The sequence below is a fragment of the Pipistrellus hanaki genome (assembly GCF_964339955.1).
Source record: "Pipistrellus hanaki genome assembly, chromosome: 10".
Taxonomy (NCBI): Eukaryota; Metazoa; Chordata; class Mammalia; order Chiroptera; family Vespertilionidae; genus Pipistrellus; species Pipistrellus hanaki.
The window spans coordinates 16,382,892-16,635,312 of record NC_140512.1 but is presented as its reverse complement, the minus strand read 5'-3'; the positions used below and the strand labels follow the sequence as shown (position 1 = coordinate 16,635,312).

At 49.4% G+C, this 252,421-nt stretch overlaps 1 protein-coding gene and 1 pseudogene across 8 annotated transcripts; both read right to left on the bottom strand.

Moving 5' to 3' along the window:
* Positions 1–1,524: 1,524 nt before the first annotated feature.
* LOC311629331 (eukaryotic translation initiation factor 2A-like) lies at positions 1,525–3,049 on the bottom strand (annotated as a pseudogene). The gene is made up of 3 exons: positions 2,938–3,049; positions 2,139–2,715; positions 1,525–1,936 (listed from the first exon to the last, which is right to left on the bottom strand). The product of its transcript is annotated as a eukaryotic translation initiation factor 2A-like (transcript).
* A 6,860-nt stretch (positions 3,050–9,909) lies between these two features.
* ATXN7L1 (ataxin 7 like 1) lies at positions 9,910–244,243 on the bottom strand. 7 transcript variants are annotated; one of them, XM_084897806.1, is made up of 13 exons: positions 244,042–244,243; positions 243,388–243,456; positions 167,690–167,794; positions 65,419–65,641; positions 47,772–48,061; positions 43,468–43,550; positions 42,295–42,551; positions 28,579–28,771; positions 24,296–24,417; positions 22,439–22,744; positions 18,827–19,823; positions 15,453–15,527; positions 10,967–13,419 (listed from the first exon to the last, which is right to left on the bottom strand). In XM_084897806.1, exons 1-13 carry the CDS (start codon positions 244,220–244,222, stop codon positions 13,378–13,380), a joined length of 2,943 nt encoding a protein of 980 aa, XP_084753932.1. In that variant the 5' UTR covers positions 244,223–244,243; the 3' UTR covers positions 10,967–13,377. The 7 variants fall into 7 exon arrangements, with proteins under 7 accessions (XP_084753938.1, XP_084753932.1, XP_084753933.1 ...); XM_084897812.1 differs by lacking the exons at positions 10,967–13,419; positions 22,439–22,744 and adding an exon at positions 9,910–10,610 and having other exon boundaries at positions 15,449–15,527; XM_084897807.1 differs by lacking the exon at positions 22,439–22,744.
* Between the last annotated feature and the right edge of the window lie 8,178 nt (positions 244,244–252,421).

Here is a 252,421-nt window from a genome sequence, read left to right as displayed (position 1 = left end):
GGTCCATCCTTTGGGGACTTGCTTTATGTTCCCTGATGCGAAGCACAAACAGCAAACCTGTACAAAGTGTCCCCCTTTCAATCACGACCGCCTACATGCTGGACCCTCAAAGGGCAGACTAGATATGTGTGATCGCTTAGGAACACGACTGTGGCTCAGCACAGTGGAAGCCAGACCGAGGCAGGGGGACTAAAATGGAGAGGGACCCCTGCGGAGGGGTCATGGCTGCAGAAAGCAGCAGAGGATGACCTGAGCCACAGCAAACAGAGGGGGCTGGCTGGTCATGGTGTCCTGTGTCTGAGTGGCTTAGGAGAAGCAAAGTCAAACACGTAAGGAACGGTCCTCAAAGGAGAGGAGGCTGACGATCTGGAGACGACGATCTGGAGACAGCGATCTGGAGACAGCGGTTGCTGCTCAGCGTTGCAGGCTCAAGGCCTGTGGTCTTCTCCTTGAGAACTTCCAGGACTTCCTCTCCGGGAGGTATACTCGGTCCTGAATCAGCAGCCCTGACCTTTGTACCTCACACGACACAGAAATTGCAACAATCGAATTCACTCTGCCTAGAAGTCAGAGCCAGGAGAGCACATGGGACCCTGCTGACATCTCCCCACGTCGCTGGTAGTTTCCATTCCTACAAGCCTGGGTCCCTTTGTCTGCTCCGCACTCCCTTTCACCACATCCCACAGGCAGCCAGGCCCCCGAATCTCCATTTCCTCTGGACATCATGCTGAAGAGAAGTGTCCAGATGCCACCTAGTGGAGCCAGCCCTTCGCTGCTGAAGCCATCGCTGAAGCCAGTTCGGGCTTAATAAGTCCTCATAACACTTCTCCCTCCTCCAACTCTTTGCTCTCCATCCGGAAGGTCATCCAGATGGCTCTCCGGAAGGATGTCTGGACAGCAGCTCTGCTGTTCGGTCTAATTAGCATATTAGCTCTTTATTATATAAGATGTCAACTCAATAAAATAAATAAAAAAGAATGTATTATAGAAACTTTTATAGAAAGGATTTTATTCACTTCTATGTTACTGTCCCCTACTAAAAAACAATGACATTTGTCCTTCAATCTGCTAAACTTAGCTAGAAAATTCATATCTTTTTAAAAAAATTTATTGATTTTTTACAGAGGGGAGGGGAGAGAGATAGAGAGCCTGAAACGTCGATGAGAGAGAAACATCAACCAGCTGCCTCTTGCACAACCCCACCGGGGATGTGCCCACAACCAAGGTACATGCCCTTGACCGGAATCGAACCTGGGACCCTTCAGTCCGCAGACTGACGTTCTACCACTGAGCCAAACCGGTTTCAGCCATATCTTTTTTTTTTATAGCATATGTTAACATGATATAGGAAGTGGGATGCAAAAATAAATTTAATAGGTATAATTAAATAACTTCACACATACGTAGAATCTTGGGAAAATGCATGTTAAATGTGGACACATGAACATTCCGTATACACCAGTGAACTCAATAGAGGATATGTTTTTACCGATCTCTGGTAACCACCTTGTTTTCTGTGAATCTTCAAATACCCATTTCCAAATCTTCCAGCTCCTGGAGAAGGGATTTCTCTTTTTGAATTTTCTCCAACAGATTCCCTCCCCCCCCCAGCTGTTTTCTAGTTGCTGCTTGTTCTCTCAGTTGTTCCTTGCTTTCCATTTCTTCTTTAGGTTCTGGATTTTCTTTTTTTTGTCTACTTCAGTGTGTCCAGAAGTTGGCTGGGAGACAGTATTTTGTGTGGAGCTCCGTGGGGCAGGAGTAGGTGCCAGATCTAGACTCTTGTCACTTCTTGCTTCCTGCTTTGCGCCTTTCTTAGCTTCATGTTTCCTTTGATTTTTTATGGGCTGTTTTGGATAATGGCTCATTTTCCAGTTGTGGTTTCATATTCTGCGGTGGCTCCTTCTCATACAGCCAGGAATTGGTGACTGGTTTATCTCTTTTTAAAAAAATATATTTTATTGATTTTTTACAGAGAGGAAGAGAGAGGGCTAGAAAGTTAGAAACATCGATGAGAGAGAATCACCGATCAGCTGCCTCTTGCACACCCTCTACTGGGGATGTGCCTGCAACCAAGGTACATGCCTTTGACTGGAATCAAACCTGGGACCTTTCAGTCTGCAGGCTGACGCTCTATCCACTGAGCCAAAGCAATTTCGGCTGGTTTCTCTCTTAAAGCTGGGGGTCTGTAAGCTGGTGCAGCGTTAGGTTCTTCACTGGATACGTCACTTGGAACTACTTGGAAAGTGACTGTTTTTGCTGGAAATAGTCCATCTAAAAATGGCTGCCAACAAGCCTGCCATAATTCCACATTGGATGGCACACAGACTTTGCAAGACGGAGTCAGTATGATGCCAAGTCTGTACCCATGATTAACGCGTAACCCGGGAGCACACGTAGCTGTTAAAACATGCTCATCATCTGGGCACCAAGCAGAATGTGTAGACTCAGAGGCCACCGGTTTAGAAATGTTTTTGGTTTCTAACATCCCACACTTCCCTGTGTCCACTCAGATTTCCACACCTGGTGAGTACTAATATATGTCCGAGAGGGCCTCGGTAGGCTGCGTGATGAGGACCAGTTCCAAAGTCAGACACAGGATCACATTTGAAGTTGAAAATTGTCTCTTTGGCAGGCATAAAACCATCAGCAGCACAAAAACTCAGCAGACTTAGAATTCCAAACTCCATCATAAATAGGCCATTTTTGGTACTTGCGCTACAGTACTTTCTTCATTTTTTTGGTTTTTTAAAAAAAATGTATTTTATTGATTTTTTTACAGAGAGGAAGGGAGTTAGAAACATTGATGAGTCATCGATTAGCTGCCTCTCGCACGCCCCCTACTGGGGATGTGCCCGCAACCAAGGTACATGCCCTTGATCGGAATCGAACCCAGGACCCTTCAGTCCGCAGGCTGACGCTCTATCCACTGAGCCAAACCAGTTTCGGCTCTTCCTCCGTTTGTTGCAGTATAACGCAGTGTTTGTTCCCCACAGTAGGAAGTTTCTGTCTTATCAACATCTGTACTAGCTATTACCAACACAGCAGTAACATTTTTATTTATTTTCTAATATTTATTTATTTAAAAATATTTTATTGATTTTTTTTTTTTACAGAGAGGAAGGGACAGAGAGTCAGAAACATCGATGAGAGAGAAACCTTGACTCTTGCACACCCCCTACTGGGGATGTGCCCGCAACCAAGGTACATGCCCTTGACCAGAATCGAACCTGGGACCCTTGAGTCCGCATGCCGACGCACTATCCACTGAGCCAAACCGGTTAGAGCAGCAGTAATGTTTTCATCCCCTGGCATTTTCACCTTACCGGCTTTAAAGAAACTTTCATTAGCTAACGCTGGTCCATCGAAGTTGGGATAATGATATAATTCAACAAATGAAGGTGAACCCTTACTACCTGGGACATACACAGTCACCTTGTATGGTTGGGGTTCAATACAAAATGATTAATTTTTCTGCAAATGCCATTTATTTGTAATTGTATTGAAATTGTTATTTTCAAAGAAGTGAACTCCATCCTTAACATTTCAGCACAAATCGTTTCACCTTCGACCAGGGTGGACACCAGTTTTGCACATTTTTCTGGATGATAGACTTCAAACTCGTCCCAGTTTTCACATTATAACGTTGTAAGGTGGGGAGCACTGTGGTCCCCTGTTAGTGACATTGGTGATATTTATCTCTTCTCCTTTGCCCCAGGCAAACAAGGTCTTACCTTCACTAAAGGAATAGACTTTGCAATTTCCCCCACTTTACCTGGGGAACACAGGGCAGGTACAGTCCTTCTGGTCCTCGGACTGTTAGGAGCAGCGTGGATGCACCATCTTGTCCCAGCAAGCAAGGTGAACTCTTTTTTTTTTTTTCCCCCCAAATAATTTCAGAGAGGAAGGGAGAGAGAGAAACATCAATGATGGGAATCATTGATTGGCTGCCTCCTGCATGCCCCCTTCTGAGGATCGAGCCCACAACCAGGGCATGTGCTATTGACCGGAATCAAATCTGGGACCCTTCAGTCTTCAGGCCGACACTCTATCCACTGAGCCAAACCAGCTAGGGCACAAGGTCAACTCTTGTTGTAAGTATGTATCCATGTAGCCATCACGGCACCCAAATGTTTGCCTGTGTCCCTTTCTAGTTTCTCCTACTCACCCCTCCTTAACCCTGCCTCCCACCAGGCAACTACTGACCTAGCATCTTAACTATAGCTTAGTTTACATTTTCTAGGATTTTATATAAATGAAACCAGAGAGCAGGTACATTTTTTTAAATTTATTTTTTGTCTAGTGTCTCACTCAACATAATTATTTTTGACATCCACCCTAAAGATAAATTATGAAGTCCAGGGAAACATGAAATACATGGTTTGGGTTGAAAAAGCTCCTGGATGTCAATGCAATCATTTGATAATCCACACCAGGTTTTACCAGCACCAAATCTCTGCTGGGCAAGTCCTCCTATGAAGAAGGATGGCTTCTAAAGTCATTCCATTTTATCTTCTTTCAGGAAGTACATTCCACAACCATTCACTGTAATCGTTTATATTCGATCACTTTCAGTTTTTCTCTGGTTCTGTATCCAGACTTTTGTGGTGTCTTTTTGTTTTGTTAATCCTTACCCAAGGATATTTTTCCATTGATTTTTTTTTTTTTTTTTTTTATTAGAGAGAGAGTGGAAAGGACGGGAGAGAGACAGAGAAAAACATTGATGCGAGAGAGACACATCAATTGATTATCTCCTATACACGCCTGGGACCAGGCCTAGCTGGGAACTGAACCTGCACCCAGGTACATACCCTTGACTGGAAGGGAACCCAGGACCCTTTAGTCTGCAGGCCAAATGCTCTATCCACTGAGCAAACCGGCTAGGGCTGTATCCAGACTTTTTAAGCTGCCATGCCACGAGCCAAACATTGCATTGTACTGCATCCTGGTAAATACTAACATGAGCTCACCTAAGGACTTCCATATATTTTGTCATTAATTAAGAACATTGATATTATACTCTAAATTATTAAAATATCAAAACAGCATGATATTGCGACAAATTAATATTTTACAGTTTATGATGAAAAGAGACAAACTCGTGCCTCATCCCACCCCCACCTCACCCCAAGGGAACTTTCCCTGCTGGGCCTGGTAACTTTGAATTCAGAATCTCAGTGTTCCATTTATTTTCCCCCAAAAATAACCCTTCAGTCCCTTGCTGAGGGGTGGGGTGTGAATGATAGCCACTATCTGTATGTGGGAGGTGAAGGGAGCCTCTGAGGGGTCCAACAACCTCATGTGAGACTTTCAACTCCCCCCTTTCCTATTTTCTACCCAAGCTGCACCCCCTCCTCTGTGGTACCTACTACCTCTGGAGGTTTGGGGGAGAAAATGGGCTTCGCGTTAGTATCTTTTCAAACTACTTGGTAACTTTCTTCTTTCTACTGAGACGATTGCACTCCAGTCTGCCATTCACCTTTTGGACTGTGTGTGAACTTTTACATTTCAAAGCGCACAGTGAAAGGAATGACTCTTAAGTATGCAGCCCGATGAACATCTCACCAGTGATTATATTCATTTAACAAGCTCCCAGGTCAAGATGCAGGACATCTCCAGCACCAGAAACCTCCCTAGGGCTCTTCCGAAAGGTAACGAACAGCTATCCCAGAAAGCCATCTGCTTGTGTTCATGGCTCTCATTCACCGAGGTTACTTCGGATGCCAGTTCATTCATTAAAAGGCTGCACAATGCCGGGCTCAGCGTGGAGCTGGGGGGAACACCCTCCGAGCCTCTGAAGGTGGGCACAGAGCCTGGGGGCACCTCTCTGTTTGCAGGGAAATCCAGTCCTCTCCTTAATGCGGAGCATCCACTCCATATAGACGTTTTCTGTGCATTAGCCAGACAGAACCAAAAGACGTAAAAAAGAATTGCAAACCAAAACAAAAACATGCATCTTGATTCTTTCAAAAATAAAAATAAAAACAAAGCCCTCGAGTCATGTTTCCCCTTCCTATTCAATTATTGACTATAGCCAATCAATAATGTCCCTATTTTGCCCTTTCTCTCTAAAAGTCTCTCCCTGAGCTCCTGTCAGTGGAGCGCTGCAAACCCCTTCTGGGTTTGGCGCTGCTCAAGTACATTCTTAAGAATTTTAATATGCCTCAGTTTATCTCTTAGCAGTAAAAAAAAGGTGACTATCTCCACATATGTTTGGGTTTACCTCGCTCTTGCCTCCTCAAGAGCCTCACTCATTGGGGAACTTGTCCTTTCTCCTGCTTCTTGAACCTTTCCTTCCTCTACTGTCCCAGCATATGAGCTGCGATCTCCCTTGAAAAACAAAATGAACGACAAAAGCCAACCCCCCCTAAATGGTACGGCTCAGTTGGCTGGGCATCATCCCAGGTCTGGGAAGGTTGCTGGTTCAGTTTGCAGTAGGGAGTGTGCATGTTTCTCCCCATCTCCCTTCCTCTCTCTCTAAAAATCAATTAAAAAATATTTTATTGATTTTTTTACAGAGAGGAAGAGAGAGGGATACAGAGTTAGAAACACCGATGAGAGAGAATCATCGATCAGCTGCCTCTTGCACACCCCCTACTGGGGTACATGCCCACATGCCCCACAACCAAGGTACATGCCCTTGACCGGAATCGAACCCGGGACCTTTCAGTCTGCAGGCCAACGCTCTATCCATTGAGCCAAACTGGTTTCTGCTAAAAATCAATTTTAAAAAAAATCTTTAAAAAGACACAACCCAACAAGAGCAGCAACAACAACAAACAACAACAAAAGCCAATTCCAACACTCCCACGTGTCTTTTAAGCTCCTTAAGATTTGTGTACACAACTGAGTTTCCTTCAAACCACTCCAGCCTGACCCTGGCTCCTACCACTCCATCATACCTGCTTTGCTAAGGCCACTGTAGGGGGTTGAGTAATAATCCCCCAAAAGATATGTTCAAGTCCGAACCCGTAGACCTGGGAGTGTGAACCTATTTGGAGAAAAGATGTAATTAAGAATCTTGAAATAAGATGATCCAGGACTTAGGGTTGGCCTTAGGTCCAATGAGGATGTCCTCCTAAGAGCAAGGCGGTGGGAGGTTTGAGACCCAGGATAAACACGGGGGAGAAGTCCAGGAGAATCAGATTTTTTAATTCCCTTGGTTTTTAGATTCACTTGTTGATAGTTATGTATTTGTTGTTCATCATTTTTATCTTTATTTTCTTTCTCTTCCGAAAGAACCCCCTTCAGCAATTCATATAATTCTGGTTTGGTGGTGGTGAACTCTTTTAGCTTTTTTTATTTTATTTTATTTTTTATTTTATTTTTTTATTAGTGAAGCTCTTTATCTGGTCTTAGATTTTAAAAACCTGATGGACAATATTAACTGTTGATATAATAGAATCAGAGGTATGGAAGGGGAGTGGATTGATGATTCTCAGGGAAAAGAGGAGTGGGGGGTGTGGGAAGAGACTGAACATAAACTGTGCACCTATGGATGAGGACAATGGGGGGGGGGGAAGGAAGGGCAGAGGGTGGGGTAGGAACCTGGTGGAGGGGGAAAAAAATGAGGAACTTTTGTAATAATATGAACAAATAAGGTTTATTTTAAAAAAAAAGTAGTCCAGGTGAAGACGGAGGCAGGAGAAGAGTGATGCGGCTCTAAGCCGTGGACTGCTGGCGGTCACGAGAAACCGGAAGAGCCAGGAAGGGTTCTCGTCCAGAGCCCTCAGACGGAATGCAGCCCTGTGCGGTTTTGGATTTCTGGTCTCCAGAGTTCTGAGAGAATAAGTGTAGGTAGTTTTAAGCCACTAACTTGGGTTCATTTATTATGGCAGCTTTGGAAACTAATAGTCACCAATGGCCTGTATTGCAAAACCAGACATAGTATAATCTTACATCTTCCTTTTTTTCTTTTTTAAAAGCAGGAATCTTCCCCAGCAACACCACAAACACCACAATTTCTCTTTGCTTTTAAAAAAATATATATATTTTTATTGATTCAGGAGGAAGGGAGAGGGAGAGAGAGATAGAAACATCAATGATGAGAGAGAATCATTGATCGGCTGCCTCCTGCACTCCCCACATTGGGGATTGAGCCTGCAATCCAGGCATGCATCCTTGACCAGAATCGAACCCGGGATCCTTCAGTCCACAGACTGACACTCTATCCACTGAGCCAAACCAGCTAGGGCTACATCTTCCATTTTACAGCAGAATTGGACTCAGTTGATTATTCTTTCCTTGAAACCTCTGACAGTCCTGGCTTCCAGGGAACCACTTCCTGTTGGGTTCTCTCTTTTCTTTGAGAATGCTTCCTTGTAAGAGTCTCTCTTGTTTCCACCCAACCTCTAAATGTCTGCTCTTCTTCTACAATCTCTCAAGTAATCACATCTCTACCTGTGGGTCTAAGTATCATCCATGTACTAATGATTCCCAAATTGATGCCTCCAACTTAGACCTGCTGTTAGCTTCTGTCATGTGTACACCATGCCTTCTTGACACATGGTGTTTCATAGCAATCTCATCCATGAACATACATGCACAAGACAGAACTTTTGATCTTCACGAAATGGTCCTTCCACCAGCCCCCTAAAAAGCCCGTTCTTTCTCTGGTTTCCCACAGCTGAAGAAATGGCATCTGCACCCAACACAACTGCTCTACCAGGACCTGTATCTAATTCCTAAACCAGACTTGTCAATGTACGATGCATCTCAATTTACTGAGTCTACTCACTTCTCTCTCTCTCTCTCTCTCTCTCTCTCTCTCTCTCTCTCTCTGGCTCTCTCCCCCCCCACCCCCTCCCCCACCCCTCTCGGCTGCAACCATCCTGGGACCTCACTAACATCTCACCCGGTCTCTTGCAAGAGCATCCAATTCTCTACACAGCAGCTAGAGGATCTTTTTTCTATTTCTTTCTTTTTTTAATATTTTTTTCTTTTCTTTTCTTTCTTTCTTTCTTTCTTTCTTTCTTTCTTTCTTTCTTTCTTTCTTTCTTTCTTTCTTTCTTTCTTTCTTTAATATATATTTTATTGATTTTTTACCGAGAGGAAGGGAGAGAGATAGAGAGCTAGAAACGTCAATGAGAGAGAAACATCGACCAGCTGCCTCTTGCACACCCCCTACTGGGGATGTGCCCGCAACCAATGTACATGCCCTTGACCGGAATCGAACCTGGGACCTTTCAGTCCGCAGACCGACGCTCTACCACTGAGCCAAACCGGTTACGGCTATCTTTTTTTCTTTTATAGAGGATCTTTTAATCTATCAGATTATGCCATGTTCCTAAAGCCCTCCAAAGGATTCCTGCTGAATCAAGTGCAAAACCCAAACTCCGAGAGCCTTTTGTGACCTTGTCCTTGCCTCCTGTCCCTCCCTCGCCCCCCACTCCATCCACAGGGGGTCTTCCCTGGCTCTGGGAGTTTACAGAACCTTTTCTACCTCAGTCCCTCTCTGCCCGGATCCTCTCTCCACACCGTGCCAGCAGCTGGCTTCCTTAGAGAAAACCCCCTGACAGCACTCTCCTCACACACTTTGTCGGTTCCTCCTTCTTCCCTCTCGTAGAGTCATAGCACTTGCCGATATCTGTAATTACACATTCCATCGTGTGTTTATTTATGGTCTCTCCCACCGAGCTGCTTGCAGGAAGCAGCTGGGACTCTTGTCTGTTTCTCATCACTAAGCACAGAGCGCCTCGCTCAGGGGCAGCCGCAGCCAGGATGCTCCAGAAAGATTTGTTGAATGAATTCACTCTCTTATTCTTTGCCTCAAATGTATGTCCTGGCTGGCATGGAAGGCTTGCCTGGCATGAACACATGCAACCCAAAAGAAAAAGAAAATCTAAATCTTATGAAAACCCGAAGACTTAAGTTTTACAAACATATAAATTATTTTATTTACAAAACCATGTTACAAAAAAAAGAAAAAAAAAAAAAAGAAAAGAAAAAAGCCAAAAAACCCAACCGCTCCCTGGAGAATGTGACCAGGCCTGGTGCGGAACCGTGGCAGTATCAATAGATACATGTTTGTTCTTTCCTCTTTTTAAAAAACTGTAAGCCATAGAGTTTGCTATGTACACCTACTTTAGACATTTATTCTGCTTACAATATCGCAGGCATGGAATGAATTCTGATAGTGCTAACACATGAAGGTGCGGGGCGGAGGAGGAGATGCCTAGTGTTACAAAATATGGATCGTAGAAAAGAAGAGAAACCCACCCCACAAGGGCGGCCTTGGTTCCGAATGTTTGGACATGCTCTTCTTCAGAATCCTTCCGGAAAAGGTTCTCAAGTCGGGTAGTAGGAAAGGACAAATGATCAGGTGCAAATTCTTGTCTGTGCAACAATAGTTATTTAATATACCCCCATGACTGGCCAGCGACGTAAAACCCACAGTTTTTTTTTGTTAAAGTGCCATGGGCCAACAGCATAACAAAATAGAAGGTGTAAATAGAAAATTTCTTCTTTTCCTTTTTTTTTTTTTTAAACAAGAGTTCACTGAGAATCAGCAATAATAGAATATGCTGTATAAACTATTCTCTACAAAGGTTGATCAGCGTTATTTACAATTGGTACATTGATACAAAAGAAGGCATACAAGTTTATCCAAGTCGCTTTGTTTTTTTATGGCTGACAGGTCTATGCATTGCGCTATGCTTAACAACCAGAGCTTTCGTGAGCCTCTGTGGCTGGCGACAAGTCACGAGATCTTCAGGCAAGTGGAGGGGGGTGTTGGGGTGTGCAGTCCCGGGGCAGGGAGAGAGGGCCAAGGGGGGTGGGGGGCGGAACAAAAGAAGTACCCAGAGGGGGTCACCCGGATAGTGCTTTACAGGCTGGTCCAGTTGAACTCCATGAAAACAAAACCAAAGAAAACCTTTTATTTGCATTCCACTTTTTTCAAGCTGTGAGTTTTGAATACATGGTTATCAAGTAAACCTGTGGTTGACCGTGAAGGAAGAGACACCGTGGGTTTTCCCTTTTTTTTTTTTTTTGCTCAGTTTTCCAGAAATGTCCTCGCCTTGGTCAGAGCCAGTCTTTCACCAAGTCAGCAGCATTCGGTGGGGAGCCTTGCTATTCCAGCTTGCAATTCAAGATGGAGGGCGCGAAAACGTTCACACCCACGATGGAATTGCTCCTTGAGTCCCTGTCCAGATGTTATTTCTCAGAAGCAGCCACTTCATCTCTCAACCTTTGTGTTCCCTCTTTGGATATGTAAGAGTTTGTAGATCAGAGGGTTATTCTGTTGCTGAGATTTTTTCCCCCCCCTCGTTTTGTTTTTACTCCTGCAAGTTTTACAACTCAAAATAAATTATATTAAAAAACAAAACAAAAACACAACCACACACAGACGTCTAAAACTGAACAAGACAAAAAAATTGTGCAAAAATAACAAAGATATATGTACATACTTTTCCGTCTGAAGAAATGTACAATAAAAACATAATCCAAAGAACATTTTAAAAATATAAACATTGCTTAAAACTTTCCTAAGTTTCATATTGTTTCTGAAACTATTTCTGGTCAGTTAGCTCTGTCATATAGTAAAACATAAATTATTACAAAATTAACACTATAAAAATTTACTTTAAGAATATCTTCTAAACTTTTTTTCCCCCCAAAGGTTCTAATCTTGTTTATAATTTCTTAAACATTTATAAGTTTTAAATCTGCCTTAACCACCTTTTTTTTTTTTAAAAAAAGGAAAAGTAACAATTTTCCCTTCAATTTGCAGTCTTCCCCCTCCCCCCGCAAGATGTAAATAAACCAGCATATAAGTGCACTTTTAACACTGTAGAAATAAAAACGAAATCATCTGAACTAATGTCCTGGTACCTAATATCAACTCATTGATTTTTTTAAAAAAATCTTCATTTTTATATTAAAAAAATTGTAGTAATCCTATAAGAAACACTGTCAGTGCAATTTCATCGATGCAAATCACTCCGCTAGCCTCCCGCCTCAGTGGGATTCCATTCCGTGTTGAAACCTAACAGTAGTCTGATCTTTGGGGAGGGGGCTGGGGAGGGGAGGAAGACTTCGGGGTGGGGGTGAGGGTGTGTGTCCAGCTGCCACTCTGGCTTTCCTGTCTGATGTAGGGGTGAAACTCCCACTCTCTGTGCCAAGGGACAGGGTGGACAGCGCAGAACACTTACTTTACGTGGCGCGTTCCTTTCCGGACCGATTCCTGATTAAAGCTTACAGTACTGACGTTTCCTTCAGACTCCAGTGTGAATAGTTTCAGCTGCGCTTTTCCTCGCTAGGGCGTGGCCGGCCTTACCACTCTGACCCGGGGTGGCTGTGTCTGAGCTGGGCCTCTGATAACCCGGCAGACCCTGATACAGGGGGCCCCGAGTCACAGGGTCGTGTGGCCCAGGGCACAGAGGTGGGTGGGCGGGGCTGGTACTCATTCTCACCAGGGGTTTGACCCATAGCCCTCCATGGAAGCTTTCCCCCAGATCCATCCTTCCCTCCCCTTGTCTCCTCTTGCCCGGCCCTGGAGGGCAGCTGGAGAGTGTCCACAGCTGTGGGCACTGTGCCTTCTTCAGAGTGGCCTCCTGGGGCCTCCTGTCCTCCCCCCCGGGGGGGGGCATCCCTCTCTGGTTTGACCAGCTTTGGGCCCTTGCCCAGGGCACCCTGGATTCCTAACAAGCTCAGAGGACCACAACCACCCAGTTCTCACGATCTCTGAAGGATAGCTTCTCCAACCCCCATTCTCTGCTTCCGGCCACCTCCCAGGCCCGGTCCAGACCTGACCCGGTATATCCCCTCTCTCAGCTGCACGGCCGGACGGTGGTCCTGGGGTGCCCTGGAAACCTGATGGGTGCTTGGCCACCCTCCTGCCTCTGTTCTCCGCTCCCCAGCGGAGCCCCTCCCAGGCCATCCAGAGGCGAGCTTATGAGAGACAACTTCTTGAGACGGCCTTGGGGACCCAGAGAGGATGGGATGGATGGGCGGGAGAGGGCAAGGAAAAAAGCACTTTGTGTGCTCAAGTTCGAGTTTCCGATGATGATGCCAACTGGGAACGGACGTCCCGAATGGTCTGCTCGCGTGGCTGGAGCAAAACGACGGTGCAGTAGTTGAATCAGAAGCTGGAGGAGGGACCCCGAGCTTGGAAGGATGTGTACATGTGGCAAACGAAAGACAACGAAGAAAACAAAACATGGGTATTGTTTTCTGTAAATCTCAAATTCACGTTCTCTTGCCTTTTTTCTTTTTCTCCAAAAAACGAAAGAAACTGGTCATAAAAAAGAAAAAGACAAAGAAAGGCCAGAGCCACAGGCGGGCCCAGGAAATGGATCCCCCACTGCCCACTCCCTGCCCCGTGGCCCCTGGGCGGGGCCGGAGGCCAGGCGTTGGTCTGGAAGTGGCTTCATAGTCTTGCTATGGAAGAGTCCTTATCCTGCCCGCTCTGTTTGTGGTCTTCTAGAAAAGAAAAGAAGCTTGGGATTACCACGAGGATTTGAGAACAGAGTGATTTCTCATCTATAACAAAAAGGAGACCACCCCAACCCCTACAGCAGCCAAAGGCAGGAGGGGATGTCTGCAAAGGACCCCATACATGTAGGGTAACCCCAAAGATCCTAGCGGTGGGGGGAAATGCAAGGATGAATTCATGGGATTTTCTCCAGCATAGAGGATCAGAATAAGTCTGTGTTCTCTCCCTCTCTCTCTCTCTCTCTCTCTCTCTCTCTCTCTCTCTCTCTCTTTCACCCCCCCCCCAATTCATTCACCTAGGATGTTCTTACCGTGTTTCCCCGAAAATAAGACATCCTCCGAAAATAAGACCTAGCACATGGAAAAATAAGACATCCCCTGAAAATAAGACCTAGCACATCTTTGGGAGCAAAAATTAATATAAGACACTGTCTTATTTTCGGGGAAACAGGGTAGCTAACCTACAGACAGCTCAGGGAATTATCTAAGGAAGAGGCAGAGTGATGGGTGAAGCACAGACTATGGAGACAGAGGTTCTGGGTTCACGTGACTTAGCCTCATCGCCCAGTCACCTTCATCTATAAAATGAGGATGGCCGTTTTGTCTCTCACAGGGTCTGTTAAAGGTTTACATGCATCGACAGGGTGGCTAGCCCAGCCTCTGTGGAGAAAGGACTCAACAGACTATCATCATCACGGTTACATGCGTCAAGGCTGACTGCCAGCATTCCGGGTCCCCACAGGGGGGCCTGGAGCCCCGGGCAGGCGCACTTACAACCTGTGCGGGAGGTCTGCTGTACACAGAGGCAGCCCCTGCCCGAGCACAGAGGAGACCCCCACCCCCTCCGCCCACAGAGGATCGGTGGCAGGTGCTCGGGCCCCAAAAGGGCCATCGCGACTCAAAATAATGGAGGCACCCTCCTTGATCTGGGGAGACAAAGACTTTTTCCCTATAACCTTCCCCCAAATTCTACCCCAGATTTGCGAGGAAACCCCAAAGGCCAACACACAGACAAATATACATCGCAATGTGTTGTCTGCAAAGCCTACAGCGTATCGAAGACAACACAACATAGCCATCATTATATTTTTTTCCCCGATCACGCATGGCATGCGGAACCCGCCCCCCTACGCTCCCTGGCCTCCCCCGCATGCACATGCTCGCCAATGGAGGAAATTATTCACACACGGACTAACTCTCACACCTCAAGTTCATAAAACTCCCAAGTCTACCCTGAATAGTCCCGGCTTGGAACCGCTCTCCGAAGGGTGGCTCTAGCTCCCCAGAGGCCTGGAGAAAGCACTGACTGACCTGCCTCTAGCAAGGCCCGTTAGTCCACATCACCTTATTTAATTTTCACAGGAATCTTAGGAGGTAGGCATTGACTTTGCCATTTAACAGATGAAAAAAAAAATTAGACTCAAAGTAATCTGCCTAATATGACACGGCTGCTAATAATAATAGTAATAGCTAATACGTGTGTGTTCTATTGGGCATTTTCTAGGGGCTTTCTGTGAATAAGTTAATTTAATCATCACAAAAGCCCTATGAGGTAGGGACCATTATAATCCCCATCTTTTTTTTTTTTTTTTTTAATATATTTTGTTGATTTTTCACAGAGAGGAAGAGAGAGGGATAGAGAGTTAGAAACGTCAATGAGAGAGAAGCATCGACCAGCTGCCTCTTGCACACCCCCTACTGAGGATGTGCCCGCAACCAAGGTACATGCCCTTGACCGGCATCGAACCCGGGACCCTTCAGTCCCCAAGCCGATGCTCTATCCACTGAGCCAAACTGGTTTTGGCTATAATCCCCATCATATGGTGAGGAAACAAGCACAGAGGAGTTACGTAACGTGCCCAAGGGCACAAAGCTAGTAACTACTAACGTGGGAAGCCAGACGGCCGTGCTGTTAACAAGATGAGATTTGAACCAGGATCTGACCCAAATAACCACATTCTTTCCACCCCGCTGACGACCCTATGTACTCCAACCACCCCCTCCACGGCCCCCTAACTTACCTGTCGGCTGTGTCCTGGGCTGGGTATGCTTGAAGGGCTGGACTGTGACAGAGCGAGGCTGCTGTTTTTCCCAACCTGAAAGACATCGGCGAAGCCCTCCTCAGACAGCGAGCCAGCGTGGGCAGGCCCCACCCACACCAGGAGTCCACGGGGACAGGAGAGGGCTGTGCCACCACGTGCTCCTTGCCCTCCCGTCCATCTCAAATGGCAGAGAAAACGAAAACGTCTCAGCGGTGCCTGGAGGATGTCACTCCCACCCCAGAGGAAAGCATAACGGAGGGGAACTCAATCCTGCTTCCCCGGTGAGGACGTTTTCGGGATGAGGATAAAGCAATCTGGCTAGAGGCCTGTCCTGTCGCCCGCTCCCCCCCCCCTTCCCCCCCTTCCCTCCAGAGCATTGAACTGAGGCCCAGCTTTTCCATCTGTGGCCAAAGGGTTACACAGACGCCTCCACCTCTGAACTTAGTCCTACCCTCACTTATCTCTGGCTCAGGCTCCCGCGGACCAGCGCGGGACAGAAGCCTGGGCCTTGTTCTGGGTCCGTTTTCTCAGCCAGGAGACACAGCGCACCCTTACTGTTCCCGAGGAAAACGGCCCGATGGCCCTGGGTGTCCTCCTCCAGGGGAGGCGGACTGGCCCTTGGACAGTGCCCTGGGAGCACGGGCTGTCCTTGGTACACTCGGGCTGGTCCTCGGGTGAGTGCCGTTCCAGAGGCAGCTCCCGCCTTTGGCCCACGAAGAGCTGGCCTCCCAGTGGCCTGGCTCAGAGGGAATCAAACCGGGAGGTCATGGTCTGATTCCCGGTCAGGGCACATGTCCGGGTTTTGGGCTTGATCCCCAGTGTGAAGCGTGCAAGAGGCAGCCGATCAATGATTCCCTCCCATCACTGATGTTTCTATCTCCCCCTTCCCCCCCCCCCCCCCGGTGAAATAAATTAAAAAAAATATAAAGAACTAGCCTTCTACATTAATTCAGCTTTGCATAAAGACATCTGCCTTACATTTGCAGTCATTTTGTTTAATTTAATACTCCTGTGGCAAATTCTGGCCTTATTCCTACCAGATACAATCAAACAGAACCTCAGTTGGTCCCCAGAGCACAAGTTTACCTTGAATTTCTCAACCTCACACCATGCCCCTTCCAGTCTCTTCTAAGAGGATCAACATAGATTCTCCAAAGGCTGTTCTCCAACATTCAGAAATCCCTGGACAAAGCCTTTTCTTAATGGCCTGGTGACAAGGACCCAGGTACCACCCAGGTCCAAGGCAGCCGTTACATTCCTCGGCTTTTTTTTGGATTTCCTTCCTGATGGACCCTCGCTGGAGGCGGCCCGACTGCTCCTCTCACCCCGCTGGTGACTGGCTCGTAGTGTTGACTGCACATTCCCTATGTCCCGGCAGACCCAACAGTCAACAGAGCGGTCTTTACTCCACACACAGGCACGCCATGAACACGTGAGAGGCATGGAGGGCTAAGAGCCCAGGCTCCAGAGCTAACCTGCCTGGTTTAAACCCCAGCCCTGCTACGTACTTGCTGTGTGACTTTGGCAAATTCTGGCCTTACTCCTACCAGATATAATGAAACAGAACCTCAGTTGGTCCCCAGAGCATCTTCCTGTGCCTTGGTTGACTCATCTATCGAAGGACAGTAACAACGGGGAATGGCTACAGGTGTTAAATGTAGCTGAAGGACTTGGAGCGGAGCCCCCCTCCTGAGTGTTAGCTGCTAAGATTTTATCTGAAATGGGTGATAGGATAGCCTGCCGCTCAGCGTGTGGCCTGCAAACCAGTGGCCTGTTAGAATGCAGACTCTCAGGCCTTCTCCCACCCCCGCCCCTGCCCCTGGCCTGACTCAGAACCTGCATCCTAGCAACCCCCAGGGAACTCAGGTGCACATGTAATCTTCGGAGGTCTGTGCCTCCATCCGGACCTGGAGGCGGCACTGAACCTCTGGTGAGCCTCAGCATAGGCCCCTGAGGGTTACCCCCCCCCCCCCCCCCCCCGGCACTGAGCAGCCAGAGGCAGCACGTCTGCTGCAGCTGCACACACGTGCGAGGGGCCGGGCTCCTGGGAGACGCTCTGTCCTCCCCCTCTCCCTCCCTGGCCTCGGCTGCAGCTTGTCTGGCCCTTGGCATCCAAGCTTGCTGCTTCTCAAGTGTTTGCTTGTGATTTGTGAATCCCCCTCGAGATGCTCTCCCCGTGAGGTTTTAACGAGCCTCCTGTAAAGATGACACAACTGCCTCTCGTCTCTCCCGGTCCTCGTCCCCAGATGGGGCTGGGCTCAGGGTCCGGGCACTTCATGCTGTGGCTGTGACTCCGGGGCTGCGGCAGCAGGTGCCCGGCTGGCAGGGGCAAGGCCCCGGGGCAGCCTGCGGAGCGGCTCCTCTGGCCTGGCTCTCTCCGCGGAGCCTCGTGGCACCCGTCTGTGCAGGTGGGGACTCCCCGAGGTCGCGTCCCCAGCCTGGGAGGCAGACCAGACTCGGGGATGGGAACAGAACACAAGGGAAGGACACACGGATTCTCCCACGTTCCCACAGCTTTCCTCACAATCCCCCGTCCCCCCCCATTTGGTACAGTGGCATCGCACAATTCCGTGCCCGTTGCTGTTCGTTTTACTTTTGGGGAAAAAAGAGTTATGCCGAAACCTGGCTCAGTGGATAGACCGTAAGTCTGTGGACTGAAAGGTCCCAGGTTCGATTCCGGTCAAGGGCATGTACCTTGGTTGCAGGCACATCCCCAGTGGGGGGGTGGTGGTGGTGGTGGTGCAGGAGGCAGCTGGTTGATGTCTCTCTCTCATCAATGTTTCTAGCTCTCTATCCTTCTCCCTTCCTCTCTGTAAAAAATCAATAAAATATATTAAAAAAAGAAAAGAAAAAAGAGTTGTACCAGCAAGAGGGGGAGGGGCCCCGGGGCAGCCAGGTGACGTGGGAACAGTCCCAGGGGGCCGGAACCACAAGCCGGCACCCTCCAAAGGGGACGCTGGTCCTCCTTCCACCTGCCTGGCCTCAGCTCTTCCGGAGGGGACTCCCGACAGACCAGAGAAAACTCCTCCGCAACAGAACCCTTTAATGAGACCACCCTCAGAAGCTCGAGGTATAAAAGGGAAGCAGCGTGGGGAGCTCAAGGCCTCTCTGTGCCTCAGTTTCCTCCTCTGGAAGGCGGTGATGACAACGGCACCAGCTGCCCCGGGCGGCTGTGAGGACTAAGGTGCCCAGGGTGGCACAGACTGAGCACACGGGGCCCTGGCGAAGCACCCGCTCCCCCGGCAGGCAGCGGCGGGTGGTGGCCTTGGGGACAACGGGACAGTCTCCGGGGCTAAGCAGGGGCGCTGCCCCGCTCCCGCCGCCCCGGGGACTTGGGGGGCCGCGTCCCTTACCTGCCGCGAGGAGGAGGAGGTGCTGTTCACGGGGTCGGGCATCGGCGGGAGAAGGCTGGGCGGGTTCTTTTTGTGGACGCTGTTCATCCCAGGCATCTTCGTGATCTTACAGGCTTTGCCGCTCGAGCTCGCGTTCTTACGCTTTTTCCCTTCCGACTTGTCGAAGGAGAGGGGCAGCGAAGAAGACACGGCGTGGTGGGAGGCCAGGGCGAGGTCCCCCGCGAGGGCGGGCACGGCGAGGGGGCAGGGCTCGCTGCCGCCCCCGGGGCCCAGGTGCCGCCCGATGTCCGGGGGGCCGCCGGGCAGCGAGGTCCGTCCTGAGGGCTCCAGTTTGGCACTGAGGAGGGGGCTCACCCCGTTGTTGGAGGTGTGCACGGGCAGGCTGGCGTAGGGGGGAGCCACCTGGTAGGAGTTCAAGGCCGAGCTGGCGCCGAGCACGCAGTTCTTCCTGTGGGGCCCGGCCAGCGGGGACGGGAGGGGCGCCTGCAGGGGGAACGGGGCGGGGGCCGGCGCGGGCGGCGGCCGCCTCTTCTTGTTGCTCGGAGGAGGAGGAGGAGGAGGAGGAGGAGGGGGAGGAGGAGGAGGAGGAGGAGGAGGGACGGACAGGTCTCTGACTTTTGAGGATCTGCTGGTTTTGGTTTTGGATGGCTTGTGGGATGCGGGCGGCGGGATGACGGCCGGGATCGGGGACACGGCGGAGGGGGCCTTGAAGGTGGAGTCCATGAGGCTGAGGGTGGCGGCCACGTGGGGGAAGGCGGCGGGGTGCGGCAGGAGGGCGCCCGGGTCCGGCGAGGCCACGAACGCGGCGGCGGCGGCGTTGGGGAGCATGGCGGACGTCATGATGTAGGAGGAGGCGAGCCTCGAGCTGATGGGAGCCGAAGGGAGGTACACGGCACCGGGGCTGCTGAAAGGCTGCAAGACGGAGGCTGGCACGGGGGTGGCGGCGATGTGGGCTGCGGGCGAGGGCAGGGGGCAGTCTGCCGCCGGAGGGATCTTCCTACGCGTGAGAGAAGAGCGAGGGACAGACGGTGAGCGGCGGGCGGGCGGGGAGACACCCCGGGGGGACCGGACGATGGACAATGAAGCCTTGGTGGATGGCAACATCTGAAGGATGGCCCTTCCCCGCGGCCCCCCTCGCCCCGACGGCGATGCCCTGCACCCTATGTACAATCCCTTCTGGGTTTTCGGGGTCCTTTTTTCCCCGTGCGTGGCTCCTGGATGCTGGCTGATTTGGGTTCACGGATAAGAGGCAAATGTGGCCGAAACCGGTTTGGCTCAGTGGACAGAGAGTCGGCCTGCGGACTGAAAGGTCCCAGGTTCGATTCCGGTCAGGGGCATGCATGTACCTTGGTTGCGGGCACATCCCCGGTAGAGGGTGTGCAAGAGGCAGCTGGTCGATGTTTCTCTCTCATCCATGTTTCTAGCTCTCTATCCCTCTCCCTTCCTCTCTGTGGAAAATCAATAAAATATATTTAAAAAAAAATAAGCGAATGTGCTTTAGAATCTAAATGTCCCCAGCGGTATTCTCCTCTCTATGCCGGTAGCGATGAAGGTGGTTTTTACTGGGAAGTGGCCACTCCACCCTGGGGTCCTGGCGTGTGCTGAGAAGAGTGAGGCCCTGTCGCCTGCCCGCCTGGGCCGGAGCAGGCTTTGCCCCCTGCCTGTCCCCTGCCTCCCCAGCCTGCTCTTGGCTCCGGGCGGCGTGGGAAACTCCCCTCTCACAGCCCGCCTCTGCCTGCCTTTCCTCTCTGCAGCCTCTGGTTTACTCCATGGAGAGGTGCCTCCATGTGAGCGTGTGGCTCCTGGGTGTCCCCGTGCCCAGCCCCAGGGCTGATTCCTCGCCCCCGTCCACCCCGCCCCTAGTCTCAGCTCTCACTCCGAGGAGCTGTCATCGGGGTGGCTGCCCTGCCACAGGCCTTCTTGTCCCCGTGTGAGGAAGGGGTGAGCATACAGGGACCCTCACGTACCCGGAGAAAGAGGTCAGGAATGTCTGCTTCGCTCTGAGCAAACGCAGGGAGAACAGGTGGATGGGGGAGGTCTTCCTGGAGGCTGGGAGGGCCAGGGAGCAACCCCCAGGCCCCTCCTACTCTGGGCGCTAAGGCCAGCCCGGTGGTGGCCACTCCCGGGGCTTCCCTGCACACCCCCTCTTTGGGCTTGTGCCGGATGGACGCAGTTCCCGTTTCCAAACCGGGGCCTGGGGACCGGGAGGCGCAGGGGCCCTGCGGGCACCAGCTGTTCCCAATCCCACTGACCTCAGGAGCCCGGCGGGCACTGCCAATGGCTCTTTTCTGTTCCCACCTTGCCCCCTGCCTGTGCCCCTGGGGGTCAAGCCCCAGCAGCGAGGAATTCACTCTCCGACGGCGGGCAGGCCTGCACCCTGCACCCCAGGAGCTTGGAGCCAGGCTGTGAGATGGGGCTTCTCCCGGGCGGCCACCCTCCCAGCGGTGGCATGGGGAGGGGGGGACGACGACTCTGGGAAGAGGCCCCGCTGACAAGGACACGCCTCTCCTAGCGCTGCGCTCCCGGGATCCCGTTTCTGCCTGCAGCTGGGTGAAGCTGTGGCTTCGGTTGTTAGGGGGGACCCCCTTGAATATGGACAGACGAGTCCTTGAAGACGCCAGACCGAAGAGATCAGAGATAAGAGGAAAAAAAAAGCTGCCGTTTTTGTGTGTGGCCATAATGGTGTTTGGAAAATCTACTTTCTCTCAGGCCTGAAGAGTGAGGGAGATCCTGTCAGCACTAAGTAAGTGCTCCATGAAGGCTTGCTGCAATGAATGAATGAGTGAACGAATGGATGGATGGGTGGGTGGGTGGACGGGTGAGCAGGTGGTTCTCAGTAGCAATATCAGTATGCATGCTGGGCAGGGACTCCCCTATAATCAGACCGGAAAGGCTTACACACGCCCCCCTGACTGCCTGGCCCTGCCCAACGCCCTCCCCACAGGCCGGAGGCATCAGCACACGGGCCCTGCGGCAGCCTCCTGCCTCTCTGTGGATGGCAGGCCTTCCGCTCCATCTTCCCTTGCCTCACGTTCCTTACCAGCTAACGTCTGGGGAGAGGTCCAAGCAGAGGCTCAGCAGTTACTTGCGATAAAACGTTGTTTACAAGTGCCAGCCGGCTCCCTGAGGGAGGATCCCCTTCAATGACCTTCTCTGGGATCTACTCTGAAGGTCCCCGCATCTGTGATGTTCCCACCCAAAGCGTCAATTCACGCTTCAGCTTGTGGGGACACAAGCGGAGCCCACAGTCCTTCACCTTGCCTCGCGGACACTCAGGATTGGGACGGGGCACGCTTTCTCTCCCTTTCCTTCCTGTCCCACGACTCTTAAGTGGACAGCAGAGGCAGGAGGGGAGGAGGGCGGGGGGACTGCAGGGCAAGGGCCATGAGGCAGCTCCCTGTCCCCGGGACCCCCGATCCCCGTGCTAAGCGGCTTATGCGTCTGTCTAGGCTGGGGCCAAACGGCCGCGGGTCTCAGCGCTGCAGGCGGTGCCCGGCTTCGGTCTCGCACGCTGGCCTAGGGAAGTCCCGTGAAAAGCCCACAGATGCGAACCAAGTGACTGATGAGTGCCCGTCCTCCCCTGCCAGCTGGCACGGAGCTCCAGATGCTGACCTGGCTGCAAGGGAATACTGTGTTGGCGTCTCCTGATGCAGCGTTAAGTGCTTGTTAAAGAAAAAAGAGTCTTGGCCGCTCCTTTTCTTCCTAACGTCTTCCACGCCCTCATCGGCTGCCATCCCTCCGGGTTCGGGCCCGTCGGGGCCTGGGGTTTGGGCAGCGAGGCTGAGAGGGCCGCGGGGTGCTACGCTCTCCAGAGTTGACACCCAGGCAGCCCCAATGTTGCTCAGTGACAGTAGGTTGGTTAGGCAAGTCCTGAACAGGGGGGAGGGACCTGAGGCCCTGTGGCTCGGGTTCCTGTGCCTGAGGAGGAAAGGAATATGGAGCTTGAGCTGGCAGGACAGCAGGTAGCGAAATACAGATAAACACATTCCTTCCACGTGCCTGGGTTTTACCCTTCCGAGAACCCCGAGGCGGGCTGCCATCGCGGGGGGAGCCATCGCAGGAGGACACATGAACCGGGACCCCCGGACACGGCAACCCGCATGCAGCACCGACGGTGGCTGTGTCGGAGGGGCACACCAGCACCCAGAGGGGGCCTTTCAGACACACGGGGCAGTCACTTCCGTGGGAAGACACGAAAAGCTTCTCTATGGCCCTTTCCTGCTTCATGGGAAGTGTTAACTTTCAGTCCTCCATCCACCGTGAGAGGCCACTATACCTCCTGGTGTTCAGGTCTGGAAGCTCCTTGGGCCTCACAGCTGCCTGGGAGAGGGGCAGGCTTTGAGTCCGGTTCCCATCCCCGCTGCCAGGACCCTCTCCTTCCTCAGGGATGCCTTCCTCGCCTTTCCTGGCCTTCCCTGGGCAGGGCGAGGGGCTCAGAGCCGGCTCTCCTCAACCCTCTGGGCTTAGATCCGAGGGAGCCACGGTTCTAAGGGGTCGTGGTAGCTGGAGAGCTCACCTGTGCAGGAGTGGGGGTGGGGCTAGGCAGCAGGCTGGTCTTGTGTTACCAAGTGGCCAGAAGGGCAGTTTCTTATGTGCTGTGGTTTGAGAGGGTCTAGCCTGTCACTGCTTCCCAATAGCATTTTCCTAAGTCAAGAAGATTTCTTCCTTTTTTTAGGACACGCCTACGGAAATGTAAATACATCGGGAGGTGTTGGAGAATACAGGGACATCAGAGACGCGGAACGTCAGTTTGGGTTTAGGTCAGAGAGCAGTGTGAGCAGAGGGGAGGAGAGGGGTCTAGGGAGGCGGGAAGGGCCAAAGACAAGCTTAACCACCTTCCCGACATCACTCGGGAGCTGCCCTGCTGGACATTAAGCGATTAGAAATTGGTCCATAACCGTCCTGACATTGTTTTTAGTATTGACACGATAGCCTTCATATTGCAAACAGAAACACATTCTTAATACCCTTCCATGTTCTTACAGCAAAAAAGGCCATTTGTAACTGTCAAACAAGCTCCTTTCTAACACCCTTTTCGTTAGAAGATTACCCACACAAAGAAGACAAAGCGTCACACACATCGCATGTGCCTCTGGAGCAGGGGTCCTCAAACTTTTTAAAGTGGGGGCCAGATCACGGTCCCTCAGAGAGCTGGAGGGCTGGACTATATGAACTACTAATTCCTACTGTAACACCTCGGCTGCGCTCACTGCCCAAAAAACCTGGCAGGCCGGATCAGACTCCTCTGCGGGCCGCATGTGGCCCGCGGGCCGTAGTTTGAAGACCCCTGCTCTGGAGCACGGTAGGCAAGCCGTGAAGAGCCGGCAGTTAAGGATTTACCGTGGATCCTGACTTCAGAATCATTTTTGTTCTACAAAAAGCCAGCTACTGACACGCGTTTAGAAAGCTGGGGTTCAGGTAGTCGTGGGGCAGCTCTGACCTCATAGTGCACAAAGACGGCTCACTTACTTCCACATCTGCGAATTCAAGTGTTTTTCTACCATGGAGTTTAGTGCGAACCGAAAACGATCCCATCTTCTGTCAAACACATAGTACCCTCGTCCCATGAGGCGGCTCCCGAAGGAGCAAAACTGTGAGGGGAAAAACACATTTTAATTTTGATTACAGGTTACTAAGCTAATATAAACCATACTGAGAAAAATAACATTTGCATAAAAACACACAGGGGTACAATTTTACTCAAAAATAAGGAAGCAAATGGTACCGGAGCCAAAAATATTTCTGTGCTGCTTTACTTGGAGCTCTAGATTTTCTGCAGAACACCACATTGTGACTCAACAATAGTAACATTTAATTTTCTACTATAGCACAGAGGGCTGCCTTCTCTATCTCTGGGACTGAGCCAACATTTTAGGTCGAAAAACCCCAAACCAACAACATTCAGCAGCCAGGATGTGTTTTTTTTTTTTTTTTTAATTTTTTAATTTTATTTATTTATTTTTTTAGCACCACCTGCTTATTGAACACCATCTTCTTTTTTTTTTCTTTCTCCCCCCCCCCCTCCCTCCCTCCCTCCCTTTTCTTTCTTTCTAGATTTTAAAATTGATTTTTAGAGAGAGAAAGAAGAGGAAGAGAGAGAACAAAATATTGATCAGTTGCCTCCTGCATGCCCCCTACCAGGGATTGGGCCCAGAACCCGGGCACGTGCCTGGACAGGGAGTCGAATCGGTAACCTTTTGGTGTGAGGGACAACACTCAACCAACTGAACCCCACCGGCCAGGATTCACCCATCCTCTTAAGGAGCCTGGTGGTTCCTTACTTCTTATCACAGTAATGGAAACACCTCACTGTGATGCTCTTCTGCCACTGATCATGCCTTTCCTACCTGTTGTCAACAGAGTCACTTCACTTCTGACTCGGCTATCCTCCTCCTCCTTTCCCAGTCCGGACCTCGCCTCCTCTCCTATCGGCACCTGTGGGCTGCCCAGGGACACATCACTGCCTCTGAGCTTATACTCATGCTGTTCCGCCTGCCTGTCTTCTCCCCTCTTCTCTGTCAACCCCAATTCTCCCCTCCCTCAGTGCCCTAATCAAGACTCGTTTCCAGTGGTCTTTATCTGAGTAACGTTGCCTCTGTGAACTCTCACCCCACATTTATTGCCTTTCACCCTGGAATCACTACACAGTCTTACATTACATGTAATGCCTATGTGCCTGACTTGATTATAAATGGACAAAAGCCAGGGGCCCAATTACCTTCTTTTTCAATATGAGGATAGGGGGATTTGGGGTACATGATGGATGAGAGAGATAAGGCCCCTCAAACTGCTTAAATCAAACCATCACACTGAAAACAATATGGCTGAAATACAGGCAGTTAGATGTTTAGTACACAGCCTTTTATTATGATGTTAGGACAACCAGAAATGCAAGAAGCGGCCTCTGAGAAGGTGACATTTGGCTGGTCTGGAGCTCAGACGAGTCTGCAAATGACTCTATAACTCAAACGCGGTTCCTCTCCCTTTCCCCAGGCCTCCCAGCGGCTCCTGGCCTCCGTCCCAGACACAGTGCTGGATTGGCACTCACTCCGCAGACCTTTCCTGGAACCGGCCTTTGGCACAGCTCTCAGGAGCAGACGCAAGACCTTCCCTTTGTTTGGTGCCTGCTTCTGTTTGGGGGCTTTTGTATTCAAACATTGCCACCCATCAAATCTGGTGCTTCTGATGAAAAACGCTCTCCTGCACTTTCATGGCAAGTGCTTATTGACCAAGCAAACGCACCAAGGGGACTCCCCAGCGTGGAGGCTGGTCCCCCGCAGCCGGTGGGAGCTCTTCCAGGACTTCCTTCATCCCAGTTGCTAACGGACACACTGAAGCAGGGCTCATTACAAAAATGATTTAATGTAGCCGCTGACCATGAGGGAAAGGACAAAGCAAAGAAACAAACCCATGGCCTTTCCGTTAAATCAGCAAAACATTAAGGGCACACAAATCCACTGAGCGCAGAGCCCAGTGATTCGAATCCTATGTACCCTGGCAGCCTGTCATTTGGACAAACGTCTTTAAAAAAAAAAAAATTGCTCTTTTTGATGATCACCAGTCCTGTTAATGTTGTTTCTATTTTATTGAAGATTTATAGAGAAAGATGAAGGGAGAGAGAGTGAGAGCGAAACATGGACGTGAGAGGGAAACATCCATCAGCTACCTCCTACACACCCCCTCCTGGGGATCAAGCCCACAACCTGGGCATGTGCTCTGACTGGGAATTGAACCAGTGACCTTTTGGTGCACGGGACCACATGAGCCACATGAGCCACCCGGGGCTGGACAAACATCTTGATGTGCTCCAGACTCTGGTCTTCTGGTAGACCCCATTCTCTCTCTGACCTGGGGGGCACCTTTTTTCCTTTGCTTTCTATATCTCTAATTCCATAGAGACGCAAGGCCTGATGCCCTGAGAGGCTCTTATTCCAGGTTATATATTATGTCCTTGGCAGATCCTCATGGCACTGGCCACTATGTCAGACCCCACAGGTTGCCAGTCTCCTCAACTGCCACCCCCTCCCACCCCTCCCTGCCTTTTCTTTGCTAACAGAACCACACTTTTGCTCTGATATGTGACATGGAGCAGTGAGCAGGGAAGGTGAGTCCCTTCCCAGAACCTTGGGGTGAATCGTGCTGGCTCCTCCATCCTGTGCCACTGCAATCCCATCCTTCTCTGCTGTCGAGTGGCCCAGGGGTGGGATGTGACCCACTTCTGGTAGGTGGCAGAAGAAATCTGGTGGTGGTGGTGGTGGTGGTGGGGGTTGTTCAGGAAGATTTTCTCCCCAATGAAATGGTATAAAATAGCACCTTAGGAGAAGGCTCCCTTTCTGTTTGTCCCTTTCCATCTGTGCAAATGCTACCGAGTGAGGACTAGAGCAGACACACCGAGACCAGGTGTGAAAGGGGAAGAGGCTGCACAGAGTGCCCCTCTGCTTGGAACCACCCACTTCTACACTTCTTGTTATAAGAGACTAGTAGCCCTGCGCACGAATCCGTGCACCAGCTCGCCATTAGCTAGCTGCCACCCTCCTGTAGCTCTCCGCCCGCTGTACCCTCCCTCCCTCCCTCCGCCTCCCTCATTCCCCCTCATAGCTTGCTGCCCTGCCCCCTCTCCCCTCCAGTAGCTCTCCGCGCCCCCTCTTGTAGCTCGCTGCCCCACCCTCCTGCTGATCCGTGATCTGGTCGTAACGTGGTTGGTCGTTATGCTTCAGGCGTAATGACCATTTGTATATCCCATCTTTATTATAGAGGATCCTTCGATGACCACAGTGTATGCACTGTATGAGTTATCTGTGACTGGCAGTCAAAGGCATTCCTGATTATCTCTCACTATTTCTGAAATAGCTAAGAGGCAAAAGTCTCAGGCTCTTGGTCCAGGTCACCATCACCCCCAGCAACGGGAAGTGAACTTGGCGTCCCTTCATCTCACAGACAGGAGGAAGGAAGGAGTTGCTCTATCTAGATGCAGGGCTGGTTTCATCGACACAGTCCCTGAGCGCTAGGAGGAGTCAACACGATTCCTACAGGAGTCCAGCTGGCCCCAGAGGAAACCAGCCGCGGGCCCCGCGTCCCAGGCCCCCTGCACTCAGCTCAGGCACGGCAGCACCAGGCATCTCCTTCTCAGGTGCTCGCAGGGCAAACGCAGACGAGCCTCCAGCTCCTGCCTCCTCAGGTTCCCCACCTCGATTTCGATGATCTGAGTTGTTAAATGGCCTCTTTCAAGGACTGGGAAGAAACCGACCTTTCTGTTCATCAGCAATCACGCTGACATGAAACGCCTCCTCCTTTCCTCACACACACACACACACACACACACACACACACACACACTCACTCAGCACCAGTGCCATATGGTCACACTTACTAATAACAATAAAACTCAGCACCGACAGGGGAGACAACCAGCGAGGGCTGGCACCTGGCGCTGCCACGACAGACGGTTCCCCACGCAGGTGAGCCAGACGAACTCCTGAAACCAGAGGCTCCGTTCTCAGACGGGCAAAGCCAGGAGGCCCGCTTCCCGGTGCCCTTATATCAACACTGCTTCTCAAGCACGAATGCTCCGAGGCGGGCCACAGACACGCAGGTGTCTAAGGGTATCGCTAAGGCAACCGTTCCATCTCAGGGTGAGCCTCCCCGTAACACAGGGTCCTGACGACCTCCCCTGAGAAGGGGGTGCCCTCGGACACCACCCCCCGCAGGCCCACGAAGCCAGGGAAACGCGTGGAGGGGTGCGGGTGGCCTACCGCAAGCGGCCTGGGGTGGTGGATGGAGAACTGGCAGTCTAACTTCTCGTGTTCGTCAGCACCGTCCATCTCCCCTTCATCGCTCGACAGCCGGCTGGCGAGGTCACCCGCAGCGGGGGGTGCGGGGGCTTCCGGGGCGCAGCCGCTGTGGCTCGAAGACGTGGTGCTGCTGATGCTGTTTGCAGAGGACGGTCTAAGGCAAGAGAGAACACACAGGATAAGCCCTTTGGAGGAGGCAACAGAGCGCAGGAGGCGGCCTTTCCGGGGCAGGGGCAGCCTTGCATCAGGGGGATATTCAGGCTGGGAGGTCACAGCGACCAGCTCTCCGCAGGTCTGGGGGAGCCGAGGCCGTGCCCTACCTGAACCGGGGCATCAGGGGAAAGCGACAGGGCACAGCCACGTCAGTTTCTTTTCTTTTCCTTTTTTTTTTTTTTTTTTAAATATATTTTATTGATTTTTTACAGAGAGGAAGGAAGAGGGATAGAGAGTTAGAAACATCAATGAGAGAGAATCATTGATCAGCTGCCTCCTGCACACCCCCTACTGGGGATGTGCCTGCAACCAAGGTACGTGCCCTTGACCAGAATCGAACCTGGGACCCTGGAGTTCGCAGGTCGATGCTGTATCCAAACCGGTCAGGGCGCCAGGTCAGTTTCTTAATATTTATATTAATATTATTAATATTATTAAGATAGTAATAATGACTTAACATGCCACATGGAGTTTAATTGTATCTTCTGAGAATGAACGTTTACATTTAAAAAATATTTTTATTGATTAGAGAGGGGAGGGGAGAGGGAGAGAGATAAAGAAGCATCAATGGCCAGGACCGGTTTGGCTCAATGGATAGAGCGTCGGCTTGGGGACTGAAGGGTCCCGGGTTCGATTCCGGTCAAGGGCATGTACCTTGGTTGCGGGCATATCCCCGGTAGGGGGTGTGCAAGAGGCAGCTGATCGATGACTCTCTCTCATCGATGTTTCTAACTCTCTATCTCTCTCCCTTCCTCTCTGTATAAAATCAATAAAATATATATATTTTTTTTAAAAAAAGAAGCATCAATGATGAGAGAGAACAATTGATGGATTGCCTCTTGCATGCCCCACACTGGGGACTGAGTCCACAGCCCGGGCAAATGTCCTGATCTGGAATCGAACCATGACCTCCTAGTTCATAAGTTAACGCTCAACTGCGGAGCCACGTACATTGATTGGCTGGGCTGAATGTTTAATTTTTGACAAGGCATTCGATCCTCCTGCTAGCACAGTTGGCTCATAGTTGATGTTGAAGAAATATGTTTCTCAATGAAGGAATACATGAATTCCATGTGTATAAATAATCCAACAGAACTCATCTAAATTATAGAAAAGCTCACAGAAAAGCACTGTCATAGTAAGAGATAGAACTGCATGCTTACTGAGCAGTAAAAAACAAGACAAAACAAACACATCACATCAGGAGAGGAGTTAGAAGAGAGAGTCAAAGTTAGTTGTCAGTTGTTTTTACTGCTTTTCTACTTTCATCAGGTGACTGACCCACGAGAAATATAGGGAGAAAAAATTTTTTTGGAGAGAAAAATCAAGATCCTTAAGATTATTGGTTTTCTGCATTCTTCTTTGGAAGCTGCCCCTTCCAGTCACATGAAGCTGCGCTATTGCCCTGTCTCTGTCTCCTTCATTCCACTCTGGATCCTCTGTGCTACAACATCTTCCCAGGTGTGAAATACCTGAGTTCAAACCAGATCCCAAAAGCATAGCCTTTTAAAAACAAAGCCACAAAGGTGGGAACAAGCCAAGTGGCCACCAGTAGACAAATGGATAAACAAAATACGGTATATCCATACAAAATATTAGTTAAGTCTTAAAAAACAATAAAATACTGATACATGCTACCACATGGATGAACCATGAAGACATTATGCTAAGGGAAATAACCCAATCATAAAGGACAAACGTGGTATGATTCCACTTCTATGAGGTTCCTAGAACAGTCCAATCCATAGAGACAGAAAGTAGAACAGTGGTTACCAGGCACTGGGGGTGGGGGTGCAGGGGAGTTTGTGTTTAATGAGTACAGAAGGTCAGTATGGAATGATGAAATGTTCTGGAGATGGTGGTGATGGTGGTACCACAATGTGAATGTACTTAATGCTACTGGACTGTACACTTAGAAATAAAATGGTAAATTTTGTTATGTATATTTTACCACAATAAAAAACAAACAGACTTAAAAATCCCCCCAAGAAAGCCATAGTTTTTCAGTGTTATTACAAGAACTCCATTATATGACAGTTTATTATTGACTATTACCTTCCCACACTTATAAAACAAGGATGCCATTCACTTTACATGTTAAAAGTCTACAGACCAAAGACCACATCTCCCCGTCTGCATTCCCCGAGACCTACTCTCCTGTATCAGAAGGGGCAACAGTCTACACTGTTTCCTGTTTACAGCTGAAGGCCCAAACAGTACAACATTTTTGGTGAAACGTATAAAGAAAACAGCACCCACAATCCTGCCACTCAAGATCAAGTGCTATTACCATTTAGATTTATATCCTTCCAGACTGCTTTAGTGTGCATACACAGCCACATGCATTTTAAAGCAAGAATTGGACCACACTGTACATACTATTTTGAGACATGTTTTTGTTTCGTTAATCTTCACCCAAGAACATTTTTCCCATTGGTTTTTAGATAGAGTGGAAGGGAGGGAGGAGGAAGGTGGAGAGAGAGAGAGAGATAGAGAGAGAGAGAGAGAGGAAAGAGACACATTGATTGGTCTTCTCACACGTGCCCAAATAGGGGCTAGGAAGCAAACCTGCAGCCCAGGTACATACCCTTGACTTGGAACTGAACCCACAACACTTTGGTGGGCAGGTCAACACCCTAACCACTGAGTGACACTGGCCAGGGCTACACTTTTTAAAAAACACAGTGATAATGTAGAAATATTTCCATGTATAGAACTATGTCATATATGTCATATTTTTTAATATTTCCCAGTATTCCACAGCATGGATATATCTCAATTTACTTAACTAGTCTATTGATGGGCATTTAAGTTATTTCCAAACTTTCTAGTAGGTTCTTTTTTTTTTTTTTTTTTTTTTTTTTAACACCATTCTAAAAGCTGGATAGTTTATTTAACTTGTTGGCCTTTAACACATAGACAGCCGGATATTTCTCCAGCAAAAATGGGTTTATGCAGAAACAACAAAAAGTTCCAGCTCAGCACATGCAGTCTAACAGCAAACTATGGGCAAGTTCAGAGAAACAAGAGAGATATGCTCTTGTTATGGGATTTTTTTAAAAAAAATATATTTTTATTGATATTTTACAGAGAGGAAGGGAGAGAGATAGAGAGCTAGAAACGTCAACGAGAGAGAAACATCGACCAGCTGCCTCTTGCACACCCCCTACCGGGGATGTGCCCGCAACCAACGTACATGCCCTTGACCGGAATCGAACCTGGGACCCTTCAGTCCGCAGACCGACACTCTACCACTGAGCCAAACCGGTTTTGGCATTGTTATGGGATTTTTAAACTGGAACACGTGGTGTCCCCCTGGGCAGGATGTTCCCCTGGATTCTTTGTCCATCGGAGTCAAAGAATGAATCCATGGAAGGAAGATGGTATAGCAAAAGGGGGAATTTATTGAAGAATAAGCACAGACTCCCACGTGGGGAGGGGAAAGAGTCCCCTAGTAGGCCCTTTTTGAAGCCTCCCCCAACATGATGGGACCTCCCTGCCCTGCAGGAGATACAAGTCAGCTGGATTTTGTTAACTGTAATAACAGCATCATTAAATAGAAAATTATCTTTACTTAAAAAAATTATCTTTATTGTTGAAAGTATTACAGATATCCCTCTTCCTCTGCCTCCTATCCCCAATGAGCCCCTCCACCCCACTCCCATCCCTGTCCCAGGCCGTCACTGAACTATTGTCTGTGTACATTAGTTGTGCATATAAGTTGTTTAATTAATCTCTTCCCACACTATCCCCCTCCCTCTGAGATTTGTCAGCTTGTTGCATGCTTCTATGTCTCAGGATCTATTTTGTTTGTCAATTTATTTTCATTATTTCAATCTATATGTTCATTAGATTCCACATATCAGTGAGATCATGTGCTACTTGTCTTTCTCTGACTAGCTTAGCCTAATCTTCTCCAGGTCCCTCCATGCTGACTCAAAGGATAAGAGATCCTTCTTTACAACTGCATAGTATTCCATTGTGTAAATGTACCACATCTTTTTGTTGTTGTTGTTAATCCTCACTCAAGGAAATTTTAGAGAGAATGGAAGGGAGAGAGAGAGAAACATTGATTTGTCTATCACATCAATTGGTTGCCTCACGAATGAGGTCCTGGTGCACCCCCGTTGGAACCAGAGATCAAATCTGCAACCCAGGTATGTGCCCTTAACTGGGAATTGAACCCGAGACCCTTTGGTGGACAGGTCAATGCTGAGAACACTGGCCAGGGCACCACATCTTTTTTATCCACTCATATTGATGGGCATTTGGGCTATTTCCAGATCCTAGCTATTGTAATGGGCAAAGGATCTACATAGAAACTTCTCCAAAGAGGACATACAGATGGCCAAGAGAAATATGAAAAAATACTCAAGGTCACTAGTCATCAGATATGCAAATTTAAATGACAATGAGGTATCATCTCATACCTGTCAGAATGGCTACCATCAACAAATCAACAAATGATAAGTGCTGGTGAGGAAGTGGAGAAAAGGGAACCCTAATGCACTGCTGGTGGAGAGGCAGACTGGTGCAGCCACTGTGGAAAACGGTATGGAGTTCTCAAAAAATTAAAAATGGAACTTCCATTTGACCCAGTGATCCCACTTCTGGGAATATATCATAAAAATCCCGGCCCAGGCTGATGTGGCTCAGTGGTTGAGGTCATGGTTCAATTTCTGCTGAAGGCACATTCCCAAGTTTAGGGCTCGACCCCTACTGTGGGGCATGCAGGAGGCAGCAGGTCAGTGATTTTTCTCTCATCATTGATGTTTCCATCTCTCTTTCTCTCTGAAATCAATAAAAATATGTTTAAAAAAAAAAAAGAATCCCGAAACACCAAGCAGAATGAATATATGCTCCCCTATGTTAATCTTAACTTTTTAAAGATCCATTTGGAAATCTTTAGAAGTAAAATGCCATGGTATCGCCCTAACCGGTTTGGTTCAGTGGAGAGAGAGTCGACCTTCAGACTGAAGAATCCCAGGTTCGATTCTGGTCAAGAGCATGAACCTTGGTTGCGGGCACATCCCCAGTAGGAAGTGTGCAGGAGGCAGCTGGTCGATGTTTCTCTCTCATTGATGTTTCTAACTCTCTATCCCTCTCCCTTCCTCTCTGTAAAAAATCAATAAAATACTGTATATTTAAAAAAATGCCATGGTATCTGCAATCTACTTCAAAATATATAATAAAAATATACCTGGTAGATAAAATAAATATAATTGCAAATCTGAATATTATAATTCTCCAAACTAGGGATAAGAGTGTTCATTATATTATACTCTTACCTCTGTGCATGGGAAAAATTTAATAACAAGAAAGAAAGAAAAAGAAAGTGAGCTAGTAGTACAGATACTTTCTGAGAGAGAAAGTGGCAGAAGAACTTCCCATTAACTGGGCAGATAGATTGAGCACTTAGTTTGCCTTCCTCCCAAAATCCTACTAAAACCACAGTTAAGGGATAAAAAAGGCATTAGCTCCAAAGAGTAAAAAGTTCAGCAGAAATATGGTAATATGATGATGAATTCCCAGCCTTCATTTAACTCCCAAACCAATAATGAAATCAGTTTCACCTTGCTAATGATGATTGGTTTAGAAAAGGGCATGAGAAAGAAAAGAAAAAAATATGTTTTGGGGAAGAAGGGCTTTTGTAAAGATTTTTCCCACCTTTAAAAAGACACAAGGGCCCTGGCTGGTGTGGCTCAGTGGATAGAGCGTCAGCCTGGGACTGGAGGGTCCAGGGTTTGATTCCAGTTAAGGGCACATGCCTGGGTTGTGGGCTCAATCCCCAGTATGGGGCATGCAGGAGGCAGCCAATCAATGATTCTCTCTCATCACTGATATTTCTATCTCTCTCTCTCTCTCTTTTTTCCTCTCTGAAAAAAAAAAAAAAAAAAAAAAAAAGACACAGGGAAAAAGTGGTTTCTTCCTTCACTGGATCTTGTTCCACCTGGATGTGCCTGAAACTGCTGCAGCCATCTGCTCTGGACTTGGGGGAGCGAAGAGTGTGGGTTGAAAAAAGCAGAGAAGCCGAGCCAATTCCTGACCTCTGGGGACTGGTGCCCTTCCACCTCTGGACTTCTTATCTCATGAGATTAGAAATGTCCTAATACGTTAAGCATTTATTAAGATTAGGTTTTCTGCAAAGAAATAAATGGGACGATGTCAAGCTACAAAGTTTTTGCAAAGCAAAGGAAATCATTAACAAAATGAAAAGACAACCCACTGAATGGGAGAGCATATTCACCAGTGGTACATTAAATAAGGGGTCAATATCCAAAATTTATAAAGAATTCATACAACTCAACATAAAAAAATAAACAATCCGATTGAAAATTGGGAAGAGGACATGAATAGACACTTCTCCACAGAGGACATGCAGAGGAGTAATAGATATATAAAAAGATGCTCAATGTCACTAACATCAGAAAAGTTCAGATTAAAGCCACAATGAGATATCACCTTACACCTGTCAGAATGGCTATAACCCCCAACCCCAAACAAATGTAACCACTGCTGATGAGAATGGTTACAATTGTTATGACTTTTAGTATGACATTGCTGATTTTTTAATCTTTTTTTTTAAATAGATAAAAGGAAAACTTGTTTACCTATGACTTACAATTTGGTAAATTATACTTCTGTAAGCAGAATTGTAGTATTTGTTGTTTCTCACTGCTTGATCCCTCCAGAATACAGTAAGGAGTATTTTTATTTTCATGGCAATGTGATTATTAGCATAAGTTCAATAAGAATCTATCAGATCGGTTTTATTACCAAGGCTCTGACTGGAACACCATGGATGAGAGAGGCATGCACAGACTCAGACCAGAAAGCGTTGAGGCTTTGTTAAGAGTGACTTTGGAAGCCAACAAAAGCCCCTTTGGGAATACAGCCTGGTACTCAGTTCACACAGTTCACAGCAGGTTTTCCAGGTGAGGAACAGAGATTGCCTCCTGGGAGATGCAAGGAAAGGACCTCAGGATATGGTGGGGACTTTGAGAAGAGAAGATTCACCAAACCCTGTAGGTATTGTGGACGAAATCTGATGGCCAGTATGCAGTTTGGCTTCTAGCCTTCGGAGGCTAAGGTTCAACCCGAAGATTCCTTAAGAAAATTCCAGCTAAGCAGATGTAGAGGCCCACATGGTTAATTACTATTCTTGCTTCACGTATACAAATAACCAGGCCACATTTATTGAAACAAGACCTCTTTGGCAGATAGATTAGTCTCAGTTTGGCTATCTTTGGTAAAAAAAAAAAGGGGGGGGGGAGGGGAGTATTGAAAGAAAAATGTTTCGATAATATACCTTTGTCTTTCGAGTGTTGTTTTGTCTTACACAATGTACCCTTCAGAGAAATCACAACTCACTCTTAGACAATCTTAGTGACTGATGTGGTGTAAGCCACACAGACAGCTTACCTGAGCACCCGATACAAACTAATTCTCAGGGAATTTAACTCACATAGTCATATAATTCTCAGTTGTTTGGCCTCATTCTCAGTTCTATGGTTTAAGCTTGATGACTCGAACAGACCACTGCATGTGGGTCCTTAAACAACAGGATTGCTTTCGGTTACTTGTTCGCTGAACAGGGAGTGTTTGTGCAGTGGCCAGCTCCTCATAGTTTGGGTCCTGGGGGACACAGTAATAGCAGTTAACCCTGTTCTTTGCTTAAACTGAACACTCAGAACGCCCCCTCTGAGGCTTAGGGGTCATTATGGAAGGGGTGAGCATGTGAGACTGTAAGAACCAGATAAATAGGGCACAGTGGCAGACAGATCTGACTCCATCGTAAAAAAGCTAATCTTGCCTCTTAATTGAACCCTGACCAGGTCCTCCTATTTCCCTCAGTATTGAAGAATAAACCACACAAAGGAAGTAGTAGCTGTAGAGAGTGCAATGCTCAGCCTCCCGGACTCCACCTGTCCAAGCCTGCGTTGTCCGCATGGCCTGCTGGGTAATAGCTTGTGCTAAGTCTGGCATATAGACCTGCTAATCACTGAGGGAACTGTGTTCGCGGCTCGAGGAGATAAGGTAGGCGTGTGTTGTTTGTCAATGATTTGCAGGGACACCGAGACTGAGGCTGGACTCACAGCCACACAGCACAACCTTCCTCAGACCCTCCTGGCAGCGCCCAGATGTCTGTGGTGCTCAATCACCTCCTGCCACTCCCATTTCCCTTCCCTTGACAATAAAAGCCCGAACTCTGGGCTTTCTTAAGGTGAGTCTGAGGTACCACTACGACTCCCATCTTTTTGGTTGGCACCTTGTTGATCAATAAACTTTCCCTTACTCCAAAAAAAAAAAAAAAAAAAAAAAAAGGCTGAAACTCTCAATAGTAAGTTCCAGTTGTCAGGTAAAGGACAGGAGATAAGGGGAGAATACTGAAGAGTAAAGGTAAGCATGGAAACGCTGTGTTAGAGCAAAACCAGCTCCGAGGACAAAGACAGAAACATATGTATGAGTAATGGTGTGCACATGTGCACACAGGCACACATGGATACAGGCACACGGAGGAGAGAGCTGCATCTCTTCCCTTTCAGGCTTGCTTCATTCAGGGACGCACGCCCCCGCCTGGCGATGATGGAATGGTAGGTGCTTTCTGATCACTGCACTCCAGAGCGGAACCTGGAGGGAAGGAGTTCACTGGAACCAGCCTGGGTCTCAGAAAAAGCCACGGTTGGGTGAGAAGTGATGAGGAATGGGGCCACTAGTCCTGAGAAGGTGTTGAAAAACTCCCTCAAGCCCAGCTGGTGTGGCTCAGTGGAATGAGCATCATCCCATGCACCAAGAGGTTGCTGGTTCAATTCCCAGTCAGGGCTCATGCCTAGGTTTTGGGCTCGGTCCCCAGGAGGAGGGGGCGTGTAGGAGGCAGCGAATGGATATTTCCATCTCTATCCCTCTCCCTTCCTCTCTCTCCGAAACACACACACACACACACACACACACACACACACACAAACAAAACAAAACAAAACAAAACAAAACAAAAAAAACAACAACAAAAAAACCCCCAAAATACATTAAAAAAAAAGTCACTCAAGTTTGCAAAGTTGCCATCCACCTTTTCTCCTTCCACATGACCTCATCTTCCCCTCTCCACTTATCGATTTGGTTTAAAGACCATGTCTGTGACGAGGGTCCCTGTTCAGCTCCACTCAGGGACACTGAACCGACACTTCCTCGTCTCCGACCCATCCCTGTGCGGAAGCACGAGCGCCAGCCTGTCTGAGTGCTTCGGGGAAGAGAGCACCAGGGAACTGACTTTAATCAGGTCCCTGTTATGGGCGAGGCATGTCTCACCCAGGCTACCCACTGCCTTTGCACATTTAACTATTATCTACGTTTCTCAGACGAGCAAATTGCTTGCAGAGCTAATAAGAGGTGGAAATGAGACTTCAAAGCCTCCCATGTTGAGAGATGAGTGCAGAAAAAGCGCAGGGACAAACATAAGCCAAGGAGAGAGATGGCTTGTAATTGGCAATAACACTCTCCTGATTAGTCACGACTGACGTTGCTCTCACTCTAGACTCATCTCTGTCCTTCTTTAGGTGTCTGGGACCTTCTGCTTCTTTGCCCACTGCCCCTTGTCAGTCTAAAAATCAATGGATTTTGCCGGGACCGGTATGGCTCAGTGGATAGAGCGTCGGCCTGCGGACTGAAAGGTCCCGGGTTCGATTCTGGTCAAGGGCATGTACCTTGGCTGCGGGCACATCCCCAGTGAGGGGTGTGCAAGAGGCGGCTGGTCGATGTTTCTCTCTCATCGACGTTTCTAACTCTCTGTCCCTCTCAATTCCTCTCTGTGTAAAATCAACAAAATATATTAAAATATATGTATATAAAAATCAATGGATTTTGCCATTTTATACTTTAAGATGAAAGGTGTGAGCTTCTCAAGACAGAGGGGAATTTGCCAAGATGTTGTCAGCACTGGCTTCCATAGCTGACCTTTCTCCCTCCCTCTCAGGGGTCAGAGCCCAGCTTGACGCTCTGCCCTCCTCCCCTTTTGCCACAGAGATCTGATGGCAGGACTGGGCTGCTCATCCATAGCTCTTGGGCTCTCTGGGGCAAGTAATCTGTTTCCTTAGAGTTGGGGGCAAAGAAACAGAGCATATGAGTGTGCTATGTAAGGGCGCCCCGGGGGGGGGGGGAGGGGCAGAGGGCAGGAGGTCGGGCAAATGGAAATCAGGTAACACTGTGTTTACTCACACTGCTTTCCCACTGACTGACACCGCCCCTCACTCCCAGCGGCCATCAAGGCAGCACTTATTACAGAGTGTGGTCCTTCACCCACTGTACAGATGAGCAAGCCGAGGCTAGAGAGACTAAGAAACGTGGCCAAGCTCCCCGAGTGAGTAAACACGGAGCTGAGATACGCGCTTCCAATCCTGTCCCGACCCGTGTTCTCTAACTTTTAACTTCTCCTGTTCTAGGCCCATGTTCCTTTTTAGAAACCCCTGACAAGAATGGGCTGCAACTCAAGAATATGAAAGCTGATCTATTTTCAAGGCTGTCAAAACGATATGTTAAGAAATAAACTCACACACCTTAATATTTCCAAGAAAAGGAATTCATGATTAGGAAGGGATTACAATAATTCCATGTGTGAGTGATAATATATATATATATATATTTTTTGCCCATTGCAGATAATTAGTGTAATTGAAAGATGAGTAAAATAAATATTTTAAGTTTTATGTGATGACAACATTGAATTCTGGTCATGCTGTTCACATCTCTGACTGCATGGGGTGTGTGTGTGTCTCATCCTAGTGTAAAACGAGTGGAAGAGGGTGACCTTCCCCATGATATTGGTCCAGAGTGCACCCTGAGTCTTTTGGTTTCTACAGCAACTTTGAAAAGCATCCTCAAAAAATACTCTTAGCAACATGTGTGATGCTCTCCCGTGCCTCCCCCTTCCTTTCAGAGACATCCCTCTTGCTGATCAACCTCACCCTCTTCCTTCTGCTTCCGGAAGAGGACGCGTAAACCTGCATCTCTCTAACGACAAACATTCCTCTGGAAACCGGCCGGGAAGGGACAGGAAACGGAACGACTAAGGCGCCATGGCTTGCTTTACTTTTTAACGGCTGCCCCCTGGCTTCTGGGTTCACCAGCTACCACTGCTTGGGAGAGAAGTGCCTCCGTCAGTCAGAATCGTATACGAGAGAGGGTGTTCAAACTGGGTTCCCTGGGGAACACGAGGGGATCCCTCAGATACAGGGGTCTTCAAACTACGGCCCTCGGGCCACATGCAGCCCCCAGGGGAGTCTGATCCTGCCCGCCAGGTTTTTTGGGCAGTGAGTGCAGCCGAGGTGTTACAGTAGGAATTAGTAGTTCATATAGTCCGGCCCTCCAGCTCTCTGAGGGACCGTGATCTGGCCCCCACTTTAAAAAGTTTGAGGACCCCTGCCTCAGAAGCTCAGAGGGCCAGCAGGCTGTGGGGACGTGAGCGATGAGAGCCGGGCTGTGCTGGCTTTGGGGGGAGGCTTTCCTATTGGGCACCTTGGGAAGTGTGTGGGGATGAAAAAGTTCTCCAGTCCCGAAGAAGTGTGAAAGCCACCGTATGCGGAACCAAAGCCCTTCCCCCCCAGGCGTTTGGGACAGGACAGTCACCTCTGCTCCAAGGCAAGGGGAACACCCTTCACCAACACCCCGCACGACACTCCCAAGTCATCACAAAATGACCGTGTAAAAGGCGGGGCGGCAAGGAAGGCGGCATGTGCACGGATGACAACACACGACGGTGATTGCCATGGCAATGCCTGTGGGCTGTGAGTCCCCCTGAACGCCGCCGGAGGCTGAGGCCGGCCAATCCCACAGAGGGACTCCGACCGTCAAACTGGGTCAGGCTGGTCCCAGCGTGGAAGGCACGAGGGCGAGGAGCTGGCAGGTCCGCAGCCACCGCCACCAAATGCCTGCTGCTGCTTTAAGAACCAACTCCGTCCCCTTCTATTATTTTAATTTTTAATTTTTATTTTTTAAGTATATTTTATTGATTTTTTTTTTCACAGAGAGGAAGGGAGAGGGATAGAGAGCTAGAAACATCGATGAGAGAGAGAGACATCGACCAGCTGCCTCCTGCACACTCCCCACGGGGGATGTGCCCGCAGCCAAGGTACATGCCCTTGACCAGAATTGAACCTGGGACCTTTCAGTCCGCAGACCGACGCTCTATCCACTGAGCCAAACCGGCTTCGGCCATCCCCTTCTTTTAGAACCTGCTCTCAAAGCGCACTCGCCGGCTGGCTGGATGCTGTAGGACGCACATGGTACACACTCAAAATGATCCAGCCGTCCCAGGGCCTGCCCTCCTCACCTTGTATCATGAATGCTTCCTTCTAATGACTCTGTGAACATTCGAGTCTCATCTCACCTTCTCAACGAAATCCTTGAAACACAGAACCTCGTTTTTTTTGTTTGTTTTCTTTCTTTCTTTCTTTCTTTCTTTCTTTCTTTCTTTCTTTCTTTCTTTCTTTGTTTTTTTTTAAATATATATTTTATTGACTTTACAGAGAGGAAGGGAGAGGGATAGTAAGTTAGAAATATCAATGAGAGAGGAACATCGATCAGCTGCCTCCTGCACACCCCCCACTGGGGATGTGACCGCAACCAATGTACATGCCCTTGACCGGAATGGAACCCGGGACCCTTGAGTCCGCAGGCCGACGCTCTATCCACTGAGCCAAACTGGTTTCGGCGCAGAACCTAGTTTCATTCATCATCTCTGCACCCTGTGCTTAGCATTTCTGAATGAGGGTTCCCCGTCCCATCACCTGGAAGGTGGTCTGCTACTCTCTCAGCGTGGCAGTCAGAGCCAGGTGTGGGTTTTAAAGCACGCTTAACCCAAATGGGCTTTAATGACCTTTCCTGTTCTTTCCAGGACAGTGAAATAACACCGTAGACAGGTGGCTCAGCTTTCTGGGTGTGCAGGGAAATACAGAGCAAAAAGCCTCTGTTATGCCATTTCCCCCCTTCGCCTGGGTCACCGGAGGGTTGGAGGTAAAAATTCACAAAACAATGTGTGTCAAACGGGCTCCTACACGTGCTGATCCACCCACATCCGCCCAGGTTTTCCGCACTCTCTGCTCCAGGAATCGCCAACGAAGCCCAACACCCAGGCAGCCGGGAGAGGTGCCTGGTGGCTGATGTGCCGTCCAGGTATTTATTTTCAGCTTACTCTTGCTCTGATATCGATCTGCCATGAAGGGTGATGATGATGATGACGATGAAGAAAATAGTGACTACGATGACAGCAGAAAAATCCCCTGAACACGATGGTCGAGCCCCTTTGCCCATTATCTCATTAACGTGTACAACCAACCGCCTTACGAGGCCGCGGTCTGACGGCTTCCACGTAACACGTGATCAGAGCACACACGACCCAGCGAGGCAGCCACCGGACCACGGCCGCTGGGCCTCTGTCACCGCGCGGGGGAGGGGCGCGGGGAGGGCACTCACCTGGGAAGCACAGAGTTGGGCGGCCTGGATTTTGCAGGGGAGGTGACTTTAGGTTCTGGCCCAGCGCTCCCTGAAGACCCCGGCAGAGGGTCCTGCGCCGGCCCGGCTGGGTTTGGAAGAACTTCCCTCGCCGGAGTCAGGAGATGCTCTTTATCCTTAACTTCCTTCTCTCGGGACCTGGCTTTGTGTTCCGCCAGGAGGAGGTCAAACTGCTTTTTCCTGCCGGGGACTGCCCTCCGATGGCTCAGCGAGTGTGTCTGAGGAGAAGAGAGATGAGAAAAAGCACGGCCTCTTTGATCAGCACATACACCTGCTTCCCGGGGGGGCCCTCCGTTTCAGACCCCGCCATTCATGGGGACGTGGCAGGTGCTTTGCCAAGTCAACTTCAAGGCAACAACAGCTCCCGGGCGGGCGGAGGCTGGGAAGAGGAGGCAGAGACCGCACCGACGCAACCATGCTCTGCTCTCCTGGTGTCAAAAAGCCAGGGCTTCCTCCGGAAAAAAAAAAAAAAAAGAAGAAAAGGAAAAAAAATGGCACAAGATGACACGCTTCAGCGCAGAGCCCGGAAGAGCCCAGAGCTCGGACGAGAGGCCAGCGAGAGCGCCTAGAGCTAATCCCGGTGCAGCGGGAGGCGTGCGGTGGCCAGGGCACACAGAGCCCCCGAGCAGAGAGGGCCACAGCCTCGGTCCCAAGAAGCACTAGCAGTTCAGGAACGAGACGTGCGGCCGGCGGGGGCTACCTAGCGGCCGCCGCCTTCCGCCCGCTGTGCCCCTGGCCGCCCCGGTGTGGCCGGCTCGGGGCGCGGCAGGACTGGCTCTCGGGGTGCTGCTGCCGCCGCCGCTGCCGCACTCCTGCATACATTACATCGGAGCAGGGCTCCGAGCCGCCTGTGAGTGCCTATAAATACAATTTACTGTCTGGCCTCACGAGGAACGGGGGAAGCCTTTTTTTTTTTTTTTTTTTTTTTTTCCTCCCTTCTTAAAAAGCCAGCCAGCTCCAGGCAGGCCCTCCGCTGCCATGGGAGAGAAGAAAGCATTTCCCGTACAAAGAACAGCTGGGGGTCATGTCTGGGTTCCACACCCTGCCGTGCGCAGAGAGTGGCATGCAAACATATTCCTGACAAAGGCCCCACCAGCGAGAGCAGGAAGTATTCTTTAGGGAAAGGAGAAATACCTTGCAGGTGAGGGATCTTGTGCAAGGTTTCTTTGTCTCGGGATCCAATACTCCACAGTGTTTATTTGGGTCAAATTCTCTCTCTGGTTTAGGAAACAAACAAAAAATATAAGGAAAAAGGAGACTAAGTAGGAGTTGGCATTAAGACCACATTTAAAAAAAAAAAAAAAAAGCACATTTGCACCAACAAGTGAGACGTTGTCAGGCAATCTGTCTTTATTTATTTGTTTATTTTTTATTATTCTTCCACCGACTGCTAAAATGCTTCCAGAAACCGCTCAGGGGAACCTGGTGCGCCCCATCTGAACCCGGAGCTCCCTAGTCCGGCTTCCGAGGGGTGCGGAACGCAGCACAAGGCACGGGGCCGGGGGTGGGGCGGGCCCTGGGGAGGAGGAGCCCTCCGGCTCTTACGCTGTATGTCACCGGGAAGCTTCTCCAGGAACTAGGCCCTTGGGGCCTGGCTAACAGCAGACCAGGGAGAGCCACCTGAGTGAGGCCCACCGGCCACTTTTTCCTGGGTCATTCCAAGAGCACACCGCACCTCCCCAGCCCCACCTGCCTTCCTGCTAGCTTCAGCCATGTAGGCGGGGACTGTTCTTCGGCATGCCAAGAGGGACCCTGTCCCTCTCCCGCTTTGCAGAGTGCTCAGCACACAAGGATTTCCAGACAGCCGCGGTGACCGGAAAGACAGTTCACACGATTCACGAACACTCTGGCGCTGCCCTAGGCAGGGGCAGGGGCAGGGGTAGGGGCAGGGGCAGGGGCAGGGCAGGGGAGAAGTCTGGGTGCGTGCCTTTCGTCGATCTAAGCCAGGGGTCTTCAAACTACGGCCCGTGGGCCACATGCGGCCCGCAGAGGAGTCTGATCCGGCCCGCCAGGTTTTTTGGGCAGTGAGCGCAGCCGAGGTGTTACAGTAGGAATTAGTAGTTCATATAGTCCGGCCCTCCAGCTCTCTGAGGGACTGTGATCTGGCCCCCACTTAAAAAAGTTTGAGGACCCCTGATTCTAAGCCGAAAGGTGCATCGAGGGCAGAGTCTGCCCGTTGCGCAGCCTCAGCCTCCTCAACTCTGTCCCCGGGCCTGTGGCTGCGAATGGGGTGGCTGCAGGGGGCCAGGCTTTGCCCACGGTCTGCGATTTGCCTTCCCTCTGGACGGTGCAGGGGTCATGTTGGGAGTTTGCTTCTAAGCAACGTTCTCTTTTCGGGCCCCTTTTGGATCCTTTGTCCCCTCTGGATCACAAAAACTCTCTCCTTCCCAGGAAAATGGGGCCACCGCTTGAGGCCCCTACCTGTGAGCTTTAAAGTTCCGCCCCCAGGTGCCTCCTGCTTCTGGCAGGCGCCCAGCACACCCCTGCCTCCTGCAGAGCAGGGAGGACACAGCCCAGGGAGCAGGGAGGACACAGCTCCTCTGGGCGTTCAGGAGCATGCTGGGGCGGGTGAGGGCAGTGTCCTGAAGAAGCCTGAGTAGCTGCACACTAAAAAGAAGTTACCTAGCCTGAAACACTGTCTGGAATTGGTGGCGTAAACTCTGAGCATACTAAATGAATGTGTTCTATTAAAAAAAAAAAAAAAAAGAAAGAAGTTTGGGGGTCCCCTGGCCAGTGTGGCTCAGTTGGTTGGGCATCATCTTGTGCACCCAAAGGTTGCCAGTTCGATTCCCAGGCAAGGGCTCGATCTCTAGTAAGGAGTGTGCAGGAGGCAGCCAACTGATGGTCTGCTCTCACATCGATGTTTTTTTTTCCTCTCTCCCCCTCTTCCTTCCTCTCTCTTTCAAAATCAAGAGACTGTTCTTTAAAAAAAAAAAAGGTTTGAGGGCCATGGGGTGGCTGTGATGGTGGAATAATAATGATGTGTGCAACAAAACCATTCCTACACCCAAGACAGATGACCTGGTTGGCTATCAAAATGCCCTCCCGGCTTTTCTTTTTCCTCCTCCTCCTCCTCCTCCTCCTCCTCTTTTTTTTTTTTTTTTTTTTTTTTTTAAAGTTTCACTTTTAAGACTAGAAATGGCTAGCCCTGGAGATGCCCATTTCCCATGCGTCCTCTCTGCCCGCCCAGGAGAGCCTGGCTGGGAGTTCTGTCCCCTGGGCTGTCAGAGTCAGACGGGTGCCCAGGTCCACGGTGTCTGGGCCCACACCAGCCCGCCTGGCAGCCTGGAACTGGGCAGGTTGTTTGGCCGGGGGCGGGAGCTGGCTGCCAAACGTGAAAGCGAGATAGAAGCAAAAGACCCACTGAGACAAGACAACCAACAAAATGCAAAACCAACAAACAGCAAAAAAACCCCAAAAAACCCAAACCATGGCCGAATGGGGTCAAGGCTGGAAGCCTGGGTCATGCTTCTGCTACAGGAAGCTGCCGCCGGGGGGCGCTGTGGCCCCCAGGCCTGTGTTCCCCCAGGGATGCTGCCACCCACGTCCCATCCCGGAGGAGAGCCGGGCGTCGGGGGTCCCTGCACACAGGGAGGTCTCCCACCCGCGGGAGACACCAGCTCCAGCTCTCTTTCCTGATGGTGGGTGAACAGCACAAGACGAGGTTTTTGGGGTATAATGCTTTTGTCATTTGAATGTTTTGGGCTGAGGTACTTTTAAGAATATATATATATATATATATTTAAAAAAAGTTACAGATGTAAGATAGAAAAACTAAAATACAGATAAACACAGAATAAAAAAAAATAAAAATGACCCCACATATTTGGGGTGCCTAAGAAATATGCTCAGCCTGGCCGGCACGGATCAGTGGTTCAGTGTCCACCTGTGAATCAGGAGGTCACAGTTCAATTCCTGGGCAGGGCACAAGCTCAGGTTGCGGACTCGATCCCCAGTGGGGTGTGATCCCTAGTGTGGGGCGTGCAGAAGGTAAGCCAATCAACGATTCACATCATCGATATTTCTATCTCTCCCTCCCTCTCCCTTCCTCTCTGAAATCAATAAAAATATTTTAAAAAAAAGAAGTATGGTCATACTAAAAGATAGTTTATTTTTCACATATATTTATTTTAGAGGCCTGGTGCATGGATTTGTGCATGGGTGAGGTCCAGCCAGCCTGGCCAGGGGGAAGGGACATGGGTGGTTGGCCAGCCTGCCTGCTGGTTGAACTCCTGGTCGAGGGGACAATTTGCATATTAACCTTTTGTTATATAAGATATACACTGAGTGGCCAGATTATTATGCATTCAGAGATGATAATAATCTGGCCACTCAGTGTATGTGTGTGTGTGTGTGTGTGTGTATATATATATATATATATATATATATATATATTAGAAGCATAATATTCTAATTAGACCAGACATCCTTCAGGATGAAGCTGGGGCTGTGAGAGAAGCCCAGGGACCAGGGTGCTAGAGGGAAGCCAGAGCTGGCAGCTGGGGAAGGAAGGCCTACTCTTGCACGAATTTTGTGCATTGGGCCTCATATATATATATATATATATATATATATATATATATAAATATATATACATATACATACATATATATATATATATATATATATATATATATATATATATATGTATTTTCCTGTCAAGATTAGATAAATTCCCATGGTTATGAAGCTCAATTTGGTTTTTGGAAAAAAGCGGAATGGCTAGATTTAGTTTCACAACACATCACATGGGGGCCTCTGAGAGCAAACCACTGCCCCAAAGACTGGCCGTGGGCACCTTTCCAGGCACGCTTGTGCCGCTCAGGCCACCAAGGAGCACACCCAGGAGATGTCCCCGCCAGCCCACCTGCGGAGTGAACCCGAGCGTCCCCAAACAGAAACCCCAACGGGTTACTCGGGGAAGGCAGCTGCAGACCGCAGGATCAGCCCGGAAACCAGTGGGGCCACAGGACAGAGGTGGCGTCCTGCAGAGCAGCCGCTGGCGGGGTGGTCCCACGCCTGCCCTGAGCCGCTGCGAGATGGCACGGGCGTGGTCAGACCTCATGGCAGCGAGGCCTCTGCAAAACCCAGGGGCGGCTCAGCGGGTCAGTGCGATACAACCTCAGAAGGCACGGGCTGCTGTGGGAAGTGTAGAGCATCCTGCCTCGTGGGTCACTAGGGTAACTCGCTAAATGCTGGGAGCTGAGCGAGAGCCTCATCCGGCCCGGGGTATAAGAGAACCAGCTCTTTATTGCATGTTCAGGTGGGGGTCCTGCCTGCAGGTCGATTCCATGCCCCTCTGCCATTCCCCGATCCCCCACCACCCCCCGAAAACGAAACAGACCTGCTTAATCACAAGAACACATCACTCCTTGGTTACGGCCGTGACTCAGTTTCAGTCTGACCGTGCGCCGGACTCGAGGGACACGGACACGTACCTGAAAGTCTCCTGTAAGGCTTGTTGTTGTTTTTGGTGCCGTTTTGGTGTTTCTTGTCTATCGTGGCGGACAGAATCGCTTTGCCGTTTAGGATCTTCTCCGGGGAAGGCGGCACTGCCTTGGGCATCAAGACCGGCTTCGTTAAGGGCGGGGCGGAGGCGGCCGAGGTCGAGGTCGAGGCGGAGCAGGCGGTGGCGGCAGCGGTGGTGGTAGAGTTCATTTTGACATTGGCACCATCTGCCTTCACTAGGTTAGGAATTTTCTCTAAACTGACTACAGGAACCGGAACGCTGGAAAATAAATGAACACGCACATACACACACGCACACACACACACATACTGTTGCCGTCTTGGGTACATCGGGCCCGCTGAGAAGCTACACTCGCTCACCGTGATAGAACACTCCCGTATCCCTCCTCCCATAATAAGAGAGCAGCATGATCCCCGTTTGGATGGGAAGGAGGTTCGTGCCTCGTTCGAAAGGAACCAACTGGGGTGCAGAAGCTGGCATGGTGCCGGGGATGGCATCAGAGCTGACGGATGACCTCTCGGACCCGCTGTCCCCATAGATCCTGCAGCTCCTCCTTCCCAGGCCCTACATCGTTGGCTGTTTCCGAGACGGCATCTTGGGGAGAACAAGGGGCCTGCAGTGCGGCTCAGGAAGAGATGCTGTTTGTCTCCTGGAGACTGTGTGCCACACGGTGCCACTTGCTGAATCCCAACCCGCCCTGCACCCCCCTGCTCGGCTGGCCTCCCGCTGGCCATCGGCAATCGGGCCTGACATCTGCTTAGCTGACAGGCTCGCACCACGTGGAGGCAGGGCTGCAGGCCGGCGGGCCGCGCTGCAGGCTGCCGGGGACTCCCGGGTCACACTCACATCCCGGGGACGGGCTCCAACGGAGCGAGCCGCCACGGAACATCATCTAATATTCCATTTTAGGCAGCTAGTCATGTAAATAGGCAGTTCTCCAGGCTGGCAGGTGAGAGGATGAATTTTAAGAAGACAAGAGCACAAAGGTGTGTGTGTCTGCACTTCAGAATCTGTCACCTGAGCCTCACTCCCCTGCTATGTCTCCCGGAAGGGATGTGCATTTGATTTCTGTGCATTTAATACCAGAGGACCCTCTGTCTGAGGGGGTGGGGGGTGGGTTTGGGGTGGGAGGGGAGCTGGGGGGAGGACTCTGTCTCGGGTTTTAAAAGATGAGATAAGATAAATGAGCATTGCTTTGGTTCCCGAACTATGTTTCCTTTCCTCCTTGCAGGAAGGCGGAACACTACTACTTCAGCCCCCCAATCATCTGCCAGCCGACTTAGCTATTTGAATGCCAAGCGATCTAGACTCTGGCTTAGCCTGCAGACAAGGCAGGGCAGAAAGAGAGACTGCTTTGACAGGAGAGGAATCTTATTTGTCCACATGGCTGGGTGGCTCTCCCGTCTCTGCGATTTATTCACAGATCGTTTCTTTGATCTTTTTTTTGTCCGTGAAATCATGTCAGCAACCCCCTGCCTCTTTCCCGAACCCGAAACAGGATCACGGAGGTTATTTTTGGGTCTTTCTCCGCGGCGGGGCAGATTGCGGCTGGGCTTCACCCACCTCCCCCGAGGACCATCTGCTTTCCCGGCCCCGGGAAGGGCGGGCGCTCTGGGGTGTCAGGGCCCACGGGAGGGGAAAGTGGAACCGTGGTTTTCAGCAATCCGACAAGGCACTGACAACTCACTCCCCCTCGATCACGGCATCCCAGTCACTGAGCCGGACGCATGCTACTTTCTATTCCATGGCAATTCTCAAAGCGCTCCCATACTGCTGGGGAACAACATGAGAAGCCCTTGAAAAGCCAGCACACTGAGAAGCTACGAAGCCATTACCTGGTGAAATTAGTGCTGCATTCCTGGTGGTAAAAAAAAAAAAAAAAAAAAAAAAAATGCAAGACCATGGACGATGCACTTCTTCTAGGATCATCCCTTCGCTCAATTGTAAAGGACACAAACGAGAGAAGTCAGGGATTTGAAACGATAGCAAACCCACTTTCACAGCAGCCATTATTCACAACAGCCAAAAGGGGGAAGCAAACCGGAGTGTCCATGGCCAGAGAGTGGATGAACAAAACGAGAGCTCTGCGTACAACAAACTGCTGCTCAGCCTTAGAAAGGAAGCTCTGGCACACAAGTGAATGGCGAAGGCAATATGCTCAGTGAAATGAGCCAGTCACAAAAAGACACACCTGGTGTGATTCCACTTATAGGAGGTATCTGGTATGGTCAAGTTCACAGACACAGAGAGTCGAATGGTGGTTGCCAGGGGCTGGGGGCAGGGGAGACTAGGAAGTTGTAACTGAATGGGTACAGAGTTTCAGTTTTTATTTATTTATTTATTTATTTATTTATTTATTTATTTTTAATGATAATTTGCCATGCTTTTATTTTTGGAATGTATTCTATGTTTCCATATTTTTCAACTTTCTTTTTAAAAAAATATATTTTATTGATTTTTCACAGAGAGGAAGGGAGAGAGATAGAGAGCTAGAAACATCGATGAGAGAGAAACATCGATCAGCTGCCTCTTGCACACCCACTACTGGGGATGTGCCCACAACCAATGTACATGCCCTTGACCGGAATCGAACCTGGGACCTTTCAGTCTGCAGACCGACGCTCTACCACTGAGCCAAACTGGTTTCGGCAGAGTTTCAGTTTTTTAAAAAACACGCTTTTGTTGATTTCAGAGAGAGAAAGGGAGAGCGACAAATATCAATGATGAGAGAGTACCATTGATCAGCTGCCTCCTGCACGCCCTCTACTGGGGATGGAGCCCGCAACCTGAGCAGGTGCCTTGACCAAGAATCCAACTGTGACCTCTTGGTTAATGGGCCAACAATCAACCACTGAGCCACACTGGCCGGGCGAGTTTTTCGGTTTTGAGGATGAAAAGAGTTCTGGAGATTGGCTGCACAACAATGTGAATGTACTTAACACTATTGAACTGCACATAAAAATGGTTATGATGATACATTTCATGTGTATTTTACCACCATTAAAAAATTTAAAAAATGTACAAACTAAAACACGCCCCGCCCCCCAAAATGACAAAACTTATCCAACTTAAATTATACTTCAATATCCTGACTTAAAAAAAAATATTAGAGCCTGCTTAAAAGCTTTTGTTGATTTATTTGTCACCCTTGTTTTGATCTGTTGACTTTAATTTCTTTAGAAAATAAGTTAAATTTCAAATGTTGATATGAACACATGGACGATTAGCCAGGTGGCACGATTCTCTAGCTCTTGAGTGGGCTTCTCTGGCTTCTTGGAGAAGCCAAGGAAGTTCAGGGAAGGAAGTCAGGGACTCTAAGTTCCAGATCTAGCTCTTGTCGCATGAGCCGGGATGCGTCAAGGGAAGGCCTCTGGCCTCTGTGAGAAATGCCCTGGGTACATGTTGAGTACTCACGAGTGAGCTCAGCAGGCGACGTTGGGATGGAACAATCCAGAACAATTGTACAAAATGAAATAAATTTAAATGCCGAGCAAAGTGGTCCTCAAATGCTCACAGGCTAGTTAGTGCGCTTCTGCCCCAAAGCCAATGTTCTGCCCCAACGTGCTCCTCACGGCAGCCGGAGAGCATCGGGCACAGGGTCCGGCTAAGGACAGCAACAGGTGACTCATCTCTTTGGTGATGCTTCTGCCCGACTGTGCTTAGTCACTGAGCTTGAGCCAAGCCAGCTAATCTCTGCGACCGATCTTCTAGTTGGGAATTTTCTCCACTTCGTAACGAGTGTGGCCCACTCATACACTCAGCTGTTAATGCTTCCAGGACTCCAGCTGGACTTCGATCCTAGTGCCTGTAGGCTGGTGTGGGACTGCAGCCCATCAGACTGAGAGGCACTGCCCTCTGGGATTGGGGGTTATTGGATTGGAATGGGAGGTGTTAGGAAAAAAATATGATCAAGAATGTTTTGAAGGCTTGCCGAAACCGGTTTGGCTCAGTGGATGGAGCGTCGGCCTGTGGACTGAAAAGTCCCAGGTTCGATTCCGGTCAAGGGCATGTACCTTGGTTGTGGGCACATCCCCAGTAGGGGGTGTGCAAGAGGCAGCTGATGGATGATTCTCTCTCATTGATGTTTTAACTCTCTATCCCTCTCTCTAAAAATTCAATAAAATATATTTTAAAAAAAGAATGTTTTGAAGGTCTTGGCCAGTGTGACTCAGTTGGTTGGAGCACTGTCTCGTATCCTGAAAGGCTGAGGGACCGATTCCCAGTCAGGGCACATGACTAGATTGTGGGTTTGATCTCCAGTTGGGGCATGTACAGAAGGCAGCTGATCGATCTCTCTCTCTCTCTCTCTCAAAGCAAAAGCATATCCTTGGGTGATGATTAAAAAAATAATGCTTTTGCCGAAACCGGTTTGGCTCAGTGGATAGAGCGTTGCACTGCGGACTCAAAGGTCCAGAGTTCGATTCCGGTCAAGGGCATGCACCTTGGTTGCAGGCACATCCCCGGTGGGGGTGTGTAGGAGGCAACTGATTGATGTTTCTCTCTCATCCATGTTTCTAATGCTCTATCCTTCTCTCTCTCTCTTCCTCTCAGTAAAAAAAAAAAAAAAGAAAGAAAAAGAATGCTTTCAAAGATCCCATAGACTAGGTGGGTTAGTAAGGAGCTGAGCCACTGAGGAAATACCCCAGATGCCAGGTACGTGGCCACATCGTGGAAGTGGGAGAAGGGAGACTGAGCTGTGGGTGGGAATCGAGGGTGCCCACGAGCTAACGGAGAAGGGCTATAGACAGAGTGAAGGCCTGATCACTTCTCCTTGGGGACCTTTCTCTCCCTCAAAGGTTCCGGGCTTCCCCTCTAAGGACACCAGCCTCTGGCCTGTGTGAGACGTCAGGAGAAGGAAGGGAAGCTCAGGGACAGTGGGAAGGGTCAAACACATCCCAGAAGAAACCAGAGAGAGAAACGAAGATCATCCCCAGGATAGATGTCAGCCTCATTTCTTCGCGACTAACCGGCAACAGCCCCAACTGAGGGACAAAGGAGGGAATGATGGCAAGATGGTGCCAAACAACGTGGAAAACCAGCCCCAGAGATTCCGTCTTTTTCAGCAGAGAGCACGGCGGACATAAGAAGCTGCTGAGAGGTCCCCCCCACATCCCCACCCCAACTTCCTGGCCATCCCCTTTCCCAGCCAGCGCAGCGCCCCAGCCTCGCAGGTCAGGGCCCCTTCCAGATGACAGTGGGCCCCGAATAACAGGTTCAGTTTCTTCCCATTTGGAAAGAAGCCAACGGATCCCAACCCCTGCTTTCCCAGCTCAGGCATCTCCCCCTCTTCTGGGACTAATCACAGGAGCTCACACACCACCCGAGGTTGGGTGCTGGGAGGGGTGGGTAGCTGGCAACACTGAGATGACTAACTAAGCCATTCATTCCTCTGTTTGCTTAGGTGACAGACAGGCTGCTGGTCTGCTGGAGCTCCTTCCCGCTCAGTCTTAAGCAGGGAAGGCACACACTCCCCGAAGCCTCACAATTAGCTGCATTCATCAGCTCGCCATGGTCCTCTCTCTGAGGAGCAGCATTTGAAAGGGGAAGGTGAGTCCCCTGCTGCTCTCATAATGCCTGTTTTGTCCGCTCGGGATGGACGCCTTTGGGGAGCCGGGCTGCAGCCTGCTCCCCCCGCTGGGGCTGATACCCAGGGAGTAGTTATCTCCTTGTGCTCGCTGCACCTCCGTGGGGAGAGGATCCTACCGCCCCTGGCAACAGCCTCCCTCCTCCTTGCTATGTGGCGGCACATCTACCTGGTTTCTTTCTTTCTTTTTTAAATTACTTTATTGATTAAGATATTGATAGAGCCTCTCTTCCTCCAGTTGCTGGACAGACGTAAACCCCACCTGCAGCCAGACATTCCTGAGCACTGAACCACCAATCAGCACCTGCCAAATACCCTAAGCCCCCCCCCCCCCCATTCCTAAGTCCCTAGGTCCCTAATCAGCAATCAGCATGTGCTGAGTGCCCTAAGCCCTGTCCCCTATCCTCCCCTTAAAAGTAAATGGACCCCCTTCCCTCACTCTCTTCCGCCCCTCTCTCTGGAAGCAGCCAGCAGGGGTACTCTTCCCTCCAATAAAGCCTGTGTCCTGCCATCCCGGTCCCCGGCCCTTCTCTATTTAATCTATCAGGTACCACATATTTGTCCTCATCCCCCCCATTCCCATGCCAAACCCCTCCCCACGCATGCCCCCACCCTCCTGTTGTCCGTGACCATTGGTTAGGCTCTTAGGCATGCACGCAAGTCCTTTGGTTGATCTCTCCCTCGTATACCTGGTATCTTCTGGGCTGCGCTGGCTGCCCTGTGTGCATGGTCTGCCTGCATTTTTTTTTTTTTTAATCTTTCTGGACCAAGGCTTTAAGAAAACGGTTCTCCCGGCACCAGGAACACCCCCCCCCCCCCCCGCCCTGTCCAGCAATGTCTACAAAAGGCAGAGGTGAAGCATCTTACGGTGCCACCAGCCGCTCGCTGCCACCTACGCTCTCCAGGCGACCAGGCTTTAGTCTCAAACCGTCAACAGAGAGAAGCTTGAACAGAAAGCTTCAGAAGATGTTGAGTCCTGCCGAAATCATTGCCAACCCTGCTCCACTTTCCCGCGAGGGGAAAGACGGATGTGACAGGCAGGAGCCCGAAGGCATGTGGTACTTGTGCTGTGGGTTATGTGTCTGATGAGAGTTCTCCGCTGCTTAATCCCCCCCCCCCCCCCCACACACACACCAGTTCCTCTGGCAAAGGCCCATGTGCAGGACGCGGAGGACCGCCGATGCCCTGGCAGGGCCTGAGAAGGGCCACCTCGCCTAGTGCCTTGCCTTCTAAGATTTACCCTATTCTGAAAGACTCTCAGAGGAGGAAATTCTATCTGGGTCTCAAGGATGCATTTGGGGGGGCTGCTATCATGACATCATTTAGATCATCATAAAGTTTAAATTCTTTAAGTTGAAGGGATACTTGGGCCATCCTCGGAGGCCGGGTCAGGCCATCACTAAGAACCAGCCCCAAAGCAGAGCCACGAGGTCCTGTCGTGAGGCGCCCGACAGGAGGTACTAACGACGTGAATCCTGACAAGTGAATACTTAAAAAAAAAAAAAAAAAATTAAAAAAAAATGGGGAAACGATTGGGAAAACTTTCCGAAAGCCAATTTGTAAACATCTGAAGCAACCGGCAAATGGCATCGTCCACCACAGAGCACAGTAAATAAGGAAATCTGGTGGATTAACCTAACAGTGTTCTGCGGAGAAGGGTCAGGCCTGGCAGTCCGGGAGGAAGCACCTCGCATCCTCTCTCCCGGCCTTTGCGTGGCTTTGGGTGCCCTCCACACCACACGCCCTCAGTGGGAAAACATGGGCAGACCTCGGCATGGGGGTCCGTGGTCCTGGCAGCAGAGGCCACACCAAGAAGACTGGTTAACAGGGTCCAGCCGGCCAGAGGGGGGCCCGAGGGGCACCCCGCAGAGCTCGCAAGGGCCCACCGCCCATCGAGAAGCTCAAAGCCTCTTCCTCGGTGACCTGGGTGACGGGCTGAAATCTCCTGTCTCACCGGGGGCAGCGGCGATGAGCCGCGGAGGAGGAGGAAGTGGGGCTCAGAGTGGGGGAGAGGCGAGCAAGCTGACTGTGAGGAATGGTACCGGTGGCCAGAAGCCAGGAAATAAAATCGGGGAGGACAGGCCGGACTGAGCCTCGTCTCTGTTCAGATTCACAGAACATGGAGGGCATTGCAAGAGAGCTTGGGACAATGGCTAGGAAGACAGGCTTGGAAACCAGACACACCTGGATCCAATCCTGCCTTCTCCGCCGCGAGGTGCGTTAGCGTGAGGAGGCACCTGGCTTCCCAGCGTCGGGGCTTTGAGACCGGGTGGCTGGCCAAGCGGGGGAGCGGTTTCATTGCTTCCTCCTTGCCTCCTTCTGTGGGGCAGCTTCGTCCAGGGCAAAACCCACACAGACGTGGTGGCTGCCCTGCCTGGCTTATCCAGGGACATGACGACTCTGGGCCTCAGTGTCCTTATTGGTGAAATGAAGATCATAATAAATGTTTGAAGTGATCAAATACTATCAATAATAATAAAAAAAGGGTAATATGCTAATTAGACCAGATGTCTTCCGGACGTCATTCCAGACGACCTTCCTGACAAAGCCGGAGCCGGAGGGAAGTGGCCTGGGTCCAGGGTGCCTGAGAGAAGCTGGAGCCAGCACCCGGGGGAAGGAAGGCCTACTCATGCACGAATTTTTGTGCATCGAGCCTCTCCTAGTACATATTAAGAGCTTAGTACAGAACTGGGTACACAGTTGGCCCTAAATAAACTGGAGCTAGAGCCAAAAGGGAGCGTGTAACCCTATGGTGTATACCTGAAATGAATGCTGGCTGTAATTTAAAAATTGCAAAAGGGGGGAGTGGATCACACCATCCCCTCTCCCCATGGACCCTGATGTTTCTGATATATATATATATATTTTTTAGTGCTCCCCAAAATGTATGCACACACTTTGAAAAATTACAAAGGCAGTGCTTATTAAAATATGTTTCACTTTCAAAATGGAAGCTATCAGCTGTTAAGGTGTGTGTATACATTTTTTTTTTGGGGGGGCTCCTGTATATATCCGGGGTCAAGTCACTGTCACCATCAGATTTCTGTCCTGTCGGCCCTGCTGGTCCCACCCCTGGGGAGCATGGGCCAGGGAGCAGGTGGGTGTGAGCAGGGCCGACTTCTGGGGGTGCAATGAAGAGGAAACACAGAACTGGGTAGCAAGCCTTTCTAGGAGCATTCACCCCAACTTCTCCATCCCACCTGCTGCTCTACCTGGTGATTCATGCTCTCATGAAGGAAGAGTGAGTAGGGACTTCAGTCTCTTGCATATAAACAGGCTGTCTCCTGTAAGCCTGAAGTGTGCTAGGCAATGAGAGGCCTCGCTGGCTCTAAGATGTCGTCTAGAGGGATAACTGTATGTGCTCTTATTTAGGCAGCTTCTGATGTCTCGGGAGCAGGAGGTCCCAGCGCCAGCCTCTATAGAATAGCTGGTACTTCTGTTCATCGGGGCTTCCTAAGGCATGGCGCTCAGAAGTTGGTCTCCAAGTCTGTGGGGAGCCCCAGATGGTTTGGCTCCATGGGCTGAAGGTTCCCGGTTTCAATTCCAGTCAAGGGCATGTACCTTGGTTGCAGGTTCAGTCCTCAGCCATGGTGGGGGCACGTGTGGGAGGCAACCAATTGTAGTGTCTCTCTCACAGGGATGTTTTTCTTTCTCTCTGTCTCTCCCTTTCCCTTCCACTATCTCTAAAAACCAATGGAAAAATATCCTCGGGTGAGGATTAACAAAACAACAACAACAACAACAACAACCCCAATTCGAAACCCCCAAACCTGTGGGGAGATCTATGGGCACTATGTGTCCTGACATTCCTGGGAGTTGTCATGCCACAAGGCTGAGGGTAAAATCAGCAAGCCAGAGAAGAGAGGAAGAAAAGAGGGAGGCAGAGTCCTGGCACCGGCTGTCACCGGAGTGCACTTAGGACCAGCCTGCCTCCGGGGATGCGCCTCAGGCAGGTAGTGGAGCAACAAGTAAGACAACCCTAGACCAAACCAACAGCACCTGCTCCGAGCCTTTTCTTCCACACACGAGAACTAATGACAAGAACACCTAGTGGAATTCCTAGCAGTGAATGGCATTAGGACCTTTGAGCGGAGGACTTGAGACTGCAGAGATCAGGAAGCAAGTGGATTCTGGAGAGAACGCTGGTGCAGAGAGAGAGACAGAGCCCCAGTACTGGCCAAAGAAGGACAGGGCAGGTTGGGCTTGGGAGAAGCAAATGGGAGCACTCCCCTCTGCAGCCACCAGAGGGCACTGGTTCCCGCTGCTGGAGCTGCAAGCTGCCCCTGCCTTTGGGCCTGTCCCTCACCTTCTAGAGCCAGTGCGGCCAGCGGAGACATTTATTGTCTCCCTCCAGCCCTGGAGCCAACAAGGACCCACGGGGAAGAGAAGAGGACCCCTCACAGAGTATCCTCCATTCCCCGGCTGGGGAAGGCTGGGAGCTGGACCCCCAGTCTTTGCTCTCGCTGGCACAGTGTTCCTGCTACCTTCCTTCACAGAGGAACAGCCCCAGGGAGCATCTTCCCTTTCAAGTGGCCCAGAGGCCAGGGATCACTCTGCTCTTTCCTTCTCTGTATTGGAATCGGACTGGGAAGGCAGCCCTGCCCCCAAATCACCTTCACCCAGAACCCTGAGCATACTGCTTAAACCTTCCAAAGGGAAGTCTTCCCCACGGACCCACAGCAAACTCAGGACATTTTTAAATTCCAAATTAAACGCACTTTGGATTAAAAAAAAAACAAAACTCCAGTTAGAGACCTTGGCCCCTCTGACATTCCGTCCGTCACTCAAGCCTACCTGCTAAGAGGTCCCTGTCTGCACTACCAGGCCAGGCCTGTTGTCATGTCATCGCCTGCCTGAGCCCCGGGGAGGATCCACACCACCAGTCTTTCTGTCTCGAACCCGCCTCCAAGGAGCCACCTGTGCAAGCCTGCCCCCTGCCGACTGTCTGAAGGGCCCTGTGGGCTCCAGTGCGGAGTTCAACCTCACAGCCCGCTCCTCCCACAGCTCCTGCCGGGGCGTCTCCTCCCACAGCTCCGCTGGCTCTGGGCCTTCCCACAGGCTGACAGTTCCTTCTGCTCCTGTGCCTCCTCCCCTCTCTGGAGGAACCTCAGTCCCCCCTCTGCCCGGGTCCGATGGGGCATCCTCCTGTCTCTCAGTGCTGGCTGTCCCTTCCTCGGTGAACCTGCCGCACTTGCCATGCCAAAGGGCCGGGGGTTAGCGCCATGCTGGTGCGGCCTGGCCTTGAGCACCCTGATGGCAGGAACCAGGACCTGCATGCATCGCCCCCACGATCTCCCGGCGATGTGTACATTATTTGGCACCCAGGAAGGGCTTTTAAATGTCTGATGAATACATTAATCGTCTCAGTGAAGATTAATAAAAGGAAACACATACAATAAAAAACAAAACCCAGCTCTCCACCAGAACAAGTGCTTTCGGTAAGGGGCAGCCTGCAGTTGTCTCTCCTCTTGGTAGAGGAGCCAGAGTGGTGACAAAAGTGAGGGTGGGGGGCTTCTGACACCCCCTCCCCCTTGGCTCCACTCATTCTCCCTCGATACTGACACACCGCACCCCGGCCAGGCGTGCACAGCAAGCTATGCAGTCACATGCAAGATGGTGTTTCCTCCTCACCCCCATGTACAGAGGAGGAACCTGAGGCTTAGAGAGGTTGCCCCAGGGCACTCATTCAGCACATGAAGGGCAGAGATGGGGTCTGACTCCAGGCAGCTCTACGGGCATCTCTTGAGCATGGTATGGAAGTGAGAGGACCAGGGCTGGCGTCCCAGCTCCATTCAGTCTGGGCCTCCATTCCTCTAAAGTAGGGGTGTCGAACTCAATCAGAGAAGGGGCCAAAATCTAAAATCCAGCCTAAATCGCGGGCCGAATGGTTTACTGAACAGTCATAAACTGACAATGTCATAAACTGACAGCGGAGTGCAGTGATGACAGCACGGTGCGGGCCACATTGCAAGGCCTGGAGGGCTGGATTTGGCCCGCGGGCCTTGTGTTTGACACATGTGCTCTAAAGGGACTGGGGCTCTGAAGGCATTTGAAGGTGCCACGATGCCATGCAGATATGAAGGGCCATGGTCACTAACCTTTGGCTCACACTGTCTTGCCGTCATGCTATCCCTCTCAACCCCCCTCCCCGGCTCTCCTAGCCTACATCATTTCTCCTAGACGCTAGTCCCTGTTTCTGAGCACTTCTGTGACTTGGCAAGGTCAGCGGAGTTTATACCCAAGGAGCTGTCCATTGTCCTTACCTTGACCATGTGAAAACCCTGTAAGCATGCAGCCCTTAAACGTTTACGTTCCTAATGCTTTTCTGTCCTGGGGAGGATATGATTCCCCGAGATGCCTGAATACGCTGGCCTGTCTATGCCCCATCCTCTTACCCACCTGCCCTTTCTCCTCCTCCCCTTTGTGGCTCCTCACAGTAACCCCCACCTGCTTGTCTTTGTCTGCCCGCCTTCCCTCCCTCATCCACTGCCCCGCTCCTTCTCCCTGACACCTATCCTTGCACCATTAGAGGCAAAAACTGGCCTCAGCATGTACCCCCCTCATCTCCATGTGAGGGGCTGGATTTGTAAGTGGGAATCCAGGAGGGACTTCTGTGGATGCCACACCCAAATCCTCAATCCCCTTCTGATGAGGGTTTTCCTCATGTGGCCAAGTGCATTCTGGGACGTGGGCACAAACGTCACGCAGGGGCTATGGTATAGGAGTACACTGTGCTGGCCTCCTCTTTAATTTTAAAGAAAATACCTTTCCCTTCTTTCCAAAAGCATAGTGAGTTTTTCCTTCTTATCATCCAGGACCACAGTTCTCCCTTCCTCACTGCGGTCACTGAAGTAGGAAAAAAAAAAAAAAAATTCCAAGGTGGGAACTGGCACTCTGATTTCTCCTCGGTGAAAAGAAATTTATTTCTAGCTGTGGTTCCTTTAGCATCGGAAACAATGTCTGTGAGGAGGGGAAGGAGCAGTGCTATTTCACAGCCTTGTTCATTCGTTCACTCATCACGGATTCTCTTATGAAACACTCGCTGGGGGCCAGATTTTGGGCTGGAACACGGGGATGCCAAGGAGCTGGCGGTCCAGCTGGGAGCAGGGAAGGATAAAGGTGCACACAATGCAATCTACGACGGTAGTTCTGACACTGGTGTCTGGAGTGTTAATGGGCTCTCAGAGGAAGGAGCCTCTCAGTCTGTGCAAAAAAAAAGTCCAGGAAGGCCCTACTTGGTTTGGCTCAGTGGATGGAGCATCGGCCTGTGGACTTGAGGAGTCCCAGGTTCGATTCCGGCCAAGGGCACATGCCTGGGTTGTGGGCTCGATCCCCAGGGTAGGGTGTGCAGGAGGCAGCTGGTCAATGATTCTCACTTATGTTTCTCTCTCTCCCTCTATCCTCCTCTTGGAAATCAATAAAACTCTATTTAAAAAAATAATTATAGTTTAAAAAAAAAAAAAAAGTCCAGGAAGGCTTCATGGAGGAAGGGATGCTCATGCAGAGACTTTAAAACATGTGTGAGGACAGGCAGGGAGGCTGCTTCCGGGGAGGGAAGAAGCATGTGCCGACACATGGAAGACATGTTGGAGGAGCGACAAACAGATGAGGACATCTGGAACATCAAGCGAAGGGGTTAAAGTCCTGGCAGCAGCAGTTGGACGAGCGGGAAACGCCAGATCGTATATCCACCTCCAAAGAGGTTAAACTTCTACTCTGTAGGCAAACAAGTGAGGGCCACTGGATGCTATGCGCGGGGTGGGGGCACACAGCACTCAGGCTGGGTGCAAAGGGCAGACGGGAGTGAGGGCGGGGCAAGGGGGCCAGGGAGAGGCCACTGCAGGATCCCGCTGAGGAACCAGGGTGGTCGGAGGGGTGAGCCCACCGCTTGGGGTCTGCGGCATTTCCCAGCCCGACAGAAGCCCCGAGAGGACTCCTCTGGGCCAGCAATCCTGGCTCCTGTCCCCAGTTCACAGCAACGCCAGGCAAGCAGCGATAAGCCAGCCCCATTTCTCCCAAGGCGCTCGGCCAGGGCTGCTCAGCTATCATTTTCTCCCCATAAAGCGCTGGGAAGGCGTCCAGGGCCCTTCCCCTGCCCGAGCTCCCCCTCGGGGAGGACACGCCTCCCAGGGGCAGCGTCCAGAGGAGGCGACGGCCTCCTCCCACCGCGCTGTCGGCACACGCAGGGGAGGCCGGGCGCCTGCTGATTTTTCTCTTGCTTTGGCTCGTTTTCCTCCTGGAGCAGCAGGCCCATCTCCTGCATTTTTAATAGCCGAGCCTATTTAGCATGCAGCACACGTGCGTGGGTTGATAAGGCCCAAGGAGAAGGCAACAAGCCATGCAGGGGAGGAAAAACCTCCTCCCTGCTCCCGCCCACATCCCAGGATTTGTGTTCCCCAGCAGCTCAGCAGGCTCGCTGGACCAGGGGCGCGGCAGCAACAGCAGGTGTGAAAGTCAGACTGGCCCATTCGGTCCCCGGTACAAGGGGCCAGCCCCCTGGAAAAGGAGGACTCACAAGTAAAGTCTGATATGCTCCTCAGAGCTCCAAAGAGCTGAAGTGTCCTAACTCCCCCTTGACGTCCACTGGGGACGGTCTCTACCTCTCCCAGCAGGACAGAGCAGGGGTCCTGGAGGCAGGGCCAGCGGGCAGTGCTGGAGGGGACGTATCCAGGAGCGTGCCTCTCCGTTTCCCCCTTTCTGCTAAGGCAGAGTTAGCTTTAACCTCCTCAGACTTAGAAGGGGAGAAACAGCAAATCCACAGACCACCTGCACTGATGGGAGGGCATGGGAAGTCTGCCTGGACCCAGCGCTGGCGTTTGTCACTGCACACGTGCACCCGAGCTGCTCGAGGACGGGCGCCCTCTGACTGGCTGCTCGCTTCAGCCTACAGGCCAAGTGTGGCTGCTGTTTGCTTGGCTCCAGGGCCAATGCAGCCCGAGCTCCTTTGGAGCAGGGGAGGGGAACGCCAGCCGCGGAGACTGCACGGCCTGGTTGGGCCCGCGGGGTCCGTTCCACCCCACACTCAGCTGCAGGCTCACGTGAGAAAGGAGAGAGAGTTCCTTCCTCTTTGGGACCGAGGAGCTCCTGTCTGGAAGCACATTAGAGAGACGGAGGCGCCACCTCCATGGACCCGGGTGGCAGGGAGCGCAGACCCACCCAGGTTCCCAGGGCCTCGATGTCCAGGTCTGTGCTGGACAGGGAACTCGGTCTTAACATGTATTTCATTTTAAATTGTTAACGTTTAAAAATAGGTGCTGTGCCGAAACCGGTAGGGGGGTGGGTGGTAGCCTGACTGGTGGGAGGTGAGACCGCTGTAATCAACGCTCAGCCGGGGTCTGTTTTCAGATGTCTACCTACTTCAAGTTAGGTCAATTGCCCGTTAGCTTTCTGTTCTTTACATAAGGCAAGGGCTCTAGTTTTTGGAGCCTTTTTCTTTAAAAAAAAAAAATATATATTTTAATGATGTTTTTTACAGAGAGGAAGGGAGGGAGATAGAGAGCTAGAAACATTGATGAGAGTGAAACATCGATCAGCTGCCTCCTGTACACCCCCCCTACAGGGGATGTACCCGCAACCAAGGTACATGCCCTTGATCGGAATCGAACCTGGGACCTTTCAGTCCGTAGGCTGACGCTCTATCCACTGAGCCAAACCGGTTTTGGTGGAGCCCTTTTTCTTATAAGAGCTATTTCCCTCCCTGTACGTCTTTTGGTTGCTTTTCTTTGGGCCCTGGCTAGTTTTCACCAGTTCTTTCAAAACCACCCTCTGCCTCTAGTGGAAGGGGCCTTGCCCACAGCAGGTCTCGTTAAGTACGTGTTAAGTCAGTTGAATCAAATGTGGAGACTGATCTAATCCCAGGTCTTCCCAAAGGCTTGCCTCCTGGGAGGATTTCTGGTGCCGGGCCTCACCTCCCTGGGACCACATTTACCGTTTATCATGTCTTGTGTTCATTTTGTGATCCCCTGTGACCCCGGAGTCTCCTTCCGGCTCATTTCCCCTAGGCCCCTTGCCTCACTTTCCTCATCTGGGTTCTCTGTGGCTCACTTCTGGACTCCAAGTGAATGGACGTTATCCTTTTCCATTTTCAAATTCAGTCTGAGTCAGAGCCATTTCTCTACTTTTTCAGAGGTATTAGAGTTCTCGACTTTTATTCCGCTTACAGGAGCTCTGTCCTTTATCACACTTGATGCCAATGACGACGATAACGTCATCGTCAACTATTTAGCGAATGTGTACTCTGCTCCAGACAATGCGCTCGCCGCTTTTATAAGAGGTAGTTCCCTGAGCCCTCACAACCATCCTATGGGACAGAGCTACTCCTGGCCCCATTTTGCAGGTGAGTAAAACGGAGGCACTCCAAGAGCAAGCAACTTGCCCAGAGCCACCCACCTGAGATTTGCCCACAGGCAGCAGTTCTGGAGCTTGTGCTTATATCAGGATACCCAATGTTGCCTCAACAGCCTTCAGGTGCTGAGGTCGCTGATAAGAGGGAGACTCACTCCCAGAGGCCTAGAGCCACCACCACTGTCACTTTCAGGCTGTTCTCCCCTCACCAGCTGCATCCTCCTACAGGACTGGCCTCAGATCCTAGCGGTCAGAAGAGAGCAGAGCTTGTCCACGAGGCCCACCGGCAGGACGGGTAACTCCCCTCCTTGATAGCTGTAGCTAAACACTCGACCATGAGGCTCTTTACTTGACCTGGCATAATTAGCTCGTTACAAAGTCATCGTAATTTCCATCATGCCATGACAAACCAATTGACAGATGATTTTAGTCCACTGCTTTCCTAGGTATGGACTTAAGTGTAATTAACTATCACTAATTAACGGAACACTTTTTCTCTTTAAATATGTAAATCGGACAGACTCCACAATGATCCCCTGCCTGTCTTCATGAGGCTCTGTACCAAGCCAGTCCTTAAGTGTTCCAATTTGGGTCCCTCAGCATTTGAAGATACAGGCATACCTTGTTTTACTGTGCTTCACTTTACAGATGTTGCATTTAAAAAAAAATACTTTTGTTGATTTGAGAGAGAGAGAGAGAGAGAGAGAGAGAGAGAAAGAAAGGGAGGGAGAGAGAGAAAGAGAGAGAGAGAAACATCGATGTGAGAAACCACAATCAGTTGCCTCCTGCAAGTACCCTGACCAGGGATCGAACCTGCAACCTGGGCTTATGCCCTGACCGGGAATTGAACTAACAACTTTTGCGTGCACGGGATGATGCTCAACCAACCGAGTCACATTGGCCAGGGCAGATACTGTATTTCTTTACAAATGGAAGACAAGATCCTCTACCAGCAAAAATACTGTAACTCACTTTGTGGTGAGACTCGCTTTATGGCGATGGTCTGCAACCCGCAGGACCTCAGAGGTAGCCTGTATGCATCTTCTGCTTCCTGTCCTCGATTTCACTCTGGTTTCCTATTCTGTCCTTGCCACAGGTAGCTTTTATGACTTTTGATAAAGGCTGAGATGCAACAATGCATTAAAAGTCTCTGATTTTTTGGTCCCCTGCAACCAGCTCTGTCCCACCCCATCAAAGGGGTGACCTTCTCTTTGGATTTGCTCTCTTCCTCGCATGGTCAGTCCCCACATCGCCTGCCTCTGCTGGCAGCTCTATCTGAGGAGCAGAACCCAGCTGTTCCCAGCAGGGAGGCTCTGCGGGGGGGCCTGCCTGGCTCCCGGGACCAGGCCTGGCTCCCCGTGGGGCAGACTGATTGTGCCTCTGATCATTCACACCAATGCTGCTCTTCACTGGGGCAGAACATTGACAGGCGACCGCATCCCTGAGGAACATTTCCCTGTTACCCTCTCCTTAGACAGCTTGGCTCAGCTCTTAGGTCTCCGGCACTTTACGGTCCCATGTTCCCTCCCCTGTTTCGGTTTCTCACCCCGTCATTTGGGTTTCTGTCCCTTCCCTCCTTCGAACACGACGCCCAGGCACGAAGCCAGAGGGTAAACACCATCTCCCGTGGTGATGGGGCTGAGCATCGAGGACAGGCGGCTGCTGGCTGCCGGCGCCGGACACTTACCATGGTTTGTCCCTGGATCCTTTCGCAGGAAAGACCGTGTGCTGTTTGCTGCTGGAGGTAAGTAGATTGTCTTTGGGCGTTTTGAATGGCTTTGAGGTGCTGCTGGCAGAGTTATGGCCGCTGACACAGGCTTTTGTTTTCACCTGGGCTAGTGATGTCCTGGAGTTGGAGGGCGGAGACGCTGGCGAGGGAGAAGGTCTGCACATTGAACCGTGTCTTCTCTCTACAGAGGGAGACAGAACGGAGCTCAGCACATGCTCGGCAGCGGGTGTGTCTCACACACTCAGGCCTCACTCACACAGCAGGCAGAGAGAGAGTGCTTCTCTCACAACGTCTGCACACGGAAGACTCAATTCTGACCATGGGCTGTCTTTTTTTTTTTTTTTTTTTCCTGATTGAGTAGTTGCCTTATTCAATTTCTTTATTAAAACTTTTAAATTATTTAAAAAATATATTTATTAATTTTTTTTTTTTTTTTTTTTTTTTTTTACAGAGAGGAAAGGAGAGAGATAGAGTTAGAAACATCGATTAGAGAGAGATCAGCTGCCTCTTGCACACACACCCTTCCCCCACTGCCACTGGGGATGTGCCCGCAACCAAGATACGTGCCCTTGACCAGAATCGAACCCAGGACCCTTCAGTCTGCATGCTGATGCTCTATCCACTGAGCCAAACCAGTTTCGGCTGTTAAAACTTTTTAAATGATATTTCCACAAATACCAGCGGAGACTCTGATCAGTAACTTACAATGAAAACCCACATATCGAAACACATCTCCTTGGCCTACTGACTGCGGTGTCTCATGACATCTGCTCCCCTCCCACCCACTGGCAATGATGGCTTCCTGAATTAAGGTACTAAATGGCACGCTGATATGCTAAACCCAGATTTTCATGGGGGGCATTTAGTAGAACCACCTTCTGCAAAACAATGTTGACAGGACGAGCAGAGGGGACATCAGGTGCCACCTGAACACAGTGGGAGAGCCATATAGCCAATGTGACCCCCAGGCAGCTACTTGGGAGTGACAAGGTCCCTCAGAGCAGTGGGGAGGGCAGGACTCCCAAGAGAATAAACAGGGAGTTCTTCAACCCCACTAGCAGCAGGCTCACTATGGCCGGAAGGACTGGCAGGGCTGAATGAAAGGGTCTTCGAGGACCAGGAGTGGCCCAGCTTCTGTCCACGTGCCAGCCATGGCCTCCCCGGGGCTCACTGAGGTCTGGGGTTGCAGCTGCTAAGCCAAGATAGGCAGGAGGACATCGACCCCTGAGGCAGAATCTACAGAGGTGGGGCCTGGATGTGGGAAGGCAGGCCCAGCTTCCTGAGGCTCCACGGGAAATACCGGAGCTCCGGGCGGACCCGCCGCACTTGTTCACACTCCTTCAGCCCCGCGGTCTCGGCGCAATAGGCAGGATGAGGACCTGACCGGGACAGCGGGTGCATGAAGTAAGGTTCTAGTGTCCATCCACCGTGTCCTTAACGGTGACAGGGTAACAACAGATTTGATCAAAGTTAAGGACCCTCTCCCAAGAAAAATGCACATTTATAGATGCCCCCAAAACTTAGAACACGATTACAGGAAGGAATCCGGGACCGTCCAAAACACAAAGGCTCTGATCACAATCCTAAGTCCCACCCTGGCTCTCTCGGGTCTCTGCAGAGCCCCACATATAGTTAGCGCTTAATTAATATATGTTCAGTAAATAGATGATGACATATGTCCGATGGGAAGAACTAGAGATCAACAATCTAGGAATCTGGGTTGAACGTGACGCGAACGAGGTGGGAGGCAAGGAAGGCAGGCCACCTTCTCCCTCCACCTCCAAGCTGAGTCTCAGGCTTTTCTCGCCGAGGAGACGCCGCTGACTGCGATTCCAGGCTCCTGGCCCAGGAGGAGGAAGCCAGACCACCTTGGCTATGTGAAACGGGACTCAGGGGTTCCTTGGCGCCCCCTTGTACCAGCGCCTAGCAGGCTGTCTCAGAGAGGACCCAAGTGGGAACTGTGGGAGAAAGTGGATGAGTGAGGATCCTCTGACTGCTGGGTATTTTTGCCTGATCAGTGCTCAGACGCTGCCTACACTGAATAACGTCACAGGTAAGTTTTCTTCACCAAATCAGAGCAGACGGTGCATCCACGCTCGGTTTCCAGAGCCATCCCGAGAAAGGTTTTTGGAAACCAGGAGCCAGTTCCAGGGCCTCTGTTTTGAGGTATTAGAAAGAACCCTCGGCTGGGAGCCAGGAGACACAGACATGCCATATTAGTAAGCTGATGGCCTGGAGTTCACCACTTCAACTCCCTCAGTTCCCCATCCCCCCTCTTTTAAAATATATTTTATTGATTTTCCACAGAGAGGAAGGGAGAGGGACAGAGAGCCAGAAACGTTGATGAGAGAGAAATACCGACCAGCCGCCTCGCGCACACTCCCTCCCGGGATGTGCCTGCAACCAATGCACATGCCCTTGACTGGAATTGAACCTGGGACCCCCCAGTCTGCAGACTGACGCTCTATCCATGAGACACACTGGTTTCGGCCAGTTTCCCTGTCTTTAACTGTAAATGAAGTGGGACCCTTCTAAGCCCTCTTGCCACGTCATTATCATAAACACCGGGCATACTTACATCTGCTCCTTCTTCGCATCCCTCATGATTCCTGAATGTTTCGGCAATCATTACAGCGGAAGTACTGAGGCATTTTACCCAGGCAGGATCTGCCTTGGAGGAATTCATCCTTCGTGAAGTTGCACTGGTTTTTACAACCCCAGTGAGGCAGGCAGGAAGCAGCCAGGCATCTCACCCTCCTCCCGCCTGGCTGGCCAGAGGAGACCCAGGGAGGAAAGGTGACTCACCAAGGTCGGGGCCAATGGCTACACAGGGAATAACGGGGCCTCGCCATGACTCCGGGCAGCAGGGAATGGGGTGTGCTGGGACCAAGATTTGGAGGTAGGAAATTCGGAACGATAGGAATTAGAATTATGGAAGGTTAAAACTGGAACTTAAAGGTCTGTTCACCCCAGCTCCTTGCTGACTGATGAGGGGACCGTTAGGTTCTCTGTTACCAGCTTAGGGCAAAACCCGTTGGAGGGAATGCTGAGCCCAGAACCAAGTCCCCTTCTCACTCAAACCCACAGTTCTTTCTCCCCTTCAGACATGTTTTGCTTAGCAATTCCTTTTTTTTTGGCAGAGGTTTCCAAAACTAAAATAAGACGTTGCTTTTTAACCACTACTGCTTTGGCTTTTTCTGCAGTCTTCTTTCACTCCTTTGCTATCAACTTGCTCAAGCTGGTTAGAGGGGGTGTGGGGAGACAAGTCTTGATAACAAAGAGAAATTTTATTTAGCTAAACTAACAGTTAAGTAATGTCAGCACCAAAATAATTTTCAACTAAAAATTGCCGAAACCGGTTTGGCTCAGTGGATAGAGCGTCAGCCTGCGGACTGAAAGGTCCCGGGTTCGATTCCAGTCAAGGGCATGTATCTTTGTTGCGGGCGCATCCCCAGTAAGGGGTGTGCAAGAGGCAGCTGATCGATGATTCCCTCTCATCGATGTTTCTAACTCTCTATCCCTCTCTCTTCCTCTCTGTAAAAAAAATCAATAAAATATATTTAAATAATAATAATAATACACATAAACAAAGTTAAGTCACAAGGAAGGGGTTCACTAAGGACAGAATGAATGGGCCAGATCAGTAATTCCAAAATCACTCTCCTGGGGAATTCTGGTTAGCAGTTCTGCCGCTAAACTCACAAAACGTTCAATCAGTGGACGAGCTATCTTCGTGGTTTTGTATTTTAGTTCCGCAAATGACCAATTGAAGGAACAAGTTACAGATGAGAGAACATTCATCAAAACTTGAAGCTAGTCCTTTACCCTCAATTTGTGTGTGTGTGTTTGTGTGTGTTTGTATTATAATGAACAGATCAAAAAAGTTATTTTCTATATATAAGCTGTTCCGTGTTGTTCGGACTTAATTCAATCTACCGCTGTCTCAAGCTCTCTCCCTGGGGCCTGCGAGGGAGGCTGAGGGAGCGTTTGGAGTGGGGACCATGGTCTGAGCGGGCAGCTTCCCTCGGGGGCTGGCTCCCACACTTCACTCAGGTAAGCTTTGAACATGGGCAGAACTGGTCCCCGGGCAGGCAGAGTGGGGAGATCACTTCAGAAAGATCCATTCCTATTCCATCTGTGTTTCCCTGGTCAGTAAGGACCCGTCCATAGGTTACTGACAAGGTTTCGTATTTGGCAGAGACGTGGGGTGGGCGGGTGATAGGAGAAGACAGGGTCTCAGTTTCCTGTAAAAAGATGTTGCGGTGCATGCTGCAGAAAGAATGTCCCTGAGTAAAGGGTCCAGTTTTATTTTACAATCATTCTGATGAAACAAGCCTTCATCTACTTTGGGCTTACTTATTCTTCCCCCCGCCCCCCTGTTTTGGCCAAAGGAATGCCTTAGGTAGGCCTTTATAATTATTATATTTAAATTCCATTTGCCCTTCCCAAAAAGATTTTATAGAACATTGTGCTTTTTCCTCACTGTTAAAATCTTTTCTAAACTGAAGCAATTTTAGAGAAAAAGAGCCTGTCCCTTCACAGTTTCTCATTCTTTGTTAATGTACGTAGATGTGTTAACAAGACGCTAATCAATGGGTATCTTGAATTATTCTTTTTCCAATGGACATTATTCCATTTATACATTCCTAACTCCCATACACAGGTCATTTGAAATGGCTAGTATTTCCTCAATCATTGACATGCTCGTAATTACTTAGTCACTCTCTTACTATCTAGCTTTTGTTTTTATTATTAAAAAAACAAACAAAAACACCAACTAATTTATTTCAAAAGTGATTTAGGATATTTTCTGTGAGGTTCAGGGCAAGTATGCTAGTTTATTGCAACACATTTCTTTCCAGACGGTGTGACAGAAAGATCAAACCAATTATTCTGTGAATGTTGAATATGAGTACCATTCACCTGCGAAGCGAAGCAGAAAACCACTGTGGGGACGCCCATGCAGAGTTACGTGTCTACTACATCGCACACAGCCTGGAGGCGTGCTCTGGGATCAGTGACCTCTGGTCTCCCTCATCCTGCTCTTCGGCCAATAGTAATACTAATTTATGAAGACTTTCCTATTTATTAAGACTACGGAGCACTCGATTTACCTTAAAACATTTAGTTCCGGCAATATCTCTGTCCTACAGCAGAGGAAACTGAGGCTCAGAGGTCTGAGTTTCCCAGGGTCGGGAACTAGGAAACATCAGATCTGGGCACTCCTTTAGAGCCCGGGGTCTTCACGTTAAGCCCTACCACCGTGACATGCCAGACTGTGTTGCAGCCAGTGGGAACCACCTGGAAGCGTCCGCTGCCCCCTCCTGCGAGTGGGCATTCCAGCAGGGCCCCTGACTCCCCGAGGGAGAGGAAAGAGACCAGGTGTTTGGGCAGCTTCTAGGTACCGATCAGCAACCCCATGCCACAGCCTGAGACCTCAAGCCCTAAGTATTGGGACCAGGACCAAATCCTCTTACTTTTTCACACTTCCACCACAGGGAGGGCCAGACCACGGCCTCTGCAGCTGGCTGTCCTAAGGCCCTGCTTCCCCAGAGGCACCGGAACAGTCCCTGTGTGACTCCAGGGCACAAGCCTGGAGACTAGCTGAGCTGGTGCTTGGAGACCCCGACTCTCAGAATTCTTTTTTTTTTTTAACTCTGTTCATTATTCCTTTTTTTTTTTTTTTTTTTAAATATATATTTTATTGATTTTTTACAGAAAGGAAGAGAGAGGGGGCAGAGAGTCAGAAACATCGATGAGAGAGAATCATCAACCAGCCACCTCCCGCACTACCCCCACCCCCCCACACACACACTGGGGATGTGCTCACAACTAAGGCACATGCCCCTGACCTGAATTGAACCAGGGACCTTTCAGTCTGCAGGCCGACGCTCTTATCCACTGAGCCACACCGGCTTCGGCGACCCTCAGCATTCTAAACCTCTCTGTTAAGCACAGGGGACCCTGGTGTCTCCACAATTCTCTGCCCTTACTCTCTGCAGGGAAAACCCACCAGGTTCCCAGACCATTTTAGTAAAAATCCAGAGGCCTGCCAAGACCGGTCTGGCTCAGTGGATAGAGCATCGGCCCGCGGACTGAAGGGTCCCAGGTTCGATTCCGGTCAAGGGCATGTACCTTGGTTGCGGGCACATCCCCAGTGAGGGGTGTGCAAGAGGCAGCTGGTTGATGTTTCTCTCTCATTGATGTTTCTAGCTCTCTATCCTTCTCCCTTCCTCTCTGTAAAAAATAAATAAAATATAGTTAAAAAAAAAAATCCAGAGCCCAGTCCTCTCACTGAGCTAATTCCCTGAGATATCTCCACACAGATATCTCCACACAGCACCAGCGTCCTGCACCAGCGTCCTGCATTGCGAACCCCAGCACCGACGCCTTGTGAGTGAGCTGGCCCCCCATACCCACGTGGCGTCCTGTACTGGTTTTAGAAAGAACTTGTTGGAAATTTCCCAACATGGTTTTTAAGCGGCCAACCCCCTCCCATCACGTAGAGCACCCCAGTCCCCTGTGGCCCGCCACGGGGTGCGAGCTCGCTCTGGGCTCAGACCAGCACCTGCCTTTCTCCTTTGACAGCCAGCGCTGGCCGAGTCTCCTCCAGCCCCCACCTCCGAGGGCAGGCACCTGGCAAATCATTAGCCGGCTTCCGTTTTATCAATGGATTCCATCTGCCTTAGGCGCTGTGGTCAGGATGCCTTCCATCAGGGACCACTTGGAGTTCCAAGCACCTCCTCCCCAGAGCAACTGCCGCCGGAGGGTGAGGGGCAGAGCACGGACCTCAGCCCGGGGCACCGGGCAGGAACCACTTGGTGAGGCAGGTCTATCTCCCAGGTTACAGCCATGGACACTGAGGCCACCTGCCTCGGAGATGCTTGCCCGGGGCCACAGGGCTATGACGTGGAGGAGCAGGGGCCAGACTCTGAGCGTGTGGTCTTCCCTTGCCACAACTGTAGTGAGGCACTGCATATAGTGCCGGGGTGGTCAGGAGAGGGATATTGAATCAGCCTTCCTCCGCATGAGAGGGAATGAAGACACGGGGAAGTCAAGTGGCTGTGCAGGCCGCGAGCGGCGGGCAGAGCATGCCAAGCGGTTCGTGTGCCAGGAGCGCTGGTGAGCGTGCCTGGAGGAACCTCCCCCCCCTCCCCGGGCTGGAGTTATCGCCTCTTTAAAAAACACCAGGGCCTGTGTGGCTGGGGAGGGGGCTGGGGCGGAGGGGCTTTCCTGACAGCATGGTGCCTGACACCAATTAGCTTCTACTCTTCCACTGGGCCTTCTTTTCCTCTCTCCCTCCCGCCCACTGCCAGGCAGCATGCACTGCCCGGGGCGCGGTGACAAATGCCAGAGTGGGCCTGTGGCTCACACGCTCAGACCTTAAATCCCCCGGCTCTGGGGTGGTTTCTGGGTGATGGGGTCACTGTGAGTGGTCAGGAAGAGAAGCAGCATTTCTTTCTTTCTTCTTTCTTTTCTTTTTTAATCCTCACCTGAGGACATAGTCGCTGGTTTTTAGAGAGGGGGCGGGGAGGGGAGATATATATTGAGATCGGCCATCTCCTATAAGCTCCCTGATGAGGATCAAATCCACGACCTAGGTACGTGTCCTGACCGGGAATTGAACCTGTGACACTTTGGTGAATGGGACGATACTCCAACCAACTGAACTATGACAGCCAGGGTGAGAAGCAGCATTTGTTGAGTGCCTACTATGTGCCAGCTGACATCATCTATCCAACAAACCCCACCAGTGGGTACTGTTAGGTCCTTATTATCGATGGGAAATCAAAGCTCAGAAAGGTTATGAAACAAGACAAGGTCATGCAGACCTCAGCAGCTGGGAGGAGAGCCCAGGCCTGCCCGGCCCCGGAGCCAGGACCCTCTCCAGCATGCCACGCTGCTGGGAGGTCCTCTTCCCTCTGCACTTCGGCAGCACAACCTCTAGGGTGACTCCTGACAAAGCACTCCCCGTTTTCAGAGCTGGCCCAGCACACACAACTTGGAAGTTCAAGAACGTGGTATCCTCCCCCTCTCTCCCCCTTGGCAGCAGCATTCTACCTCGCCCCTGCTCTTGTATTGGTTATTTATACTAGGGCACACATTCGGGGCACCAACCACCACTGGGCAGGGTTTGGGGAGTCCCAGGTAGGCCCCGAAATACTGCCATCAGCCCCTAAGGATGACCTCACCAGACACCTACCCAAGCTCAAAGGAAAAGAAACAAACCACACAGCAAGCGCAGACCTATGGGGAAACAAGCCCGTGTGCACACCGCTGGGGGCACTTTCAAGGAATGACAGGCCTCTGGAGGGAAACCCGGGGATTATAAACAGGAACCAAAGCACACTGATAACCTTTGATTGGGCGATTTGGTTATTTTAGTCTGTGAAACAGACCTCCAGGAAATATCACTAGCCCTGCTCCCCAGCCCCCCCCCCCCCCCCCCAAAGTTCAAAGGTATTTTCAGCAGCACTGTTTACAATGGTAAAACACACCAAATTCAACCCAAATGAATGTAAATAAAATAACTGAAAAATGACAAGAATGAGGGCTATCTCAAATTTAAGAGAATGTCCAGGGCAGGTGTCTTGTTCAGTCTTTTGTCCCTGGCATTGAGCCCGGGGTCTCACTGTGCCCACTACCGAAGAAATGAGTGTGGTGAAGACTGATGACACATGGACAGTGGCCAACTCTCAGTAGACACTTCCTGTAGGCTCCCCGGATACGGGAAAGTCCAAATCCACGAGAAAACTAAGAATGTCACAAACATCACTACTCTGTAAAAACATAAAACACTGAAGACACATATATTATATATCTACCAATATATAATGTATTTAGATTTAAAAAAAAAAAAAGGGAAGCCTACAGGATGAATGGCTTAATAGGCTTTGTTTTTGGGAAAGCTTTTTAAGTCCGCACAATAAGAAGATTTCAAACACACAAACAAACAAACAAACAACAAAAACACTAACATATGCTTACCAGTGTTTCCCAAAGTGTGGTACGCGGACCCCCAGGGGTACGGGAAGAGTTTGGTGGGGGTACGCGTTGCACCGGAGTTTGGTGGGGATAGGCACTGCACCGTGCTTAGCTGCACCTAATTCTACATTCTCATGAGTACGAGGGGTACTCAGCGTTACGGAAATGATAGAAGGGTACACATATGTCAAAAGTTTGGGAAACACTGGCTTAACCAGGGGGTCCAAGGGGAGGAAACGAGTGCACGTACAAAGGTAAGAAGGAGAGAAGACACGGGTGGAAGTCAGATCTCACTCCTTCACTCATTTCGTGGGCACTGACCCTGAGCCAGGCGCTGAGCTATCCCGTGGTGACAAGATAGACACTGTCATTGCCGAGGGTCCCCCCCAGAGCGGGGAGATGCTCCCCAGGTTCTGGGCTGGCCACCCGGAGTGGTGGAGAACGGGCTCCCTGCAGGAGGCACGTCGCTGCCCAAGGACCTGAGGCCAGGGCACAGCCCTCCTGGTCTGTGGGACTCCGCAATCCTGTCACTGTGCCCCCCGCTGCTCCCACGTGTCTGGAGCCACCTGGAGTGGAGGGGCTGACAAGGAGTTCCACCCGCCCATCCCCACCGCCCAGCACACCCAAGCCGCACGCGTTTAAACGTAGGAGCCGTCCCATGAGCTCCTCCCCTGACACATGAAGACGCCCATTAAAACAACTCTCCCCACGCTGGGAGAAAAGCCGTGGCTTCCAGTTTCAGGACGAGCTGCTGAATTCTACCTGAAGATGGCACAGCTGAGACCACCCTGGCCCCCCGGGGCACCCAAGGGACAGGTGTAGCAGCCACTGAAGTTTCTGGAAGCCGGAGGCCCTGTCTGAGGGGTCTTTGGGGAGAAGATAGACAGACAGACTCTTCCCAATGCCGTCGTGCGGCCAGCATCATCCGTGGCCTTCACCCAGGGGCCTGGGTGAAGCACATCACAGAGCCCCGTCCCTGGCACAGACTCGCCCTGCCACACCTCCAGGAAGGGAGGGTGGGCCCTGCTGCACAGGCAGAGGAAGCACCCAGGCCTATGTGCCCCTCGGGGGCCACCTGGTTCACCAGAGTGCTCCTCGCCCCTGGCACTGCGGGGCCGAGGGCCCCAAATCTGTATTTTTTTTTTTTTTTTTAAAAAAAGGTCCTGAGGAGATTCTCATGCTCTGCACCAGCTTTGCAAGTCACTGGCAATAGGGACCAAACACTTCTGTCTCTGGAATCAGAGAGACCTAGGCTCCAATCCCAGCGTTGTCACTCCTTAGCTCTGTGACTTAGGCAAATGACTTAACCCCCTGAGCCCCAGTTTCCTTATCTACCCAAATGGCAGGGTTGCTTGTGGGACGGTGCCCGGACAGCACACGGAGGGCCCCGTCTCCGCGCACAGCACCTGTGGCCGCTGGTGTCCTGGGCCAGGCCCCTGCCCCTGGGCCCGGCCTCCTCGAGAGCCCCCCTCGCTCAGCCTCGTATCCTGGCCTTTGGCCCAGGGTCTCGCTCCTATGGACACTCACCAATGTTCAGTATTGAAGAGGTGAGTGTCGTGAGGATTGATGATCCATGGACGGTGGCTACCCGGTGCCAACTCACAGAAGCTCCGGGGACACGTGAAAATGTACATTAAAACACAAGCCGCCGCTGTCCCAAGTGGGCGGTTCTCGGCCTGCTCCCTCCCCTGCAGGTAAACCAGCCCATTTACAGGATTCCTCCTGGAGCAGCCTGTCCAGGGAACACAGTCTGAGTGAGGAGAGGCCACCAGGTACCGGCCTCCGGGTTCCAGAGGGCGGAACCCTGATCTCCCGCAAGGGAAGGAGCAAAACCTCGACTCACGGCCTGGCTCTCGGCGCCCCCCAGACCCGCTCCCCCACACGCGGGCGGCCGTGGCCCCACAGCACCACTAATAACGGAACCACTGCTGCTCTCCTTGGAGTGGCAGTTGGCAGTGGCAAACAGGAAGTTGTCTAGAAACAGGGTGTGGCTGTGCCCTGTCAATATATGCCAGCAGAGACACACTTCCCCTCTCCCCTAGCCCTTCTCTCGCCTCCTCCTGCTGCCCTCTGCCCTCTTTTTCGGAAGCAAAAGGTCTGAATTATTTGGGGGGAAACAAAGCTTTTTTTTTTTTTTTTTTTTTTTTTTTTTAACACCAGTTAAGAGCAACCATCAGCACCATGCAAACAAAAAATCTAGGGCAGAAAGGAGTGTAAAACATAGCGGGGGTCTGTTTTCCTACCCAGTCCCTCACGGTGGCACTGGGTCGGCAACTGGCTGCATGTGTGTGCATGAGTGAGCGTGAGCTTTCCCCTGAACTTCTCCGTGAGCACACAGGAAACTGAACCCGAGCCAGAGGCCAGGCCAGGTACGCTGCCAATCGCCCTGCTGAGCCAACCAGTTCGCCCGCGGGCCGGCCACCATGGTTTACCCAGGGCCCACGGGGTGCACACGCCCGACTTAGCACCATCCAAGAATAGGACCGAAGGAACAACACAGGCCACTAGTTTCACGCAATTTTGAAGTTTGAGTTCAAAGAGACCCGCCACATTTCCTGACGCCCACCACATATGCACATGACAGGAGACACGTCACTGCCAGAGAGATCGATGCCTATCGCTGGAGCTGCGCGTAAAGGCAGGGACGTGGGGGTGACACGTTGGGGAGGCTCACGCCCGCCGGCCTCCCGGTGCCGGGACAGGTGTGCTAGAAAATTTTCCACTCCGTTCCTGCCCAGGCCCCGAGGCATGTGCCTCCAGAAGGGCTGTCCAAAATAGACTGGTCCCCAGCCCAGCCTCCTACTCCTGACCTCTTTCCGAGGCAGCAAACCTCCCCACTGCACGCCTCGCCAGCCCACAGCCCCGAGCACCGGCTCTGCGGACGCTCAGGCTCGCTGGCAGGGTCCCAGGCTGACAGCACGCTCTCACCGCCTGCCTGCCAGGCTCCCTGCCCTGTGACCTGGGCCCAGCCCCGCACACGTCCTCGGTGGCCAACGTGCCCTGTGCTCGCACTTACACATCCCGGGGAGGCAGCCTGGCCGCTAGGATAAGGAGGCTGAGCCCGTGTGACACGCCGGGCAAGGCGACTTGTGGGAGACGTTTCCTGGCTTCTGGCGGAGGGCCCTGGCCAGTCAGAACGCACCACTTCCCCTTTAAGAGAGCACGCCCCGATGCGATTAGGGAAAGGCAGAAAGAAAAGCCCGGAACAGTCAGGGTTGTATCCTGAATTTGGCAGGCGAACTTGGGGGCTTCCTGAGCGGCACACACAAGGTGTGGCCAGAGGCAGCGGGCTCCTCCGAGGCAGGCGGACGGCTGATCTGAGCAGTCCCTGCCTGGGAAGGGCCGGGCCTCCCGACTGCCCACAGGGCGAGGGCCACGTGCGAGCTGCAGCTGCCGGGGCCAGCTCCTGGAGCTACCGCCACCCCCCCTGGTGCCCCGCAGCCTGCGGAGCCTCAGGGCTTTCCTCTCCCCCCCCCCCCCCCAGCCCACCCCCCTGCCCGGGCTGCTGATCCCGATGAGCAGAGTCCCCAGCAATGCCTCGCACTCTGCTTTGGAGAGAGCAGGGACATCATTATCAAGATGGAAAAATACTTTTGTGGGACATTTAAGCTATTAATTCACGCAGGGAGATTTCATTTTTTTTTTTTTTGTGGGGCATTAGAACTATTAATTTATGCAGGGAATTTTCATTCATTCTGGATATTTCAAAAGCTGATGCCCTGATCCTGGCAAAGGACAGTAGATTGCAAGAGGAGTGGGGAGTGGGGGTGGGGTGTTTCAAAACAACAACAGTTCACAAAAGGTCACATGTTGTACAATTCCATTGGCGTGAAATATCCAGAAGGCAGATTCGTGAGTGCCAGGGGCTGGGGAAGAGGGTGTGGGGAGGAACTGCTTACTTCTGGGGGTGATGAAAAAAATTTTTTTCTTTTTTACATTTTTTACATATTTTATTTATTGTTTTAATTTAATTTTTCCCATTTTTTTTATTAAGGTATTATATGTGTACATATCTTACCATTATCCCCCTTCCCTACTCCCATACATGCCCTCACCCCCAGGGTTGTGCGTCCATTGGTCATGCTTATATGCATGCAGACAAGTCCTTCGGTTGGTCTCTTATATCATCCACCTCTCTCTAACGAAAATGTTGTTGAACTATGTAGAGGTGATGGTTGCACAACATTATGAATGGACTCAGTGCCACTGAACTGCATGCTTTAAAATGATTAATTTTGTTATGTAAATTTCAACTCATTAAAAAAACAACACCCTAGTGGAAGAGTGTGTTTTGGGCAATTTTATCTTCTACTAGGATCTCTCCTGTGCTTCATCCAATATTTCTTTATAAAATCTGGCTATTACCTGATAAATCTTTTTTAAAAAAAATATATTTTATTGATTTTTTTACAGAGAGGAAGGGAGAGGGATAGAAACATCGATGAGAGAGAAACATCGACCAGATGCCTCCTGCACACCTCCCACTGGGGATATGCCTGCAACCAATGTACATGCCCTTGACTGGAACTGAACCTGGGACCCTTCAGTCCGCAGACCAACACTCCATCCGCTGAGCCAAACCAGTTTCAGCCTGATAAATCTTTAGTTGATCCTGGCTTTGTTTGTTTGTTTGTTTGTTTTGTTTTGTTAATCCTCACCTGAGGATATTTTTTCATTGATTTTCTTTTTTAAGAGAGTGAAAAGGATTGTGTGTGTGTGTGTGTGGTGTGTGTGTGTGTGTGTGTGTAGAGCATCGATGTGAGAGAGACAAATGGATTGGTTGTCTCCCGCATGCACCTTGACTAGTATCAGGGTTCAACACTACAACCCAGATTCGTGCCCTTGACAGGGAATGGAACCTGCGACCCTTCGGTGTGCGGGGTGGGGGTGGGGCGCCTCTCTAACCACTGAGCACACTGGCCAGGGCTGAGGATATGCCTTTTAATAAGGAAAAATAAAAACAAATTGTTGAGAGATAAAAGTTTCCAAGACCCACAAGTATGGCTTTTTTAAGGAGCATTTCTTACTTTGGGGAGAGGTGGCATCATTTCGAAGCATGCCACACCAGCTAGGCAGTGCCCAAGTCTCGTGGTGAGGCGGGCTCAGGTTGGAACCATCCTGTCAGCAGCTGGACGTGGTAACCAAAGCAGAGGGAGGGAGTCTCTCAGGGGAGACTTTCCCAGGAGACCATGACATTGAGCCTCTAGGTTCTTGGCTTCCTCTTCCCCTCTTATAGAGCGTGTCTCCCCCCCCCCCCCCCGAATGAAGAATTCATCAGTTTTTGGTTGATTTAGAGGGGACTGTGCTGGTTGGCACCGCAGAACTGGTTTGCACAATTCCATTTCTTTGGAATGGAGTGACCTGACCCCCCACCTGACCCAGCCCCACGGGAGGAGCATCCAGCCCTCCTTTCTCGGTCCTTCGCAGCTGAACCTGAGGGTGAGGCTGTGAGCCTTGTCGTCCAGACCCTAAGCCAGCAGGTCAGGAGCTCATGGGCTCACTTCCTCACCTGAGTCAAGAGGAGGCCTGCTGGATGTTGCAATACTTAGAAAAAAAAACACAAAAAACAAAAAAAAACCCCACAGGTGAAAGGGCAGGCCCCGTGGCCCAGGAGCCCGTCTTTCCGGAGAAATGTAAATAGTCTTCCTAGAATCTGTCTCCCGAGTTCCAGGATGACCGGGGGGACAGATATTTGCACAGTTGCCGTGGACCAGCTCTCGCAGAGGCCATGGGTCCTCCTGGAGCACTCTGCCCTGCCTCTTCCACCCTGTTCTCTCTCTTCATCGCAGGTGCCAAGGTAACAAGTGGCCTAAGTTCTCAGCAAACAGGTGGCTTAAGCTCAAAAGACACACTATTTACACTGCTCTAGCATCTGAAGAGCAGGAAGTTTAGAACCTTAATCCTAAATACAGAAACAGGCAGGCTCAACCCCATTTGAAAAAATGGGCAAAGGGCTTCAGCAGGTATTTCTCCAAAGAAGATGTGCACACACAGCCAACAAGCATATGAAAAGATGATCAACGTTTTTAGTTACTAGGGAGATGCCAATCAAAATCACAATCAGATGCCCACTACCGTATACCTAAGAGGATGGCTATATAGATAAAAAAAAAAAACAAACACACAAAATGAAACAAAATGAAATGGAAATTGGAACCCTTGGGCACTGTCGGGGTTCCTCAAAATATTAAACATAGGATTACCAGATGATCCAACAATTCTACAAGATATACACCCCAAAGAATGGAAAACAGGTACTCAAACAAATCCTTGTATATGAAAGTTCGTCAAAGCACCATTCGCAATAGTTAACAGACAGAAACAACCCAAATGCCCATCCATGGGTGAATGGATAAACAAATTGTGGTATATACACACACTGGAGTATTATTCAGCCATAAAAAGAAATGTGGCGCTAATACGTGCTACCAACGGAAGAGTCTGGAAAACACTAGGCAAATGAAAGAAGCCAGAAAAAGGTCACCCATTGTATTAATTACCCAGATGATTGTCCAGAACAGGTAAACCCATTGATATTGGAAGCAGACTGGTGGCTGCTGGGGACTGGGGGAAGACAGAAGGGGAAATAACTGCTAAATGGGTATGAAGTTTTATTTAAAGCGATGGGACGTTTGGACTACATAGAAGTTCTAGTAGGGGTTGCACTACTTTGTGAGTATGCTCAATGCCACTGAACGGTTCACTTGAAAGTGGTTAATTTTATGTTAAGTGGATTTCATCTCAATAATTAAAAAAAAAAAAAAAAAAAAAAAAAAAGCCCTGCAGAATACAAGGGCCAGGACAATCCACAAACAGAACCATCAGTTTCTGAAAATGACCGTCAAGGCCTTTCTTGGAATCACTTAGAGGAGGTAATTTTTAAGTGAAGGTAATGAAGGTGGCCAGCAGGATAGGGTAGGCAGGGACTCCAACAGAGCAGTTCTTTTTTTTTTTTTTTTTTTTTTTTAAATTGACTTGAGAGAGGGAAGACAGAAACACTGATTAGAATGCTCAACCTGGGCATGTGCTCTGACCGGGCACTGAACCCGCCACCTTTTGGTGCACAGGGCAATGCTCCACCACTGAGCCACACTGGCCAGGGCAGCATAGCGATTCTTACACACGGCCAATTCAGGCTCATGGAAAAGTGTTATTTGCCGAAGTGTTATACGCTCGAGCACACGCGTTCGTGCTCACACACACACACACACACACACACACGCACGGCAGGCTGCACTACTTACAAATGGGACCCTGAGGCACAGCTCCCCTCTGGCAGCCCTCTCATGCCTGATACAGCGGTCATTTTCACCAAAGGCATTGCCACTCCAATGACGGAACTACTCCCATCAAAGGGACCCAGGCCTTAGGCCCTAACATGGTACAGAGTAAGAGATTCCCAACAGGCAAGACACCCCACAGGTAACCATGCTCTGCTAACCCCTGTGGGCCCCCTTTCCGGGGGGCTGTGGTCACTGCCGCAGCCCTGGGGCAAGCGGCCGCCCAGCCTGGCTTCTCCGCTGCAGGTCCCTGACTGGACGGAGCACACCAGGTGTGCTCCAGGTGACAGCTCCTCCCTACCCGGAGCTGCTCTAGAATGCCTGCGCCTGAGTCCCGCTTCTGCCCTAAGGTGTCACCCGGAGCCAGCCAGTGCCCCTTCCACAGGGCACCTTGCCAAGTATCTGTTCCTTGAAATCTTTCTCCAGGCTAAATATCCCCAGGTGTTTTTTTTTTTTTTAAAACCATCCCTCACAAAATGTCATTTTCCCTATTCCTCCTGAACTCTGGGTCCTCTTTAGTGCCCTACGGTCCTTCCTAAGCCGGGGAACTCCGAAGGGGGCACGTTACAGATGGGGGCTGGGCAGCTTCTGGTGGTTTTGGGTGTTATTCTCCTATGGATGCAGCTGAAGAGCCAGCCTGGACATTTTATTTCCGCTAGCTGCATCCCTCCTGTCTGATGTCACCGACGTTGCTGCCAAGCTGCGTCTCCCCAGGTACCCTTTAAACATGTCATCTTGTTGGAGTGAGTCCACTGTTCCAGCCTGTCGAGATCTTTTTGGACCCCCGACCCCCTTCACGTAACCACTCTCCCTCCCAAATCTACCACCTGGAAAGCTGACCAGCCTGCCACGAATGCCAATCTCCTTCCAAATCCCTATTTACAACGTGGAAGAGGACAGGGTCAAGTGTGCAACTCGACAAATCCCGCAGCGTGACAGTGACTTGTGAACTGCACCCTCGAGGTGTACCTCTGCCACGCCACCTGCCAGCCTGGGCTATCACTTGACCTACATTTCTTCATCTTACCCTTCCGGGTGAGGATCTCATGGAAAATGGACACATGAGGCTAACAAGAGCCGCCCTCTGACAGCGGATGAAAAGACGAAGGGGAGCAGGGCCCTGCACACAGCAAGCAACTGGATGTTGTCTTTATAACCGGCAACAAGTAAAATGGGCATCTAAGTATAGCCACCAGGCAGCTGAAATCAATAGGAGGAGGCCTGGCATCCAAGAGCTGGAGTCTGAATCCCGAAAATCCTTCCAGAATTTCCACGCTCTGAGCTTAGCAGCACCTGCCCTTCCAGGGCTACAGAGAGAAGCCGATGAGATCAGGCCAGTAACGGAGGTTTAACAGCGGAGCCAGGCTGAGCAAACACAGAAGAAGAGCGTTATGGTTATGACTGCTATAAATCTCTCAAAGATACCCTTTCCATTGGTAGAAACCTGCCTGGGAAGCCAAGGAAGAACCTATAGATGCACACAGCCTGCCAGAAGGCAGGCTTTCGGCACGGAACAGCCGGACTGCTGCAATGAGACACATCTCGGATCTCCCCTTCCAGCAGCAATCTCCTCTCTCACCTCAGCCCAGCACCCAGGCCGGCTGACAAAGGGGATCGGAGTCTCTGCTAGCCTGGAGGAGGAACACCTTGTCGCCCCATCGCCACCTTGCTGAGACCAGGACCTGAGCAATGTGCAGCAGAGATATGGCAGGTAAAGAAGGGCCCGGACGGAGGGCTGCTTTTAGCTCCCACATGGCTTGACCTGAACTATCCTGAATGGCCGTTTCTACAAACACCAGGCTTTCGGTTTGGACATTCTCAGGGGCAGGTCCCAGAAACCCTGTTCTTATCTCAGTTGAGGATGTTTGCTCCAGGAAAGAAATGGTCTTCACCCAGCCAAGGTTGGGGGTGGGGGTTTACAAAGAGGCCAGCCTGCAGGTCCCCAGCATCTCAGGGTCAAGAGGTCCCACAGGAGGGGAAGAGGGGGAGAGAACGGGCATGGCCTACCATATCCTCCTGGGAACGGAGCAGCAGTTAAAATGTGAGGCAACAACGGGCTAAATTCTCCTTGCCTAGTCCATGTAAAGCTGGTTTCCCAACTTCCAGGAGTAATGAATGCCGAGGGCAGATTTTAAATATATATCTACACAGAACTATTGGCAAGACACTGAGAGGACTGTGCCAATGAATCTATGAACAGATGAGGGAGTTTGCTCAGAAAGCCACTGGGAGGAAGAGGCCCAGGGGGAAGGCACCCATTTCTGTCAGATGACTTTTGGAGCTCATGGTCTGCAAGCTACTCTCTCACTCGCCCTACCCCTGCGCTAGTCTCCCTCAAGAAAGGAGGCTGCTGAAGTCACCTGAAAATCATCCCAGGACTCCTGGAAGCTCACTCGGACTTTCATAGCCACCGGTGACTTCTTGTGATGTTTGCACACATTCCTGTCTTTCTCCTTCTGCATGTCCCTGACGATGCACCCACACAGAGACGGTGCCTGGTTCTACACACTCACATGTGCGGGAATGAGTCCCAGACGAAACTCTGTCCCATGGCGGTTACTGCCATGTTCCGATGCTGGTCCTTCAGGGCTGAAGCAGGACCAGGCTTAGCTGGTTGGTGTCATGGGCTGCATTCTGGAACCCTCCCTCCCCACTCCCCCCCAATCCACATGTGGAAGTCCCAATCCTCAGGACCTCAGAATGTAACTGTATTTGAAATAAGGTTTTTAAAGAGATGATTAAGCCCAAACGAGGCCCTAACCCAATATGACTAGTGATCTTATAAGAAGAGTATGAGACACTAGGGGTATGTGCACACATAGGGATAGCCATATGGAGAGGTAGGCAAGAAGACAGCTGTCTGCAAGCCAAAAAGAGAGGCCTCAGGAGAAACCAACCCTGCTGGTTCCTCGATCTTGGACTTCCAGCCTCCAGAATTGTAAGAAAATTAATTTCAGTTCTTTAAGCTTCTTATTAGTCTGTGGTATTTGAAAGCCCGGGCAAATTCATATAATTGGTTTACCTAAAAAACTGATCAGGTTCACTGGATAAGGGAGAAAAAGTGTAGTATGGAGGGCAGAGGACAAGGGACTCCTAACCTCCGACATGTCAGAGATGGAATGCATCTTCCTCCTTGGTTTGGGGTGTGCCATGTCAATGGCAAATTACAGCAAGGTCAAGGTGGGGGGCAGTCTCCTGATTCTTGACACCTGGCAAATCCTGTCCACCCTGGAGGCCTGAGGCTGAGGTTGTCTACAGGTATCCAGCGGTTGGTCTGAAACAGCTCGACCTAAGGCTCAGCCTGGGAGAAACCAACTTCTATCAGCTCACTTTCTTTTTATCAGCCTTTGTGGGTTGTGATGAATCTATTAGTCATTGTTGTCCTCCCAGAAAAAGGTAAGATCATGGGGGGTGGGGTGGGGTGGTGAGAGGGCTCATTGGAAGCGAGGTAGCCACCCACGTATTCACAGGTTTCGCACACGGAATCAGACCCTCTGGCCCAACCCCGCTTTTCACCCAAATTCCAGGTTCTACCTGGATTGCATGGGTCCTCCTCCCTCAGACTCTCAGACTTTGATAGACCCCGGGCTTCCCAGAGAGTATGGGGCAGACAGAACCACTTCCCCAGGGGGCCACTAGAGGAGAGGAACCCACAAATGCTCACTGCTGTCAGGGGCTCACTGCTGTCAGGGGTCCAGACACACGAGCAGGTGGGACTCAGAGATCAATCTAACAATAGACATGTCATTAAGCTCTCTCCTGGCTGAGGGTGGTGGTGCTAGTGGGGGGGGGGAGGGGGCCGCTGGGGTAGGAGGGAAATCAAAGCAAGAAAGGAGGGTGTTTGAAAGGTATTGTCAGGCTGATGTGTGGAGGGCTGGGAGGAGTGACATGCTCTACTAGACAGAACTGACAGGCTGGCAAATGGCATCGCCTTTACGTTCCCAAGGAGAGCAGGGTGGGCGGGTTTGGCCAATTCAAATGCAAAAGCCCCCCGGGCGGGATGGCTGGGAAACCTTTCAGTATTCACAGCCATCCCTCTGCAACTCCCCACATAAAGGCCCGAAGGGTCCCTTCACATCTCTTCATCCACTCTGAGGTTATTCACACAGTGGGGTGAGAGCCCCCACGATCACTCCCAGCCAAGACACACACACAAACCAACACACCCCTCAATCCAGAGGCCTTCAAAAGTATGGGGGGCGGGAGGGGGGGAGGAGGGGGGGCGGTTCCCTCAAATTCTACCCCAACCCTATCCCCTGGAGGAGGAAAGGGGAGGCGGATCAGTTCCACGGGGCAGGTTTGAATCAAATTAGAACAAAGACTAGGAGCTATCTGCAGGGCAGCCAGTTCACCCAGTTTGGATGGGGCAATGAGCAGCGAAGATCTGATGGATCACGTGGTCCTGAGTTCAAGCTCCCCAGCTCCACTAGGCAAGCTCAGCCAAGCCAAGCCTTTCCTCCTGGGACCAAAGGGCTACTAGCCTTGTCCTCCCCCAGCTCAGCGAGGCTAGCACGAGAAAGCACCATGCATGCTCTGGAAAGCAAGGCAGCCTGATCATTATTCTGTGGAAGCAAGGTCAGAAGAGACTGGAAAAACAGCCATCCCCCCGCCCCCTCACCCCGCCCGCCACCCCAGTAAAATCCCCCAAGCCCCACTGCTTTCACAGAGGAGAGAAACACGGAGAAAAAGAAATCTGCTCTTGGCAGCCCTCAGCAGTTACAACTCCGCCAAGCCTCGGCCTAATGGTCACATTTACTACCTTGGAAATTTCCGTTTCCACTCTCCCATTTTCATTTGTGTGTGCCCGTCGGTGATGCTGCGGGTGAGGGGAGGGCTGGGACCTAAGACCTGGACCAGAGCGAACTCCCCACTCCGATGGCCTTTCACGCCGCCCAGAGCATGTAGGCATGCTTTAGCGTTGCCTACCCCCATTTCGATTGGTTCGGTTTGAAACATCTCGCCCCAGGCACCGTGAAGTGTCTCATCGGCGGCGTTCTCCCGGACCATTAGCCTGGGACTCTGCGCTCATTACGCTGATGAACGCGCCACTTACCCATGCAAATTCCAGGCGCTGCCGGCGCCGCGAGGGGAGGTGCTCAAGGTAGCTGTCAAGGGCTGATTTAATTACACAGCCATTCAGTGGGCAAAGCGGAGCAATTTCTAGCCAACTGTACTAGTAAATATTGTGGGAAACCCTTTCACAGGGCGCTAATTCTGGCTTCGTGACTTCAAACGCGCCCCGCTCCAGTTCCCATTCAAACACTCGCCGCGGCACCCCGAGACCCTAAGGCCAAGCCAAGACATCACCCTGAATGCATCAGCCGGCACGGGATACCATTTTGCAGTTGATTATTATTATTATTATTAAAATATATTTTATTGATTTTTTTTTTTTTAACAGAGAGGAAGGGAGAGAGGTAGAAAGCTAGAAACATCGATGAGAGAGAAACATCGACCAGCTGCCTCTTGCACACCCCCCACAGGGGATGTGCCCGCAACCAAGGTACATGCCCTTGACCGGAATCGAACCCGGGACCCTTCAGTCCGCAGGCCGACGCTCTATCCACTGAGCCACACCGGTTCGGCTGATTATTATTACTAATTATTATTATTAAATGTTATAACCCCCTGAGTTATCACCACTGCCCTTTAGGTGAGGACAAACCTGAGCACCCGCTAACTTCCTGCGCCCCTCCTCTCCCCCAGGCCGGTCCCGCCCAGCGGCTGCGGGGCGGGGGCTGGGGACGCCCGCGAGCACCGCTCCCGCCGGCGGGCTGGCCCCAAACCACCATCGCAAACCCCACTTGGCCAGTTTGAAACCACACACCCCGTCCCTGCATCCACCCCCCTCCCACTCCCCGGGGGAAATGGCATCATCATCACTTTCATTTTACACTCCGTGTGCGACCGCCCCGAGGAAAACAGCGCGTCCAGGGCGCAGCCACCGCGCGGGGCATCGGACCGGCGCGGGGCGCCCCGCACGGCCTCGCGGGGAAGGCGCGTCTCCCCCCGGAACCCGCGGCGGCGCGGCCGTTTGTCCGACCGACCGACCGCGGCGCGGGGGTCACTGCCCGCGGTGCGCGCAGAGAGCTCGCACGCAGCATCCCCGCTATTGTTTTCTTTCTTTTTTTTTTTTCCCTTCCGAAAAAAGTCTATAAATAACCCGGGATCAGCCACCGTAGGCAAACACATCCTGTTAGGAGAAGAAACGTAAACCGAAGCCACTTACAGAGACTCAGGGCTGCCAACTTAATCTGATTCTACGACGGCTGTCAACATGTTGCACTTTTGGAACCTGAAGCACGGATGCCGTCACAAAAAAAAAAAGGGGGGGGGGGGAGGGGGAGGTGGTGAAAAAAAAAAAAAAAACAAGAAAGAGAAAAAGCTCACAACGTAACCACCACAGAAGCCCAGCCCCGCGGCTCGGGGCTCTGCAGGGCGCCCAGGGCCGCGGCCGGCCGTCCAGCTGCAGGCTGCCCGGCTGGCCCCGCTCGCACACGCCAACTGTTTTGACTACAGGCACTTGCGAGGCACGGAGTTTCAGGTCCTACCAGTTGGACACCAGAAGTTCACAGCACTGACCCCGTGCCAAGAACAACAAGCACAGAAAGCGAAACGGCTGCCTCGTGCGCCCGCCGCCGCCGTGTGTTTTGGTTAACTGTTTATGCAAGTCCCAGAGCCATTGGGTAACCAACCATCCAGCACCCAGCGGCCCTCAAATAACGAAAAGCAGATTATACCGCCTCGGGAGAAATGCAGATGTTGGCAGATGAAAGGACACAGGTCCACCTGGTTCATGGGTGGGGGTGGGTGGTTTTCCGAATGGGGGAGGGGGGTTGGGGGTGGGGGGGAGGGGCAGGTGTCACATGACAATCTGCGGTTATTAGAAGGAACTGACTGGGTGCTGCTTCCTTGAAGCATCTTTCTCACTTAGAGATTGACTGAAGAGATGTTGCCAAGGCCAACGCATCTGGAGCGGCTGCATTGGAATCTGTTGGTTGGTAAATCCCACAGGAGGAAAAAATCCCACCTGCTGGGTGGAGTTTTCAAGAGGTAGGACGGGGTTAGAGCGTCTTCCCCAAACGCGAAGGTTGCAGGCTTACCCCGGGCCAGGGCACAAACAAGAACCAACCCATGAATGCATAAATAAGTGGAACAACAAATGGATGTGTCTCTGTCTCCCTCCCTCCCACCCCCCTCTTCCTCTCTCAAAAACAAAGTAAAAACAACAACAACAAGCACACCGGAAAGGGACTTCCAAGCTCCCTGCTCGGTGAGCCATGGGGAAGCTGAGGGCGGGACAGCTGTGAGTGACCTGGTTCTGTTCCCTTGGAGTGTAAGGCTGTTAGGCTCCACCTGAGACCTGCCTCAGGACAGGAGTCTGTTTTCCCTCCAGGTGACAGCCAATAGAACATTTTCATCCGGAAAAATTAGATTTAAAAAAAGGAATGTTTAAACCCGTTATTTAACAAAGTTTTCCACTATTCTCTCAGAATGAACGCATCAACGAACCAGATAAAATTTTAGAGTTACCTGAGGAGAACTGGGGTGTGGATGTAAGAATGAGACATTTTAAACTGCTGAGTGGACTCAAACCTTCCCCCCGCTCCCCCAATCCATCCATCCATCCATCCATCCATCCATCTTCTAGCTCTGATGTGAAGAAGACAATGTTGTTCCTTCCCCCTCCAGAGGCCTAGGGGAAAGTGACAAGCAGAAGCAGGTTGTCTGTAACAGCCGCTGTAACCTTGGGCCAGACTCTCATTGATGCTGGAGAGTTTCTGTGGGCCCTCTGGTTCTGGGGTGGCCTCCAGTGTAATGGGGGTGGATATGAACCCACACAGGGGCTGCCTCTCTCCTCCCAGAGGAACGCACATTTTATTACAAACTACAGGTAGACACGGTTTCACCGGAATCTTGAATGATGCTCCCTGAAGGGAGACGCAGCCGTTGCCTGACAGATCCGGAGAGAAGAGCAAAGGCAACTCAGAGCATCAAGACAAAGGAAAAAACAGGCAAAGAGGAAGGTGGAGGTGGGGGAGAGGGAGAAGGGGGGAGGGATGCCCTGGAGAGAAAGTTCTGGTCTGGCCAAGTGAGTCTTAAACCAACCCTGGCCTCAGGGCTGGCAACGGACTTCCTTAAAGCCCCAGAACATTTGTGAGCCCCGCTGCTCACTTAGAACTCCACGGTTTCCCGTCTCCGTCACACACATTCTGTCACTGGATCCTCTGAAGCATTCTGGGAGATGGGGAGAGCTGGTATTATTATCCCCCTTTATTTTTTAAAAAACGTTATTTTATTGATTTTTTTACAGAGAGGAAGAAAGAGGGACAGAGAGCTAGAAACATCGATGAGAGAGGATCATCCATCAGCTGCCTCCTGCACCCCCCCCCTTCCCCACTGGGGATGTGCCCACAACCAAGGTACATGCCCTTGACCAGAATGGAACCCGGGACCTTTCAGTCTGCAGGGCGACGCTCTATCCATTGAGCCAAACCATTGAGCTCTATCTATTATCCCCCTTTAAAAAGAGGAAAACAGAGGGTGGGAGAAGCCTCAGCCCCATGAACGACGATGTGTGCTGGTGTGGTGTTTTATTATTCACAGCTTCATGGGTCCCCTTTGTATGGACAGGTAAATAGAGATTTTGGAGAGGACACGAATCACGTCCAAGGCCACAGTGCAAGTCACAAACAGCCTGCGCTCTCCCATCTCCTCACCCAGGCCTTCTCGCTGGCTTCCACTGGTTTCCAGAACTCGCAATAATAGAACTAGAGAGGCCAGTAAAGTTGTTTTATTATAAAAACACATCTTCTCCCTTGGTTTTCTCAAAACGCCTTTTTAAAAAAATTTTTTAATTTTTATTTATTTATTTTTTTTACTGTTTTTCTGCAGCAGTTCACAGACTGCAAACTGCCAAAGGGTTGCTCTCCACTCCAGCAGCTTCGGACATCTGCACAGCAGAGTTGTGATTCAATGGAAAGGAACCTTCTCCACCCAGCCTGCACCCGCGCCTTTCACTTGATTTGCTCCCCCACGTGCTGACCCCCCCCCCCGGCTCCTCACCTAATCCTGGCCTACGAAGCCGGAACAGAATGGCCCTGCAGGCCTGCTGGGCGGTACGTGAGGGAGCCTGCGTCTCCAGGTGTGTGGCCTGGCACAGGTTTGGTGGATCTCTTCTTCAGAGTTCTGCTTTTGCTGAGCTCTTTGGCAACAGAAGCTGCTGGAAACATGGCGCCACTATGAAGGGTCCCGCCGTCACGTGCCTTGTCTGTGCCCAGTGGGCACACTCACAGCTCGACAGGGGGTGCCATGACTGTCAGGTGATGCCCATGGGCAAGCTCCTTGCAGGTTCATTGTCATGAGGGAACATGACAGTGAGTGACTGCAGGTGCTGAGGTGCTTGCAGGGGTGAAGGCAAGCATGCCAGGAGGTCCAAGGGCCATGAAAGAGATGCTGAGTGTGGATCGAAAGGTGGAAGACGGTCGGGAGGAGATGATTAGAAAGTTCTAGAATGTTCTGCCCCTGCCTCATGAATCTATGTCCCCTTTTCCTTCTTCCTGAAAACACAATACACAACAAAACACAGAACCAAAGGCCAGAGAAGTTGGGTGTCACAGTGGCCTCTGTGTTGAATGTCACTAAAGCAGCCCAGGTCATAAAGACCAGTGAAATGTATGTCTCCAGTTCACGGGAGAAGCTCTGTGGGTGGCTGAGCTGCACAGGTGGTGCCTCTCGCCGTTTGTTTGAGGTTGCTTCGGTAACCACATGGCATTTGCATCCATGCTACCTGATAAGAATATGGGGACTGGGCACACCAGGTTGGTCTCAACAGGAAAACTCATTTGCTCACAAGATACAACGTGAGTAGATTACAGTATTTCCATGTACCTTGTGACTCCTGGGAGCATAGAGACTCCCCTTTTTTTTTAAACCAAAAAGTAGGACACGTGGTGTGACAAGTGCTGGCATATTCAAAGAAGACAGACAGGTAGGCCATTTAAAATCAGAACACCTGAAAAGCGGTGTGGCCTGGCCACCAAAGTTGTAACATCAAGTTAGTAAAAGTGGGCTGATGGAACATTAGCAGAAATTTGCTGTCGTTAGTACTGGTGTGCTTACGAAACCATAGACCAGACAAATCCCACTTTGCCAATGAATACGGTGGTTTGGGGAAGGCTGGTGAGCACAGTACACTCAGCTCTTGAGGACAACAGCATCGATGGAGACAAAGTTGGGGCCCTGTGCCCACTCTCTGGGCATTCAGATACACCCCCAAACCCCACCCCTGCCCCAGGCCTCAGTGAAGGGAGCTGCATACACATACAGAGAAGGAAGCTGGTCAGGGACCAGTGAGGTCTTTAAAACATGGCCTGGTTATGTGGAAAGCTGGTGAAAAAAAGGATGGATCCAGAAAAGGATGGAGGCCTGAGCTGTCAGGAGTCAGTAAGGCAGGGTAGCACGCCAGCAGCTGTGGCTGCCGTAGGCTGAGGACTTGACTTTCCCCCTGATGCTGCCCTGAATACCGCCAGGCCAGAACCTAAGGCTCAGCTCCATGCTTTTGTTTTTGCCCTGTTACCCGGGTTCACAGGGCCTGGGCCAATCTGCCTGATCTTACCTGAGACTGGCTTTGGCTTAATCCTCTGCGATGTGGGCTCATGACCAGTTTTGCACATATGGGGGCCACATAGGCTAAATTTTTCAGGTGAGAGCAAATTTCAATCAGCCGTAGTCAGTACTGTAAATCTGCAAAATGACTTTATGGAGTAGGTCAATAAATTGGGTTGAGTGAAATCTGGAACACTGGACTGTAAGTAAGTTCCTTGAGGGCCAGTTTTGAGTCTCCTTTATCTGTGTAGGCCAATGCCTAGCCAAAGCAGAGAAGCCGTGCTGTGCATTTTTAATGCAGGCTTTGAATGAACAAATGACATTGCAGTTAATGTGCATCACAAAGATATACGCATGCCTTTTTAGGTATACCTGGGAGGTGAATATCTTTTTGTTAGATGGGTATCAGATTTAGTATTTTAATTAACTTTAAAAATTATTTTATTATTATTTTTTAAAATATATATTTCTTTATTGATTTCAGAGAGGAAGGGAGAAGGAGAGAGAGACAGAAGCATCAATGATGAGAGAGAATCACTGATCGGCTGCCTCCTGCACGCCCCCCACTGGGGATCGAGCCCACAACCTGGGCATGTGCCCTTAGCCGGAATCAAACCTGGGACCCTTCAGTCTGCAGGCTGGTGCTCTATCCCTGAGCCAAACCAGCTAGGGTAAATTATTTTATTAAAAAAAAAATTTTTTTTAAATTGATTTCAGAGAGGAAGGGAAAGGGAGAGATAGAAACATCCCCCCTTACCCCGCCCAACTGGGTATGGAGCCTACAACCTGGGCATGTACCTTTGACTGGAATTGAATCATGACTTCCTGGTTCATAGGTCAACCATTGAGCCACACCAGTTGGGCTAAAATTTAAATATTTTATTTTATATTTTCAGGTGTCCTCCCTCCCCCCAACCCCAGGTCAAATTTGGCATTTTTAAAAGTTACGTTTTTGATTCAAGTTAGGAAGAAGGTAGAAAGGCTTTCCACTGAAAATTTAAAATATTAAATCTTCAAAAAATTGCAGGCACTTTGTAACAGGAATCTTTCTGAAAGATCTTCATCCCGCTGTCCTTTGTCCTCTTAAATTACATCCTTTGAACATTATTTGATCCTTTTTTTGGATAACTCAGGGTCACTGTTAAGGGCATTCATTTCTATACTTTGCTATAAAATGGTGATGGCTTCAAGGCTTACAACTCTAACTTTCAAACTTCTTTACTTTGATCCACCTTAAGAAATGAATTTCACACTGCAACCCAGCATGGACAGATGGATATGAGACCAAAATTCCAAAGGATAATATTTATCTTTAATTAAAAAGCACTCTGATGTTTTCTTTTCTATTCCATTGTTTAAAATGTTGGTTAGGATCCACTAAATCGATTGCCCCGCCACCGTGGGTGATGCCAACCTTTGCAAACACTGAGAAGGTAGTCAGAGCTGCTTGTCGCTGCACAAAAGGGGTCTCAGCTTCCCCATGTCCTATCTTTTTTTTATTTTATTATATATATAATATATTTTATTGATTTTTTTTTTTTTTACAGAGAGGAAGAGAGAGAGAGAGTTAGAAACATCGATGAGAGAGAATCATCGATCAGCTGCCCCCTGCACACTCCCCACTGGGAATGTGCCTGCAACCATGGTACATGCCCTTGATCGGAATCGAACCTGGGACCCTTCAGGGGTGGGGGATGGGCTGTATATGGCTCATCCACAGGCTGATGCTCTATCCACCGAGCCAAACCGGTTTCGGCCCCATGTCCTAACTTTTATTTTCTGCAGTCTGAGGCCACTTGGTTTTACTCTCAGGGCTGCCTCCACAGCCCTCAGCGTGCGAATTTGCTGACCTTGGAAATCAGACTGGCACGCTTGCGAGTATTACATATACACGAAGTGTAAGCTTTTCTCAGTGAAAGCCGGAAGGGTGCCCCGTCGGTGCTGAGTGGGGCTCGGCGCTGCTGGCTGGGCTCCCGAGGCCCGTTACTCGGCGGCAGAGTTCACGATACCGAGGTGCTGGCTGTTAGACGCGCGGTGTGTAAACACCTGCACGTGTACAGGTTTTCCTTTCTGAAAGCAGCCCTCTGAGGCCCGGGCCTCAGGCTGCAAGGGTGATCAAGTGACAGAGGCTCCTGGCAGCGATCTTCCCTGGTGAATGACCGGGGCTTCCGTGTTGGAGGAAGTTACTCCTAAAGAAACGGACCCCACATCAGGCAGTTTGCAAAAAGGCGGTATCTGGGTTCTACTCCACACTGCCCTTTGCCCGGTTAGTCACAGCTCCTCGCCTGCACGTCAACTGTCAGGAGTCCTCCCCGCTAAGTGCATAGAAGATAAACCAAGATATGTAAGACTTATGTGGGAATTTTGAAAAGTGTGTCAAGTGTGTGTGTGTGTATTGGAGGTAGGTATTTTATTTTTTTTAAAATATATTTTATTGGTTTTTTTACAGAGAGGAAGAGAGAGGGATAGAGAGTTAGAAACATCGATGAGAGAGAATCATCGATCAGCTGCCTCTTGCACACCCCCCACTGGGGGTGTGCCCCCAACCAAGGTACATGCCCTTGACCAGAATTGAACCCGGGACCCTTCAGTCCGCAGGCGGATGCTCTATTCACTGAGCCAAACCGGTTGTGGCTGGAGGTACGTATTTTATATTGATTTTTTAAAAAGTACAGCAAAAGGTAATACTGTGCCCCAAAAGTTGTGTGTTGCAGGGGTGGGGGATGGGCTGTATATGGCTCACCAAATCATTGGGTCTGGCCCTGCCAAGGCATTAGGGGTGAGTGAAGTAAATGTTTGACCAATACAGCAGGCTGGTGTTTAAGGTGGTAGTTTTGTGTGGCCCACGGATGATGTTATACACATCCAAATGGCCTTGGCAGAAAAGAGGTTCCTCATCCCTGCAACACAAACCTAAATGCCAAGTAAGCAGGCCCTGGTTAAGTAAGCCACGGGTGCATGTATTCAATGGCATGCTGGCAAGTTATAAAAACGACGATGTAGGTCTATATTTACTGAAAAGTGTCCACGATCATTTTATATGGGGGGGAAAAAAAACAGATTTCAAAGCAATGTCTACAATAGGATTCCACTTTTATTTAACAATGTATGCATATCAGTACACATGTAAACATAGAGACAGTCACACAGAAAAGATTAGAAAGCTTTTCATGGACACTGGAATATTTACTTTCTTATATTTCCTGGAACTTTGGCAGTTTTTACAATGTATAACTTTTGTAATAAGAAAGAAAGCAAATTTTCACTCTGAAAAAGTAAAATTCTACATTATTATGCAAAACAGTACTCTTATTTGGGGCCCCTACCCCCTATTCACCTCATTTGTGACTGTTCCCATGGGCACATTTGCCACATCTATGTGTCAACAAGGCAGTGCATTCGCGCTGAGCTTTCACACTCACCTCTCACTGGTTAGGGTGTCTTCTCAGACTTTTAAGAGTTCCTCTCATAAAGAAGAGTAAGGTGAATTTGTTTGAAAAATTTTTATATGAATGTATCTTAAGGCAAAGGAAGGGCTCTGGTTTTACTTTAAAAATATATTTTTTTTATTGATTTCAGAAAGGAATGGAGAGAGAGAGAGAGAGAGAGAGAGAGAGAGAGAGAGAAACATTACTGATGAGAGAGAATTATTGATCAGCTGCCTCGTGCACACCCCACACTGGTGATGGAGCCCACTACCTGGGCATGTGCCCTGACCAAGAATTGAACTGTGACCTCCTGGTTCCTAGGCTGACCAATGGACCACACCTGCTGGGCTGGTTTTACTTTTAAGGGTCATGTCCTCTTCTCTGATGGAGTTAAGGGGAAATGCAAATCCTCAAGCAGATGGCTCTGCTGGTTACTCCTCTGGCAGAAGCAGGCTACAGGTCTCTCCACCCTCCAGGAAGCCAAGTGAAGGAGCTGCCATGATGCCATGCTGAAGCCAGTTTTCCCTCAGGCCACGGCACAAACCGAGGTTGGGATTAAAGGGTAGGAATAATCTTTAACTCTTGTTAGTGCTGCTCTCTCTACAAAGTTAATTCACATCCATGGGGTAACTGGTATCTCCTTAAAAATGACTAGGGAGAGGGGCAGGCAGGTGTGTTATTCTTAGTTCACAAAGGAGGACAATAAGACTTATGGAGGAGAGGCCCATGGTGACCCTATTGGTTGGGACAGAATGGACTTGGCTTGTTATCTTTGTTCTGTGGCACTGCATTCTTTCTATAAGCAGAGTAACCATATACTTCATCACCCTAACTGGACACCTCTGAAAGCAAAAGGGTGCTAAGTGGGTGGGCCCCAGGGCAATAGGTAGAGCTGTGATTCTCTTGAACAATCCCAGAATTATGGCTACTTTAGACATAAGCCAACCCTCCCACACATACACATAATCATAGCTTTTGAATAGGAGAAATGGAACGTGGTTTACAATGCCTACGATTTTCTTGTGTATATAAAGAAATAAGAGAGAAAAAGAAAGTACTTGAGTATACCTGGTGTTTCATTGTGTCTGAACACTCTAGGCTTTACCTCTAGGGGTGACTGGCTCACATGCTATCAGGAATACAAAGTCTGGGATTGGGTCACACTTCCAAAGTGGCTACGTTAAGTCTTTCTGCTATGGGTATTTTGATCAGCGTTCTGAATATAAAAAGTAGGCTTTTGTTGGTAAAACTTGTGACTTAGTATAATGAGTGCTAAATATGGGTGCTTATTGGTAAAATTAAAGGTATTCAAGATACGAGGCCCGGCCCCAAACCTTTGATGATAGGTTAGGAGGGCTGATACAGCATGCTGCTGAGTCGGGGATACACAGTCCTGCCTCTGGAATGTTCCTGCAGCTGCCTCGAGTGAACCTTTCATACATGGTATGATGAAACACGCCAAAGCAGAGAGGGCTGGACTTCATCAAGTTTACTAGATAGGTTGAGTGAACTGATTTCTCCCTACTTATTGATAAACTAGAGGCCCAGTGCACAAAATTCACACATGGGGAAAGGGGGTGTCCCTCAGCCGAGCCTGCAACCTCTCCAATCTGGGATCCCTCTCACAATCTAGGACTACTGGCTCCCAAGCATTTGCCTGCCTGCCTGCTGATTGCCCTTAACTGCTTCTGTCTGCTAGCCTGATCACTCCCCCTAACCACTCCCCTGCCAGCTTGATTGACACCTAACTGCTCCCCTGCCGGCTCAGTTGCCCCTAACTGCCTTCCCCTGCAGGCCTGGTCCCTCCCAACTGCCCTCCCCTGCAGGCCTGGTCCCCCCCAACTTCTCTCCCCTGCAGGCCTGGTCCCCCCTAAATGTCCTCCCCTGCAGGCACTGTCCCTCCCAACTGCCTTCCCCTGTTGGCCTGATTGCCCACAACTGCCCTCCTCTGCCCGCCATCTTGTGGCAGCCATGTTGTGTCCACATGGAGGTGGCCATCTTTGACCACACAGAGGCAGCCATCTTGTGTTGGAGTGATAGTCAATTTGCCCTCTTATTACCCTCTTATTAGACAGGATGTTTGATAAATGCCTGTATCTGTGGCAGATTTCAGCCCAACACTAATGTTCATTATAATCTGGTAGTGAGGAAATGGGTGAGAAGCTAACCCTCATCACCTCAACCTTCTGCAACCTTCTACAGTGGCAACTGCATTCTACCACAATACACCTGCAATTTCTGCACGGCCACACCAGCTTAGGGCAGTCAGTCCACAGTCCACGGCAAACAAGCCTGGGGGTGAGCCTGAGATGGTAGGTTTCAGGAAGGGCACAGCCTGACCCTTCCAAATGCAATTCTTCCTAACCACACTGTGCAGATAAAAATAATTTAGTGATTTTTTTCCTCTTCACCAGCTTATGAGCCTCATGAAAGCAGAGACGGGGTCTGTCTTGTTCACTATTCTGGTCCTTAAACCTCATGCAGTGCCAGACCATAGAAAGTGTGTGATAGGCATTTGTCGAATGAATAAAATAAATGAAGAAGGAATCCTGTTATCTCTAGAATCTATTTTATTAAATGTAATCTGTGATTGTTTTTACTCCACTCATAACTGACCCTCATATAACATCCTCTACATCTTGCCCTGGATTAAGGTTGTACTTTAAAAAGCAAGAAGGAAGCTGATAAATAAAAACCACTGGGATTATGTGGTTTAATTCTCACAATAACGTGGTGAGATTGGAATGACCACTTCCACGTGCAGAGGAGGAAATCAAAGCCCAGAGAGATGAAAACTCAAATTAGTTGAGCCAGAACCTGAACTCAAGTCTGCCTGACTCCGAGCCCAACTAGGCATTAGCAATCACGCAGTTTTGCTTTGCAGGGATTGAGCTTTTTCTTAAACAAAAACAAAAGCTACACTCTACTCACTCTATGTCATACGACTGAATGAGCACACACATGCCTTTGGCACTTAATCTTATTTTATCAAAAGATTTTTTTTTTTTTGGGGGGGGGGGACGGGGGAAGGAAGCGAGGGAAGCCAGATGGATGTTGGAATATACGAACCAGCTTTCTGGCTCTTTTGCTTTTAATTATTTTGATTGACATGTGGCTTTGAGGGATGTCTAATGGCCTCGCGTGTCTTTGAGCTGCCGAAGAATCAGCCCCTAGGAATCCGTGGCGGCGCTCCTTGTCTCCAGGGCACCAGGCGCGGCAGCTCATTCCGATACCCTCCCTCTAGGCGTCCTGCCCTCCCGCCGCCCTGGACTACTGAGAGCCTTTTGTTTCAAGCCTCTGCGACTCAGTGCACAGTGTTCTGTCCCCAGGGCGTTCGGCCACCCTTTCGTTCTTCACCTCGGTTAATGCTTTGTTTTCTTCCAGGACCCGGTTCAAACATCCCCACGTCCCTGAGGATGCTTGGGAGACTCCGGTCACCCCTTCTCAGTACGCCCAAGACCCACTGAGCACACCTCCACCTCAGCCCCTGGCACAGGGCTCTGCCAGGACCGGCTGATGGCCTCGCCTCCCTCTTCCCCACACCATAACGAGCCGAAGTCAGGGCCCTTGACTTAGTACTGGCACATAGCAGGCACTCAGAGCGCGTGAGATAATGAATGGATAAACGAGGAAATAATTAGCCAATCCGCAGCAGAGTGAGAGCAAGTGCAGGGCTCGGGGAGGCCAGCCGTTTCCAGGGGTCTGAGGGCCAGCTAACCTTAACTACTTAGTGTCTTAGCCGGTGCATGCAAAAAGGGCCTTTTAAGCCTCAGAGCACGGGAGTGGGTTAAGCAGAGGCAATAGACTTATTTAATTCTGAGTGCTCTGCTCCTTTGCCTGGTACAAGGGGAAAAAAGCCTCTGGAGAGATGTTCCCGGTGCAGCCAGTTCCCACTTCTGATGCTGTGCCATCCACCGGCATCCCCTCAGGGGTGGGGTGCGCTGACAGCACCCCCGTGACGGGCTGCCCACCTACGCCCAGAGTCGGCGGGTTCCAGGAGCAGGCCCTCACCTACCGGAGGAAGCTGCCGCTTCATCCCACCGCGGGGCTCCGGCCTCAGAGATAAACCATGTCCAGCACGGCCTGACCCTTCCAAATGCAATTCTTCCTAACCACACTGTGCAGATAAAAATAATTTAGTGATTTTTTTTTTTTTTTTTCTCCCACTAAACTATTGGGCACAGACCAAGAAATCTGCAACGTGGCTCTTTTGAGGCTACCGCACAACTGTCAATGTTTAGGCGGCTTTTCTGAGCTCCTCCCCATGTGTCGGCAGGGAGGTTCCTGGCATGTTGGTGGGGGACCTTCTTCTTTGTGTGGAACCATCCCGTGGATTGTAGAGGGCTTAGCACCCCGGATCCAATCAACGACAGTGACTAGGACAGCCTGCCTCCCCCTGCATTTCCCCAAATAAACATTCCAACGGGTGCGAGCTCCATGACTGGCACTGGCGGTGGGCTAGCTCTGACTCATTTTGCAGAAGGAGAGTCTTGGCAGGGACTGGAGAGGCCACCCAAAGCAATGGGGGGGGTTGGAACAAGGCCTAAGGAGTCAGAGAGAGCACACTGGAGTCCAGGGGGAATCTTGGGGGGAAGCAGAGGTCCTGAGAGCAGGGAGGACGCCGGTCCCTTGAATGAAGATGTGAAAGCCGAGAGGGCAGTGGCCTCACAGAACCAAGGACCGGAACTTGAGCAGAAGTCAAAACAACACAACAGGGATAAAGGATGAGCAGGGGGTTAGGGTAAAGCCCAGGCAGCAGCTCTGAACCCTGGCTACCATCAGCCTCCTCCTCTCAGGCTGCACAAAGGGTGTACAAAGGGGCCAGGAAGGTCACTGACTCTGGACAGCTCGAAGGCTCCACATAGCTCTCCTCTCTTTCCTGGTCTTACAGGGCAGCGACAATCACCACCATCCCCACCGTGGCCACACCCCACCAATATGACCCACCGAAGAAGAGAATTTCCAAGACCCTCAAAATGACCTTCCAGGGCATCTCGAATACAAAGAGGGGATAGGTTCTAAAACCAGCAAGGAAAAAAATCCTGCCGAAGCTTGCTGAGCAGTAGGGCCCCGAGCCTGGACGCACTGCCGACCGCTGATTTACCGGCTAACCGCTCCGTGGCCCTGGCAGAATGGCAGCGGGCAACGTCGCGGGGAAGCCACCTACTCCTCCGTCTCACCTTTCTCACTTAAACTTGTTTTATTTTGTCACCTTATAAGCAGCCTTAAATCCTTCTGCAACGAGCCTGAGTATAAATAAAGCAAGCAAAGGAAAAAAAAAATATGGCTGCATGGTCAGCACTGCTAGACGGAGCATGAGAGGAAGGAGGTGCTCTGTCAAAATGGGAATAGAGAAGGGGGAGAGGGCTGGCCCCGGGCCCTGGAGCCTGGGTCGTGGCCTGTCTCTGCATTAAGGAGTCACAGGGCCTCCTGCAATTTATTAACATCTCGGGCCTCAGGGTCCCTGTCATTCAAACGAGGGATTTGACGGGATGGTTTCAAAGATCTCTTTATGTCCCACGCATGGAGATTCCAAGCGACACCCACACTTGGCTCTTGTTTCTCTCTCTCTCTCTAGTCTTCCTTGATACACTGCCTCTCCTCCAAGTGGAGTGGACCAATAAGGGCTCCTTCCAGAGGAGTCTGTGTGTGCGATGACAAGGGTAAGTTGTACTTGTCACCCAAGGAGATAACTGGTCCCTCCAAAGAGATTACTGTCCCGTGAAAAGAAACTGGAGGAGATCCAGGATGGCAGCAGAGGAGAGGTTTAAGTTACACTCACCTCCTCCCAGGACCAAACTGGGATCCCAAATAAATGACAGAACAAGCCATCTGAATAACCAACGGAAGACTAGCTGAACAGAAGTCTTATCACCAAGATTTGCAGAATAAGCCACACGGAGTCTGGTAGGAAGGGCAGCGATGAGAAAAGGGCTGGCCCCGCCCTTGTGTGCGGTTGAGAATCTGGAGGGAGAGCTCAGCTGTAAAGGTCCCTCTGGAGGAATGGGGGTGTCTCAACCCCAGCCCAGAGCACCAAAGCCAAGAAGAGGAGCCCACATAACTTCTGGCTACGAAAAGCTGCGAGGATTCTGTCCACTGGGAAGGCAGGAGTCTGCTAGAAACCCAGGGGCCCTCTTAAAGGGCCAGTGCACAAAACCTCATCCACAGCCACTCACCCAGGGCTTCGGCAGAATGGAGCACATTGGCGTCATGGGAAGACTCAGTTGTGTGGCACTGGGAGAGAGCTGAAGAGGCAGCCGCCAGGGTCCCTGGGCAGAGTGGCAAGCTCGGCAGGGCAAGGCCACTGGGAATTCCTTTTCCACGTTGCTCACAGATGTCATCTTTCCTGGATTTATCACCTCCTCCATAGGGCATCAGCGTGGAGGAATGCACTAGCCTTATATTCCAAGTCCCTGCTGCCCCGCCCTGCAGAGCTCTCACCCAGCTGCCTGGGCTTGTGGTGTGGACTTCCTCGGAGGGCTCTTGAGGATGAACTCAGGGGGTGTCAGAGACTGAATTGTGTGACTCTGGAGTAGGGACCATTACCCTCCCTTTGCCTGACCAACCCCCGTGAGATCCACTAGCCCCACCCTCCTGGTTTCCAATGGCCCTGCCCTGCCAACCTTGGACCCTGCAGAGGAATCAGCTGGTTATGGCCGGTTGGGCCCTCCGTGCAGACTCTCTTGGAGGGCTCTGAAGGAGGCAGAGACTGAGTTGTATGGCTCTGGGGCAGGGGCCATTTTTTTCCCTTGCACACTCGACCAGCGCCCCGGTTTCTGTTCAGAGATCCCCTTCACAGACCAAATCTCAGTCTGTTTGGGCCTGATGAACTCTGCTTGCCTCGCCCTGATGACTCCCTGAGACCCTGTTCCACCACAAAGGTCTGAGGTCACTGGACCGGTGGTGGCTGACTTTGGTGTACCCTGAGACTTTTGTTGCGTGGCCTCAGACCCAGCACTGACACAGTTAGAATCTGTATCCATCTGGTGAACAATACTCATTCCTACTCACTGAGACCCTACCTCATGCCACTCAAGTACCTCCAGAGGCTCTTTCAGTGACTGAGCCTCACAGGCAGCCGGCAAAGAACCTGAATGGACACTTCTCCAAAGAGGACATACAGATGGCCAACAGACACATGAAAGGATGCTCCGTGTTACTAGTCATCAGAGAGATGCAAATTAAGACCTCCAATGAGCGGTCACCTCATCTGTCAGAATGGATATCGTCGATGAATCAACAAACAAGTGTTGGCGACGATGTGGAGAAAACAAAGCCCTTGTGCACTGTTGGTGGGAATACAGATTGGTGCATCCACAGTGGAAAGTAGTATGGAGTTTACCTCAAAGAATTAAAAATGGAACTGCCTTATGACCTAGCGGTCCCCCTGTGGGAATTTATCTGAAGAAACTGATACACCAATTCGAAAGAATATATGCATGTTTATTTTCATTGCATCGTTAGTTACAATAGCCAAGATTTGGAACAGCCCGAGTGTCCATCAATAGATAAGTGGACAACAAAGCTGTGGTACATTTGCACAATGTAATATTATTTGACCATAAAAAAAGAAGGAAATCTTACTGTTTGTGACAGTGTGGATGGACCTGGAGAACATTTTACTAAATGAAACAAACCAGTCAGAGAAAGACAGGTATCCTATGATTTCACTCATATGTGGAATCTAATGAACAAACTGAACTAACAGGCAAAATAGCGACAGACTCATAGACAGGGAGCAGACTGACAGCTGTCGGAAGCCGAGGGGCTGGAAGCTGGTTGGGGGAGTGGAGGGACTGAACAAAAAGGAAAAAAGTAAGAAAAAAATGAATGGACAACAGCGTGGCGATTGCCAGGATGGGGCAGAGGATGTGGAGGAAAATTATGGGGTGGGTAAGTGGTGGTGGAAAAAGACTTGATTTAGGGTCACGAACACACATTCAATGTACACACAATGTGTTGTGGAATTGTGCACCTGAAACCTGTATAATTTGGTGAACCAGCGTCACTCCAACACATTCAATAAAAGGGGGGGAAAGATGTGGTACATATATACAATGGAATATTACTCGGCCATAAAAAAAGAATAAACTATTATCATTTGCAAAGTGGACTTAGAGGGTATTATGTGAACTGAAATAAGTCAGTCAGAGAAATAAAAATACCATATGATTTCACTCATATGTGGAATCTAAAGAACAAACTAAAGAGATAAAACTGAAATAGACTCAGAGACATAGAGAACAGATTGAGAGGGGTGGGTGCTGGGGGTGTGGTAAAAAAGGTGAAGGGATTAAGTAGTACGAATTAGTAGTTACAAAACAGTCATGAGACATCAAGTACAACATAGGGAATGCAGTCAATAATATTGCAATAACTTTGTATGGTTCCAGGTGGCTACTGGGAATATCGAGGAGGTAATTAGTTTGTAAAGTATATGATTATCTAATGACGAAGCTGTACACCTGAAACTAACATGAAATAATACTGAATGTAAAGTGTAACTGAAAAAACAAATTAAAACATATAAAAATTCCCTGACCGGTTTGGCTCAGTGGATAGAGCGCCGGCCTGTGGACTGAAGGGTCCCAGGTTCGATTCCGGTCAAGGGCATGTACCTTGGTTGCAGGCACATCCCCAGTAGGGGGTGTGCAGGAGGCAGCTGATTGATGTTTCTCTCTCATTGATGTTTCTAACTCTCTCTCCCTCTCCTTTCCTCTCTGTAAAAAAATCAATAAAATATATTTAAGAAAAACATATAAACATTTAAAAAAGAAAAAGAAATAAAAGCACTATTCATTTTGGACTTCAAGAAACCAGAGTTTATTTGGATAGTTATTGGCCAATTCTCATTGTAAAATGGGATACAAATTCTGGCTTTTAATCTCCATTTAAATAAGTTTTGTTATAGAAAGTAATACGACATCTATGTACATAGTACATAGTAGCAATCATTATGAACAATCAAAACACTATTACGAGCCTATGCCCAGGAAATGGAAGACATTGCTGATGTTCTGTGACATTTTCTCTTAGTTGCCCATTTAAAATTTCAGCCTTCTGCTAGTGTCCTTAGTCTCAAAACCCCACACCACTGTCCCTATTTGTACACAGAATGGCGTGGCACATTTATCATTTGTAAACAGTCTGTTGCTTTTAGTGGACCCAATTCACAATGTCGGAGAAGCGTGCCCTAGAATGGTGCTTCTCAAACGTTACCGTGCTCATGAATCACCTGGGGATTTTGTAAAAATGCAGATTATGACTCTGTAGGGCATGAATTAACCATGCCTTTTTATTTTTCTGTATTTCTGACGCTTTGACATTTTAGGGCCTTGCTGACTCTGTAGCCAATTCTCCTACACATAGTAAACTCTACCTGCAAGTCTACATTTCATGTGCAAATCTACCAACCGAAAGCCTGGACCCCAAACCACCTCCTTCACGGAGCTCTTAAATTCCCCGGCCCAGTCGCCCCAGGGGCAGGAAAAGGACAACTGCAGACACCCTCGTTCCCCAGACCAGCCAAGCTTACGCCTGCTCACTCTGCAGCCAGTTCTCCGTGGAGACCGCTATAAAGCCTCTTCCCATGGTTTCCCTCTCCCTCTGCCTCCTGTCTGACCCATGTGGCCCGGTGTGACAGGACATGCACTCTTGTTTTGGAAACCGTAACAAACTATCTTCTTGTGGTTGTCAGTCCTCACTCAAGGGTGTTTTTTTCACTGCTATCCAGAGAGAGTGGAAAGGAGGGAGGGAGGGAGGGGAAGAGAGACAGACATTGATAGGAGACACATTGATTGGTTGCCTCGCAGCACACCTCCCCGAATGGGGCCAGGGATCAAACTTGCAATCCAGGTGTGTGCCCTTAACTGGAATGGTGTGCGGGCAGACGCTCTAACCAGAGTTCACTAGCCAGGGCACAAACTATCTTTTTAATGGCAACTGTTTCCTGATTTGTTTGGCCTCATCAGACCTGAATAATAATAAAACCTACATCTCCCAACAGCCGGGGCCGGGGCCTGGGGCCTGGGGCCGCCGCTCTGAGAACCACATGCGTGCAGGAGGCTCTACATCCCCGGGACAGGGTGCCTCGGCGGGGCTCCGCGGGGACCAGGGGCGCAGGCCTGTGCTGGAGCCCGGTGTGTGTGCTACAGGACTGGGATGGGGAAGTGGCCGAGGCTGGTACGCAGACACCCCTGAGCAGAGCGGCCAGGGCTTCTGTCTTCCTTTCCCTGTGATGTGGGTCCACGGAGCCTTCCCAGATACAAGTTAAATGAAAAGCTGCTCTGAAAAGGAAGCATGGCCTGAGGTCCTTACACAAAGGCAGGCACAGTGGCATAAGGGTGGCCTCAGGCCCAAGGGAGAAAGGTGAGGACGGCGGCTGGTCAGCAGCACAGGGTACTCCGTGTGTGCTCTTCCTCTGAGCCACGTCTGCCGTGGGCAATGGACGCCTGGCATGCATCCTGAGAAACCTGCCGGGAGCCCCCAGAGGACTTGTAGAGGAAGCCTGGGGAATCCAAGCCACTTCCTGTACCCGCAGAAACCAGCTACTCGGGTCCCTCCCCAGCAGCCCTCCTGCCTGGCGGTGGAGGAGGGCTCTGTGGCTCTCCCCGCCCGGGGGGGCCTCGAGAGGATCTCAAACCTTCCCAGAAGGAGGCCAGCGCACTTTCCTCCACCCCAGGACATGGCGGCTCCACGTGTTACTAATAAAAGCAAATCCTGATTAAGAACTATCAGTTGTTAAGCACTTCATGCGGTTTATCTCATCTAATCCTCACGGACTCGGGGAAGTAGCTGCAATTTAAATCCTGATTTTCAAGATGAGCAAGCAAGCCTGGAGAGGTTAAGTAGCTTGCCCAAGCCACCCACTCATTGGCAGGGTCAGAATTTAAATCGGAATCCTGCAGCAGAGCCTCTGCCGGTCGGTTGCTGCCTCCACGCCCAGGGCAGTGCTGCTGCAGGTGCAGGCCTGGCGCTGCAGTGTCAGTGTCAGCACCGCCGGGTGGCAAACACCCCTCCCAGCCCGGACCCGCTGAATGGAATCCGCGCGCTGCAAGTTGTCCAGGCCCATGGGCTGCACCAGAAGCCCTGTACCCGAAGCAAACCTGATGGAAACTCGTTTCCCAGGTCCGACAGGGACAGGACAAGTATAACTTCAAAATTAGATTTCACTGCCCGGCAGGTGTGGCTCAGTGGTTGGGGGTCACCTACGAAGCAGGGGGTCATGGTTCAATTCCCAGTCAGGGCACATGCCCGGGTTTCGGGCTCGATCCCTGGGGGGGAGGGGGGGCGGGGAGGGGAATGGGGCAGCTGATCAATGATTCTCTCTCATCACTAATATTTCTTTTCTTTTAAAAAAAAATTTATTGATTTTTTTTACAGAGAGGAAGAGAGAGAGTTAGAAACATCGATGAGAGAGAGACATCAGATCAGCTGCCTCTTGCACACCCCCTACTGGGGATGTGCCCGAAACCAAGGTATATGCCCTTGACCAGAATCGAACCCAGGATCTTTCAGTCCTCAGACAAACGTTCTATCCACTGAGCCAAACCAGTTTCGGCACCACTAATATTTCTATATCTTTCGCCCTCTCCCTTCCTCTCTGAAATCAATAAAAAAATGATTTAAAAAATTTAGATGTCACTGCTTAGCTTAAGGCTCTGGGAGGTGGCTTGGTATATATATAGCAGAAAGACCTGGCAGGGGTTCAAAACCCAGGTGCCACAGTAGCGACCAGCTAGGAACTTGGTAGCACGTCCCTTCTCTGAGCCTCCCTTTTCCTCATCTGGAGAATGGGCATGCAATAGCTTCCTCCCAGAGTTCAGCCTGTGAGATAACGAGATCAAGTGCTCTGCCCCTGTCTAGCATCCAGGAAATGCTCCGTCAAGGGCAACCCTAGTACCTCCTCAGAGAGTACCATTTTCCTAACATCCCTGTCCCTTTGTTCATGCTTTACAACAGCAGGAATCCTGAGTTCCTTTGGTGGCCAGAACAAGGGAGATTCCATGTAGCAGGCCCGGGCGGGGCAGCTGCTGCCTGGGTGGTGTGGATGCTGATCCTGCAACTCCAGGCCTGTCCCCGGAGGCAGCGATCCGCAGGCAAAGGCTCTGCGGCAGGATCCGTATTTAAATTCTGACCCTGCCAATTACAGCTTTCAAGAAGAATAAAGCTATCACTCTGGACAACTGGAGAACTGAGCTAGCTGCACCGTGCTAAAGGCATGGCCGTGAACACCCAAGTTCAGGACTGGCAGAGGTTCTAACCCCGGGGCGAGGGAGAACGAGCTCACTCTTGAACGGCAGACATTCATTTTTAAGCAGCGGCGTTGTTCCCATCGCTGCGATAGGACTGACCTGGTGGAGCAGGGATACCAGCGGTGAAAAACCTGCTCTTCACACAGAGCAAACACTGCCGTGAGGATCCCAGGCCCAAGCCCTGCCACCTCCAGTCTTGTACACACTCGGAAGAAGCAGGCTTAAGGCTTAGGCAAAGAAAAGGGACCCTTCCCCTCCAGAAAGAGGAGGAAGAGAAAAGAGAGGATGTGGGAGAGGAAGGAGGGAGCCTCCGGGAGCACGGAGGTCGAAGCTAAGCTGCCATCAAGTCTGCCTTCCAATCAGGAGAAAGGGGTACGAGGAGAATTTGAAGGGTTTTTTAACAGATAAGGAAAAAAGGTAATACGAGCTCCATTATGCAATTAAAATCCCACGGGGACCTGTCAGTAGTTACTCTTCATGACTGTAAGGAAGAAAATTCAATGAAAGGGTGTGGGTGGCAAAATGAAAACCTGAGCAGACCTCATCTTATCATGATTCCCTTCAGGATTTGGAGATCTCCACAAAGACATTCGACTCTTTAGTATGGGGGCCCAGGTGTGTTATTGTTCTTTTAGCTTCTGGCTGAGGGAGAAAACAACAGAACAAAACAAAAAACACCCTAACCAGAGTGGGTTCTCAGGTACCTTTACTCCAGCTCTGCTACCAAGTTATTTGTTCTTTAAAATAAAAAAATTAATTATATAAACAATAATACGTAAGAAAATATTTAGAAATTCAGATATGAATAAAAAAATAAAAATTACCCAGTCACCACACCAATAAAAATATACATACATATTTTAAAAAATCTGATTGTACTGAGCATTCTGTATTAAATGTATTAAATGCTGTTTTCCCCCACTTCTTCGCATCATGAACATTTCTCCATGTTATGAAATATTTTAAAAAAAGATTATTTTAAAAAGTGTACTTAGTACTCTTAATAGCCCTGACTGTGAGATTCAGGGATTCACACTGATTGCAATTCTTTGCTCTTCTGTAATGGATATCCTTTAGGTAAGTCCTTGCACACATTTCTATTTACTTTCTTATATAAATTCCTAAAAGCAGAGTTTTTGGTTCTAGGCCCTTGATACATGTAGTTCAATGTCCGGCAGGCAGGGAACCCCCATTTACATATCCAACATCCAGGCAGTCTGTTCTCCTTCCTCACTAACCCTGGGCATTACTGATTTCTAAGTATTTGCCATCTTGTTAAGTGAAAAATACTGTTCTAATTTTTGTGTTTTTAAAAAAAATATATTATTGATTTTTTTACAGAGAGGAAGAGAGAGGGATAGATAGAGAGTTAGAAACATCGATGAGAATCATCGATCAGCCGCCTCTTGCACAACCCCCACTGGGGATGTGCCCGCAACCAAGGTACATGCCCTTGACCTGAATCTAACCTGGGACCCTTCAGTCCGCAGGCCGACGCTCTATCCACTGAGCCAAACTGGTTTCGGCTAATTTTTGTTTTTGATTACCAGTGAGGTTGAACATTTTTCATGTTCATTGGCTACTTGAATTTCCTTTCTGACAAACTGCCTACTCATATTTTTTCTATAATGATCATGTTTTTTTTTTTTTTTTTGTCAATATGCAAGGATTTTTATTAGTAAGGATATTAATATTTGAAAGTCAGAAGTTGAAAATTATAATTGTTTATTAATACGACAACTGTGAAATGGTTAATATCATCAAGCATGAAAACGTTTTTTGTGGGGTGGGGTGGGGTGGGGAGAGGAGGTGAAAGTGAAATCAGATAAAAAAAATCTTTGTCAGCAAACCTGACCCTGGAATGCTCTCTCTCTTTTCAATCCTCATCTGAGGATATGTCTATTGATTTTTTTAGAGAGAGAGAGAGAGAGAAAGGAAGAGAGAGAAACATCGGAATGAGAAACATCATCAATCAGTTGTCTCCCTTATATGCCCCAACTGGGGATCAAAGCCACAACCTAGGCATGTGCCCTGACTGGAAATCCAACGTGCTACCTTTTAGTACAGGGGACGGCGCTCCAACCAACTGAGTCACACTGGTCAGGGCAAGAAAAGCTTCTTTTTTTTTTTTTTTTTTTTTTTTTTTAAGCAACCGCAATAACAACAGAACACCAGACATAAGCATGTCAGCATGGCTAGTTGGGCTGAGTCCCGTGCCTGCGGTAGGTAGTACCGTCCGGTTAATCTGGTGCAGGACAGCGGATAGGAAAGAGCATTCAATAGGCACCTACTCACGTGGGCCCAGCCCCAGCAGCCACAGGAAGGGCGGGCATGTTGCAGAGGCTCTTGTTTGTTTTAGAGCCAACCAGTCAGTGGTCCAAATTCTGAGTTCCTGTGTGCCAGTTGGCGTGAGCTGAGTGATGAGAAGATCCCATAAAAATGGATCCAGCTCCACCCTCAGGGTGGATAGGACCGGAACAGATTTAAGGAAGCTACAACAGTGCTCCCCTCGCTGTTCCTAAGAGGCAGGGCCACATCCACCTTAAGATGTGGATGCCTGAAGGCTCCCTCTAGAGGCAGGGCACAGACTAACTCTGGACTCTCCCAAAGGAAACACCTCTATACACCCTTGATGCAGGAGGAGAAAACACGGCCAGCCAGGTTGCGAGCTTTACAACCATCTGCACTTGGGGGCCAACCCAGGTCCCTAATGACAGGGCAGGTGTTCAGGTCGGATGCTTGCCATTCACATGGGCTATGTGTCTGCTAAGGCACTTGTCCAGGCTATGAGGGTTCAAAAATAGAACAGGAAGCCCTGTACTCCAAAAGCTGGAGAGAAGGCTGCAGCACAGGAGTGCCAATTGGGAGAGAGGATTTCACTGAGATGAGACGAGAGGCACCTGCTTCAGGCACAGAAAGACAGCACAGACGGTGATGGACGGAAGCAGGTGTCAAGTTGCTGGCTGCGTTTCCATATCACACCCCGATTCCCGGGGGCGGTGTGTGTGAGTGTGTGTGTGTGTGTGTGTGTGTGTGTGTGCAGGACGGGACACACACCAGTCTACCGTGGGTACCAGGCCCCTGGCCAATCCCCACCGAAACAGATTTTTCTTTTCTTTTGTAATCAGTAGTAGAAGGGAAGCTAAGGAAAGAGAAAAGGGAGTGGACGGGTTAGGGACTGTGTAGTACACAGCCAGCTCGGCATTCATTCCCCCTGTACCTCTTCGTCCAAACACAGATCTTGATTTTCTTCTGGGGAACACCTTTCTCCCACACAGTCCAGGGGGTTTCCTCTGGGGTGGACCCTGCCCCACCTCTGGAAGGGCGTGGAAGGCCCTCTTAAGGGGATCTTGGTAGCTAATAAAGGCATTATCCCAGACACCTGTGTAAGGCGTATAGGTTAAAGAGCTCCCATGTGCAAAAAGCCCGGGGCTTCGGGGCTTGCTGGCTTCCTGAACTCAGGCATAAACCTGTCTCGCGGTTCACCAGGTTAGGATTCCAAAGACCCTCATGGCACTAACTGTCCCCCAGAGAGGTTCCCTGGGGCTTGAGCGGGAGCAGGAGCGAGTACAGAGACTATTGATCTGATCGTGAATCTAGGTCTTTTCGGAAAGAACCAAGTCTAGGGATGATCAGATTATGCTCTGCAAATCTGATACCTCCTTAAATTGGGGCGGGGGGGGGGGGTACCTGGAGCCCCTGGTGGAGACAGGAAGAGTTAGGATTTGGCAGCTCCGTAGCAGAAGACAGACGAAAACCTATTCAGACAGAAAAGGCGACGGCACAGGGCGTGAGCTGCGTTTGAAGTAGATTTCTGCTTTTCAGCAGGCGGTAGGCACAGAAAGAGCCGCTGTGCCAGGCCTGGCCAAGCACGCCTTTGCAGGTTGCACTGCCGGAGAGCAAGCCCATAAGAAGCCGGTGGGTGGGCTGGAATCTGGACCCTGGACCCTGCTTCTTGCTCCTTTAGTCTGAATCCTGCTTACGCAGCCTGACGCCTTGACCTTGGTGCAGCCCCTGGAGCACAGTCACTACTTCGGGCAGCTATCTGACGTGCAGGCGGCTGGTTCACTAACCCCTGCAGAGCGTAGACTCAACTGGGCAGAGCGCCCACCAGCTCTTCTGTGACTTAGCAATCTAGGAGCCTTCACTTTGCCTCTAAGGAGGGGCACCCTGGCCATCCCAGGCAAACCTTGGTGAGGCCTGCAGAGACTCCCCGGGCAGCCCTGCCTCCCTCCGCCTGGGCAAAGCCACTTGTTTCACCTCCTTGGCCTTTCTGTTCTCTCAGACCTCGGGTATGGGAGCTTTTCCTCGGCTCCACACACACACACACACACACACACACACACACACACACACACACGGCTTCTCCGCGCTGCTCTGACCCCACAGGAACTATCTGACCTTATCTGTATGATTGTAAACAAAACGGGGTGGGAAGTTGGCCTGGATCATACATACCTCAGGCCTTTTGCAGCTCTAAAACCCCACACTTTTAGGATCCATGGAAGACTCCATATCCTTTGGAGCCAGAGGGAGAAAGGCCACAGAGAACAGAGGACAAGGCTGCCCGCCCTGCTCCCGGGCCCTGTTGTACGTGCACAGTGTGGCAAAGCCCGCCCGTCCCACGCTGGCACCAACAGGATCGCCCGTGGCCCTGCAGCCTCTTCCCTGTGAGTGCCACAGAGCAAGGAGGTCAACATCCTTTTTGTTTTGCCCGTTTGCAAACGCTAGCTCCAACCCCGAGCTGCAAATCCTTTATGCTGGGTCCCCCGGGGTCAGAGCTAACCGGCTTCCAGCGTCCATGTCTGCTGGCCCTTGACTTCGCTGCAACGCTGGGAGAAACAGAAGGGGTGTTTGCCAAAAAAAAGGCTGGGTTTTTGGAACCGAAAGACATGGCTAAAGGTGGGACTGAATCTCTCTCTGATGGACACAGGATATTTGGGTGTACAGCCTCCTTTTAAAAGGGAACCCAAAGACGGGGCGTGTTCGTTTCCGAGGACCGCTGTGACCAAGTACCCGGGGTGGGGTGGTCAGAACCACAGAAATGTATTCTCCCCAGAGCAGCGGGCCGGAGGTCGGGCCCTTTCTGCAAGCTTTGGGAGTGCTTGTTCCCGGATTCCCGCCTCGCGGCTGGCGCCACTGGCGATCCGTGCAGCTCCTTGGCTTGTGGCCGCCTCGTTCCAATCTCTGCCTCTTTGTTCCCATGGCCTTCTTCCCTGTGAGGTCCCTGTACACCCAAACCTTTCTCTTCAGAAAGACGCCGGTCACTGGATTTAGGGCCTACCCTAACCCAATACAACGCCAGCATAACTCGACTGTACCTGGGGCTCTATTTCCAAACACAGTCACATTTACACGGAAGGGGTAGTTAGGGTTTGAGTGCGTTTGTGTGTGTGTGTGTGTGTGTGTGTGTGTGTGTGTGGTTGTTAATCCTCACCTGAGGATATTTTTCCCATTGGTTTTTCGGAACGTGGAAAGAAGGGAGGGAGAGTGTGTGCGCTCGAGAACCACCGATGTGAGAGAGACCCATTAATTGGTTACCCCCCACCTGTACCCCATCGGAGGGCTGGGAGTGAACCTACAACCCAGGTACGTGTCCCTGACCCGGAATAGAGCCTGTGACTCTTGGATGTGCAGGCTGATGCTCCAACCACTGGGCCATGCTGGCCAGGGCGAGCAGTTTTTTGTTTGTTTTTTGTTTTTTTTAAAGAGGGCACAGTTTGACCTACTACACAGAGGGCAAACAAGGTCCATAACAGAGATGAAAGGAGGGAGAGTTAACTGTTTGGCCACTGCTAACACAAGATAAATCACCTCTGCTTTGAGAAAAGATACGAAACAATGCGTGGACGCTAGCAGACCTCTTCCATCTCTGCGCTCCCCACCCTGGAGTGAGTTGTGGCAAAATTATAGGACTACTGGGAGAATAACACCCCCGATCATTGGTGTTCCCACGAAACGTACTCCGTAAAGCTGAAAACAAAATGACTCCCCATAAGAGGGGCTGTGAGGGGGTAGAGCCCTCCCTGTAGGGAATCCGCTCTTGGAGTGGGAAGCACATACCTGGTCCTGATGAATCAGAATGGGGACATAGTGGGCCGCTTTAATTTAGTTTTCCCACTTCTGACTAAATAGCAGCACAGCGAGTTATTAGCTTTCACCCATCCATCCGAACACCTAATCATCTAGGAAACAATCCCAGGAACACAGAGAAGCCTGTGAGAGCGAGGTTGGAAATGGCGCACATCTGGCACATCTGGAAGGGTTGAATCTACCGTTCGCGTTATTTCAGGGCGGTTAACACGCCTCTCCTCCCCGCCATCCCTCAGGTAGCACAGGCATGCCTCACACGGCCAAACCAAGATGGAGCCGGGCGCCCGAGGCGATGGCTCTCAGAGCCAGGAGTGAGCGAATCCTGGAACAGCACGTCACCCTCCCCTCTGCCTCCTCAGGGCTGGGCTTCCTGCCAGGCCTCCAGCAGGCACTCAACCAAACCGGAAATGAAGGTTTAGTCATGCAGCGGCCCCCTGCATTGCTGGGCGTTTTCAGCCCGTCTGAGACACTGGTTGACAAAGGGACATGCCAGTGCCCAGCTCCTGGGGGATGATCAGTCACAACTGCTGAATGAAGGAGCACATGAGAGCATGGAAGAGGCCACAAAGTGTCTCCCATCTTGGTTCTCCTGTGCTGTGGCACCCCAGGCCCCTGTCAGGCAAATATGGAGTGCCTGCAGTATCCAGGTGGCATCAGTAGACTCTAGAGCACATGTGTCAAACACAAGGCCCGCGGGCCAAATCCAGCCCGCCAGGCCTTGCAATGTGGCCCGCACCGCGCTGTCATCACTGCACTCCGCTGTCAGTTTATGACATTGTCAGTTTATGACTGTTCAGTAAACCATTCGGCCAGCGATTTAGGCTGGATTTTAGATTTTGGCCCCTTCTCTGATTGAGTTCGACACCCCTACTCTAGAGAATGGCAGACCACTAGGCCACACTGCCCCTCTCCTAATAATTTAATTGTTAACATTTTAAAGGCACTTGAAATCATCACAGTGTGAGTTTTTTTTTTTTAATAACACCCAACAAGTCTTACCCCTCGTTAGTATTCACTCAAGAGAAACATTGAAACAAATTAAATACTAGCAATCTGATTCTCTTCTGTGTCCCATTTAGCCACATAATGTGGAACATGACTTTTTTTTTTTTTCTAGCTCAAGCATATTGATGGATCATTTGACAGTAGCTATTATAATTAAAATGTGCCTCTTTATGACCCAGAAATTCCTGGAGAAACACTTGCGCATGTACAAGAATGCTTGTTGCAGCGCTGCTGGCAACTACAGTGGCAAAAATAGTCCCACATTTGTAACCATCACGTCCGTTCTATGGAATGCTCTTCATGAGGCACACAGCCATACGCAGACTTGAAAGACATGCAATTTGAATGGTTTGGAGGAAGTCGTGTGGCAGAAGTTATACAGGATGCCACTTGTGTTAAAGCATACATAGTAATACTAGACATTTTCTATGGGTACATATCTATATATATAAAAGCCTAAGTGACCGCTGTGACCGAATGACTGGAATGACCAGTCAACCAGTCGCTATGATGCGCACTTACCAACAGGGGGGTGGACACTCAACGCAGGAGCTGCCCCCTGGTGGTCAGTGCACTGCCACAGCCAACCTCTTCCAACCAGCTGGCAGGGGTGGCATCTAGCGTCCATTCCTTCTGCCCCCAGCCTGGTGACTATTGCCTCCTCTCCCGACCCTGCTGGGGCCTTTGGGCCCTGGGCTGGGATTGGGAACCGGGGGTGGGTGGGTGGGTGGCAGCAGATGCGGCCCTTTTCCCAGGGGAGCTGAGGGCCAGCTCCCTCTCTCCTCAGGGCCGGCAGCTAACCTCTCTCCCTCTGTCCCTCCCCCCAGCTGGCAGGCACCCATCAGCCTGGCCCTGATTGACCCTGGTCGATGGCCAGGCCTAGGGACCCCACCCATGCACAAATTCGTGCACTGGGCCCCTAGTTTCTCGATATAAACGCAAGAAAACAATGTTCACCAACATATCCCAGATGAACAACCATGTTTTCCTCTAGGGGAGGAACTAAGCTTGAAGCAGTATTAAAGGGGTCTTTAACACGTATTAATGTATTCCTTACATAATATAAGAATTGCTTTTTAAAAAACAACAACAAGAAAACAAAACAAAACCAAAAAAGTATGTACTACTTTGATTCTTATGGCATTTGTTCTCTGTGAATTTTTTTAACTTAGCGGGAGATAAAATGTTAAATTAAAAAGTGTCCCCTAGGATCTCAGGAAGGAACACAGGCTTTGACAAGTCTTACAAAAAGTAGGAAACCACCTGGCTGAAGAGGGCTGCGGGGGAAAGTGCTGACCTAAGTAACTTTGGAAAGGAGTGGAGTCTGTAAGACGAAGGGGAAGAAACTGCGCGTAAGCACTGTGCTCTAGTTGATAAAGCTGTTCCTGCAGGGACATCGGTTAGACATTTTGATGCTGCTCTGGGTGCGGGCCGGAATTGAACAATTATGCGGACAATGTATGGTGGAAACAAGGTTTCCTGCTGTTGGAGTGGGAATTTACAGGTAAGTAAGGGAGGAGGACAGAACGATCCAAGGTTAGAAGTGGAGACATCAGTGTGAGCTCATACAGCGGGTACAGAGGGTTCCATAGAGAAATATTTATAGGTAGGTATATATACCCTTGGGTTAGTATACACACATATTTTCTTGCTCTGTCAGCAGAGAGGGCCTAGAGGCACGGCACTCCCGTAGCAATGAGCGTACCTGGGGCCAGGTTATTAGCTTCTGATACCATTCTTCAATAAAAGGAATCAGGACTCACTGGAGAAATGGCTGATTCTAGGACAGGGACAAGATATATAAGACGAGCCTGGAGATTGTAGTACCAGAAAGTAAGGAATTGCTAAAAAAATAAAAATAAATAATAATAATAAAATAAAAAATAAAAAGAACCCTACCTGGATTCTTTTGGTTCTGGATGGGTGTATGTCAAAAGGACCCGGGAGCCTACTGAAAGAGTTTCCAATAGTCAACACTGGAACAATGTGAGCAAATAATAATAAAGTAGTATTGGATTAGATCCCAAAGTATAAATTAAAGATCCGCGAGTCCGTATTGATATAAATAAATAACCGAAGAGCAAATACATGGAGAGAAGACATATTTCCCTTTGGGAAGGATTCCAAATAACATATGCAGACAGTCCATTCTCACGGGGCACTCCTCAGATGTGGGCCGTGCATACTGACTTCCTGCAAAGACTTCTGCACAGAAAAAGGCTGGTGTAGGGAGTAACTGCACAGTGGAGAAACGTGACACACGCAACCTCAGCCAGGTGACCCAGGTCAACATCCCAGTGATAAGCCATGCTGACAGTGCATTAGCCTTCATGTGATATGGGAGAAGGCACCTCTGTGGTCTTCACCCCCAAAACCCATAACCGAAGGCTAATCGTGCAACAACAACAACAACAACAACAACAAATCAATTTTCAACAGATGATCTTCCTACAAATCACCTGACCAATACTGCTCAAAACTGTCAAGGTCACAAAAAACAAAGGAAATCTGAAAAAAACTGGCACAGTCACGTGGTTCAATAGCTGTGACAAATATACCAAACGAACACAAGAGGTGAGCAACAGGGGACATTTCCTGGGTGTGGGGGTGGGGGGGGTACTTGGGAACTCTCAATATTTCTATCTAAAGCTTTCCTAAAAAAATAAAGCACATTAAAAAGTGTTTCCTTAATTCACACACAATTTTCTTTTTCTTCTTAAAAAACAAAGCCACCATCTAAGGACAGATTTCAAATTGACAAGCATAGGTGATGGGATTTTCTTTCTGAGGAGAGTTTTAGAACCAGGGGCCAACTCCTTGAGACTGCAGCTGAAACGCGGATTTGGCAGCGTGGGGCAGGCGACCACCAAGGATCCGCAGCACCCGGGGACGGCTGCTCAAGCCAAGTGTGATGGGTATTTGTGGGTCACGGTTGAGCAAAATGGCGTCACTGATGGGTGAGGGTAGGGTCATGGCCAGCCCTGTGTGTAACTCTCAGTCTAGCCTGCCTGGCCCCTGACTTATCCCAAGAGCAGCTGATTTCAATGAGGGCACTAGCTATGTAGAGCCGGAGCAGACAAGGCCTGGTGAGGTCCCATCACTCCTCTACTCAAAATCTCTCCATCTCCTGCACCTCTCTGCTTTGCTTACTACCCTCCAATTACACCGGGCTCCTAGCCATTCCTCAGACGTGCCAAGCACGCTCCTGCCTCAGTGCCTTTGCACTGCTGTTCTATCTTCCTGGAATGTTCTTCCCCTGCAAACCTCAGGCCTTGCCCCCACCACTCCTTCTGTCTCTGTTCAAATTTCGTGCCCCCTGCCCCAGCACTGGGCCAGGGGACCTGAGGCTGTGCCCCCCTGCCTGGCTGGGCTTGACCGGGGACTTTAAGGTGCACCCCCAGTGCTGGGTGGGGGGAACTCAGGCCATGTCCCTGCCCAGCAGGGCTTGATGGGGGATCTCAGGCTGTGTTCCCCACCCGGTGGGGCTTGACAGAGGACCTCAAGGCATGGTCACCCCCCCTCCCCCCATTTGGGCTGGGGGACCTCAGCCACATCCCCTGTCTTGGTGGCAGGCCAGGGGACCTGAGGCTATGCCCCCTGCCCAGCAGGGCTTGACAAGGGTGGGACTGGCTGGGTCTGGATCTAGCTCAATGGAGGTGGGGGTGGGGGTGGGGGGGACAGACAACCGGGTCTGGGTATCACGTGATTTTGAGGCACATGTGGGTGGGCGGGGTCTTGACTCTGGGTCCTGTGGTGCGCCCCAGGCTCTGACAAGAGGAGGTTTTCATATACATTTTACTAATTTTCTCTCATCTCTGACACATCCATTATAGAGAAAGGGCAAATAGCAATATTAAAGTATTTCCTCTAATTAATTCCCTTTTAATGTGCATGAATTTTGTGCACCAGATCACTAGTCTCAGTATAAAAGTATACACACACATAGTGAATTATTCATCAAAATTATTTAAGTGGGTCCTATATGTCAAATCACTATGGTGGCCACCAGGGATACAAAAGTGAGTAAGACCCACTTTCCAATTTCCAGGAGTTCCATCCACCCATCCATCCTTCCTTCCATCCATCCATCCATCCATCCATCGTTCTGAGGCTCTGCTAAGAGCCAGACGTTCACGCTTAAGTAGATTTGGTACGTCCCTGTGCCCTTCTCTTTAGATTGCTGACCCTCCGAACGGCAGAGCCCTGAGGAAGTTAGTTGTAGCTATGCCAGTGCCTACTTCTCTGACCTTAAAAATTATCAAACTTCTGAGTATGAGTTTCCTCATCTGTCAACAGGGTTTGAGACGCTGGGACACCCCGCCTCACGGTGCTGCTGGGAGCTTCCCATGAGACGATCCAAAAATAAATGTGTTTTCTACACTGCCGAGTCCTAAACACATATAAGGGATTCTCAGTCAGCAAGTGCAGAAAACAAAAATAAACCCAGACAAACACAACCCAAGCTCAGCCCGCTCCTCAGACTGCTTCTCCATGGGCCTCACAGCTTGAGGCAGCTGCTGCTGCTGGCGGGCCCACTCTGCCATCACTCAAACACTCTGCCGTTGGACGTGAGCCAGGATAGGTGGCCCAGTTCCTGTCAAGGTGAGCCTCTGCAGATTAAGCAGGCCATCAATAATCTTTGGTTAGCGTTTGATTCAAGCCCGCACCAGCTCTTCCCGCCCTCGCGTCCCTCCACTGAGGATCTGCTGGCTATTGTGTGCTGTTCTGAAGCTTTAGCAGCCCTCAGGCTCCTTTCACATTTTTTAAAAACACTTGCTTGGCTGATTCTGTTTTTCTTTTTTCTTTCTTCTTTTTTTTTCTTCCCTAAGACAGAGCTTGCTAGTGAATGAAAGTGATTCCTGAATGGTGACATATAAGCATCCTTGACCAGGCCAGTCCTCTTCAAAGGGAAGATACTGTAGCTCCTCCAAAGTCTAATCAAAGTGAATAGTAAGCAGGAGGACGGGGGATAGAATAGAATATGAGGCAAAGCAAGAGGGAGATGGAGCAAGCAGAGAGAGAAAACACAAGTGAGAAGTCCTTCCCGGAGATACGACTGAATTTCTCCACAAGCTTTCAAGCTACTCTCTATTGTTAAAACATATGTATTTTTAATGATTTCAGAGAGGAAGGGAGAGGGAGAGAGAGATAGAAACACCGATGAGAGGAGTCATTGATCGGCTGACTCCTACACACCCCCTACTTGGGATCGAGCCCGCAACCTAGGCATGTGCCCTGACTGGGAACCGAACTGTGCCCTCCTGGTTTATAGGCTGACACTCAACCACGGAGCCAAGCAGGTGGGCTCTAGCTTCTATAGTTATGCTGTCTTCTGGATGGGGTACATGATATTGTCAGCATTAACTGAAAAGGTGGAAGCTTTCAGACAGAGCTGGCAAATTTATTCTCTGGAAACAAAGACTCTCCTCCTCTCTGTGTTCTCCCCTATACGAGCCAAAATGATTTCAAATTAAATACCTAGACGAAATGATTTTCCCCCCACCCTCTTTCCCACAGGATCCCCATGTCCTAGGCTACAGGAACGGCATCTACAGTAATAAGGATGAATCTGCTGGCGACCTTGCACAGAGCGCTGAGTCTGAGCCAGGTGTGGCGCTAGCCATCACACAGACACCGCCAACTGCAGGCTGCCGCTCTGCACAGAGAAGCCAGGGCCTCTCTCCCCCATTTACTTCGGGGTCCAGCACCTTGCACTGGTCGTGTGCTGATGGACGCTCACTCCTACCAACATAGGACTTCTCTCTATTCTTTTCTTTTTTCTTCTGGAAAAATTGCAAACTTATACAAACAGAGAAAAGTAAAACAACCACATGTGTGTACCCATCACCCAGTTTCAACAATTAGTACTTTGCCAGTCCCATTTCATTTACCGGTACTTCTATCCCCAACTGTTTCTTTTAGGGGATATTGTAAAGCAAACACCAGACATTGTACCATTTCACCACTACCCCTTGGTTTTTATCTTTCTTTTTTAATTTTAATTTTATTGATTTGAGAGAGAGAGAGCGCGAGAGGGAGAGAGAGCGAGAGAGAGCGAGAGAGAGCGAGAGAGAGCGAGAAAGAGCGAGAGAGAGCGAGAGAGAGCGAGAGAGAGAGAGAGAGAGAGAGAGAGAAAGAGAGAAGAGAAGGGGGAGAGATAGATATTTGTTTCACTTATTTATACACTCATTGATTGATTTGATTTATTGACTGATATGATTCTTGTATGTGCCCTGACTAGGGATCAAACCCTCAACCTTGATGTATCCGGACCATGTTCCAACCAACCAACTAATCAACTTAGCTGCCCGGCCTGGGCCCCCTGTTATTTTTCATCTTTTCAGAGTCACTGTTATTTATGTGTGGATGGAGGGGGTGTGATGTACACAGAATATAGTTTGCACTGTTCCTATATTAATTGAACAAACCTAAGCCATAGTACGAATTGTTCAAAAAGCCATATTACTATTATTAGTCAATGAAATAAGGGGTAGAAACTAGATTTATACCTATGACTGGGGGTAAAGACAGGTGGCAGAATTAATGTAGTTATCTCGAGTTCTGAGGAGGATGGTCAGAAGGAAGCCCCAACTACTGGAGAAAATGGGGTGCAGGACATCCCTCTCTCTTTGGAGCTTACAAGACTGTTTGACAAGGCTCCAGCCTCGTCCATGCTGGTGCCGAATATAGGAAATGGGGAGTGCACGAAGGAGGAGAAGCTGAAAACATGGATTGACAGTGTGCACATACTGCTAAGTTAGTAGATATGTAACTGTTTACCACATGGGCTTAATCACCTAGCAGAATAACAAACAGGTCTGTCTTTAAAATCCTATTGGAGTCCTGGCCAGTGTGGCTCAGTTGGTTTAGAACATTGTCCCGTACACAAAAAAGTTGCAGGTTTGATTCCCAGTCGGGGCACATATGGAAGCCAACCAAATGATGTCTCTCTCTCTCTCTCTTTCTCTCTCCCTCCCTCTTCCTTTCCTCTTTTTCTAAAATCAATTTAAAAACCCTCAGCTGAGGATTGAAAAACATCCGATTGAATTCCAGAGATTCAAACTCTCCAGGAGCTCTCCTGGCACTTTAGTCTCAGAATAGATGCACTTGCAGCTTTATGGAATCCCCTTAGGCTCTGCTTTGATGGGAGGCTTGGCAAGTCCAGAGCCAATGGCTGCCTCTTCTAGCTCTGATCAAGTTAAAGGTTTGGCAAAAAGATCTCTCCTGGAACTGCTCCGCTGTGCTGGGAGAGTTTGGAACCCTGACCCAGGCCTGTGGGTTTACGTGATTCCCAGTTTCCTTAAAGCAGCGGTTCTGGGAGCTGGCAAACCTATCTAGGCCCAGCCCTTCTTCTGACTCATGAATTGAGGGTCCCTGGGCGTGTATGAGCCTCCAGGTGGAGACCTTCTGCCAAAAGCAAAGGCACGTGGTGAACACCAAGGCCGGCTTTCTTCCCCACCCTTCTTTGTCAGACTCACCTTTTTCCTCAAAGCTTTTGACATGGAAGAGACATGTGCCTTTCAGGTTTGATTATTCAGGTCATGCTGGCTTCATGAAAGGGACTGAGGGAAATTTCCATCTTATGCTATGGGCTGAAATAGTTTTGATAACAAAGGATATACCTGGTTTTTGAAGACTAGATTGTATGCAGTTATAAGACCATGAAGGCCTTTAAAAAAAGTGTAAAAAAAGGTATAACATTTTCCTAAAGTATTCTGTGGTTATTGGTCTATGCAGGTGTTATATTTCTTAAGGGGGTAATTTTGGTAATTGATATTTTGCTAGGAAATTTCCCATTTTCTCTAGATTTTTAAATTTTTTACCAAAGATTTTCATGTATGATGCTTTTATAACTTTTTAAATTCATTTCCGAATTAGTAATTATTTTCCTTCTCATTCTAATGTTGCTTTTCAAATTTCCTGCACTGTCATAACAATAATGCTTATTGATCATTGATCACATGCTAGACACTTGGTTCAACTGCTTTACTGGTACTAACTCATTGAACCCTCATGACAAGTTGATGAAGTAGGTACTCTTAAAAAAAGTTTTTTTTTTTTTTTCAATTACAGTTTACATTCAATATTAACCTGTTTTAGTTTCAGATGAACAGCATAGTGGTTAGAAAATCATATACTTTACAGAGTGGTCCCCCAGTATTCCAGGTACCCACCTGGCCTGCATTGTTATAATACTAGGGGCCCAGTACATGAATTTATGCATGGGTGAGGTCCAACTGTCAGGCCCTGCACTCGATTGGGGGAGGGGGGCCAATTGGGGTAGGGGTACTGACCATGGGGAGGGTCTATGGGCAGTGGGCTGGCTGGCCTCACCCCCGATTGGTGTGTGGGGGGCTGATTGGAGGTGGGCAAGCAGGGGAGAGGGGGGAAGAGGCTGCAGGAGATTGGCTGGCTGGCCTGCACCCTATTGGGGTGGGGGTGGGGATCAGAGGTGGGGCCAGCCAGGGGGAAGGGCTGCTAGAGGTTTGCTGGCCGGCCCCAACTCCGATCCGGCCAGTTTGCTGGCCATAGTGGCCGTCATAGCGACCAGTCGTTCGTTATGGTGTTCCAATCACTGGCTTTTTAGATATATAGATTATCGACTATATTCCCTATGCTGTAATTTACATCCCTGTGACTATTTTCTAACTACCAATTTGTATTTATTAACCCCTTCACCTTTTCCAAGCATCACCCCTGTCAACTGTCAGTCTGTTCTCTCAAGTAGGTACTTTTATGATCTTCATGTGATAGATGAATTTTTCACTCCTGGGTGCACAGAGAAGTTAATCAATTTGCCACTAGGTCACACAGCAGCATGCAGTTCTATAAGCTGTCTACTGGTGTGTGTGTGTGTGTGTGTGTGTGTGTGTGTGTGTGTGTTTAGACAAAGCCCATCATTTGAGTACAATTTTCTAGGGTTAAGAATTAAGGAAAAGATGAAACAAATAACAACTGTGTTGTAGCTGTGGATTCCTACTCAAAGCTCTTAACCAGGGTGTAAAAGTTCTGTGGCTGGGAGGTGACAAGATTCCACTGGCAAAGAGTGGCCCAGAGGCTTGGCGCTGTGAGCGCCAATGATTAGATGGATTCCATGTTATGGGACCCTTTGGTGACTTGGCCCAAGGTCAGTGACTTGCCTTGAATGTTCATGTTCACTCAGACTGTGAGAGAAGTTTGGTCAACACCACAAAGTAGACACAAAGAGGGATGAAGAAAAGAATGGCAATTATCTAAAAGGGGAGGTTCTACTCAGAGCAAACCCACAATGTGCGACTTTTGTATGAAAAGATACATGTAAAAGGTCTTCTGGGACTGACTCTCCATTGCTTCCAGAATAAAACCTGAACTCTTTCATTTGGCCTTCAGGGATTTCCACCACCTGGCCTCACCTGACATCCCAGGTCCATCAGCTCCTGTTCCCTTCCTGCAGTGTCTAACTAAGCTCTTAGTCCTATAGGGCCTGGTAGGTGCCTTTGCCCATGCTGTTCCCACCACCATTAATGCACTTTCTCCAACTCTGGAGGATCCAAATGCAGTGAATACATCAAGCTCCAGCACGTCACTATACTGTGTTCAAGTCTCTCCCCCTATCAGTAGCAGAGCTGGGAATTTGAACCCAGGCAAATCTGGCTCCATGCTCTTAACCCCTCTGCACAGTACCTGTGCATCTCAGCAGGCATGAGGTTCAGTGACTTTCCCACTTGTCTTACCTTCCCTATAGGACAGCAAGCTCCTCCAAGAAAGGCTGCCGGGGTGGGTCTGGTAACCTTTGTACCACTCAGTAGATATGCCATGGCTATTTGCTGATAGGGGAAGCTAAGCCAGAGCTGGCCATGGCATTGTTAACTTTTTCAGGAACACTGCAGAGAGGAACACAGTACTAGGTGGCTGGGTTGGGGAGAACAAGGGTGAAACATTTGGAACCAAGGTCAATGCTGTCATATTTTAAAATGTGGGTAAGGGAGGCCGACATTCGATAAATGATGCAGAAGAGAAAGCAGATGCAAGTTCAGAGAGTATAAACTGAGGTAGGCAAGAGAGATGCTGGCGGAGCTGTGGAAGTCTGAAGGCTCTTGGGGACCGAGACTCTACTGAAGGTCTTGCTACACAAAGTGTAGTCCCTGGACCAGCAACAGAGAGCCTGCTTGTAATTCAGAATCTCAGGCCCCACTTCAGACCATTGAAGCAGAACTGGAATTTTAACAAGACCCTCAGGGGAGTCAAGTTCATGTTAGAGTCTGAGAAGCACCCCCAGAGATTGTAATTTAGTTGGTTTGGGGTGGGGCTAGGGCATCTATATTTTTAAAAGCCCTTTCAGGTAATTTACCATGCACTGGGGTCAGACCTGCTGTTTCGGCCTTCCCTGGAGACCTGTGGAAAAAAAGATGGAGGAGGGCAAGGCATGGAGAATCCCAGCTCTGCCAGTGATGAGCCATGTGACCTTGGGCACATCACTGAATGTCAGAGAAGAAAGTAGATTATACCAGTGGTTCACCAAATTCAGAATCAGAAAATACACATTGTGGATGAAAAAGGGGCCACCTACTAAACCTGACAAGCTCAGGGGAGGCCACCAAACCCAGAGTCCAAAGTAACCATATAGGGTGGCCTGAATGAAAAAATTCCTAACTACAAGCAGATCTAGTTGGTCATTTCCTAGGCCTGTAGCTTCCTTGACAAAGGTAAGTCTTTAACCTTGACATTGACTATTTTGTTTCTGCATCTAAGATAACATAACTTTAAAATGTCAGCCGAAACCGGTTTGGCTCAGTGGATAGAGCGTCAGTCTGCGAACTGAAAGGTCCCAGGTTTGATTCCGGTCTAGGGCATGTACATTGGTTTCGGGCACATCCCCAGTGGGGGGTGTGCAGGAAACAGCTGATCAATGTTCCTCTCTCAATGACGTTTCTAGCTCTCTATCCCTCTCCCTTCCTCTCTGTGAAAAATCAATAAAAATAAATAAATAAAAAGTTTGAAATGTCAGAGTAATTTTCTTTCCAGATCCCCCAAAAGCACAACCTCTAGCACCAGAACTAAGACCATATTATTACCTTGTTCCCCACATACCACCTCTATGTGATGGAAATGTTAGCTGTCCCTCACTCACCAATGTAAAATAAGTCTTTTTGTTTTACTTTTTATCCAATCCCAGAGGCTGCCCTGCTTTTCTTTCTCATACCCCCTTGACCTACCACCAATAGATTCCAATGTAAGCTTCCTCACATCTCTTCCTTTGATTCTAATGTATAAAATAAGCTGCAAAACTGCCATTATCCAGAACATTTTCTCAATCCATTGAGATTTTGCTTTCTGGCAATTGTTGTTACTTTGGATCAATAAACTCTTGGAAGACTTTTTTCTTAGATTGGACATTCTTTTGTTGACAATATTCCTGAATCAAGTAAATTTTAATTCCCATGTCTGGGCTTAAGGATTCAGCGTTTAAAACAAGTGTGTGTGTGTGTGTGTGTGTGTGTGTGTGTGTGTGTGTGTGTATAATGTTATTGATTTCAGAGAGGAAGATAGAAACATCAATGATGAATGGGAATCATTGATCAGCTGCCTCCTGCACATCCTGCACTGGGGATCGAGCCTGCAACCTGGGCATGTGCCCTGATCAAGAATCGAAAGATGATCTCCTAATTCATAGGTCAAAACTCAGCCACTGAGCCACACCAGCCGGGCTGGATCCAGCATTTTAAATAAGTTCCTTAGAGGATTCTCATGATGACTTTGTCAGGCCCAGAAGGCCAGGATCTGTAAAATTGTCTGGTAGATTGGATACAGCTCCATGATGACCAGTCAAGCTCATGAACAATCCAATGAGCAACTGATCACAAGATGTGAAACTACAAGGACGGGCATTGGTTGGGAAGTTGGAAGAGGCGGGAAATGGGTTAGTGGAAGTCCCCAGATTCAGGCTGAGGTATTTACAACTAATACAGGTACAGTGTGCACTAAAGCCCCGGGACCATGGCAGAGCTACAGAACATTTAGAGCAGTGGTTCTCAAACACTTAACACACATCAGAATGACGGGGAGAGCTCCTGGGAACACCAGTCCCCAGGTCTTACTCCTGGAGTTGCTGGACCTCCAACCCAAAACTCGCCTAAGAATTGAGTCTATGTAGCTCAGTTGGAAAACCACTGATTTAATAGTTGAAGTGGTGGGGTCAGATACCACAAAACATGTGGGCTTTGAAGATCTAATGTCTTTGATGTTTCCTATCTGCATTGGGGATAACACCCATGTTTTCCCCCGCTGGTTGTGAGGCTTAAATAAGGTAAATTGCATACACTTGGTCAAAAGTCACTTCACTGTGAATCCAGCTTCTTCAGAGGACTAAAGAAAACACGAAGCCCCAGGGAGGCAGGCCCTAGTTCACACGGCTGGGCAGCAGAGCAGTGGAGATGGTACTCAGCTCCAGATGCTAACTCTGTGGCACTGGGCGGCCCCCTCTGGACAAAGGGAAAGAGGCCAGAGAAAACTCAAATGGCCCCAAATGGGCACTTTCCTCCTTCCCACACCGAACTGCGCCCAGTGGAGAGTCCCCCACACAAAAGAAAGCTTTAGTTTTCTTTACCCAAATAGCAGGTCACACCCCTCCCTACCACATGGTACAGGCTTGGCTTTCAACGTGTTGTTGATAATATTTGATTTTGACCCATTTAAGCTTGATGTTCTTTTCCAAGCCCAGTATAGGAATCAAACAGTGGCCCCCTGGTGAAAATGGAGTCAGGGAATGAGTTTTCACCCACTGGGAGAGAGCTGAGTGGGAATGGGAGGTAAGGAGTGATGGACCAGGCTGCTGGAAGGCGGTTTCAGCAATTCGGACATGAGGGGTTGAGGGACTGGAGAGTGTTATAGGTTGAATTGTGTCTCCCTAAAAGATGTTGAAATCCTAACCCCCAGCAGTGGTAAATGTGACCTTATTTGGAAACTGGGTCTTTGGAGATGAACACATGAAGTCAAGGTCATTAGGGTGGGCCCTAATCTAGTACGACTGTCCTGGTGAAGGGGAATTTGGACACAGAGCCAGACACACACAGGGAAAACACCCTATGAAGACGCAGGCAGAGACTAGGGGATGAATCTACAAGCCAAGAAAGGTCAAGACTGCCAGCAACCACTGGAAGCCAGGAAGAGGCCCGGGCACATTCTCCCCCACAGCCTTCAGAAGGAGCCAACCTGGCCGATACCTTGATCTCAGATATCTAGCTTCCTGAGCTGTGAGATAATAAATTTCTATTTTTTTTAAAAAGGGGGGTATTATTATTATTATTTTTAAAATATATTTTATTGAGTTTTTACAGAGAGGAAGGGAGAGGGATAGAAAGCTAGAAACATGGATGAGAGAGAATCATTGATCAGCTGCCTCTTGCACACCCCCTACTGGGGATGTGCCCGTAACCAAGGTACATGTCCTTGACCGGAATCGAACCCGGGACCTTTCAGTCTGCAGGCTGACACTCTATTCACTGAGCCAAACTGGTTTCGGCTAAATTTCTACTGTGGTACTTACAGCAACACTAAGAAGCCAATAGAGTAAGTGTCAGATCTTTGTTCAAAGAATTCGCTGTCATACTCGGAGGCAAAGAGACCAAATGTGTCCAGTGAAAAACCAGGCCTCCAGAAGAGTAAGCACACGCCACCCCAGGTGTGACTTAACCCACGATCCAGGCGCCGGGCTTCCTCTGGTGCAGGGGCCCAGCCCTGAAATACAGCTCATGGTCTAAGTGCAAGATTACCAGCCTATTTGTTGATGTTTTCATACACTCCTGGGTAGGAGCAAAACCCAGTGGCAATTTTCTCATTGACCTTCTTATCAGTACAGTAGGTAATACTCTTACCTAATGCTTAATATATGCCACGTACATGAATTCAATTTTCACAACGACATTTTCCTATAGGGACTATGATTCTACCCATTTTACAGATGGAGAAACAGAGGCACAGAGAGATAAAGTAAATTCCCCAGGGCTATAGAACTAGTAATGTTGGAGCTGGGATGTGGACCCAGGCAATAAGGGTCAGGAGTCCATGGTGACCACTTGCTGAGGCCTTCCCCTGGGGCAGGGGGTATGCTGAAGACTTGCATCCTAACCCACTTCACATTCACAACCATTTGTCGAAGCCCCCAGACTGCTTATTTTCTCATAGTCATCCTTCCAGGAAAGCTATTTTACTTGGAATGAAAAAAGGCCTCCCAATTCCATACACATACACACAATCTGGTTCCACCAATCCAACAGGTAACGGGCTACCTACCCCTCATGGGTATCTTCCAGGGTCCAGCTGCCTGCCCCTGCCCCTCTCAACACAACCATGCTCACCCCAACCTCAAACTAGGGATGTGATGGGTCTTTTTTTTTTTTTTTTAATTGATTTTATTGATTTTTTTACAGAGAGGAAGAGAGAGGGATAGAGAGTTAGAAACATCGATGAGAGAGAAACATTGATCAGCTGCCTCTTGCACACCCCATACTGGGGATGTGCCCGCAACCAAGGTACATGCCCCTGACCAGAATCAAACCTGGGATCCTTCAGTCCACAGGCCGACGACGCTCTATCCACTGAGCCAAACCGGTTTCCGCTGTGATGGGTCTTTTTATTTTCTTTGTCAGAGACTAGTGGGATTCGACTTCCCAATCTCTGTCTGTGATGGAATATTTTGGCACGAAATAACAACTTGCTTTTACTGACGGAGTCAGAGGGAAAAGGAGGAGCAGGAGAGAGACATGGAGGACGGACAGCAAACAGAGGGGAGGGAAGAGGACAACTCAAGGGTCTCTGTCAGGAACTGGGGCCAGGGAATAAGCACACTGATCTCACCGCTGGAGAGGCTAGGCAGCCTGCTGCACGGAGCTGGACTCGAACCCAGGACTCCCATGGCTGCACCTGACAGTCGGGGTGGCTGTGGGGGCAGAGGCCCTGCTCAGCAGTTCTCACAAGAAGCGAGTCTTCTCAAGGACAACCTTTGGCTGGAGAAGGAGGTGGCGTTGCCATGGCCTCTGTAAAGTCCCCAAGGTGCTCTCCCCGGTTCCATGTGCCCCTCCGGGCACTGCAAAGGCAGCTAAAACCATTGAGAGCTTTTTCCCTTAGAGGTTAATGGCTGTGCCCTGCCACACAGCTGTGGTGTCGTAGCCCGGCGGTGCCTACGTGTGCGGACTTGGGCCTTTTGACTCTCCCTCCATAAAAGCCAAGGTGGCAAGGCTTCCTTGCAGAAAGAGCCAGCGTACCTCCCCCTTCTCCACCCCTCTCCCCTCTCCTGTGGTACTGGTTTCTCCCAAATCTGTTTGATAACTCACGAGGAAATAGATCTTTCCGCCTCAGTAGCAACCAAATTGGTCTTTGCATCTGTGAAAATTATGCTCTGGATGGCAGCAATCCTGAGCGTTAATCAAGCATCAGTCACCGACATGAGTGGGAAATAGAGCCGAAGTCTTTCTTCAAGCCTTGTTTTGAGCAAAGCAAAGCAAGGCTGATTGTGGAGGAGCCCAGCGAACAGGCTGGAAACAGCTCAGGCAAGGGGAAGGAGTGTGAGCTCGGGGTGCAGGCCTGCTTAACCCCTGGCTCTGCCTCTAAATGCATGTGCTCCCCGGGCCTCCATTTTCCCACTTGTAAAACACTGTCACCCCTCAGATCACGGGGGGACGGAGAGAAGGCATGTGAAGTATGTAGTCCATGCAGGCCCTATACTAAGGTGATCAGACGTCCCGCTTTTTAACAATTTGTCCTGTGGGACGCGGGACAAATTGTTAAAAATCGGGACTGTCTCGCCAAAAGCAGGACTTCTTACCCTACACACAAGCAGCGACTTACATTAGACACACCTGGAATACCTGGGGAGAATAAAGCTACTGGGAGAGAGTCATTTTCTTGCCAAATATTAGTTCTGCATGTATTTAGCATGTGCTGTGTCCACACCAGGTGAATGAATGAATATTTTCCTTGGGTTCCCATTCAAGTTTCTGAGTGTCTGGTTCCCATGCAAAGGGCTCATTCTCCTCAGTCAGTAGCACTGCTTGGATCCCCCCTGTCCTTGTCTCAACTCCCCAGACTCAGATCTTACCCTCACTAAAGAGCTTTCCAAACCAAAAGGCAAAACCTGATTCTCACCACGAGGAAACATCAGGTCAATGAAGCTGAGGGACATTTTATTTGTAATTTTCACAAGTGTCCAGGCTGTGAATGGTAGACTGAAGAATGGTCCCCGATGAAAGGTGACTAAGGAGACATGACAAAATGCAACATGTGCCAAAACCGGTTTGGCTCAGTGGATAGAGCGTCGGCCTGCGGACTGAGGGGTCCCAGGTTTGTTTCCGGTCAAGGGCATGTACCTTGGTTGTGGGCACGTCTCCAGTGGGGAGTGTGCAGGAGGCAGCTGATCGATGTTTCTCTCTCATTGATGTTTCTAACTCTCTGTCCCTCTCTCTTCCTCTCTGTAAAAAATCAATAAAATATATTAAAAAAAATGCAATCCTGGATTATTATTATTATTTTTCTATCCAGTGTAACTCGCAAAATCTGAATAAGGTTTGTATCAATGTTGTTTCTTGATTTTTACAATTGTACTACAGTTATGTAAAAGAATCTCTTTGGCTTTAGGAAATACACACTGAAATATTTAGGAGTATAGGGACATAGTATTTGGAACGTACTTTGCCAATAGTTCAAAAAGCATATAAAATATTAGTGTCTATGTACACATGCACATATGAGGGGGTCTATTTTAATGATTTTCACAACAATTAAAACATATAAACACTGGCCATCCATTATCCATAATAAAATAATGACTCCGTTTGCGTTGATGAGAAGGGGATAGTGGAGGAGTGCTGGTCTGGATCGTGGAGCATTGGGAGAATGGCCTGGCTCTCTCTCTACCAGAGGGACTCCGGGCAAACCACCTGTCTGGCCTCCTCTCCTGACACAGGGGGCTCAAGGTTGAATCTTTCTTCTTCTTCTTCTTCTTTATTTATTTTTTTTTTTAATATATTTTATTGATTTTTCACAAAGAGGAAGAGAGAGGGATAGAGAGTTAGAAACATCAATGAGAGAGAATCATCGATCAGCTGCCTCCTGCACACCCCCCACTGGGGATGTGCCCGCAATCAAGGTACATGCCCTTGCCCGAAATCGAATCCGGGACCTTTCAGTCTGCAGACCGACACTCTATGCACCGAGCCAAACCGGTCCCGGCTGAATCTACCTTCTGAGTTCTCCTTCTAGCTCTAGCATTCTGTAATCCTGTTTTGAGTAGATGTCACCTGTTGGCCCACACCAACGGACAGGTGCTCTCTGCCCCGGAGGATCCACGTAGACATAACACCTACCTCGCGGGAATCCTCCTGCCAGACAGTGACCCAGTTGCGTGTCCTGCAGGCGACCTGAACCCGAGTGTGACTGAGCCAGAGAGCTGAGGCTCCCCCTCCTGCTTCCGGAGGCTTCCTCCTCAAGCCTGGGGGTTGGGGCTTTTGCACCCGCTGCCTCTGCCAATGTGTATGAGCCAAGTGCCGCCCTCCGGGGAAGTGCTACGTGAGAGCTGAGCAGAACCTCTCGGAGCCAGGGGTGTGGACAGGGCTGCCTCTGTCCCCAGAGCTGGGCCCACCTCGGGAAATCATGCAGAAGGCAGGTGGTTTCATGAGCTAGCAGGGAGGACACATGAACATGAATTCCCTTTTCCTGAAAAAAAAACAAAAACGCTGGAAAATGGTGAAGCAGCGCTCACGTCCTGTTTTGGGGAAGGCCATGTGTCCGGGAGGGGGGTGGGGTGTGGGGAGGCCACTCATGGACCTCAGTTCTCTAATTCTCTGAGTGAGGGGAAGAAAGGAAACGGCACAGAACTGGCCTTTCCCTGTGGAATGCCCCACGCTATTGTTTGCCATATTAGATGTGTCTTGTTAATTGTTTTAAGCTGTGAAGATGCTAAGATCGTGGTGCATTCCTTCTGCACACGCCGGGGAATTGGGGGAGAGGCGTGTGGGAGGGTCCTGGGTTCCAGAGGGAATTCCCTGCGGAAATTCCACAAAGAATTCCCTCTGGATAGTCCTCAACACGAAGCTTAGGGTACTGTTACAGGACGGGAGGATAAGCAAGGGTAAAATGAAAATACTTCAACTCAAACAAGAACGAGAAAGACACTGTGCCTTTTAAAAAAAGTTTGATAATGCCTATGGTTTCATTTTTCTTAACGGATGCTTTTCAGACTAATTCTGTCCTTATTTTGAAAGCTCAAGAGTGCTACTCTTTGGAGTTGTTGTAGTGGAGGGGAGGGGAGAGGGAGGAGCACATCCTGGTGACACTCAGGAAAGGGCCGCTGAAGGAGCTGCGAAAGCGCCATCTCTGGACATGAAAGAAGATACAGGACAGCCTCCAGGTGGGTGGGTTTAAATCGGGGTGGGGCGCTTCAGAACCACTTGGGGTGGGGCCTGCCCTCCTGTATTTCAAAAGTCCAGAGAAGATGGTCATTCAAACCAAGTCTGTTGTCACTCCTGAAGCCCCTCCCCCTCAGGTCTACCCCCCTCTCCCCCTCCCCCTTGCCTTTGAGAGCAACTGCAGGACTTGTTCTGGACACATCTTGCTTGAAAAACGAACCAGCCTGTGAAGCTTGCCCCCGCACTACAATTAAAAATTCTTAATGCACTTGTAACAGCTGTGCCCCATAGGAACCCACTAGGCCTTCGGATGGCACAACAGGGGTTTTAACTGCTTTCTTGTTTTTTTGTTTGTTTTTCCTGCTTAAATGGACCCCAGAACAGTGTGTACAGACTGCAGGTGCTTTAGATATAAGTAGGGTTGAAACGTCTGTCCTGAAACAAAGGTAAAGTCCCCATTTCCAGTGCCAAGGCCTGCCCTGTCACTCACCAGTTAAATATGATGAACAATATAATTTTATGTTGACATACGCACTTTAAAAAAAAAACACGTTGCTTTTATCCACCACTCTTCTAAAAACCTGTAAGCCCCTCCTCAGAAGAAAGCCCTATGTCTTTGAAAGTGGCTTTGCTTTTCCTCAGTTTGCCATTCAAAGCTTCCCACAATCTGGCTCCAGCGTGACCTTCCACACTGGCCCCCACATCCTGGCTACCACCCACTCCTATCACTTCAAGTGGGTTGGCCACCTCGTAGTTTCAAATTCTTCTTTCAGTTGAAATAATTGCATAAGATTTTATCACCAGGATTGTGGATTGTCTTATCCCCAGTTGCTGAGCATTTTTCTGTTCCTCTTCTCTGAATTTTGCTGGGAAGGGTGCAAGGAAGCATCTGGCCCAGTGGTGTCCCACTTCAGCCAGTCACTGGGATATGGCATTGTGGGACAGTGGGGGTGGGAAGTGGGCTATTTATTTTTTAATTTAATTTAATTTTATTATTTTTTAAGAAATATATTTTTATGATTTCAGAGAGGAAGAGGGAGAGAAAGAGATAGAAACATCAATGATGAAAGAGAATCATTGGTTGGCTGTCTCCTGCACGCCCCCCATTGGGGATCGAGCCCTCAACCCAGGTATGTGCCCTTGACCGGAATCGAACCTGGGACCCTTCAGTCTGCAGGCCGATGCTCTATCCACAGAGCCAAATAGGCTAGGGTGAGCTTTTTTTTTTTTTTTTTAATTGACGTATATCATACATACAGGCAAGGGCACAAATCACACAGTGTGCCGCCTGATGACACTGGGCACACGAAATACCCTCATGTCACCAGCACCCAGATCAAGACACAGAACATTATCAGCATCCCAGAAAGGCTGCGGGAGGGAAGGCTTTTAAAAGATTCCTACTTTCTCAATCCTTTGAAAGTCCTAGATCTGAGGTGAAGCCCAGGAATTTGCATTTTTAAGATTTATCCTGGGGATTTCCTACACCCTACCAAAGGCTTTCAAATTGCCCACAGGTGTCAATTTGGGATGGGGGGGCGGGGTAGGAGTGGAGATAGGAAACTGTCAGACCTGCCTTGCCTTTCATTCGGAGCCTTTTGCATCTTCTCCTTATACTGGCTACCATCTATGGATAAAAACAATACCTTGCTCCACAATTCTGAAAACCAGTCAGAGTTCAACTGAAGAAGCAGAACTACAAGGATAGATATGGATATATATATATATATATATATATATATGCATTTGTCTATGTTATATATATATATATATATACATATATATATGGCATTTGTCTATGTTATATATATTAGTAGCCTTGTGCATGAATCCATGCACCAGTAGCTCTCTGCCACCCTCCTTAGCTCCCTCCACTCTCCTTCCCCTCCCCCACTCATAGCTTGCTGCCCTACCCCCTCCTGTAGCTCTCCACCCTCCTGCAGATCCGTGATCGGTGGGTCGTTACACCTCATGGTGTAACTGCTAATTAACATATCCCTCTCTTATTACAATATATAGGGTATGTAACAGGTATTTGACTCTTCACAATAGTAGTTTAGTAGCTGCTCGTTAAAAGACTTCTTTAAGGCTGCTGTTTTTGCATTTGATGCTGGGATGTAAAGTCCCTGGGGCAGGCAGTTGGGAAGAAAAGATTGGAAAGTGGTGGTGGTGGTGGGGACCAAGAACAATCTGGAACCTACAAGCCTTAACTGGAACCCTATGAAGATGGACTGAAACGTGTGTCTGCTCTTGTCATCTTTGACCTTGATGGCATGGGGATGTCCTCCAGAAGCCAGGTCCCCCCACCATGGAGCTAAGCACACACACCTGGCCCAGGAGTCCGAGAACCCGAAGAGGGATCCGGGGGAAGGTGTAGCCACTGCAGCCTTAGCCTCTGCCTCCTGCCAGGGAGGTGAGCCAGCAGACAGGTCTCCACGTGACAAAGCCGCCATCACCCATCTGACCACTGGTCCTCAAGCTTGGCTACACATTGGAATCACGTGTGGACTTTTAAAACCGACATGAGGCCTAGCATCAGGATATGCGAAAGCTTCCCAGGCCAGCCTCCTGTGCAATCGCGGCTGAGAAACATTGGCTGTCAACCTTAGTACTATTTTCCCCAACCTGGGGCCCAAGAAGATAAATCCTTGTCTCAAGAGGAGCATAAAGAGACCTGGTTATTTTTTTCCAAGTCCCTAACACGTTTTTCTCATTACCCTGCTTTCCCTCATCTGGCTGTCCTCTTTTCTCGCACCTCGCTGTGGCTCTCCTGCAGCCCTCTGCACCCTGGCTGTGCCCCGAGTGAAGCCAGTGCCGGCCAACCTCCTGGTGTTAAGTGGATTAGGAGTGCAGTGGGCAGACTGAGATCATCCTAATGCCATCAAGCTCATAGCGAAGACTCGGAAATGTTCACTATTAAGCTTATAAATAAAGCACCTCTTCCTCCCAGGCATGGACTAATTAAATGACTACAACACACACAAAGCGGCCAGTGAACACTTAACCACCGTAATACAAGCAAGAGTTGGCAAGAGCCCGTGCTGTGGACTCGCGGGTGGCGGGACCGTCACTGCTGGGACTTTCTCCAGGATGCTGAAAAGAAGGCAGAGCGGGGCCGCTGCAGGAGGGAAAGAGGGGAAAGAGTTCAGGGCCGGAAAGAGCTCGGGTTCAAGTTCCATCACTGCCCTGGGGCTTGGGCAACTCGCCTAACATTCCCAAGCTTCAGCGTCAGCCCTTCCTCCTGCACAGGTCACGGAGAGCATCAGAAGAGAGAGGAAAAGTGAAAAGTTTTTGGGGAAAGAAGTCTAGCAGCGTGGACATTTCGGTGTGCAAGGAAGCAGCATTTAGTCCTGTTATAGACAACCCCGGTGTAAGGGAATGATTACGTGGATTGTGGATTATTCAGGCCCCTTGCTTTCCTTTTCTATGTGGCTATTCCTCGTGAGATCTGAAGTGCGAGACTGGCACAATTGATTAACATCCGTCTTTGGGATTTCCTTTGGCTTTCTCTTATTTACCCTCTTCTTCTCTCCATTATAGCAGACCATTGAAGACTGGCCAGTCCCCCCATTCTATACTCCTTAAATAAGTTTACATAGAGAGAACCTTGCTAAGAAACAGCAGCAGCAAAGGGATCGTTCATTGCATTCCTGGGAAGGAAAACCAGGGAAGGCTCAGGCAGTGCTACAATATGTTTACTGGCCTATGCCTGTTGTTGAAGGTAGTTTTCTCGCCTGAATTACATTTTAAGCTTCTTGAGGGCAACGCTGGCTCTCGGCCCCCTTTTATTGGGATCTCCACACAGTGGCTAAGACAGTGCAGTAGGAAGGCTATTGGCTCTAAGGATCCCAAACTCCAGGTTCTAACGATAGCTCTGCCTCTCAGGAGTCATTTTAGTCCTTCTCAGTCTCAGGTTCCTCCTCCATAAACTGGGAATTCCCTATGGTATGTCATGGGATTATGGTGCAGTGCAAATTAGACAATGTGTGCGAAAATACTTCTATGGTTCCAAAAGTGTAGAAACGGGGAAAATGTGACAAGAATTGTTACTTCTCAAGAACTAGGCGCTGGCTGGCTGGTTTTCTTGTTGAGGACAGGGAGGCACACAGCAGAGTGGTCCACCTTGGGCTACAGGTGAGGAAACAACTCCGGAGAGGAGGTGAGGGGAAGTGGATGGCCCCGGAAGCTGAGGAAGGACAGCTGTGGCTTTCTCACAGCCCATCATGGGAGGTCTCTGTTCTCTCTCCTGCTGCAAGCTGGTCCCTTGTTCGTTCGTTCATTCATTCATTCATTCATGTTTTTTTCATTCAGTGTTTACTGAGTACCTACTATGGGCCAAGTACTATGACGGGTTGAGAATTGAATGGTGAACAGCAGATGAAGTCAATCTCCCATTTATTCCCAAACCGTGGGCTCAGCTCATGCACTGAGAGTTGAACAACTAGCTTCATGCAGCCCCAGAGACTGATGCAAATGTTGTGTTTTAGTGGGATTCTAGTTCGAGACTAAAAACCATCAACACGTGGAGGTAGGGTCTGGTAAGAAGGAGAAGGAGAAGGAGGAGGAGGAGGAGGAGGAGGAGGAGGAGGAGGAGGAGGAGGAGGGGAAGGAGAAGGAGAAGATAAGGTAAACCCATGCCACGATCTTTAGGGCTGTCCCTTCCTGTGCCCCCACCCCAGGTTTCCGGAGTCCTGTTCTTGACGACTTTACCCTCTGGTAAGACTGACGGACTCCACGTATTCCTCCTAAGCGTAAATGCCCTGGCGGACCTGCACTTCCCAGGGATGTAAGCCTGGAGGTGAAGGACTGATGTCTCAGGGGGAGAGATGTCAGAGGCCACCCTAAAATCACACCACGAGGGCAGTCACTTCCGACTGGCGTTTGTAGAGACAAAAGAAGTGGAGAAAGTGGCGATATCGGTAGGGAAAGTCCCTCTAAACAGCCCTGGGTGGTTTATCAAGATTACCAACGATGAGGAGGCGCGAGGGCGGAGGGCCATGTGGCTGATGCCAGGGGGAGCTTTTATTTAGGAAGGAGTCTTCAGCAGCCAGAACCTGGAAAAGCGCCATCAGTAGGACCTCTTTTCACCTTCTTCTCAATTCTGACCAAGCTGCCCCACAACCCCACAGGTATCTTTCCAGATGACTTTACAACTTAGTAAATTCTTAGTAAAAAAGGTAAAGTATCATTTATGACAAGACACTCTCCCCAAAGCCGGATTCCTGAAAGGCTGCAGGCAGTATGAACCCCAAGTAGACTCAGTAAAAGAAACGTGTTCTTTTTACGGTGAAATAAAGCTCTGACACACGAGCTGAGACTGGTTTGGCTCAGTGGATAGAGGGTCAGCCTGCGGACTGAAAGGTCCCGGGTTCGATTCCGGTCAAGGGCATGTACCTTGGTTGCGGGCACATCCCTGGTAGGGGGTGTGCAAGAGGCAGCTAATCGATAATTCTCTCTCATCGATGTTTCTAACTATCCCTCTCCCTTCCTCTCTGTAAAATATCAATAAAATATATTAAAAAAAAAAAAAAAAAGCTCTGACACAGGAAACCTACACAAACCAAAGGCAGCATTGTCCTGGGAGAGATGAAAAAGTGGACACCCTGGTAATCACCCACAGGTGAAGGCAGAGCCCTGGGCTGGCCACCCTAGAAGCCCGGCTGTGTGTCTGCCCCAAGCGCAGCCCACCCCCTTCCAAAAGTACCCACACTCCCGACTTCCTTCCTGGAGCTCATTTATGGCTTCATCACCCAAGTGTGCATCCTTGGCACCATGCTTCATCTTGCCCATTTTTCAGATGTCTATTTTTTTAAGCGACCAGTTCTTCCTCCATCTGTTTCTTGTCCTTACAATCTAGCTGTTGAAGGCTCAAGCTGTTTAACCTGAAGTTTTCTACTGTCTGGATTTTGTTCTTGGTGCACATCAACACATTCAAATGCGTTCATTCTTTTTTTTTTTTTAAAAATGGGTTAATTAAAAAAAAATATATATTTCTATTGATTTTAGAGAGGAAGGGAGAGGGAGATAGAGAGAGCCAGAAACACCAATGATGAGAGAGAATCACTGGCCAGCTGCCTCCTGCATACCCCCCATTGAAGATCGAGCCAGCAACTCAGCCCTGTGCCCTTGACTGGAATCGAACCCTGGACCTTTCAGTTACAGGCCAACGCTCCATCCACAGAGCCAAACCAGCTAGGGTCAAATGCATTCATTCTTAATGCTAATAATCATCTGTCCAAAAAAAAAAAAAAAAAAAAAAAAGCTGTATGTTAACCATGTTCTTAAGGGGAAACAACCCACCATAATCATATTCTCGTGAGTATATGAGCAAAGGGAGCTCCCAAAGGCAGTGAGGGAAACATGATTTGGAGGGGAGGGAGCTCTCTGTGGAACTGGTGATTTATGAAAAATAAAACAAACAAAAAACAAAAAACACACAACCCTTTTTGCGATTGGAACTGACCAGGAAATGCTCTTTAAGGTCTTCCAGTGCAGTTTGCTTTAGTAGGAAGCACATTCGGAACAGGACTTGGCATCACGTTATGCTCTGGTGTCCAGGGTTGGACACCAGTAGGCTTTTATCGAAGACGATTGCCTAAGAGGGGTCTGGCTGTAGTAAAAACCTAAGGACTCCAAACCACTAACCAGATTCACCAAATGTAACAACCATAAAAGATAGATGAAAGGAACATTAGATCTGGCCATTTACTATGGTTTGAAGCAAGAAAAGTAAGCTCAGAACATTTTCCCTTTTTCTCTGTGAGTACCTCTGGAATACCACCTCCTTTAACCACAGGCCCATGTTCCAGACCACTGGCTACCACACAGAAACAAAATACGTGGTGGGCCCTTCTTCCAGTCTGTTCTTAACCTCTTTCTCCTGAGCTCCTGGTTTTGTCAGCCCAGTTTGGAGCACTGGAGGTGAGATGGTTGTTGAAGTGGCCACGGAGTTTCATTTATTCATCTTGTCTTTCTTTCTTTCTTTCTTTCTTTCTTTCTTTCTTTCTTTCTTTCTTTTTTTTTTTTAAATATATTTTATTGATTTTTTACAGAGAGGAAGAGAGAGGGATAGAGAGTTAGAAACATCGATGAGAGAGAAACATAGACCAGCTGCCTCCTGCACACCCCCCTCTGGGGATGTGCCTGCAACCAAGGTACATGCCCTTCACCAGAATCGAACCTGGGACCTTTCAGTCCGCAGGCCGACGCTCTATCCACTGAGCCAAACCGGTTTCGGCTCATGGTGTCTTTCTTATTCACCAGGAGTCAGCCCTGAGAGGATGAGTATGGGACCCAGGTTCACTCTCACGGCTCACACACAAACAGACCGGCTGGGTCAGGGCTTGGCAGGGAGGTGAGGCCTGAGTTGCCATGCTGAAAGGCTAGGAGTTCAGTGTGTGTGTGTGTGTGTGTGTGTGTGTGTGTGTGTGTGTGCGCGCGCCCGTGCACACCAGGAAAAAAACCTCACAGAAATGTACTGTCGCCCTCAGACGAAATCTCGTACCCGAGATCCTTGCCGACACATACAGCCCTATGGCTACCAGAACACACGGAGTTAAAAATAACACAGCCCTTGAAACTGAAACCCAATTCTCCATGGCAATCTATTAAATAACGAAGGATTTCTAGGCCTTATTAAAATAAATGTTTAGTGTAGTCGCTTATCCTCCGACGTGCACTTCCTCACTTGTCAGCACCTGCTGGCAGCAGCTGGAGTAATCTCCCCAATTTTGCTGTATGTGCAAATCAATTTGATTCCCCCCCCAAAGATAAAAATCAGTAAAGTGATTAAGTTACAATTAAGGCATGTCATTGAAAGCACAGACAACGTGAAAAGGCTGAGAAGGACTTGCCCTGAGGTCATTACTAACTTCCTCCTACCCAAGTTCAATGACCCCCCCCCCCCCCCACCCTCCTTCTCCTTGTCTGCTCTGCTGCTGTGATATTGCGGGTGATCAACAAGCTTCTTCTGACTTCTTAAAACCCTCTCCTCTTTTTGGCTTTCATCATGCTCTCCTTATGCCAGGTTTCCTTCCTGACTCTTGTACTGGTTCCCTAATTGTTCGTCTGTCCATCCATCCATCCATCCATGCATCCATCCATCCATCCATCCATCCATCCAATAGATGTTTAATGACCCAATGTGCCAGGCACAGAGAAAAACGACAGCATACTTATGTCTGCAGTTAAAAAAATGCTTTTACATATATGATGAATGACTTCCTTGCTACCACCATGTGCGTTGGCTGTTACACATGAGGAAACAGGCTCTGCCAGGCTGTGATTTATTTACAACAGCACGGCCAGCAGGTGGCAGTCTGGACACAAATTCAGGTTTACCTCCCAGGATGAATTCATACGTATGGGTCAAGTATAATTTCTCAACTAGCCTCATGGTTCCTAATTAAAGGTCATGATCCAGTCAGTAGATATTTACCGAGACTGTGATAGGCTCTGGGAGGTGCGAAGACTGGGTCCCTGCCCTTGTAGAACGTGTGGCTCTGTGTGTGGGGGACAGACATCAATCATATAGCCACACACACAACACACGTTTGTTTTCAAGGTACCGAGGGAGAGCTGACGTGGTTATGAAAATCAGGGAAGTCTTCTGGGAGCAATAATCCTTAAGATGCGTTCTGAAGAATGAGTCAGAGTTAGCTTCGGTTATGGGGTTGGGTGTGAAAGAAAATCACATACGGAGAAGGGAAAGCACGTGCAAGGGCCTGGTGGCGGGAAGACCCTATGCGCCCAAATCCTGAGAGGCCGGGGGGACTAGCATATAGAGGGTGAAAGGGAGCCTGGCATAGGATGTGGTTCCATGACAATGGTTTTTTGCTTTTAGCTTAAGAACAATGGGAAGCCACAAGTCAAGAGAATGCCGTGATTAACTTTGCTCTTGATTCTGACTTCTGCGTGGAGATGGATTGTGCAGGAGCAGGAGTGGAAGCAGGGAAAACGGCTGGAAGGCTTCTGTTGTTGTCCAGGCGAGACGTGATGGGGTTGCGTGGACCGGGGTGGTGATGGTGGAAATGGAGAGGAGAATCCCACAGGTGCCCCCTGCTCTGCTCAAGCCCATGTTATTTTCCCTAGACCCTGTCGCCAGAGTGTGCTCACGAATTTGCAGTTACGTGGAAGCTTGTCTACCCTCCAGGGCTCTGCGGGGTCTCCTCTCCCGGGAAGCCTTCTCTGGACAACGGGAGTCCTCCCAGATCTTCCGGAAGTCGTGTCTGTCTTCTGCACGGTCTGTCTCACACATGATTCTTCGCTACGGCCTGGCTGTTCTCCGGTCCGTTTCTGGAGATGCCTTCACTTCTCTTGTTGTCTTGCTTTCTCCCTTTGGAAAGTAAATGCTTTGTTGGCATTTGCTGAATGGTATCAACAGAGCTCCCTCGGAAATGACACTTGTAAGCGATTACTCATGCCAATTGCCTTTGCTTCCCCTGAATTAAACACCGGTTGCTTATATCTGTCTTCGTGATCTTGTTCTATCAAAACGTATGTCCCAATTTTTCTATTACTTCCTCTCAACCCGTTTCCTTATTTCTCCTAGCAGAAAGCAGCTTCAGAGGAAGGGAGTGGAGGTGGGGTTCGGGGCAGGAGTGTAATTAAAGAGGGGCTCTCTGACCAGAATTCCTGCACCTTTTAATGGGGTATTTGATTAATCCTTTCTTCAGGCCCCATTATTCATGCCTTGATGGAATCTCATTTTATAGCCCTTAATACACGGACCCAATTTATCCACATCACATTGTATTCTAATACTAGTCATCCAAGTTATTAGCTATCTCCTCTCACTGTAAAATCATCAGCTAGTTTGATTAGCTTATTCCCCGGGGGGATGATGGCAGAGATAAGAACAGACACAGTACAATATGACCACCGCGGTTCTCCGTCCTCAGAAGAAGACTGCTGAGCGGAATCCACTTACGGAGCTGGGGGTGAGGGAGGGTGAGATAAACACCACCCCTGCGGCAGGGTCCCTGGGGTGGCCCCAGAAGCCATGGCTGCATGTTCCTCCACATTCCGAATGCTCTTCCTGACAGGCACAGCCCAGGATACCCCTTCTACCTTACACCCCCATTTTTCCCTACCAGGGCCTGGCAGGCCAGACAACCCCAGGAGACACACAGTGCTGTGGGCGGCTCTTTCTCCAGAACCATTGGCTCTAAGCAGCTAGCCCTAAGACAGCTCTAAGCCGTCTTTCTATTCTTTGGAACCAAACCTGAGGCTGGGAACTCATGGCGGCTTCAGACCTTTCTAAGCAAGGTCAGCTCTAGCCTAGAGAGAGAGAAGGGGCTGTGTGACCTCTCTAGGACGGTGGGCTCAAAGCCCACAGAGAGATTCCAATGTCCCCTCCTCTACCCACCCACCCACCCACCCACCTCTCATCAGCCTGATCCAGCAAAACAGCCACAATCCTCTCTGGAGTCCTTTAAAAAAAAAAATCATCTTTTAACCAAAGGCCCTATAACAATTCTTCTTGAGCTTTTCTGAGTGGAACAGGGGAGGCTGAAAGAGGCTCACTCTGTGGTGGCATTGCTCCTTCAGGAATGGAGCCTCATCTCCCCCCAGCCCAGGCTGCACTTAGTGTTTCTAATAAACAGAGTAATGCAAAGTCACGGTGTGTCACTTCTGAGACTAGGTCAGAAAAGGATTTTTTGTTTGTTTTTTTGTTAATTCTCAGAGGAGGAAATTTTTCCACTGATTTTATTTTAGAGAAAGGGGAGAGACAGATACATCAATAGGAGAGACACATCAATTGATTGCCTCCCACACACCCAGAACAGGGCCAGGGCTCATGCCTGTAACCAAGATGCCGTTGACTGGAATGGAACCCAGGACCCTCCAGTCTGCAGGCCAATGCTCGATCCACTGAGCAAAAACTGGGTAGAGCCATAAGAGACATTTAAAAAAATATTTATTATATTGATTTTTTACAGAGAGGAAGGGAGAGAAATAGAGAGCTAGAAACGTCGATGAGAGAGAAACTGAGAGAGAAACATCGACCAGCTACCTCTTGCACACCCCCTATTGGGGATGTGCCCGCAACCAAGGTACATGCCAATGACAGGAATTGAACCTGTGACCTTTCAATCCGCAGACCGACGCTCTACCACTGAGCTAAACCGGTTTCAGCTAAGAGACATTTTGACTGCCGCCCTCTCTCCCTCTGATTGTTGGCTCTGAGGGAACATCCCCATGGAGAGGTCTACAGGACTGAGAGGGAGGAATGGAGGCCTCCAGCCACAGATGACACACTGCAGCTCTGGATGACTGCTGGACTGCAACTTCTTTAAAGAACCCGAGCCAGAACCACCCAGCTGAGCTGCTCCCAGGTGTCTGACCCATGGGAACCGTGCAAGGCAATAGATACTTGTTGTTTTAAGCTGCTAAATGTTGGGCCATTGGTTATAACAGATAATAACACACCCCAAACTACCTCAGAGAAAGGCCTTGGTCCCTGCCTTCCCTTTAGTTCCCTGCGAATCTCTTCTCTGTTCGCGGAGCCTGGTGTCCCTTTGGTACTCTCTTCCGGGCCGGTGCATGACTTATACCGTATGTCCTCAGGGTCTTGAGGACTGTGTCCTGAGAAGAGAGGGATGGAGGGAGGAAGAGCTCCCTGACACCTGGGTCTGGAATTCACCTCCTCGCCCGCCATCCACAGTGACACCTGAGATGAGAAGAATGACTTTTCGCAGAGAGCAGACTTCCTGAGGCCACAGAATGCTCTCGCTTCTGAACTGGGAGTGGTGAGGGGTGGTGGTGGTGGTGCCTCGTGACTTCAGGCAGGCCGACAAGCTGGTACGAAAAGACTTTCCATATTACGGGTTCCCTTTTGTATCCCATGTTCATCTCCTGCCCCCTCTTGCTCTTCTGCAGTTTTTGCAAAAGGTCGTGTCTCGTTTCAACTTCGCAGTTAACCAGATCTGACATTAAGTGGGGATTCCAAAATCTGGCTTAAATGTTGCAAGGTGTGCCCCTCGACTTCACCCCCCTGGCTGTGTCCTGCCGGCACAGACACAGTCGTGAAAGAGGTGTTGGTCCATTGTAACTTGGCTCTGTCACACAAGGAATGAGATGTAGTTTTTGATTAAAAGAAAAAAAAAAAAATCCAGGTTGCTCCTCTGCCTGATCAAAATCTATCTCAGTTCTATGGGCCAAGGTAGGATATAGTTATAGATGTTAATCTCTTGGAAGGCTTGGAAAAGGCAACAAAGCCGGGGACGTAAGCAGCGGAGGGAACCCCAAAGCAGTGGTTCTCTAAGCAGAGCCCCCAGGCCAACAGCATCGGCACCATCTGGAAACTCGGTGGGAATGCAGATTCTTGGGCCCCACCCTGACCTACTGAGTCAGAAACTCTGGGGCCAGAGCCCAGCAATCTGTGTTTTAACAAGCCCCTCTGAAAATTCTGATGCATGGCTACAGGTTGACTACCGCTGACTTAAAGGATTAAACATCTAAATTATTCATTCATCCATTCACAAGACGTTGATGGAGTGCCTACTATTTGCCAGACACGCTGGGCAATGAGGAGGAATTATAAGGAGCTCCTTCCTCAAGAAACCCACAATCCTCCCGCCCTTGCTTTATGACAAAGCTTGAACAGAGAGCAGGAATTTGAAGAGCTAATCCAGGGAATGGAAATCTTCTTTACATGTAACTCTTTTCAATGGACAGGAGGTGCATTGAAATTGGACCCCCTCCGCCCCCCCCCCCCCCCCCCCCCCCCCCCGCCAAGAATGATCATACTTTCAAAATAGTCACTCTTCTAAAGCAAGTCAACATGTGGGTTTAAGGTATCATGTACAACTGGCTCAGCCTTTCAAACTTAAGGAAAAAAAAGATTATGTAATTTTACCACGAATGAAACGCGGGATTACCTTGAAGAGTCACTTAAGTTCGTGCCTGTTTTTCAGCGAACAAACTATTTTGTCGTTTTATCATCTTTGATTAAGTAAGAGTTTCTTCCCCCTTTTTCTGTAAGCCTAAAAACATCCTAACAGCGAAGACGTATCATGTGCTTCCTACGGCTGGGCTTGCGGCTAGCGCTACATTCAGTAACTCATTTGATCCTCCCCTGGCCTGAGAAAGCAGCTGCAGCAAGCACACAGAATGCACAGACGAAGAACAGAGACTGGGAGAGGCAGGAAAGGAACCCAGACCCGTCTCTGAACCTCCTGGGAAGTGTCCTCCCGCACTGTACTTCCAGTCCCACTGGGTCATTCCACTGCTCATTACACTACGGATTAGGCCCTGGCTGGTGTGGCTCTGTTGGCTGACGTCCTCCTGTGAACCCAAAGGTGGCGGGTTCAATTCCTGGTCAGGGCACACAGACCCAGGTTGAGGGCTTGATCCCTGATTGGGGCGTGTGCGGGAGGGAGGCAACCGATCCATGTTTCTCTCTCATATTGGTTCCCGCTTCCCTCTCCCTCTCTCCGCCTTCTCTCTCTAAAAATAAATAAACAACCCACCACTGATTAATTGGGAAAACATAAAAGAAAATAGGACCACTCCCCGGGAAGATTTCTAGGATGATACCACTGGCGAATGCTCCATTGAGGGATTTATTTTCAAAAGTTAAAGTTCATGCTCAATTTCTCCTTTAGCACCATAGAAAATTAGGAGCGGACTATAAACTTGTTATGGTCACAGCCTGAGTGCCCTGTGCACACATCTCCAACGGATCCAGCTTTTAGAAGGCCCCCCGCACCTCCTCCCCCGCCCCCCTGCTCCTTTCTCAGGTCGCCTCAGCGATGCCCAATGACCCACAGTAACACTACCAGGGCCGGTGATTTTCCTGTGCTCGGGGATGAATTTGAGTTGATCCGGCCAAGCCTGGGCCTGGGTGACGATGGACACCCGTAACCCAGCAGCCGCGGGGGCGAAGGCGGTGACCAATAGCCAGAGAAGAAATCAAAGCCGTCTGGCAGGACCAGCAACACACTCAGCCCCGCGGTGTGGGCGCGAGGCCTGCCTTGGCTGGCCAAGTTCATCTGCCGGCCAGGCCGATCCTTCATTCGCAGGGCGTCATGAGTCACCCACCTTTTGGCCACCAAAAAAGGATCAGGGAGGCCACGTCTCCTTATGGCACCCTGGGAAGAACCTGGTGACTTTAGCTACCGGCACCAATGAAATGGGGCGGCCCCCGTGGGCTGTGTAGAAGCCAGGTGGGTCTCTTACAAGCTACATACCAGCATGCAACTCGAGGTAAAGTGAAACGCACCACGCCTGTTCCCTCGGCTCTCTGTAATCAAGGGTTTTTAGACCATCAGGTCCAACCCCTATCCGTTTCTAATTCAGGGTGCTCGCTGGCTTCTGCCCAGACATGGATTTGATTAGCGGCATCCTGTGGAACTACAGACATGATGGGTGGAGCTTGCGAACGCATGATTTATTTCAAGATTCCGAAATGAGAAACACACCTATTAATGGCACACCGGGGGTTGGGAGATCCTCTGAAAGCATTTCATGCATATAAATGGGACGTGTGATCAAAGTGTCTGCTTAGAGTCACCGTCCCCACGCCGGGGACCACCCCGCGGTGCTCCCCATCCTGGCGGAGTGACGGCTCCCCGGGAAGCCGCGGGGATGAGATGATCTGGCGTGTGGACACCCGTGTGCCGCCTCATTTATCTACCTGTGACAGGGACAGCGCTGGAAGAGAATCAAAAGATGACAAATGGCTCCCGGTTTTAAAGGAGCTGTTCAGGATGGGTGTACGCCCAGGGGGAACCAGGTTTCCTGCCAGGAGCCGTCACTCCATCCTGTTTCAAGGCCACGTTTTGGCAAACACCATCCAGCCCATGAAGGCTGTCTGCTTTCACCCGTGGGTTTAAGAAACCTGCTCTGCGGGCCTGAAATCCAATCCTTCTGAAGATGGCGCGGAGGGAGCACACCTGCCCACACGCTGCCGGGCGGCGAGCTGGCAGGCAGGCACCGCGCACGCGGGCTCCAGATGAGAGGGAGACAGATAGCACGGAGAGACTCTGCAGGAGTCCAGAGCGGAGAAATGGTATCAGTTAATGACTGGGGAAGACCGACTCCTGGGAGACAGGAGACAAAAATCCTCACCCCCACATTCCTAGGATACTGGTCCCTGGAATCTGTTTTTGTGGGGGGAAAAAAAAAAATCCCCCTTGCTTCCAACCTCCCTTTGGGCAGGAAGGAGGCACCTGGCAAGTTTGAAGATGGTCCACCTGAGCACAGGTCTGGCCTCTTCGACCCTCTGTTTGCCAGCCAGGGGCCCAGCTCTGGCCGTGGCCCTCCTGTCTTCTTTCCCACCCACGCCCCCTCTCTGGAAACAACCATGTATTAGACTAGGGGTGTCGAACTCAATCAGAGAAGGGGCAAAAATCTAAAATCCAGCCTAAATCGCGGGCCAAATGGTTTACTGAACAGTCATAAACTGACAATGTCATAAACTGACAGCGGAGTGCAGTGATGACAGCGCGGTGCGGGCCACATTGCAAGGCCTGGCGGGCTGGATTTGGCCCGCGGGCCTTGTGTTTGACACATGTGTATTAGACGGTCACCTCGTCCAGTCCTCTCTCTGGAGGTGAGCGTTCCTCAGCCAAGCCGGTATGTGTTTCTTCTCTGCCGTGGCTGGACCTAGTAAGGCTAGAGAAGTGTCTCGCTGGGTTCACGCACACAGACGCCGGGTGCTCTGCTAAGCGCTAACTCAGAGCTGCTCATTTCATCCTGACACTCCCCGAGGCAGGGTCTCACACGCCCGTCACATGGCTGATGAGGAAACTGAGGCAGGCAGAGATGGAAGGACTGGCTGAAGGTCTCCGAGCTGGGGAGGAGCAGAGCCACCGCTACGCCAGATGGCTTGACTCCAGGGTCCGCCTAGTTCCTCACCCTTCTGCAGCCTAACATAACCCTCCTTCATACCCAGCAGCCGAACCCCACGTGGGCACGGGTGTCCCAGGCCTTCCTCGTTGCCCGGGCCCAGCCCTCTGGAATTCAGGGGGTGCTGGGAGCAGGACCGCAGAGCCTGTGCCGTGGAAAGACAGAGACTCGTCTTCAATCCCCCTATTTTCCCCCCCACCTAAGTTCAGGTCAGATGTCCACACGTTAATGTGGGCTGTTTTGTTTCACCATGTTACCCCAGACTGCTTCATAGACGGTCTCTCCGTCTTCCTTCCTTAGACAAGCCCTTGGCCCCCACCCCCACCTCCTGTCTCTGGCCAAGATACTGCCCCATGATACATTTCAGCTCAAAATTCCCATTTCCCACGTAGCCGTGAGGCATATTTATAGCACAATTTCTCGTGCCCAGGCATTTGCAAGTTTATCATTCTATACAGTAATATGCAAATTGACTGAACGGCGGGATGACAGGTCTCTATGATGCGAACTGACCACCAGGGGGCAGACGCTCAACACAGGAGCTGCTCCCTGGTGGTCAGTGCGTTCCAACAGGGGGAGTGCTGCTCAGCCAGAAGCTGGGCTCACAGCTGTCAGTGCAGCAAGGGTGGTGGGACCCTCTCCTGCCTCTGTGGCAGCCCTAAGGATGTCTGATTGACGGTTTAGAGGGCCTAAGCCGTCAGTTGGACATCCCCTGAGGGCTCCTGGACGGCGAGAGGGTGCAATCTGGGCTGAGTGACACCCCCCTATGACTCCCCCACCCTAGTGCATGAATTTCATACACCGGGCCTCTAGAGTCTAATATTAACCTAGGAGCATATTCACCATGCCCATTCTACAGACGGGCAAAGGGAGGCGGGAGGTCACTCAAGGTTGCAAAGGCATTCTAAACTGGCAGGTCTCTTGAGCCACTCATGTACACGTCTGCCTCTGGATTGCTTCCTCTCATCTTCCTGTTCCACAAACTTATCTGAGGCCTGGGAATGAGTGATGTTATCGAGATAGAGCTGCACTGCATCTGTGTCTATCTCCAGCTCTCAGAATACTAATGAGCAGCTCTAAGCTCTGGTGGCAGGAACATCAGCGTTTAGCTTTCTGCCAAAACCCATTCTCATTAGTAGGTTTACATGCATGGAACACATACGTGGAGTTTTCGGTCTGCACAATTCTCTCATCGCCCGAAGTTGCAACTAATCGGAATGCTGAGTGGCCCGTTCTCATGCAGAACACAGCCCACTGCCTTCGGTGTCTGCTGAGATGACTCTAATGTCTGTTCTGCTGGGATCTTCTGGTCAGGAAATGAAAGGGTATATCACAACCTAGTCGCAGATCGAATATACGGTTCCTTCAGAGTTAAAACTGCGAAGCTGCTTTTTGAAGAGTTATTACAGAAAGCCCTGGTCCCAGGTGAAAGCGATACAAGAAAGCTAGAGGATGCGTTTGCTGCATGGACGTCTGGAATGAGAAACTGAAAAATGCTGGAAGTTTCATACAGGCAAACTGGCCTCAAAGAGGGGTCACACCCTTTTGTTGGTGCCGTGCGCTTTCCTCAGCGGGGTCTCTGTTCGTGGAAAACACACCGGGGGGAGTCGAGTCCGGCGTATGGGTCCCCGCTCTGCCCCATTCCGCTGTGTGACCTTCGGAAAGTCACTGAACGTCTCTGAGCTTCCGAATCAGGGAAGCCAGCACTCACCCGTCTCCTTCACAGAGTTGTTATGGAAATCAAAATGAACAAGCGACGTGAGAATGCTTCGTGCGTGGCAAATGCCGTAGATCTTTCTAAAGAGATATGATCACCCTCAAAAGGCGGTAGTGAGAACAGAAGCCTCTCGTCTCGGTTTTCGAAAGAATCATCTCCCAGCGGTATGGCTGAGAAGCGGCGTTTGGGAGTGTGACCATGAAAGGCGGTCTCCGCCACAGCCTGCACAAGCAGGCAAGACTGCGCTGTTTCACTCATTCACTGTTTCACTCATTCACGCTCACCCTTTAGTCCTTATCTTACCATCAGCACCATGCGTGGCACCTAGTGGGTCCTTGGAAACGAGAGACAAATCAAAGAACCCCAGGCTAAGGATTTCAGTGCCTCTGGCGCAGAAAGATCATCCACGGAGGTGGGAGGGACCGAGAGGAGGAATTCCTGGAAGCCTGAGGTGAGGGTGATCCTCTGACTTGAATCTAAGGGATTTCCTAGGACAAGCTGGTCACGCTCCTCTCAGCTGGCAGGGATGAAAGCATCTGAACGAAGGAAAGATTGGGTGGAAGGCATGTGTGTCTCTGCGTTCCTAAAGAGTGGATCCCTAGAGATTCATAGCCCGGGCACTTCCCTGCCCCCCCTCTGCCCCCATTAGTTTCCATTTCCCTAGCTGACACCATCTTCTCACTGTCAGGGATCCAACAGAATCACACCCCGTCTATTTTTCCTGCATCAGATTATCACCTCTAAGATAGTTCCCTGGTCCCTGGTTGGTGGCTTCCTGCCATGAGCTAAGTCTCCTACTTAACAGCTCGAGGCATTCCATGCAAAACTGCAGCCTTCAGCAGGACTAGCGCCTGGAGTCCTCAGGAGGGCGCCGAGCTCCACCCGCAGCACACGTGTGCGGCAGCACCGCCATCTGGACCGGGGCTGACGGGTGCACATGGCAGGGAAATTACATGTGGGGCCAGGGAGGAGATGCGATCCGTGGGGGATTTCCTCTTTAAAAACGTGCAGCGAGAGCCTGCCTGAGACCATTCAATATTCATAAATGGAAAGCAGAGATGGCGTTCCTGTTCCGCCAAGAGCAATAGCTATTTATCACGGCAAATGACTGGAATAGTTGTACGTACAATGCTTTACCCGGCGCTGTAAATTACGGCGCACAGAAGATTAAACTTAAGCCTAATGCGACCCTTGAGCTTCGACAGCTGAGTCCTATAAATGGATACCCGTTACGAGGAGAGAATCTTTTTCCTGGTGACTATTTAAAAGTGTACCTCTATTAAAAGCTTGTCTTACACATAAATTTGCCAGGAAGCCCGCCCCTGGGCCCGAGGCAGGCTCTTCCTCTGGGCACTGACTCACAGAGGCACCTCTGTGTGACGTAGGGATAAGCCTGAGACGTGAACCGTGTTGTGCTGACCTGCAGAGGGATGGAGGGCAGAGGGACTTGAAAGAGCACTCATTTCTGGGGGAGGGAGGGAGCTTTGGAATGAAAAGGATCCTGAACCCCAAACCACTTCAGAGAGAATGCTTCTTCTGGTTATCTGCTGTTCTACGAAGGATCAAGAAACCCTGCCAAGAGCCGAAGCCCCCGTTTTCCTAGCTGGACGTTATTCTCGAAGCACTTGCTCCTCCAAGTGCGGTCCACGTATCAAAAGCACCAACATCCCTGGACACGTGTTAAGAAACTACAGACCTACTAAGTCAGAATCTGTATTTTAGCAAGAAGCTCTCGGGTGATTCACACGCACATTAAGCTCCGGAAGCCAAGGTAGAAGCAAGCAGGTGTGAACAGGGAGCCGCTCAGGAGAAACCTCCCGCGTGAGAAACAGGATTCACAGGAACAGGCCCTCGCAGGGGACCCCGGGATACCGACGTCTCCTTTGTCCAATCCTGCGTTGGAACACTTTCAGGAATCTGAGGGATAGATTTTTATGAGCTGGAAGTGAATGTCTCACTCTGAACTCGAGAGACGACCAAAGCACCGCAGGGTATGAGACGGAGTGGATGAGTACAAAGCTCGCGCTTTATAAATCAATCAGGATGCCCCTAATCCCCCGTGAGTGGGAGGCTGAGAATGCCTGGCAATGTTTTGAGCCAGGATTTCATTCTTGGTTGTAATTACCAGTTGACATTAAGTAAGAGAAGCATGCAAAGGTCTTTGTGTTGTTTGAGACAAAAGATTCAGGAAAGCAGTAGTCTATTAGAAAAAAAAAAAAAAAACCTTTCAGTATGCACGCTAAAAACTTCTTGGCAATCACTGCATACATAGATATTTAAATACATAGATCAATTTGGAAATAAAGTAAAATCTATTGTGGCCAAGCTAGCAGAGGAACAAAGCAGAAAGAGGGTTAAGGTAACTTTGGTAATCTAATGAAGGGCAGGAAAGCATAAAGAAGCAAATGAAATGCAAGATGAACAGAAACACAAATTAAAAGGTAAAAATAAGTTCAAATATATAAAGTTATCACAATAAATGTAAATGGTTAAAACTCACCTATTATAAGACACTATCAGATTGGACTTTTTAAAAAGCCAGCTATATACTGCTTACAAGAGAAAAACCTAAAACAAAATAACACAGAAAAGTTGAAAATAAAAGATTGGAAAGAGATAAAGCAAATACATATTGGCCAAAAGGAAACTGGGCAGTAAAGTTAATCAGATAAAATAGGACCTAAGGCAAAAAGCATTAATAGGGATGAAGACTCCACCAGTAAAAAGACATGAGTCATAAACTTATATGCACCCAATAGTGCAGTCTCAAAACTGTAAAGCAAAAGCTGTTAGAGCTCCAGGAGAGACTTATATCCATCACAGGAGACTTATATCCATCTCAGAGATTACAGACCAAGCAGACAAAATGACTTAGATTATATGAATAATCACAAAAAAAGAGATTCTATGAATTTTCTAATCATGTGATACATTAAAAAACTGGTCGCCTGCCTGGCTGGTATGGTTCAGTGGTTGAGTGTCGACCTATGAACCAGGAGGTCACGGTTCTATTCCCAGTTAGGGTACATTCCCAGATTGTGGGCTTGGTCCCCAATAGGGGGCGAGCAGGAGGCAGCTGATCAATGATTCTCATCATTGATCCCTACCTCTCTGAAATCAATAAAAATATTTACAAAAACAAACAAACAAACAAACAGAAACCCGATCACCTGGTAACTAGTCACAAAAAAAATATCATTAGGTTATAAAATGGTTAACATAACTAATATTCTCTGGTGGCCATCAGACGTTAAACTAAAACTCAAAAATAAAACAATAGCAATGCTCCCCCCTGACCACCATTTACATGTGAAAACTAAAGCCACACACATAAATTACCACTTGGCATCGGTATTTTTTTCTGTGTGGCCTAATTGCTAGGGGACCCGGTGAACATTTATCAGGGTAACACCAGAAACAGGAAACTCCCAAGCTATTGTATTATAACTCCATTATTTTGTACTTTGAACTAAATCCTAAACCAAAGGGACAACGAAGTACCTGATTCCAGTGCTGGTGCCGCCAGCACAATGCCATTCCAGTGCTGGTGCTGCCAGCACAACGCCATTCCAGTGCTGGTGCTGCCAGCACAACGCCATTCCAGTGCTGGTGCCGCCAGCACAACGCCATTCCAGTGCTGGCGAAGAATAAAACAAATATTGAGAAGGAAAACACCAAAGAGCCTAAAAAGGATGGAATGCGGGGTCAGGGTCATATTGTTCAAACCACTGACACAGGTCTGTAAGTTCTGCAGGTGAGTGGGGATGGGGAGATGGAGCCATAGAAAGAGAAAGGAGAGGAGCACAGCTCTGCTGCCTGCGCCATGGGCATGCATCCGCGGTGGCCAAAACAGCTGGTGGTTTCCTGGCTCACAAGCATTACAGGCCACAGAGTGGGGTAGCTCTCACGGGGCACCCACCCCCTCCGGTGTCCCAGCCCCTCTCAGCAAACATACATCAGCCTCCTCCTCCCATAAAGAACAGCGGAGGCAAAGGCTTATTGTGAGGGCAGAGGGTTCTGGCCACCGAACCCTAGGGTGAGAGTCCCCAGTGGTAAGAATATGATAGTGGCAGCTAAGAAAATGGCACAGAGAGTTGCTGCCGACCCCTGCCTCCTTAGATGCACCAGCAATGGATTTACTTCCTTTTGGTGTCACCGTCAGGACACGCCCCAGATGGGACAGTAATGCAGGCCCTAGAGTTAGGGGGTCAGTCAGGGCTGGCGTCAATGTGACCGCACTCCTGGGGACAGAAGCAGCAGTGCTCCCGTGGGGACGGGCACTTGGCTGGAGAGGGTTACGCCCCGGGGAGGGTGGCCACAGAGAGGCGAGCAGAAAACCACGGCTTCGACAAGAACGAAGCCACACTTGTGTTAGAAAAACGCACCTCTGGAGAAGGCTCAGGAATGTGAAGCCATAATTCCTGGGGGAGAAAAGCAAAGCATCTATGATGCTAATAAATAAGCAGAGAATGGCATCCGTTAGAAACCAAACCTTAGAAACCTGTCGCTCCAGTTCTGTAAACGAAAGACTACAGCTGCTTTCTCTGGAAAAAAATGGTGACTCGCTCCATGAGAAGTAGGACTCATCAAAGTGAAATGGCTTAATTCCTGTTTCATCCTCTGTTCCCCCCGCTGACATTTTGTGTCTCCTATGCAGCCACAAAATCTATGTACTATTTCTCAGAAGGGCCTGGCCCCGGGGAAGAGCAGAGGGAGAGGCCTGCACAACATGTTAACGACCACGTTTCCTCAGCTCCCAGAATCCGCGCAGTGCAAGAGGCCACGCCACTTCAATAGCTCCTTTTTCCGGGGAGGCGGACCTGCCGTAGTAAGTACACATGGATGGGACAAGCACTGTGACTTCAGAAGCAATAAGGCCAGGGACCTTCTTCTGAGACCTGCAGCGTCCCGAGGTCAGCCCACACGGATCCTCACACATGACACTCTCGGAGGGGGCTGACTGCCCGTGGCCTGGGCAAAGCACTAGAACGAGCTCCTTGAGCATATGCTCCTGAGGCTCTTTAAAAAAAAAATGTATATTTTAAATTTATTTCAGAGAAGGAGGGAGAGAGAGAGAGAGAGAGAGAGAGAGAGAGAGAGAGAGAGAGACATCAATGATGAGAATCATTGATCAGCTGCCTCTTGCACATCCCACACTGGGGATGGAGCCCACAACTCAGGCACGTGCCCTGACTAGAAATGGAACCGTGACCTCCTGGTTCACAGGTTGACAATCAACCATGAGCCCGGCCTGCCGGGCCAGAGGCCCTTCCAGAAGGAAAACTGCGACAGCGGCCTTGCAGCTCAGACTGGAGCTGGGTGCCAGCGTCAGGGTGGGAGGCGTGAGCCATGTGTAATCAGAAGCACCCTCCAGTACCCTCCTGCTCACAGCACACACCTCACGTGGTCTGGGGACAGCGGGCTCTTCCCGCGGCAGTGTCCTCTCCAGGGGCTGGGAAAGGTCTCTGCCTCTCTGCTCAGGCACCAGATGAAGGAGTGGGATGGTGTCTGGGGCCACATTATTGGAAACAAAAGCGCATTATTATCGTTGCCAGGGCATGTGGCGAACTCAGATAAATTGCGAGCGATGAGCCTCCAGGGCGCGAGAGATGCGTGTTTGCTTTGTCCTCCAAGACCTCTGAGGGCCGTGACGGCTCACGGCTGCTGTGAGTCTCCCTGCGGAGCGGATCTGGCCGCAGCGCTTCCCAAGCATGTGTCCCCCCCCAGACGCGGGCTGCCAGCTCCCCGAGTTACTTCTCCGGGAAGGGAGCGCTGTTCCGGAAACGCCGCCGGCTCACTGCTCGGACGGGGAGGCTCCAGCCTGACCTTTGCATCGGAGCTGGCAACATTCTTCCCTCGGATTTAAATAGAGCGATGGCTGTTCCCCCGATTTTCCTCGGTGGAGGCAGCTCTGAGGAATGGACCGGAGGAGCCCGTGCGGCACAGCGAGGACAAGCCAGTGGTGAGTCAGAGGCCGGGGTCCTGTTACCGTGCCAGCCTCCAGAACCCAGCTGCGGTCCGGGATCGGAGCGGCAGCCTCGCCAGCGCCCGTGGGAAGGGATAAAGCCTCTCCAACTGCGTCTGAACAGAGGTGGCCCTTCTCTCAACGGGTGCTGGCTTCTCAGTGAACACACTCACTCGCCTCCATGTGACATTTGGCTTTTCCACAACCGGCAAGCCAAGTTTCCTTCCTTGCTTGCTTCCTCCCTCTTTTAGTGAGCACCAACTACAGATCCTGCACTCTTTAACTCAGAGACTATCATGGTGCACATAATGGCAGGGCTCCTGGCTCCTCAAAATGCCTAGTCACGTGTGTGTGTGTGTGTGTGTGTGTGTGTGTGTGTGTGATGGGTTGGATAAGCAAACAAGCATTGCAATAGCCCTTGTGTATGCTCAGTTGGTGAAGTGGAGGAGGCCAAGAGCACCTGGATTGAGATTTCAGGAGTCCTTCCTTCCACCTGTCTGTCTCCGCGTCAGGCAATGTACTCCATGCTGGGACGCAAAAGGCCCAGTTCCAGTCCTCAGGAGCTCAGCGTCTAGTGTTCACAGGTGATGGCTGGTATGAGACAGGGGCAGTGGGACCCGCTGCAAGTGGGTCGGGTGGCAGCTGAGCTCAGCAGACACCCAGGAAAACACTTAAGGTGTTGCCAGCCTAAAAACAGGTCTACCGGTGACATGAAAAAAATCCCCAAGATACAACTGGAAGGGTTATCATCAAGGTCAACAACCACCTTTGGTGGCAAATCTAGTAACCTCTTCTCTTTTCTCCTCTCACTCTACTTCCTGGCATTTGACGGTGATTCTGAAACACGTTCTCTCTTAGCTTCTAGGTTGTCATCATCTGCTGCTTTACCTGCCAGATCGCTGGCTGCTGTTCCTTCTAACTGACTCTAAAGTCAACGCCTCCTTTTCCCCAGTGCAATCCATCAGCAAAATGCATCAGCTACAATTCCAAAATGGATCTCAAGTTTACCCTTTTCTCATCTGCCTGGTTATGCATGGGTCCTTACAAAGTCTCCTGGCTCCAAGCAAGAAGAGTGATCTTTTAAAAATACAAACCAGATGATGTCTTCCCCTCACTCAGTACCCTCCAGTGTCTTCTCAATATACCCAGAAAAAGACCCAAACTCCAGACTCTGGCCTAGAGGGCTCTGCGGCTGTATTCCCCACTCCCCTCCCAGAGCTCACTCGCCTCGCTGCTGGGCCCTCTGCTGGGACACTATTGTGTCAGCTCTTCATAGGGCTCAACTGCATTTTTGTTTATGTTACTTAACCCATCAGAAAGTAGGTTTTAAGGAAGTCTTACCTGTCTTGTTCACCACTACACCTGCAGTTCTAGAACAATGCCTGGTATAGAGTAGATGCTCAATAATCATATTTTGAATAAATGAATAAATTGAAACCATGTGACCCGCAGAAGGTTTTCTAAGGCATTCAGCCTTCAAGCTTTGGTAAGATTATACACAGAAGTTCATTTTTCAATTAAAGATGAATTCAATAATCCTAAGATTACGAAGATCCTATTAATCTATCTCCAACTTTGAGCGGCACCACTACATCGGTTATTTGTTTATTTATAACATTTCTACTTAGTTCACAGAAACATGCAAAAAGAGGGAATTTCGCTGACTTCAGAGGAAATCACCTCTACCTTTGTGGATCTCACTGTCTGCTCCCGTGTTGGAGATAAACAAGAAACGAGAGGCAGACCTGCTGGTGGTGCCCAACCCACCTCTTGTCCAAACTTCCTTCCTTTCACTTTTCGATATTTAAAGGTGTATTGACATGCTGTGGCTAAGATTCTAAACATATTCACCATAACGGGTTTATTCCTTCCTTCCCCCCTTCCCTCAAAACTGTGCCCAAACCTGTCAGCAATGCCAACAAGCAGACAGGATCAGTGGCAGAGCTTACAAAGGTGAGGAGGAGACGAGCTCTGCTGCCCCCAGGCACCTGTCACTTAGTCTCCAGCATCCCCCCAGGAAACAGAAACGACTTTTCCGTATTAACGTTTAGTGAAAAGGTTGCAGATCCAAAAACATCCAACCAGGATAGTGGTTAAAGTGATCTGGAGTCAGACGGAGATGGGAATCCTGGATCTGCCTGACCTTAAGCCAATTTCTTAAATCCCTGGAGTCTCCCTTCCCTTGGGTGGGAGATCAAGATAACAAGACCACAGCACCTTAGGGTGGCCGTGGGGTTAAATAACACACAAAGAGCTTAGCACATAGAAGGGCTCAGTAAGTTCATTAGCTTCATTGTTGCTTCTGTCTTCCATTCGCAGAGTAAAAAGAAAAGCCAGGATTTGAGAACAGGTTGACCTGCTATGTTCTAGATCCAGCATTAACTCTAATTTGAGCAGTAGCAAGTTCAAAATATAAAGTGCAAAAAATGTGGTCCTATTTCATTATAGATGCTCTTTGTTGCAATGCTTGACTTAAGGTCTAACCTTGTGCTAATCAGTCAGTCTGTCATTTCTTTCCTTAGGGACTATTACAAGGATTTCTCTAGGACCTATTATTCCACCTGCATGAGGGACAATGGAAAAGATGAAATAAAAAACAACAGCCCAGCTGGTGTGACTCAGTGGTTGTGGTTCCATTCCTGGTCAGTCAGGGCACATGCCTGGGTTGCGGGCTCAATCCCCGGTAGGAGGCATGCAGGAGGCAGCTGATCAATGATTCTCTCTCATCATTGATGTTTCTATCTCTTTCTCTATCTTCTTTCCTCTCTCTGAAGTCAATAAAAACATATTAAAACAATAACAACAATAACAACAGATATTGCTTCCGATCATAAGAAGCCCCAAAGACATATCAATCCAGCAGTTAATTCTGGATCAAAGATATATTCATCAAATTAAAGTGAAAAAAACAACTACTACCATAATAAAGTTTGCATAGATTTATTTACATGCTCTTGCCAAGTCTTATTAATTAATACTGTCAGACTTGACAAGGAAGAGGTTTGAGGAGACCAATTTCCTTTCATTATTTTATACTTCCCTGGTGCAATCGAGTCTCATAACAGACAACTAACAACTAGAACAGAAATTTAATGCCAACAAAAAACTTCATCTGAATTGACCAAAAAACCCCAAACCCTGCCCTGTGTCAATTGGTATCTTCGGGCAAAAAGTTCTGCAGGCTAATGAGCCCTCGATGGTCCCGGGAAGCCAAGGGCGCTGACATTGGGAGGGACTGACTTTCTCTAGGGCTCAGAAGCACAAATGGTTTGCTTCTTCCTCAACCAGAGGTCACCTGGAGGCAGACAAAATAACAGGAACAATTGCAGGAAACCCTGGAACCTCATTAATGAGCCTCCCATGTGTCGCACTGCTGGGCTGGGCCGCTCCCGGTACCCAGCCGGTCTCAGCATCTGGGTGTGCACGGAAGGAACGGAGGTGCCAGCCTTCACCAGCAAGTCGCTGTCACTCATTTATTTTGCAGCTCAGCCTCTCTGCTTTAGCTCACAGTTCATTAAATCCCACTGCACCACCATCGACATGCAAAACAGCTACTTGAAGGGCATTCAAAAATATAATCAGAAAAGGGAATAAAAAGCCCTCTCTGAGAAAGAGGGGAAAATTAATCCTCTTGTCGATTAAATGACATCTAGGTTCTTTGGTTCTAATACATTTTTTTTTTTCATTAGCATGACATGCAAGGATTATCTCTGTCTGATGGATGGGGTGCGGGGCTGTCTGTTTCTCTGCTCAGAGGGCAAGCACCAGGCGTGGCTGAAAACCCTGAAGGAGCTGTGTGTATGGATGTGTTCTTTCTTTCTTTCTTTCTTTTTTTTTTTTTTTTGACTTGGAGGTAGGAAGGACGGCAACTTGTGGGCTTCCGTGAGATATCCTGTTTGATGCTTTGTATGTGACCGTGATGAGGAAATTATCTTGATGATCACCAGCCCTGTGAAGGCTGAAATAGTAAACTTTCTACATGTTGCCATGTGGTTCCAGAGACGTTATCTCTGAGCTCAGTGTACAAGTGCACATGCACACATTTTAACTTGGAGGAACATGTAACTATAGCCAAGCACAGACTATGATCTGACAGATGGGGAAGTTCTCTTTTAGAGCCGTGGTGGTGAACGGGGGAGGAGGGGTGAGAGGGGATTTTGGCCCCTGGGGGACACTGGCCAAGCCTGGAGACAGCGTTGTTTGTCATGGCCGGGAATGGAGGCTCGAGAAGCTGTTCAATACCCCACAGTGCGCAGGAGGGCCCGATCGCAGAGGATTACCCAGCCCCCAATGTTAACGGTGCTGCTGTTGAGAAACCATGCTTTAGAGGAGTTCATTATGTAATTATGTTATGTGATAAAAACAGAAAAAAATCACACTCTTCTCATTTAGGCAAAGCATACAATGTCACCCATGTTCAACCCAATTACAAAATTATAACTGGGGTTCACCTACTATTTTTTTTGTTAATTATAATATCCCAAGTTGATTAAAAATGTTACTATTAAAAATAATAAAGTACTTTTTCCCCATTGCAGGCACCTTGTTTTGAGCTTATCTATGTTTCTGTGCACACAGACAGAAGGCCCCCCCGCCCCACGCACATACATACACTTGCATGTACACACACCACACACACAGGATTCTTTTTGGAAGAAATCACAACACTGCTTCTGGGCTGAGGTGGGACCCACCACAGCACTCACACACAAGGGGGCGTCACACCAGGCACTCTGCCACTGCAGCCATCACAAGGGAAAATCCTTTGGATTCATTAAAAATCTCTGCAAGAGTTAACGGTCACCTGGTTAACGATAGCTTCACTTTACTTTTAAAGCAAACTTTCACTGCTGTGCTAGTTCCCATCTGTGAGTTCCTTTGGTCGTCACAACGACCTTATGGGGTAAACTACTCTCCCCACGTTAAGCACCAGACAACTGAAGCATTAGAGAGGCAAAGCAACCTGCTAATGAATGGTAGAGCTGGGTCTTGCATCCAAGCAGATGGACCCCAGCGAGGCTATTCCCACCCACGGGGCTCTCACATCATGTCCGTGTTGTGGAGCTGGGACAGGGATGCCTTTCAAGTGGGGTTAGGGCTCCCAAGGCTAGGCTTTTTGCTCCTGTAGCCCCCTTTCCTCAGCATCCCTAACTAGTCTCAACATACTTAAGGGGATTTAGAAACAACGCAATCCCTTCAAGTCCTGGGAAGATATTTACAAGGCCCTGTACAGACCTAAGGGGCCACCACAGGTGGGGGGTGCACAGAAGGCTCCTGGAGGATTTCCACACCATCCTCATGCCAAGCAGAGGGTCTCCCAAACTTTTTATGTCTGGAACTCCAGCTCGGGGCACAAGTCAGGAGCAGAAGGAAGGTGGCCAGTCCTGGGAGGGGCTTCACGTGAGCCGGAAGGCAAAGGGGCCAAGGCCAGGCGGACCGTGGCAGGGACCTGAGAGAGATCCTGGGAGCCTCAAAGCATTTCCTAAGGGGCTGCTATTGGGGCCTACAGTGAGCGTAAACCATATTTAGAAAGCCAGATCCTCTGGACTCTTGGCAACTTGATCCTCTTCAGGCCGACAATTCTTGCCTCCCAGAGTGTGGGAAGCAGAAGATGAATCACAGGCCACAGCGTGTAGGCTGACCTCAGCGTGCACATCCCCTGAGATGGGGCAAGAAACGACGGCAGGAAGCACTTGACTGAATTGGTTTTCCCATTTTTCATAAGGAACATTCAACTTAATAAAAAATAGCCACACTTTATTGACAATAATAGCTACCCTTTCTTTATTTCCCTACCATGTGCCAGGAAACCACTCTATCTCCGTGCCTTCTGTAGCTCCGCGAGGCAAGAACGTTCACTTTCATTTCGGAGGAAAATGAGGCTCAGAAAGGTCATGAACGTTAACCCACGCTCACACGGCTAGTAAATGTAAGTGGAGAGTCTAACTTGGGTCTGTTTGACTCCGAAATTCATGATTTTTCTACTATGGCTTTTTCACATTACCACTGATCTCCAAAGCCCCCATAACCAATGGCCAAAGCGCGCGCACGCGCGCGCGCGCACACACACACACACACACACACACACACACACTAAAACAAGTAGGTCCTGGCCAGGTAAGCTCAGTTGGTTAGAGCTCTGTCCCCATATGCTAATGTGCTAAGGTTTTGGGCTCAATCTCTGGTTAGATCACATACAAGAATCAACCAACGAATGCATAAATAAGTGGAACAACAAATCTATGTTTCTCTCTCTGTCAAAATAAAAATAAATAAAGCAATAAACAAACAAACTTAAACAAATAGGAGACCAAGATGGGAATACTGCCAGGTGCCCATCTCTCTGTGTATGCCATGATCCTCAAAACCACAGGTGCTGACAATGAGCAAGTTTCTAAAAGGACACACAGTCCAGCCCCCTGTACTTTTACAAGTCACAAGTCTAGGGTCTCAGGGCTGTGCAGAAGCTGAGTTGGGATTTGGCCCCAGATGTGTTGGCTCCTGGGCAGCATCCTTCCTGCTGTATGGCAGCCCTGCTTCCCCGGGCCACGGCAGGACGATTCTGGGTGCTGGGAATACAGAGTTGAAAAGGACCACCCCTTATCATGAAAGAATCCTAGAAGCTGGTGAACGTTCATGAGAGTCCACAGATAACTGCAGTGCGTGGCAGAAGGTGGGAAGTGGCACAGGAGAAAGGAGTTCTATGGGTACTGAGAGGTGTAAATCCAATCCAGGGGGACACGGGGGGCAGGAATGCCAAGGGGAGAAGAGGGGAGGAAATGAAGCCATGCTCTGGGTGTATCTGCAGGAGGGTGCCTCACACCAGTCATTGGGCACCACGAGGCAGACAGAGTCCTTATTTTGCAGACAAGATGGAGAGACAGGAGGCGACCTGCCTCCACAGTTAATGGGGAGTCATGTGGATGGCTTTGTTAGCCTCTACAGTCCATGTTCTCTCCAACACAACTAACTTGCTGTTCTATGAAGGGCTGGGTGGTTGGGAGGTCAGGAGAAGGCCAGGTCAGGAGTGGCTCAAGCACCCACCCCAAGTTCAACCCCGATGGCTTTCTTTGCATCGATAGTTATAGCCTTAAGTTCCACAGGAGGTTCTATTTGAACAAAGCTCTGCAACTAACAACATCAAGTCTGAAGCCCCGTACTATGTACGAGGGGCTACCTGGCAGGTGAATGGGTCAGGCCTTGGAGCTCGGGCAGGGCAGGGACAGCAGGCGATCTGTGCAGCGAGGCAGTGAGGGACAGTGACCAGCAAGCAGGCAGAGCATGCACTTCCCCTGGTTTTGTGTCCAAAATCTGGCTCTACACCTGTCTCACTTTGAGACCTGGGCAAGGCATGCCTAAGCTTCATCTTCCTCAAGTTCAACATGGTATCATATTGGTCTTACTTCTTAGAACTGATGAGAGGACTATGTGCTCAAAGATATGGGTATCATTCAGCACAGTGCCTAACACTTAGAAAGAAATCCTCACTGTCTCTGGAGAGTTGCCATGGTACTGAGCTCTGCCTTGCCTTCTCCCGGCCCTGATAAATATGAGCTGTGAATCGGCAGGACACACACCTGAAAGATGAGGTGTCCTCGCTGCTGCTTGTCAGCTGGTTCAGCAGGAAGCTCACCCGAGACTGGGCTTTGGGTGATGAGATCAGTAACTCAAACCCCCAAACTAATGTACAGCCACTGCTCAAAGCAGATGCCACAAACACTTGGTTCTCCCCCTAAGCAAGACTTGGCTCTTGTCCCAAAAGGCCTAGGACAGAGGAAGGCACATGAATCAGCAGAGCCAAGCCCCAGAGGCCTCCTTCATGGGCTAGGTGGGGCCTTGGGCACAGTGGAGTCCCGGGTCCCTTTCACGTTACTTTCATTAGAGTCTCTGCCCGTGAATTAAGATCCCAGCGAAAGTTTTAAGGGCTTAAGGGATTTCTGTCTGCCTTGCTTGCTGCTGTATCCCAGTGCCCAGAACAGCAGTGCATCCCTGTGAATGAATGCACGACGACCCCATCAGCTGTGTGTCCAGCGGATGCAGAGGGTGATCCGGCCTCTGCATCCGCTGGACGCACAGAAGCAACTGGTCACAGAGCTTCCCTAGTCATTCACCACCCAGCTAGTCTGGGCTCTTCTCTCTGCTGCTCTGCTCTCGACCCTACCGGACACCTCCGCTCGTGGCACCAGCACCGGGTCTCTGTCAGTCCCTTGGAGAGGCTGGATCTTTTCTCTCTTCCGGCATAAGGGAGGGGTCATTTGCGACATGGCACTGAACAAGAAGGTCAGCTCATGCTGGGCAGACAACTTGTTCTTCTCCTGTTCATTCTGCCGGGTACGACAAGGTTAGAGCTAGAAGCACTCACAAAGCCACTCCTGATGGAAGAGACTAGAAACACCAAAGCCTTGAGACAGTAAACAAGTAGCCCAAAGTCACAGGGCCGGCTGCAGGGAGGGCAGGAGACGGCCTCTAAACAGAGCACTCTGTACACACTCTTAGGGCCTTCCCTGCCTGGGCAGGTCAGCACGTGCTGGAAAGTGCCCCTAAAGCTTGGCTTTTCTGTCTGTAGGTTATGAACACAAAATACTAGCATGCCTACAGTATATACACAGATGAATTTTGATGTATATGTACATATCACATGTCTACATATTCATAAATGATATTAGGATACATTAAAAACTACAGTCATCCCTCAGTATCCACAGGGTTAGTTCTAGGACCCACTGCCGATACCAAACTCCGCAGATCCTCGCGTCCCTTATATAAAATGGCGCACAACAATGGATGGAGTTGGCCCCCCACACCCATGGATTCCCAACCCTTGGACTGAAAGTATGTACTCTTTTCAAGTGGCAGTGGGTTAAACCCAAGGATTTGAAACCTGTATGGAGCGCCGACTGCATGTTATGGAAAAACCTGCTTATATGTGGGCATGCACAGTTCAAGCCTGTGTTGTTCAAGGGTCAACTGTATTCCATAGTCCCAAATACATTTACTAAAGAGTGTAGATAAGCTCAACTCCCCTTATTTTATACCTATTATTACAGAATAGTGATAACTGAAGGAGCAGGGGGAAATGAGAAATTCCAAGTGTGAGAAAGGGATAACATGTAGCTCGAAAAATTATAATCTATAGATATAAAAGCCTAAGTGACTGGCCAACCATTCCAGGGGTCTTCAAACTATGGCCCGCGGGCCACATGCAGCCCCCAGGGGAGTCTGATCCTGCCCGCCAGGTTTTTTGGGCAGTGAGCGCAGCCAAGGTGTTACAGTAGGAATTAGTAGTTCATATAGTCCGGCCCTCCAGCTCTCTGAGGGACCGTGATCTGGCCCCCACTTTAAAAAGTTTGAGGACCCCTGCTGATTAGACCATCTGAACAGTAGCTATGACACATACTGACCACCAGGGGGCAGATGCTCAATGCAGGAGTGGAAACCATGGGCATAGAAACATTCAACAGACTGATGAATCTCAAAGGGAATGGGGGAGGGAGGAGAGTGGATAGAGATTAACCAAAGATCTCATATGCATGCGAGAGGCCTGGTGCTTGCACCAGTGGGGTCCCTTGGCCTGGCCTGTGATTTTTGGGAAGATTGGAAAGATTCTTTCCAAAAATCAGGACTTTTTTAAAATGCCACGGGACACGGGAAAAATTGTTAGAAATCACCTTACCCTACGGGGATGTTGGAGAGCCAGTTTCAGCCTGATCCCTGCAGGCCAGGCTGAGGGACCCCACCGGTGCACAAATCCGTGCACCAGGCCTCTAGTAATATAATTGCTTTGATTTATTTAAGGCACGATATTTAATGTGCTTTGACATTTAACAGTGGAGGAGGGCACGTGGAGTATGGCTGGAATGAAAAGACTGGGACACACTGTTCTGGAACTGACGGCATATTACAGCGCTGGAAATCATCTGGTCCGATGCCCCCTTTAAAGCGCTATGGGAACCTCCCCCCAGAGAGGTTAAGTAACTTCCGATCTCAGGTCAATGGCTATTTATTCGTTCCTGAGGGGAGCGGCAGGGTGGACTTTCTCTCTGTTGTATGTTCACGGCGCCCGCCCTGACGGGGAGTCCCGGGTTTGCTGGTGACGAGATGAAGGCAATTTGACACCAAGGACATAAACATTCAGAGGGAAAGCGGATTCCCAAACAACTGCATTTTTTTTTTTTTTTTTCTCACGGAGGATTCCTGGAAAAGGAGTAGCTGAGCCTGAAGCTTTATAGGCAAGCCTAACCGCAGCACCCAGAGGCCTAGAGGGACCGGCTCCTGGCTCCCAGGCCCCCTGGGTGTAGGCCCGGAGACCCCGCCTGGCCCTCTCTTTCTGGGGAACAACGTGCCAGGCTGCAGAAGGGCCTCCGCCAGCCACTGCTTTCCCCTCCCTCCGGCGCCTACAGAGGCTGCGGAGAGGCCAGGCGGGCGGGTGGTGTCAGCCCAGTCCCATCATCCATCTAGACAAGCAGCAGGTTTTCCCTCATGGGCTCTGACAGACCGTTTCAGATCCTAAAACAGTGACCCCGGGAGCAGAGGCTGAGCCCGGGAAGGAGGTGCCCGCAGGCCTGGGCTGAGACAGACAGAGGGCCAGGCCCCGTGGGTGGGTGGGTGGGTGGGGTGTGGGGCGGGCGGCGCTGCTCGGCGAGGCGGTGGGAGTCCACTTACCGCAGTGCGACTGGAAAACCTGTGGCTTGACGACCTGATTACAGGCACTGCACACGACGAGGTAGAAGTCGTCATGTGCCGGGTAATGGCCAAATAAGTGCATATCTGTGGGGGGAAATGAAAACAGGTGTTTTTGAAAAAAGCAATTAAGTCTCAGAAGGTGTAGAGCTTTCCTCAAGGACAGTTTTCCCAACGTGACACCCAGAAAGGCGATCATTGTCACCAGAGGGAACGTGGCTAGTCATAATGCAGCCCCCCAACTCTCAGAGAGGCACCCGCCTCGGAGAATACCTCGAGTTCACCCTTGGAAATGCTGGCTGCCGCTGCTGGTGTAGCCGGTGGTGGCCGGGCTCCCCGATCCCGTGTGATGGGGCCCGAGCCTATCCCGAGAGAGCCACGCGAGCTGGGACCCACAGAGGCACAGGTTATCTTAGAAGGGGTCCCCCAAGCCCATTCTGACTTAAGCAGAGGTCTCTCAGGTGAGTGAGGGGGAAAGAGGGTCTGAGGGGACCCCAAGGTGAAAGAAGGCTCCCAACAAGGGACTGGCATCATTCATCTGACGGACGTTTATCAAGTGTCCCCGTGCACCGGGCACCATGCGTGGTGCCGGGCATGATGGGCGAACCAGAGCGAGGGCCCTGCTCCCCTGGCGCTCACGGCGAGCGGAGAGAAACATTAAACAGATGACCGCACAGGTCACTGTGTGGCCGTCACTGTGGCACGGGTGAGGAGATGTGCAGGTCCCATCACAGCACGTGGACCTCACCTCATGGGATGCTCTGGGGAGACACATCCCTGGGAGGCGCTATTTCTGCTGGCGTCAGGGTAGTGGTGGTGGTGATGGTGGTGGTGGTGGTGGTGGTGGTGGTGGGTGGGGGTTAGATAAACACAGAGCCAGGGGTGGGAGCAGAAAGAGCCAGGCCTGCCAGGGGAGGAGGGCCTCTGTGCTGGAGGAACCTCTCAGCTGGGACAGAAGATCCAGGGGAGAGCCCAGCAGAGGTGATACGCCTTGTAGACCGAGGTAAGGATTTTGAACCTGGCTTTAAGAACCTTGGGAACTTACAGAAGGTTTTTAAACAAACCAGCAAAAAATGGCTGGATCAGACATATATTGTAGTTACATGGCCTTAAGAGACGTGAACGCATGTGTCCATACAAAAACGCACAGAGGCATGTTCACAGCAGCATTATTCATAACAGCCTAACGTGGAAACAACCCAGATATTCACCAATTGGTGAATGGATAAACAAAATCTCGCATAACCAGACAATGGAATGCTATTCAGCCATGAAAAGGAATAAAGTATGGATACCTGCTACAACATGGGTGAGCCTTGAAAACATGACGCTAAGTGAAAGGAGGCAGAGACCAAGGGCCACATACTGAATGATTCCATTTATAGGAAACGTCCAGAATAGGCCAAGCTACAAAAACAAAAATTACATTAGTGTTTGTCTTGGGCAGGGGGGCTTGGAGGGAATTGGGGAGTGACTGCTAAAGGGTGCATTGTTTCTTTCTTTTCTTCTTCTTTTTAATTTATTGATTCTAGAGAGAAAATGTGAGAGAGAGAGAGAGAGAGAGAGAGAGAAACATTGACTTGTTGTTGTTCCATTTATTTATGCATTCACTGCTTCTTGTATGTGCCTTACCAGAGATTGAACCCACAACCTTAGTGTATTGGGATGATGCTCTGACCAATGGAGGTACCTGGCCAGGGTTTGGGGTGATAAGCACCAGGCCTCTAGTATACTATAAACCACGGAATTGTATACTTTAAATGGGTGATTTGTTTAGTATGTGAACAAAAGTTGTTTAGAGGAAAGGAGGGAGGGAGGGAGGGAGGGAGAGAGAGAGAGAGAGAGAGAGAGAGAGAGATCAGTTCTGAGGAAACAGTCACATCTCCTTGTGCGCCGCTGGGTGGAGGCAGAGCCCTGGAGGCACCTGGCCTACCTCTCCTTAGCCCCCTGACTCTAGAGACACGTGATCCCTGAGAGCAAGGTGCTCGTAACCGCCAGAGAGTTGCTGGAGGAATAGAGACAGTGTATGCATGACACAATGCCTTCTGACACAAACCCCTTGAACAGCTTCTCCCCAACTCCCCGGGCCCTCATTTTCTAGACCCAACCAGTGTTTTTCACAGAAAACACCAAACACACAATGGCCCCCCCCCCCCCCCCCAGTTGCAGGGCTAGGCCCCAGGGAAGAGCTGAGTTCCTCACGATACGGGGACGGCTCCTGTATAACCAAGCACATGTTTAACTAAGGCACACGTCACGGCTCTGTGTTCCTGACTCAGAGGAGCCCTGCTTCTTAGGGAGTAGCAGAACCAACGCCTTTGTGGTATGCAAGGAGCTGAGGCCCCTGCTCCCCCGGAGGAGGCATGTTTCTAAAGGGGGGGCCGGCCCCCTGCAGGGTCCTGCTCGGGTCCCAGGTGCCTGCGGACCCCGCTCGCCCCAGAGCACATGACGGGACAGAGCTGGGGACCAGGGTGCACTGAGTTTCCAGTCCGCCGGCGGTCCTGGGTGAGGCCTGTGACTCGTCTCTATTTCCACTTCTGACTAAGACTTGTTACCGAAGGGGAGTGTGGTTAGTCAGCGCCCGGTGGGCGGGAGGCTCGTGGAAGCAGAGGCTGAGAGAGAACCAGCGTCTGGGAGGGTGCGGAGGCTCACGTGGGGCGCACCCAACGTGCCCGGGGCCTTGGTTCAGAGCCCCGCAGCGTGGAGAGGGTGCCTCTCACGTCTGAACGGCTGACACCCTGCCGTTTTACTTTTTACTTACAGGTTGTTTTTATAATGAACCTTCTTAACAAATAACAAAAGAGATCCATGTTCTTTGAAGATGCATTTGAAAACCACAGAGAAGCAAAAAATAAAAAATAAATTAAAATCACTGGCAATCTTTATTAACACCTTGCATCTCATTTAGGTTTAGTTACATTTTATATCCAGGAACATGTGAGACCAGGAGCTGGCGAGGACTAAGGCACTCGTAATTCAACGAAACTTACTGAGCTGCCTTATACCATGTCTGCAATAGATCTAAAGGAATAAAAGAAATTCATGAACTTTTTTTTTTATTAAAAAAAACAAGCCTTAACAAAAATTCCTTGAGCACCTACTTTGTGCCAGAAGCTGTGCCAAGAGCTGGAAGCGGAGACCAGACCCTGCAGGGTGCGGGCACTGTGCCTCTGCACCTTTGTACACACGCCAGCTGACCTGGGAGGCCTGCTGGGATTCCCCTGGGTGCCCCACAGTTCCTGTGTTCCTCCGGAAATCTGAGGGGCCTCCGCACTGCGCCCCACACACCTCCTACTCGTATGTCAGGAGTTGAAGGGAAAGGTTAGGCTGGTCAGAGACTGGCCACCTGGGGGGGAAAGGAGGAGTGTTGCACTCCAGGCCCTTCACTCCACTGGGATTTTTCCTGAGTTCCTCTAGGGCAGTGGTCGGCAAACTCATGAATCAACAGAACCAAATATCAATAGCACAACGACTGAAATTTCTTTTGAGAGCTGAATTTTTTAAACGTAAACTTCTTCTAACACCACTTCTTCAAAATAGACTCGCCCAGGCCGTGGTATTTTGTGGAAGAGCCACACTCCAGGGACCAAAGAGCCGCATGTGACTTGCGAGCCGCAGTTTGCCGACCATGGCTCTAGGGCAGCTGAAACTTTGCACGTGTCTGCTCGGAGCATGTCTTCTGTAGACAGTGAGAGAACCTGCTTGCCTCCGTGATTCATTCCTCCGAGGGCCCAGCTTAGGATCTCCTCCACAGGCTGCCCATTCCGAGATGGGGAACAAGGTAAGGACACCTGGCCGCTCGGAAGACCACCACTTCGGGTGGCTACGTGATCAAAGTCGTGTGCTGTTTGCTCAGGGAAGAAGAGGATGGGCAGGAAGATTTGAAAATCAGTATGCTCAGCACAAAGCTAGGTATTCTATTGATTCCCCCCCACCCCCATCAGTTTACCACCCAAAAACATCCAGTGCACCATTAAAAATAAAAGCAGTGGTTTGTTGAGGTGGGCTTGTGCAGCTTGGAAGAGCTAAGTTAGCTGTGCATGTCTCTCCCCAGCTCATTCAGTGATATCACAGTGGCAGCTTGAATCAGCCACCTGGGAGTATTTACACCACGGAAATGGGCAAACACTACAGATCAGGCCTTTCCTTTCAGAGCGCTGGTTGTGAAACACTGACCAGGGCACCACTGAATAAAGGTGGGGAAAGGAGGGAACGTGAAACCACCTGTGACGACACCGCCTAGGAACCACTGCTGACAGAGAGGTATTCATCCTTCCAGCCTTCACGATGCGATGATGTCATCTTAAGCAATCCTCGTCATTAATCTGCAGATTTTAATTTACCGTCATCGCCACTTTGCAGGCAAGGAAACACAAGTAACGTAACTTGCTTGCGGTTCACGGCTGCGATTTGTAAAGTGGAGTGAGATGCCAGGTCACGGGCTCTGAAGCCAATGCGGGCTCGAGTTACCAACTCCATCTGGCGGAACGGGCCTGGCCCCTGACAGTTCCTGAGGCTGCCCCAGCCTTCTCTCCCCAACACCCATTCCAAACCCACCCGGGGGGCAGTGGAGCGGGAGGGGACCGAGCTCAGCTGTGATGGAAGGAGAAACACGGTTCGGGACAACAGAATAGTTTCTACAAAAAGTAAAATAACGGATTTCCTGTGTAGCATTTTGTTCAAGATACACAGCTTTCTGGGGGGAACACTTTTTAAAAAAAATACATATTTTATTGACTCTTTACAGAGAGGAAGGGAGAGTGATAGCCAGGAACATCGATGAGAGAGAAACATGATCAGCTGCCTCCTGCACACTCCCCACTGAGTGTGTGCCCGCAACCAAGGTACATGCCCCTAACCAGGATCGAATCTGGGACCCCTGAGTCCCCAGGCCGACACTCTATCCACTGAGCCAAACCGGTTAGGGTTGGGGGGAACACTTTTGACAAAGTGACACGCGCACATGTGTGTGTGTGTGTGTGTGTGTGTGTAAACGTTAGTTGGTATCCAGTACTTCTTTTGAAAATGGCTGCAGCGAAGGAAAAGGCACGGCACCCCCAACTTGTTCCTAAGGCGGGAAGATGGCTGGTTTTGTAGGTTTAGGATCAGACTAGATGCTGTGCACATCTGAATTTGCCCCTAGACACCTCCCAAAGCTTGAGATTAACATTATGAAGCCACAAATGGTGAGAGTTCAAAAGATGCAAAACGTGAGAAAACGTGAACAAGGACTGACTCCTTCCTCTTGCACCTGGGACGCCAGCAGAGCACAAGGGGCCGGGGCAGCTGCAGGGAGCAGACCGCCGCTGACACCTGTGCTCCCCGCAGAAACCCCGCCGTGGGGAAAGAAAGCAAAACACGCGACTTTGAATTTCAGTTTCTTAAAAAAAAAAAAAAAAAAAAAAAAGGGAAAGCCCCAGAAAAAGGCTTGGTTTCCCTCAAAGTCTTTTCCCTGAGTTGTGAAACCAACTGCTATAGGAATTATAAAAATGGCAAAGGTAGTCCTACTCGAGTATAAAGACAATTTCACGCATTTAAAAATGATGCTCGCCCAAAATTTTCACGGACTCTACACAATATTGACGCTGAAGACGCTGAAATGGATTTATGTAGTTTCAACCCTCCAGGCCCTTCCCATGGCGAGTCCTGCTTACAGTGTGAACCGCTGCCTGTGGTGGGTTAGACGGGCACAGACCTTAGTCGAACCCCAGGACGTGACACCCGGCAACAGCCAGAGAGCCGGGTGTTGTTACTGGGCTCCTTTGGAAAACGATCAAAACGATGAGCTGGCTGCTGGCAGCGGTTTTGATCTGTGGGCTTCCACTTACATAAACTCAGACGTGGAAATTAGTGGGAAGAACAGTCACAGCGTGTCAAGGACACACGTGACCGCCTGCACGCGGACTGGAATCCGGACACGGAAAGGCACCTACAAAAATGACGTGTGTCAGATGGGAAGGAGCACCTCTCGTGCCGGGAGAGGATTGTCCTCGGAGCCTTCCTCCCCCGGCTTAGTCTTAATATGCTCATTATACAGTTTTTATTAATTCATCTTTTTTCTCTGCGAGTGGAGTTCTCAGCTGCATTTTAATCACTTATGTCAAACGGAAAGCTTGAGGGGATAGGAAAAAAAACCGTTTCTCCTTTGCTGACAGGGTGATTCTGTGGGTCCTCCAGCCCCAAAATCTCCCTCGATTCACAGAACAAAACCACCGGAGGTCTTCAAAGCGGACCTGACGCCTCCTACTTTCCCAGCAGAACCTTCAGCTCCCCTCTAGGAAAATGCAAATGGGGCGGTCCCTCTCTGTTGTTCAGACCTCTGAGAACCCAGGGCCTGATGGGAGGGCTTCAAAACAATGAAATCTGGGCATGGAAACCGAAACACGAGAAAAAGTGGGCCTCGGTGAGCTCTACAGCATCAGGGAGGGCGGCGAGCGAGCGTGTGCGGGGAGGGGGGGGGGCAGCTGAGCCTTCCTTCTCCTACAGACCAAGGACTGAAAGGGGCCCCAGCCTCCTCTTGCTGGGCAGGAAGTCAGCCCCTGGTGAGGGCAGAGCCAGGAGCCAGGCCTGGTGGCAGGTGGAGGCTCCCCATGATGCTACATGAACTATTCTCTCCCGATCCCCAGACCAACCAGCCCACAAACCCTAACCGACCCACACGGCCATGCTGGACAGCAGAATCCCTTCTCCCCCAGAAGAGCCATTACAGACATGTGTTCACAGGGTACTGAGGCTAGGGGCCTGTGGGGTGCTCCCTCAGGCCTCGGGCCACAGGGCAGCCCCCTCACCAGCCTTTCTTTCCTCTGGCTTCCACCAGACCTAACAGAACGCTCATCCTGCCCGAGGAGGGAAGGCAGAGGGTCCCAGGAGGTGACGGCAGCCCAGAGTTTAGAGAAAAACTCTACATCATGGGCCTGGTAAGTTGCAATGCCTGAGAGCTGGGCCCTGGAGTCTGGCAGTCTCGAGTTCAAATCCTAAGGATGCCATTTGTTTCTCATCTGGAATTAAATGACATGAAGAGGCTGGTACACAGTCAGGGTGAAAAACAAACAAAACAAAAACACAACCTACTGTTACTGACGGCTTCCTTCCGTGTCTCTGACTGCCCTGCCCACTCCGCGGGAAGCCTTCTTCGATGCACCCAGAGGAAAGGCCGAAGCTCCCCGGGCCCAGGCCCTCAGGCTTTCCTAAGGCTGCAGGAGAGCAACGGGCTTACACCTCTCACCAGACCGGGGGCTGGGGGACAGGAATCACGACCTTATACCTTCCTAGCCAACCAGTCTGGGACGTGATAGCCGCCTAATAAATGAAGTCCTCAGGAAATCGATTTACTTTTGATGCCCCTTAATTTTCTCTTCTCTCAAAGAGGGAGGTTGTAAATGATAATAAATTGCCCCAATATCCATGTTGTTACCTAAGATTACAAGGCCAATAATTATGTTTACTTGTTCATCCTCCGAGAAAAGGCCCATGTGACTCTAAGAACACGCTCTGGACCGGCCACCTCAGTGAGCTCCTGCCCTCTCCATCCTGTGTGCAGGAAGGTGGGCTCTGCCTCCCCTGGGAGATACAGCCTCCACCCCCGTCCCCAGCGGAGGCCTCTCAGAGCCAGTGTTTGGGGTGGGTGTAGGGGTGTTTTCTGGGTGTCCCGTCTGGTCCCATTTCCTATGTCCTCACCTGGAGGCTGCATAGTGTTTTGTACATCTAGACAGTGAGGGCTCAGGGCCTGGAGGCCCAGACTTCACCCGCTCCATCCTGTACCACACTGGACCAGCACAGCAGCCAGGCACGGCCCAGGCCGGGTACACTCAGAGTTCTGAGTCCAGCCTGGCGGAGGATCTGATGGGCTGGCTGGGCAGTGATATCCCCGGTAGCCATTTTGCAAAGGGCTCCCCTTTGCTATGCCTGGCTTAGGCAACAATTTGTCCCTAAAAATGTTCCTGGGGATGTAAACGTAGCCCCGATTCTCTCTCTCAAGCAGCCGTAGGACAGCCAGGGTCCCCCCTGCCCAGTCCGTCATACATCTCTTTGTCCATCATTCCAGCCAGGTCAGCAGGTGGCTTCTGGCCTGACCTCCCCACCTCTAGTCCTCAGGAGATGAGAAGCGTGTCATCGCTTTGGCAGGTTTCTGGGTCCTGACGAGGGATCCTGGCTAATGTCATTTTTACAGCAAGGGTTGCTTGGGCTTAGCGATAGATCAGCTGCATGGACAGGAGAGCCCCATTACACCCTCACCAAGTCAGACCCAATGGCCTGGGCCCAGCCTGGGAGGAGTTCTGTGCAGAGGACAAGGATGGGCACAGCATATTCAACTAAGGGCCTGTGGGTAAAAATTATCCAGTTCTCTATGACATAGAGAGAGAAGAAAACCACCAAACTATTGGGGACATTCCAGTCTGTTCCCCAGGCCTCATGCCTCATGGCACTCACAGGGCTGATGAGTAGAGAGGACTGTGACTCACCAGAGTCATCACCAGGCGCTTCCCTCTCAGGTTCTCCCAGCCAGGCCACTTAACTGTTTAAATGTTCACTCATGCTCACATTACCTTCAACTTGAGGACTGCCGTTTGGATAATATTTGTTTTTGCAGTATCACTAGGCCTCCCTGGGCATTTTTTCTCAATGTCCTTGCTTTGCTTCTCTGGAACAGGCATTTCCTACTGCGAGCCTCCTGGTCTGTGTGAGGACAGCTTCCAGGTGATTGTGGGGGAACCCGGAACCTCCATCTTAGGCATTTCCTGGGTCCCGGTGAGTCTCCTCGCATAGTCTGTGATGCCCTCCCTTTCCAACCCACCTCAGAGAGATCTCTGTGGGGTGGAGGTGGGTGCCATGTTTAATGGAATAGAGCAGTGGGTTTGGGGAGGAAGAAGTGATAATCCAATACGATGCTTTTCCTCGCAAGAAATGTATGATCCAAGAGAATTTTCAGACTGAACAGAACAGGGATGTTAAGAACAGCTGAAATGAGTAGAGGGGAATCAATAGGACATCTCCTCTGTGTCTTTTTTTTTTAAATTAAAAAATATTGATTTTAGACAGAGGAAAGTGGAGGGAGAGGGAGAAAGGAGGGACATTGATTGGTTGCCTTCCCCATGCATCCCAACCGGGAACTGAACCTGCAACCTGGGTATGTGCCCTGACTGAGAATCGAACTGGTGATCTTTTGGTGCCCAGGGCAATGCTCAACCAACTGAGTCACACTGGCCAAGGCTCTTCTGGCGCCTTTTCATACAGCACAGTTTAGTGTCCTGTTGTGGCAATCTAACTGAGCCTGGAGGATGGGCACCTGCATGCTAACGAATCCCTTAGTTCCTTTATGGCTCTTCAGTTATGATGACTGGTCCACCACGGAGTGTGTCAGGAGGATGAGCAAGGAAGAGGGAAGGAGGGGAGAGTACCACATCCATGTCACAAAAGAGTACAACATTTGAATGGTTTATTCTTAAAAGGAGTTAGTGAAGGCCATCTATCTATAGTTTATCCATCATTATCTATCTATCAATCAATCATATCTCATCCATCATCTATATCTATATATAAATCACCTATCTCTATCATCTTTATCAATCATCTATCTTGATCTACTTGGTATATATCCCATCTATTATATCTATATCATCTCACCTATCATATATCTCTAATTGTCTATCTAATCTATCATATCTATTTCTATCTTATTTATTACCCATCTTTATAATCTCTTTCTATATATCTATCAATTATATATGTCATCTATCATCTATATAATCATCTATCTTGATATATTTTATCTATATCTATCTATCTCATCTATCATCTATCAATTATATCCATCTCATCTATCTCTTTCATCTCCGTCCATCAAACACCTCTCTTGATCTATCTATCCTATTTATTTTATCTCTTTTCATTTATCTATCTATCTATCTATTTATCTATAATCTATCAATCATATATATCTATTGTACTTATCTGTCTCTATCTCATCTATGTATCATCTATCTATCATCTATCATCTCTATCTCTATCTTTTTACCTACCTCTCTGCCTATCAGAGAAAGGGTTACATTGATTGAGTACTGTGGTTCTGAGGTGGACTTCACTCAGTCCTAACCTGTTTTTTTTTTTTTTTTTTTTTTTTTTAAATAATATATGGTACTAGAGGCTCAGTGCACGAAATTCATGCAGGGGAGGGGGTATGTGTCCCTCAGCCCAGTCTGTACCCTCTCCAATCTGGGACCTCTCGAGGGATGTCTGACTGCCCATTTAGGCTCTAACCCACCCGGCCTAAACGGGCAGTCGGACTCCCTCTCACAATCCAGGACTGCTGGCTCCCAACTGCTCGCCTGCCTGCCTGATTGCCGCTAACCGCTTCTGCCTGTCAGCCTGATCACCCCCTAACCATTCCTCTGCTGGCCTGATCAAGGCCTAACTGCTCTGCTGCCAGCCTGATTGTCTCTAACTGCCCTCCCCTGCCGGCCTGGTCACCCCTAACTGCCCTCCTCTACTTAGTCATCTTGTGGCAGCCATCTTTGACTACATGGGGGCGGCCATCTTGTGTGTTGGAGTGACAGTCAATTTTCATATTATCCTTTTATTAGATCGAATTTTATTGGTTTTTTTTTTACAGAGAGGAAGGGCAAGGAAACATCCGATCAGCTGCCTCCTGCACACCACCTACTGGGGATGTGCCTGCAACCAAGGTACATGCCCTTGACCAGAATCGAACCTAGGACCTTTCAGTCCACAGGTGGACCCTCTATCCACTGGGCCAAACTGGTCAGGGCAGTCTGAACCTGTTTTATTGCTACACCAACTGCTACATTTTTTGGGGGGTGACAAGGATGAGATGGCTTTACGAAAATAAAAATAAAAATTAAAAAGAAAAAGGAAACCTAGACAACAGCAACATATTAATTAGTGTTCAAGGCTGTATTACAAACTACAGGAAAGCACGGACCACGCCTCTTGCATAGCTTCAAATCCCCTTCCGTTTATGCAGTGGGAGCCAAGCAGAAATCTGAATTGAAGTTCTTGTAGGCAACTGAGTTCAGCTTCTTTCTGAAGCAGACTTTGGGCTGGAGAAACAAGGCTGCTCTGAGGCATCCCGGAGAACCGACGTCTACCATCTTGCTTCTTGAGATTCATGTGCCAGGAGGCTCTCCCTCTGTCCCGATGAAAACAAGATGGAGAGCCCCGAGCAAAGGCGTGGGGTGGGCTGGGGTGCCCAGCTGCCTGTGGGAGTCCAGCCACATGTGCCGAGGACTCTCACAGGCTCCTGAGGCCAGGACAGCGTTGAAAGAAGCACTTCTCTCAGGCCTCTCGGCACTGCTTGAATATGTTCATTTAGAAAGGCATGGAGGTCAGGCCGCCTCCACCACTGAGAAGTCCCACCTGCTCCAAATCAGCAATCTGGGAGCTTTCTCAGATGGCAGGTGGCCGGGTCAAGCTGACATCCGACCCGCGTAAAACCCCCTCATCCCCCAGGGTTCGTCGCGAATGCAGGGAATGTGCATGCTAAAAGGCACTGCAGAGGCCTGCGTGAGGCTGTCACAGCAGGCAGGCCTCAGCCAGCAAGTTCCTGCTCCGACTGCCATCCAGAACATGCAGCAGAGACCACAGAACACACCCACCCCTGAAAGTGCCCCGTCATTTCCTACACTCCCCCCCGCCCCAGCCCCCTACTCTGCTGTGGGGGCTCCATGAACGCTCTGCTCGCAGATTCAGGATGAAGAAGAGGCACACGCTCACAGTCCATCAGACTGTGGCCAGGATACAGGCTCTCCCAGTGCCTGGGGTCTTGGCCAATCCCACAGCAGTGGGAGTGACCCCTGTCCAGGGGGGTCTAAGCCCGAGAGAGACTCTGAGGCGAGAGAGCCCGGATCCCGTGGCAGGTGCCAATGGCTCTGCGTGCAAAGCAGACTGACTCCGGCTGCGGTTTATCTGTAACTGACAGAGATTGCGGCAATTCCCCCCCTGAGGGTGTTTGTGGAGGCGAGGGAGCCCTGCATGGGTCCTCAGAGATGACAATGATCGCCCGAATGCAGCTGCCACCGCTCGGAGGTAATGTGCCATTTGGCTCCGTTGCAAGACGTGTCCGCTTGGCACAGCCAGAGGGCAGCGGCAAGAACGGCTTCGTGTCCCTGGGAATCAGTGTCTAAAGCACTCAAGCCGCGGGGACAGTGAGGCTGCAGGAAGTGGCTGACGGACACTCCAGGCGTTCATTCCCCCAGGAACAGGTTGCCCACGGGGAAGCCGGAGCCACTCCAGCGGGACCCGCCACCGCACCGATGCGCACGGAGGTCAGAAATGCACCTGTGCTCTAAGCACAGAGGTGCCTGAGCATCACATCACCTCTGAGCTCCTCACCCCAGTCACACACACCTGGTAACTACGCCGATGGGCTGGTGCTCAAAGCCAGCAGCTTTCTGAGCACAGACGCTCGAGAAGAAAAAAAAAATCCACCATGAGAGGATTACAGAAAGCTGTTTTAAGGTAATGGAAAATAGGATCGATCAGCTGGAGGAGAAAAATCACAGCGTCTTCCATCACAAATCAAGCATGAAGCCAGTTCTGTGCCCGAGGAGAAAAGGGCGACTCAGCAGAGTTCCTGAGGCTCTGGGGTCTGGTCACACCGCCCCTGGGTGCCAGTTCGCCTCCCATCACCTCCTCCCCCACCCCCGCCCTTTCCTTACCCTCCCTCCACACTCCCCAGAGGCCTACACATTCTCCCCGGCCAGCTCTGGGGCCACCTCCTCCAGGGAGCCCTCTTGGATTCCCGCAGAGACAACAAACCCTTTCTCGATAGGTGCACTGTCCTCTGTATTCACTGCTAGCCTCGACCCGCTCTGCCTGGTGTTCACAAAGAGCGGTGGGCTTGCCTGTCCTCCTCCTTTACACACCACTGTTTCATGTATGGGCTCCCACACTGAACAGTTAAAAACGAAGACTGCCAGAAACAGGCTCAATGCTGAAAAGGGTGCTGATGCATCAAAGCTGCCTTACTTTTAGACGAAGAGCCACTCAGGAGACTTCACTGGGGATACTGGGATCAGCAACACATCTCCACCCTGCCGTTAGCGGGCTGGGCAACGCCGGGCAAGCCCCACAACCCTTCTGAATCTACCGCTCCTCTGCTGGAGCACAGCCATCGGACCTCCCCTAAAAGATTGCTGCATCTTAGAGGCACTTCACTAAATGCCCATGAAGCTGACCTGGACTTCCGCTGAATGAGCTAAGGCAAAAGGCAAAGCCTCTAGGATACTGTTTTGCAGAGGTGGCTGTGTCATGCTTTTTTTTTTTTTTTTAAAATTAAATATATTTTTATTGATTTCAGAGGGAGAGAGAGATAGAAACATCAATGATGAGAGAGAATCATTAATTTGGCTGCCTCCTGCACGCCCCATGTTGGGGATCGAGCCCACAACCCAGACTTGTGCCTTGACGGGGAATCAAACCGTGACCTCCTGGTTCATAGGTCAAGGCGCAACCCACTGAGCTACACCAGCTAGGCTATTGTCACACTTTTAATAAACGTTCTGGAGCCAGAATGCCTGGGTTTAAATCCTAGCATCACCTCCATGGGAACTTTCTCTGGCCTTGCGTTTCCTCGTTGGCAAAATGGGGATGGTAATAATGGGGTAGCTGTCAAGAGGAGATGGGGGGTAACACGTCTGATATCTGGTGCTTGCGAGGCCCTGAATAAATGTGAGCTGCTATGATGAGTTAGAACCAGATTTTGCATGGAGGGACTTTGAAAACAAACAACCACCTGCCCAGCCGGTGTGACTCAGTGATTGAGTGTCGACCTATGAGCCAGGAGGTCACAGTTCAATTCCTGGTCAGGGCACGTGCCTGGGTTGTGGGCTCGATACTCGGTAGGGGGTGTACAGGAGGCAACCGATCAATGGTTCTCTGCTATCACGGATGTTTCTATCTCTCCCTTCCTCTCTGAAATAAATTAAAAAATATATTAAAAAATTAAATAAAAACAACAACCCTGTTGCACTGGAGTAAAAGCAGTGAGTGTCGAGAAAGAAACTATTGCTAATAGCCACAGAAGGGTTGTGAACCTTCTGTTTACCGCAGGGGGAGTACACAGAAGGTGAGGGTTTCTCACACCGTGAACTCTGCCTGTAATTTGGTGGCCACATGTAGATGCTTGTTCCTTCTGCCAGATTTATGGAGGGATACTCTCTGAGGGTGGAGTCCAGGGGGATGCATGCTTCACAAGCTCTCCAGAGAGTGTGATAACCCCCCAAAATTGTCCAAAATAGGAAACCACTGACGTGGAGACATCTGGTCACTCACACCCACTGGCAGATCCCTGTGCTAGTCCGGCGACATGGAACCTCTCTCTGGTTAAAAGATCCTGTCAGCCAAGGGGGAGTGTTCTGGACAAGTAGGGGTGCCACGGTGGTACCCCCATGTGGCTTGGTGTGCCCCTCTTAAGGACCCCTACTTCTAACTCTTTGGATCTATGGGTTGGAGACACGTATTCAATGGTGAGCTGGAGACAACGGTGTGCCTCTCCCCCCAACTCCGCCTTCAGCGACTTTGTGCTGGCTGTTTGACATTCACCATGGTGGGAGGGTTTACAGGGCAGAAATGGGCGAATGCTACAGATGATGGCTTTTAAGTTTGTTCAGAGAGCCCCTATACGAGCACACCGCTCTTAGTTCTCTTCTGTAATAAAGGTCTGGAACCCAACTCTGGAACATGGGCCAGGGCACTCTATTTAGGGCTTTGGATGGTTTGGAGCCATTTATATCCTGGTTTCTGAAATATGTTCGTGGTGTTCCGGTATTTTCGTCCTCCGGGCCTGGCTCAGGAGAAAACCTCCTTTGTGCTCTGCGGTCCTACCCTCAGCCCCAGCACGGGGCTGGCCACCTGGCAAGTCGCAGTCCTGACACCCACGTGGAGTGGCGTCAGGAGGTGGGTGCGCCAGGGCCAGCCCCTCCTCACCACTGGGGAAACAGCCCTGCTCTCCGGGGGGCTGCCCGGGGGCCTTCCTCGCTGCAGGAAACCCGCCCACCGCGTGCAGGCAGGGCGGGGGCTCTACAGATAAATCTCTGCATCCTGGGAGCAGGGTTCAGGTGCAAAACGAAGCTTCGGCCCCAGGCCCCAGCCTGCTGCTCAGATACCACGGCCGCCTTTCGGGAGGTGACCCAGACCTGCTGGGGAAACACACTTTTCCTTTGAATTCCTCCACTCAGCAATCAGGCGAATCAAGGGAGCATTCAATCCAATTTCTCCGTAAATCCTACTATGCTCTGGAAGGACACGGTTTGAAAAAAAAATCCATTTTTGTGCTTTTATTTACTTAAGGGCTGCATGCCTGGGGAAGCTTTCTCACAGTGCCATCAAAGTGTGCCTCTCACCAGAAAAAATAAAAAATAAAAAAATAAAAGGCTCCTCCCTCCTGGAATACCACCAGCAGCAGCCCAGCCTCACGCTTTTGCTTCCAAGCTTCCGGTCCCTGCAGCGCCCCCCCCTCCCCCCCAGCAAACTGCCATCTACAGCCCTAAAGGGAGCAGTTTTAGGAAGACGATTTCCCAAAGCAGTGCAGCTCTGGGCCCTGATTCCCGCAGCGGGTGGCTCCTGCCAGCACCCTGCATAGCTGTTTTTCCCCCTCCAGGGCTGCCCAGGGTTCATGTATTTTTGCTTTTTCTGGCTTAAATGCTGTTTTGGATCCAGATGCACAGCCCGTCTCCGTGGAGCTTGCATCTGCTATTCCAGAGGCTTCCAAGCGTGAAGTGCTGGGGGCAGGGCTGGGTATCGTTGGACAGCGGAGAAGAGCCACAAGCTCAGCTCAGAAGACGAATGTACTCGGTGTCCGCAGGGCCTGGGGCTGTCAGGATTGGTGACGCAGACCCAGTCCCAATGCTATCTAGTCTACCTCGACGTCAAATCTACCCACTGGGGTCACCCTCCCGTCAACTTCAACAGGGACCCTTCACAGGACCCCAGTGTGGGTCTCACGCTATACTCGCCACCTGCCAGCAATGGTGCCATGGGCAGCGGGAGAGGGTGTGGGTGGAGGCACAGGGTGCATATGTGTTTCCACGGCAGGGCTTTTTAAGGAATGGCCTGAGAGCCCCTCTGCTCTGCTCTGGCTCATTCCTCAGCTTCCCTGAAAGGATGGGCTGCTGGGCCCCTCGAGTCAGGGCCTCACGGCTGGCCCTCACCCCGGAGACCCAGAGCCCATCCAGCGGGAGCTGGGAGGAGGGAGACAGCGCTGGCCCTGGTGGTCCTGAGAAGTCAGAGCTCAAGCAGTGCCTGTGACGCGCCAGGCTTCTCTCTACCGGTGACTTGTCAAGACAGGAGATTTCTCTGGCTGCGCTGGCAAAATAAGGCAATGGGACAGGTGTGTGGTACTATAACTCACCGAGGGTCTGAATCTCCCAGGAGCTTTTTTTTTTTTTTAATGTGTTTTTATTGATTTTATTTTAAAAAATATTCTTAATGATTTCAGAGAGAAGGGAGAGGGAGAGAAAGAGAGAAATATTAATGATGAGAATCATTGACCGGCTGCCTCTGGCATGCTCCACACCAGGGATCAAGCTCACAACCAGGACATGTGCCCTAACTGGGAATTGAACCATGACCTCCTAGTTTAGTGGTCGGTAAACGGCAGCTCACGAGCCACATTCGGCTTGCGAACCGCGGTTTGCCACTCTGTTGACTGATGAGTTTGCCGACCTCTGGGATAGGGGCTTAACCACAAGGAACAACAACAGCCTGTAATTATTGGAATCCAGAGTCTAAGTCAGTGGTCGGCAAACTCATTAGCCAACGGAGCCGCCGTTTGCCGACCACTGGGCTAAAATACTGTCTCCTCAGTGACCCAGCCAAGTGGCCACCAGTTTACCTCACAGGCATCTTGTAAGGGGCCTTACAAGGTGAAGGATGGGTGTGACCCTAGTTAACGTTACGGTGCCCCCAAAGCCACTGATGGACAGGACTTCGGGAAGAGAAAGAGAAGGAGCTTGGACCCAGCCATACCCCCTAGGCTGGACAGGTGTGGCCCAGGCCTCCAGTCCTGGCCTTGGAGCCCAGTCTGCCCCGGATGTCCTGTCAGGTCCCCGGCCCCCTTTCCCTCGACAACGTGCCAGGAAAAGCACTTCAAGAGAAGGGACATCTATGCTGAGACCATCAAACGAGGAAAAGCGAACCCTAAGCACCGGATTCGAATCGATGGGAAGGAAGGGCCTTGCTGTCTTATCTCTAACAGTCTGAGTAGGGGCCTCCTGTGCCTGGCTGTCCTGGGTGCTGGGTCAGTGGGTAAAGAGCAGCCACAACCCACCCTGGACCAGGATAAGAATCAGAAGGGTGGTGAGGGTCACAGAGACGAGAAGAGCTCTTGTTGGAGATGAATAGTGGTGCCCCGGTGCTCCCTTCCCATCCCAGGAGAAATTAGCTTCTCATTCCCACTGACAAATAAGGGGCAGAATTCAGAGGCAGCCTGTGGAGCCACTTGCAGCCAGTCTGACATTTCTGCAAAGACTCGTTCCATGTGGTAGGTGCCCAGGGACTGATCTATGCTAGATCCTTAAGGGGAAGGTTTGTTGATAAAATAATATTATTGAAAACAACATCAATCACAATAGCCAACACTTATGGAGTATTTACTCCTTGCGAGGCACTATGAAGAGCTCTTGATATTGAACAAAATTCGTGCACTGGGTGGGTGGGGGTGGGTGAGGGTCCCTTAGCCCAGCCTGCCCCTGTTCACAGTCCAGGAGCTCTCAGGGGATGTCCTACTGATGGTTTAGGCCCACTCTCCCTCTGGGGGAGGCAACTGGGATGATCAGGGGAAGGTGCCAACCCCAGTACCCTGCTGCTGCTGCCACTGCCAGCTGCCATAGATGACAAGGTATTTTCATCAACACATATTCCAGTCCCTTCACCATGAAAAAATGACAACTGTCTTTAGGCATTTTCAAGATGTCTCTTTCATAGGATATGACATTTCTTTCTCTTTTTATTTATTTATTTATTTATTTATTTATTTATTTATTTATTTATTTTTTATCCTCATGCGAGGATATTTTCCCATTGATTTTTAGAGAGCGTGGAAAAGAGAGGGAAAGACAGAGAGAAACATCAATGTGAGAGGCACATTTTGATTGGTTGCCTCCTGCATGAGTCCTGACCTGGGCCCCAGCCAGGGAGGAGCCTGCAACTTAGGTACATGCCCTTGATCAGAATTGAACCCGGTCCCCCTTTGGGCTTGTGTGTCTGCTCTGGCCACAGCAGCCCAGTGCCAGGGCTGGGGGCCTGGGGACCATCCCCACTGTGTGTTGTTCCCTCAGGCTCTGGGCCCATGCCAGACCCCTCCTCCTGAGCTGGTCATGGCCATTTAAGGCGTCCCGGTCTGATTTATATATATATATATTTATATATATATTAGTTTTATCCTCACAATAGCCCTGCTAGCATCCCTATTTTCTAGGTAAGGAAACAGAAGCTCAAAGAGGGTAAGCTGTTTGCTCCCAGTCTCACAGCTTGAAAACGGCGGAGCCAAAAAAGCGAGACCAGGCCTGCTGAGCCAACTCCCAGGCCATCTGTCTTCCCTCAAAGGAATGGCAGCTCGGAGAAAGGGAGACGGGTCGGAAGTGCCAGGAACAAGGTCAGTTGGGAATAAAGACCTGTGGAGTAGCATTTGCCAAACGTCCAAGGACTGAGAAAGAACAAAAGAGGCACAAACCAAAGTCCCAGTTTACAATGAGGGCACAGCGGGGACAATGTACACACTTCAACAAGGAACAAGCCAGACCGTAGACTGGACTGATACACTAAAGGGCTGAACTTGCCAGAGGGTTAGAGGATGGGGCACACAGAGTGATGTGGGAACCAAGCAGACCGGCAGGCAGGGCAGCAGGGACCGAAGGAGGGGGTGGCGGACTTGCTGGGGTGGCCAGGGGCTTTCGGGGGGCAGTTTATGTGGCCAGGGGAGCAGGTTTGGCAGGGCCCCTGCTGCTGTGGGGTGGGAAGGGGAACACCCAGGCCTCCCAGGCTTGGTACTTCCTGTGAGTAGGCTGGCAGCTGATGGCACCTGTGCCTACAGGGCATCTGAGTTGATTCAGGAAAGAGGAGGTTATGGGCTCACCCACTGCCTTACCCACTGACCTATTCCTTCACTCAACACTTATTGTCACTGGTCATATTCTAGGCACTGGGGTACAGAGAAATAAATGATCCGAAACCGGCTTGGCTCAGTGGAAAGAGCGTAGATCTGCGGACTGGAAGGTCCTAGGTTCGATTCCGGTCAAGGGCATGTACCTTGGTTGTGGGCACATCCCCCGTAGGTCGATGTTTCTCTCTTGACGTTCCTAGCTCTATATCCCTCTCCCTTCCTCTCTGTGGGAAATCAATAAAATATATATTTTTTTAAAAATAAAGAAATAAATGAGTTAATTCCTGCCTTCACGGAGCTCACAGACCATGAAGGGAAACAATACACCACGGCACATGTTGAAGGGCGGGAACCGACTACCAAGGAGGGAGAGCTCACGCAGCAGCGGAGGGTAGGGGAGGCCCCGGGGTTGGGTAATGACACGAGCGGGCATTTCTAGGGTGGAGGAGCAGTGTGGGTAAGGGTGTGAGATGACCAGGGTACGGTAGGGTAACTGAATGCAGCAGAGAACAAGGATGCCAAAAGGGGGAAAGAGACATGGCAGACACGTGCACACAGACACGGGATTTTACTGTGTGCCCGTGTGTGTGAGGAGAGCGTGGAGGACAGCGATGGTGTCTGTTTGGGAGGCGAGGTTGAACTTGCAGGGACACGCCTGGAGGTGAGGGAGTGCCGCAGGGGTCTGTGGGAAGCATGGCGATGTCTGACCCAGAGACAGGGGGAGAGCAGATGAGGGATCGGAGACAGTCGGCGCTGACCCACGGTGGGAAATGACGCACAGTTTTCTGGCTGGGGTTACTGACGGGGAAAGGTGGATGGTGATACTGCAGGAGGGCAGGGGGTGCTAGGGACTGAAGTGTGTCCCTTCTGCGTTCCCCTGTTGAAGACCCGGCCCCCAGTGTGATAGTATTTGGAGATGTCGTCCCTGGAAACCAACCCCATGATGACACTCTGACTCTGATCGTGAACCTCCAGCCTGCAGAACTGGGAGAAATAAGTTCCTGTTATTGACGTCCCCGGCCTATGGTATTTCATACGCCAGCCAGAATGGACTTAGGAAGGTGGGACGGATACATGTATTTTGCAACCTATTGAGTTTGAACACAAGGCAAGTTGGGATCAAAGATCAAGACAATCATGAGTCGGGAACAGGGCAGGGGTCAGCCTGTGAAATGACCCTGCCAAGGACAGGGTTCAGGATGGAATTGGGGAACATCAGCCAGGAAAGGAAAGGAAAGGAACGACAAGAAGAGGGAAAGGGGCCAGCGCAGGAAGCTAGAAGGAACACTCCGAAGGCGCCAAGGAGGACACGGGCAACGGAGTTCAGTGCATGGAGATGGCAGGCCGGACTGCAAGGTGTCCAGTGCCTCTGACAACTGGGGACAAAGCTATTTTGGGGACAAGCAGGTAGGGAAGCTAAGCAGCCACTGCTGGGTCATGAGCAGTTGAGGAAGAGAGACCTGTTTGTTTTGATTGTAAACAAATATGTGAGTAAGGTTTTAGTTTGCAAGAATCCAGGAGAGCCTTCTTTGCTCTCCTGGTGTCTTCTCCTAACCCCCGGGGCTTGGGAGTGCTGCCGCTCAGGGCTCACCTTCTCGGCCCAACCTGATGCCACAAGTACCCTCTCACTGCCCACCGACGAAAGCAGACCTGACACCAGACCCCACTCTGTTTCCCAAACACGGCCTCGCTCAGTCTTTTGGAGAGCCTCGGGAGGTTTATAGGTGAATAAGCTGGGCCTCGGAGAAGTCAGGTTACCTGCCTAGAGTCACACTGCTGGTAAATGGGATGGAGGGTTATAACCCACACGTGTCAAACTCAACTATATTCCACCTCAGAGAACCTCTCCCGTACTGAACCCACATATTCCCATATAGGCACAGAGTAGGACACGCCTTTGACAGGCCACTCCTTGGACAGATGTTGTAGGAATGATCCCCGATTCTTTACTGTTCCTCATATCCACACCAGTGGATGTGCCCCTGCCCCCACCCTGATTCTGGACTTGGTCATGTGACTTGCTATGGCCCATGGGACTACAGCAAATGTGACAGACATAGAGACCGAGGAAGTGCTTATTTGCCATTGGGTTTATTTGCCATCTCTTGCTGATCTTTGGAACCCTGACCCCTCACATGCAGAAGCCCAGACTGTCCTGCCATGGACTGGGATGGGCCACTCCTGTCCAGGCCACTCCAGATCAGCCAGCCTCCCAACCATCAGAGGGTGTGTGAGGCCATCCTAGACCATCCAGCCCCAGCTGAGCTTCCCACAAAAGAGAGCCACCCAAGAACCCATAGAACCATGATAAATGGTGTTTGTTGTCTAAACTCTGCGGTCGACAAACGGCTGCTTGTGAGCCACATGCGGCTCTTTGGCCCCTTGAGTGTGGCTCTTCCACAAAATACCATGGCCTGGGCGAGTCTATTTTGAAGAAGTGGCATTAGAAGTTTAAGTTTAAAAATTTTGGCTCTCAAAAAAAGAATTTCAATCATTTTCCTGTTGATATTTGGCTCTGTTGACTAATGAGTTTGTCGACCACTGTCTTAGCCTATCGAGTTCTGGGGTGTTCTGTTTTGAAGCAAAAGCTGACGGATACACGTTCTGAAAGAAGGACCAAACCAGCTTCTCCTTCTAGCTCTGAAAGCAGTGGAAGCCAGTGTTTGGTTCTCTGCTGTCCACAGACTCCTTTAGCAACGAAAGAACCTCCACAAGAATACAATCCCATCTTCGGCCCGGAGGGTGGGTGTTTGTGCTGCTGGAGGGAGCGGCAAAGGAACTGTCCTCCCTGTACCTTTTCTCGGGAACACACAGTGCACCGGCCCCGGCCAGCAGACAGCCCCTGATAGGTTCCAGGTTATTCGGGGACAAAGTGACACAGGAGTGTGCTTCTGCCATCTTGTCCCTGGCCTGGTGTTTTTCCACTGACGGAGAAAGAAGCACATCTCTTTAGTGAACACAACGGCAAAGGCTTCGAGGCTGCATTTCATCAAAGGTGCTGGAGGAGCTTTGTCCGGAGACTGCAAAACCCAGCAAAAAGCTTGCTGTTCCCGCTCCAGAGAGGCATAAAAACGAATGAGCCCCCGAGAAAGCTAACCCGATCGGTGGCTTTTCTGATAAGGTGACAAAATTGCTCCCTCCTCCCGTCCAAACTCACTCTCTGTGGTGAACTACGATGGGAAAGAAGCACTGACTAATTAGAAGCATCTCTAGGGCATGAGAAACATCAGCACCTACCCTGCCTGAGCAGAATGAATTCCTCGTTAGGAGAGGAGACAACAACAGCGGAATGCTGGGACGTCACTTTGCCCAAACATTTTTATAAGGGGAGGAGGAGATAACATTAATTAGGACAGGAGCTTCCACCCAAGTGACACAGAAGACACAATTATTTTTTTAGACCAAGTGCCCCTTTCCAGGTGGGGATGGATGCCTGAGGCCGCCCACTATTTTGAAAAATGACTTTTAGTCTTTGCAAGTTCTAATGAAGCCTGAAATGAAGATGGTCCTTTTGTTTACTCCCCTGTCCGAGCCACCCATCAATAACACCAACGTCTGGATTACTTGTTTCTCTCTGGCCAACCTATGGGGCATGCAACGTGATGGCGCCAAATGGTGAGGAGTGTGGACCTGCCTCTCCGTGGCTGTAGAGCATGGCTCCTGAATAATCTGATTTTGACAGACAGGGCTGATGCCCAACTTTGGGCAGGAAGAAGAGCCCCGAGAGTCAGGGGCTTGATTCTTGTCGTCCACTCCACCCTCCACCATTTGCTCGCCGTGAGGTTTGGGGCAAGTTCCCTCACCCTTGAGGAAATTCAAGATAACGAAGGGGTTAGCGACTAACATGCTTTAAAAAAAAAATTGTGGGCAAAATAAAAACTACACAACATCAGATCTACCCTCTTAAATGTTTACATATACAGTACTGTTAACAGTAGCACAGTGCTGTACAGCCGATCTCTAGGACTTTTTCATTCTGCATACCTGAAGCTCTGTGCCCACTGGACAGCGGCTCCCTATTTCCCCACCCCCAGCCCCTGGCGACCACCATGCTGCTATTCCCTGTTTCTACGGGTTTGACTACTTTAAATGCCTCATGCACATGGAATCAGACCTCGTGGTCTTTCTTTAGTTCACTTAGCATAATGTCCTCAACGTTCAAACGTATTATAGTCTCCTAGTAACACAAGGCTTTCACTGCTGGAATGGTATGGTAGTTATATGTATATTAACCGACTTAACCCTCACAGGAATCCTGTGAACTAGAATATCATGATCTCTTTGCGAGGCAGAGGGAGGAGAAGTGACAGGCCCAAGCTCACCTGGTGTGAACATAACAAACACAACATTGTTTCTGTACAGCTTACAATTTTTATTTTAGGTAAGTAGGTTGGAGAGATACTGACATCACTGAGGATGATGGCGGAAGGTTGGCAGCAGGGAGGGTAACTGAGAGGTGGTGTTGGAGGGAGTTACCTTTGTGTAGTTGGAAGTGGTTCTTTATAGCAGAAAGGGGAGGAGGCCTTGTAGCCAGGGGACCTATGTCCCATTTAGGCTCCATCCCCGCTTCAGGCACCCAGGAAACAAAAACGAACACAACCAACATGATCACTGTCTCATGGAGATTCCATTATAGCACAGGAGACAAAAAATCCTCCTTCCTATATAATAAAAGGCTAATATGCAAACTGACCGAAGGGCGGAATGATTGGTCGCTATGCTGGGCACTGACCACCAGGGGGCAGATGCTCAATGCAGGAGCTTCCCCCTGTGGTTAGTGGATTCCCACAGCCTGATAAGTGCAGCAGCAGTGGCAGGAGCCTCTCCCACCCCCATGACAGTGCTAAGGATGTCTGATTGCTGGCTTAGGCCCCATGGGGAGCAGGCCCAAGCCATCAGTTGGACATCCCCCAAGGGCCCCCAGACTGCAAGAGTGCACAGGTCAGGCTGAGAGACTCTCCTCCCCACCCAGTGCATGAATTTCATGCACCGGGCCTCTAGTAAACAATAAATACTTTTAATAAAGTTTAGTATGTAGAAGGGGGAAAGTATTATGAAAAAATACTTGAGCAGATAGAAGATTGGGAATGCTAAATGGGAAGCTAGTTGGAATTCAAAAAATGTTATCACTGAGTAGATGATATTTGAGCCAAGAATAGAAAAAGGGGAGGGAAAAGCCTCTATCATGAAGCAGGAGGATACCAGGAGCAGAGGAAAGAGTTAGGGCGAACTAGAATGTATGAGGGTCTGGCCGGCGTGGCTCAGTGGTTGAGCGTCGACCTATGAACCAGGAGGTCATGGTTCAATTCCTGGTCAGGGCACATGCCTGGGGTTGTGGGCCCAAACCCCAGTAGGGGGCGTGCAGGAGGCAGTTGATCGATGATTCTCTCTCATCATTGATATTTCTCTCTCTCCCTCCCTCTCCTTCCCTCTCTCTAAAGTAAATAAAAACATATATATATATATATATATATATATATATATATATATATATACTTAAAGAACAGAATGTATGAGGAAGAACAGGAAGGGCAGTGTATTTGGAGAGGAGCAAACAAGGGCCAGGATAGAAGGTGGTGAAGCCAGGAATGGCGGGGTGGGGAGGGGGGGTTCCCACAGGCCTTCCCAGCACAGGGCTGAAGGCATTTTCCCTTCCACATCAGAGGGTAAGTAAGGAGGGCTGGCTGTAAGACAGGCTCAAGCCAGACCCTCTTCAAGAGTTTCCATCTAACCTTCCTTCCCCATCCCAGCACCATCAAGGCATGAGAGCCTTCTTCCCAGGAGAAACTGATCCAGGCCGGCTCCTGTCAGGGTGGACTGAGGTGCTGGATGAAACAGGGATTGCACTGAACAGAGGACCAAGCCCCAGCCCTGGCTCCCTGGTTCCCTCCACCCAGGAGAGGCAGAATGGCCCCATGTCCTTCAGCAGGAGATGAACCCCCTGTTGGTAAAAATCACCAGACGTGTGAGGATAGCCTCCCAAAATAAAGAAGTGAGACCAGAATCAGGAGGAAAGGAAACTGACAATTCAGGAAGATTAAGAAAATCCAATGAGAGAGACAGAGAAAACACAGACACTACACACCCTATAATTAATATCACTAGTGATGTAAGACACTGTATTCAGAAAACAAGGTGTTCTGAAAAAGAATCAGAATAGGAAGAACTCCTAGAAATTAAAAATATGTCAACGGAAATAAAAACTCACTGGAAGGTATTGGAGAACAGAGTCAAGAAAACAGTGCAGGAAGCAGAATAGACTCAATAAAGGATAAGGAATAAGGAGAAAAGGGAAGGGACTCAGAGGCCAGTTCAGGGTGGCCAACATTTAACTAACATGTAATTCCAGAAAAAAGGATCAGGAGAAATAAAGGAATAATTTGAAATATGAAACACATTCCAGAATCAAAGAAAGGCATATTCAGATTGAAAATTCCCAGTATATGGCCAACTCAATGAATGGACCAAGAAGGAAAAGAGGGAGAGAGGGATGGAGGGAGGGAAGGAGGAAAGAGGAAGGAAGGAAGGAAGGAAGGAAGGAAGGAAGGAAGGAAGGAAAGAAAGAAGGAAGAAAGGAAATATCCAAGGCATGTTATTCTGAATGATAAAGAGGAAAATCTCAGACTTGAGAGAGAAAACAGATCATTGCATTAGATATTTCATTAGCAACATCAGGAAGGCAGTGGGGTGCTACCTTCAGAATTTGGAGGGGATATTATTATATATTTTTTAATTTTAATTTTAATTAAAAAAATATTTTATTGATTTTTTACAGAGAGGAAGGGAGAGGGATAGAGAGCTAGAAACATCGATGAGAGAGAAATATCTACCAGTTGCCTCTTGCACACCATCTACTGGGGATGTGTCCGCAACCAATGTACATGCCCTTGACCGGAATCGAACCTGGGACCCTTCAGTCTGCAGACCGACGCTCTATCCACTGAGCCAAACCAGTTTCGGCTGGAGGGGATATTATTTGCAAACAAAAATTCCATCTCTAACTAACAGCCATCATTCAGGTTGCGGGAGGACAAAGGAATGTTCAGACCTATGGGCCTGAAAGAATGTGCTTCCAACGTCCCCTCTCCCAGGAGCTTCTGGAGGATGTGCTCCCCCCAAACAAGGGGTCACGTATAGAAGAGGAAGACTGAGGGTCCAAGAATAGCAGGGACGTAAGACACAGAGGTGCGGGGAAGGGAAGTCTTCAGATGATGCCCGAAGAATGGTAAGTCCAGACTGGAGCAGGAAGATGGAGGAGCCAGGAGGGGTCGGGCAGGGCTGAACCGACAGATAGGATGCTTGTGAGCGTTTGGCCAACGGCACGGGTGGGCACTGGAAAGAATGTGCAACAGGTGTGTAGTACATGAAGCGATCTTTTAAAGGCAATTAAGTCTGAGAAAAAGAAAAAGTTGTATAAGACAGGAAAGGGAATTCCAGGACACTAGTTGGTACCCCAGCCAGTAAGAGTTAAACCACCGCTGTGCTGTGAACACTGACCACAGGCTTCATCCCACTGGATGTGTAACTGCTGGGGAGGGGAAGTGAGGCTGGGTGCGCAGGGGCCAGATTCCTCCTACAGGAATCCAACCGGCAACGCTCCAAACCTATTCACCAGGGAATGCAGCATAAGCATCGGACCCACGGAGATCAATACCAGAAGGCACAGCGGAAAGATTTTAAAAAAATTTAAAAAAGAATGCATCCCCTTGAAGGTTTTTTTTTGTTTGTTTGTTTTTGTTTTGTATAAAAAAGCTTTAAATAAAGCAACTCAAAATGAGGGAGATTAAAGAGGAGGAGCACAAACTGGTCCAGGTGAAATGGTTCAGATTCAGAAGCCATCGATGTGATGTTCCTGCCCCAGAAACGCCCAACAGAGCCCTCCTGGAACTCCCTGCTCCTTCTCCTAGGCCTGGAGCACAGGGAGGTCCCCGTTCCTCAGGGAGGAGGTCAACTGTTGAGAAGTTTCCCCAAATTCCTGTCACCCTACCGACCCCTGCTCTGGGCAAGTGGAGGCTTCCAAAGGGGAACTGTGTCTTTGGAGACTTGCCTCCACCTGCGAGCGGGAATGCTCAGGAATGCTCTGGAATGTCTACTTCTGAGGCGGGAGAAGCCAAGAACTCGAGGAAACCCGCAGGGTGTGGGAGCAGGGTGAGCTGCAGCCGATGGCAGGTACCATAGGGACCTCAGAGTTCAGAGAACAGTCAAGGAAGAACAGGGTCAGCTGATGGAGGCTGTGCTGGAAGTCCACCAACAAGGGGAGGCCGGTAAAGAGGGTGTGAGTGGCATTTCGGCGAACTGAGAGCTCATCCTCCTTGCAGGTCATCGACATCAAAAGGCACCATTTTCCCACCGGACTAGGAAAGTGTCCAATTATACTGGTGTTTACCCTTTTATTTCTAAGGTCTGGGAGTGGGGCGGGTATTTATTTTTACTCTCTTATATATTTAGAGACCCTAATGAGAGCAGAGCATGCACAGATATTTGATTGCAAACAGAAATGACGATATACATCCTTTACCTACTATTGATACAGGAGAAGGCGATGTTAGTGCGACTGAAACCATCAGACGGGAAGATTGCTGCCTACAAACCACATGGAGATGGAAGCCTGGTGCTCGGTGTGCAGAAGGGAAGAATCCACTGTTGGTTGGTGGTTTCTTCTGACATTAAAGTAAATACTTGGGGGTTAAATGTACTGAAGCTGATAAATATTCTGAAGTTTTGTAAGAGAATAGTCTGCCCTAGCTGGTTTGACTCAGTGGATAGAGGGTCGGCCTGCAGACTGAAGGGTCCTGGGTTTAATTCCCGGTCAGGGCACATGCCCGGTTGTGGGCTCGTTCCCCAATGTGGGGCATGCAGGAGGCAGCTGATCAATGATTCTCTGTCATCACTGACATTTCTATCTTTCTCCCTCTCCCTTCCTTTCTGAAATCAATAAAAATATATATAAAAAAATAAAATAAAATATATGCACCACTAAAATTTCCTTACCAAAAGTCACTAACAATAGTAAAAGAAAGAGAAAGGAGCAGAATGGTTCTGGGCCTTAGTTTCCTCATCTGTGAAGAGGTAACAAAAATACAGTAATTTCTCTGCCTTTCCTCATAGGGTGGTTGTGAAAAGTAAAATGGGCTGACATATCTGAGGGTATTTTTTAAGCTGTAGAGCAAACAACATGCAAATCCATTTGTGTGACCAGTTAGTTCCCTCATGTGCCTGACCAACTGTTCTTTTTTGTTTGTTTGTTTGTTTTTTAATCATCCAGAAGTCCTTCTGCTGGTGATAGAAGGGGTTGAAGGTGGGCAAGTAAAGTAGTGAAAGTCTCCCATCTTTACTTAAAGAGATAAACAAAACCAAAAAAGCAACCCCAAGCCCAAATCTAGCAGCCAGTGAATCAACAGCATCCTCTCCATTCACAGAATGGCTTTCAAGAGAAGGCCTCCAGCCCAGCAGGTATGGCTCAGTGGTTGTTGACCCATGACCCCGGAGGTCATAGTTTGATTCCCAGTTAGACACATGCCCAGTTTGTGGGCTTGATCCCTAGTAGAGGGAGTGCAGGAGGCAGCCGATCAAAATTCTCTCTCATCATTGATGTTTCTATCTCTCTCTTCCTCTTCCTTCCTTTCGCTGAAGTCAATAATAATAATAATAATAATAATAATAATAATAAAAGAAAAAAGAAGAAGAAAAAAGAAAAGGTCTCCAAATGCTGGTAATTTAAAATTCTCTCTCCCTTTCTCTCCTTTCCTCTCTCTCTAAAAATCAATAAAAATATATCTTTTTAAAAATCTAATAAGGACACCAGCCTGAAGACCTTGAGCCAGAATTCAGGTGCTTTGATTTCCAAGCCTCGGCTGCTTCACCCATGCAATGAGGAGTTGAGTCTGATGTGCAAATTTTGGTTTTCTTCCAATGTTGGTGGGTCACCCAAGCTTTAATTCCTGGATTGTAACTACTATTAGTTAGCACTGGTGTTAAGCGATAACATTTTATGACATTAAAACATATTCATACTAAAAATAGAGGCATTTGGGAAGAACTTGCAATAAGAGGCTTGTGGCTTGCCAGAAAAACAGGAATGGTAACCCACAGCTATTCTGTAGAGGAGTGCAACATGGAGAAAAACATAGGACTGTCAAAGAAGAGAACTCAACTGACCACTAAGAAAAAAAAACAAAGCAACAGTAACCAAACAGCCCAGCAGTGTAAGACCCAAGCAAATCTCAGTTAGATGTAGGGGAGTGAAGGAATAGGCCCTTGCCCAAGGGATGTACATGAGCAGAGAAGTCTAAGAGGTAACTGATTTTGGCATAAGCATGAGGTTGAAGATAAAAAGAGATGAGAAAAATAGAAGCTGTAATAGTTCACCAAGGGATTCAAAAATACTTCTCCTTTGAAGATAGAGAAGATGAGTTCCCAAAGTAAGAACTGATAGCGGCTGACAGAGAGGACAAACGTTTGAAAAGGATGAGCGACATCAGGGACCAACGGAGTTAAGGGAGTCGCACAGCATCTCGGGGGAGGCGGTCTAGGGCTCCCCTCCGACCAGTGTCTGATGCATGCAGAATGGAAGGCAAGATTGAAAAGCAAAGGCTAGGGATGCTGCCTTTCCTGGCGTCAATAAGCCCTTGGGATCAAGAGTACAGAAAAACAAACACACCCCGACAGTCACAGTGGCATCCATATTTGTTTAAACCGACTCTCTTGTTGGAGTCTGAATCTCTTTCCAAAATAAATAGCATACTTTCTTCTTGTTCAGGCAGTAAAGTTCATTTTTATACCATTCATTAAACATTTAAACCCTTTAATAAAAAAATAAACATTTTATTGAGAAAAAAAAACATTTTATTGAGGTAAAATAAATCATTCATACTTAAGGGCATATAGTATTTTTTCATTCTTTGGGATAATAGTAGCTAATGCTTGAACACTTCCAATCCATTGGCCGTTAATTCTAAGAATTTCACGAAAAATCCCTTGTTTAATCTTGCCAACAAACTTATGGGGAAACTACTATAAATATACAATACCTTATCCAAAACTCTTGGGCTAATTGGGTTTCCCAAATTAGAATTTATCAGATGTTAGTAAGGTAATACGATACACACTGTACGAAACATCCACGCAGAGTCTGGGACTGCATCCTATAATCAAAAACATTAGTATTTCTGCAGTGAAACATAGGGCTAATCATACTAATTTGGATAAATAAAGAGCATAACAAATAGATTTTGATCAGATTTTGCTTCAAACCTAGGTAAAAACTTTTCATTTTCAGAGTATTTGGGTTTCAGAAATGCAGACCCTTAACCATCAAGCAGCATTATTATCCCTATTTGATAGATGAAGAAACAGGAGCACAAAAATATTATTTAAACTTGTCCAAGATCACCCAGCTCGTAAGAGATGGATGGGGCCAGAGCTGTCCCCAGGCAGCCTAACCATAAACCTAACGGCACTGCCATATTGTTTCCTGGTGTATGGCTTACAGTCAGGCTCGGGGTTGGTGGAGGGCATAAATTAACTTCTCATCATCTAAGTCATCAAGGAATCTGATACCCAGATCCAAGGCAGCCACTTTGACACCCATGCTTCCCATCCCTGGAGAACAGGGAAGGATGACTTGTTAGGAGGCCAAGGCTTGGAGTTCCATGGGCTGACCGTGAACCAGAAAGGCCCGACACACAGGGCACCTTGGAAAGGGCCATGCTTGCTCTGAATTCCATGGAAAGGTTGGGGTGAGAAAAACACGGAAGAGTTCCAGGTGTAACCAGGAGAGCCTGTCTCAGTAACCAACGAGACTGAAGAAGAGGGATATGAGAACCCAGAAGGCAAGGAAGAGAAGTTAACAACAAGAGCTGATGGTTTCTCCAGCGTCTACTAAATGTCAGATGTTGCATGGAAATGCAGTATCACATTTTATCCACTCAGCAATCTTTTGGGGGGAGGAACCATTATTACTCCCCTTTCACAGAGGAGGCTTCCAATCTCCAACACGGAGAAGACAGCCAATATCTTTGACGGGTTCAGTCCTCAAACAACGAAGTCAAAATACAGCCATTTTCCATGCAGACACAGCTCCCGGGCCAGCAGCGTGGCCGAGGGAAGAGAACTAAGCGCGCCATTTTATGATAACCCAGTTAATTTAATTAATAGCAACAAAACACTCACAAATACACTCAGTGAGACGATCCGCATGGCTGCCAGCTTCCCAGCTCCAAAGCGGGCCCAAATCGTGGACTTGGGTGGGAATTACCGGAACGCGCTCCCTGAAGGAAGGCGATTCCCACCAGAGAGGAAAGAACAGGACAACTTCCTTTCTGAGCACGCGGGCCAGGGACGGACTGCTGTTTACATTCCAAGCAAAATCACAAGCACTGAAGCTCTGATGCTGCGCTGACCTTACAAGGACCTTCTCTGGAAAGAAGGGATTAAAAAGAAAATACCGAGGTATGACACACGACTGCCTGAGGTTGGGGTAGAGTCCGGTTTTCTCAAAACATTTCCCACGTGAAGGCGGGGAGGACACCTGAGGCTCCCCGTTCAGTGCCAGGGGTTCTGAGCGGGAGCTCACGGAAGAGTCCTTGTCTCTGAGGACACTCTGAGTGCCTCACTCAAAGCTGGACGGAGGAGGAAGGGAGGGTCCGGGAGGTTGAGTCACTTGCTCCAGGCCACGGAGGCGGGACCAGAGATGCCATGGGGGTCTGTCCCCAGAGCCCGGGACTCTGGCAGAGGGTCTTTAGCCCTCCTCATCCCAACCCTCAACCCGAGCTGGGGTTCCCCTTTACCTGTTCTACTGATCAAACGTTTGCTTAAAATCTTCCGGGAAAATGGTACTATTATTCTGCTGACATTATCGTCAACCACAAAGAAGGCTATTTTGAAAACCACAAGTCCCAGGCAGGGGGTACACCTCTATCTGTGACGGGAAGAATTTTGTGGAGGTACAGGTGTGGCCAGAGGTGACGGTGGAAGAGGAAGATGCCGCTGTGTGGGACACGTTAGGCATACCTAACGCGTGACTTGGCAACAGAAGATAGCATCTGAGTCACACAGCAGTCCTGCATCAAAACAGTCAATCAAAAGCAAACAATGTGGGAAGGCAAGTTCCTGCATTCTTATGGAGCCTGCATTTGGAGGAGGGCTCCCATTCCAAGGATCTTAACCTGTAAATCAACAAGTCCATCTCTTCTCTAAGAGGCGGCAAGAGCCCACATTCTTGCCTTGGCTGGGAAAAGGAGATTAGGAAAGGGTGTGCTGTACCTGACACCTCCAGTGCCCTGGAGACAGGAGGGGGTTGTGTGTCCTGTGATCCCACTGGCAAACGGCATTTTATCCCAGACTCCTGCAGAGCAGTGGACATTATAAAGGGCAAGGCTCACAGAGGCGTCTCATCGAGACTTTAGAGCAGTGGTTCTCAACCTTTCTAATGCCTTGACCCTTTAATTCAGTTCCTCATGTGGTGGTGACCCCCCACCCCCAACCATAAAATTATTTTCGCTGCTACTTCATAACTGTAATGTTGCTACTGTTATGCATCGTAATGTAAATATCTGTGTTTTCCGACCATCTGAGGCGACCCTGCTAGCGGTTCTCAGCCTGTGGGTCACGACAGAGCAGTTATGAAGTAGCAACAAAAAAAATGTTATGGTTGGGGGTCACCACAGCATGAGGAAGTGTATTAAAGGGTTGTGGCATTAGAAAGGTTGAGAGCCACTTTGGAGACATCTTCAAGTCCAGTGCTTCTCAATCCAGGTCCCTAGGAGCCCTGGGTGCCTCAGGAGCCCCTCAGGGCTCACCCCGGGCCATCACCTACCACCTTGTCCGCTCCTCTGCGTTTCATTCAGAGCGATCTTAGTAAAGCTGGGCTAAGGAATGAGATGAAGTCCACCTTTATCGCATCGTAGAGGAGGCCCTGAGAGGGAAAGTAAGCTGTGCACGGTGATGCGGCTGGTTGGTGAACAAGCTCCAGCCACCTGCTCCATGCCTGCCCCTTGGGCCACCCTGGCTGCAGGAAGGACTCTGCTTCACAGTGATGGAATGTAGACTGCCGCCCAATCTCATCTCTGTGGTGAGAGCTGAAGGCACATCAGGCCCACTCAGGAGGCCTTCTGAACTGCTATGGGAAAGTCCTGGGGGGTTTAAAATGCCTAGAAAGCAATTGGCTATGGTATGGTTCTTCCAAATTCCTAGTTTCCAACTCGGTGGGCTGAGTTGGGCAACAGGTGGACAAATTATTACGTAAAGAACATCTGCAGACATCCATTATGAAAAGACTGTGGGCCAGGAAGTATGAAAAGTGCTCTGGGAGACTTCTGGTTAAATATGGCAGATTGACCACGTTTATCTCTACTGTCTCCAGAAGCCCCACTAACATGACAGTACATTTAATTTTAAAAAGGCATACCCCATTGATATGGCTCAATGGTTGAGCACCAACCTATGAACCAAAGAGGTCATGCTTTGATTCCCGGTCAGGTTGATGGATGCTGAGCAGGGGGCATGCAGGAGGCAGCTGACCAATGATTATCTTTCATTGTTGATGTTTCTCTCCTTCTCTCCCTATCCCTTCCTCTCTCTGAAGTCAATAAAAAAAAATGTATATTTAAAAAAAGGCATGAATTACAAGAACAAAGTGAACAAGAAAGGAGATGAGAGTAGACACAAGATGGCAACAGAACTATGGATGCTACTGGGAACAACTGGACAAATAGTAAAGGACTTAGTAAACCTGAGCCACTGAGTGGAGTGGGTGGGAGGTGGACTCAAGCTGAATCCAAAGGCCCAGGATTTCGGGCACAGGCTATCCTCAGAATCAGGCGTGAGGCCGGGATAGACACAGGAAGTTTGCTAGAGTATCCTCAGGAGGTTCCCCCCAAAATGTATCCATACTTTAAAAGTTGGTAGCTCAATTGATGTTTCATTCTTTTCAGACTGAACCCATTGGAATGAATAATTATTCAAAGTGTAAACACATTTGTGGGGGGATACCCTGTATATACAGTCTTATACCCTCATACCCTTTGCCTCACCCCAGCACAAGACTTTAGAAACCAGAGCTGTGTAAGAGAGGACATGGGATACATGTGGTGACTCAGCTGTGAGTAATACTGACGTAGTCATAATGACACAAGCGCCCAGGAGCTATTTGGTGAAAACCTGCCATGTAACTATCCTGGAAGGGTGGGTGGAGGAGGAGTGTGGGGAGGATCTATCAAAGAAATAAACCTTCCGCTTTCATGAGAGGAAGTTATTAGAGAACATAAAATGTAAAAAAATAAATAAATCAAATCTAGAAGTAGCAGAAAAGGCCAGTTATTTTAAATGATAGAAGTAAGTATCAGGGGGAAAAGGTGAAAAGTATGTTGGAAGTGTTTGCACTTGGGAATAGAAACTGATGAAATGGGGGGGGGGGGGGGGCGGGGACTTCTGATGGTCGTATAAGACTTATGGTGCAGTTTGACTTTTAAAAACTGTGTCAAGTACGACTTTGACAAAACTAAAAGTTTGTTACCCTAGGGCGAAGGCTCGTTAATCGAATAAAGATTTTTTTTACTGACAACACAAATTGGGTGTCTCCCTCCCACCCCCTCCCCCTAACCCCCTCACACATGCAATAACCTCTTAACTGGTTCCCTGCCTCCGGGTCCAACTGCCTGGCATGTTTAGCACATGCTTCACAGGGTCATCTGCAGGCAGATCTGTGTCACACTCTGTTAGAAGCCCCTGCGCTAGAAGGTGAAGCCCACAGCCTGGGCCCACCAGCCCTCACAGCTTTCGCTCTGACTTTCCAGGCTGGCCCTCTGCCCCGCCAGGCAGGCGCTTTCTCCTCAGGAGCAGCCCACTCCTGCCCCCTCTCCTGCTGAGAGCCTGGGTGCCCTCTGCAAGCAGATCTCATCTCCTGGCCCAGATCCTCCCTCGGGCCTGGGAGAAGGCTGCCCTGCATGGGACGCCTCTCCCACCTCCAGCACGCTGCCTGCATTCACGTTTCTCTTTCCTCATCAGGCAGGTCTCGGCATGAAGGTCAGCTCTGGTCTTGCCTACCTGCCCTCCTCATCACCCTGTCTGATTTTTTTCAGGGCACTCTGCATCACTTGGGATGATCTTGTCTTCTTATTGATTGTCGGTCTCCTTCCTACACCTGTCTTGTTCACAGTGGTATTCTCAGACCTGTGCCTGGGACACAGTAGGCACTCAATAAATATCTGGCGATGAGTGAATGAAAGGGCTTTAAAAAATGCACCCCCTGGCCTGGTTCAGAAAGGAACAGTAATAAGTGCTTTTTCTTAGCCCGTTCTGCACAGAAATCTGCTCCCCTCGTTCCCCTCTTCTGCCTGTGTCACCCATGCCCTCTGACTGCTCAAACCCACGAGTAAATTCACGAAATTCAGATCAAGTCACTCCCCTGATTAAAACCCTCCAGCGGCTCCTCTCAACACTAGAATAAAATCCTCACTCCTCACATAACCTGCAAAGCCCCATCTGGCTTGGTGTCTGCCTCCCCCTCTGACCTTGCCTCCTATTACGCGCCCCCTCACTCAGTTTCTTCTGGCCACGGCAGCTGTCCTCCCTCCCTGCCTCAGGACCATGGCACCTTCTGACCCATTAAGACTCTTACCCGGTTCTCTCGCATCATACAGTTCTCTGATTAAATGTCATCTCCTTAGAGAGGCCTCCCTGCCACTCACAGCCCATCTCTCACTCTCTATCTCCTTGTGGCATTATCATTAGTTTACTGATGATTCTTCTAGTTGAATATAAGTTCCATAAGGGCAGTACATTTTGCAGTTTTGCTAACCACTGGATCCCTTATATGTAGGGCACAGCCTGGCACATACTAGATGATCAATAAATATCTGTTCAATAAAAGAATGAATGGATATACTTAACTTATATCACTTAGAAAATAAGTAATAATATAATGAAGAAAATAAAATAACCTCTAGAACCACATTTTACAGATATATACATATACACAAATAGGTACGGCTGCTTAATAAGAAAAATAATAAGCCTAATTGGTGATGTTCTATATTGATAGCGAATCGAGTTTCTCAAGCGTATGCATTTGTCAAATTAGGCAATTATACATTTAGATTTGTATATTTCAATGCATGCAACTTTCCCCTCAAATGAAAACAAACCAATACTGAACACCAGTTAATAATATGTATGCTGAAGTACTTACAGGAATGTGTACTGATGTCTACAACTTACTTATATAAAAATAAGTGCATATAAAAATAAGATGGCCCTAGCCGGTTTGGCTCAGTGGATAGAGTGTCGGTCTGGGACTGAAGGGTCCCAGGTTCGATTCTGGACAAGGGCACATGCCAAGGTTGTGGGCTCGGTCCCCAGTGGGTGGCGTGCAGGAGGCAGCGGATCAATGATTCTCTCTTATCATTGATGTTTCTATCTCTTTATCCTTCTCCCTTCCTCTCTGAAATCAATAAAGAAATATATTTTAAAAAATAAGATGGCTTATTGGGTGGATAAAAGGAAGGTAGATATATATATGAATCTACCTACCTGTATAGTAGAGCAAACATAGTAAAATGTTAATGGAAGAACTAATGATAGTGATAAGGAATAGTTCACTGAAAAATTCTTTCAACTATACTGTACATTTGAAAAATTGTACAGTATAATTTTCATAATAAAATGTTGGGGAAAATAATTTAGGAATATACTGAATACTTTTTGTATCCTATGTGGTTCATTGATTGATTTTATTGTTATTTTCCTACATCATTACTGTCTTTGAAAGCATGGTTCCGATGGTTGTATGGGATGCATCACAACTTATTTAACTGGTCTCCTATTTTTGGACGTGGAGACCATCTTCCATTTTCCACCTTTATCACCATTAAAGAAATGAAAATCCTCATATATAAATCTGGATGTGTAAGATTGTTTATTTATTCAGTTTACACTCCCAGAAGTGCAGTCACTAGACTCAAATGTCGTAACATTTTAGAATCCCGTTATGTTCCCACTGCCAGCGGCCTTCTTGAAAGGTGGCCACAGGAAGGGTTTTTTCTTAGCGTCTGGGGAGTCTGTAGACTTCTTAAGAGAGAGTGAGAAACTGGTTTCCTCTGCCCCCACCCAGGGGCTCAGGGGGCTGCCATGCACTCCGTAGGTGCTGAGAACAATGTCCTGAGTTACGTTAAAAGAACATAGGACCAGAACCGATCCTGCCTTTCCCGGGAGAAAAACGACGAGGGGCTTTTCCTTATGAGACATTGCAGGCTGCCCCTTCCTGTCCGTGGCGAGGAGAGGGCTGCCGTCAGGAGGCCCATCATGCCCCGGGGACCCTCTCCCCGTTTTCCCAGGGCGAAGGTAGTCCGTGGGACTCACTGAAGAAATACGGTTCTCCAGAACAGTGGAACACCCTGGTGGCCTTACACAGAGGGAGGCCGAGCCACATGAACGCTGGAGGGAGGAGGGACTGACATGGCTGCTCAGGGAGGCAGCGAGCACCTTGCAGGACGGAGGTGCAGGGACCACAGGGCTGTGCAGGAGGAGGGTGGGGGGTACACCTGCTTTACTCCATGCCCCTCTGGACTGTGGGTTTTTTCTTTTGTAGCTGTTGTTTTACAATTTTATACATTTTTTTTTTTTAAAGTTCGTTCCTAGAGGTAAAGGGGGCAAGTTTGGTGGGACAGCTCTTGGGGCCCACTGTTTGGATGGAGCATGTCAGGATTTCGGCTTGGACGTCAGTCAACTAGCATTTCAGTTTTCAGACCTGGACCTGTTTTGCTCCAGTAGTTCGATGGTACATTCTTGTTTGGAACTTGGAGTAGATTTCCCCACAAAAGGGAGGCAGTTTCTATTCAGGCTGGCAGGAGCTTTTCTGACCTTCCTAAAACCAAAACAGAGCTGGTTTTCACCAAGGATGGCAGCCCCATGGACAGAGACCCTGAAGGGGGCTGCCACAGGATTGGTGACAGAGGCTGTCATTCTTCTTTAAAAAGAAATCTTTCTGCCTGGCTGTCGTGGCTCGGTGATTGAGCGTCCACCTATGAACCAGGAGATCATGGTTCAATTCCCGGTCAGGGCACATGTCCGAGGTTTGTGGGCTCGGATCCCCAGCTAGGGATGTGCAGGAGGCAGAGGATTAATAATTATCTGTCATCATTGATGTTCCTCTCTCTCCTCTCATCCTCTCTGAAGTCAATAAAAATATGTGTGTGTGTGTGTGTATGTGTGTGTGTGTTTCCCCCCAAAAGAATCTTTCTAAGGGAGCCTGCCTAATGGCACTTCTCTTTTTTATTTGTTTTTGTTTGTTAGTTTAAGAGGGAAGTACAGTACGGGAAACCCCTCAGAACTTTGCTGAGGTAACTGGTTAAGGCAGAAGGTGGGAGGGGAAAGAGTTGCTCAGTAAACGTGTGAGAACCAACTCCTTCTGCAGTGAACCCATGCGCTCTGGAAAGTGAGTGGGGGAGGGGACGAGGAGCCGGCATGGGTGCACCCCTGGGGTAAGTTAGAAAAGGGCAGTGCCATCAAGAGGGGCGATGCCCCAGACCCCACCCGGGGGTTCTGAGGAGGAGTGCGGGCTGTGGAACATGGAACCTCCCAGCGAAGGGAATGTGTCTATGGCCCGGAAACCAATACTCTGGAACCTCGTGAACAGCACAAAAATGAGGTCAGATTTCAGCAGGTCCCAACCACCAAGCACTGCCCTCGGGTCACTAGTTTATAGACAACAGACAAGTGCCTGCCAGTCAACAGCGCATGTTTCTGGCACGAGGAAGGGAATGTCTCCTGAGCTGGAAGTCCTACGACACCAGGAAAACGTAATTCCTGGAGTCACACAAGGGCTACAAGGTCACCCAAACAACTGAAATAATAATAATAATAAAAAAGCGCAAAAACAACTTTAAGAAATGAGACGAATGCGTTAAAAGCCCAGGAAAGAGCAGTTAGGGAGCTAACCGGCTGCCAGCACCTACAAGGTAGGGCAACGAGGCCCCTGTGTTCAGTGAAGGAAACAAGAACTAGACAAGGTGAAGGAAAACGGAATTACCAAGGACAGAAGGCAAACATGATCAGGTGGTGGAAGGATCCCCAATGAAAAGAGCTGGGCCTGGAGACACCAAGGATAATTGGTGCCTCCACACCGCTGCCTCCTCCACAGCACTTGGCCCTGGGACGATACTCAAAGATTCCTGTGCATTTGAGGTTATCCTACCTAATAAAAGAGTAATATGCAAATTAACCACCTCTCCGCTCAAGCTACGCCAGCCAGCCAATCAGAGCAAGTATGCAAATTAACCCCAACCAATATGGCTGCAGCCACAGGGAGTAGTTGAGAGGCTTGGGTTTCCCCAGCAACGGAAGCCAAGCTTTCCACACACCCTGGCCGGCCTAGGCCTCCACTCAAGGCTACAAAGTTTTAATTATAAAGATACATAAAACCAAACAGAAATGGCGGCAGCCATGGAGTGAGCAGGGGGCTCAATTGTAGAAGGTAAATAAATCCCAGATACCAGGGCCTCTACTTGGGTCACCGGGGTGTGTGGCTGGCCTGCAAACCACCACAGGCCCCTTGCCCAGGCTGTCCTGTGCCCCAAGGGAACCCCCACCCTGATCCTGGACACCCTTCAGGGCAAACCAGCCGACCCCCCCATGCACCAGGCCTCTATCCTATCTAATAAAAGAGTAATATACAGATTGACCATCACTCCAGCACACAAGATGGCTGCCCTCATGTGGCCAAAGATCCTGCCCCCATGTGGACACAAGATGGCCACCAGAAGATGGCCAGCATAGGAGGGCAGTTGGGAGGCACCAGGCCTTCAAGGGAGGGCAGTTGAGAGGGACCAGGTCTGAAGGGAGGGCAGTTGGAGGTGATCAACCCTAAAGGGGAGGGCAGTTAGGGGTGACCAGACTGGCAGAGGAGGGAAGTTGGGGGCAAACAGGCTGGCAGGGGAGCAGTTAGACATCATTCAGGCTGGCATGGGAGTGGTTAGGGGGTGATCAGGCTGGCAGGCAGAAGCTGTTAGGGGCATCAGGAAGGCAGGCAGATGAGCAGTTGGGATCCAGCAGTCCTGGATTGTGAAAGGGATGTCCCAGATTGGAGAGGGTGCAGGCTGGGCTGAGGGACAACTCCTCTACCCCATGCATGAATTTCTGCACTGGGCCTCTAGTCTTTTGTATATAAATTGATTGATTTCAGAGAGAAAGGGAGAGGGAGAGAAACATCAAAGATTCGAGAGAATCATTGATTGGCTGCCTCCTGCACACCCCCTACTAGGGATCGAGCCCATAGTAACCCCAGCATGAGCCCTTGACTGGAATCAAACCTGGGACCCTTCAGTTCACAGGCTGATCTTCCATTCACTTAGCCAAACCAGCTAGGACCATTTGAGGTTATCTGGAAGGCAGTCATATTATTCCCCATTTCTTCCAGTCTACCATGCCATACGATGTATCTTATTTTATGTACAGTAAGAAAGAAAAAAAACCTACCGATCGGTTCAACTACCACAAGCACTGACTTTCAGATGCAGCTCAACTTTATAGACATCACAATTGTGAAAACAGGGCACATCTTAGAAGCATGACATGTGGCACATGGAAAGGGGTGCCTGGACAAACCTCCTCCCCCTCCACCCGCCTCCAGGCCCCTCTCCCCAGCACAAGGAAAGGAAGTACAGAACGATAGGAAAAAAGCTGAGAAGCAGGCAGCAGCACAAGGCTGAATCCACAGAAAGCGCAGGCCCAGGGACAGATGGTCTCCCCGTGGATCTGATTTACAGTATCTGTGGACGGTGGACTCCACCCCCGGGCACCGGTCTCCAGCCACCCTTCTCCATCACAGGGTGAGCTGATGGCAAGCTTGCAGCCTCTCTGTGGGTCCAGCGGTGGGCACAACGGGCCTTTGGGCACAGTGGCCAAGCGCCGGCCAACCTCGCCAATGAACCCACACCCAGCAATCTCTGTGCGCACCCTGGAAGCAGGAGTCGGCTGCACAGGAAGTATTTGTGCAAAGAATGAACCACGTCTTCTCCCTCCTGAAACAGCTTCCCTCCTTCTCCTTCAAGGGAGTTGGGAAGGAATGCTGCCCATTTGCAAATCAATAACGGACGCGGGCTGTGTAGACAATAAAGCACATGGGATCCTAGAGACCCTTCGCGGCCCAGAGTCCTAACACAATCCTGTCCTCCGAGAAGCAGACAGGAGAGCGACACAGGCCTCCTGGCTGGTGTGCCCAGGGCCATACCGAGGGCTGGTGGTCTGTCTGCTTGTTATTGTTTCTTTCTTCCTTTTTTTGTTTTTTTTTGGTGGGAAATCAGAAGCTTCGGCTGCGAATGCTGCCAGGAATCAATGACACTCGACATTTTACCACTTCCTACTTTTCACAGGTATTTGCATAAGTGTTGTTAGGAAAATACCTGAACCAGAAGGGCGATGATTTAACGGAAAAAACATTTGGATCATTCCCTTCCAGCCAGAATGTTACACTCTCGGAGGCACTTGACATTATCCTTGGAAACCTGGAAAGAAACAGCTGCCACGCAGGCCCCACCCCCAGAGATGTCAGCCTTTTGATACGGTGTGTGTGTGTGGGGGGGGGGGTGGGAGTCGCAGTGCAGAGGTTTGTTAGGTTCTGTGAAATCCTAGCCAGAAGCTGAGGCTGGGAGACCAGGTAATAAAAATCGATCTCCATCCCTCCCCGGATCAGGACCCTGCTCCCCCAGCAAAAGACCATAAAAAAGGGCCTGGGGCTGGCGAACTTCATTTTCCCCAAATGCCCCACTCCCTTCTAACGACTCCCAGTCTGGCACCTAAGCAACAGCCATGGGCCATGGAGAGACATCTGAACTCCTGAATCCCCGGGAACCAAGCCAGCTGCGTTCTGGGAATCTAGGAACGAGCCATGATCAACCCACTCGCCCATCGGAAGGTTGGCTGCAGCACGCCTCTGCTTCCTACCCACTCTCCGGGGAGAGACTTAGGAGCCTAACTGGCTCCCAGCAGAAAAGCAAAGGAATCCACTGCTTCCTGAAGGACCATCCCTGCTCAAATCCGCATTCCTCAGCTCAGACAAAACCGCAGAACCATCTGAACTGCCCACTCAACGTGAGGGAGCTGGCCCCAGCGGGAGGCCCCATGCAACAAACGCAACCCCCCAGAGGAGCCAGCCTCTGACACATTCGGCGGTGGGTGTTGTAGATACAAAGGCAGAGGGTTTGTCTTCTACAAAGGCTAAGTGGCGTGCTGGTGTGGGCAGCGGCTCCGCTGAGAGGTTTTTAGGAAGCTGTTGCTGCTTGCCTGGGGGAGCATGAGCGCGGGTGGGCTTTGTGCACTTGCAACGGACATCAAAACTTGAACCTGCAAGATGGCCGCCAGATGGGCTGGCATCTCTCCTTGGCCTGAGCACTCCAGCTCGGACACGGGGATTTCCATGCCGCAGCCCCACATACTCTTCCTGGACCTTGCTCCCAGTGAGTTGGGCACATGGGTGTCATGTGCTGGCAGCTTTCTCGTTCGGACTGGGTTCCAGATGGTACCTGATGAGCACGTAGGTGTCTGTGTTGGCCGTGGGGCCTAGATTGAACGCTCCATCTGGGGTGTCTGAATGGCAGCCGTGAGGCAGCTCGAGCACAAGGAGGTGAGCCTTCGTCTCTACCTTCCTGCATAGCTGCTCGCTGTGCCCAGAAGAGAGGGAGGAACGGCGACACCCCACGAGGGCTGTGCCTAGGACAGAGAGGACTGGCCATCTACAGCTCCTCTCACTCAGGCAGTCCATGAACACCCCTGGGGAAAGACATCTATGAAGCACCTACTGTGTGCTGGGCTCAGGGAAGAGTGACATAGATGAGACACGGGCCCTGTCTTAAAGGAACCAGAGCCCACGACGTAGAAAGGCAGGTGAAAAAAGAAACAATAATACGATATAACAGTTGCCACCTGAAACGTGCAAGGAAATGGATGAGGACTTGGTTCATTGTGCACGGGACTGGGGTCGGGGACACCTCATTGAAACGGGGTCTTCCTGCATCGCCAGGAAGTGGCCGGGTGGACCAAGACACAGTCGGAAACAGAGGAACACGCGAAGAAGGTGAATGGGGCTGGGACTTCCGCTGTAGGAAGGGCCATATGTCTAGTTCACTTAGTAGGCCCCAGGGAACTACTGACATGATTTAAGGAGCAGAGTGACAATGAGGTCGGAGTTTTGGAAAATTCGCTTTTCAGGTAATAAGACTGGATCAGAGAGGTAGTCACTAGAGGACGGAGATCTGCCAGGAGGCCGCTGTGAAGGTTCTAGAGAATGGGGGTGTGGACAGAGGCCACCTCTGTGGGAAAGAGGAGGACGGGCCAGAGCATATGTGCTTGAGGAGTGAGGTCCACAGGCTGCAGGCAGGAAGGGAGAGAGCCGGCCTGGGACCAGCCTGCACACTGCTGGGTTACACAGCCTGCCAGCACCTCTCTCGCTGCCACATTTTCTGAACGTTCCTGATCCTCGACTCCCTCGCCAGAATCTGAGCAACTTTCTGGCTTCCAGCTCTACCTTTTGCATCCCGCCCCCACAGCTTCCAAACCTCTCACCCACCAGCGGGCAAATGCTGGGCCATAGAGCCTTCCTGTCCTCGCCTGCCTCTCCTCAGGCTCCAGGACTAGAAGCCCCAAGAGGAAAAAGGGGTGTCCTCCCCCACTGGACCCTATGTCATGGGCCCATTTCCAAATACCAACAGCAAATAACTTGCTCGGAGGTGAGCTCCCCCTTCTGGGTTTACCTGCCCTGGCTGGTGTCAGGAATTCTGGGATCCATCTGGTCTGCCATTGCCTCCCAGTCCTGGCCCCTGAAGTAAGGCAATCTTGGAGTCTTCCCAGAAACCTTTTTGGAGGATTTTTCTGGGCAAATCCGGACATGAGATGACAATTCTAATTTCTTTAGAGAAGTCCAGAAAAAAAAAAAAAATGCATCTAGGGTGGGGCCAAGAGGGATCACTGGGGCAGAGGAGTTCCAGATGTTTTTCCTGTAAATCCAACTGCTCATAGTTAAGGCAATAAGTATACTGTATAGCATTTATGTTTATAGGAGGATTTCACGGTGTATAATTGTATTGGATCCCTACCATGGTATGGGAAGTGGGCGTTACACACTCTTAGGAGGAGAGCACGAGAGATCTGTGGCCATAATGCCTGGGTTAGAACCCTGCTCTGCCACTCACTGGCTGTTCTGACCTTGGATAAGTACCCTACTTCCCAATTCTCAGTTTATCTAGCTGGAAAATGGGACTAATACCAATCAACGCACATGGCACCCTAGAAGCATTTATTATAGAAAGATCTCCGATTCCGAGATGACTTAAGACACAGCGCTGACAGGCTGAGGAACTTGCCTGAGGCTGACTGGCTGGGATGTGAGAGAGAGAACTAGAATTCCTTGGCTCCGAGGCCATACTTGTCATGCCATTTCAAACTACTCCGGGAAGCATTTATTTTTCTGGCAAGTCCCTGGCCCTGCCTTAGAAAGGGCCTTTACCGGGAAAACAATGTACATGATCATCCTGCAGCAATAACCCTCAGGGTATATCTTTTCCTTGAAGTTTTTTTATTGAGATAAAATTCATTAACATAAAATATATCATTTTAATCATTTTACAATGTACATTTCGCCTAAACCGGTTTGGCTCAGTGGTAGAGCGTCGGTCTGCAGACTGAAAGGTCCCGGGTTGGATTCCGGTCAAGGGCATGTACCTTGGTTGCGGGCACATCCCCAGTGGGGGGTGTGCAAGAGGCAGCTGATCGATGATTTTCTCTCATCAATATTTCTAACTCTCTATTCCTCTCTCTTTCTCTCTGTAAAAAATCAATAAAATATATTTAAAAAAAATTAAAATGTACATTTCGGCGGTTTTCAGTATAGCCACAATGTTGTACAACCATCACCCCTATCTAATTCTAGAATATTCACCACCCTGAAAAGAAACACTGTATTTCCCAATGTGCTTCTTTTCCCAGCCCACGGCAAGCGACGTTCTGTCTCTGTATCTATTCTGGATGTTTCATATAAATACAACCATACAATATGAGGTCCTTTGCTTCTGGCTCCTTCCACATAGTGTCATGTTTTCAAGGTTCACCTTTGTGATAGCAGGTATCAGTACTTCATTCCCTCTCATGGCTGAATAGCATTCCATTGTATGGATGTACCATAGTTTATTTATATATTCATCAGGTGAGGACCTTTAAGTTATTTCTACCTTTTGGTTATTGTGAGTAGTGTTTCTATAAACACTGGTGTACAAGTTTTTGTGTGAACTTTGGTATAAGATAAAGATCCAGTTATTGTTGGATCATAACTATGTTTAACTTTTCAAGGACCTGCCAAACTCTTCCTTTTTTACATTCTCACAGGCAATGTGTAAGGGTTTTAATTTCTCCACATTCTTGCCAACACTTGTAATTTCCCTCTTCCCCCCCCTAAATATGTATTACAGCCATCCTAGTGAATATAAAATGGTATCTTATTGCAGTTCTGACTCGCATGTCCCTTAATGACTAATGATGTTGAGCATTTTTTTCATGTGCAGTTACATCTTTATGCTCTTGATACAGTATTATGCAAATGGAGAAAAAAGACATGAAGTCTTTGGCCCCTTTTCTTAGCTGAAGAAGGGGGCCTGGTGTATGCACACAGAGCTGACCTCCATACAGATCACGATGGGGAAGCCTAGTACCCAACAGACAGGTTCCTTTGGTCAGTCAGTTCCTCCGTGCAGGAAGCAAATGGTGGCCTTAGGGTGGAGTGAGATTTGGGAAGGCTGCTCAGGCCCACAGAAGCTTTCAGGTCCACCTGGGGCCCATCTTGCTTTGTTCCTCTTGCTGGCTACTGGGTCACATCTGTTTTTATGGGCCTTACTGGCTGCTCCCACCTTCAGAATGGGAGCCCAATTTTGGTCTACAGGCGTGAAGGTGGTGTTCACAGCTTTCTGCAATCCTTGGTTGGTAAACCAACGGCAAGCTGGGGAGCCGAGCGTAAATGCCATAGACAGATCCTTCCTGAACGCTAAGACTGCAGGTGGCCTGGAATACCAGCCCATGTCTGGGCACACATTGAAACAAAAGCCTCCTGAGTCCAGCTGGGCGACTCCCTTTCTGAAGATAGGTCACTGGCCACCATGGCAAAAGGTGGTTACCCCACGAACGAGTGTTCCTGGCCCAACGCTGCCTCTTCTTTTCATTGCTGCCTTCTGGTCATTTCATTTTATTTTTTTTTCAAGGCCTTCCCCAGTCACAGGAGAGAAAATGCCAGGGAACACTCCCATGATTCTTGTAGAAAGGTATGGTGGAATCAGTCAGACTCAGCCAATGGACTCCTGTTCTATATTTTACTGAGTAATAAACTACCCCTGAAATAGATGGCTTAAAAGTATGATTTGTCATTATCTCTCACGGTTCTGTGGATTGACTAGACTCACTGAGCAGTTTTTTTCTAAAGATCAGATGTCATGCTGAGGCATTCATCACATGACGGATCTACTGAGCTGATGTCCAAGATAGTCAATGCACACGGCTGGTACTTAATGTTGTTTGTTACCTGGATTGTCAGCTGGATGTTCAACTACAGATGCCCACTGACATGCCTACATCTCAAGGAGCGTGGGCTTCTCAGAGCATGGCAGCTGGGATGACAAAGGGAGTATGCCAATAGGGAATGTTCCAAGAAACTCAGAAAGAAGTTGCAAGGCTCCTATGACCTAGCCTCAAAAGTCACACCGTGTCACTTGCCATATTCTATTGGCAAAAAGTGAGTCACAGAGAACCCTTCCCAACTTTATGAGGCTAGCATTGCCCCACAGACAAAAACATCGCAAGAAAACAAAACTACAGATCAACTCCTTTTTGCATATAGTTGTAAAAATCCTCAACAAAATATGGAAATTCAAGGAGTCCATAGTGTTTCCACTGAAACAACCTTGAAAAAGAGCAAACTTAGGAGACTCACATTTCCTGGTTTCAAACTTACTATGAAGCTACAATAATCAAGACAATGTAGTACTGGCCTAAGAATGAAGCTATAGATCAATGAGATAGAGTTGAGAGTGCAGGGAACAAAACTACTATATAATTGATTTTTTTACAGAGAGGAAGAGAGAGGGATAGAGAATTAGAAACATTGATGAGAGAGAAACATCGATTAGCTGCCTCCTGCACACCTTCTACTGGGGATGTGCCTGCAACCAAGGTACATGCCCTTGACCGGAATTGAACCTGGGACCTTTCAGTCTGCAGGCTGACGCTCTATCCACTGAGCCAAACCAGTTTTGGCAAAACTATACAACTTTTATAAGAAAACATAGGAGTAAGTTCATGTGACCTTAGATTAGACAAAGACAACTCACAGACTGTGAAAAAATATTTGCAAGTCATACATCTGATAAGGAACTTATATCCAAAATATATATAAATATAAATGCTTACAACTTAATAAAAATGTTGAAATAATAGGATTAATACTTGAGTGATGAATTAAAAAACTTTTCTCCAAAAAAGATTACCAATATGTGCCAAAACAGACACTAAAAGATGCTCAACATCATTAGTCATCAGGGAAATGAAAATCAAAACCACAATGTGATACTGCTTCACACCCACTAACATGGCTATAATAAAAAAAAGACGGGTAATAACAAATGTTGGCAAGGACGTGAAGAATTGGAACCCTCAAACTTTGCTTGTGAGAAGATAAAATGATGCAGCTGCTTTGGGAAATAGTTTGGCAGATCCTCAAAAAGTTAAGCATAGCAATACCATGTAATTCAGCAATTCCAGTTCTAGATATATAGCCAAGAGAACTGAATATCTATGTCCACACAAAAACGTGTACACAAATGTTCATAGCAGCACAATTCACAATAGTCAAGAAGTGGAAATAACCCAAAAGTCAACTGATAAATGGACAAACAGAATGTGGTATCCTATATAATAAAAGGCCAATATGCAAATGGACTGAATGGCGGAATGACAAGTCGCTATGATGTGCACTGACCCCCAGGGGGCAGACGTTCATGCAGGAGCTGCCCCTGGTGGTCAGTGTGCTCCCACAGGGGGAGTGCTGCTCAGGCATAACTGGGCTCTTGACTGGCGAGTGCAGCAGCGGTGGTGGGAGCCTCTCCTGCCTCTGCTGCAGTGCTAAGGGTATTGCACTGCCGGCTTAGTCCAAGGGCTCCCGGACTTCGAGAGGGCGCAGGCCAGGCTGAGGAACCCCCTCCCCGCAAGTGCACAAATTTCATGCATCAGGCCTCTAGTGTTTATACAATGGAATACTATTAAGTCATGAAAAGGAATTAAGTACTGATCCATGCTACAAAGTGGATGGCCCTTGAGAACATTATGCTAATGAAAGAAGCCAGATACAAAAGACTTCTTTCCATTTATATGAAATGTCTAGAATAGGTAAATCCATAGAGACACAAATTAGATTAGTGAACTGGGGGAAGGTAGAGGGTGAGGAGAGAATGGTGACTGACTGCTAGTGGAGTATGAGGTTTCTTTGGTGGGTAATGTTCTGGAATTAAGTAGTGGTGGTGTTTGTACAATTCTGTGAATTTTCCAAAAATATGGAATTAAAGGGCACTATTTTATGGTAGTTTAATTATATCTCAATAAAGCTACTATTAACATAGACACACACGTGTGAGTCACAAGGTCAGCCAACTGTCACGTACCGGGCCTCACATCACGTCCCAATTTGCCAGCTCTTTGCATGACGATAAAATGAAAAGGCTAAAATATACAAAGTGCCAGGCAAATAAATAATATTCAATACATGGTAGCTCCTGTTCTTAGTCTGTCTTATCAGCGTAATTATTAATGCTAGTGGTCTCTGCCAGCATTCAGTAACACCTACCATGTGGCTTGGGAATTACCTGGGAATGTTTATTTTCCTAGCTACTTTGGTCCTCTAGGCTAGATCAGAGAGTCACAGAATTTTTGAGCTATGAGATTTCCTAAAAACCATGTGATCCAACAATAAATTACAGACATGGTAAATTAGCCTAAATATGTACAGAAAACCTACATATCAATGGGAAAAAAAGATGGGGACACCAACAGAAAACTAAGCAAAAACCATGAAAAACAACTCACACAAAACATACACAATGGCTAACAAATACATAAAAAAATAGTCACACTTATTAGAAATCATGAGTGTGTAAGTTAAAAGAAGATTTAAACTTATTAAATCACCAAATATTTAACAATCTTTAATTGGCCAAAGTCCAGAAAACAGCCACTCTCATACATCCCTGATAGAGATGTACAGCATTTCTAGAGGGCAATTTAGCAAGGAATATCAAAAGACTCAAAAGCAGCATTCCTCTTCTAACCATGTGTACCGTAAAAATAATCATGAATGTGTGCAAAAACGTAGCTACAAGTATATTCATTTATTTATTGCAATATTATTTTTCAGAATGAAAAACTGAAAATAACCAATATATCCAAGGACAGGGAACTGATTGAATAAATTATGAAACATGTATGCAATAGAATAGTTAATAGCTTGAAAAGATGCTTACCATAATCAAACCTATACAAAATTATCTCATTTTAAAAATATATATATTTTTTATTGATATTTTACAGAGAGGAGAAAGGGAGAGAGATAGAGTGATAGAAATGTCGATGAGAGAGAATCATCGACCAGCTGCCTCTTACACACCCCCTATCGGGGATGTGCCCGCGACCAATGTACATGCTCTTGACCGGAATCGAACATGGGACCTTTCAGTCCGTAGACCGATGCTCTACCACTGAGCCAAACTGGTTTCGGCAAATTATCTCATTTTTATAAATTATTATTTTTATAAAGACTAGTACTGGTTCATTCTAGATGACTATATCATAGGCTAGCATATTTTTCTTCGTCTTTCATTGATGTACATTTTCTACAGTGATCATGTATCACTTTTGTTTTAAAACACATACATGTACACAAATATAAACACATTTACTCATGGAGGCCAAAACCTCCACAAATGCCTGCTCAGTGTACCCAGCTCACTGCTCTTCAACTCATTGGATATCTGTGCTCCACCTTCAAGTTCCTTCCTCCTCTAGAGCAGTATCCTCAGGGCCAGGCCCCTGCTTTCTGCTCCTCTCTGGATCCTCCCAGCAGTAATTATTACACAGGAACCTCAAGGCCGCTCAGTCCTCCCATTTCCCTATCTGCAAGCCCTTCGAGGTCATGCCTGCCTCCCCTCCAGCCAACACTCAGACAGAAACTCTCCACAGGAGTTGGTCTGTGATCCCACTTCCCTGCCAAGGAAGTGGCAGAGGGCTCCCTGACCACACCATGTGGTAACGTGCAGGTTGGAGCAGAGGGGTTCTGGCAGGGAGAAGGGAACTCAACCAGGCCCCTCTGATCCACCCAAGACGTGTCACAGATTTTTAAGAGTGAGAGAGCAAGGCTGGTTGTCCTCCACAATCTTCAGCAAAACATCCAAACAGCAGGGCTCGGAGCCCACTGGGAGAGGTGCTGGCGTGTGGGGGTTCTGGCCCTTTCGGGGTGTGGGTTTGTGAGCTTGGTTTCATGACCCCGCCGCTCCTCCTCAAAGTGCTGTGTGTGGAGTTTCCTCCAAAGCTAACGAACACAAATGATGTCCACACGCGGATGTGCAGGCGCCAGGATGAGGATGGGCGCTCTGGAGTCTGGGGTCACATCCTCGCCCACCCCAACAGGGAAATGAACAGGGAGATCAAACTCAGCAGCTCCTCCCGCCCCTCTCTCACCCCTTCAAATGGAGTCACCCCGATAGTGGAGGCAAATCCACACCCACTTTTTCACATGCTGAGGCTCTACCAAGAGTTTTCAATATTTCCTAAACTTTCTTGTTTCATCTTAAAAAGTACGTAAATTTTGTTTACACTCTATATTTGCCCTCCTAAATTTCATTAATTCTAAACTTCACTCCACTCTCACCCCCTTCCTCCCCCCCCCACCCCCCCCCGGCCCCTGCACATTATAACGTCTTTAAAATCAGAATGAATTCTTAGGATCAATCATGGCTATCATTTAATTGGCAGTGGCTTTTGTTTCCCTCCTATGAAATATAACAATAAAAAAAATAACACTTTCTGCTAAAAAGTACTGCTGTTCTGAACGCTGTGCCGGGTTTGTACACGGCCGGCTCCCTGCGTAGGGCCCCGGTGTGAGGGCCATTTCTAGATGCGTTTCCTTAGGAGATATTCAGTCCAATGGCATCCAGAACACAGCCTGCCAAGGCACTGTCTCCTTCCAAACATGTCCCAGCCTCCCCCTCTGGGGGTACTTCCTGGCAAAGAAGGGATGTTTACTGAGCATTCACTATGAGCTGTTAAGTGCTGTCTGTCCCCTTAATTTACTCTTCCCAACATCCCTACGGGCTAGCTGTGATGATCCCATTTAGCAGATGGGAAAAATGAGGCTCTGAGGACTGACATGACTTTCCTATTGTAGTACAGCACTGGACACAGGTCTCTCTGACTCAAGAGGACTACCTCTGCCTCCCAAGGAGCAGGCGCAGAACAAGCACGGGACGTCTGCTGTCACACATTCCACATGCCCTCTGTTCACAAAGGGGATCCACGACCGCGTGGCCTGAGCGAAAAGTAGGCCTCGTCTACCTTCAGGAAGGCCCCTCTCGGGAGCTCCCCACCTCCCCTCGTGACTCCCCAGTCTCTACTCCCCCTCAAGGGGAACCACGGTGCACAGGGTGACCTGGAGGACCAGATAAAGAGAATGAAAGTCAGACTGGAGAGAGACAGAAAGCAGGTCTTGGTCCCCAAGACACCCCAGTTCTTTCTCCTTCTTGTCGCCCCCCTCCTTGCTAACCCACCTCTTCATTCTGAAAGACGATCTTCCGACTCACCTTCCCACAACGCCTCCCTCCCTTCACTCTCCCATTCTGGGCCTTTTTTTTTTTTTTTTTTTTGCGCCTCCTACAATTTACTCACCGCCTCGCAGTTAACCTGCGGAAACCACGTGATTTCTCAGATCTGCCCCTCTGTCTGGCGATGATAACAGCCGCCGTTTCCTGACCATTGACAGTGTGCCAGCTCGTGAGTCAGCCTCCCCCTCCCCTGGGACCCACACGGTTGTGGAACTGAGCGAGCTGACTCACAGAGAGGCCAGGTAACCTGCCCCACGTCACACAGCGAGCAGGCAGAGGGGCCGAGAGGTCAGCTACGAGCTGAGTGCTGGGCCTGTGTTTTCCGTGTTCTGCCAACAAGCTCCTCTCCGATGGACTCGACACAGGGAAGAGATTCAAAGGTGGCTTCCTCCTCTAGCAGACTACGTGCTGTCTGTCTCTCACGTTCTGTCCCCGTCTTTGCGGGCAAAAAGCCTGAATGCCAATCACGTCAACAGGGCTAGTGTTTCAAGTGGTCCCACTACCCGGGCTTCTCCCCAGGTCTCTACACCAACCCAGAGAGAAGAAGTCTTCCTCGAAGGACATTTTAAAGTGTCATGGACCCGAACACCAAGCTCTTAAAGCAGCACACACATGCCTGTTAGCTTGGATCCTGTCCCAGGTAGTGCACTCCATAGTATATCTGGGCACACGCATGCCTCACGCACCAGCTGTAAATCTGTTTAAATATATTTTTTTTTTGAAAGGGGGAGGGAGGCCCATATCGTTGAGGGGGATCTCAGGAAAGCCACAGAGCCCATGCCCTGGGAAACTGTGCGCACACAAAAGACACCCTCATACCTCCGAGAGTCTTCAAGCAATTGGAGGCTTTTCCCTCTCCTCCTTCTTCCACCACCTCCTCTGGTCAGAAAGAGCGGAGCCATCTGCTTTTCCACACTTTCCATGAGGCACTTTCCAGCAGCTCCTTCCCAAGGCCTCTGTGCCATCTCCCTTGTTCTCTGTGCAATCCCACCCGCATCCTGTCTGGTTCCAGGCCCTGGGCCAGCCACAGCCCACCCCCAGGGGTCTGCCCGCTGTGGTCGGAGTGTTTGTGTTCCTCCAAATCCACAGGGTGGAATCCTAGCGCCCAATGGGATGGCCGTAGGAGGTGGGGCCCCTGGGGGTGATTAGGTCACCATTGAGGAGCCCTCAGGAGCAGGATGAAGGCCCTTTGAAGGACACCCCACGGAGCTCCCTGGGCCCTTCTGCCACGCGAAGACGGTGAGACGCCCGCAGCCTGGAGGAGGGCTCTCACCAGAACCTGGCCGTGCCGGTGCCCCGATCGCACACGTCTGGCCTCCGGAACCGTGAGGAACAGATATGTCTGTTGTTTAAAAGCCACCGGGTCTGTGGTATTTTGTGATCGCAGCCCCCATGCACTCAGACGCTACCTGTGCCCTCACCTCCCTGACAGATCTCGCTGGCTCTGTGCACGGGGGACCATACAGCCCTACCCTTCGCACGGATAAGCTCGCGAGGCCTTGCCCCTGTAAGTGCCCGGGCTGCCCCGATGCCTGGCAGAGGGAGACCCGGTCCCAGGAATCCTGACCCAGTGAGTTCTCAGCCCTTCCCACTGGCCTCTGCCCAGCAAGTGCTGCCTCCTGCCGGGAAGCAGAAGCACGGGGGGCCGAGGGCAGTCCGGCCTCTCGGGTTTCCAGCCTCGGCAGCTCCTCTGGAGAGGAGAGCACCTTGGGTACGTAGGGAAAAGGCGCCCCTCCGGGCAGAGCGGCCGGACCTGGGCTGGCACACCTGCACGAGCCCTCTCTGCACACACTCCGACTGGAGAGGCACCGGAGCCGGTTACCGCGGAGGAGCTGGGCAATCGTCCCCTCCTCCCCAGGCCTCCGTCTGACACCGGGGCCATAGCCACATGAAGTGCAACGGCCAGAGGGAGGAGACAGCCCATCGGTGGAAAAACAGACAAACAAAAAAGAGAAGACACACGCGACCCCATGGATGAGCCTTGAGGACAGCACGCTCCCTAAAACAAGCCAGTAACAAAATGGCAAATGCTGTACGACCCCACTTCTCGGAGGTACCTAGACGAGGCAAATGCCTAGAGACAGAAGCAGAGGGAGAGGGGCGGGGACGTGGGGGATGGCTGTTGAACGGGCACAGAGTTCCTGTGTGGGATGACAGGAAACTTCTGGACACGGACAGTGGTGATGGTGGCACAACGTTGTGCATGTAGTGCCGCCGAGTTGAATACCTAAAAATGGTTTAAAAGAAGTACATTTTATGTTGTTCTAATTTTTAAAGTTTACAAATTAAATGTGCTCTATATTGTGATTTAAAAAAAGAAGAAGAAGAAGGAAATAGCCGCACCTGTCTTTTCCTCACTTTGAAAAGATTCGAGGATGGCCAGAACCGGTTTGGCTCAGTGGACAGAGCATCGGCCTGTGGACTGAAGGGTTCCAGGTTCGATTCCGGTCAAGGGCATGTACCTTGGTTGCAGGCACATCCTCAGTGTGTGTGTGTGTGTGTGTGTGTGTGCAGGAGGCAGCTGGTTGATGTTTCTCTCTCATTGATGTTTCTGACTCTGTCTCTCTCCCTTCCTTTCTGTAAAAAAATCAATAAACTATATTTTAAAAACTATTTGAAAAGATTTGAGGATGCATAATACTTCCCATAAGGGCTGGGCGCATCCACATTACCTCAATCCCTAATCTCCAGCCACGGCCTCCCCAGAGGGGCCGGACGCCTTTGGACGGTGGCAGTTTGAGACCCCACGGGATGAAAGGTGCCACCTACATGAAAACATCCTTTCCTTCCTCCACCCACAGGCCCCGTCCCCACTCCCCCCACTCCTCACCCTCTGCCCTCTGTCCCCACAGGCAGGCAGTCAGCTTCTCTGCTGAGGCCGCGGCAGCCAGGCCCAATCTGGGGAGGCATAAACTGACATCCTGTTATAAATCCTTCCCCTGGAGATCAGCCCTCTCGCTGTGCCAAGAAGTCTTTTTCTGACCATCTGTAATCCATTCAAAGGCAACTGGCAGGAAATGGCAACTAGGAAAACCCCTGCACAATGCGCAACTGGTGGGACCACCTCTCTCTCTCTCTCTCTCTCTCTCTCTCTCTCTCTCTCTCTCTCTCTCTCTCTGAGACAGGAAGTGGGCCCTTCTGGGGACACACCACCTCTGGGGAAGCACTGAGAGCTGTGGGGCAGCTGTCAGGGGCTCAGTGGGCTGGAGACAGATGCTTGCAAAATTTGGTAAGAAACCCATGCTGCATTGAGTTCTTAAATGAGCTCTGCAGAAATCGAATTTGAAAAACCAAAACAAACCACAGGCCCTAAGCGGGAGGGGGAGGAGGGGAGAGAATAAAAACATTATATGAAAACTAACCTCAAAAATGCTTCCTTCTGATTTCTATGGACAATTAGACCACAATTTCAAGTAGTGCAAATCCTCCTTATTAAGGCTCCCTTTCCAATCTGGTATCGTCAGCTGCTTCCTCCTAATAGCGGCAGCTTTATTTTTTTGGCACGAAAAGCCGAAGCCCCCAACGCACCGCGGTGGGGACCTGGAGCCGCCCTGCGCAGGCTCCAGAGAGCCAGTGGTTAAATTTTTAGGAATTTGGTGAGCAGATGAACACGTTATTGGAAGTTATTTGACATAGCTACGATGAAATGTATTCTATTAAAGAAGAATACTCAACACGTACCACTTCCTATGTATCTTCCTACATTTTATTATCGTCGATGCTTTGAGCAAGGGCTGGCAACCTTTTCTAGAAAAAGCCAGGGAGTGAATAGTTCAGGTTTTGAGTGTCTTTGTCTCAGACACTACGCGCTGGCACCGTCGTGCACAAGGAACCAGAGACAATACAGAGATGAATGAACGTGGCTGTGCCCTAAGAAAGCGTTATTTACAAACAGAGGTGACACGCAGCTCTTATCCGTGGGCCGCCGTGTGCTGACTGCTGCTCTTGGAGTTATTTATATCTATTATACTTGGATGGTGGAAATCCCAGGCAGCAGAGTTCTTGCCTGGCTGGTGTGGCTCAGGGGTTGAGTATCAACCTATGAACCAGGAGGTGGCTCTTCAGATTCACGGTCAAGGGCACGTGCCTGGGTTGTGGGATCCATGCCCAGGTGGGAGCGTGCAGGAGGCAGCCGATCAATGATTCTCTCATATGATTGATGCTTCTCTCTCATTCTCCCTCTCCCTTCTGCTCTGAATTCAATAAAAATATATAGTTTTAAAAACACCACTAACAACAAAAACTACAGTGTTCTTATGCACATCTCTTCAGTGACAGAATAAGGAGCCCTTGAAATGTGGTGGTGGGAGACCTTATACTACAGAAATCACCAAATGTGATAAACCAGGGACTGATCTATTATTATTTTTTATTGTCTAGATTTAAGAAAGGGATGGAGAAATTTTTAGTAATGCAGAATTAAAACTGTGTCACATCTATAGCTGTATTGTGAATAATGCTAAAAATGGGGACATGTTTTCTTGGTATTCGAAAACTACTATCCAATTTAGCAAGGCCTTCGCTCTCATCACCAACAATTGAGTGATGGTTCTAACATATCTCTTTGTTCTTCTGTTTTCATCTTATTCACTGACTTCAACGAAAATATCAACAAATACTTATGTTGGATTGACACCTGTTTGTCAAATTCAATCTCAGGTTGGTCAGGGATAGAAGAATTTGGAAAAATTTAACAAAAGCATTCTGTGAGAATCAACGGACTATATTAAATCTTGCAATAAGGAGTATTAAAAATTTTATTATTTGTAAATCACATGCTAAACAGCCCTTTAACAGTAAAATGTATAATAAAAGTATATCTGTGTAAATTTATTTAGAGAGGGAGTTGTTAAACATTTACTAGCACAATGATTGTGATAAAAAAAAAAAAAGAAGTGAGAAATCAATTGGGCAGCAAGACCTAAAGCTGTGGGTGCGCACGCACGCGCGCGCACGTCAGAGAGAGAAAGAGAATAACTCTCACCCCAGCCCACTGAACAGAAACAGCAAAACACACACACACACACACACACACACTCTCCTACAAAAAAGGAGCCTGCTGCCTGAAAATTCTACTTTATAAAAAACAAAACAAAACAAAAAAAACCCCCACCTCAATTGTGTTGGTATCAAGTGGGTGTACAACTGAAATAAATTATGAACTGGTTCTCTTTGGTATGAATGGCAGGTCTGGGACTCATTCTAACTCCTTTTTCCAAAAGCAACTTTCTGGGAAACTCATAGCCTTTACTTTACGCTATTCCTTCTCTGTAGAGTGTTCAATGTCAAATCCTAATCATCTGTGATGGAGCATTCATTCATCCACTCATTCATTCTTCAAACGTTAACTTGGCTCCAATTGCATACCCTTCACTGTGCTCCGGGTAGAACCACAAGCTTACGAGCCCCGGCCCTCAGGTCAAAGGTCTTGTAGACAGGCAACAGAAACCTCTTCCTTTCCCGAGCCCCGAGGCATTCAAGCCATATTGAAGTCCCTAGGTGGCATCAGAGTCTCTAGCCTCTGCCTGGGGAGTTCCCGAGCTTCCAGTGGGAGGGCAGGGGTCGAGACGTTATTCCACCATAACATCCTGCACAGACCCCAGCCCAGTACCTTGGCGGTTGAATCTTTCTAATGAATCTGTGCTACAAGAAGCACAGTGAGTCTGTGACCCAGGGAGCATGGTGAGCCTGTGACCCAGGGAGCACGGTGAGCCTGTGACACGGGGAGCACGGTGAGCCTGTGACACGGGAAGCATGGTGAGCCTGTGACACAGGGGGCACGGTGAGCCTGTGACACGGGAGGCACGGTGAGCCTGTGACACGGGAAGCACGGTGAGCCTGTGACACAGGGAGCACGGTGAGCCTGTGACACAGGGAGCACGGTGAGCCTGTGACACAGGGAGCACGGTGAGCCTGTGACACAGGGAGCACGGTGAGCCTGTGACACGGGAGGCACGGTGAGCCTGTGACACGGGAGGCACGGTGAGCCTGTGACACAGGGGGCACGGCTCTAGCTTTATAACCTGCGGAGGGGTGTCACTCATCCTGGTTTGCAATTTAACTCTAGCAGTTTACCAGGCCCAGCTAAATGCTGACCTCCTGTTGGAAGGTGGAAGAAGGATTATTTTAAGTGTAATTATCTTCTTCCTTCCCCAAACTAAAAAAGAGGGTCACTTGAGTGTGTGGGACAATGCTTCTCAATATTCCTAAACTCATGTTCTGTCAACCAAGATGTGGCCACACTTTACTTCTGGTGTTTGCATTGCACAGCTCACTCTATCTAGAACTTTCATTAATTACGGGATGTCACACTGTATTCACATCATATGGAAGTGCCGACTCTTTGCCCTTGTTCCTCCTTAGCTTAAATCATGGATGTGTCAAATTCATTGCTCTGAAAATTGCTAACTGGAGGAAAAACTTTGCTCTGCTTTGAAAAAGCACACATCTTTTACTGATTTCAGGGAAACATCAACGATGAGAAAGAATCATTGATCAGCTGCCTCTTCTGGATGACCCTCACTGGGCATCGAGCCCGCAAATCTGGGCGATTGCCCTGACCAGGAATCAAACTGTGATCTCCTGGTTCACGGGTTGACGCTCAACCACTCAGCCACCCCAGCTGGGTTGCTCTGCTTTTTTAGGGGGCATTTAATAGTTCATCCCCTGTTGATGAGAAAGAGGTCTCCTCTATAAGATGAATGTCAGCCAATAAATGTAGATCAGGTTAGTATAATGTGAAAATGACCATTCTACAACCCCCAAAGAAATAACTGATCCAGGCAAAGATCACTAACAAATACCAAGACAATTCCATGCGATGTCTTGTTGGTATTCACTTGGTTCTAAAGCATTCACTCCCCAAAGAACATGTGCTAATTGAAGAAAGAAAACAGATGTACCACGGAGAGAGGTGGTCACCACCTTATTGAGTGATCGACACCTAATCATGGGCCTCCCTGGCATTATGTGCCCCCTGATGAGATGCTTGATGAAGTGCTCAGAGTCACCTGGGATGTATTCTTGCCAAGATGTTGAGCCTGAACCTGAGACCTTAGCTCTAACTTCCAGGATGGAGGAAAAACAGGGCATAGAAAAAGAAGGCAAATGACACCATGAGCAAGTGATCAGAGAGGTCAGAAAGTGAAGCATTTTAAACGGTAATGTTTGCCGAAACCGGTTTGGCTCAGTGGTAGAGCGTCGGTCTGCGGACTGAAGGGTCCAGGTTCGATTCCGGTCAGGGGCATGTATGCTGGTTGCGGGCACATCCCCAGTAGGGGGTGTGCAAGAGGCAGCTGGTCGGTGTTTCTCTCTCATCGACGTTTCTAGCTTTCTATCTCTCTCCCTTCCTCTCTGTAAAAAATCAATAAAACATATTAAAATAAATAAATAAATAAACGGTAATGTTTTATATATGTTTTATATATGTACATGCAAATATATGTATGCATATATATGCATACTATATACATACACACAGGGGGCACTGCTCTAGATGAACATTGGCACAAGAGGCATAACAACCAAATGTAATGCATAAATCTTGATAGGATCCTGGATATGTGTGTGTATGTAGAAGAGCAGTTATGGAAAAAGCAGCTATATACTTTTTTGGGGGGTGGCGGGGGGACAACAGAAGAAATTTAAATAGGAATTATATATTAGATGTAATTAGGGGACTGGTATTATAATTACGCAGGAAAATGCTCTTATTTTTAGGAGATGCATGCTGAATGAAGAATTTAGGGGTGAAGCATGACACTATCGGTGACTTACTTTCAAATGATCCTGCAAAAACATACATACATATTTATATAAGATGAGGCTCTGAGAATTTGAATAGCTCAAGGTTACACAATCAGTATGTGTCAAAATGCTAAATATTTAGAAGTGAAATGTCATGATGTCTACAACCTAGTTTCAAATGGTACAACATATGTATCTTTATAAGAAGGCAAATAAGATGAGCTGTGAACTAGTTTTTAACTCTAAGTGGTGCATATACTAGTAGGAATGACCATGGTACTATTATTTTAACTTTTTTATATGTGTGAGAACTTTTTCCTAATATATTTTAATATTTTATTGATTTTTTTTAGTGAGAGGAAGGGATAGGGATAGAGAGTTAGAAACATTGATCAGCTGCCTCCTGCACACCCCCTAGTGGGGATGTACCCGCAACCAAGGTATATGCCCTTGACGGGAATCAAACCTGGGACCCTTCAGTCCACAGGCTGACGCTTTATCCATTGAGCAAAACAGGTCGGGGCATGTGTGAGAACTTTTTAAGTTAACATTAAAATGAAGGGCCAAAATGAAACAAGGGTGCAAGGTGAGGTAACCATCAAATCTGAACTGAGAAACTTTAGGCTGCTCAAAGGTGTCTATGACTTTGGGCCCAAAGTTTTGCACTTTTCCGCTGACTTCACTGCCTCGGTCGGAAGCCCTAAGGGACCCTGGAGCTGCCACCTCCTAAACTGAGCTGGGCCTTCTCGCATTGTGGCTTCACAGATCCACCTGAACAGAAACTTCAGGAGTCCTGCGGGTTCTTAAAATCCCAACAACTTTAAAATAGTAGGTGATAAATCAAAGAAACTCATAGGTAGGTCATTTCCAAACTGCTTTTAAAAACGAAAATACTTACAAATGTAAAGTTGTCTAAAGGATATAGAGCTTCAGTTTTACAAGAGGAAAACAGTTCCGTAAATGGATTATACAACAACGTGAATGAACTTAACACTGTTAAACTGAACCCTTAAAAATGGATAGGATGTCTCCTAGGACAAGGGAGACAAAGGAAAAAAATAAACAAATGGGGCTACATCGGATTAAAAAGCTTCTGCCCAGCAAAAGAAACCATCAACAAAGTGCACAGGGACCCCGCTGTATGGGAGAACACATCTGCCAATGATACAACTGAGAAGGGGTTAATTTCCAAAGTATACAAAGAACACATGCAACTAACACCAGGAAGACAAAGAATCCAGTTTAAAATTGGGCAAAGGATCTAAATAGGCACTTCTCCAAAGAGGAGATGCAGACAATTAAAAAAAAAAAAAAATACACACATGAAAAAAAAAAGTTCAATGTCACTAATCATCAGAAATATGCAATTAAAACAATAATGAGGTATCACTTCACACCTGCCAGAATGGCTACCATCAATAAAATCAACAAACAATAAGGGCTAGCAAGGATGTGGAGAAGAGGTAAACCCAGCACACTGCTGGTGGGAATGCAGACTGGGGCAGCCTATGGAAGACAGTACGGAGCTTCTCAAAAAATTAACACTGCCAATGGACGTAGCAATCCCACTTCTGGGAATATATCCCAAGAATCCCTATGTTCACAACAGCGCTATTTACAGTAACTAAGTTCTGGACATAGCGCAAGTGCCCATCAATAGATTAGTAGAAAAAAAAAGATGTGGTACATTTACGCAATGGACGCTATGTTAAAAAAAAAAAAAAAAAAAAAAAAAAAAAAAAAAGAGGGAGCTCTTCCCTTTGGGATAGCATTTATGGATCTGGAAATTATTATGCTAAGTGAAATAATCCAGTTAGAGAAAGACAAATATCACATGATCTCACCACCTATGTGTGTAATCTAACGAAGAAAATAAACGAATGAACTAAAAACAGATCCAGAGGCGTGGATGCGTGGAACAGAATGACAGATCTCAGAGGGGAGGCGGGCGGAGAGGATGGGGACGGGGGGAGAGGGGATTTAACTAAAGAACATCTACGCATACAGGCATAACCCATGGACACAGACAACAGTGTGGGGAAGGCCTGGGGTGGTGTGGGGGTTGGGTGATGACGGGGAAACTCTGTAATACTGGCAATTAAAAAAATGTCACTTGTATTTTACCACAATTTAAAAAGACAGGTATATGGGGACATAGACCTGAAAAAACTGGATGCCTAGCCAAAGTGTAACACTCTATTGGATGAAAAATAACTCAGGAAAGAAAAAGGGAAGATGTGGTCCCTCACGCCCACCTCTGTAAGATTTATAACACAGTTGTGAAAATAAGACACCAGGTAAACAAGGGTACGCTTTAGGGGCCAGCGTGCATGGTGGGTACACCCAGCGGGAGGAGGTCCAGAGGCGCCCCGGGTGTGCAGCCTGAGGGTGTGGGGAGGGGTTCCTCCGAGAGTGAAGGAGGCCTGCGCCCTGCAGAATGAGAAGCGTTCACTTGAGAGAAAGGCTCTAGAAGCAGAGGTCCCTAGAGGGTCTGCAGAGACCGGGACGGAACAGGGCGAGTCCAGAGGGCCATGCCGGACAAATCACCGGTGTGGGTTTGGAAGGACCGAGGCACTGAATGAAATGTGCTGGATGGGGAGGTGGGAAAAGGTTTGCACGTAAGGAACAACCTGATAAAATATGACTTTTCGGGAGATGAATCCTGAAGTGGTGTGAGGGGAAGATGGAACCCCAGCCTGGCCACTTCCCCCAGAGGCAGGTGGGAGGTGCTTTCTGTGTCTTTCTCAGCCATTCGAGTCAAGAATCTTTTCTTTGTCACTGCCCCTCAGAGCCAGGGACAAGGAGGGCATCGCTGGGGCAGAAGAAAGGATAGGTCTTTCACACCAAGTAGGCAGTGATTGCAAAAATCTAGGCCTGGCTGGTGTGGCTCAGTGCCTGAGCATCAAACTAAGGACCAGGATGTCAAAAGTTCGATTCCAGGTCAGGGCACATGCCCAGGTGGTAGGCTCGAACCCCAGTCTGGGGACGTGCAGGAGGGAGCCAGTCAATGATCCCCTCCCATCATTGTTATTTCTCTCTCTCCCTTCCTCCCTTTCTCTTTGAAATCAATAAAAATATATATATTTTTTAAAATCTAGGTAGGCTATGAGACTAAACATATTTTTAAAAAACCTAGGTAGGCTTTAAATATATTTTAAAATAGCCAAAACCGGTTTGGCTCAATGGATAGAGCTTCGGCTTGCAGACTGAAAGGTCCAGGGTTCGATTCTGGTCAAGGGCATGTACCTTGGTTGCGGGCACATCCCCGATAGGAGGTGTGCAAGAGGTAGCTGATCGATGAATCTCTCTCATCAATGTTTCTCTCTATCCCTCTCTCTTCCTCGCTGTAAAAAATCAATAAAATATATTTTAAAAAATAAAATAAAAATAAATATGTTTAAAAATATATTTTAAAAAAATCTAGGTGGGCTATGGGATGGGGGCTGAGGGATCCTAAGGAATGGAGAGGTGCTGGGAACTGCTCTTAAGACAGAGGGGGAGGGGAGGACCTTCCTAAAGAGACTGGATAAGGGAGGAATCAAAGAAGGCTTTGCACTTGCACTTGGCCTAGCAGGGTCTGGGGGAGCCGTAAGGACACCCACAAGGGGCTGCCAAGATGCAATACCCCAGAGGCTGAGCTGAGCACTCGGTGCAGGAGCGGTCAGGTCTGGCGGCAGGCATGTGGAATCACCACGCAGGACTGAACCGTCTCAGGTGAGAGCAGGAGCGGGGCTGAGCTGACGGGGCAAACGGGAGGGAGGAGGAGGAAGAGGGAGCTGGAGGAGCTGGCAGAAGAGGCCTAAAACTGTGTGCCACCCAAACTTTGGTAAAGAAAATATGGTTTCCCAAAAGCGCTAGAGCAGTCTACTATTTCAAGAAAAACCTCAGAAAGTACACTGGGGAAGCAAATAGCCTCTTAATCTGTCTGAGGCTGGATTGTTACATGTTGGGTTAGCATAAAACAGGGCAGGTCTCTCTATTTTCAATCGTCTTCGGCTCGTCAGTGTTTGGCCTGAGCCTCGGAAAGTGGCAGGGCTCGGGGTCTTGCCCTGTTGCTGCGAAAGATGGCGAAGAAGGGGCCGGGAGCCTGGAGCATGGGGACTGGCCCGAAGGGCTGGCATTGGTGGGTGGGCCACACGGGGCCAACCTCACCAAAATGTGAGCAGTTTCGCTTTCCTGGTATTTTCCTTTCTGTCTGCCCGTCTGGGCCAATTATCACCTGGGAGAGGTGCCTCAGCCCACAGCCCGTGGCCCTCACTCACTAGAAGGATCAACTTACCAGCCAGCACACCGAGGGGTCTGGGCCTGTCAAAGAAACCTCATACTGACGAGGCAGTAGGAAAGGGGATAGGGTTGAAGAGGAAACACATGTGAAGGGCTCCCCTGGTGTGAGAGAGAGAGAGAGAGAGAGAGAGAGAGAGAAACTCCAGCTCCTCCAGAGCAGGCAGATCATGGAATAGGAAATTCTAAGAGCACCGGTTAGTGGAGAGAAGATTAAATCCTACGTCCTGAACTCAGCATGACCACATCCCCCATGGGCACGGGGGAGATGCGTGTCTTCCTCAGCCTCTGAATCGAAGACTCTTCCCTGTCCCTTCCCCTCAGAGCCCGTGGCAAGTAGGGCATCCATCGCTGGGGCTGAAGAAGGGAAAGGTCTTTCACACCCACTTAGCAGGTGCCCGAGGCCCATCCAAAGGACCCAGCTCCGCTGCTGCAGGTATTGGCAAGCCCTCCCCATTCCGTCATCCTAAGGAGCACACCCTTTATGAAAACACTAACGATCCCAGCGCCAAGAGGGAAGCTGAAAAGCGGCCTAGAAGATGCTCAAAAGGGAAAAGGAGAGAAATCATCACTGTAGATAGATGCCCCTGGAGTTGCTTGGCAACCGTCCTTGCGAACACCTCCTCCCAAAAAGGAACAGTTGGAGCCGGCTCTGAGATTTCCCCGAGGCCAGGACGCTGGCCCAAGCCTGGAGCCCAGGAGGAGAAAGCATTTCACGGAGGGGGAGGCCAGGGGCCTTATAGCAGGCCACTGGCTTAGACACCGCAGGGGAAGAAACTGGAACCATTTTGCGTAAGGAACACGCTCTTCTAAGTAGGGCTGGTCCTTGGCTGAAGCAAGCAAGGAGTACCCTGGGTACCACATTTAAGGAGGCCCTCACGCAGCCATCGGAGCCTGTGCGTGCTTGTCCTTAAATATGTGTCCTGGGTGCCCCACCTGCCTCACCTCCGTCCCCACCCTGCTCCTAAGATGACATCACGAGGACAGCCTCTGGATCAGCCCGCCTCTGGGTTCAAATCTCAGGTCTATCTAACGACATCCCAGCTGTATCACCGTAGGTGCCCGCCTTCACCTCCCGGAGCCTCAGTTTCCTCGTCTCTAGAATGTGGCTGATAATAGGAATGGCCTCGTAGGATTAAATGAGAAAAATGCACATTTAGCTCTGTGTTCAGAAACGAGGCGCTGCCCAGGAAATGGCAGCTAGGATATTTTTTATTTTTATTTTTAAAAATCATACAAGCAGTTCCCCAGAACCCCTTAGACTGGGCCTATGGGATCCAAATCCCTGCGTCTCTGCTTCAAAACAAAACAAAACAAAACAAAACAAAACAAAACGCGTCACAAAGGATTCTCAAGGCAGACAGGCTGGAGAGTCACTACGGTATCCAGTGGACAGTGGTTCTCAAAGCCCAGTGACCTCAGAGCCACGGGGGGGTGGGGGGGTGGCTGTTTAGAAGGCCTGCTCCTGTGCCCCAACCCCAGTCCGGATTCAGCGTGGCTGCAGCCTCAGGGGCTAAGTACCAGGCGATTGCAATGCAGGGTCGCCCCCATGACCACACTTCGGAGAAACGAAACTGATTCACTCTGGCTAACAGCACAGGGACCTGGGTCCTACTACTCCTTTTGTTTTTACTCCTGAAATCCTGAAAGGACCAGGGACAAAACGTTGACGAAAAGACGCTTAGTCAAACGCAGGCATACTCCTGGGGCAGGAACGGTGTCCGCCGTCCCCTGAAAGTGGCAGCTCTCCTCGGGCAAGGAAGGGGAACCCAGAGCCGGGCAAAAGTGACCATCATCGTGACAAAAGCCCAGGTGACTGAGTACCCTCTCGATGCCGGACAGTACCCCGTTTATTTTCCACAACAACCTCAAGTGCTACTGTTATCACTATTCTAACGTGAGGAAACTGAGGCCCAGAAAGGTTGTCTTTTCTTCCTTCTTACTACACAGGCAGTAAATGGCTGAGTCAAGATTTCAATGATGCTCCAGGAAACTCCCAAGCCTGCAATGCCAATGCACTTTGTGGTAAAATACACATAAAAGGCACCCTTTCCACCATGTGTATTACTTCATCCATCTCCAGAACGTTATCATCTTCCCCAACTAGAACTTTGTACCGATCGAACACCAATTTTCCACTTCCCCCTCCCCCAGAGCTTGACAACTATCATTTGACTCTCTGTCTCTATGGATTTTATTATTGTAGGAACCTCATGGGATCATACAGTATCTGCCCTTTTGCAGTCCAGCACGCTCCTAAAAAGAGGCAGGCGCCACCTTGGTCTGATAGGACCAAACTAGGAATGGGTCTCAACCATGTTCCATACCCTGGTGAGTGTCCTCAGTTTGGGTGTCCTGCCTCCCCAACGTGGCCCCACCCCAAGGCTCCCTGACCCACTGGTAAACTGTGGGTACTGTGTTAGGGTCCCACAGCAAGCCCGGCCCCTGTCAGCTCCCAGCTGAAGGTGTCCTTGCTCTATTAATGCTCCAAGAACCACAATTAGCTTCCCAGAGCAGGTACGTAGGTTCAAAGAGCCCCTGAGTCCCTTTTACTAGTATCTTCCCCACGATGGTGGCCTAGTGTCGCTCTGTCCTGCCCTAGAGAGCATTTATTTGGTTCCTTCCTTCCTTCCTTCCTTCCTTCCTTCCTTCCTTCCTTCCTTCCTTCCTTTCTTTCTTTCTTTCTTTCTTTCTTTCTTTCTTTTTTTTTCTTTAAGCACCTGTCCCCGAAAATTGGCAAGCGGAGTTGTGTTATGAAACCTCAGGTTAAGGAACAAAAGCTTTCTCCACAGCAGAACTCCAGCTCTACCAGGGGACCTGGGGGAACCGCGTCTAGCCCCTGAATGGCGAGCATCCTCAGCCTCCGCCCACGTGCAGGAAGGGCTTCCTGGGCTCTCATCATTAGCTGAAGAGCATCAGGGTCCACATCCAGGTCCCTGTGGCGGAAGCGGCCCATCCGAGCGCCACCGCAGAGGAGCAGGAGAGAACCAGCCACAGAGCCTTCGCCGGGAGCCCACCAGTGGCGGGACAATCGCACCGAGAGCTTTAGGAGAGAGACAAGGGAGTCCGTGTCTCTTATCCACGTACGTATTCGCGTGGGATGGTGGTGGGGAAAGTTAGCTTTTTGATATTCAGCTTCTGCAACTCCAACAAAGGCCAAGCTTTTGGCCAACGCTCTCCCTCTCCATCATAGCTCCATTTGGTCACTGCGGTCACCGTCAGACTCCCAAGGTCCAGCCCCACCGACATCCCCACGGGCCCCCGAGGCAAGGCCCAGTGTGGACTCCCAGGAAGCACCCCGCACCCTGGAGGCTCCCCAGGTGCTGCGTGGCCTCAGGTAGGGGCAGCAGCCAGGGTGTGGCTGATCCTCTTCCCCTCCAAACGCCGTCTGTCTGTCTCTGTGGTCTGGGGTGGGGTGCTTCTCCCCCTTAGTCTGGGCTTTTCTCAGTGGTTTCCTGTCTGCAAACGGTTGTTAGCTGTTCTTCTCGTGAGGAAGAAGCAGAGCCAGGAATGACCTACATCACCATCCTGGTGACATCCCCCTTACCGCAGCCACGGAAGGACGGCAGTTTCCGGGGTGACACTGGGCCACCTCGGAACGTGGCGTCCTCGGGCCAAAGGGATCTGGCCAGACAGGGTCTCCGTGTGTCTGCTGATACACGTATGTCTACATCGGAAGGATGCCGCCCTTGAGTCAAAGCACCACGACCAAAAGGTTAGCCCTAAAGATACAGACACAACGTACACAGGGTACCACACAGCACCCGAGTCCGCCTCCCGTTCCTAAGTAAACTCAGACACAGAGACGGCACGGCTCTGTGAACCCCGGCCCTGCCTGGGCACGGCCGTGCAGGCCTGAGACATGCCGAGGACCAGGTGGCACAGGCCTCTACTGCCCTTCCTATCTTCCAATCCATCACACAGGAACCCCGAAACCAGCCGCTCGGCTCTGCCTTGTGTACCCCCAGTCCAGACAAGTCCCATGGGTGCTCACACGGCACAGAATGCCAGTGGTATTCCCAGCCTGACTTTACACTGAAATCCTCAATGATTCACCATGTGGTGCTCGTGACATCAGGGGCCGCTGGAGAATACACGGTGCCATTATCAGAACCGGTGCCGTGGGGTCTCCTCCAGGCACGGCGAGGGAGGGGGGCCACCCAGAATTGGAGGCTGGAGCCCATCCCCGTCCCCCGTTTCTGCAGAACAGAGCTGAGGGGCTGGAGGAGTCACCTGCAAACCTCGGGAGGACAGTTCTTGGAGGGACGGAGTCTCTCTCTCTCTTTAGATCCTCCCAAATGCGGCCCCGCGCCAGGGGGCAGTCGCAGCGTGGCTTATGTCTGTCTGCTGAGCATTCAATAGGGCCAGCCCGCCGGGATGTAGGCCTAAGACATAGATAGTTGCAGAATATCCCCATGAATATTTTCATGTGTTTTTCTTGTGTCCTTGCCTTTCCAGCCTCACCTTCCCCAGTGATTCTCTATCGGGGTCCCTTTGCTCCTGAGCGGGTCTTAGCAATGTCTGGACACAGGTTTGGTTGTTTCATATTGGGGGAGGGGGAGGGAGGGGCCTCTGGAATCCATTGGTACAGACGAGAGATGCTGCTGAACATCTTACCAGGCACAGGACAGTCCCCCGCCACAAAGAAGCAGAGCCACGCCGGGCATGTTCATACTGCTCTCTGCTTTGCTATCTCTTCTCTAAGCGACACAGACTCTAGTTTCGAGAACATTCTATGTTCTCTCACACGTTGAGCCTTCACACGTTTCCTCTAATTCCCACCTGCCCAGCCCCGCATACAGATAACTTCCATTCATCCTGCAGGTTTTAGTGTAAATAAAATTTCCTCAGGAAGGCCTTCACTGAGCCCCTAACCTAAATTAGGTCCTCCCACCACGCCTTCTAATACCACCCCATTTCCCTTTCAGAGTACTTTCTAGACGCCAGGACTTTTTTTGTTTTCTTTTTTAATCTTCACCTGAAGAAGTGAGGATATCCCGCCCCCCCCCCCCCCCCCACACACACACACACTGTTTTTAGAAAGAGTGGAAGCAAAGGGTTGTGGGGGGGAGGAGAAAAAGAGAGAGAGAGAGAGAAAGAAAGAGAGAGAGAGAGAGAGAGAGAGAGAGAGAGAGAGAGAGAGGAGAAAGAGAGAGAGAGAGAGAGAATGAGAATCGATGGGAGAGACACATCGATTGGTTGTCTCCTGCTCATGCCCTGACCGGGGTTGGGGATTGAACCTGCAACCACGGTGCATGCCTTTGCCCGGGAATTGAACCCGTGACCCTGCTGTCCGAGGGCCGAAGCTCTAACCACTGAGAAAAACAGGCCAGGGCGACGCCAGGACTTTCCAACACCTGCCTTTGCAGCCAGGACTGCGCTGTTTGTTTTTGTGCCCGGGCCTCGCCCAGTGCTGACACACGGTGAGACACTGCCTCAACGCACGAAGGAGGCCAAGAAAGCAGGAGCGGGTATTAAAACCCAAGCAAGACACCCAGAGGCCTCCACGACCATTCCACTACTCAGGTGCCAAAAAGAGAACGGGGCAGTGCCTTATGAATTGATATGGACCACTACCCTTTAGGATTTTGTAACATGTGAACGTTAGTTATAAAATAAGAAGTACTTCAATGGGTGATGTATGTAACAGTCTACATCTCCTAGAGATAAAGCAATTATTCTTGTAGAATGAGGTGGTCTGATGAGAACCCAACGCATCACAGCCAGTGTCCCAGGGTGTGGCCAACCTGCCTGACTTCCTGTTTTGGAAGGGGCCAGAGCCACATTTTCTCCACCCAAGAACGCCTGCACATGGAAATCCCTGTATGCAAAGAGCTACTCATTTAAAGCTCGATATTTTCAAAACTAGGTGGTTCTGGAAAAAACCCTTTCTCCGCTTTTCTGTCTCGGCCATGGCGCTCCCCCTTCTCCATCAGCTGGATGCAACCATAAAGCTTCTTCGTTCTCCAAGCCCTTACTTCTCCATTCTACCTTCCCTCCCCGCCAACTCTCCAGGCCACGCCACCTCTCCATCCTTCCATCCCGAACACGGGGCGGGAGAAGAGAGATGATAATGAGATGTCCAAGTGAACAAATGTTGTGGCTTGTTAGCGGAAAGGGAGGAAGGTAGGCTTAATGGGGAAGGAAGTTGAAATTAATGGTGACAGGAGGTTTATCTGTGTAATCTGTGGACGTGGTGTCTTCCCATCTTCTATTAGCATAGATAACGGCCTGGCCTGTATAACGACAGAGGGAAGCCCTCGCAGTGTCCCATAAATCTCCACCACTTGTCCCTGGCTTCCCCTGGCTTGGATTCTAAGAGAGCTTCATTCTTCTACTCAGTTGCCATCTTTTCCTCCAATTTGCTCCCACCAAGCCGTAACTGCAAGACTCCTCAACCCGAGCTGCATGTGCTCCCAAACTCCCGGCTTCATCCTGTGTTCCAGCCCAATTCCACCAGCATCTCAGGAGGAAAGCAAACTCTTATAGTCACAGCAAGATCTTTCTGGCTCCAGAACAGTTTTCAAAATTGGAAGCATTCCACAAGTTTACCTACATCAAATCAAAACATCTGGGAACATTAAAACACAGACAAATGCCCGTAGTAACTAGTATAGATTTCAAAAAAGACCCAAACAGAAATCTATGAAGGATTTTCTTTTCTCGGGGATCAGACAAAACAATTCATTGATCACTTAAAAAATTATTTTAGACCTCCCAGACCAAGAAAGATTTTGTAAACCGCTCACAGCCACAGGCCCACAACTGCCTAAGTATTTTCTATAGCTCTTGACAAAACTTACCAATGACTACATAGTAACTGCACTCCACTAAAACTGGTTTTTAAAAAATCATTACCTTTATAAAATTATAACATGATTAACTCTAAAAATGAAATTTCTGATATAGTTTATCTTTTCCACTCATCACTGATTAAAAATCCCAATTAATTATAATAATAAAGGTTCCTAGAACGAGCTTCATTAGTAAATGAAGATGATAATCATAATAACATTAAAAAAAAGAATGAAGGCAAACATCCATTAAGTGTTACCATGTGTTAAGCCCTTCTGTATTATATCAGTTAATCCTCACAACAACCCTGCTATTATCTGTTTTATATAATCCAGGACACTTATGAGCCATATGCAACCTGCTTCTTACTCATAAATTGACATTCTTAAAAAAATAAATAAATAAATAAAAATAAAAAATAAAAAAATCCCTGGCTGGGTGGCTCATTGGTTGGAACAACATCTTTTTCCTTTAAAAAAAAAAAAAAAATATATATATATATATATATATATATATATATATATATATAATTGATTCTTTACAGAGAGGAAGAGAGAGGGATAGAGAGCTAGAAACATTGATGAGAGAGATTCATCAATCAGCTGCCTCCTGCACACCCCCGACTGGGGATGTGCCTGCAACCAAGGTACATGCCCTTGACCAGAATCGAACCCGGGACCTTTCAGTCCGCAGGCTGATGCTCTATCCACTGAGTCCAACCGGTTTAGGCTAGAGCAACATCTTGTACACTAAAAGGTTGTGGGTTCGATTCCGGGTCAGGGACATACCTAAGTTGCAGGTTCAGCCCCTGGTTGGGACACGTGTGGCAGGCAACCCATCAGTGTTTCTCTCACATTGATGGCTCTCTCTCTATCTCTCTTCCTCTTTCTCTACAATCAGTAAATATATCCTCAAGTGAGGATTCAAAAAAGAGTACAGGGAAGGCAATTAGAATAGGGGAACATCTTTCTAAATCATGGAGCTTTTTCCCAATTAGCTTGAAAAAGAACAGTCTTCAGATAAACCTACAAAGCTAGAGGAACATTATTATAAAAGGTTAGTTAGATGAATGGCCTTCCTTGAATTCTCTGTTCTAAGTGCATTTCATATCTTAGATTAGGCTAGCAAGGTTTCTGGGGCCCTCTCTTCTCAGGACATTTAAGTGCCTACCTGAGCCAAGCTGACCTAGGTCAGTTCACTCTCCAGGGAGGGACCACATCACCCCGGGTTCTGGACTCAAACCTTCAGTCATCCCAAAGGCCTAAAGGTCACATACCATCCACAAACTGTTTGCAGCAGAATATGCTGGAGCATGAAATGCAGTGATTTTTGCCACCAAGAGATTACAAAATGAGAAAATAAACCCAGTATGTAGTAGTTTTAAGATGTTTTTAATGGGAGACCTTGATTTTTTTTTTTTTGTAAGTTTTTTTCTTCTTCCGAAGACAGCCTGTCTGATATGACTATATCTGAAGTGTAGGCACACTCCACAGAGAAACTGAGGTTCAGAGGTCCCAGAGGGACCTGAGAGGATGTCTAACTCCACTTCCTAACTTTACACGTGAAAGGAAGGGAAGTGATGTTCCCAAGGTCACATGGGGGACCCTCGGAAGCTGACTTAATCCCTGTCTCCTGCTCCTCTCCGCACTCCGGGCTGCCCTCCATATAACCCGGTCTGACCACATCCAAACTTGGAATCAGCAACACCTTCCGAACCCAGGTGATGGTTTGACAAGGTTCAAAAGTATTTTCCAAATTCATCTTGACTGTCATTTTAGTTAACTTTGGATGAAACAATAACATGGATGTAGAGACTTTGTTACAGAGATTTCAAAGCCTTCAGCTAACACTTTCGACTGAGATAGGTGAACAGAAGCGCCAATGGAGAAGGAACTATGTTACAATAACCAGGTTACTTTGGAAGTCTGCAAGTCCTTCCCTCCATGAACTTAATCTACAAAAAATATCATATCACAACAATGTGTGCAGCAGCATTAGTGACTAGAGTGAAAAGATGGAAACAAGCCAAATCTTCATCAAAAGATAGACGGCTAAACAGTCTACAGTATATACACACAATGGAACATTACTCAAGCCATAAAAAGGAATGAAATTCTGACACATGCTGCAACATGAATGAACCATGAAAACATTATGCTAAGTGAAATGTCACAAAGGGACAAATACTGCATGATATATACATGTGTATACGTAATTATACATGGGATTTAGAATAGGCAACTTCATGGAGACAGGAAATAGAATAGAGATTACCAGGGCTGAGGGGGAGAGGGGAATGGGGAGTTACTGTATAATGAGTTTAGGATTTCTGGTTGGGATAATAAAAAAAAGTTTGGGAAATGAATTGCAGTAATTATTGTACAGCATTGTGAGTGTACTTAGTACCACTGAATTGTATACTTTAAAATGATTAAAACTGTAAACTTTATTATATTTATTTTATCGCAATAATAATCATATCAAGACCTGGATTATAACCTTTTAATTCTCAATTGCTATTTACTCATTGCTATTAAACCCCAACTTTCTTCTCAAGACCTGCGTACTATGGCCATCTATGTATGCTTGCACACATAAACAGAATCACACCTAGGTCACTTTGTGTCCTGCAGAGACCCATTCACAAACAGGTATCCATCCTGAGACCACCGACATGGTGACTCCAACAACAAAGCCCACGGCAAGACCAATGCAACCAGTGTTTCTGGAGATCCTGGCAACCAAACAACCCGACAGAGTTCCAGCTCAACGCTTAAATTCTTCACAATGGCGGTGTGTATGTGTGTGTGTGTATTTAATTTATGTGTACTCTATCTGTAAAGAAAACTGTGCCTATACCAGGAAGACCTTTAGGAATAGCGAAGCCACGTCTGCTCCACCATGCCCATGAACAAAGAGATTTCAGGTCCATACATGGCTATTGGGTGAACTCAGCAATTGCATGTTACACTGAACAGCGGTGTCCTTCGTGTAAATGCATATAATTGGGAGCTAAGTCTTTGTACCTGCACAGGACAAAGGGTATAATAAGCAGCATGTACCACTTGTGAATTCTGAGGAAAGGAGAGCCTTTCATTTTTCCTTAAAAGAACCCATTTCTCACGAGGCAAAGAGAATCTGAGAACAAGCCTTCTGAAACAGAAGCAGGGAGGAGGGTGCAGAATTTGAGTTTTGGGTTATAGTCATCACCGATCACCAGGCTCAAGAGGCGCCCATTCTGTGCCATACCGTAACGTTTACTCAACTTAAATTGAAAGGTTCCCACAACCGCATCTTCCTTCTTGGAAACCTTTCCATTGCCAGGGGTCTGACAACCGAGTCCATTAGCTTTTAAAGATTTCAAGAGCTCCTGGAGAAAAACAATCTCTAGTGACACTTCCCATGGCCAACACGCATGAACATTTAGCACAAATCAGCTGCCACTTGCGAGCTGTCCACTTGACTTCATTCCCTTGCGCATCCTAAAGATATGTCAAGATCACAGTGAGATATTTAGAGGCAACGTCTTTAGAGTAAGGTTTCGTTCCCAATCAAAGTGCTTAATTAGCAGAACCACTACGCTAGAGAACTGTCCTTGAATATGCATGCGTTTTAACCTCCATGTTATTTTTTTTTTTCCTGAAGCACGTACTTTCTTCTCACGGGATGGCCAGGAAATGATTAGGCGCAGAAAACCGACTGTTATAGGTGTCGATCCACAAAATGAAGTGCCATCTTTCCAAGCAGGTTTTGGCTGCCCGGTGTATGAGGGAGACCCATTCTTTGGAATCGCATGGCCTTTTCTCCATTCATTTGGGACGAACAACGCTCATGTGGCCTACGGCCTAGTTACGCCTAAACTCCTTCAACACTTCCCACCAGCCCCTTCTGGCCCCTCCAGCCATCCTCCCACCCCCAATGTCAGCCAACCACGTTCATAAGACACCAGTTAGTCAATCACAGTTCAAACAAACCCATCCACTCGTTCAGCAGACAGTGGCCTCTGGATTTGTTCCACGCAGACCCCTAGGCCAGCGTTACATATGCCAGGCTCGCAAACATGAACAAGGACGTGATTTATTTATGACGACCACGTGTGTTTGATGCCCAGTTCCAGCAGGTTGTGGCTTCCCTTGCCTGCCTCATTCTAGGGTGACCTATCTATTCCCTGTGTCCCATTCCAGGTACTGTATTTCCAGCCTGGGGGAAACAGAGAGGAGGGGGGTGCAACTGGCCAGGGGGCTGCACACACAGATGCCCCTAACCCTGCTGCTGGCCACATGACAATCTGGGACCAAACCCAAAGTGGGCACGTGGAACTTGCTACTAAGGATTGCACGTCCAATGGTTTTCCGTGGAGAGTGGAGACGTAGCCACTGGCCATGTGAGGTTCGCAAAACTGTTGTGTATTTCCCCACAAGAAAGGCTGGGATGCTTTTGAGGGGCGCCCCGCTCCTCATTTCCTCATTTCACAGATTTTGAACACAACCCCCCCCCCCCCCTTCCCACCACCACCACCTTTGGCAATGATGCTGCAAATGCGAATGGCAGGTAGGCATCAGAGGGTCCAAGCGCGGACTCCAACTGAAGTGCAGCAAACTTCTGCCTCCAACAGTCTCCCCCTCTTGCACCCTCCCCCCGGCCCCCAGTTGTATTTATACTTTGGAAGAAGTTAACACCAAGCAGCAGCAGCAGCAGCAGCAGCAGCAGCAGACACCTGGGCGTGCTCGATTTCTGACAAGCCTTAGTCACTCTGTATAACCCAGCAGAACAATTCACAATATAGTCGAAACCCTGTGAAGGCTGCTGCCACACATGCTAGCACTGAAATGCCAGTAGCTTCCACTTACCTTCTTTATTAAGCCTCATAACCTCCCTGCTTTTTCCACCCTCTTTTCCAGCCTCTTCTAAATCTACATCTGCAGATGAAAAAGAAAAAGAAAAAAGAGAACATAAGAGAAAAAAAAAGGGGGGGGGGGAGAAAAAGCCAAAGTCAAGGGGGGCAGGGAGCGTGTGTTTTTATTTGCAAACGGACTGATGGTAAATACTGTATCGGAAAAACCTTTCCAAAATTGACAATGCGACGTTGCCTCCCAAGTCCGGATTTCCATCTACCTGGCCCAGATAGGTACCAAGAAAAAAAAAAAAAAAAAAAAAAAAAAAACTATGCAAGCAGCAACAGAGTATATAGCCTTTTCCACAGACACACACCATGGGGCTGTGAAAGCCCACCCCGCGGGCTGCCACGGGGGGCCGGGCGCAGGCAGACAGACAGACAGACAGCCCTGGCAGCAGGGCCTCCCCCTCTGTGCCCTGATGGTCTGTCTCTCCGTGTGTATTTATTGGGAGAGGGAGAGGGAGAAGCATGGAGGACACCGGGGGCCACTCTCTCTCCTCTCTCTCACACACACACTTTTTTTTTTTTTCCTCCCAGTGGCTCTAGGTGAATGGAAAGGTTAACCGGGATAATAAAAAGGAGGAGGAGGAGGCGGCGGGGTTCTTACTGTCGGAGCAGTGTAATTTGGCGGCGTCGATCCAGGAGGACCAGGGTTTGCCCAGAAACGCCTCCGGACTGGGCACTTTGCGATCCAGTGTCGCCATTGCTCTTCCTTCTTGTTGCTTTTTCCCTGTTCCTTCGGCAGCAGCGGCCGAGAGACACGGGATTCGAGAACGCTCCGACGTCATCTTCGGAACGTTCCGACATTGAGTGCTGCGAGCGCGGGAGGGGGGAGGGAGGAGGGCGGGCGGCAGGGATGGGAGGAGCGGGGCGGGGAGAGGGGAGAGCGGAGGAGGAGCCGGCGCCCCGGCGCCCGCAGCCGGATGGGCTCCGCGCGGCGGGCACGGCCGCCAGGGGCAGCAGAGAGGCGCCGGCCGCCCGCCCGCCCGCCCGCCGGGAGGGGCCGCCGGGCCGGGGCGCCGGGGACCGAGGCTGCCGCGCACCCGGCGGGGAGGAGATGCTGCGCCGCCGCCGCCGACACCGCCTGCAACCCGGGGGCCGCGCGGGGCCGGGCCGGGGCGCCGGAGAGGACAGACCCCGGAGAGGCGCGGCCTGGGCCGGAGGAAGGTGGTTTTTGCCGCGGAGTTAGTTGCAGCGACAGGACTGAAAGTTTTTGACCTGCCCTCGCCAGGTCCCCGGCGCGCACGGCGAGGGGCCTCCGTAAGGATGATGGAGACGAGCGACCTCCGGCCCCCACCCCCGCGATCACACCAAGGGGCCCTGGGGATCTCGCATCCCATTCACCCCTCGCTTGGCCGGTCCTCCTCTTGCACGGTGGACCTGGGGCCGTGGAGGAGCATGCTGCTGCGGATGCCCCGGGAACCTGAGGCCGGAGCGTAGAGGATGGAAGTGGTTGTAAAAAAGCAGGTGAGTTGGGGGCGAGAGAAGCTGCCATCCCGTGTAGGGCCGCGGGACACGCGGAGCTCAGGACGCTGCGCCCGGCGCCCCGGGTTCTCCGCGGCGCGCGCTCCGGCTCGCGGGGAGCCGCCCGGAGACTCAGCCCGGGATCCGGGCAGCGGGGGAGCCAGTGCACCGGCCTCCTCCCCCCGCCCCCGCGCCTCCGGAGCCTCTCTCTGCGGGACCCGCGTCCGGAGCCTCCCGCCAGGAGTCTGATTCCTGGGAGCATTCCTTTTAGGTTGAACTGCTCTAGCCAGCAGATAGGAAGCGTTGGGTTTCCCCTGAATGTTGGACGTCTGATGCTTTGATGGAGATTTCTCTCCCTAGAGGTAGGCAATAAAGGCCTTAAATTAAAAGGTCTCCTGGTATTTCTTTAAAAAAAAAAAAAAAAAAAAAAAAAAAAAAAAAAGCCCTTGGTGTACTCGGACTTACCTAAAACGTGGACAGTCCTCCACCATAGGTATGTTTTCCCCTCTCTATTTCCCAGGCACCCTTTTCGTTCTCACCACTTCTGTGTCCGTCCGTCCCCCCCCACCAACCCCCCCACCCCCAGTTCTGCCCTGGCTGTGCCATCTAAGTTCCCTGCATCTGAGAGCCAGGGTGAGGGCGGGCGATGGAGGAGCAGCTACACATCAGTCTTCAGCGATGATGTTTGCATGAATGGGCTTGGTGTGTGTGTGTGTGTGTGTGTGTGTGTGTGTGTGTGTGTGTGTGTGTTGTCAGACCCAGATACATTTCATTCGCCTTTGCATATAGGGACCACTAAAAGGCCACGGTGCCGCTGGGTGGAGAATTCCCATTTTAAGGATTGGTGGTGTTAACCAGTATTTATGACTTATTGGCCTCTGATGTGTGCTAGACCCCGAGCTTAACATTTCCTCCCATCCGTCCTTCCTCCCTCCCTCTATTCATCATCCATCCATCTTTTCAACAACTGCTGCCTGTCATGGACCAGCCGCCCCACAGCAAAGGGAAAAAAACAAATGAGATCCAGCCCAACTTTGGAGTTGGCGGTCTCTGTGGCGGAAGGGAGGTGTGAAACTCCTCGGGAAAACAAGACCCACACACAGGGAGTGGCCCGGGTGGTAGGTGGCGTGTCTCTCCGAGCTGTGCCTGTTGGTAAGAGGAGCTGAGGTCTGGGTGGGAGAGGTCAGGAAAGGTGTCCCTGAGAAGACGGGGCTGGCTTTGCCCCTTGGACATGGGGAGGATGTATAGTGGTAAGGGGAAGGCCGGTTTTTGCCAAGGGAGGGAGCGTGGTGGTGGTGTTCGCAGAGGCGTCAAGCTGTGTGTCAGTGTGGGTGTGTGTAGGTGTTGAGTGTGGCTTGCCTGGGATGGGGGGTTACTATTGGGGGTTGGGGGTGAGGAGACTGTATAGTCAGGCTTGAGACAAATGACGGAAGGCACGGAATGGTAGCCCTAGAGAGTTTTGTTTGACCACTGGGAGCCACCACCGCAGCATCAGGATAAGTGGAAAGTATGACTCAGGAAGATTGCTCTGGCCTCGATGTCCGGGCTGTATTGCACTGTGGAAGCTGGTTAGGAAAGCAGTGCCACACTATCGATAGTGTGAAGACATGAAGGCCCATGAAGTAGAGAAGAGGGGACAGGTATAAGACTGGGGAGAAAGCATCTCATCGGAGGACATGTTGCGTGTTTGGATTAGGGAGAATCAGAGAGGGATATGTAGAGGAACGAGGCACAAGTCATGAGATCGAGGGACGTTTTCTCCTTCCTCCAACTTTCCGATTTTCCTCCCATGTTGGGTGTTTATTCCTCTCTCGTGAATGTGAAGGAAGATGAGGTTGGTGGCCTCTACAATGACCCCAGCGATCCCGACATCCTGCTATTCCTACCCGTGTGGGATCCCCTTCCCTTCCTTGTGGGCTGAACCCAATAACTTGCTGCTAACAAATAGAATAGGGGAGAAGCCATGGGATGTCATTTCTGAGGTGAGCTTACAGATAGAGAATGGCTCCTTGCGTCCATTCACTTGCTCTAAGAAAGCCCCGGTCCTTTTGTGGCAAGAAACGGAGGGAGGCCTCTAGGCTGTGAGGTGCTGAACCCTGTACAGTCACGTGCGCGTGGAGTTTGCCTTCCTCCGTGGAGCCTGGAGACTAGACCAGAGAGCTGGCCCGCCTCAGTGAGGGGCCTTGAGTTGGAGGCACCCAGCTATGTCTTCCCGGTATCGCTGACCCGCATAAACAGAGATGATTAGTGTTTGTCATTCTGAGTGGTTAAGTTTTGGAATAACTTGTTACGTAGTAGTAATATGTAACTACTACAGAATATAGTATAAAGTGAGTGGAAAACAAAAAAAAAAATAAGTTTAACAAAGGGAAAGTCTGAGCAGTGTTCCCTTGCTCCTCTTTTGAGCCTCCTGTGAATTGTGTATCATCTTTCCCCAATTTTTTTTTTTTTTTTTTGACCAGCTTTGTGGAACTAGTTTATGACAGTATCTCCTACACTCTGGGTTTTTTTTCATTTATCTTTATCCTTTGGACGCTCATGTTTTTGCTCTTTGAATTCAACGACTACTTTGCAGAAAGAATTCTCCAATGACAAGGTCGCAATGTAACCTTGGAAACACGTCTGTTGACAGCAAGGCCATCACCCTGGTGGTTGTTAACAACCCTGCCCTCCTCGAGGTGTGTGGAGTGCATATTGATGAGAGGACTCAAGCCCAGTGGCTGGGAGTCAGTGACTTGATCTTCCAGAAATTTCTGTCTCCTCTCCTGGGAGCCACTTTAAACCACTCAAAAAAAAAAAAAAAAAATCAAAGTGGCTTTTCCTTAGATAAAGTCAGGGCACCTCTGTTGCAGAGAAACAAAGCAATGGTTCAATATTTTAACATTAGTGTACTCTTCTGGCTGAGCTTATTTCTGCACAGCACCCTGAAGATGGCATGACAACCTAAACGTCATTCTCTTCTAGCGGAGAGGATTTTACCTTGTAACACGGTAACGTATGGGCTGGATTCTGAACTCGATTTGGCATCCCCACAAAAGAAGACCGGATGGATACATTGCCAGTTTGCCTGATAATCAGGACATGTGTCCATTATTGCAGTTAGAGTTGTATAGTATAATTGTAGAGTTCCTATGCTAAGCCTTCCACAGGTCCTCCACAGACTACAGAGATAATAATACCGGCTTGGTGAAACTGCAACCCACCTATCACTCTGTAAATCCGGTAGAGTGGCTGTCAATTGCATTACACTGCGAGGAACCAGAGGAGAAAGAAAGCATTGCGCATCAAACCACTAGACTTTCACACTTGACTTTCGGTGAAAATTGAGGTCAGTTGGGCGTAGGACTCAGGCCAACATGGCACACACACATTATTATTTACACATCTGTACCTATAAGTCAACTGGGTATTGCCAATTTATCACAGACTTGAATTCCTTTTGGTAGTAAGTAGTTATAAATACTGTTAGTGACAACAAGAATCTTATACGGTCTTAATGGGAATAAATTGACCTGCAAAGCAGCAATTTAAAGCATGTTAACATAATGTCTCTGTGATAAAACTATCCAGCAACACCTTCTACCCCTCGTGATTAATGTTTATAGATAAACGGAATGTAAATATTTTTATTGTTGTATCCTCTTCCTGAGAAAAAATGCCAGTGATTGATTTAATTAAAAAGGAGTCTCGCCAAAACCGGTTTGGCTCAGTGAATAGAGCATCGGCCTATGGACTGAAAGGTACCAGGTTCGATTCCGGTCAGGGGCATGTACCTTGGTTGTGGGCACATCCCCAGTGGGGGGTATGCAGGAGGCAGCTGATCGATGATTCTCTCTCATCGATGTTTCTAACTCTCTATCCCTCTCTCTTCCTCTCTGTAAAAAAAAAATCAATAAAATATATTAAAAATAAAAAGGAGTCGCTCCCATAGACCACGGTGAGAAATCAGTTCAGCGAAGGTGACAATGGGAAGTGCGTATTTAATTTGAATAACACCCCACATTCTGTGGAAATGTGCATCGCGTACGGAGCCTGCGTAAGTGGATTCATGTACTGTTTCTCCACATGCCTGAAAAGAAGAGGGAATGTTAGCTCTCTCGTGTTAGAACAGCAAACCCCTGCTGGCATCGAGGTGCTGTGTGCACAACCCACTTCCCACCTAGACTTGTTGGGAGTTATCTGGAGGTGACGGGGAGAAGATGACATGTCCCATTAAAATGAGGCATCCTCGGCACTGTTTGATGTTCTTTGCCTTAATTGAATCCATCTCTCCCATCTGCCACGCTTCTCTCTAAATTTATTTCCCTAGCCCACTCTCCCTGAGAATTATAATTTGGGGGAAATGTGCTACATACGTTGTTCCTTTTTCTATAAGCCCTTTGCATCTGGAGGGCAGGTGTGCTGTCGCTCTGGCCTTGTTACACAAGGCTGCCTGCCTCCTCCCTGCCCCCGCACATGTTGCTGGATCAAACGGGGCTGGGATAAAAGACCCCCAGTAGCAACCGGAGTAGAAAAGAACATAGGAATTCCAGGTCTTTCAATAGGGGGCCCTACCCATGTGCCAGGGCTGAACAAACATGGATTCAATAAATGTAACTACAAAAACATGAAATTTGCATTCCAACTGCAGCCAAAAAAAAGCAAATGTATTCTTATTTTGAGGTAAAGCTGCCTGAAACCCCTGGCAGATTCATCTGTAACTTTGATCACTTGAGGCCTCTGATCCCCTGAGTGGCAGAGCAGCCCCGTGTAACCAGTGCGCTCTCTCAGGGCTTAGACAGAAGGAAAGATTGCTGCTCGTTAGTGCTCTTTATGTAGATAAAATGTAGATAAAATTTAACATTAATGTACACCTATGGATTGGAGTGAGGTCCACATACCCCTCTAAACGAACCACGATAACATGGTTGAGGACACAGCGTAGGGTGAGGGTCAGAGCACACAGGCTTGAGATGGACAGGCATAGGTTAGAATTGCTCCTCAGGCATTTGTTTGAGAACCTTTCTTTAATGCACCTGGACCTCAGTTTTCACTTCTGTTAAATGGGTCCTAAGGCTCTTCTCTTCGGGTGTGTGTGAAGACTAAGTGAGATTCCGGGGATTGAGCGCTCCCCCAGCGTCGGGCCTGGCACACAGTGGACAGTTGGAAGTGTCCGCTGTGATGATTACATTGGCTGCAATGCACTGTGTGGACAACAGCAACCAGTCTGAAGCAGGCTGGCCCTCAGACACTCGGGAGGGCTCCTGTGGTTGCTGCTGAGAACGTCCTTCTCATTGGAGAAAGGAAACAAAAGCTCTTTCTTCTCTTTCCTTTGTGCTGGCTGCTGCCCGGCATCAATGGGTGGAGACCTCTGACACGTCTGCCTGAGACGTCCTCTGGACCAGGACTTCAGGGCCAGGCGAAGCCCCCTTTGTTCAGGGACGACCTTCTAAGACCTTTTTGTTATGGAAAGGAACTGCACAGCCCAGAGTCTGTGTGGACACAGACTGCCTTTGCATGACACTATGAACAGTTGTCCTCATAGTAAGCAGAGGGCGTCTCTGCAAATTATGTGTTCTTTTGTAAAAGAAACTTAATATTGAATTCTAAAAATCTTGTATGAATGTGTCACTCCCTGCCCCCGGATCACTCCCATACCCCAGGTCTAACGGCATTTTAAAAATACTATTTCCCATACATTGTCTTATTGTATTTATTTATCATTACAGGTGAAGATATCGCTGTGTCTTTTTAATGCATAGTATCATTATGTGGAGATATACATATACACGTACATATATGAACATGCATGTACATATACAAACACATACATATATTTTTCCTTTTCCTTTTAGAAGCTTTGTGTGAGCATAAACAAGATTGACAGGTGCGGCCGACCATTTCGTGGATATTTCCCTGTAGCTTCCTTTTTTCACATGCTATTACATGCCATTACATGTGGGAACACCTCATTCTTTTAAACTGCTACATAGTATTTCATAAGATGTTCCAGAGTATATGTCTCTTTATCTTATTGATAGACATATAGGTGTCTGGTTTTACAAGAAATAGGCTGGTCAACATCTTTATTTTATTTTTTGTTGTTGTCATTAATCCTTACCTGGGGCTATTTTTTCCATTGATTTTTTTTTTTTAAGAGAGTGGAAAGGAGGGAAAAAGGAAGGGGTGAAGAGAGAAAGATATATATATATATATATATATATATATATATATATATATATATAGAGAGAGAGAGAGAGAGAGAGAGAGAGAGAGAGAAAGAGAGACATTGATGTGAGAGAGACACATCGATCAATTGCCTCCCTCACTGCCCCAACCAGGTTCAGGCCACTTCAGTGGGCAGGCCAACACTCTAACCATTGAGAAACACACTGGCCAGGGCATCTTTACTTTATATATGTTCCCTGGGCACCTGAGGGATTGTTTCTACTCAAAAGCAGAATTGCCGGGTATGTGCATTTTGAATTTTAATAGTTCTGCCAAATTATCTTCTAAAATGGCCGAATAATGTATACTCCCACTAGCAGCATACGAATGTGTCCATTTCCTCACATCCTAATTAATACTCAACATCCTCAGATGTTTTAATTTTTGCCAATATTATGGTAATTTTTTTATTTTGTATTTCCCTCATTTCTATGTATTTTTGAGCATTTTTTTCTTACATTCATTGTATTTTTTCTCTCTATAAATTGCTGTTAACACCTGATGATTTGTTATTGGTATTTTTAGATCTTTTTATTGGTTTGTAATTGAAATTCTGTATACATTCTAGGTTTAGATATTTTGGCTGTTTGAAAACAATGTAATTTTCCAGCTTGTTGCTTTTGTCCTTTTAATCTGTGTATGGCATGTTTTCCATACATTACACACACGCGCACACACACACACACACACACACACACACACACACACACCCTCGCCTCCCAATTTGGATGTATCGGGCTTTTCCTTGAAACCGTTAGCTCTTTGTGTCTAAAGGAGTTGTACATGCAATCAAAAGGGGGAACAGGGTAGCCTGTGAGAAGGGCTCATGTGAGGTACAGGTGATAAAGGCTGTTGGAGGCGAGCAGGACAGGTTGCTGTGGTGGGCAGTGAGGGCTTGGGGGAGGAGACATTGGAGCTGGGCGGGGGGAAGACGGGGTGGGTGGGTAGAAGTAGCCTGTGGGCAGAGTGACCCATGGAGCAGTGACCATCTTAACTAAGACCCTCAGGTCACGTAGAAACTGGTTCCCTAGATTTGCTCTTAGTTGAAAACGGGTACATCACTGAGGGATTTGGAATCAGGAAAGGTTTAAAAGAGTTACAGGATGTTTCTAAGATTAAAATCTGCATATGAGATAACAGGGGTAATAATACCGTTTGTTCTTTGTCGAGTGGTTCATTTCGTTGAGAAATAACTTTTTATCAAGAACAAATCTCTGCAGTGAAGGCCCCGTTGACCCTAATGAGCCAATTAGGTGGGAAACTTGAACCTTTCAACCATCCACTTGACATGTTTAGAAATTGCACCCCGTTGTACT

Bases quoted from the DNA above. Each gene is read 5' to 3' on its own strand.
- ATXN7L1 (XM_084897806.1), bottom strand. From the start codon at position 244,222: ATGACGTCGGAGCGTTCTCGAATCCCGTGTCTCTCGGCCGCTGCTGCC. The intron at 22,745-24,295 runs GTAAGTGAGCCG...TTTCCTCCTCAG, and splicing joins TTGAATTCGCAGATGTGGAA to GCACAGGAACCCGAGCCACA. The intron at 15,528-18,826 runs GTAAGGGACGCG...GATGTCTTTCAG, and splicing joins CCTCCTCCTCCTCGCGGCAG to GTTGGGAAAAACAGCAGCCT.